Source organism: Pinus tabuliformis, chromosome 1_1 (assembly GCF_031772625.1).
Source record: "Pinus tabuliformis cultivar Carrire ecotype Pingquan chromosome 1_1, CPIR1, whole genome shotgun sequence".
Lineage (NCBI taxonomy): Eukaryota > Viridiplantae > Streptophyta > Pinopsida > Pinales > Pinaceae > Pinus > Pinus tabuliformis.
In genome coordinates, this window is record NC_142297.1 from 311,769,383 (window position 1) to 312,057,740 (window position 288,358).

Here is a 288,358-nt window from a genome sequence, read left to right on the forward strand (position 1 = left end):
CAGGTGCTCATGAGTTTAAGTCCTTAAATTGTTTTCCTTTGTGGATTATTGAGCTTCACTTGATATCCTTATTATAAATTAAGTTGTCAAAACTATAATCAACTAATTTACTTCAAAATACCATCCACGTGCAAAGTTTTTTTCTACAAAATATATATTTTATTCAAAAAAAAATAAAAAATTATACATTCAATAATAATACTTAATTAAAGTCTATCGGGCTCAAAATGTGCGTTGGGACTTCACTTTTCTAATTGTTGAGAATAAAGCCAATTATAGTTTGGATACTCTCGGGGCAATTGATTTTAAATTTCTAAATTACTTATCATTTGGATTTCTTATTTGGGTTCAAGTATATCTTCTTTATAGTTTGGATCTTGAGTTGGAAATTGATTTTAAATTTCTAAATTACTTTGCATTTTATTTGAGTTTATACCATTTTGTAAATTTATTGATAATGGTTATATTTACTATTAAGATTTTTTTTTTTTTTTTTTTAATTTTTATAAAATAAGGGTGCTGATAAATTTCTAGATAATGAAAGTTTATATCTTATTTTTATAATAAATAATAAATAAAAACTTTGTAGCTTGGATTTTGAGTTGACATTTGAATTTTATTATAATTTTTCAAAATAATTAATGATAAAGATGAGTATCATTTGAATTTTGTGTTTAAGTTTGTTAAATAGAAATGATGGTCAATTTCTATATTAGTTATTATTTTTTTCTTGTTAAGTTTAAAATCATTTTTTTTGGTTGTTGTGGTTAATGAATAAGCTTAATGTAGTTTTGGATTTTGTATTGGAAAATAATGTTCAATTTCCAAATTAGATATTAATTGTGGTGTATTTCATCTTTATAGTTTTTATATTGCGAACTAAATTTCCTAAAATTTCAATTAATAACAATTTGGTATGCCTATTTTCAATGAATTTAATTACATTAAAATTAGATTATTTATAGTTTATGATTACTTATCTGCTAATTTGATTTAATCAATTTTGAAGCCAAATTTACATCACACTGCAAATCTTAGAATTCCTTGTTCAATTTTGTTAATTTTTTACTCATGACAATACAAAATATATTTTTCCAAAAGAATTGCATTGCATTGTATTTAGATTTTTTTGCAAATTACTACAATCATAAGAAGCCAAATATTTCTTAAAGCTTGAAATTAACAATAACTTTTCTTTGTTACTACTTTTTATGTCTTTAAATTGATGATGATTTTGTCCTTTCAAGTAAGAATAGTTTCCCTGCAATAGTTTATCTTTCATGGATATAACATCAATTCATAAATTAATGTTAGAGAGACTTAAGAATTTGTGTGTGCGTGCATGTACGCATGTGATATTCCTAATCAACACAAGTAAGCAATATTATCGAACATGAGATATGACAATGAAATATATATATATATATATATATATATATATATATATATATATTATTGTGCAAAAGCTATTTTTTGCAATATGAGTAGGGGCATCTATTATACCAAAATCACCTATATTACATCACCATGGATGAGTCAATTACATAGCTACATTTTCCTCAAGGAGAAAAGATGTATCTAAATATATTTTCGTCATAATAGTAAGAATAACGCCACCCTTGCTTTACCTACCATCTAGTATTTCATTGAAAAGGCTTGTCCATAAATATTTTTTTAGATTTTATTGTAATAATTTTCTCATAATTAATATGACATGAGATTGAATCACATTAGTTTGCTTTTCATGTATCAAAATTTTATTTAAGATCATTTCATTTTTGTGACAATTAAGCTTTGATCTCTAGCATGTGGACAATAATTAATTTCAAGGATTGTCAATTATATCTAATTCTTGGTTTTGCTCCACTTGTGTTGTACTTAATAACTAGCACAACTAATGCATTTTGTTTGGTTTCTTGTATGTTTTGTGCTAATGGGATGGTGGTCAATTTTCTTGCTAGCTTTCATTTGGGTTTTGTGCCTTGGTTCACATGATTTTTGTAAAAGCCAAAAATCATCTTCGTTGGATAAGTGTTTTAATAGTCAATATCTATGCAAGCTATCATTTGGACTTTGTGTCTAGGTTTATGATATTTGGTAATAAGGTCCATTATAATTTGGATCTTCTCTTTTTCATATTTACGTAAATCATTTGATTTTTAATAGTGATACTTAAAATTACATAAGCACATTTCTCATTGATGAAATAATGTTACATATAATTACATAAAGTGTTGTCTCAAGATAGACAAACTATCTTGGACACACAATCACTTGGTTGAGAGAATATCCCAACCACACACCAATCTAGGAAACATCTAGATCTAAACAACTCCTAAATAATAGGAAGTGACTCCTTTACTTAGAAAGCATCACACCTAAGACAAGTAGGAATTATAATTTCTAACTCTCCCCCTTAATGACTACTTGTCTTTATCTCAATTCGTAAAGTTTAGTTGTGGTCCAACCTATTGTGGTCCTAATGTTTACAAAGATTATCAAAAGATTTGGTGACGTCCATATAAAGGAACAATAATCCACTAGAATGCATGGGTCGCTAGTCATTGCAACCATTGTTCTACTAGGATGTCCCTTCATGTACATGGTTCATTCAACTCCCATTATCTTCGTACTTTTACTTGTGCGCCCCCCTCCATCATTATCATGTTGGGTTTTCTCGAATTACCTATAACAATGCTCTAGGTTTTATCGGGTCACCCTAAACCATGCTTATGGTTTTGTCAGCTAACCCTCCACCTTGTTTAGGGTTTTCTCGGTTGACCTTCAACCATGCTACAGGAATCACTATCCACTTCCCTCTCACAAGTGGTTTCTAGCTTACCACAAGCCTGCACGACAAAGTGGTTTATGGCTTACCACAAACCTACAATTACAAAATGACCACAAACTTCACAGGGGTACACATGACATATTAGGTTGAAGTGACTTATATGCATACTATTACAAACCTTTCAAGGACCAATACAAAACATCATAGACTTGCTTATTAATACATGTGTGACTCACATAACAACATGGTCACGAGTCTTCTTTATTCCACTCACCTTTATCTACATTTATCCACCATCCAATCTCAACTTCTACTCCAACTAATAGATGTCGATGCTTTCATTTTATTGTCCTTGTCCTCATCCTCCTCCTTAATTATTCACACAATGGGAAACTTCATTTTCATCCTGATTCAATATTCATCTTAGAGTTTCTCTTTTTCAATAGGCAATTGTTGTAGCGGGAAATTCTGACAAAATCTCACTCACATATTACATTGGCCAGACTCAATATGTTTATTATACAAACTCCAAATAAATTTAAAACACAATTCCTTTCACCTTAACCAGGGATTTCCATTATCACCATTCTCTTTCTTGTACATATTTGATTTTATCTTCAAGAAACATGATTAGAGAACACAGGCTAATCAGATTGAGGCAATTGGTGTAATTTTTTACTAAAGACAATATATTTTCTTAACTGAATATTTTTCCCAAGTGGGCCATAAGCTCCATTGTCCCTTGATTTTGAATTGATGGGAGCTGCTCCCTGCAAAAGAAAGAAGAGGAAATGAACTTAATATAATAAATGGAAAGGCAAAGTTAGATTTTTCCAACATAGACATCTTCCAAAACCTTTAGATTAACAGAGAATTATTGATCTATGTCCATCAAAGTGAGCAATGAGGACACTGGTTTGAATCTATAGAGCATGATTATTCAAAACAACTTTATCAATTCGACCACTTTAAGTGGATTTGTGCACTAATAACAATAAGTGATCAAAATCAATGATTATTCATTTTCTGATAGATCATCAACAGGTTAATCTAGCAAATTGATCTCATTTTCAAAGGATTTTCTACTTTGCATAAATTCCCTATTTGCTTTTCTCATTCCACACTGCAACGTTGGATTCTTCTCCGATCACTATTCTCCTTTATAAATGTCTCCAGAGAGGGTGTAAGAGGTAAGAACCCCAATACACGTTCAATCATGCATCTAAAAATCTACCATTTGATCGGTCGTTGCCCTCTCGACATGTCCATTCTACGACACATGTGTTGACATTGCCTTTATTTTACGGGGCCTCTCCACTACTATCATTATTGCAACATTTTAGTCGATGGTTGGAGGACATACGCTCTAATATGCAACTTATGTGCACATAAATAAATTAAATATTCCTAGCATTGACCATAGGAATGAAGGAAGGTCGGTAGGTTTGTTGTCACCTTTGATGGCATACGACACATGGTTTTGATTAATACTTGTATGGAAATAATATTTTTGGATAAACAAAATGAGTAGAAGGTGTAGAAAAATATTACAAAATCACTAACTTCTCATTCAATGATTTTGTCAAAAACATAGTAATTATTTATTTCTAACTTCAATAAAATTCCAAAGCAACTTCACATTTAACTTTGATTTTATAAGTAGAAATAATACTAAGTAACTTTGCAGTGGAAAGAACAGTAATAGACAACATTAAATACACAGTGATTTTAGGGCCAAGCCCATGGAAAACCTAGAGAAATAATTTATTTTTGTTTTGAACAAAATAAATTATAGCAATATGACAGTCAAACTTATCTCTCCTTAACCTGCCAAGACTCCCTGGAAACTGTGCAACCAAACTATCCATAAATTTGCAAATTGTATGGTTTTGATAATAACATTAAATGATTCTCATTTTTCCTTGGAAATCGTGTCATATATCAACTAAGACTATACATCCTAGTACAAACTTCTACAATAGAGAAATTCCTTGGAAAACATGTCATAAATTTGTCCCTTGATTTCTATTCCCTACCCCTCTTTGTATAGCTAGGTTGTAAAATGGTACGACCCACTTTAATCTATAGTGTACTACTACTAAGGTTGCATTCCCTTCCTTGAAATGAGTGCCCTACAAACCCTTTTTCTATATGCTCAATCTCATCTCATTTAAATTCTCATGAATATACTTTCTTTCGGAGTCATCTATGGAGGCAGAGGAATTGCCCAAACGACCAAAAGTAGCCAGAATTCGGGAAAAAAAAAATCAAAAAATATTGTAGAGTCAGTGTTTGAATCATGTTTTTTATGGTGTAAATGGATTCAACACCATCAAAAACCTCTGGGGCACCTAAAATCTTGAAGTTTGACAACTGTAACTTGGATTTACAAAATCCTTGCAGAATTTTAACAAGGTATTGCCGAAATTTCCATGGCTTTCAAGGCAAAAAGCAGTCTCGTTAAACTACAACCTTTATTTCTCTCACACAATGTCTTTTTCTCTTGAAAAAATATTTTTGTACTTTTTCCCAATGACTTCAACCCTAAATTCCCTAAACACTTTTAGTTTAATAGCCCGGATCTCATTTAATGACTTATTAACAAACTTTAGTTAATATTCCCACTAAATGCACTTTTTAAGTCATTAATTATAAAAGTCACTTTTATAATTACAAATTACAAAACTCACTTTAATAATATCAAAACACTTTATATTACAAAGTTACTTTCCTAGAGACATAACTTTGTCCCTTCAATGATAGACATCAAAACATGGAAGCAGAACCAACTCAGCTACGACTTTTCAACACTTCCTTGGTCCTTCCACCACCAGGATCTTTCTGCAAACCCATCACACTATTTGTTGTAGAAGCTCCCTTTGACTCTAGAGTTGGTCCTACTACATGTATTGCTCGTCGAACTAGCGACCTGTGCCAATATCCTATGCTCTTAGAAGACTCCTCTCTCCCACTTCGAGCATCCTCCTTCGTCATCTCAAACCATGACAGTTTCATTACTGAGCTAGAAGTATCCTCTCCTCCAGCTATCTCTCGCACTACCACTGAACATGAGGTCCATTCGGACTCACCATCCATAGGATGACTTGCTAGATTATACATCTTGCCCACACATATGAAAATAACTCGTGATGCATCCTTACTCTCTACCATCAAATAAATCACCATTTGTCCATTACAAAATAGGACAATATATCCATCATCCTCCAAAGTTGCCACAAAGAAAAGATTTGCTCGTAGCTCTGGTACCCACAACAAGTGGTCACCCTCTAGGTATCCTCCTGACTCTAACTGGAACCTCACGTATCCAATCCCCCTTACTACATGTGTGGTGTGCACCCCACTGTCAACACACATGTTTGAGTCAATACCTGTCATACTTAGGAACATAGCTCTAGTCCCTGTCATGTCCCTCCTCAAACTTCTTTATACAGTCATTCACTACAGTTGAAGCTGCCACCAAACTTGCCTCTCCCTTCTTCCCTTTCTTCTTATTAGGGCACTTACCAACATAGTGACCATATTAATTACAAGTAAACCATCAGACCTTACTCATGACATTCTCCTTAGAAGTGGTTCCCCCACTCCCCTTCATATATCCTTTACCTTTTCCCTTTGTTGTAAGGTCTACATTCTCTTCATCTCCCCCATTCTAATGGCTACCACTCTTTGCATTTATTATTGTTTCTTCTTAAGTGAAATCATTCCACAACCTTGTCTAGTTGGGAAGATTCTCTTGAGCCACTATTCCATCGATGAAAGTATACCACTCCTTGGTGAATCCTTTTAAGACTATCTGCACCAACTATAAGTCTGAGATGACTTCCCCTACAACTACTAACTCATCCTTTCCTGAGTCATTCTAGTAAGGTAAGAGGCCACACTCTCTCCTTTAGCCATCTTCACATTATGTAACATGTCTTTGAGATCCACCTATTCTGGTAAGGTAAGAGGCCACACTCTCTCCTATGGCCATCTTCACATAGTGCAACTTGTCTTTGAGAGCCATCTTTATATTTTTATTCTTTGCTTCATATAAATTCTTTAGAGTATCCCGCATCTCTCTCGATGTTTTCTTCTCATCCAAATGAGGGATAAGGTCATATTTAACTCCATCTAGAATGATCCTTTGTGCTTTAGCCTCATTCACTTCATGAATTACTAATGAAATAGGATCAAATGAGGGAACAAGAACAATAATGTTGACAAACCTCCATAATTTGTTTTCCCTCAGAGCATCACTAATTTTGACCATCCATTGCACCCCATCCAATCAGTCCCCATATATGATGATGGAAGCCATCTTCTCCAAACTTTTCAAAAAAAAAAAATCCCCTCTACACCCTTTTTATCTCAGCAATAAAAAATGTGTCCACTGTCCTTTCAGAGCCCCAAATCTATTACCATGTAGAAAAATCTTACAAAATCACTAACATCTCATTTAAATATTTTGTCAAACACTTAGTAACCATTGATTTCTAACTTCAATAAAATTCCAAAGCAACTTCACATTTAACTTTGGTTTTATAAGTTGAAATATTGTACTAAGTAACTTTGCAGCAGAAAGAACAACAATAGACAACATTAAATACATATTGATTTAGGGCCAAGCCCAAGGCAAAACCCCTACAGGGGAAATCCCACAGAAATTATGATTTATTTATGTTTTAAAAAAAAGAAATTACAACAGTATAATAGTCAAACTTATCTCTCCTTGACCTGCCAAGACTCCTTGGAAATTGTGCCAACAAATTATCCACAAATCTGCAAGTACAGTTCTGACAATAACATTAAATGTTGCCCATTTGCGTGGGAATTGTGCCAGATATTCACTGAGATTTTACATCCTAATACACATTGCTACATTAGAGAATGCGTTGGAAAATGTGTAAGAAATTAACCACTTGATTTGTGTGCCCTTCCCTTCTTTGTACAACCAGGCTGTAAAATGCTACGATCCACTTTAATCCATATTGTACATACTTCTATATTTGAAAGGTTGTGTTCTCTTCCTTGGAATGAGTGCCATACAAACCCTCTTTCTCTCTACTCAATCTCACCTCATTCAAATTTTCATGAATGTACTTTCTTTCTCTCACACAATGTCTTTTTCTCTCCAAGAAATATTTTTGTACTTTTTCCCAATGACTTCAACCCTAACCTACCCAATCTCTTTTGTTTTAATGGCCCAAATTAGATTACATCTAGGGCTCTCATTTAATGACTTATTAAACACACTTTATTTAATATTCTCACTAAATTCACTTTTGAAGTCATTAATTATAAAAATCACTTTTATCATTACAAAGTACAAAACTCACTTTTTAATAGACGGAACAAATGTTGACACTAGTAGAAATGAATAACCATGTAGCCTACTCAATGTTCATAATGCAATACAAAACCACCTCCCATTGCTCCACAATTGCAATATATGGCTCCTCACTAAGCCACTTCCTGTGGGCCACTCCCTAAACCACTCTTAATAAAACCTTCTTTACTCGGTTTGGTGGATAAACAAAATGCACATAAATCATGCTACAAGCAAACTGAAACAACACTCACAATTACTACTCTACTCTCCCTATGTCCCTGGGTACTCCCTTTAGGGAGTTAGCCAAGTAAGTATGCTCTAATACCAACTTAAAATTACACAAGAACACTTTTTTAATCACACAAATGAGTAGCTCTGGTATTAGGTTTTTTCCTTGTCACAATAAATACATGGGGGATTACATTGTCGATTTTCAATATTGTCCCATAATCAGATTGACCATAAACCAATTACATGGAGAGACACTAGTACAAAAGACTTACAAAACAACAAAAATACCAGAACACACATATAGTGATCAATATTCTACATGTAAATTAGTCATTTTCCATCAATGGCCTGTTGAGATCAATGTCCCACTTGCCTGGAGCCTGTCTTGACCTGTAGGGGCATCTCTGCGGACTTTGAGGTCCATTATTTTATCCCAGAGTACATCCACTTCATCCACCAGGAGTGAGATATGATGTTGGAAAGCCATAATCTTATTAATGTGTTTCACTTGTGAGTGATACAATTGATAAAATTTAACTTGCAAGTCATATTCAACCCTTTGCAGGGCTTTGTGAGCAAACAAACAATGAAAGAAGGGGCTTTCTACTGAAGAAGTCTTAGAATTAGAGTCATAATTCATGAATATACACGGAGTAAGCCTACGAATGCTGCAAATATCATGAGAATGTGAGCCAGACCTTCCTAAGGTGGCTTTAGATAAGAGACGATCCACCCGAATTGAAAGAGAATAAGGGAATGTAGATTCAAACCTATTAGGTCTCAAATTGATGATACTCCAAGTATGGATTGCACAATGTTGGCCAAATAATCTTCCTGTCAAGTCGCGAAAGCATAAAAAAGTCGGTTGATAGCCAAAAAACCCAAAGACGACACACTTCCTTTGAACCGAAGACTTCCACAAAACCCTTAAGAAGGAAGACCTTAATGTTGTTGGAATGATGTCCAGCAAAGCCTTAAACAACTTTGATAAACCTAAATTGGAACCTAGAGCATCGAGATTGGAGCCTAATTCATTGGAGTTTCCATCTAGGCCCTGTTGATTACAACATACCAAATTAAAAACATGAAATGAAGGGTTACCTTCATGCATAAGAGCCTGGGTCAGTCTGAGAACAGCCGAGGAAGGGAGCCCAGGCGCTATCGTAGAGGTTTGAGAACCAAAGAGCCCCTTTCACCAAATTTCCCATGAGCTGGAGTGTCAAGCCCACAATTGCGCTACATAAAGGAGAAGTAACAGAAACCTGAAGTAGAGATTCTTTGCAGAGCTGCCTAAAATATGGACGCCTAGATGCCACAGTGGATTCCAAAGACATAGAAACTACTAAATTAATGGGTCGCAAAGGTGGTGGATCAATTTTAGAAACAAACTTAGTCATGAATGAGCCAAAAGAGAATCAAATTTATCACCAATTTCCCTATCCATCCACATGATCCTCTTTAGTCTATCATCATGATTATGAGCGAACGGGGATTCCAAGGTCAGGGTAGATGAATACAGTAATAGCAAGCATGCGAGATGAAGGGTGCTACATATGCATGACAACAATTCTCATGTGATGCAAAGTCAAGGGATATCCATTTCTGAAAATGTAACCAATACATTAATCCTTCAAGGAGTCTATGGAGTATATAAGGGGTGTCACATAGAAGGGGAAGGGGAATAGGGAGGAAATAATGAGTGGGGGGGGAGACCTAAGATAAAATTAAGGGAACAAATATTTGAATAAAGGAGGGGCCAATGGGAAAACCATGTACTAGTGGTCATATAGCCTTAGGGAATTGGGTAGAAATAACTGAAGTCATTGATTTCTAACTTGGTCTCTTCCAGAGAGTTGGCCTTATTTTCTTGCAAATTGGCATCCATGTTGTTGATTCTGATAATATGGTAGAACTCTCTAGAATGAAAGGATGTAACCAGTCCTCTAATTCTTTGGAGCACCAGGGCAAGGGAATTATCCTTTGTACTACCCTCCTTAATAAGATAATGGTTTGTAATCAACCAATCTCTGAGTATAATAATATCTTTGATGCCTTGAGCATTAGCAATGCATAAACCTTTTAAGAGATCATACATTTCAGCTTGATTGTTGGTTTTCCTTCATGAGCCCCAAGCAAATCTCTATTATTACATCGGGAATGAGTAATATGCCTCCCCATCCTACCACCCCTGTATTTTTCTTGGAAACCCTGTCAAATTAAAGAACCCATTTTTGATGTTTTCTCTTCCAATCAACCAATTCTTTAGGGGATAATTGAAGCTTCCAACTGGGAGGGGCCATTTTAGAAGATAAGGTACGTGGAGGATGAGAAGAAAGGAAGTCTACCCATTGATATTCAAGCAAGAGAGGGTTGAGTTCAAGAGAAAGAGAGAGGGCCTTTAAAACTGCAAGTTTAGCAGAAAAAGGAGTAGATTTAAAGATTATAGAATTACAGGAGAGCCAAATTTGCCAACATATGAATTTGGGAAGGGTAAGCCAAAAAAATTTAAAGGCAGATTTGGTCTTAAGGGAACCCAAATAATGTATTTGCCAGGTTGAAATGAAATCCTAAATACCAGAAGTCCAATGGAGTATATGATATAAAGGATCAAGGGAAATAGATCGAACTGTCTTAACATAAGAGCACTCCAAAAAGATATGGGGATAGATTCCTCACGATTTTAACACTAGGGACATCTCGAGGGTGTTGAAGAAGATAGGGGAAAGTAGTGTAGTGTGATTCTTAGTTACTTGATAACAATTTGTGGAGTCTTTTTACTTTTCTTATTAGCATAATCTTCTTCTTATTATTATTAATGCATGTGCATGTGCTTCATCAAACTACTACCAAAACATAAGAACAAGAACACAAGATGTTGGCTCTCTGCCATGACCAAAACCTCCCTACTCTTGAGAGGAAAACCCTTTGTTGAATTTCTCTTATTGAAGCTTCTATTGATCAATTCCAAACCCTAAACCCCTGACAAAGAGATCCTCCAAGCACAAGTCAAGTCTTCACTCTTTTTTGCACCATATACCTTGACACTTCTTCCGCAATTTGTTTTCGACACTTCATCCTCCTACTTCCGGCACTTCATTCTTCTTGAAACTTGTTATTAACCTTATTGCACTTTCTCTAGAGAAGATACTTTTTATGAGACCCTTCTTATTATGATGGTTCCTTTCTTCTCTTCACTAATCAACTAATTTAGATGAATGTAATGTAGGACTATTAACATTGCAAGAAGAGATCTGATTCTTTCACGTGTGACTATTTTCTACCCTAGAAAGCAGTCCCTTCAACTTCGGTCTTGTTCCTTCTTTCTTCGTTTGTGAGGGCTTCCCCTTCGCTCTTAGAGGGAGGCCTTGTAGACCTTGTTTTCACCCAAAACAATGAGATATGATGAGTTGTAATTTTCTGTTGTTATGGTCACAGGCAGACCTTCCTTAACCTCGCACGTGCGGCTGTATCTAATCTAGAAATGACCTTCTTAACTTTGGTACCCTTCTTTCTCACTGTCCTTGGAGACCCTATAAACTTCTCTTTCACTTCCTTTTTCGGTTGTCTCTTCTTCGCTAATTTCAGAGCTCAATGATGCATTGAATGAGGAGTGGACAATCTCTATAAATAGAGGTTTGTCCCTCCTCTTTAGGCCGACTTGATTGTCCTTTAGGTCGACTTGAAAATCTCATCATATTTCATCTTTTATTCATTATTTGGCTACTTGGAGACTTCGTTGAGGCTAGGAGAGGATTTGACTTGGCTTGGAGGTGTTCTCCTGACCATAATGCATATACATACAAGGTATAACATGCCCTTAAGGTCTTCAACCTTTTGTTTTGACTATTCGAATCACCTATAGCACTTTAACTAGTGCTAGACCTATTTAAATGAGAAAGAAACTCATTGACATATATTATAAAAATAATATTTCTTTTCTTGAATAAGTACAAATATCAAAATTACATTTATGAAGATCGAACCTAGTTACCGTTCCTTCAACAGAGGGGCCCTGAATGCCTTCTTCCTAAGATTCTTTGAAGTCAAAATCCTCTTATGGAGAAGTAACCAACATACGATATTAACTTTAGGAATGGAATTTGGAGTCCAAAGTTTGTACCAAAGGGAGGATTTGGGAGGAATCTAGGATTGGAAGAGAAGATCCACGTATCCCTCCTTGACTAAATAGAATGAAGCTTTGTAGCCCAATTTTTGCTACAGATGTTGATTAATGGGAGCCCTTACCTCCTTTTTCTATCTTCACCGAGGGGCCTGAAATGATTAGGGAGATCCACGAAATTCCAATCCATCCAAAGACCATCATTATTCCATTGAAAGATGTGATCCAAAGTATTTATTCCTTGAAGACGCAAATGGAACATTAGGGGTCGTAATTCTTCCACGTTCTCTAGTGGGGTATGTTGGAGGATAGAATCTTCCCACAATGTGATAGTTTCTTCATTCCTAGGGATCCAATTGAGATGAGAATTGATTAGAAAGGAAGTATATAAGAGGAGCTTCCAGATAGGAGAACATTTCTTGGACTGATTATCTTCATCAGGAGATTGAGGATATTTTTCCTTCAGGATTTGTACCCACCAAGTTTTCCAATCTAATTTCACCCCAAATGCAATATTCATCAATTCGAGATTTTTGGTGCCTAGACCCCCATGAAGCTTCGGGGCTCGAATTGTGGCCCATTTTACAAGGTGAAAATTTTTGGTGGAATACTTATCCCCTTTCCATATAAATTTTCACAAATGAACCCCCAATCGGTGCGAGATATTATTGGGCACCAATAGAGTATAAAATTGGAACAAGGGAATGACAAACAAGTTAGGATTGTTCCACTAGACATATTAAGCAATGAGCTCCCTAATTCTCCATTTTATTTTTGATCTTGTCTATAATATTATGCCATGATCTTAATGAGTGATTCTTTAAGCATATTGTAATACCCATATATTTGAACTCCATCCAATCCGCAACCACTTTGTGTTGGAAATAATACTGAGAGGGGGGTGAATCAGTATTATCAAATCAATAACCTTTTCATTTCATACTCATATTTATATACGCTACTTCAATGAATGTAACACGCTTGTACACGCAACTGTCTTTAAAGCAACCGTATATCCATCAAACTTATGGTTCAATTAATTCATCATATGTTGATCTTTAATCAGTGCACCAGTACTTCATTAACCATATAAATAGTAACCATGTGTAGTAATAACATAATAAACCATCACTCAAAAGCAACACATAGGAACACCAAGATTTAAGGTAGAAAACCAATGCGGGACAAAAACCACTTGTTGTTGTCTTCTTTTAATATAAGAAAAACATGTTTACAATCTTGTACTGGTGCAGACTCATACCAGTACGCAAGCACCCACCAGCAGAAGGCTACAACCATCTCTAGTTCTCTAGCTTCTACTGTAAGGGAGCTACAACCCCCTAGCTCTTGTACTAGCCAATCCGTTTACTAGTACGTAGGCGCCAGCCTACAGAAGGCTCCAACCTTCACTCATTTTCCAGCTGCTACTAGAAGGGAGCTCCAACCCCTTGGCTCTTGTATTGGCTGATATGTTTACCAATACGTATGTGCCAGCTGACAGAAGGCTACAACCTTCTTTCTTCCTTTAGGGACCACGTTTCATAAATTTTCAGACTGGATACTCCTGGAATACAACACCACAATCTAAAGGCCCCGTTTCATCAAATTTTCATACTGGACCCATCAGCAACATTGAAGCTTAAAATCAATCACCACAACCAATCACTCAAAACCTGTCATCACTGAAGCAACTCACAATCAATCAATCTGAACATTCATAACACTATCACCAGAAGACAGTCACCAGAACACAGAGCAGAACCCAAAACTCTGCATCAACAATCAAAACCAACTGCAACTTCAAATATCATATTTCATAATGTATATGCTACTTCGATGTGTCGAACCAGCGTGTATATGCGCTTTTATCAAAGCGAACCAGTGTACAGATTTGAAAATATTAACTTAAAACTTCACAACTATTCCAAACTTCAATCATACCCAGATCAGAACATTTACAGTGTAAATCACGCGTTAGCATTCAAATATAGACTATCCATGATCAAACCATATAATAATAATTCATTTTAGGTCTCATGATTCTGATCCATCATTAGATCTCATCCCCCAACAACTGCTAAGGTTCATCCTTAGTTCAGATCAAGCAAAGAACCAGAAACCCATGCATATTTGCTTTTGATCTCACTCTTCATAAGATATTCATTACTTGAACACCCTAACCTAATGATCTTTTCCTCCTTATATAGTTTTAGGCCTTTCTCAATACCTCGGACCAAAAACCACTTAGGACCAATACCTCGGACCAAAAACCACTTAGGACCAATACCTTGGACCAAATACCTCGGACCAATACCTCAGACCAAATACTTTGGACCAAACACCTTGTACCAATACCTTGGACCAAGACCTTGATTTTCCATCCCATACGCACTTTTCCTTATGTGAAAGTGGGTGTATATGTATACGCTCCTTTTGTTCTGTTAACCCGCGTGTATACGCTGCTTGGACAATTTGAACCAGTGTATAATTCGTAAACCACTTTCTTTCTTCAATCTTTGGAGTCTGATCTGTAAGTTAACATGTTGCACTATGAACTATCATCTGTGTGAGTTTCCATCAAGGACAACACCTAGATCATAATGCCAACACTTTGCAACCAAGTGCCTCTACAATTTTCTTTTGTAAAACTGTACTGATGTTCCAAAAGTAGATTTGTGATTGGCCGCATTTACCAATCTTCCAGAAGCTACAAGAAATTTGTCCAAAACCTTTTTGTAACATTGAGAAATCATTGTTGAAGCTCCATCCAAGAGAGTCATGTTATCAACAAATTGCCCATGATTGATGCTTTTGGTACCAGTAGATAAACAAATCCATGGTAATTGATCAATGCTTATTTCATACTCCAGTATCCTACTTATAGAGTCATCTATTATATAATATACATGAATGGTGAGAGGGGAAAACCCTGTCTTAGCTCCTTGGAGGCCTTGAAGAAATGAGTTCCTCTACCATTAATAAAGGGGGTGATCCAAGGAGAACCGATACACAGAGCCACCCATTGAATAAATCGGACATGAAAGCCCATATTTTTTATAACTTTGAAAAGAAAAATGTGTCGGACTCTACCAAATGCATTCGCAATATCTAGCGGTATGACCGTGCCCTGGTCACCTCTTCTCCAACTATAATCAATTGTTTCCTGAATCATAATTACATTGTTAAAGATTTGTCTCCTCGAGACAAAGCCTCCTTGATTCTTAGTTATGATGGATGGGATAATTTTCTTGAGTTGCATTGCCAATAACGTAGAGATGATCTTGTAAGAGATATTACATAGCTAAATTGGTTAAAACCCGGTGAAGGAAGAAGGATTGTTCTCTTTGGGGATGAGGGATAAAAAGGAAGAATTAATTCTCCCCCCATACAAAGCTATTTGAGTGAATAACCTATCATTCTGATCAAGTCCTTGTGAATTGTATCCCAAAAATGTTGATAAAAAAGGGCAGGAAAACCATCAGGACTCAGGGCTTTGTCCGAATGGAAGGAAAAGACAGCCAATTAATTTCTTATATGGAGGGAGGAACTTGAGTAGGGCATTCATTTCCTAAGTAAATAACTCAAATACATGGTCCAATATGAAGAGATCCTCCTTACAGAATTGATCAAGAGCATGATACAAATTGTTGAAGTGAGCGATGGCAACTTCTTGAATTAACTGGAAATCATCAATTTTTTCCCCTAGTATTGGATTTTCGATATGTTGTTTTTTCGCTCTTTGTTTATGGCTTGATTATGGAAGAATTTAGTGTTCCTATCCCAGAATTTTAACTTGAATTTTACCTCCAATGCTCTCTTCTTGTTTTAGGAGTGCATGGTAAGACTGGAAGGTTTTTACTTCTTGATGCAAGAGATCTTCTGAGACATATTCTGCTTCTATCTGACACTAGATATGTTCAAGTTGATTCTCCAAGACTAAGAAAGTAGTTTGATTGTCTGATTTTCCTTTCTTTAGTCAATTTTTGATGTCTCGTTTGAGCCTCTTGATTTTGGTTTTTCAAATACCAATTGGGCTACTAGTTCCTACTAAGCCCAAGAAGCAATAACCACTTATGAAAAGCCTGGAGATTGGAGCCATATTGCCGAAAATATAAAGGGAATTAGACCATAATTCTAAGGGGTACTATTTTTCAACATGACAGGCCGATGATATGATCCATTCCAAGGAAGAATAAATGATTCTAGCCTGAGATTTAGAGAAAGAAATTTGTCAATAACAAAAATTATATCCAATCGTGTAGCAATATGCCCTGGCTTAGAATGCTTGTTGTTCCAAGTGAATCGCAGGCTATGAGGCTTAATGTCTATCAGATGGAAGGAGCTAATTAGGACCTCCATGGATTCTTGGAAAGGGTCCCAAACCAATGTCCCTCCTCTATTTTCCTTTTGATGGAGGGTCGTATTAAAGCTTCCATTGATTATACAATTTGTGCCGAAAAGATGAATATTTTAGTTCCATTAGAGATTTCCAACATTCTTGCTTTTCACGAAAATGTACATGCATATAGAGATTAATCACATTGCATACCCAATTTAGGACCAATATTTTGAAAGAAGTGGCAATCCAGTGTTGCGTCTTCTTGTTGTTCAATAACTTTAGTTGATCTGGATCCCAAAATGTACTTAAACCTCCTAATTCACCCCAAGAACTGACCGAAAGGAGGAGGCTCCTATTCCACATTTTATTATGCTTGGATGAGAGATCATTCTCATCAAGTTTAGTCTCATGGAAGAGGGCTATGGTTGGATTTTCTTTCACTGCCAATGATTTTTCTTCTACGATTCTTTTATTATATCTGAGGCCTCTGCAATTCTGTGAGACAATATTCATTACTTAATTTTGGAATGGGTTGCCCCTTTCGAGAGGCCTACTGTTGCACCCTTTTTCCCTTCTTTGTTACCATGATCAAATAATTAGCGAGGAATGGTACTATAATACCCCATCTCTTTATCTTTCTTTGTTTGTTCTATATGAATTTCCCTATTAGTTTTCCTTCATGTGCGTCGATTTTTCCTTTCCATTTCTCTAAAATTTTCAGCCTTTGATTTTTCATCGGCTGAACTTGTCATTAGTGTAGGACCTATAGCTTCCTTTTATGAGAGGTAAGCATCTTCCTCTTCCTCTGATGTGTCATATGAGATATTTTGGGACTTTTCAGGGGTTTTATTCTCCTCCTCTGGAATTTTCTCAAGGCTATGAGAAGGTTGTTTTGATGGCCTAGATATGATTTTTTTTTTAGAAGTTCCCTCTTCTTCATTAATATTTTCCAGCACTTTGTACTTATTTTTTTCACCTTTGTGATTTCCATATTGACTAGTGCCTTCTTTATTGGCACTGGTATTTTTGGTATTCGTCGTAGCTTTAGGTTGTTTAGCAGAATTCCATTGTTGAGGGAGATGTTGTCTATTAGGGCCTTTTCTTATTTTGGATTGTTGTCATTGATCCACTTAAATCTTCATGACTCTCTTGGTTAACTGGTGCTTTGGTGCATTTTCTGGAAAAATGTCCATATTCATGGAAGATCCAACATTCGAAGGGAAGTTGATCATATTCTACTTCCTGGATATGAGTCCAATCATCCATGCATAGGTTTATTGACGCTGAAAGCCCCTTCTCTAGATCAATTTCAACACAAATTCGAGCACATGCAGACAGACCTTCCTGGGGCTCATCATAATCGATGTATTTTCCTAAGGAGTTGCCAATAAGCCTAAAGGTGGCATCATTCCAACAATGGAGAGGTATGTATGGTAACTTAACATAGATTGGAACAACAATAGGGATGATACAACCTGAATTAAAGTTAGGGTTCCAACGATCCAAATAAAACCATTGTGACTCCATGAAATATGGCCCACTTTTGAATAATAGATCATTATCCTCCTTTAGCTTAAACTAAAAGGTGAAGAAACCCTTCCCAACAAAGGAAGAGACCACTTCCCCTTCATTTTAGGTTTCCAATTAGTCTCAATCCAGGATCTGATAAATCGAGGAGAAGGCCATATGATCGTAAACTGCCCAACCAAGCCTTGGTTTGTGAAATGAAGGGCCCTCGATTGAACTCGTGGTGCCAAAATCACTATTTTCGCGATATCATTAAGCTACTTGATGAATTTTGGAGGATGTAACAACCCTGGTGAAAATTTCATGTATTAAAAGTTGAAAAATAATAATAACAATAATAATAACCATGGTTGATGAGACACTTATTCTAAGATGAATGTTGGGCAAGACATCCTAGTGTGGGTGTTCATTTGGTTATTAATGGCTAAGGAAATGGCAAAGGCAATGGCTAAGGCTTTGGAAAGGAAAAATGGCATTTTTGGCACATTTATTTATTAAAATAATGGAAATTAGGAGAAAAGGGAGGTGAAAGGTCACAGGTTGCATGTGAGGAGGAAAATGAAGGAAAATAATGGAAAATGGAGAAAATAGAGGCCTCATTAATAAAAATGCTTCTAAGGATCAGTTGGTAATTGGTAACCTTTTGTCAATTCAGTGTTGGAGCTCTCTCATTATTCTCTCTATCTCTCTCTCTCTCTCTCATACTCTTGGATACTTAGAGTTTTCTTGGAGCACTCTTGGAGGGTGAAGCATACTTGGATTTTTGGAGCATGAAGGCAAAGGAAGAGGAGCAAAGTGCAAGATGACATCGAGATCAACAACTACAAATCGATTTTCTTGCAAGTACCGAGTTGCATGTATGTTTTCCTCACTAGTTTTGGCGCATGGCATATGCATGTGGATTTTTGGTCATGATCTATCACTGTCATGGAGGATTGCCTGGATTGATAGTGGATTGCCTAACCTTGCCATTTCCTTGATAGTATGGTGATTGTGGATTGTTTTCCTTGTTTTGTTTTGGTTGTTTCTTATGTCTCCTTAGCTTGGGTTGAGTTATTAGTCTTGGAAGCCCTGGTTAGACAAATGCTCTGGAAGCCCTATAACAATTTGGGTTGAGTTACTAGTCTTGGAAGACTTGGTTGGACAAACTCTCTAGAAGCCCTTGGTGGTTGGGGTTACTAGTCTTGGAAGCCCTGGTTGGACAAATGCTCTGGAAGCCTAGTAAAAGTTGTGGGTTGAGTTACTAGTCTTGGAAGTCTTGGTTGGGTAAACGCTGTGGAAGCCCTGGAAGTCTTGGTTGGGAAAATGCTATGGAAGCCCTGGAAGGCTTGGATGGAGACCAATCTGATGATGATTTTGTGATGTCCAACCATGAGCTGGAATCAAAGTTTGATGGGTTGAGGTGGATGGCCTCTGGAAGTCCTAGATGATATTTGATTGTTGTGTTGTATGAGATCCCACATTCATGCTTGGAATATGGCACAGAGGTGAACAACCGAAGAGAGATTTGGCTTAGCCATTCTATGATCAATTCGAACGTGGAAATCCCATCCCAAGTTTGGATTTTGCATCATCAATATGAGGTTATTTCTCCTTGTATTTCTATGAGTATTATACTGGATTATATGTGGTTTATATGGATTTGATTTCATGAGTATTTTTGTTGCTATTATGCTGGTTATTTGTGTGTTTTATGACAGTGGCCATGTATGGCTCTCACCACATTTTTACTTGTAAATGAATGATCAATGTATCTGTGACCTAATGGATGAAATGGCAGTTGATGTGTTGAGGCATCAATGCTTCTTAGTGATTCTCAGCTAAGTATGAGACCCCTATGCTCAGATATATTATTTACACCTGTAGATTATATATTCGTGATATGTTTGACGACATGTTTGTCATGGATAGTAGGGGTCAGGTTAATGTCTTATTCAAGTAATTGCAATATCACTGTTGTTTTCATGTTATTTTACTGTTCTGAAGGTGTCATGAAATTCTAGGCAATGACCTGTGATCTGGGCCTGAAAATATGGCTTAATTCTCGGGGATGCTAGCACAAAACTGTCAAGTAGAGTCCCTAGACGCTGGAAAGCAGGCCTGTGAGAGTGTCCAGAGGTCCTTGGACACTGGCATGCCCATGGCATGAGAGCGTCCAAAGGTCTAGTTGTTAAAAAGTTCAATGGGACCCAAGGGCAAGTTGACTGAAGTGTTGGATTGGTTCTTGAGGGTCCTAAGGCTGATGTTGAATGTCTGTATGGTGTGTTTCCATCTATTCCACTTCCTTAAAGTAATAGGAGGTTGAATCATATTATAGTGGCCTTTCGTTGCATGTTTACCCCGACTGGCTAGTTTCTTGGGTAGATGTGGGAGGAGGGTGTTACAGAGTGGTATCAGAGCATGGTTCACCCCTCGGACTGGATGGGTTGTGTGTTGGTCATGCATGCATGTCAGTTGCATGTGTGTCTCTTACACTTGCATTCCATGTGCTTGTTGCATTTGCATAATGTTGATCATGGTTGTAGTAATGTCTCCATGTGGAAGTTGATGTTGTTATTGTGGGATGCATCATCGTGAGTGTATGACTGGTTACATATTGTTATATGTCACTTACATGTATCATTATTGTATGCTTGGTTACATTCTTGTATGTTTGGTTGCATTCTTGTATGCTTGGTTGCATGTATCATTCTTGTAGGTTTGGTTTCAAGTATCATTCGTTCATGCATGTGTGTGGTCGGTTATGTGTCTCTTATACATGTTAATGTTTGCATGTGGTCAAGTGTACAGTGATGTAATGGTTGTTTTCATGCATGAGGTCGTGGTGTGTGTTGTTGTTAAGGTCATGCATTGATGACTGGACCCTAGCTAGAATGATGGTTTCATGGTTATATGCTTATGTGTTATGTTTCCATGTGTTGTCATGATTATGTTATACATGTATCGCACTAAATTTTTGATCTTGCAGAAAGGGTATCCTTCTCGAGCTATACTAAGGTACGCTGATTTATTGTGATTTGGTTTAGCTGACATGATATACCTTGCAGGAAGAAATATCAAATGGCTAGCAAGATGGTTGACTACAAAGACTCTCCCTATGAATCAGAAGAGCATTATGGTGTTGGGAACTCTTCTGATTTGGCAGTTACATTGAGAAGATTAAAGGAAGAAGTAAGGAGTTGTAAGGTACATAATGATAGAATCATGTAGGCACAAGAGAAGCTAGCATAGGTAAATGGAGTGACACTTCAAAGCTTGTCAGATTTGCAACGATAGGGGCCACGTTAGATCAACCATGAGAAAGAGGATAAAACTAATGGGGCATATGGTAGTAGGTCACATGGTGGTCACATGTTAGATGGAGATGACACGGTCAGAGATGGTAGATTGTTGGACACTCCGAATAGGAGAAGGGATAGACATAGGTACCATTCTAGTTCTGGTTCTGACAGGCATGATGATCGATATCGTTATCATCCGTACAGGAGGAGTGATAGGGGATACTTTCCAGATGAGTTTAAGAAAGAAAAGCCACCAACATTTGATGGAGAGATGAAGAAATCACAGGATGTAGAGGCATGGTTGCTTGGTATGAAGAAGTTCTTCAGGTTGCATGATTATTCTGAGAACATGAAAGCCAGAGTAGATACATTTAGCCTTAAAGGTAAAGCAAACATTTGGTGGGAAGATGTGAAGAATGTTAAATTTATACATGAGGAAGATTTGACTTGGGGTGAGTTTGAGTGGCTATTCAAGAAGAAGTATTTGTCAAAGAGATACTTTAATGACAGGGTGAAGGAATTTTATGAGCTAAAGATGGGGTCCATGATAGATTATGAGTACACTAGCAAGTCCTTAGAGCTACTGAGGTATGTGCCTTACCTCAAGGAGGAGAAGGTCAAGATTCAGAGATTCACTAGTGGGTTACAGATAGCTTTCAAAGATAGGATTGAGTTTGATGAGCCGAGATCATTGGAAGAGGCCATCCGGAAGCTAAATCATTTATATGAACAATTGAAGTGCAGATCTGAGACAAATCCAGAATGGAAAAGAAATGCCAAGAACAAAGGAAAATGGGATAAGAAGTGAGTAAGACCACAAGATTAAGGTAATAATGAGAATGTTGCACCACCTAAGAGATTCAATGCATCAAATAGAGGACAAGGACATAGATCTGAGGAGCATAATAAGGGTGATGGTTAGAAGCCTATAGAGTGTTGGACTTGTGGCAAGGATCATCACAGGAGATATTGTCCGCGGAATTAGGGTGGTAGGCCTCAGATATACAGTGCACAAGATGCATGGACTGTTGGGGATGTTGGTCAGAGTGTTCCTCGTATTTATGTAGCATTGGATAACAAACATGCAGACTATCATGCATCTATCAGTGAGATGGACAATAATATTTGTGATCAAGTTATTTCTATTTTGATTGACCCTGGATCTAATTATAGCTATGTTAGTCCTGACTTGGTGGATAAGTGTGGTTTGATTAAGGAATTGCATGCATAGTCTTGGTTAGTGCAGTTGGCTACAGGTATGAAGAAGCGAGTTCATCATTTGGTAAGATCTTGTGCATTTGATTTGAATGGTATGCCTACCGAAACACATTTGAATGTATTACCATTGGGATCATACATAATGTTGTTGGGCATGGATTGGTTGTATCTTCATAGAACCACGATGGATTTTTATGAAAAATCCATTGAGTGCGTTGATGACAATAGGGAACCAAGAGTCTTGCAGGGAAATAAGAAAGCCACATCAGTTAGGATGGTGACAATTATGCAAGCAAAGCATAGTCGCAAGAAATGGTGTATGTTATTTGCAGTGCACATTTCTAGTGATAAGGGTAAGGAAGTTGAGGATGCAAATGTGTTGAGCAGGTACCCAGTTGTATAACAGTTCAAGGATGTATTTCCCGAGGAAATTTCAAAGTTTCCACCTCACAGGGAGGTAGAATTTTCTATTGAGTTGATGCCAGGTGCAGCTCCAACATTAAAAGCACCTTACAGGATGAGAACATCTGAGCTGGTTGAGTTGAAGTTATAGTTGAAGGAAATGTTGGACACGGGTTACATTAGGCCAAGTGTATCACCATGGGGCACACCATATTATTTTTGAAGAAGAAAGATGATACTCTCAAATTATGCATTGACCATAGGAAGTTGAAAAAAGTAACCATCAAGAACAAGTATCCGTTGTTGAGGATTGATGACTTGTTCGATAAGATGAAGGGAGCAACAATGTTCTCTAAGATTGACTTGAGATTGGGATATCATCAGGTACGCATCAAAGAGGAGGACATTTACAAGAAAACTTTCTGGAACATGTATGGGCATTATGAGTTTGTTGTAGTTCCATTTGGCTTAACCAATGCTCTAGCTAGATTTATGTGCTTGATGAATAGTGTGTTGCGTTCGTACTTGGATAAATTTGTCATTGTGTTCATTGATGACATATTGGTATATTCTAAAAATGAGGAAGAGCATGCTGAGCATTTAGCAGCAATGTTGAGGTTGTTGAGAGAGCATCAGTTGTATGCTAAGCTCAGCAAGTGTAGTTTCTTTCAGACTGAGGTACACTACTTGGGACATGTTGTCTCAAAGGAGGGAATTTCAGTAGATCCATAAAAGATAAGAGCCATCATGGAGTGGGTAGCTCCTAAGAATATGGATGAGGTGAGATCTTTTATGGGGTTGGATGTCTAATATAGGAGGTTCATCAGGAAATTCTCACATATTGCTTATCCTATCACATCATTGCAGAGGAAAGGTAAGAAGTTCGAATGGAAAAAGGAGTATGAGGCTAGTTTTGAGCAGCTTAAGTAGTTGTTGACACATGCACCAATGTTAAAGATTGCAGATCCGGACAAAGAGTTTGTAGTATGCACATATGTTTGAAATAAAGGACTTCGTGGAGTTCTTATGCAGGATGGACATGTGGTATGTTATGAGTTGCGAAAAATAAATGAGCACGAGAAGAACTATCTTGCACATGATCTTGAGTTGGTAGCGATTTTACATGCATTGAAGATGTGGAAACACTATCTTCTGGGTAGGAGGTTTACATTGATGAGTGATCACATTGGTTTGCGGTACCTATTTGACCAACCAAATTTGAATGGTAGGCAAGCTATGTGGTTGGCTACGATTAGTGAGTTTGATTTCGAGGTCAGGTATATCAAAGGAAAAGAGAATAGAGTGGTAGATTCTCTTAGCAGGCAGATACAGGTAAATCACTTAGCAACTATGAGCTCCTATGGGACATACTTACATGATAGGATCTTGCAGGCAGGTAAGAAAAATGTCAGATATTTGGAGATTATGCACAGGTTGCATTAGAGTATAGGTATAGGTACAAGTGGTAGTACAAGTACAAGTACACGTGAAGGCGCACAGGATGAGGACTATTGCCTTACAACAGACGGATTGGTCAGATTCAAAGATAAGATATATGTTCCAGATAGTAGTGAGATCAAGAAGGTGATATTAAGAGAGTTTCATGCGAAACCATATCCGGGTCACCCAAGTTATCAAAAGACACTAATCGCAGTGAAGATATTTTATTATTGGCCAAACCTGAAGAGGGATGTAGCAAATTTTGTGGCTGGGTGTTTTGATTGTCAGCGTGTGAAGGTAGAGTGTAAACATCCAGGTGGACTGCTATAGCCGATTGCGATTCCCAAATGGAAATGAGAGGTCATTTCCATGGAATTCATCATAGTATTATTGAGGGCAGTGAAACAACATGATTCCATCATGGTCGTTGTGGACAGGTTGACAAAGGTTGCGCACTTCATTTTAGTGAAGTCTACATTCTCAGCTAGCGATGTAGCACATGGATTCATTAGGGATGTGGTCAGATTGCATGGTATTCTAAAGAAAAATATGTCAGATAGGGATGTGAAGTTCACTTCCAAGTTTTGGAAGGATTTATTTGTAGGTTTGGGCACAAATTTGGCCTTCAGTACAACTTATCATCCGCAGACAGATTGACAGGCAAAGAGGGTCAACAGGATATTGGAGGACATGTTGAGGATGTATGTGATGCATCAACAACAAAAGTGGAAGGAGTATCTTCCCTTGGTTGAGTTCGCATACAACAATGGTTATCAAGAGTCATTGAGGATGAGTCCTTTCGAGGCATTGTATGGACGGAGTTGTAACACTCCCATCAATTGGAGTGATCCACTGAACATGGTGTTGATTGGACCATACATGTTGGCAGACATGGAACAGGAAATGCAAGTGATCAAGAAGAATCTAAAGGCAACACATGATAGGAAGAATAGTTATGCATATCAGAACATTTTGTTCAACGAGCTCTAGTTTGGGGAACATGTGTACTTGTGCATAAAACCAAAGAAGAGCTCCTTACAGATTGGATCATGTGTCAAGCTGACACCACAATTTTGTGGACCCTTTAGTATTGTTGAGAGGATTGGGCTAGTAGCTTATCGAATTGCACTACCTCCGACAGTGAAAGTCCAATGATGTTTTCCATGTACCATTGCTTAAGAAGTATGTTAAGGATGTTGATCATGTGATTGATTGGTCTGTATTGTAGGTGGAACCAAACGAAGAATTCTAGCCCGAGCCTGGTGTATATTGCATAAAAAGGTGCTCATGCTCCGAAACCGAGTGATCGAGCAAGTTAAGGTGAATTGGAAGCACTTTGGGCTTGATGAAGCTACATGGGAGATGGCGGATCAGATGTGGGATATGTATCCTTCCTTGTTTTCCAGTTGAGGCAAAGCAGTTTTGGCATGGTGTTTTGGTATGGTGTTTTGGTACATTCTTGGTATATGTTTTGGTATATGTTTGGTCATTTGGTATATGTAAATATATATATGGATGTAAATACTGCCATGAGATATGTTATAAAGCTCCAATAAGCGTATGGGTGTCATGTCATTATGATTTTATGTTTGTTATGTTTTCATGTTGGTTACTTCTCAGCAGGTTGATCATTGTAAATACTGCATCGAGCTAAGTTATAAAGCTCCATCAATAATATATTTAGGTGTTTTTGAACACCAAGGATGGTGTTCCCCCAAGGGGGAGGGTTCTGTAACAACCTTGGTGAAAATTTCATGTAATAAAAGTAAAAAAAAGGCAAAATAACAACCATGGTTGATGGGACACTTATTCCAAGCTCAATGTTGGGCAAGACATCCTAATGTGGGTTTTCATTTGGTTATAAATGGCTAAGGAAATTGGAAAAGGCAATGGCTAAGGAATTGGAAAGGAAAAATGGCGTTTTTGGCACATTTATTTATTAAAATAATGGAAATTAGGAGAAAAGGGAGGTGAAAGGTCACAGGTTGCATATGAGGAGGAAAATGAAGGAAAATAATGGAAAATGGAGAAAATAGAGGCCTCATTAATAAAAAGGCTTATGAGTATCAATTGGTAACCTTTTGTCAGTTCAATGTTGCAGCTCTCTCATTATTCTCTCTCTCTCTCTCTCTCTCTCTCTCTCTCTCTCTCTCATACTCTTGGATACTTAGAGTTTTCTTGGAGCACTCTTGGAGGGTGTGGAATATTTGGATATTTGGACGAAGGAGGCAAAGGAAGAGGAGAAAAGCACAAGAGGACATCAAGATCAACAGCTACAATGAGATTTTCTTGCAGGAACCGAGTTGTATGTATGTTTTCCTCACTAGTCTTGGCATGCATGGCATATGCATGTGGATTTTTGGTGATGATCTGTCACTAGCATGGAGGATTGCCTAGATTGATAGTGGATTGCTTAACCTTGCCATTTCCTGGTAAGCCGATGATTGTGGATTGTTTTCCTTGTTTTGTTTTGGTTGGTTCTCATGTTTCCTTATCTTGGGTTGAGTTATTAGTCCTAGAATCCCTGATTGGACAAACGCTCTGGAAGCCCTGTAACAGCTTGGGTTGAGTTACTAGTCTTGGAAGCCTTAGTTGGACAAACACTCTGGAATCCCTTGGTGGGTTGGGTTACTAGTCCTGGAATCCCTGGTTGGACAAATGATCTGGAAGCCCGGTAAAAGCTGTGGGTTGAGTTACTAGTCCTGGAAGCCTTGGTTGGACAAACGCTCTAGAAGCCCTAAAAGGCTTGGATGGAGACCAATCTGATGATGGTTTTCTGATGTACGACTGTGAGGTGGAATCACTGTTTGATGAGTTGAGGTGGATGGCCTCTAGAAGCCATGGATGAGATTTGATTGATGTGTTCTATGAGATCCCACATTCATGCCTGGAATATGGCATGGGGGTGAATGGATGAAGAGAGATTGGGCTCAACCATTCTACGGTCGGGTAAAACGTGGAAGTCCCATCCCGAGTTTGGATTTGGGATCATCAATATGAGGTTATTTCTCCTTGTAATTCAACGATTATTATACTGGATTATATGTGGCTTATATGGTTGTGATTTCATGCTATTTATGTTGCTATTATGCTGGTTATTTATGTGTTTTATGACAGTGGCCATGTATGGCTCTCATCATGTTTTTACTTGTGAATGAATGATTAATGTATCTATGACCTAATGGATGAAATGGTAGTTGATGTGTTGAGACATCAATGCTTCATAGCGATTCTCAACTAAGTATGAGACCCCTATGCTCAGATTTGTTATTTACACCTGTAGATTACATATTCATGACATGTTTGACGAAAATGCCTGTCATGGATAATAGTGGTCCAATCAATGTATTATTCAAGTAATTACATTATCACTGTTGTTTTCATGTTATTTTACTGTTCTGAAGGTATCATGCAATTCTGGGCAGTGACCTGGGCTTTGGGCCTGAAAATGTGGCTTAATTCTTGGGGATTTTGGCACAAAACTGAAAAGAAGACTCCCTGATGTTGGTAGGCAGGCCTGTGAGAGCGTCCAAAGGTCCTTGGAAGCTGGCATGCCCATAGCATGAGAGCGCCCAGAGGTCTAGTTATCCAAAAGTTCAGTGGGACCTATTAGTGTTAGTATTTGCATACTGCCATCAGTGATAAAAAAATCCTATTTTCATATTCATATTAGGGTCTCGCTCAGAAATTTTTGTCATTCCACCTGAGTCCTCATTCAAAAATTTACTCACTGATGGTAGCCCTAGTAAAAAACCTCACTCTCCCTCAAAAATCTATAGTTGCTGGCCCACCTTCATGTCTTATTGAGCATTACTTTAATCAAGAAAGCTCATTTCATCATGTCTTTATGTCAGTCAAGTCACCATGAACTCTGCTCACTCAAGGTTTTCATTAAGTCTCTAGGTTTCATTTTTCCAAGGTCCAATAATACTCCATTTCATCTCATAAGGCCAGAAAAATTATGAGAGTGAACACCAATGATATCCATTTTTCATTTAAAGAGGATTTCCAAACATGTTAGCATGGTTGCTAAAGTTCTAATTTTAGTTTCAAAATATGATTTTCATACTAGAGTGTAATTTCATTCAAAAAGAGATGTAATTTATTTTTATTTTTTATGTAATTTTATGTTCACTATATGTAATAAGTATTGTTCCTAAGTTTCCAACTCAAAATCTATATTCCAACTTCATAAAATCAAAGTCAAATATAAAGAGTGCTAAACTCCAGCATTATCAATCTGTAAAGAAGAAAATCAACGTGTAAAGGGTAATTAGTAAAGTTTTCAAAGGTGAATTGAAACATTAAAAAGTGGGTTTAAAAAAAAAAAAAAAAACAAATTCACTCAAGTATAAGAGCCTTCATAGCATCAAATTCAACTTCATTTGTCTCCTACCATCGTTGAGCAAACTCCAAGAGTGCATTTTTCAAGTTCCTGGGCAAAAATTCCAAAAAACAGAGCAGGCGCTGCACATTTTGCAAAGAGAGGGTGCACTTCCTTCTGGAGCTGCGCACTTCCTTTTGGCACTATGCACTTGCTAAAGAGAGGGCGCACTTCCTTTTGGCACTACGCACCTGCCAAAGACAGGGTGCACTTCCTTCTGGCGCTACGCACCTACCAAAGAGAGGGCGCACTTCCTTGCCCAGAAAAGCCAAAAACGCTTCTGGACTTCGCCAAATTGCCTCCAAAGATTCGACAACGTTGTCTTGAACCTCCAGCAAGTGAGTGTCAGTTTAAAATATATTTCTTCTTCCTCCTACAATCATTCCTTATGGTATTTTGAAGTTTCATTAAAGATTTGGTGTTTTACTCATTTAAAACCCTAGTATCTCCCTCAAATCACCATTGCACTCTCAAATCCCGAATTGCATTCCCATACACTTTCATACCCTTCCCTCATTACAATTCCCTTTCCCTAAACCCTTTATCCCAATACGCTAAGCCCTAGGTGCTATAACTACCTAGGATCCCAACCCCCAACCTGTAAATAATTTTCCCATCCTAAATTCCATCATGTTACTATTCCCTTTCCGCTCCCCTATTTCATAAATCCCTAACACCATCTCCCTCAATTTCCCTTTCCCATTCCTTATTCCTAAAAACCACATTCAACCAACATCATACCTCCCTAGTTTTTTGACATTAAAACACCATGGAAGAAGAAGAAAACAAACCGTACAGTGAGGGAGAAGAAACAGAGGTGAAGAGACCACACAAAGGGGGGAGAGTACTCAGATTTGAGCCAACAGATATCAGGGAACTCTTGGCATCTCCTATGGCTATGACATGTTTCAAAAATGTTGGTTGTTATGAATTCTGTGAGCAAATTCAAAAAGTCCAACACCATGCCATGTTGTCTAGACTTTTCATATCTAACCTCCATGACAACCAAGTTACTCTAGATGGTGTCACTTTTACCATATCCACTGCCATTATATCACCTACCATCGGGATCCCAAATGTTGGGGATAAATGTTTCAAGCAAAGTGAATTGGAGAAACATTACTATGAGCCTTTCATAAAACCAAGGTACAAGAATGAGGAAAATAAGTTTTTTTTTCCTTTTTCTTACCTCCCGGACATATATGCCTCAATGATGAAGATTATCATGAAATAATTTTCATGCGAAGATAGATTTTATAGACTTTATTCCTAGCACATGAGGCTCTTAATGCATTTTACTAGCGTAAAGATGCTCAACATACCCTACTACCTTTTTCGAAGCTTTGAGAATATGGAATTTTTTGTCTAGAAAAGAGACTATGAACATCAAATGAGAAGTCTTTTCCATCATTCCCTCATCAAAATCATAGTCCTCTATCATCTCAATGAACTAAACATTGCATGGAGTACCTTCATAGCCAATCCCATATTCACTGATCCATCTATTCAGAATGTTCAAAATGTGCCTTCATCATCTTATCCTTCCACATCCATTCCTCCATCTCAGCCCACAGATCATGCATCATCATCAGATTAGTCTCCTTCACCATCACCTCCACCATCACCATTTCATGAGCACATTGAGTCACCTAGCAGAGATGAGATTGGTGAGCCGAAGCAGACTAAACAGGTTGAGGTCATCAAACCTAAAAGGAAAGATTTGGGAACGTTGGCACATACTTATCAGAGAGGTCATAGGCAGGTGTTTGCCCCACAGATTGTGGGAGGGGCCCTTCCTTCTTCACCAAAAAAATAGGTACACAAAGGCAAAGAAAAGATGACAGAGACAAAGATTCAACATGAGGAGGAGGACCTCCATGAGACATAGCAAGATTTTGACTTGGTCAACCCAGGTGAGCATGATGACAATGAGGAGACTAGCATTGTCATTAAGGAAAAAGATGCACTTATCACGGAGCTCTAGACCAACTTAGAGAGGTCCAAATATATTATTTCGTATTATGAGAAAGAAAACCAGCAGCTTCAAGCCAAACATGATGTCATGGAGATTCAACTCGTCAAGACAAAAATAGAAGAAATGAAAGTCAAGGCATTGCTTGATGAGACCTATGGAATATATGGTGAACTTGAATAAGAGCAAGAACCAAAAAGCAAACCTAGGACTAGAGGGTTGAAAAGAGCTCTAGAAATAGAGAGACAAAAGGAGGCTGAGCTTGCAAATCAACTCACATGGAATGAACAATTTTCCATCATGATTAATGAGAATCGAGAGCATTGTCTTGACAAGGTAAACCAACATTTAGAGAAGCTCCTAGACAAGGGCAATCAAGAAAATGGCATTCAGAGAAAAATGGCAAAACATTATGCCAAAAGAGAAAGAAATGCAAGGGAAAAGCTCAAGGTAGCAAATGCAAAGATTGAAGCCCTAACTCATCGAGAAAAGAAAAAGAAACTTGATATACTTGCAGAGGCTTCACTCCAATCCTAGCCACACCATCATCAGCCACTTCACTAATTTTGAAGCATTTTGGCTCATTTTTGTAATTTCTGTCTTTTTCTGTGCGTTTTTGGACAGAGTTATATTAGCAACATGGTCAAACGCTTTTTTGGGGCACTTTTTGAGCAAATGAAGATCACCAGTGGATTCCAAATGACCAATATATCTAAGAAAACCACTTTTCAAGCCTTAGTTTGTAAAACTAGCAGGTAAAAAGGGAAAAAAGAAGAAGCAAAAAAACATGTTTCTACCTCAATTTTGGCCTAGGCGCTACACACATAGCAGTATTGGGAGAATGAATTTTTGAGGGGTCAAATCACCTTCATTTTGCAAACTAGAGGCATACTCAAAAAGTAGACTTGAAGGGCTTTCCAACAAGCCATCTTGAGCCTGATTTGGATACATACAACTAAGTCAAAATCAGCCTGCAACAGGGAGGGCACACTTGACACTGTGAGGGCGCACTTGATCATTTGCTATTTTTTTTGAATTTTCACTGTAATTTTGACTTTTATTTCAGAAAATGATGTTTTCACCTATGTAATTAAGGATGGTAAATGTAGTAATGATGTGGATAAGTTACCTAGGGGTAGATTCATCAGGTAAAATTTATCATCAAGACAAATGAATATGTTTCAATGTAATTAGGGACGAGTCACTTGGACCTCCCTACACTCTAAGTATCAGTTCATATTTTTGTGGATCTCTTCCTCAACTCAGGGATTCAACCCCTGAGGATGAGAGAAGGTTGTTTTGATGTCTATATCTTCCCTTTCTTCACTCTTTTCAGAGGTTGGACTCAGTTGGATGTTGTAGTATTGATCAGAGACACTATTGTATCAGAATTTGGCCAATTTTAATAGATGAGTTGCAACTATTTCTTTGGGATACATGTGGTATGAATGTTTAGCATTGTTTCTTCTCTGTTATCATTTGTATGAAAGTTTTTTAAGTTCATAAACCATTTCATGTTTGTTATATGGTACTTTTAAGTTGATAGGCTGAATATATGTTTGCTCATGCTCTGTTTTGGGAAAGTTATCATAATTTGTCCATTTTTTCTTCAGTTTAGGAAGAATACATCTCCTATGCTCTTCCTAACTCCTCATCAGTCTTAAAACATCTCACCAAATCACCTTTTAAGTGTTAAGCCTTCTGCCTACCTTACCCCTTTGAATGTCTGCAATCATATCTTATTTGCCTTGACCTACCCTCTTTGACCTAATATCCTCATCTATCAATAACCCCATCAAATCAAATCAAAACAACCTCTGAACTTTATACCTAGCCTAAAACCCTAATCCATCCAGCCCTCTTGGCTGTGATTCTTTGGAGAGAGCCCTCTTCGGCTTGGTAGGGCTAGCTACCAAGTCAAAAGATTGGTCTATGGTTACCTTAGTTGGACTCTTCCTTAGCCTTGGAGATCCGGAGGAGTGATAATAGGACCCAAGGGCAAGCTGCCTGAAGTGTTGGATTGGTTTCTGAGGGTCCTAAGGCTGATGTTGAAGGTTTGTATGGTGTGTTTATGTCGATTCTACTTCTTTAACATGACTTAGGAGGTCGAATCATATCATAGTGGCCTCTCGTCACATGTTTACCTTGCTTGGCTGGTTGCTTGGGTAGATGTGGGCAAAGGGTGTTACAAAGGAGCTTTTTGAAATTTAGGGCCATTTGCAACTAGGTTATTTAATGTTGCGCCCTCCTAATATAATTGAGATCCCCAGGGTAGACCGACCATGATGGGCCGCCCTATCCAAAAGAAAAAACCAGATAATCAAAGAACTTACCTCCGCAGGAAAAATTAATCCGCCGATGAGAATCCAGTTGGTAGATTTCGCAATCAAGCCATGACAATGACACCTACGAGTGTTGCGATCGACCCATCTTTGTTTAGATTTAACCCAATCATGATCACTTCTCTCTGTCAAGCTGCTTTTGAGGCCAACAAATGCTGTAGGGCCGCAAAGCCTAGGGTTACTGAAACTAATTCTTTCATCGATCCTGAACCAATTATATAAGAACACTTTTCATTAACGAAATAATATTACATATATATACATGAAGTGTTATCTCAAGGTAGACAAACTATTTTCGACACATAATCACTTGGTTGGGAGAATATCTCAACCACACACCAATCTAGGAAGCATCTAGATCTAAACAACTCCTAAAGAACAAGAACAAACTCCTTTACTAAGAAAGCATCACACCTAAGACAAGTAGGAATTACATTTTTTAACTATAATCACATTGAAACTCTTAATATGTGTTACTTTGGAAATTCTTTAATATAATTGTTACCAAATATATTAATATTAAAACTTAAATTAGTGATAATAAATTATAACAATAATCTAACCAACATAGTTTAGATTTTGTCATTGAGGAAGTAGTGACTTTTTAATCTCTCACCTTTTATATGAATCCATTTTTAAATTGAAGAAGTAGTCAATTTTTAAGCTCTTACTTCAAATTAATTCACTTTGGTAGCGAGTGCAACCAACTCCACTTTCGTTGTAATAGCAAAATAAAACTATAGTTTGAATTTTGTATTTGGAGGTAGCATATTTGCAAGCAAAAAGTAGTATAAATAGTGAATGAGTTTAATCATTTTTTATGGTATCTTTTTTGCTTAATTTTAAGCAAAATTTAAGAAATTTTGGTTAGCTCACATGATAAATCTAGAAAATTTGAACCTTGAACCATATACATTACATAAGACTTCACATTATGACCATCACCAATTAAGTAGTTGATTTCAATTTCATTATTAAAATGGTAAAATTGATTTATTAGTGGATTTTGAGGTCTTTAAACTGATATATAGTACTCACACTATCCATTTTGATTATTTTTTCTATGCCTTGCATACAAATTATATTGTTATTTCACATCTACATTTTAGTCCTCTTGTGAGGACTAAAGGTATCTATGGTGGGAAGGTGAAAACTTGCACTTAATTTGAACCAAATTAAATAACTTCTATGTTGAATAAACATATTATTAAGAAGATTTAAATTTGTTTAACATTTTTTTTAAAATGGTAATTGGTGAATTAGTAATTTCTAAGAATCGCAAGACTTAAACAAATCACAATGGATGCCACTATTCAACCTTAATATCAAGATATTTAAATAAATATTACTAACACGACTTTCACCTCAATATCAAGAAAGAAAGAAAGAAAGAAATTATTTTTAACATCGATGAGGCTAAAGATAGCATATGGGAAGATTGCTTCTTCATCTGGTTGATGTATTCGGCCCCCTTTTTCTGTGAAGCTTCAAAATTGACAAACCCTCGCTAAATAGATTATCCCAAGAGCTAGCTGGGAGCATATCTGCATAACTTTTAGTGTTGTCTTTGAAGGCCTCGCATTCTAAAATGAAATGTTTTTCTGTTTCCACTTTTCCATTCCTTCGGGTCAAGATTTTCAACATGTTCGGATTTTTGCATATCTGCATAACTTTTAGTGTTGTCTTTGAAGGCCTCACATTCTAAAATGAAATGTTTTTCTGTTTCCACTTTTCCATTCCTTCTAGTCAAGATTTTCAACATGTTCGGGTTTTTGCCACATAGACTAACATGTCTTTGGAAAATAAAACCTAAATAAAAATTTAAAAATTAAACCTACTGGTTATCACTTAAGTTATCCTTTAATTTACATTTATTCAACATTAATTACAATATTAACCAATAAATTAATTTTTTTACCACTCAAAATAAATAAATAAAATTAATATTTTATTTAAAAATTAAAAAAATAATTAAATCATAAAATATTAAATATCAAAACAATATACCATTCAATTACAATCAAAATTATATATATAAACCATTCCATTATAATCAAAATAATTTAAAACCACGGCATATTTATAATAAATAATAATAATAATAATAATCTAATTTAAAACTATAAAAATATCTATAATAAATAATAATAATAATTAATTTAAAACCATAAAATATTTATAATAAATAAAAATAAAAATAATTTAATTTAAAACTATAAAAATATTTATAATAACTACTAATAATAATAACATTATATTTAAATTAAATATTAAATTAATAAATAAAATCTTTTATTTATAAGAAAAGATAACCTCTTTAAATCTGAGAACAATTACTTTCATTCAAAAATATCTAACGTCCTCCTAATTCTACCCCTCCATTTTATTAACCAACTAAATTACATCCACAACACTCAGAACCCAATCCTTATTATTTCAACACATCCTCTTTAAATATATATATATATATATATTTTAAGCTTTGATCGTTCGTTGTTTATTTCATTTCTTCTAAAACCTTTTATGTCTCCAGCACTAAAACAAATTTATATTCTGCAACAATAAATAATAAAAAAAATACTGCTATTGTCAGAATTAATTCCTGGACAGCAATTAATGTATTCGTAACAATACGAAATCTTGTTGAATGGAGAACCCGATTTTTATGCTGAGAACCTTCACGCCTTCCGCCAGGAAGTCTTTTGTTTGTTCACAACTTTTGCCTCGCTGGAGGGAACCTTTACCTTGCGGCAGTTACTGTCGTGAAGCTACAGATGAACCATTTCTGAGTGGGTCTTCGGTCGATGTGAGTAAAGTTTCGAGCTCGCAGCATATGAATTGGCTTGGCACAGTTTGATCCGAGCCCGAACGACGTGCTTTACTGATATTGAACGTATTACGGAGTCCTCTAGGGACAATTTTTTTTTCAGACTTTGAAACGAGGTACGTCAAGTCCGGGAGGTCAACAATACTTTTGTCTTCGGCGAGGAAATCTCCTTATTAAATTGTGAAAATGGAGAGGAAGTTTTGAATATCTCTGTCAGAATGGGAAGAAATGATGTTTCCCAGGATAATTCGCTGAAATCAGGTCTTAGGCGAGAAAATATTTAATCTGTTTATTTCTCAGCGTAATATATGCTCGATGGAGTCCTTTAAACCTGTTAAATCGGCCTCCAGAAAGGCAAATTCTTTAAATTTGGATGGAAATTGGTTTAAATAAAGATCACCTTTAGCATTATCATCAGAAACTGGCTTCAGGCTCGTGAAGTTTTCAAAGATTTGTGCAGATTTTAGTCTCACGGGAAATAGTTTTTAAATTATTTTAAATGGAAGCGGCTTCGTTCCATGGAATGTGCAAATTCTGGGAAGAAAACAACTTCCGGCAACTACGAACTTCTACAACTTCAGTAGAAATCCGTTCAAGGGAAATCTTTAGGAAAAATCGGGTTCTATATTTCGACATAGCAATTAGCTCCTAGCAAGAAAACCATAAAATGACTTTGAAAAGAATCAGCTTATGTTCTGGTTATTCTTAGCCGGTTTCCTTTTGCCTTTTTAGACGAAGTCAAGCGTAATGAGTCATGCCATAGGTTGATTACGGAAGTCGGGTACAGATGAGGCAGTTCGCAGGTTTTTTCATGAAATCAGCTACAAACAGATAATGCTACAATTTTCTGTTAAATTCAGAGAGTCTGTAGAATCTTATAGCAATCGGATTTTCGCAAGGTAGTTTTGGATTCTAAGGAGGAAACCGTTTTGAGGTCAGGAGAAGCTGATGGTTTTTTGCTAAATCCAGCTTCGAATAAGGACATGGTAAATTCTTCTGCGTGTGCTTTGAAGTATCCTTAAGCAAAAATAATGTTTGTAGAAAGGACGGAGGTGCTAAGTGAGGATTCGAATCTCCTAGGGTTTCTTATAGTCCTGCAGAAGCTTTTTTGAAAGTTTCACGGTAACTACAGCAGTGTCTCAGTCAGGGATCACTTTCAGGTAATGAAAGTAAAGGAATAGCAGGAGCTGAGAGAGACAGTTGAAACATGCTTATCAGCAATGTTTATGCATCTTCAAAAGGGCAGGGAGATAAATTTATGTACGCAGAGTCAAGAAAAAAAATTTCTGCATCAGGTGACGTAAAAAAGTCCAGTTTAGAGTTAAGCCAGAGTTTTGATTCGTCTGGGAGGTTTTGATCTGAAGCAGCAATTGAACAAATAGCCGGAGATAAGAAAAAACAAAACAAGCCTTATTCTCAGACTTAATAAATTATGGTCTGAATTCAGGCAAGGCAAATGTTGTATAATTGGAATTTTTAAAGACTGATTAGGCTACTGCAGCGAGGGCTTGGGTTTGGTGAAGCTTTTCATTGCAAACCCTGAAAGTGGTAGTGTCCAAACTCATTGCATTTTTGCAGCGATTTTTGATTTTTGCGTCGATAGTTTTCAGGATTATCCCTTTCAAGCAGGCCGCCAGAAGGGGCATCCTAAAGTCCAGTGGTTCCAAAACATGCATAGATGTCAATAAGTATCAAAAGATGAGAAGTATGAGATCTTTAGCAATGTTTCAGGTTGGTCTTAGCAGTCAAAATGCAGTACCCTGCTGTGAAGTCTGCTGCTGAAAGTTGTACTATTTGTGGGCAGACAATTTTGGAGGAATAATACAAGGAATCTGAAAGGCTCCAATACAGGAAAAATGGATTTAGCTGGAAGTCATTTCATGATATGATGGGAGAAGGCACTTGTTGAGGTCAAGTCTGGACCATTGTAGCAAAGGGAAGGTGCAGATATATGAAAAATGCTGGACTGTTCATAGAAGAAGAACAATGACTGAAGTGATGAGTAGAGGTTGTGACCTGAGGTTGGAATAGCCTGCAGTTGGCAAAGATTAGGGAAGCTAGACGAATCTGAAATTTTTGGTGCTATTTGCTGCTCTCTTCAACATCTTGTGCTGTTTTGTGAAGCTAAAGGTAGCAGCCGTACTAAAATCAGAAAGAGTGACATCATATTCCCATCATGAAATTGGGTAAGCTCTATTTCTTGGTTGAATTCCATGTTTTATTTTCCTTTAAGAAAATTTAAACGAGGAAGAAAGGGGACTTTTTAAACTGTGATTTCACATGTTATGATATTAACGAGATCTAAGCTTGTCTACTCTTGCCATAAATATGACTAAGAGATATTTCTTATACTTACTGAAATGTTTTCTGAAATTAAAGGCCACAATCTAAACTTAGATTCAGTATGAATGTGAACTAGGTATCTCTTTTTCACAGTCTAACATCTAAGCTAAAATGAGGATTACAAAGTAGGAAAGAAGTCTCTTTTGGTTTTCTCACTACCACTTTCCCATTCTTGAATCATGATGGTTGCATGTAATTAAGAACAATAATTACTGCAACAAGTTACTTAGGTTTATGTGCACATGGACTGCATGTATCTCCCTAATGCACCTGCTAGATGACGATTGGTGAAGTAGACAGTAGGATTTTCCTTCATTACTTTGGAAAGCGTTGGTCTTCATTGACTATAAATAGAAGTGAGGGAAATAAGTGGTTGTTATTGGATTGTTGTGTGTGGATTCCATTCTGATTTGACTTCCGTTTGAGGCAGAGTTCAAGACTCCTTTTTTTCCTTGGAAATAACTTCTGAGAAACTCCTGGGCACTTCCTTTGGTCTGAGGATGGTACCAAGTGTAATGAGGTTGGCTTAGGTTGGTGCACCTGATGTCAAGGGAATCAAACCCAGGACCTGCGCAGCAGGCTGGATTATCAGCGATGTCCTGGCAACAGTGGCACCAACGGATTGGGCTGACCCTTTGCACTTAGGCAGTGGTCTAGGCTCTTCAAAGCATGTTATTTAGTTTGTTGTTGGTATTATATATTGGTCAGGTTTATTTATGCAGTTGCTCAACATTATAGAGATTAATAATATGGTCTTCCTAGATTTCTCTATCGGTAACTTGCTGGAATGAGTCTCTATTTTAGTTACCTAGTGTCTTTATGATTGTGTGCTTAGTGAATGTTTAAATTGTGGAGTCAATTTTATGCTGGATGATCTGTGCAATGATCCATTATAGTGGTATCAGAGCTTGAAGTTCCTTCCCGTGGAATTGGAATGCATCTTGTTAATCTGGCTAATATTGATGATTGTAGAGTGGGCCATATATCATCACTTTTGTATTTCAAGAGCAAGCTTTAAAGCTATTTGCTTGTCTATACCTCTGTTGAAACTTTAGCAGAGTACACTTTTGCTTGTATGCAGTTTGGTGCAACCTTGCTTCCTCCTCTTCTTTTCTAGCTTTCCTGCTTTTTCCTTCTAGCATTTATATGCTTTTTTTGTCTTCTTTTGGAGATGCTTTTGCACTACCAATACTGTCATCTATCTTCATATGATTTACAGTCCCATTGGGCAATATTGGCCACCAGTGGATATTTATTGTAATTTAACTTAAATTAAACTACTCTTTGAATGTTTATGCCCTCGTCCTCCAATTTCATAATGTGAAAATTTCATCTATTGCAGTAACTAGAAATCATTCTTCTAACTGTAAATTTAATTATGCAGTTTATTTGCTATAGCAAACAATGAATAAAATCACAACTGCAATTTTCACCATAAAATATTGTGGAAAATAAAATACAAGAAAAATGAGAAATTCTAGCACACACACAAGAATCGTGACATTGTTATTTGAGGACAATCGCTCCTGGAAAAACCCAATGTGGGAAAACCGGTGCAGCGGATGAGGGTTTTGTTATTACGCAACAATGAAATCTGAGTACAATCTATGGATGCCCAACTGGCAATCTAATCAACAAGTATCTGACATAAATAATTAGAGAGAAAATTCCCTCACCCCACACGCAATCTCGGCATTGGCTTCTTCAGAAAAATTGGCCGTCCAAACCCCAATGTAGGTCCTTTGCGTAGTCCCTACGCTGTCTCTCACATTTGTGGCTCGAATCTACCTTTGAGCAAGTCATCTAGCTTGACTTGCTACTGGAAGTGACTCCGGCCATCCGAAAGACTTTCTTGACCTTTTGAAACTGAATCGACTTCCTTCCTAGCTAAATCAAACTACTCTGCTTCAGGTACTGTGCAGTCCTTCCGCTGCCTCCACGTTGATCACTTCTGTCACTTGCTGCTGCCTCTCCATATCTGGAAAAACTTCCTCCGGATCAATGTCCGTGCGCCTCATTGTCTTTGCTTCGATCTCAGTCTCTTTGACAACTGCTGCTGCTTTTTGGAAATCAATCTAATAAAGAAATCGAATTGCTGAAGTGTGTTCTCCATCACCACATTGATCCCCTCTTATATCTTCCTGTTTGGCTCCAACGACCAAGATTAAATCTTAATCGATGATTCATATAGTTTCTGGATCGATCCATGTGAGTTTCTAGAGAATTCTCACCAAACTCAATTAATTACTATTAATTAACCAAATTTCCTAAGTTAGACTTAGGAAATATTTAATTATTGGTCAATTAATTTAATTGAGCCATCTCTAGATGGAATTTTCAGAAATGATTTTTGGGTTTTGAAGATCTCATGTATTCTAGCCTCTCCACCAAATTTCGTGGCTAGAAAACATCCGATACTATAGTGAGGAATGTGTTATCTCAAGTGCTGCACATCCTGCCACAACACCCTATCTCTGTATCACCTCCTGTCACACTGCTGATGTCTGGTTGCTACTGCCCACCAACTACTGTGCAATTATGATGCTGCATTCCCTGCTATACCGCTGCCAACACTACATTTGCATTGCAACTCCCTCTCATATGTTGTTGCTGCAACTGCATCAACTGCAACTGAGAAACATGTGAAATATTGAATCATCTGTGATCAATATGATGCATCTGACACCCGAGCCTCTAACTGCTACTAGCCACTGCACTGTCACTGAAGAATCTGCGCTGCTGCCAACTCTGCACTGAGCCACCTGTGCTGCTGTCAACATTGCATTGCACTCCTCAGCATCTGACTGCTACTAGTATGCAATTGTCACTCTGGTACTAGCTGCATCAACTGTCATTGATCCATCTTACTACTGAATACTGTGGGCCGCTGTAGCCAAGTAATGATCCATGAGGTGGACTCCTCAAGGACCCTGCCCAAACTCTGTAGCTCTTTGGGGCTACAACACCAAATCACCCCACCTCACTCCTGGAGGTATATCTGCGAACATAGCAAACTCTTCCTCTAGCCTAGAGGAAAGCTTGTCTATTTCCGCTAAGGCTGCCTGCTGGTCTTGCTTGTCCTTCTTCCTGAGAGGACACTGGGTACTGTAGTGGCCAAACTCGCCACACCTGAAGCACTTGACCTTTGACAGGTCCTTCTTTTTCTTCTGCTCCCCGTGCTCCTGATTGGGACCCTTCGATGCAAGGGCCACATTCTCCTCTTCCTTCTCACTTTTCGCGGTCTTGCTGCTGTTACCGTTGATGGCACTCTTTACTAGAGCTCGCCTTAACTCCTCCTGTTGCAGATCGACCCACATTCTGTCCCAACTAGGCAAAGTGTCTCTGCCCAAAATGCTTTGAACAAACACTTGCCAGTCATCTGAGACACTATTTAGTGCCAATCGTACAAGCTCTGTAGGTTAGGGTGCCTCCCCAACGGTTGCTAGCTAATCTTTGACCTCCTGAATCCGAGTGAGGAAGGGATCTATGCCTTCACCCTATTGAAGAATCTAGGGCAATTAGGTTTAGTATGATTCTTCTTGACTTGATAACAATTTGTGAAGTATTTTTACAATTTGTCTTGTTAGCTTAATCTTCTTGTTCTTCTTATTAATGCATGTGTGTGTGCTTCATCAAACTGCTACCAAAACATAAGAACAAGAACACAAGATGTTGGCTCTCTGCCAGGGCCAAAACCTCTCTTCTCTTGAGAGGAAAACCCTTCGGTAAGTTTTCTCTTATTGAAGCTTCTTATTGATCAATGCCAAACCCTAGACCCTTGACTAGAATATCCTCCAAGCACAAGTCAAGTCCTTCCTCCTCTCTGCACTTGGTTTCCCTGGCACTTTGTCTTCCTCCTTCCGGCACTTCGTTCCCCGACACTTCGTCCTCCTTCTTCCGACACTTTGTTCTTCCTTCAACTGTTGATGTACCTTGTTGCACTTGCTCTAGAAGAGACACTTGTGATGAGTCCCTTCCCTTGTGATGATCCCTACCTCCTCCTTGACCAAATGAGCTCTTCCTTGAGGTGTAGATGCAGACTTGGTAGGACTGTTTTGCAACCCTAATTCTTGCACGTGTGGGAGGTTTGCTTGATGTAATATGGTTCCTCTCTCCTTCGCTTGAGGACCCTCCTTCTTGCTTGGATAGGAGGCCTTGTAGGCCTAGATTCAAGCCCAAACAATGAGATATGCTTGACTGTAAGTTGCTTCGCATGTGTGACTGGTATTGGCCCTAGAACAGTCCCAAAACCTTCGCTGTCCCTTCTATCTTCTTCGCTGCACTTGGAGGCTCCTTCTTCGTCCTTCGCTCACCTTTTCTCGGCTCCTTTACTTCGCTGATTTCAGAGGTAGATGAATGGGACGTTGGAGGAGTGGACAACCTCTATATATAGAGGATTGTCCCTCCTTTAGGCCGACTTGTCTTCTTTGCTTCATTTAATGGTGCCATTACTAGGAGGAGGCTTGACTTTGCTTGGAGGTGTATTCTTTGACTCTCATACATAAATATACATGGTGTAACATTCCCTTAAGGTCTTCAACATAATTCTTTTGACTCTTTGACTCACCTATAGCACTTTAACATGTGCTAGACCTACTTCAATGAGCAAGAAACTCATTGACATATATTATAAAAATAATATTTCTTTTCTTGAATAAATACAAATATCAAAAGTACATTTATGAAGACCGAACCTAGTTACATTTCCTTCAACATACCCTTCTGCATCCTGATGGTTCTCAACTTCTCTTGAAGAAACATCTTCCACTGCTTGGAAGAACTCTGATATAGCGTAGAGAGAGCTACCCACATTTCCTTGGCAGTATTCTTGCTAAAAATATGCAAGACTATATGATCTTGGACTCCATCCAAAATCATCTTCATCGCCTTCGCCATTTCCTTCCTGTACTGCTTTAGCTGATCTGCATCCTGGGGAACTACTATCACATTGTCCATGTGGGCTTTCAGGCCATATTCATCTAGAAGGAAGCACATCCTAGCCTTCCAGATGACATAGTTGGAAGTTCCCACCTATCCTGATCTCTGAGCCCAACTGTGGCCATCTTTGAATCTATTGAAAACTCCTTCTTTCCCTTTGCGCGACTGCTGCTCTACTACTCACACTCTTTCCAAGAATGCATAGATCTGCTAGCTGCTACTGCCAATTTGTAGTTGGAAAATCGGATTTCTTGGGTAGAAACCTTTTTAGAGAAATTTTCCCTCTGCTGTGTGTGCTTTTCTCTTCCACCCGACACAGATTTTGCTTCTGCAAGTTGCTGCAAAACCCTTTGCGTCCAACCAAAAATCTACTCAGCGAAAATCTGAGCTACTGATGCTCCCTCTGACTAGTGGAATCACAATCCCAGGCAACTTGACTTTTCTGCAACTGAAAATCGAATTGCTGCCTCAACAATTTGGCCTGCTTGTTAATGAATTGTGCAACCTCTAGGAATTTCGGCCCGCTGCTCCCTTTGAGTAGCAAAATTCTCTCATCCGCTTCTGAGCTTCCCGATTGATCACTCACGCTTTGATACCATGTGAAAATTTCATCTATTGTAGTAACTGGAAATCATTCTCCTAACTGTAAATTTAATTATGTAGTTTATTTGCTACGAGAAACAATGAATAAAATCACAACTGCAATTTTCACCTTAAAATATTGCGGAAAATAAAATACTGGAAAACTGAGAAATTCTAGCACACACACAAGAATTGTGACACCATTATTTGTGGACTATTGTCCTTGAAAAAACCCAATACGGGAATACCGGTGCAATAGATGAGGGTTTTATTATTATGCAGCAGTGAAATTTGAGTACAATCTATGGATGCCCAATTAGCAATCCAATCAGCAAGTATCTGACATAAATAATTAGAGTGAAAATTCTCTCACCCCACAAGCAATCCCGACAATGGCTTCTTCAGAAAAACTGGCTGTCCAAACCCTAGCGTAGGCCCTCTACGTTGCCTCTCACACGTGTGGCTCGAATCTGCCTTTGAGAAAGCCATCTACCCTGTCTCTGCTGCTGGAAGTGACTCTCCGTCCTTGACTTTCCCGACCTTTGGAAACTGAATTGACTTTCTTTCTTCAGCTACTGCACAGTCCTTGTGCTGCCTTTGCGTGGATCACTTCTGTCACTTGCTGTTGCCTCTCTGGATCTGGAAAAACTTCCTCCGGATCACTGTCCCTTGCTCTCACCATCTTTGCTTCGATCTCTAGCTCCCCGGCAATTGCTGCTGCTCTCTGGAAATCAATCTACCAAGGAAATCGAATTGTTGAAGTGTGTTCTCTATCACCAAATCGATCCCTTCTTATATCTTCCCGTTGGGAGTGGGTTTCCAACGGCCAAGATTAAATCTTAATCGATGGCTCAGATCATTTCTGGATCGATCCGTATGAGTTTCCTGAGAATTCTCACCAAACTCAATTAATTACTATTAATTGACCAGATTTCCTAAGTTAGACTTAGGAATATTTAGTTATTGGTCAATTAATTTAATTGAGCCATTTATAGGTGGAATTTCCAGAAACGATTTATGGGTTTTGGAGATCTCATGTATTCTAGCCTCTCCACCAAATTTCGTGGCTAGAACACATCCAATGATGTAGAAACTAACACATAACCTGTTTGTCACTGACCTTTCACCATTTGTCTATTATTTCAACATCCTTTCTATGGGTGCTTATGTCATCATCATCTAAGCTGAGTTGTAGCTGGAACACATCCTATGCTATAGAAACTAACACAACCTGTGTGTCACTGACCTTTCACCATTTGTCTATTATTTCAACATCCTTTCTATGGATGCTTATGTCATCATCATCTAAGCTGAGTTGTAGCTGGGTGTTTATGTCTGATCATCTATGTAATCACTGATGATCAGAGTGTGTGTCTTGAGTTTGGAATAGCCTGCAGCTGGCAAAGATTAGGGAAGTTAGATGGATTTGAGATTTTTGGTTCTATTTTCTGCATTCTTCAACATCCTGTTCTGTTTGTCAAGCTAAAGCTGGCAGCTGTACCCAAATGAGAAACAGTGACATCATATTCCTGTCATGAAATTGGGTAAGCTCTAGTTTTTGGTTGAACTCATGTTTTATATTCCTTCAGGAAAATTTATTCCTTCAGGAAAATTTAAAGAAGGGGAACTTTCTAAACTGTGATTTCATATGTCATGATGTTGTCGAGATCTAAGCTTGTCTATTGACTCTATTCTCACCATAATTGTGACCAAGTGATATTTCTCATACTTCCTGAAATGTTTTCTGAAATTAAGGGCAACAATCTAAACTTACCTGCACTATGAATGTGACCAAGGTTACTACTGTCACCATAGATGTGACTAAGTGATACTTCTTATACTTACTGAAATGTTTTCTGAAACTAAAGGCAACAATCTAAACTTACTTTCACTATTAATGTGACCAAGGTATCTTTTTTCTCAACTATCTGAGCTAAAATGAGGATTCCAAAGAAGGGAAAGAAGTCTCTTTTGGTTTTCTTAATACCACTTTCCCATTCTTGAATCATGACAGTTGCATGTAATTAAGAACAATAATTACATTCAGCAACCTATTACTTTGGGTATCTGCACATGGAGTCTGGACTCATGCATCTCCACAATTCACCCGCTAGATAAGGATTGGTGAAGTAGACAGTAGGCCTTTCTTTCATTAGTGTGGAAGGCTTTGGTCTTCATTGACTATAAATACAAGTTAGGGGAATGAGTGGTTGTTATCGAATTATTGTGTGTGGGTTGAAGGTTCGATTCTGAAGATTTGACTTCTGTTTGAGGCAGAGGTCTAGACTCTTTTTTCCTTGGAAATAACTCCCCAGTAAGCTCCTGGTCACTTTCGCTGATCTGAGGATGGCACCCAGTGTAAAGTGGATGGTGTAAATTGGCAATGTCCCGGCAAAAGTGGCACCAACTGATTGTGCTAATCCTCAGGTCTTTGGAAGAGGTCTAGATTCTACTGATCATGTTATTTAGTTTTCTTTTGGCAGTATATATTGGTCAGTTTTATTTATGCAGTTGCTTAACATTGTAGAGATTAATACCATGAGTATGTTCTTAGATTTCTCCTTTGGCAGCTTGCAGGAAAAAGTTTCTATTTTGGTTATCTAGTGTCCTTATTCCTGTGCGCTTAGTGAATGTCTAGGTTGTGAAGTCAATTGTATGCTGGATAAACTTGCAAGTGATGCATTATAGCAGTATCAGAACTTGAAGATCCTTCCTGTGGAATTGGAATGCATCTCACTAATCGGGCTAATATTATTGATTGTAGATAAGGTAAGATAATATTATTAATATCCAATTGCTGACCACAAAAGTAGGTCAATGGAACTGCTGGGATACAATGATGTCAATGCAAAGTGGAAGCTCTAAGGTGGTTCCTATAAAAACTGAATGCAAAAGGTAAAGATGTGGATCAAATCGAAAATATGTGAAAGACAACCACCAGACTCCACAGCTGGAGATACTCGGAGAGGAAGTGAAGTGCAATATAGGCAGATCCAGGGTATGGAAAATAGCTTGTGAGCCATGTGTTTCGCAATCTGCTGGATCCGGATCTGTTTCAACTTTCTCCTAGCATATTAGGCCTAAGGAAAGAAGCTCAAGATAGAAAATTGCCTCAAAGGAGCATTGGAAGAAGAGTGGGATGATGTGTTGTGTTGTTGTTTGGAGCCGTGATGATAATATCGGCGATATATCGCCGAATATCGGAAATATCGTGATATTTTCACCGAAACGAAATATCGCCGAGAAAATATCACGATATTTTGGCTCTTGAAAATATCACAATATTTCCGAGATATCGTCGATATCTCGACAAAATATCGCGAGACGACAGAAAATATCGCCGGGTGTGTTATGCCGTGGCTAGAAAAAGGGAAAATCTTTTTTTTTTTCTTCTTCATTTTTGTTTCTGAGTGTTGGAGAAGAAAGGGGAAGAGTTTTGTGGTGGTTGTCAAGGAGTGTTTGAGGATCAAACAACGATTATCACCACCAACTAAGATTTTTTTGTGGATCAAAGATTGAAGAACAGTGAGGCAAACTTCATTTCTTCCATTAATAGGTATGTTCTTAAAAACCCCTATGTTAATGATTTTTTCATAGATTTAGGGTTATGCTTGCTTGCCTCTTTGCCTACCAACATTTTGTTTCTTTGTTTTTTTTCCATTTGCTATGATTTTCATGCCCATGAGCCAATGCAAGGGTTTTCTCCATATTTGGACAACAAGCTTCATTTTTTTTTTCAACTTTCTTATGCACCCTCTTATTGCCATTTTTCATTCACATTGCAAAATGCAAATAATGTAGTATTTTTTTTTTAAATGAGGTGGTTATTACTTATTATTTTTTGTGTTGGGGGGTTTAATGCCAATTTTTTGGTTTTTTTGTGCCCTAGGTTTGAATTAGTTCACTACAAATGTCAAATATGCCAAAAGCCTTGGACCCATTTTGGGAGTATGGGGAGGCTGTTGGTGGGGCAAATCGGGCATATATATCATGCAAATTGTGTGGGACCAAGATGTTAGGAGGGGTTACACGATTGAAATACCATCTGGCTAGACTCCCTGCACATGATGCAGATGTAATGCCTTGTATGGTTTCTAGTGCGGAGGTTATACAAAAAGCTCTTGAAGCAATTGTTGAACAAGACAGAAAGAAAGCTGCTAGGGAGAGGCCAATGGTCTCAGATAGATAGCTGCTAGTTTTATTTGTTTTGCAACTTTTGCTACATGTAAGTTTATAACTCATGATGATGAAATACTTTTAAAGTTTTATATATGTGATGTTATTTTGTTTGAGTTCTTGATTGGACAATTATCAGGGATCAGCAGGATATGTGATGTTATTTTGTTTGAGTCTTTGATTGGACAATTATCAGGGATCAGTAGGATTTGGTATCGCCTTTGAAGTTTGATGTATCATTTCTATTTGACATCATATGTATCAGTGCTTTCTTCATATTTATGTGCCAATGTGTTTAGTTCATGTTGTTATTGCTTTATATGTTTAGAAATCTGAAAAAAATGAATATATTATGCATTTTTTATGCTTGCCGATATTTGCCGATATTTTGCCAATATTTTCGCCGATATTGCCGATAAGATGTTTTCTGGACCCTCACCGATATTTTGTCGATACCGATATTTTCAACACTGGTTTGGAGGAAGAGGTGCCTTGTTGGAGGCCGGATGATCTTTGCTGACTGCAAGTAGGAAGTCTGGACTCACTAAGCTGCTGAGGTCTCCATGAAGGGTAGGTGGTCCTCTGAGAACGCACTGATCTATGGTTTGTTGAAGAAATGTAACAAGGTTTGGTCTTCATGAATGTACTTTTGATATTTATATTTATTCAAGAAAAGAAATATTACTTTTATAATATATGTCAATGAGTTTCTTGCTCATTGAAATAGGTCTCTCACATGTTAAAGTGCTATAGGTGAGTCAAATAGTCAAAATAATTATGTTGAAGACCTTAAGGGCATGTTACTATAGGTATACTTATGTATTAGAGTCAAAGAAGTCACCTCCAAGCAAAGTCAAGTCTCCTCCAAGCATGTGACACCACCAAAGAAGCAATCCGAGCTATATATGTCAAGTTGGCCTGTAGTCTTCTAGTCGGCCTACAAGTCGGCCTAAAGGAGGGACAGTCCTCTATATATAGAGGCTGTCCACTCGCTCATAATGTCAAGCAAGTATCTCTGAAATCTGCGAAGTGAAGGGACAAGAAAAGGGTGGAAAAGAGCGAAGGAAAGGAGCCTCTAGTGCAGCGAAGGAGGAAGAAATACCGAGCCTTGGAAGTCTGTTCTAGGGCTAGTTACAACCACACGTGCGAGAAAAGGAGGGTTGTCCTTGCAGTTATGACAACAGCAACTCACAGTCAATTATCTCTCATTGTTTGGGGTTAAAACTAGGCCTACAAGGCCTCCTACTCAAGCATAGAAGAAGGGTACTCAAGTGAAGGAGAGAAAGGCCTACAACATTAAGTAAACCTCCCACACGTGCGAGAAATTAGGGCTGCAGGACAGTCATACCAAGTTTGTACCTACACCTCAAGGAAGAAGCTCATTTGGTCAAGAGGAAGGAAGGGATCATCACAAGGAAGGAGTCTCATCATAGAACAAGAATAAGTTTTTCTTCTAGACCAAGTATAACAAGGTTTACCAACAGTTGAAACAAGAACGAAGTGCCGGAAGGAGGACGAAGTGCTGGGGAACAAAGTGCCGAAAGAAGGAAGTGTCGGGGAACCAAGTGCAGAAAGGAGAAAGGACTTGACTTGTGCTTGGAGGACATTCTAGTCAAGGGTTTAGGGTTTGGCATTGATCAATAAGAAGCTTCAATAAGAGAAATTTATTGAACGATTTTCCTCTCAAGGGAAGAGAGGTTTTGGCCCTGGAAAAGAGCCAACGTCTTGTGTTCTTGTTCTTATGTTTTTGGTACCAGTTTGATGAAGTACAAACACATGCATTAATAATAAGAAGAAGAATAAGCTAACAAGAAAAAGTAAAAAGACTCCACAAATTGTTATCAAGTGAAGAAGAATCACACTACACCTAATTGCCCTTGATTCTTCAACATGGTATCAGAGCTAAGGTGACACATTAAGGAAAGGGCATCTCAAGAACACTCATCAAGGAAGGACATCTACAAAAGTTGAAGCATCTAGCCAAGAAGTCTCAATCACATCAAAGGATAAGAAGGTCTACCATCTATCATCAAAGAAGACTACAAAGCAAGAAGAAGAACCTTACATAAAGGTACCTACAAGAAGAGCAAATCAAAGAAGGACCTACATCAAGCTACAAGTCATCAAGCAAATCTCTTCATCAAGCAAGCCCACTTTGAAGAAAGAAACTTGAAGAACATCAAGATCTAAGGAAGGCAAGCCATCAAGTCTTCAAGGAGAAAGCAAGTCCACTACATCTCAAAATCTATCAAGTAAGTATATGCCCCCTTTGAATATACATCAATGTCTTTTTGCAAGGAAAGCAACAAACTGGTAGGTACCAATAACTTTCTTGCATGGAAGAAGAGGACTGATTTACTTCTCAAGGAGAATGAACTCCTAGAACACATCAAAGGGAATGTCACTATTCCTGCTAAGGAACAAACTCAAACCTTAGCCAAGTATAATAAGGATGAGACAAGAGCTCAAAGGATTCTAATAGAATCCATCAAAGACTCTCTCATTCCTTATGTCTCCAAACTTGAAACATCAAAAGAAATCTATGATAAACTAGTAGAGCTATTCTCGGTAACCACAACTGGAGAAGTGATATCTCTACGAAATGAATTGTACAAGATGAAAATATCAAAGAAAGGAATAGCTCCCTACTTCATGAAGATCTCTGAGATGAGGGATCAACTTCAAGAGCTAGGGGAAGTCATGTCTGACAGAGAAATGACAACTGTATTACTCAATGCTCTACCTGAGGATTGGGGCAACTTCACATCAAGCATATATCCAAAGAAGGAAGCCACCCCACTAAGTGAAATGTAGTCTCTATGCAAGATAGATGAAACAAGACTCAAAGCAAAGGAAGATGTGGGATCAAAGGAACAAGCATTTGCTACCATGGCCAAGAGAAAGGGAAAATTTGGCAAATTTGGTTCACGAAGAACAAACAACAAAGATATGTCCAAAGTCCAATGCTTTGGATTCCAAGAATATGGACACTACAAAAGGAATTGTCCTAAACTAAAGAAGGACAACAACAACAAAAGAAAAAGGGAAGAAGCTCATGTGACTCAAAAAATGAAAGATGAAGACAGGAAGCAAAAGAAGGAAGATCCTCTAGATCTCTACTATGACTAAGTCTACTTCTTTACTTAAAGTCTTCTTTCAAAGTTTTGAGTAGTATAGGAGCATGCATGAATAGAATAAAATTGCATGGCTAGAAACATCTTCTAGAATATAGAAGCATGATGTACATAGAGTTCAAAATACTCATGTAGAAGGAGCATTTATAAATGAGAACAAAATGCATGGTTAGAAATATCTTCTAGAATATAGGAGCATGGTAGATATAGCTCAAGATATTCATGTAGAAGGAGCATACCTAGTATAGGACCTCATCCACAATGAAAGAAAATTGATCATGATTAAGAATCTTAGAAGACCTCCATCATCAAAAGGAAAGAAACATTTGCAGGGTAAGGGTCTTCAAGATCCTATGATGGAATCTTCAAAAGAAGATTCATAAAAAAAAGTAGATGTCTCATTGGGAATCCCATTCATGGGATTCAAGAAAAGGATGATATGCAGGCAAGCTAAGATGAAGCAAGAAGGGCCACACCAAGGACAACCAAATGAAGCTAAGATGATCAAAGGAGAATCAAGATGAGGTATGTATGCATCAAAGTTTAGTCATGTTATCATATGTATATTATTGAGTCATGGGAATAGTTCTATGACATGATCAAGTATGAAAGAATCTCTTTCACCAAGGACATGTTTGAAGGCATGTACTACAATGCAATGAAGGTTAACAAAAGGAAATACTCACATAAGGAGTATAAGATTGCTAACTAAGAAGCTAGTGAAGAAGAAATGTTGACTAGCACTAGAAGCAAGCAATGAAGAAGTGCTCCCACAAAGAGCATAAGGTGGTTGACCAATCTATCCAAGAAGAAGCAAATGAAGAAAGAGATCAAGCATGCGAAGAACACCATGATCACCAAGACTCACTATCTGACAAAATACTTTGAAGACATCTCCCGAAAGAAGGCATGACAACTTTCACAAAGGAAGAAAAAGATCAAAGGACCCTTGACACTTATGAAGGCCTTGAAGATATGAGAGGTGCAAATAACTGATTCTACTCTACGAAGATGTCATAATGAAGAAGCCATCCAACAAAAGCACCATTTAATGTTGAAGCAATATCAGGATGAAGTCATGAAGGGCTACTAGATCGAAGCATGTAAATAAGCAAATACAACAAAGCATCCATGAGAAGAGTATTCCGAAGCATGCACAAATGACAAAGGAGTAGCAAGATGACAAGAGAACTTGATAAATGACAAGAAGACTACTTTCCATGAAGGAAGTAATGACATGACAAACCGGGAAGGAAAGTGATCGATGGATGGTGCCCTACCAAGAAGAAGTTCGAACAGAGACTTCATGACATCAAAGGAAGGAAGGAGATCAAGCAGCTGGAGGACCCATGAAGAAGAAGTTGCTGATGAATGGACAAGTCTCTAGCTAAGTGGGAGTTATAACAAGTTCCCAATTACAAAGGAACTTGGACAAGTACCTTGTTAGATGATACTTGGGCATGTCTTCCTCAATTGAGAGGGAGTGATAGACACAACATTCTTGTCTTCACTTGGGAAGAAAGGATGGGAGGATTGGGTGATCATCTGGCATTCGATACTCTTTGAGGATGTGTAGGGCATCCAAGACAAGAGTAGGCAAGGGGACTGATATTCTTTGAGGGCTGAGAACCCAAGATAAGAATAGTCCTAGAAGGTCATACTCAGTGAACACCCAGGTGGGTATCTACCTTGAGAGAAAATGACTAAGGTGTCTATAAGTCATTGGTCTCGCCAACATTGTGCTCTGATCTATTGAGAGATAGAGCTGTGAGTCAATGATTCGGATTTAAATAGGAACGCAATAAAATATAGAGATCACCATACAGACAGATATGCAGCGGAAATAATACTTCATTTCATTAATGGAAAATACTGAAATATGCTTACAAATAGAGATAGAAATAACCCAGCTAGGGCGATGGTAGCTTATCTCTGAGAAGAGATGTGTCGGCTACATGCCTCTGAACTGTTCCGAACTATCTTTACAATGAGGCTCGAAGGCCTATTTATTATTGAGAAACAATGGAAAACCCTTCACATTCCAAAACCTAACCCTAGAAGATGAAACGCCAAATTGTGGGCCCCGTTTTGGGGTGAGTTGGACAGCCAACTTCCCGGGGTCGCGAATTGGTCGTATTATCTCCGTTTGACGTGCATGATAGCCCGTTGGAAAGATCTCTCCGAGGACTACGACGGAAAAGACGATTTTTATCAAAAAAATCGCTGGCAGTAGATTTCCCAAAAAACGTCGTTTAGGGCCTCAAAACGGCTCCGGAAGTTCAGGACCCGAAAAACTGCTAAAAATAGTAAGTTGTGCTACAATTAAGGAAACTGAAAATGCTGAGAGAAACAATGGTGGGGGTCCAGGTGGACTTGGCAGGTGGCCACCAAGATCCACCTGGATCAGTCAAGGCTTTGCTGTGGAAACAATGTTGGTTACTATGATGCTATAACGGATGGATTGCCAATCTGGTTTCTCTTATGTGAATTCTTCAAGATTGAAACATAGCCAAACACCTTGTAATGTTGTATGAATACCTCCCTAGTTAAGAGGGAGTTTTGAAGGAAATGTAACTAGGTTTGGTCTTCATAAATGTACCTTTGATATTTGTATTTCAAGAAAAGAAATATTATTTTTATAATATATGTCAATGAGTTTCTTGCTCATTGAAATAGGTATAGCACATGTTAAAGTGCTATAGGTGAGTCAAATAGTAAAAAGAATTATGTTGAAGACCTTAAGGGCATGTTACTATAGGTATACTTATGTATTAGAGTCAAAGAAGTCACCTCCAAGCATGTGACACCACCAAAGAAGCAATCCGAGCTATATATGTCGAGTCGGCCTAAAGGAGGGACAATCCTCTATATATAGAGGTTGTCCACTCCCTCATAACGTCAAGCAAGTACCTCTGAAATCTGCAAAGTGAAGGGACAAGAAAAGGGTGGAAAAGAGCGAAGGAAAGAAGCCTCTAGTGAAACGAAGAAGGAGTAAGAAATACCGAGCCTTGGAAGTCTGTTCTAGGACTAGTTATATCCACACGTGCGAGAAAAGGAGGATTGTCCTTGCAGTTATGACAACAACAACTCACAGTCAACTATCTCTCATTGTTTGGGGTTAAAACTAGGCCTACAAGGTCTCCTATTCAAGCATAGAAGAAGGGTACTCAAGCGAATGAGAGAAGGGCCTACAACATTAATTAACCTCCCACATGTGCGAGAAATTAGGGGTGCAGGACAGTCATACCAAGTCTGTACCTACACCTCAAGGAAGAAGCTCATTTGGTCAAGAGGAAGGAAGGGATCATCACAAGGAAGGAGTCTCATCATAGACCAAGAATAAGTGTCTCTTCTAGACCAAGTATAACAAGGTTTACCAATAGTTGAAAGAAGAGCGATGTGTTGGAAGGAGGAGGATGAAGTGCCCGGGAACAAAGTGCCGAAAGAAGGAAGTGCTGGGAACAAAGTGCTAAAAGGAGAAAGGACTTGACTTATGCTTGGAGGACATTCTAGTCCTCCAAGCACAAGGGTCTAGGGTTTGGCATTGATCAATAAGAAGCTTCAATAAGAGAAATTTATCGAAGGGTTTTCCTCTCAAGAGAAGAGAGATTTTGGCTCTGGTAGAGAGCCAACATCTTGTGTTCTTGTTCTTATGTTTTTGGTAGCAGTTTGATGAAGTACACACACATGCATTAATAATAATAAGAAGAAGAATAAGCTAACAAGAAAAAGTAAAAATACTCCACAAATTGTTATCAAGTCAAGAAGAATCACACTACATCTAATTGCCCTTGATTCTTCAACACAGTTGGGGTCTGGAGCACTATTTGCCCGTGTTTTGGTGCCTTGAGTGGAAAAGGAGCCTCATAAAGAAGGAAGTGATATGCAGAGTGGAAGCTGGCCAAGGAGGCATCGAGAGAGAGTGAGAATGAAGATGGGAGGTCTCCAGCATGTAAAGGGCCAAACATCTTTGATTTGGAAATTTGAACAAATTGGAGAGTATGGGGCTCTTTGAATAAGCAATGGAATTGTTGACCACATGTGTGTTAACTTCCCCAAGAAATAGAGTACATATCAACAAATATTTTTTTTCAAAGTCAACATCATCATACAACTTTCAAATTTGTCATTATAATCCCAAATTCTGCAGCCCTGTGGGCCTTCGTTGTAAAAATGATTCTAGTATGACTGTGAAGTCATGTAAAAATATCTAGGGAAGCCTTTGATTCCTAGCAAAGAGTTTCACTCTAGGGAGTTTTTTACCCTTCGCCAATTATTTGCATTTCCGAACCCAAATAATTGGCCAAGTTTTTCTCCCACACATCCCCCACAGCTAGAGTGAGGCTCGATGGTAAGGTCTCAGGTGAGTCCTAGTGTGATCGAGTCTGTATTTTTATCTTACGAGATCATCTGTCTTGTGTCGCAAAATTTGGTTGAGTCTAAGAGGTCATGTGTCAAATGTAAAATTCCCCTTCTAATTGGATGTGTATGTAGTATCTTGATGTAAAAAATGTTGTTTAGGAATAGTTTTGGTTGATGATTACTCATAATTAGACATCATCACTAAATATTTTTTAGGCCCAATTTGAGGGTGGAAAATATGTTTAACCCACTCTCGAGTCAGTTATTTTATTGTCCAGTAGAAAATGTCAAAATAATTAAACTGGAAATTGTCGAAAAATTAAAATGAGAGAAAATTAAATTCTCTCCAAGTGGGAAAATTATCAAAAAAATTATTGAGGTCGTTTTTCAAAGTCAAAAATTAGAAAGGACTCATTTCCAAGGTAGAAGGTCCTAGTCCAAAAATTTGTTGGGCCAACAGGAGTATTTTGTCAGCAAAATCAAATTTTTGGGTCAAGGTGGTTATTTGAATGCGAGAATTACGAGAATTCTATTTTTTGAAGATTCTCCAGTGGTCCAAAACCACCTAGAAGTCAAAATTTGGTCCATCCATCAAAAATCAAGGAAGTCGATTTCTTTTGGAGATTTGTGCACCAGTTATCAAGGGATCAAATTAATTTGACAAGGATCAAGCCATGGATCAAGGAAACTAGCCATTATTTCCACTTGGAGGGGTTTGATGCTCTCATTTTCTATATAAGGAAGCTATTTTGCTCCTCATTGTATCATGTACTCATCAGAAAATCTTGATCGAGCTCTGAGTCAAGCTCTGTTGGTTGTAATTTTTTTGAGTAATAAAGCAAAAGTCTTTGGGGGTTTATTCGTGATGGTGTTCCTCCTCTGCTTTTTGGTAATATTTTTCTGAATCATGTTCTTAATGCTCTACTGAGATCAAATTTTATAATTTATTATTTCAGTAGCCAGGGGTTGGATTAACTATTTCCATAAGTATCTTGCATTAGTTACCGGGTTAAGAATAACACTTTAAATTTGATTGATCTAGTAGGCTCTAGATCTTAAGGGTTTATTGTGTGATCTTGCCTTTATTGATCTAATAACTTGATCTTAAGCATGTAGAGATCTCATCAATATTCAAATCTTGGGCATGAGGGGAAGTCTTCAGTTGGACCAACCAACTCCCAAGACAAGAAGCTCAAGAGCCTATTGTGTTAGACTTGCAGGACTTATCTAACGATTGCTTTGCAGAGATCTTGGCCATGGCTCAAATATAAAAATCTTATTTTACTCACCTCTCTTCAATATATTTGTGCAATAATGAATAGATCTGCTAATTAGAGCTATAAATCATTTGTGAATATTGTAGATAATTTGTATATTATTTTTCTAGCCCTTGTATTTTTTTCTCCTTGTACATATAGTCAATTGGAGCTTTTATATTTGATTTTCTTGTGGATCTAGAGGGATGGCTAGGGTTTCTTGTTTTGTAGGTGCTTTCACTTCAAAGATCAAAAGAAAATCGAATTTCTGAAGCAACTAGCCCTCACCAGCCTAGACGACTAGGGTTTGGGCAACATTTACATTCTCTTGGAGCCATCTAGCATTTTTGAGAAGGCTACAAGGGGTTTGACCCCTGATCTAGTCTCTCAAGGCGTAGATCTGCTGTTTTCAAGCTTCTTTTCCTCAACGCATTACCTTTTGTGGAGGCAGCAAGCCCTAAAAAGCTAGTCACATTGCAAATCAGGGTCTTGATCCATATAAAATTTGCAAATAACCTCAAAAAACTATTTCATTGATTTCTCATCAAATCTGATTTTGGATGGTTATTGTAGGATTATTGACAAATTTTTAAGGGTTAAAGTCTGACCATAAGGCTTATCTTGGTGGTTGCTAGGGTTATTGGCAAAACTTTGCTAGGCCTAATCTCCATAGTCGCAACCCTAAAGGGCCCAATAAATTTCGTCGTATTTGTTTCAAGACTAATCCCAATTGTTTGCAGGATTATCATCCTCATTGGCAAGGGTTTTATCATTGGTTTTGACTTGAAAGCTTGCCATTACATCTCTGATCCATTGAAGATCCTCTCTAGGCCTAGAGGCCTTGTTTCCCTTAGCCGCAAGGTAAATCGAGGCCTTCTCTATACCCTATTTGATCTAGGGCTAACATTATGTGGTTGCAAGGGTTTGCGTTGCTCTTTGGAGGGGTTATACTGCTTGTTCGAGGCCAAAACATTGCTATTTGGGCACTTACATTGATATATCAGTCATTGGAGTGAGGCAACAAGGCCTAGAAGCCTTGGCTTCCACTACCATGAGCCTATTTCATACTTTACAAATCAATCAGATCTGAAGCATTGCAATTAGACTGATCTTGGGACTGATCTTGAGTGACAATGGACTGACATCTCTTGACAATCATGCCTCTTAAGGTCTAGTGCTTTTCTTCTATCAATGAAGCTCATTTGTTGGTTATCTTGTGCATTATTGTGGCATTTGGATAGCTAGAAGCATAGTGGATTGGTAATTGGATTGGTTGTTCTCTTGTGATCTCATCGAACTGTTAAGGATAGCCTCTTTTCCTAGTTAGATATTAACCATCTCATTTTGTTGCTTTCTTGTTTGCATTTCATAGTTAGATATAGTTCTTGTTTCATCAAAATCACTGTTAGCAATCACATCCATTAGTTAGTTGTGCTTGTATCATTTTGAAATTTCACTTGCTCTAATTGACATATCATATAAGTGGAAGACATCCTAATTAGCACTCTAACTAATTCATTTGATATCATTGTCTCCATTGTTTCATTGAGTGATCTTAAAGTGCTTCACTAATTGCTATTAATGTCTTGTGATCTTGTGTTAAAAAGTGATATTTGGTAATCTTGATTACAAGTGGTTTGATATCGTTCACATTGAAGCATCTTAACATAATTGAATCTCATTGAAGCAATCTAATTTTGTCATCATTTGCATCCTCATTCTAGTCTAGCTTTGCATTTGTTAAAACTTACCTCCAAGCATAAGCTTGGTTGATAGAAAGTTAGGGCAACCTTCTTCATCCAATTTGCGAAGCTTGACCCTTGCTCAACGGTGAAAACAGGGGACCTTGCAGTTCTCTTGTGGGAAATCCCTTGTAGGAACAAAAGCATTTGGGTTGTTAGAACTCTAGGGCAGGTCTCATTAATGAGGCCGTAGCCTCCTTCCCCTAGACTTCTTTCTACAACCTTGTGCGAGACTTGCTTCAAAACAATTGAGGAGAAGGCTCTCACCTAGACTAGGAATCTTCATTAAAATCAACTAAGATCTTGCATTTCATCCATCATCTGTATTAGAATTATGAGCAAAAATTTATAATTGCATGCTTTCATTATTGTTGTTTCAAAGTTTCCTTGCAATTGTTCTCTTTGTCACTCATATCTCTGATTATCTTAATGGCATTTCTCTGCAGCATTGCTTATCTTATGGCTTGAAATATCTTTCATTTTTTTTGCAATTTCTTTAATTTACTTGGGCATTGTTATTAAGGCACTGGTCTCTCATAATTGAATATATCTATTTCACATTGCTCAACTTAATAATCCAAACTTTCCATCTAATCTCATTCAAGTTACTAAGAGAAGTAATTGCCTTGCCTCTTGATCTCCTAGACTTGTTGATTTCAACAAGTTTCCCCATAGTTTTCTATCCTTTAGGGACCATCCCCCTTAGCTTGCCTAGGAGAGATCTTAAACATAGAGAGTGGGGATTAGAGTGACAACCCCTACTCTGAGCCTTGTGCCTCAAAGATATATCTTGTGTGGTTGGGAACCTTTTCCCACACTTAGGTGTACACATCAGGCGACAATAGGAACCGCCCTTTGTATTTGTAGTAAATGGGGCAATGGAAGATAAAGTGCTTCTCATTTTCAACCTCCTTAAGGTGGCAAAGCTGGCATATCCTATTCGATCTGGAAATATGGTGGTCAATTTCTATTAGAAACCTATGAGATCCCACTATAAATTGACCTAAAAGGATGTTTAGTGCATGCATTCGATGGTAAAGGGTGTACTGTGGTTGAACAATCAATCCATCTTTCAACTCCAAAAAGTGCTTAGCATAGAAGGCCATATTTGGGCGTACTCCATTGGGGGGATTAACCCAAGTGGTTTGAATATAACATTGATGTATGTCATCCCTGATAAGTTGGTTCTACTCCTATTTGTGAGGGAGAAGGTGGCTAGGGGCATTTAGGGAGTACCAAAATGGAGGGAGTCGATCCATTTGGATGCCTATTGATGCCAAGGGAGTGGAGACCCATGTGAACCAACAACAAGCCTATCTTGATGGACGGGAAGAGGCAATTGCTTTTGAGGAACAATAGGCCAAGTATGGGTATTTGTATCACCCCTTTGTCGAATTAGCAAAACTTCGAATTTGATGTAGAAAAGATACCAAACTAAACATTATCTCAAGCTAAAAAGGTTCTGCTCCAAACTCTTCCAAGATGATATGCTGAGGGACTATTTGTTTGCATGATGGTGTGATGGCAAAGAAGGGTTTGGACCTGCTCGATTAAGGTCTAGTTAGCCTCCAATTAGGAAGCCCCCCCACATCTCTGAGCCATAAAGCACAACAAGCTGGATAAGAGGGTCCATGAGATACAACTTGGATGAGATGTACAGGAAATGGTGACAAAAGCATCATCTTTTAAGAAGGGTCGTGGAATTGTAGCCCTTGCTAGTCCAAGGATGGAAGGCCTATCGCAGGTTGAACAAGGTCTGTAAAACTGTACTTTAGATATGTGTAGGTGCTAGCAATCTCAATCTCCCCCCCCTTTGAAGAAGAAATGGAGGTTTGATATGCTTTTCTTTGTCCCATTGAAGACCATAACCTTGGTTTTACTCAATTTAAACGTAAACTGTTGAAGATCGCAAAAGAGAGAAAAGGCATCTAACTCTCTTTGCAATCCATTTGAAGATGAGGATAATGGGATCACATCAATTGCAAAGAGTAGAATAAAGATTGAAACATGGTGTAGGAGACACCCATCACTATCCTGGATATGGTCATGGAGAAATTTCTCCAACTCATCAATATAGATCTTGAATAGAATGGGGGAGAGGGGGCAACCTTGTTTAACCCCAGTGGTTAGGATAAAATTTGATGCCCCATGAGCAGTGCAGAGAAAACTAATGACTAACTCATATAGGTGCAAGATGGTTGTCAGTAGGGTCTCTAATATGCGAATGTCTCTCAGGCTCCAACCTCTGAAATAGGAGTTCTCAGGGAACAAAATCAAATCCTTCCAAAACTCGACAAAATAACAATAGAGTTTTGAAGAATAGTGCTATGCCTCGTCAATGATAGATTTGAGGGTGAAAATGTGATCAATGGTTTGATGAGTGGGCCTAACTCCTCTGGTTCCGAGGCCTCTCTCCCCAGTTTCTCTAGAGAGCTGCATATGGAGAACTGCCACATAGAGCTTAACAAACGTGAGGCCTCCCATGATCATTGTATAGTTTTTGGGGTCTATACTGGGACTCGATTTGTGTATCAGGGGAATAGTGTGCTTGACCATGTCAATGGGAAACTAGAGTGGGCTACATGGTGTGAAAATTTCTGAATCTTTACAAACAGAAATCCTACTGCAGTCACTAGTTTAACATCTCCTACTTGTTATTTCATTCAACAAGTTATTTAATTATATAAACAGTGATGTAAACACTACTGTAGACTACACTGACATATAGATCATAAATTGAAACAATAGATGAGACAAATACACAAGGGACACCATTATTTTTGGACAACATGTCCCCGGAAGAAACCCAATGCGGGAAAATCGGTGCAACAGATAGAGGGATGTATTATTAAGCAAGCAAAATCCGAGTACAACAGGTTGCCTCTCACACCGACTAACCTTTCAGAGAAATCTCGGCAGCAAGAAATACATACGAGGGTTTACCTCGTTCAAGTCACAACTGATCCAATGAGTGAGCTGACTCTCGACAAACATTGCGAAATCCCAGTGCAATCACTACTTGGGCCAACTTCTTGCTTCTGGAAGACTGCGTCACCCCTTTTGCTGGATCGATTTGCTGGAGGAAGACTGTTGTTCAGCCCTCTCGGCTCAGAACCTCGCTTCTCTGGCAAAATCTTGAACTTTCGATGAATACTCTGCACTGCCACTGCAAGAGACCCTCCTGGCCTGCGTCAACACTATGTGAGCCCCTTCTTGGGCTGCGTAGGCCTCTGTGCTGCCTCTCTGATGCTACTGCTGACTCCTTGCCACGTACTCTTTGGCTCAGAACTCCTTTCCGATCCAAATCTTTGATTTTGCCCCTCTCAATGCAACTCAGATCACTTGTTCGATTTTCTCAGCGAACCTCGCCCCAAAAAAATCGAACTGACTGATCAACTTGGTATATCTCCAACTGACCCTCAAGCCTCCTCTTATACTTTTCCTGTTGATGAATCAACGGCCGAGATTAAGTCCCTAATCAACGACTAAGATTAAAACAAACTTGATCCTCATCTCTTAGAAGCTTCTCACCCATATTTTTATTAATACCCATTAATATTTTTATTTTCTTAAGTTTAGACTTAGGAACCCCATTAAAACTATTAAATATTTTAATAAAACACAAATCGAGTGGAATTTCACCAAACGATTTCTGGGTCTTGGAGATCTCATATATTCCAGCCCCTCCACAAAATTTCGGAGCTAGAGCACATCCGATGCTACCCAAAATCCACACATGGTTGAAAAGATCAACTAAGTAGCCATCCAGATTGTGGAGATCGTGCTTGACGAATTCTGCTTGAAATCCTTCCTTATCTACTGCTTTATTGGTATTCAATGCCTAAAGAGCCTATTAAATATCATAGTATGAGAATAAGTAACATGAAGAGGGTGGAGAGTTAACTTGAGTTAGGTATTGCTCGAGGACATTGTAAAGGGGGGTGGTATGAGCAAACATGGAGGCGGGGTTAAGGGTAGAATAGAGGGACGTATGATGTGGGAAGACAATGCACCATAAGTGCTTTTGAGAGAGTTTGAGGGAAGTACACAATTTACATCTTCTCTTGGAGATAAAGTAACGCTTCTTATGGTGGAGGAGGTGATGGTGGGAAGCTTTAAAGTCGGTGCAAGATGGAAGACTATGAGAGAAAGCATGTTTGAGCTGGTGATGAAGTCTTTACAACTTGAATCATACCAATGATTTATGGGACAAGACTCGGGTTTTTGGGAAATGAGTCGAGTGATGGAGGGATAAGATTTCAGGGTAGCATCCCTGATAGTGGATGAAAGACAAGTGTATTTGGCAGAAGTAGAGTTAAGGGATCATAATTGGGATTCAGATGAGAGCATCTAGTGGAGATAATATGAAAAGGTATTAGGGCCCTCTTTGTTAAAAAGGACAGTGGCTCATGGTGGGCGAGGGCGAGGGGTCGGGGGTGTGGGGGGCGGCGTGGGAAGGCAAAGGAGTTATTGAAAAGTGGTGAATGTGGGGAAGCAACTCTCGACTAGACATGACATAATACACATTGTTGGTCCCACCACCTTGAGGGAGACATATAAAGTGGCGGGAGGCAGGGAAACAAGAAAGGTTGTTGAGGATCAAGAGCTCATTAGATTCGCAAGCCTTAATAGGTGTTTACCATATGTGGTAGTGGGCCCTCCCAAGTCATCGAAAATCTGGTCAAGTCCCAATGAAACTAGATCATTCTCATAGGTATAGAAGGCATCCTTAGTTTAGTCATGAAGAGGGATCTGGAGATTTTTGGTGAGGGCATTAAATCCCTTATTAGGATGACCTCTCTAACTGCTGAATATTGACTAATGTTAGTGTGAAATCTAGGTAGGGGTCTCTATTTGAATTACTATGAATTGCATATTGAAATGATGCTAGAGGGAAGTAGCATATTGCGATGAAGATGTCTTTGGGAAATTTAGATAACTCATGAATTCAAATCCATATTAACCAGGCAAACACGTTTGAAGACACCATAGAAACCCTCTCCTGAAGTGAGTCCCTGGTCAAACATGCAAGCCTGCCTAAGCCTTTGACACCTCTTGGAACTCTAGTCTCCTGCCTGCAAATTGAAATCCAATGATATCTTGGTATGTTAGGAAAAGGACGAACAATGCTCGCATGGGGCTAAGTGATAAAGAGGATGTTTGATGACCCAAGAGCATCATAAATCATTCCTAGCGAAGACCACAAGGCCCCATTGCCATTCCAACCATTGATTGAAATACCTGCTCCCTGCTGCGTCTCCTAATGGGTCTGTTATTTGGAGAACCCTGGGCAAGGCCATCTCGGAGGAGGGGAATCTCAAAGGATGGCTCCGAGATCTTTGATAACAGTCCATTTTTCTGACTGTCGTGTTGTGGCTACTTGCTATTTGAAATGTTTAAACTTTACAAATTGGGATCTTGTGAGCTTCTCATTAAGAAATATCTTGTCAAGGAGAGAGAAAAGCTTTCACTTAGCCAACGGGCTCGAAGCTGATCTCCCGTCGACCTGAAATGAAGGAAGAGAGTGGAGTAGGAGCCTAGCCAGACTTTTTTAGGGGCAATATCAGGGAGACCAAGGGTATTGTTGACCACTCCATGTCAACTACCCTATAGCAGTGTACATTTTTGCAAGTAGACGGCATCATGCTCGGGCAATGAAGATTATCCAGATTTCATCATTATCCTCAGTGACTTTTTGTAAAAGTTGTCAACCCATTATGTAAGTTTATAATGTAAATGATCCTAGTAAGACCATCTATGTATGTAACAACATAGGTAATTCTACTTTTTTGGTGACGATTTCTATTTTAGGAGGTTTTTTGTCTCACTGATTCATGTGTGATCGTAAGAATTTTTCCCTCCAACCTCACCCCAAAGCTATGGTGGATTTTGTCGTCAAGATTTTAGATAAGTCCTAGTGTTCTAGTCGAGTTTTTGCTTTATTACAAATTACTTGGTCTACTAGATCATATTTGAATCACAGAATTGGATAAATGATTGAGGGTCTATAATGAATGGGTGTTCCCCCTTCATGTATTAAATTGTAATATCTTGATGTAAAAAATATTTTAGTGCATGGTCCCTCATATTTAGACACCATGGCTAAATTATTTGAGGGTTGGAAAAATTATTAATCCCTTCATGAGTCAATTAATTAAATTTTCTGGCAAAAATAAATTAAAATTATAAGACAGATATTTAATTAATTTAAGCCCTAGGAAAAATTAATTCTCCAAATTAAAAAAGTCGTGGGTTCTAGAAGAATTAATTTTTGGAGGTCCCCGACCAAGAGAATATTGAAAATTTCAAGAGATTTTGGACCCTTGGGCCTTGGTAGTTAAGTCAAAGTCAATTTTTTGAGGAAATCAACTCAAAATAATTAATTTTGAGTTGAAATTCAACTAAATGAAAAATTTGAATTTCCTCAAAAATAAAATAATTTCGATGAGGAGATTAAAAGATAATTAAATATTTTTCGATGGTCGAGATTACTTTGATAGGAATAAGGCCAACTAGCCATTGGAGAATTAATCTATAAATTAGAGGTCATTTGTCATTCAAAAGATCCGATCATTGAATCATGTACTAGCTCTTGAAGCTCTTGTAAACTTTTCTGGAATAATACAACGCAAAGTCTTTGGGGTTTTACTTGATGGCAATGTTCCTCTCCGGTATTTTATGGTAACTTGTATTTAAAGTTTTGCTGATCTTATTTATAAGCTGTTGGTTAATAGCTCTTGTAGATCAATCTATTGCACAAGTATCTTGCTTAGGTTGTTGGGTTTTAAGATAACATTAAGATTTTTAATTGATTAGCAGGTATCTCTAATCTTTAAAGATTTAATAGTTATTTTATACCTCTATTGGTTTAACGACTTATTTTATAAGTGTGCAGAAATCATTTGATTCAGAAATTTTGGGTGTTTGGGGAAGTTCTCGGTTGAACCAGTCAACTCCCGAAACTTAAGATCTAGAGAGCCTTCTGGATTAAAATTCCTAGATTATCTAACGAATTATATCTTGTAGAGGTATCCTGGGCAAGTACTTAAAGCTTAAAAAATTATTTATCTTCAAAATATTGTTCTAAATTGTTAAATCTAGCTAGGAAGAGCATAAATCTTCAGGTCTGGGAGCGGAGTTGGATTCATACTCCTCAGATATGATAGATCTGTGAATTATTTGTATAGATCTGTAATTAAATTTTGTAGATCATATTTTTTTTAAAATATCTGTACATATTGGGTTTTGGGTGTTTCGTTTTCTGAATGTGCAGGTTCAAATTTGAAGTTATTCAAGGAAAATTTGGGGTTTTGAGGCAGATCTAGGCCCTGGAGGGCAAGATCTAGCCTCAAACTTTTGTGTGCAGGATCAAGTGACTAAATCATTTGTTTAAAGGTTCAGATCTGAGGTTTTCATAGTAATTCTTAGGAACAATTCAAAGCAGAAATATATCAGTTCGAAACAGAAATTTATGGGCAAAATATTTTTATTTATTTTATATTTTATATTTGTGGGATCCTTAGCCTTCTTTGCATTTTCTTTCTTTGCAGCTCCATTTTTCCTCCCATTTGTTGCCTTGAAGCTCCAGCGATATCCTCCTTTTCATTTTCGAATTTTTCCTCCCCTTATTGGCAAAACGTCTTCCAATCTCTGCGTTTTTCCTTTGCCTCCTCACAGCTCCCTTTCCTCTACGAAATCCGAGCTTTTCTCCCTTTTCTCAGCCCTTCTTCTCTTTGCATCCCTATCTCTTGAGTGCTAGCCTGCGTCCTTCCTCTCTTTGTTGCCTGCTACCTTCCCCCTTAGCTTCTTTGCACGTAGTCATTGCTCCTCTTTTCTCCCTTTGCCAACGTCCCTTCTTTCTTGTAGCCCACAACCTTCTCCATTTCTTGATCCTCTTGCGGCCCTAGCTCTTCCCTCATCCCGCTGCACACAACCTTGCTTCTTTGCCTGCACGTCCCCTCCTTCCCCTCACGTGAGCTCGACTCCCTCTCTCCCGCGACCCTTGCTTCCTTTCCCTCGTTGCTTCCTCAGCTCGTGCGTGAAATCCTTGTCCCTTGCTGCTTGCTCCTCGTTGCTCAACCTGCATACAACTTTTCCCTCATCTCCCTTGCTACCAGTTGCTACCTCTCCCATTGGATGCTTTCTAAACCTATCCTCACGCCTTCCTCGACTTTGCTTTTCTTCACAGTGTTGAGATTTCCCAAAATAATTCATTTGTTTTGTTTTTTTTTTGTTAAAGTGACTTTTGGCCCTCTAAAAAGAAAATTAAATTTTTGATTTACCACAAAAAAAATCATTTATCACATTAAATTTAATAAAGGAGTGACTAAAGTTTCCCTTTTGGATATTTTGTGATAAGGGTTTTTGGGGCTTTAAAATTTTTTTGTGTTAATTTTTGTTTTGTTTTTAGTCAAGGCAAATATAATAATTTTTCTAATTTCTATACGTTTGACTATAGGAAAGGAAATACTCTCTGGATTGGAGTTATCTAAGAAAATCATTTAATTCCAGAATTGCTTGAAGAAGTATTTATTTGATTGGCATCTAAATTTCACATGTTTTTCCTGGTAATTAATTTTTGAAATTTAAGTGTTTAGGCTTTCATTTATTTACGCCCTTCATCTAGGTTTCATGATCATTGACATTGAGTTTTAATTTTTGTTGCTTGATATCTATTGAGATCGCTCATTGTTTAAAAGGAAAATTAATTCTAAGCATGGATTTATTTATTTGAATTATTGGATATTTCTTGCATATTTAATTTTGAGATTTTTTCAAGTAATTGTTAAATACCTTATCGTGGACTTGTAGAAAATTGTATATCTTTCAGTTCTTGAGTATTTTAAGCATCTACATAATTGGCATTATCTTGGAAAATTCCTAAGGAGAGGGTGATCTTGAAGAATTGTGAAAAAGTTTTTGTTCTCTTTGAGCTATAATTGCATTGGAAAGAATCTAGATAAATTAAAGTGATAAGCTTGTGATTTAATTTCATATTGGGCATTATACTGTGATATTTTAAGCACATTGCTGAGTTGAATGTTTTAAGAAGTTTATCTTTTAGTCACTGTCTTGTGAAGTGAATATTTATTTTGGCAATTAAGGCTTTGGCATATAGCTTAGAAATAAATCGTGATATAAGCGCTTTCAATCCTTGATCTAGCTTCATCTCGCTCCATCTTTTAATCATTTCGTGCACTTGCATATTAAGTTAGTCTTGCATAATTAAAATTTACTTCCAAGCATAAGCTTGGTCGATAGAAAGATATGTACCCATCCATCTTTGCTTGAGAAGTCTGTTTCTCTTAGTACTTAAAACAATGACCTTGCAGTCGTCAGAGCCACAGTTGTCTATACCGTCGAAGGCACTGGTTATGTTAGATTTTCCAAAGGGCGCAATCTTCCAATGAGCTAGGGAACTTCAAGAACTAGAGACAGGATCTAACATGAGTCGAGACAGATCCAATTCTTCACGTGCAAATATTTTTATGAGCCCATATTATTTAAATATTTTGTATAATTATTTAATTTTTAATTTTTAGATTTTATTTTATTTTTAATTTTTTTATTTTTTGGCCCACACGAGCAAAATTTCAACTTTGATGATGGATGAACAACGTTACACACCATACTGCGTTGCAGAATGAGCCTCGGGCGCAATCTTTCAATGAGCTAGGCTCCAATACAATAATTTTCCAATACACGATTCACAAGGAGTCAGGATTCCATCCTTATTTATGGCTCATACCCAACCCTAGCAAACCCTAACGACATCCAAATGTTAATTACCTAGTGGGCCTGATTTAATGAGACCACTTTACACCTATTCAATGTTAAAACTTATACATAATGGGTCTTATTTAATAATAATTAACATTTTGGTCCTAGTCCATATTACATTAAATGGCCTATCCTATTCTTAACTCTAATGGTCCCATAGGGACTTGTTACCCACCACTTCGTTGGTGATATCTCTAGGAGAATTTTTTTTGCATGATGAACCTCAGTCGGCAACCAACAACCCCTTGTAGCCTCCTACTAGCTCGTTGTGCCATTTCTCTACCACTTTAGCCAGCCATGTGGTCCTTCACCCACCTGTATTAATCCTATGTTTGAAGGTGGGCCTCCCGAATCTAAATGTATGTCTTGTCATTTGGTAATTGAGTATTGGGTTTACTTATCATGGATACTTCTGGGTATGGATTGATGGGGGGATTTGGCAGAAAGGGTGGGCTTAGTTTGTGCTCTTGTCCCCTTGATCCATTTTGGATGTTACTTTTGGATCTTAGTCCTGTGTGATTTCCTTTATTGAGCATTTGGTTCTAAGGTGGTACTACTTGGGAAACCCCGACTTTGGGTGCGTGGTCCCGCTCTTTATCCGCATATATTACTCCCTTTCTATTCATCATTTCTCCCACCTGGGTCCACATAGGGCCAACCTCCATATCCTCTTTCCCCCACTTTGGGTCAGGCCTGGAATGATGCCCCCGAGGTCGAAGCAGCTAAAAGAAAAAGAAAAAAACATAATTGGCCACATTTAACACGAAATTGTACCACAAAATGCAAAAGATGGTCGGGACAAAAATAATTAGCACGTGGGCAAAAGCCAATGCATGATCTCTACCCTAATCCATGGTCATCACCCTGGTTCCATAGGCTCTAGATGAGCCTCCTTTATCATTCAGGAACCCATGATTGTCCCAACCCCTGGAGGGCAATGAACCGCCCTACCTAAAAGGGGGTAATCACTACTATATCTTACACATCATGCTCTTGTCCTTTGAGCCCCGAGTAGTTAATTAAAGAAAATTCATAAAAGGCAAAAGGAATATAAAGAAGGGTGTAAAAATCAAGGTCGGGGCACCTCATGTACCACAATTGCTCCCTCCTACACATTACATACCCAGGTGTGGGCTTCCCCTTATCTAGCTACCCCTATGCCCCAATATGTGGCCCAAGGTTGCCCCTCTCATTCCCTACTCCATTCCACCTATTTATCACTTGCCACCCCCATTAGAGGGATGTACCTTGGACATACTATCCCCTTTAAGTGCTGAAACCGCCTAATAAGGTACTTGGTCAACCCCCTTTGGAGCTTGGAGACACTAGTACATGCCAAAGCCCACTATGGAAGGGCATGCCATTGTGAAGTGCCCACTTTGTTATCCTTGGTTTGTAAACCCTTTACCCGATTCTTTTAATGACTGATTGTACTGGAAGCCTAGGGGACGCATTGGATCTTATGCAAGATTACAGGTGGTTTCCATTTGGGTTTGGTCTCCCTATACAAGATCCTAACCCCCAGAGGTCTACATTGGCACATATAGGGTGTGCATAGAGAGCCATTGGCCTCCACAACAGTAGACAACACTCCACAGATCTTCATCAATTCTCAGAGACTACTAGCGATCCACTTTTGAGATGATGGTGATATGCTTGGTACATTATGCCCAACAAGCCCCCACAGGAACCCCACACTCTTGGCAGGTGTCCCAGGACTTGTACGATGTCATGGCAGCATTCATTCCACCACTTGGACCCTTGCAGAGGATCTACAGGCATCTCTGATTCATATGGAGACCCATGGGGTCATTTATGTGCCCTCAGACCCACTGGGAGCACCACAGGTCTACTACTTGGAGAACACAGGGCCACCCCCTTGTCCATCATATTCTGAGGAATTTATTCTTCAGTATGGCACTTCAGGACATTATCAGGCCTTTGTAGGGCCCCACGGCATGTACATATTATTATTTGGCCCCTTGTGAGGCTTATTTTTACACTTGTGAGCTAGTTTGGTGGGCTTATCACCAATAGGGGTTTTATTTGCACATTATTTTATCATTAGGGGCTAATGTAGGCCCATAGGCTAATTCAAACTCCTTAGGAGGCTATATATTGATGTTAGATACATTCATTTGGATCATCACTTGACTTGGGATCTCTCTAATCATAGAGAATTTCACATTTTTTCCTTGAAGGATATTTTTTGGAGATGGATGAATTTTGATGAATGGATTTGGGCTATTTCTCTTGTCTTGGAGCTTTGTTTTGCAAACAACATGTTGGTTGGATATACTCTATAACGTTGTAAGTAAATTTTAACGCTGTTATTTTTGTTGCTGCATACTGCCAAAATTAGGGCTAGTTGTTGCATAATTGAAATGTGGAATTGTGCATGTTTTAGCTAATTTAATGTATGGGCCAATGTTATATGAATGAAATGTCCTAGAGATTATTTGTCTCGATAAGTTTGCATCAATTGCTTTGAAGTATAAATGCTTGAAGGTCACTTTTCTTTTCTTTCACTCAACATTGGATGAAGCCGACTTTTCTGGCCTCCTTGATAAAGAAACCAAGTTCTTATTCATCATCATCCTTGACTCCATATCCCAAAGTGAATTGGTCACTAATCCCTAAAAAGGGTGGTCATCCCCTTCACATTTTTCACCTTTTACCACTTTTTCTTAGGTCTAGCCCTCAAGGGTCACCTAGGGCATCAATTTCCCGGGAATTGACCCAAGGAAAAAACTTTGATCTTCTACAGGCTACTGCGCTGGGAGGTCCCTCCTTTCTCCTCCAAATTTGAGGCAATTCTAACAATGGAATCTCTGGGAACCTTAAGCCCTGGCTCTAGGATTAGATTTTTCCTAGGCATCCCCAAGGCTAGACCTCAACAGGATCAATTCAACCTTTTGAAGTAAATATTCTTGTTTAGTCCTTTCCCTTCATTATATCCCCGAACCTGGGCTTGGTCCACTTGGCCCTGTGTGGTCCCACTTATCAATAAAGATTATTTGTCAAGGACAATTTGGGAATCCAATTTTCCCAAGGATTATAGGGATTGAGAACCTCGTCCATAAGCCTATTCCTTCACCCTCAACCTTCCAATCCTCACCTCTTACCCTAGAGGACCAATTCCCTTGCTTAAAGAGCAAGCAAGTTCCATTCTCTAGTCCATCCTTGGGAAGGGGTTTCCAGGGTCACTTTCCACCTATCTATTGACATATACTTTACAAGTGATCCCTACACTATCGGGACTCCTCCCATTAGTGAAAGTCCATAAAGAGCAGGGAGACTTAGATGTGGTGACAGTGGGTTAAGCCTCCACTGTTGCCCTTAACCTAGCAGTTTCCCTCTTAGGAACCCCTTTTAGGTCCCTTGCTGGTTTGAGTGGTAACATGCCCTACCACATCTGCACGGAGGATCCCACTAGCTTAAGAGAGGCATTGAGATGGTTCAAGATTTATTTTTTGTGGAACAAAGCTACTGAATCTGTTGGCAACAATTAATGGACACTTTGAAATTGAGCAAGTTGGATAAATTTGTCATGGATGAGATAAAGGCCTTATTCCAAATTCCTTATCTTTTAAGTTGGGGATGATCAAGTGAAGGGAAAATTGGAGTTGGAGTTGGGGTAAGACTTTTTCTGGGGACAAAACAACTAATGCTATCAATGGTTAAATCGATGCCTATACACTAACATCAAGTTGGATGCACAACTCTAAAATATCTACTTGATTTTTTAAAAATAGAGTAACATTGAAACGCTAAGAGGAACCAAAAAATCCTTCTTTGTATCATCCTAGGTCTATGGTGGTTTGGCCCTTGGTTGACAACAAGAGTGTTATTCCCTCAATTGTGTCTTTTGTAGGTTAGATGAGATGAGATAAGATGCTTTTATCAGTGTCCAAGAATGACCAAAATGATTGGTCAATTTGATTCAAAGGTACAATCAAGTAGTGACACAATATGGTAGTGCCAAAAGAACTACAAGCTAAAAGTAAAGCATAAAATAAAGAAGCCAAACCACTGTATGAAAAAGTAACCAAAACATAACCCTAGGTACAACATGATAAAAAGGCTACACATAATCAAAATTAGGTGCAAATAAAAGGGGGAAGAGGAAGTCCTTATATCCACATCGATAATAGTGGTGGAAGTAAAGGAGGATGAGGATGAAGATGTGCATGTTGTACCTTCATCCACAAAGAAAGAGCCAATAAATTGTTAAATAATTCCCAAGGAGAGTCCAAGGCTGAGAGGGCTTGACTGTGAAACCATGTAAGGGTGTTGTGAACATCCACCAAGACTCTCTTAACGCTAGAAGTCATTAGAAAATACTTGGTTATGTTGATGTTGGTAGCTTGAGAAGGTTCTTTTGCATAGTTCTAAGTGTCTACGCATGCATAAGTCGCCTAAAGTCTCTTTAGGATACTTATTTAAGTATTAAGTTGCTTTTGTAATTTAACCTAACTTAAAAAAAACAGATAACTAATTATGTTGGCTTTTGAGCTAAAGAAATTTAGGGAAAGTAAAGTAGTTATTTTAGTGATTATGTTTTAATCTCAACTGTTGATCTCATGTGAGGCAAGATCTAATTTTAGCCATCAATCACTTTGGGGATTAGGATTAGGGATTTAGCTCAATGAGAAGTTATAAAAGCAAGGCTAAGGAGAAAAGAAGATACACCATAAAATGGAAAAAGACATTGAGAAAGAGATTTTCTCAAGTGAGGAGTGAGATACTCAAGTGTGCTGAGTCCGAGGAAGGTGTAGAGGTGTAGCATAGTAGATCCATATAGCTAAGGAGATCAAGGATAATCGAGGGCTTGATTAGTTGGATCAGATCCAAGGTGTGTTGTATATGTATTTTCCTCAGTTGGGCCATTATCCCAGGACGAGAGCCTAAGTATGTTCAAATTATTAATTTAATGAAGAACTGTTCACTGGGCAGAATTTGTGTGTCAAATGTGTGATTGATATTGGTTAATATTTTGCTTTCGTTGAATATTTTGTTAAGGACCTAGTTTTGCTTTTATTTAGTAGATCTGTGATAATATGCTAGGAATTAATTTCTAGGTGTTGGGCTCAATAAATTAAAATGGTAACCGAGCGTAAACTCTGAGAACCGTTCTCTAGAACACTAGGCTGGCCATGTTCGTATAGGCATTGCAGGAAGGCCAATTTTGGCCACAATTGTACAAGGCACAAAATTATTTTTACAGAGCCGAAGATAATTAAATCTTTGGCTAAGGCATATGGCCACATTACATTAGGCTGTACATATGGAACGGGTTGAAGAAAAGTCACAATTGAGTAAAATTAAGAAACAAAAAAGGGGTTAGGTGATGTAGGGCCCAACTATGGGTGGTTGACAAAACCAACTGGTAAGGGATAGGTCTCAGGTGGAGTTGTTGGGACTGGGCGAGGTTCAAGGAAGTAACAAGCTGAGGAAAAGTTGCGGAAAGGAATTCACTAGTGGTGGCCATGAGGGTTGACGGGCCAACAGACAATGCAAGGTCAGAGCAATGGTGAGGATTGAATTCTTTGTTGGTAGGGATGTGTGCAGGGAGTTGATTGATAGCTTAGGCCAAGAGGAGTTTGGATGGGGTTGCAAGGCAAGTTAGCGTGAGTTGACCCGTGTTAAAATTGGCAACTAGGGCCAAATTCCACCTTGGGACAACTCATATGATGGAGACAATTATTGCATTGAATTCCTCTTTCCGAGAGCTCCAAATTTGATATAAAGATCATCTCATTTGGAAAAGCAGAAGTGAAATTTTGAATTTATCCTCTCATGCACAAATTGTTAAGGTCGACCTCAACTTAACGTAGGCTCAAGAAGCCCAATAGATATGTCCTTTCACCCTCAACGAATTGTATAAATAGGAGTGACCTCTCTCATTTGGACATCATTCACACACACATTCTTCTCTCTCTTCATCAGATTGGTTCATACAGCTTGGGCATCTTCTCTCCCTCTCGCACACGTGTGACTAGGAGGACAAAATTTTTGGGCTAAAACAGAGCCGAATTTCAGATTGTTTGACCAGCGTTGACCAACGTTGACCGAGGATGTTTTGACCGAATTTGATTGCAGTTTTGTAGGCAGAATTTCGTTTTCTCTAGGCCGCATTCTCTGGCTCAATAATCAAGGAGTTTGGGGCTATTTGACCTGCGTTGGCCATAGGGCTGACTGCTGTTTGACTGAGTTTGACTAGTGTTTGAGGGACTATTTTGGGTTGACTTTGACCCTTGATGGAGGTTGAATTGATCTACCTTTGACCGAGCTTCAAAGGAGGAGTTTTTGCTTTTCATTTGACTAACGTTGACTTTCTGGTAAGGGCTAGAGTGTGATTGCAGTGGATTGTAGAATTTAACAGGGTTGATTTGACTTTGTATTGGGCTAGTCTATTTGACTTTTATACTCTCTCTCTGCTGAACTATTGAATATTAATAAGAAGATTTGATCAAAGGGTTTTCCCCACATTGGGGTTTTTTTCCTTGCATCTGCCATATCTGGTGTCCTCCTATCTTGGCTTGTTTTTTGCATAAGTTTTATGTGGAAATTTCTAAGTCTGACACATCAGAAATCCCTACTGCATTATCTGGTTTATTATCTCCTACTTGTTCATTTCATTAACAAGTTATTTATCAATATAAATATCGAAATAAACAAAAATGCAGCCTTCACACATATACAGATCAACAACTGAAATAATTGAGACAATCACACAAGGGACACCGTTATTTTTGGGCAAACGTTCCTGGAAAAACCCAATGCGGAAAAAACAGTGCAGTAGATTGAGGGTTTTATTATTATGCAGTTTTCTGAATACAACTAGGGTGCTAGAAATGGCTCACCCTTCAGAGATTTTCCTTGGCAAAAGTACCTCTCCTTGGAGATAGATATTCTGGCTGATCAGCAACCGGATGATTGATCCCACAACAACTTCGACAGTTCCTTAGCTGGACAGCGAACGCTGCTCCAAGCTTCCCTCTGGAACTCTGTCACCCTCTTTTGCTCCGTGTCTTCCTCTCAGCTTCCAGTCTGCCCCACGGAAATTCCTCAGCTCTGCTGGCCTCTGCTTCAGCCTCTTGACCTTCTGCGTCAGCCTCTTGGCCCTCTGTGTCACCTGCGTTGGCCTCCTCAGCTTCTGCATCAGTCTTGGCTGCCTCTGTGTCAGCGTTCCAAGACTCTGCGTTCTCTCCCACACTTTCGCTACCTTTCTGATATGTATTCTCGGCCTTCTGCCGACCTACCCCTCGTTGCAACAAATCACTAACTCGATTTCTCAACAAACTTTGCCCCAGAAAATCGAATTCCTTATCAATTTGGTGTATCTCCAACTGACCGTCAAATCTCCTCTTATACTTTTCCAGTTGACGATTCAACGGCCGAGATTAAGTCCCTAATCAACTACTAAGATTAGATTTGGCTTGATCCTCGTCATTTATAACTTTCTCACCCATATTATATGATCCAGATTTAAACAGGAATGCAATAAAATACAGAGATAACCATAAATATAGATATGCAGCGGAAATAATACTTCATTTCATTAATGTAAAATACTGAAAAATGCTTACAAACAGAAATGGAAATAAACCAGCTAGGGCGATGGTAGCTTATCTCTGAGAAGAGATGTGGCAGCTACATGCCTCTGAACTATGTTACAATGAGGCTCGAAGGCCTATTTATTGTTGAGAAACAATGGAAAACCCTTAACATTCCAAAACCTAACCCTAGAAGATGAAACGCCAAATTGTGGGCCCCGTTTTGGGTAAGTTGGTACATCAACTTCCCGGGGTCGTAGCTTTGGCATACGATCTCCGTTTAACGCGCACAATATCTTGTTAGAAAGATCTATCCGAGAACTACAACTTTGGGAAGAGCAACATCGGTCCATGGACCCATGTTGCTCCCATTTTTCCCAAAAAAACGTCGTTTAGGGCCTCAAAACGGCTCCGGAAGTTCAGGACCCAAAAAATTGCTAAAAATAATAAACTGTGCTACAATTAAGGAAACTGAAAAGCTAAAAGAAACAATGGTGGGGGTCCAAGTGGACTTGGCAGGTGTATAGCAATATCCCCCTGGATCATTCCTCCCCCCTTAGGAAGCAATGGTCCCCATTGCGTTGAGTTCCTCCATCTGTTGAACTTGGTCCTTGGTGAGCTGTTCTACAATCTTTGATGTGTCCAGTACTGGTGGGAAGCATGGTAGAGGGTGGTCCACGTTGAACACTCTGTGCAAGCGAAGGAATGGAGGAATGCTGTGCTCCAAAGCATTGTTTCCCACACCCTTGGTAATGCTGTAAGGACCATGTCAGAGTGGTCTGAGCTTCTGATGGGCTCTTGTAAGGCGTTCTTTCTGCAGATGCAACCAGACTTTGTTGCCCAACTGAAGCTTTTGTGGTACCCCTGTGGGTGAGGAGAAGTTGTTCCTGTGTTCTGTCATGACCGTATCCCTTTTCTGCTGTTGCTGCGTGGAGGAACACTTAACGAGGGTCATGGATGTGGTGATGATCTTCCCCTTACTTTAGGAGCGAACTAGACAAAAAATGAATTTCCTAGTCTGGGAGATGAGCTTGCAGCCTTTCTTAGCAGCGATCAAAGAGGTGGCGGTATGTGGGGCTACCTCTGCTATCTTGTATAATGAATTACCCAAAGAAATAATAACAGCGCGAGGCCTTGACTCATACACAACATGCCGCCTTCGCAATTATGGCTGGCCTAATAATACATCACAAACATCCAGAGGTGTAATATCACACAATACCTCATCTGTGAAGGGCTTTATGCTGTAGGGAATGCGGCACTGTTGGCGAACTCGAAGATCTCGTCCTTGGTGAAGCCACCCGATACTGTACAACTGCGGGTGTGGTGTAGTCGGTAGGCCCAACCGCTTCACGACCTCTGCTGAAATGAGGTTCTTCTGGCTCCCATTGTCAACAATGAATTGCAGCGGTGAACCCTTCACCCACATTTGTGAGTGGAAATGGCGCTCCCCCTCCTCTAGGTCTTCGGGCTCATTCTTCTGGATCTTGGTGATGGCAACAGTGACACTGGGCTCCGCATCAATGATCTGCTTCCCTTTGCCATTCCCCTTGTCGGGTTTTGACTCAGGATTGGAACATGCATCTGATTCTAAAGCCTTCAACTTGGCCACTAGCGATTTCTTGGTTCGACACTCACTTCTGTTGTGAGTGGGGCTCTTGTGGAACTCACACCACTTTCCTGTGTCCTTCTTTGACTTCGTGGTGTTGTTCTTTTCTTGCGGCTTTGACGGGTTGTCTTGGTTCACCCCGCCTTGGCTTTGTCCTTTGTTCTTTGGATTCACAAATCCAAAGTCTCGCTTCTTCTGTTTGAACTTTTGCTCGATTTTGACAGCGTATCGGTACGCCATGCCGAGCGAGGAGATGTTCAGGAACTCCATCTCTTCTTGGATGTATCTATGTAGGCAGCCGTGATATTTGAGTACCAAATGTAGCTCAGAGTCCTTGACACCCAATTGTGCGCGAAGGGGACGAAAAATGTTTGTGAACTCCGGCACATCTTGGTCTCTTCCTTGTCGCAGCGTGGTCCACTTTATGTATTTGTCCTCATAGCTTTGACAGGGTAGTACTGCTCCTTGATTGCATCCCGGAATGAATTCCAAGTGGGTGTGGCTGAAAATAGTGAGCCTGTGCTTTCATCCTTTTGGTCGTAGTAGGTTTCCCACCAGTCCTTGACGTGGGGGGCTGCTTTGAGAAGAGCGAAAACAATCTTTTCCCGACTCGAAAATTCATGAACCAAAAAATACCCTTCTAGCAGATTTAACCATTTATCTATGGCATCTGCGTCTATCTGACCCTCGAATATGGGGATTTCAAAAGTAACTTGTACCTTAAAACGACGTGGCATTTCCAGAGTAGCTGTTGGAAGCCAATGCGTCGCCTCTGGGTAGCCGCTGAAGGATCTAGGCAAAGCTGTTCATCATCGCGTTCCTTTGTCGCTCGAGGGCTTCTTCGAGCAAGATTTTGATAGGATCCCCTGCCCCTTGTCTTTCTTTTCATCCGCCATGGGAGGCCGTCGGGATTTGCGAGGTTGGTCTTGCAAAGGTTCGACCAGTTCAAGCCCTAACTCTTTATATCTCGACCTTGTTGGGGACATGCAAAGAAAAACAGAGAAAAAACAGACCGCTCTGATACCACTGATCCAGATTTAAATAGGAATGCAATAAAATACAGAGATAACCATAAATATAGATATGCAGCAGAAATAATACTTCATTTCATTAATGTAAAATACTGAAAAATGCTTACAAACAGAAATGGAAATAAACCAGCTAGAGCGATGGTAGCTTATCTCTGAGAAGAGATGTGGCAGCTACATGCCTCTGAACTATGTTACAATGAGGCTCGAAGGCCTATTATTGTTGAAAAACAATGGAAAACCCTTAACATTCCAAAACCTAACCCTAGAAGATGAAACGCCAAATTGTGGGCCCCGTTTTGGGTAAGTTGGTACATCAACTTCCCGGGGTCGTAGCTTTGGCATACGATCTCCGTTTGAGGCGCACAATATCTTGTTAGAAAGATCTATCCGAGAACTACAACTTTGGGAAGAGCAACATCAGTCCATGCAACATCGGTCCATGGACCCATGTTGCTCCCATTTTTCCCCAAAAAACGTCATTTAGGGCCTCAAAACGGCTTCGGAAGTTCAGGACTCGAAAAACTGCTAAAAACAGTAAACTGTGCTACAATTAAAGAAACTGAAAAGCTGAAAGAAACAATGGTGGGGGTCCAAGTGGACTTGGCGGGTGGACACCAATATCCACCTGGATCATTATATTAATACACATTAATATTTTAATTTTCCTAAGTTTATATTTAGGAACCCCATTAAAAATATTAATTATTTAAATATCTCTCCATTCGGGTGTAATTTCCCCAAACGATTTCTGGGTCTTGGAGATCTCATGTGCCTTAGCCTCTCCACCAATTTTCATGGCTAGAGCACATCCGATGCTACCACAAATCAACACTTCCTCTTAGTGAGGAATGTGCTCTAGTAATGCTCTACCACTGAAACATCACCCTGGTTCTCCGCACCGGTACTTGTGCTGATGCTTTGGCCGACTGACTCACATCCTTTGCACTGTTGCTCTCTGTATTGCTGCCCATGACATTGCCACTGCCACTGCTACATCTGTACTACAGCTCCCTCTCAACATGCTGTCCATGCTGCCCCTAGCATTGCCACTGCTGCACTGCAACTCAGTGATGGAGAAGTAGGTAACTGACTTCTCCCAAATATTGACATCCCAGTTAGTCTAAAAGCCTCATAATGTTGGAGTTGCCTTTGCCGCTATCCCGTGCTCCCTCTGCTGCCGCTTGGCTGCTGCATACACCTCTGTGCCTCTCGCACTAGTGCAACCTCCACAACGCTGCCTCAGATTTCTGCACCCTAGCACTGTTGCTTCCTCCACACTTTGCTCCACCCGACACCTGTTATGATGCTACTGTCATTAAGGGCTCCCTTAACCGGATGTGATCCAAGAGTTTGGGCACCTCAAGGATCCTGCCCCTAGTATGTAGTTCTCCTGACTATAGCTCGATGTCACCCCACTTCTTTTCTAGAGGTGCATGAGCACTCATGGCACAATCGTCATCAGTCTTGACCTCTTTCTCCGCTTTAGCTGGAGCTACCTTTGAATCGGAAGCCTCTCCTTTGTTTTTCTTCCTAGGACACTGGGATGCATAATGTCCTAGCTCCCCACAATGGAAGCACTTAACCTTGGATATGTCCTTCTTCTTCCTCTTCGCTTGTTGTCCCGCAGATGCTAGAGCCACATCCTCCTCCTCTTTCTTGATTTGACCTCTCTTGCCACTACTCCCCGCCTTGGTCATCCTCCTGATCTCTTCTTGGCGAAGAGCTGCCCACATTTCCTCCCAATTGGGAAGAGTAGCCCTGCCCAAAATACTTTGGACAAATGTCTCCCACTCCTCGGAGATTGCATTCAGGGCAGTGTTGACCAGAAACTCTGGTTCCTGTGTAGACCCCATAGAAGTAAGCTGGTCGCAAATCTCCTACAACCTAAGAAGGAATGGATCTATCTGCTCTCCCTTCTGCAACTGATATGACCGCAGCTGATTCTCTAATAGCATCTTCCTCTGCACGGAAGAGCCCTGGTATAAGGTGGTTAGCGCCTCACACATCTCCCTTGTTGTGTTCTTCTCAGCAATATGTGGTATGACATGATCTTTGACCCCGTCTAGGATCAAACATTTTGCCTTCGCTTCGGCCTCCTCATACTTCTCATTCACATTTGGATCAACTGGGACAACTTCTGTTTTCAAGGCGAAATCCTTGATGCGATGTCTGTCCAGGATTGCCAAGACCCTGGCCTTTCGGATGACAAAGTTGCAAGCCTTGTCCAACCTGTCCTGATCCCTCAATCCATTTATTGCCATTTCATCTCCTCTTCTCACCACTAAAATTTGCTGATGTAATCTATGCAAACAACTGTCCTTGCAAATGAAACAAAAACCCTTATTTCCAGAGATGATATCTATGACAACAATTATGTTTTCAAAGACAATAAGAGCAGCAAAAAAAAATTAAGACAACAAAGAAATGCTTGCTGCAAACACATATATCAGTCCTCTGAAAACTTGTGACAATCACCTTCACAATGATGTTAGAGCACTTAATTTTCAGAAATTGGTTTTTAGGACAGAAATAAGAAAAACTTTAGGACAACAACAAACAAATGTTATGACAACAACAATATGACAATGAAAACAGTGAGCTATCAATGCTATATTTATGCCAAAAATTTATCGAAAATTTTCCAAACTTGCCCACATGAATTTTCAGAAAAATTTCAGCCTGTTATGATGTGATTTCTAGAATATATATTGGATCTGATATACTTATTACAATAAGCAAATAAAACATGAAATAGGCTTAATGATGGATGCCCAACTAAAGAAATTAATTCCTTAATGTATTAGACAACTTAGGAACTGATTTTAGGCTAACCCACATGAAATTTTGCCACTGTTATATTTCAAACTTTAGAAATAGAATTATTCGGAGATAACAATCACCCAAAAATGTAGATCTAAGCCAAATTTTTGATACCCATCAAACATAAGTGACTTATTAATGTATTTAGCAATTTTTTTTCAGTTAATTTCAAACCACTTAGATGTGTTTTTCACCACTATTAGAAAGGTATATAACTGTTGTAGCGAACAATGAGGAAAAAAAGGGTTTAGAGATCAAACCCTTCCTTGAAGATCACTTGCCCAAGTTGGCAAAATTTTTCCAATAAGACAATTTTTTACCTTTTTTTTTGCAAAAGCCACCAATGATCAGCTTTAGAAAATTAAATATTCAGATAAAAAATGGAGCAAAGGGAATCTAGGGCCAATAAGGGCTAACACTTAGGCCCAATAGGGCTAGCGTTGGGCTAGGAGAAGGCAGATCTAGGCTTAGGATCTTCAAAACTTGAAACCCTTGTTTTGAAAAAACTATTTTGCTTCAGATCTTCAAATTTGTTGCAAAATCTTCAATGGCTGGCCCTGCAAAATCTTTGGAGACTAGATCTTATCGTCAAGGGCTTGGATCTAGCTCTGATCTAGCTCTTTCCACTTGATCTCACCTGCACAAATGAAAATAAGAATACTCAAAATCCATTATATACAAAAAATTGAGAAAATCCCAAAACCCAAATGTTAGAATTGAAAATTATGTTACAAAAATCTCAGATCTATAAAAATAAAATACAGATTTATCAGATCTGAGGAGTATGAATTCGACTCTGCTCCCAGATTTGTAGATTTTAAGCTTTAACTAGTCAGATTTATTCAAATAAACTACAGATCTATACAAATAATTTACAGATCTATTAGATTTGAGAAGTATGAGTCTGACTTCGCTCCCAGATCTATAGATTTTAGACTCTTCCTAGCCAAATCTATTTATTTAGCACAAATTATGAAAGATAGATAAAATTTTAAATGAGGTACTAACCCGGAAACCCTGCAAGAGAAGCTTTTTTAAATAAATCTTGGGGTTTCGATAAAAAAAACTCTTTAGATCTTATGCCTTGGGAGTCAGCTAGTCCAACCGAGGATCTCCCCAAACACCCAATTTTTTTTAAATACGAATGATTTTTGCAAACACTAGATCAAATTGTTAGATCGATAGAGATAATCCTCAAGAATTAGAGATACCTGTTAATTCAATCAAATTAAAAATGATATCTTAGATCCAATAAACTAAGCAAGATTCCTGTGCAATAGATTATTCCACGAAAGCTAGTGATCGACAATTTATAAAAATAATACTGAGCAGAACATTAAAAACAATATTACCATAGGATGCAGAAGAGGAACATCACCATCAATGAAAACCCCAAAGATTTTTGTGTTATATTATTCTAGAAATATTACAAGAAAGCTTCAAGAGCTAGTACACAATCTAAAATACTAGATCAATTGAATGACAAGTGACCTTTAATTTATAAATGAATTCGCCAACGACTAATTGGCTTGATCCCGTCAAAGTAATTTCGACCGTTGATCAAAATTTAATTATCTTTTAATCCTCTTCGTCGAAATTATTTTATTTTCAAGGAAAATTTGAATTTTTAATTTAGTTAATTTTTAATTAACTTTGACTTTGATTTAATTACCAAGGCCCAAGGGTCCAAAATCTCTTAAAATTTTCAATATTCCCTGGCCGGGGACCTCCAAAAGTTAATTTCTCTGGGACCCACGAATTTTATCTTTGGAGAATTAAATTTTCCTAGGACACAAAATGAATTAAATTTCTAGCTTAGAATTTTAATTAATTGACTCAAAATTAATTTTAATTAATTAAATTTATGGCTTAGAATTTAAATTTATTTTGGCAAAAAAATTTAATTAATTAACTTATGAGGGGATTAATAATTTTTCCAGCCCTCTAATATTTTAGCGGTAATGTCTAAATATGAGGGACCATCCACTAAAATATTTTTTATATCAAGATATTACAATTAAACCCTCAAAGGGGCAAAACCCATTCGTTATAGGCCCTCATTTATAATTCCCCATTTTGCGACTCAAATATGATCTAGTAGACCAAGTGACTTGTAATAAAGTAATTTAGCCAGCTAGCTAAAATTATTTCCAAATTACTTTACAGAAGACTTGACTAGAACACTAGGACATACCTAAGATCTTGATGACAAAATCCACCCTAGCTTTGGGGTGAGGCTGGAGGGAAAAACTTTGCCGATCATCCATGTTTAGAAACACACATGAATCGTGGAGACGAAAAATCTCCTAAGAAGAAATTGTCATCAAAACGGTAGGCTTACCTAGGTTGTTACATACATAGGTGGTCTTACTAGGATCATGTACATTACAAACTTGCAGAATGGGTTTTACAAATTTGACAACCTGTTGACTGATGATGAATCCTAGATGATTTGAACACTGGAACATGATGAAATCCCTTTTGCGAGAAAATGGGTGTACTGCTATAGGGTAGTTGACATGGAGTGGTCAACATCTGGCTCTACTTGGGGACACGTTGCTTCATCGAAGGAATGTGAGAATCTAGAATCTGCACCCAAGCAACACACAAAATCGTATAAGTAGCGTCCATCCAAATATAATCCAAAAATCATCATATAACATTAAGCACATGAAATAGAAGCTCTGCTGAAAACAAAATTTAATCTATGAAATAAAATGTTGAAATAAAAACTACTTTAACAACAGAAATAAATAACGAGTAGGGTTAGAAATATAATACAGAGAATGCCTTATGGCATCATATGTGTTCAATGAAATCCTTCTTAAGCATCTGCCTGCTCTTTGGCAGATCCATAGGTTGTTTCTCTGATGTGCCATGCACAATCCTAATCATTTTAGGACTTTGACTTATCCCAATGTTGTGTTGTATATGGACATCAGATTTGTTAGGCTTCTTTCTTTTTCTCTTCTGTTTCATACCTTTTTTTGTGGTGGGCTGTGATGCCAATGATGTAGAACATTCTGCTTGATCTTGAAAGTTTTCAGATGAAGTATCCAAGATATTCGTGACATGCCTTTCTTGATTCTGCATCTGCTGTGTTAGGGGTGTTGGTTTAACCTTAAATGCATTAACCTGATTTCTTTCAGTTTCTCTTTTATCCGATCATGAGGCATAAACAATGTTCTCTTCATGGATTCTTGCAAGGCAAAATTTTCATACCATGAAAAATCAAGATTTCAAGAAAAAACATTGCACTTAATATGGCACACATAAAAAGCCTAATTTCATAGACATAACATGCAAAATGGAAGAAAATAGCCATAAAATTACTCTATTCGAACAAGAATCACTTCATTAATCCCAGAAAATTCTCCCCATGCAAAAATCTCCCTTCCAATAAATTTGATTCACAAAAGGATCACATTGCATCCAAGAAGAAAAGATAAGAGCTAGTGCACACTCCTTTAGAGAAGAAGTGAGTGAATGATGATGATGGAAATGAAAAGTGACTTCTCTCTATTTATATGAGGGCAACCAAGTCACTTTTCCATAATTTTACAACAAATGTTAATTGAAGTTAGAGATGGAAGGGTTCTGGTAAATTTAGAAGTGCGCTAAATTGGACAGTGGTGTGAAAGTTTCTGAATCTAACTAATCAGAAATCCTACTGCAGTAAACTGATTTGCATTACCTACTTGTGTTCTTCAAGTTATTTTCAGAAATATTAAGAAAATATTAATGCAAATACACTGCAGCCTACACCAATATACATATCAAGTACTGAAAAATAAATGAGACAACCACACAAAGGACACACTTATTTTTTGACTAAATGTTTCCGGAAAAACCCAGTGTGGGAAAACTGGTGCAATAGATATGAGGGTTTTATTATTATGCAGATTTTTGAATACAACTAGGGTGCCAAATTTGTCTCACCCAACAGAGAATAAACCTGGCAGAAGTACCTCTATCCAGAGACAGATATTTTGGCGGATCCAGCCACTGGATGAACAAACCCCATAGGTGATTGCGCTGTCCCCAGTGTTGTGCAGTGATGGCTGCTCCCAACTCTATGTTGAGACTGCGTCACCCTCCCGGTGAACCTTCCCAGCTCAGAAATCGATCCGCTAAACTGATGCCCGATCTGCCTCACAGAAACCCCAACGCTGCCTCTATGTGACTGTGTCAGCCCTCCAGCCTTTGCGTCACCCTCCTGGAGCTGGGCTATCTCTTCCTGGTGTTGTTCTGCCTCTTTGCTATGTATTCTCGGCCTTGGACGAAAGTCTCGCTGCCAAATTTCCCCTCTGCACTAGAAGCTTACTTCGAAATTCTCAGCAAACCACGCCCCAAAATTTCGATATAGCTCAAGTGCAGCACTCTCTGTGTGTATTCGCTAACTGAGCCCAAGCCTTCCTTTATACTTTTCCTGTTGAGAAATCAACGACCGTGATCTAATCTCTAATCAACGACTAAGATTAAATTAGACTTGATTTTCGTCACTTAGAAGCTTCTCACCCATATTTACATTAATTCACTTTAATTATTTTAATTTCCTAAGTTTTAACTTAGGTACCATTAAAAATAATTAATTATTTGAATAACATGCACTTTGGGTGGAATTTCTCCAAATGATTTCTGAGTCTTGGAGATCTCATGTGTTCTAGCCCCTCCACAAATTTTCGAAGCTAGAGCACATTCGATGCTACCCGAAAATCAACAAGTGGAACCCACAAGTGAAGCTAAGGCGCAATTATACTTTCACTTAATTTTGACTTAGGAAAATTCTAATTTTCCTATAATTAAAAAGTAAATCGATCTCAACAGTTCGACTTGAGTTAATGAGCCAATTCGAGTTCAGTTAATGACTTGAGTTGATGGGCCATTGGATTTTATGAAAAGGAAAGGGCGCAAACTTGGCCATTTTTATCATTATGCACTAGAGATTTGTGTGTTTTAGCTCAACAAGAAAATATTCTAGTTCAACGTGCTAGGGCAGAAAAACAAATGCTAAATAGCCTCAACGATTTCTTTAGTAGCATGCTCACTTACCAAGGTTGAGTCAACCTATGAAGGATCACTGAATAACCTGTACAAGTCCGTACAACTGCGTATATAGAGGCCAAGTTGGTTAGAAAGACACAAAACAATGTATTGAGGGACAACGGATAGAAGGGAAATTTTTCCCAGTGTTCATAATCAATTTTCTGAGATTTTTGTTGAGCAGAATAATAATAAAACACACAAGTTGGTAGGTTTTCCCCAGTTGGGGTTTCCTGGGTAAATTCTGGTGTATTGTTTATTGTGTGCTTGTGTCTTCGTGATTTTATTTTCCGCTGCTATTATTTGTTAGAATACTCAACATATTTAGTAAAAGAGTTTGGAGTTCAATTTTTAGTTTCCTCATCTCAGAATTTTTATTAAATTAGCAGCTGGGTACTTTTGAAGATGTAACTAGGTTCGGTCTTCATAATTGTCATTGTATCTATGTAATTGTATATTTCATGTAAAGCAAAAGAAGGAAAAATAATAATTACTATTATTATAATTATTTTATAGTCAAACATGTTCTTCATGCTTCTAGGGTTTATTAAGTCAAAATAATATTTGTCATGAGTCAATCCATTGTACTTAAGTCAAGTCCCATTCAAACTTTTGAAAGAAAGAAGAAAAAGAGTTTTATTTGTTTCAAAATAGTCATATTTGTCCCCACAAGACCAAGTTAGCCCTGCTTGGACAAGTTGGCCTTGGAAGGGACAATTCGACCCCCTGGATGTGTATAAATACAATGCAACTCGACCTCATTTGGATCATCATCAAGAACTTCGATTTTTGTGCCAAGAAGAGAGAAAACCAGCAAAAGACAAGAGAAGATGAGCAAAAGTCAAAGGAGAGAGCAAAGGTCAAAGGAGAGAGAATTTTGCGACACGTGCGAAGTTTCTGCCTTAATTTTTGTCATGTGTGAAATTTCAGAGGGTTACAGGGGCTGAGAATTGCATACTCGTTGTAGGGGCCAAAAATCATAGTTTGACCAGATTTGAAGAGTTTTGACTATCGTTGACTTGGTTGAGGAAGGTTTGAAGGAGGGTTGACTTGGGTCTTGTGGAAGGTCTTGGTCTTCGTTTTAGGGTCTTGGATTTCTCAGTTTGATCTGATTCTATAGGCAGAGAAGTTGGTTGGGTTTTCCCCCTTGTGTTGTTTTGCCCTGGTTTGGAGCCTATATCGTGTGTTCATTGTTTTTTGTGATCTTCATGTTTATGTTTTGGTAATTGTTCGATGAAGAGAACATAATAAAAGTAATAAGAAACCAACACATATTCACAAGCAATTATCAAGTAAGAGAAATCAATCTTGATTTGTTGCCCTAATGATTTCTCAACATGGTATCAAAGCTAAGGTGAGGAGAAGACAACTTGAAGATCACTTTCGTTGGCTCATTTGAATACTTTTACATCACTTAGTTTGGAGGACATCATTTGCAAAGGACATAAGAAAGGGCATATGGAAGAAGACTCAAAGACCATTCATCTTGAAGGAAGACTACTACATGAGCTATTCATCTCTCTCTCTCTATCATTGAAGGCTCTTGGTTACTCATCATCATTTTGAAGAAGATCATTATCTTTCCAATCTCTCCCTTTTGAAAGCTCTTTGATCATCACTCATATTGAAAGACATCTCTATAGAAGTCATCACTCAAGAAACATCAAGATTCTTGGGAACATCATCTATATTCTTGGAATCATCATTCATCATTGAAGCAGTTTGAAGTTACTATTGTACCAACCATCCTAGAAGTCATCATTCAAGGACATCTTTAAAGACTCTTGGAATCTTGGGAGCGTTAAGATATTTGAAAGCATCATTTTCATTCAAGCATCTCACTCTTTTGACAAGTACTTTATTACACTCCATGTCTCAATCTTCAAATCAAATGACTTCATTTTGTAAGGAAGGCAACAAACTCGATGGGTCATCAAACTTCCAAGCATGGAAGAAGAGAATTGATTTGGTTCTCATAGAAAATGAAGTCATGGATCACGTTCTAGGAAAAGTACCAGATAAAGACAAGACTCAAGAATTGGCCAAGTACAATAAAGGAGAAGTTAGGGCTCAAAGAATTCTCATTGAGTCCATCAAAGATCATCTCATTCCCTTTGTTCAAGATTTGAGCACATCCAAAGGAATCTATGACAAATTGGTAAAACAATATGCAATCAGTGCTATAGGTCAGAAAATAACTTTGAGGAATCAACATTACGAAACAAGGTTGTCAAAAGATAGAGACTTGGCCTCATTCCTTGTGAAAATCTCACAATTGAAAGATCAACTACAAGGGCTTGGAGAAGTCATATCTGATTCAGAATTAACTACTTGTGTACTCAATGCTTTACCATCAAATTGGAGTAGTTTTGTGACTTGCATCTATTCAAGAAAAGGTACTCCAAACTTCGATTAGCTATGGACCTTGTGTATTCTAGAAGAAATGAGATTGAAAGCTAAGGATGACACTTAACCCAACAATGAAAAGTCTCAAGCTTTTGCTGCTACGTCAAAGAAGAAGTTTGGAACATTTGAAAGATTTGAACCTCATCGAAAATACAACAACAACAACAATTAGCCACGAGGAGGCAGAGACATGTCCAAAGTACAATGCTTTGGGTGCAATGAATATGGACACTTTAAAAGGGATTCTCCCAAGGATCCTCAAAATAGAAAGAACAATAAGAGGAAGGAAAGAAGTGGAGCTCACATTGTTGAAGAAAATGAAGAACCTAAAATGAAATTGAAGGTTGGAGATCATAAGGATCTCTATTATTGAAAAACTCTACCAAGTCTACTAGCAGTTTGTTTTTCTCTTAGAAGATGGCAGTTAGAATGTCATATACAGTTGCATTCATAGAAGAGCTTTGGATTTTGCAAATTATGGCATCATTGGAAGAAGCATGTAGCATTGGAAGAATTAGAGTCTACATAGTCGGTTACTTTTTATTGGACGCAGTCATCTAAACATCTAGCAAGGTAAGGATTGAAGGATTTGGACCATCTAACACTTCACAGTTCATGTAGCAACTATGTGGTATCATGTTGATTTAGAAGTAGTTATTTAGCAAAAAAGGATTACAAGTATCCTCTACAGTAACATAACCATCATTACAAAAAAGGTTCTTCAACATATGAAAGAATCATAGTAAAATGGTTGGAGTATATTCCACTAGAAGATAGTTATTTAGCAAAAAAGGATCACAAGGATCCTCTACAGTAACATAAGCATCAAAACAATCTAAGGAGTTTGAAGATGTGAAGATAGTCGAGTTTTAGCATGAAGGCATAATTGAAGCAATTCTTGTCTTAAGGAAGGAATCTCATCATAAACATCATCTTCAAAGAAAGTTAAAGAAGCATTTTGTTCAAAATAAAATGGCTATGTGAAAGGAAGAGGTATGCATATCTTTAGAAAAAGGATTTTCCTTAAAAAGAAGACTTATATCTCCAAAGGAAGTTAAAAGGAAGAGTAGGATGAATATGGATTTGTAATATACTTGAGATCATAAACATGCCTTGATCAAATAGAAAGTCATGACTCTTCCATATGGTTGTTCGATATATAATAGCATGACAGATGAGCAGAACAGATGGTAGTATCGATCAACATCCGATATGGTTTCTTGAAGAATTCAAGGAAGATAGTAATTACAACTTCAGTGGGAGCTAGAAGCAAGAAGTGGCTTGAAGGAACTTGCAGTTTGAAATTTGAAGTAGATTCACTTATTTTGGCAATTTTGATGATGAAAAAAGATGTTTGGGACATGATATGACTTCCAAAAAGAATACATGGGAGAAGTACATTATAATGGCAGGAAAGGCAACAACTGAATATAGGAAGTCGTGAGATAGTTTGTTGATCACTTGATGATATGATAGATTCAACACTGATCTAGAAGAAGTTCACTTTCCCCAAATAGATAGAGGGAGCTATAATTGGCTCTACATTGACTGGTTTGACAAGATACTTTTGAAAATAGCGATACTACAAATGGTGATTAATGGAAAGTGATATAAAAGGATGATGGCATAAACCCTGTCACGAAGATGGATTGTGAAAGAGATTGGCTTTGTAAAATGTTTGACATCTAGGAGGGTTAAAGCTCAGGTATGATGTGATGCGAGATAGGAGCCCTGCAGCTACAACTAGATCTCCATAGAAGACCATGTAGATGATGATTGAGACTATTGATTTTGGGTAGCATTGGATGTGCTCTAGCTCCGAAATTTTGTGGAGGGGCTAGAATACATGAGATCTCCAAGACCCAGAAATCGCTTGGAGAAATTCCACCCGGATTTCAAGTTATTAAAATAATTAATATTTTTAATGGGGTTCTTAAGTCTAAACTTAGGAAAATAAAAATATTAGTGGATATTAATAAAAATATGGGTGAGAATCTCCTAAGAGACGAGGATCAAGTCTGTTTTAATCTTAGCCATTGATTAGGGACTTAATCTCGATCGTTGATTCATCAACAGGAAAAGTATAAGAAGAGGCTTGAGGGTCAGTCGGAGATACACCAAGTTGATCAGTCAGTTCGATTTTTTGGGGTGAGGTTTGTTGAGAAAATCGAACAAGTGACTTGAGTTGTAGTGAGAGTGGCAGAAGCAGCGATTTGGATCGGAAAGGAGTTCCGAGCCAAAGAGTATGTGGCAGAGATGCAGCAGTAGCATCAGAGAGGCAGCGTAGGAAGGGGCTCAGGCAGTGCTGACGCAGGCCAGTAGGATCTCTTGCAGTGGCAGTGTAGAGTATTCGTCGAAAGTTCGAAATTTTGCTGGAGAAGCGAGGCTCTGAGCCGGGAGAGCTGAACATCAGCCTTCCTCCAACAAATCGATCTAGTAGAAGGAGTGACATAGTCTTCCAGAGGCAAGACGTCGGCCCATGCAGTGATTGCATTGGGATTTCGTAGTGTTTGCTGGGAGTCAGATCACTCATTGGATCAGTTTTGACTTGAACGAGGTAAACCCTTGTATGTATTTCTTGTTGCCGAGATTTCTCTGAAAGGTTAGCCGGTGTGAGAGGCAACTTCTTGTACTCAGATTATGCTTGCTTAATAATACAAACCCTTCATCTGTTGCACTGATTTTCCCGCATTGGGTTTCTTCCAAAAATAACGGTGTCCCTTGTGTATTTGTCTGATCTATTGTTTCAATTTATGATTTGTATGTCAGTGTAGTCTGCAGTAGTGTTTACATCACTGTTTATATAATTAAATAACCCGTTGAATGAAATAACAAGTAGGGGATGTTAAACCAGTGACTGCAGTAGGATTTCTATTTGTAAAGATTCAGAAATTTTCACATGGTATCAGAGCGATTGCAGATCATAGGACACTTAAGCCATCATCCGAGAGATCTAGCGAATATGCTGCAGAGATGCAATTGTCTCGAGTGATAGCGTTGTTTCAGAGCTAGAGGTGCAACTGAAGGAGTGACACAGTGCCAGAGGAGTGACGCAAAAGCTCACACAGTGTCTATGTCATCTTTCGGAGCCAGGAGGAGGAGACATAGTACACGAGAGGAGCTCACGCAGTGACTGCGTCAGCTCTCTGGGCCAGCACAAAGCCTGAGGGGTTTAGATTAGTCAGTTGCCGGGGCAATAGGAGCAGTGCAGATTTGATTTGTGGTGCTGGTGGGAGGCTGTTGCTGTTGTTGCAAAACAGTGTCTATGGAGACACAACTGAGGTAGAGGGAGTCACTGCCTTAATGAATTTCTTGCCAAAGAAATCTAGGTCCGAGTTGCTGAGCAACAACAAAGGCGAATTGGAGAAAGGGTGATTCGAGGGAGGATTTCCATGAAGGAAATCAGGACTCAGAGGGAGTCTAGAAGGAACTTGTTCCTCAAAGGATTTCTAGCGCCAAAGAAATCCAGATCCACGTCTTGCTGGGGCAACAACGAGAGAGGGAGAAGATAACCTTTTCTATACTTGTTTGAGCAGAGATGGTAGTCAATGGACTGAGGGATCAGGACAGATTGGATGGAGTATCCAACTTTGTCATCTGGAAGGCTAGGATCCTGGCAGTCTTGGATAAGAATCGCATCAAGGATTATGCCTTGAAGACAATTGTTGTTTCGGTCGATGTTGATCCTCTGAAGAAGTACGAGGAGGCCCAAGCGAAGGCTAAGCACATGATTTTGGATGGGGTCAAAGATCATGTGGTCCCACATATTGCTGAAAAGGACACAACAAGGGAGATGTGGGAGGCCTTGACCACCTTGTACAAGGGAACCTCCGTTCAACATAAGATGCTGCTGGAGAATCAACTGAGACAATATCAGATGTAGAAGGGAGAAGAAATCGATCCCTTCCTTCTAAGATTGCAAGGGATTCGAGACCAGTTGACGTCCGTGGGGTCTGCACCAGATCCTGAGGTCATGGTTAGCATTGCCTTGAATGCAGTCATTGAAGACTGGGAGACCTTTGTTTAGAGCATCTTGGGTAGGGCTTCTCTCCCGAGTTGGGAGGAGATGTGGGCAGCTCTTCGACAGGAAGAGATCATGCAGATAACCACGGCGGGAAGTAGCGGCAAAGGAGCCAGAGTCAAGAAGGAGGAGGAGGAAGATGCAACTCTCGCATCATCAGGACAACAAAGGCAACATAAGAGGAAGAAAAAGGATATTTCCAAAGTCAGATGCTTCAGGTGTGGGGAACTGGGACATTTTGCCACTCAGTGCCCTTAGAAGAAGGACAAGGAAGAGAAGTCTGACTCGAAGGCTGCTTTAGCGAAAGCTGACGGAGAAGGTGAGGATGACGATTGCGTCATGAGTGCTCATGCACCTCTAGAGAAGAGGTGGGGCGACATTAAGTTGTAGTCAGGAGGACTACATGGATAGGGACAAGATCCTTGAGGTGCCCAAACTCTTGGATCACATATGACTACGGGAGCCCTTAATGATAGTAGCAGAACGACGGGAGTCAGTTGGTGCGATGGATGGTGGAGCAACAGTGGTAGAGCTAGAGTGCCAAAGTCTGAAGCAACGTAGTGGAGGTTGCAGCAGTGCGGGAGGCACAGAGCAGATTGCAGCAACGTAGTAGCATCAAAGGTAGCTTCAACATCACAAGGTATCTAGACTGACCAGCATGTCAGTTTTTGGGTGAGTTTTCAGTTGCTTACTTCTCAACAATTGAGTTGCAGTGCAACAGTTAGCAGTGGCAGTGTCATGGCAACAGTACAAAATGCAACAATGCAGTGGATGAAGGGTATCAGGCCAAGCATCAGCAGCACGAAGGACCGATGCTGTGGGTCAATGTGACACTTATGTTGGGAAGTATTACTAGACCACATTCCTCGCTAAGAGGGAGTTGATTTTGGGTAGCATTGGATGTGCTCTAGCTCCGAAATTTCGTGGAAGGGCTAGAATACATGAGACCTCCAAGACCCATAAATAGTTTGGAGAAATTCCACCTGGATTGTGAGTTATTAAAATAATTAATATTTTAATGGGGTTTGTAAGTCTAAACTTAGGAAAATAAAAATATTAATGGGTATTAATAAAAATATGGGTGAGAAGCTTCTAAGACATGGGGATCAAGTCTGTTTTAATCTTAGCCATTGATTAGGGACTTAATCTCGACTATTGATTCATCAATAAAAAAAGTATAAGAGGAGGCTCGAGGGTCAGTTGGAGATACACCAAGTTGATTAGTTAGTACGATTTTTCTGGGGCGAGGTTTGCTAAGAAAATCGAACAAGTGATCTGAGTTGCAATGAGAGGGGCAAAAGCAGAGATTTGGATTAGAAACGAGTTCCAAGCCAAAGAGTATGTGGAAGAGAGGCAACAATAGCATCAGAGAGGCAGCGCAGAGGCCTACGCAGCCCAAGAACGGGCTCACCAGTGGCAGTGCAGAGTATACTTCCAAAGTTCGAGATTTTGCCGGATAAGCAAGGTTTTGAGCCAGGAGGGCTAAACAACAGTCTTCCTCCAGCAAATCGATCCAACAGAAGGGGTGACGTAGTCTTCCAGAGGTAAGAGTCAAGACGCTGGCCCATGCAGTGATTGCACTAGGATTTCACAGTGTTTGCCAGGAGTCAAATCACTCATTGGATCAGCTGTGACTTGAACGAGGTAAACCCTCTTATGTATTTCTTGTTACCGAGATTTCTCTGAAAGGTTAGCCTATGTGAGAGGCAACCTGTTGTACTCAGACTCTGCTTGCTTAGTAATACAAACCCTCTATCTGCTACACCGGTTTTTTCACATTTGGTTTTTCCGGGGACGTGTTGTCCAAAAATAACGGTGCCCCTTGTATATTTATCTGATCTATTGTTTCAGTTTATGATCTGTATGTCAGTGTAGTATGCAGTAATGTTTACTTCACTGTTTATATAATTAAATAACTTGTTGAATGAAATAACAAGTAGGATATGTTAAACTAGTGACTGCAGTAGGATTTCTGTTTGTAAAGATTCATAAATTTTCACAGAGACAAGCTAAGGCTTGCGGTTATGTCTCCTTGGTTGAGAGGGAGTAAGGATCTCCTCCCTAGTCGAGAGGGAGTGATGGTGGACATCGTATTCTCCATGTGGCATGCACTAGGCTAGGACTAATAGCCGTAAGTCTAGTGAAGGCACTGGTAGGGAGAATGGAGGATTGGATAAGCATCTGGGACTGATACTCCTTGAGGATTGGGAATCCAAGATAGGAAGTAATCCCGAGGACCGATACTCTTTGAGGATAGGACAGGGTGTCCAAGATAAGAGTAGTCAAAGAGGACCAATATTCTTTGAGGATTGGGAATTTAATCTAAGAATAGTCCTATAAGGACGTACTTGGTGAACATCCAGATGGGGTATGTGCCTAGAGAGGTAGGGGTGGTGGTGTCCAAATCTATGCTTCCCAACATTGTGCTCTAATCTAGTGGAGAGTTAGAGCTTGTTAGTTAAGGCCCTGCTATTTTGCAAATTGACAACGCTGGTTATGTTGTTGATGTTTGATGATGGCTTATCCATCAGAGCTCTTCTTTTGAGAATATTTCAATTTGAGAGTAACCTTGTATCTTGGTGTGTAATTATGAATACCTCCCTAGTTAAGAGGGAGTGTTGAAAATGTAACTAGGTTCAGTCTTCATAATTATCGTTGTACTTGTGTCATTGTATATTTAATGTAAAAGCAAAAGAAGTGTTAAAAAATCAGAAAGGCAGAAAGTTTTTCTTATACTTGATAATTACTTGTGATGTTCTTGTTTTCTTGAGTTTTCTTTATATCTTCTTTCTTTTAGTTCATTAAGCAATTACCAAAGCAATTACACGTAAATCATTGGACACCAAATATAGGCACACAACCAAAAACCCCTCTCGAGGGGAAAACCCAGTCAATAATTCTTTCTTCAATAGTTTTTTTTGAGATATTCCAAGACTTTAGATCTTGACTCAAACTTTCCTCCACAGCAAGTTAGCCTTCTTCTTCTTTTGCAGATGAACCTACTTGACTTGACAGCAACAACAACAATAGCAACACCTTCTTTTACCCAACAACTTCGACCTTGCTTTGGAGACTTCGATCTTTACTTAAAGACTTCGATCTTCACTTAAAGACTTCGATCTTGGCCCAATACAACTTCTTGAAGTAGCAACATCCAACAACAACAACTTCGATCTATAACAACAACAACATGCAACAACTGGCTACGACATCAACAAGAGAACTTCGATCTTCCAAACCAGGGCATGAGAGAGAGAGATAGATGCACCAAAAACTTCGATTTTCTTTCCTTCCTTCTAGACCAAACTCACACTCCTTTTGCCTTCTTTCCTTTACTTCGCACTTTTTCCCAGCTTCAAGAGATATCGAACTTGCTTGAGTTGATTTGTCCTCCAAATGGAATTCGAACTGCTTCATATATAGCCTTTGGGTGAGGTCGAATAGCCTTCCTTGAGGCCGACTTGATCATCTTAAGGCCGACTTGGTGTGGAGGTAACATAATTCATATTTGACTCAATACTTAACCTTTTTACATGATTCAAAAGCCCAAGAAGGGTCTCTTTAAAAGTACAATGACTCTATTAACTCAGAATAAATCCTAGAAGTCCTCAATGGGGACTTTGACCTAAAACATGATGACCCAAGCATGAAACCCATGCTTTAATAAGTCATAATAATAATAATAATAAAAATTATTTTCTTTATTCTTTTGACAAGTACATTACATGATGACTCAAATACATTAATGAAGACTGAACCTAGTTACATTTTCCAACACTCCCTCTTAACTAGGGAGGTATTCATCATAAACAAGTACAAGGAAGATCTCAACTATATGAACCATGAAGAATTTTAGGCATCGCAATGCCATGGACTAGATTCCTAACTAGGGCAATCTATCCATTGGTCTCTCAACAATTTAGGCACTACAATGCCATGGACTAGATTCCTGACCAGGGAAATCTATCCAAGTGGGACTAAGATGGACTCAAGCTTTCAACCTCTCTAGGTACCATCATGCTTACTTGCTAACCATCAACCGAAGGATCTAGGTGTGTATCCGAAAACATAGCCCTATGACTAACACCATCTTTCCAACTTCGAGACCTAGACATCAACACAAAGTGCCGACCAAATGTCCTCCTAGGCAATGCTTCACTCACAAAGCCTCAACACTTCTTGATCCAGCAGATCAAGGGCAACAAATCTCTCCCAATCAAAATGATTGATAACAAGCATGCTATCAAAACCTTCGAGAGATTCATTTGTACAAACACGACCCCAATCAATAATATACTTTAACATAATTATAAATAAACACAAACCTTGGGGGTTTTCGTTTTGTTGCTTTTCAACATGGTAGGACTATCAACCGAATATTTGACAAACGATTCCTTAATCATACACTTTCTTTCCCTACTTCACATACAACAACATATCCTTCAAAATGCATTCTCCAATTAAAACTATGCTATGCCCTTCCTCTCAACCAGGAAGCTTTCCTTTATCCAGGCTCCCTCTAAATCTTAGGGAGATCTCTTCTATCTGGGCTCCCTCTTAACCCAGGGAGATCAACTTCTTCTTTCCGACATTGGAGAATCTTTCGTGGCTTCCATTCTTCTCAACAAAGTTATCATTACTCTTCACATCATACTTATCACATCAATCTTTCTTTCGATCATCTTCACCATCTTGAAGATTGTGTACCTGCACAACTTAGATATTAAGTACAACCAAAACTATAGAAACATGAAGTCTTAAGTACAACCAAATCTTATAATAACGGAAGCATTTTACAAACATAATCAGCAAGAGACCATACTTTAATACTTCAACTACTAGCCCACATTTTGTTAAATCACCTCCACAACTCATCAAGATACCAAACTTATTATATCTAGGGTTTCAATATTCTTTAAATGAAGACGCAATCTTTCATATAGCAAACCCTAGAAACAAATCAGATTAATGCATCTAACAATTTTCAAATTTCATATGTTAGACTTCCTACTAGGATTTCATGTAACCCTAGATTTTATACACGAGCTCCAATATTCAAAAGCAATCACAACTTAATCAACAACATGACTAACATCTACTAGGGTTTGATGTAAACCCTAGATTTCCATCTACAAATTCTCAACAATCCCTATATAGATTCATAGATTCTAGATTGTCATATCACACATACTAGAGAATTTTACTACTAGGGTTTAGCTACAAAACCCTATATTTACAAAACAACATCATCCTAGAACATCAAACTCAGACAAGGGCTTTTAGATTAAACCAATGTTCCACCAAGACTCTGGTGCAGGAAGACGCGGGTGCGGGGAGATGCACAGGGGGGATGTGTGGGAGTACACTCAAAGTTTAGGGAAATTTTGGGGCTGCAGGGAGACATTGGGGTATATATATATAATTCAAGTTCATATTCAATAATGAAAGCATAAATAGACTAATAGTAATAGTAAATACATTGATCCACACATAAAATTTATATTCATAATTGAGTTAAATATTGACATATGTTGATCAATGTCATTCATCATTCTATAATCTACATTGATTTAAAAATAAATTCATCATTCTAGAATCTAAATTAAAATTTAAAAGTCAAACATACTAGTATATTACTAATATAATGTATACTAGACACTGAAGTTTGAACACTAAAATAGTAAATTACTAAATTCAAAATTGATATAACCCAAAATCTCAAACTCAAAAATAATTAAGAGTGAGGAATTAATAATTGGTTTGAGGTCATCAATATCTAATGTCACACAAAGTTAAAATTGAAAACTAAAAATGGACAATGAGGACTGAAAATAAAATCAACATCAAGGAGTCAATTTCAATGATTGGTCCTCTACATTAAGTGTTATTAGACAAATTCGAGAGGGGGTGCATGCCCCCTCAAAAGGGGATGTCCAGAAGCACCCATTTTGGGGGTGGGGGCGCCTAGAAGCACCCCTTTTGGGAAGTTGCATCCCCCAAAGGGGACGCCTGGAAGCACCCCTTTTAGGGAGTCGCATTCCCCACTCTAGGGAAACACCCCCCTTGTGTCTCCCCAAGACTCCCCAAAAGGGGTGCGTGGGGAAACGTACCCACAGATGTCCCCCCTTCCTAGGTGCGGGGGTGCGAGGGGTGCGTGCACCTGACCGTGGGGGACGTGTCCCCGTGGAACATTGGATTAAACCCTACGACTTATGACCAACGATAAGTAGGTCAACACACATATCTAGGAATTCATCATCAATTATAAGCATATGCTAGACAATATTAATACGTAAGGCATATACCGATCTAGACTAGGCTAAGGATTCAACCAATAGACACATACCTATGGTTTCATTCCTAGGAGCTTACATAACGAGGGTTTTGCTTATAGACCCAACCAAACCCTAAAGATCTAGGGGTACATAACCTAGCAAAGCAAACCCAACTATATTAAAACTTAAAAGGTTCAGGATTTCAGACAATATCATTTCAACCCTAACAAGTTTGGGTTTTCATGATCATACCAAAACCCCAAGCATGACATTATCAACAAAAACTTCAAATAACATTTCCTAATAACCCTAAGTAGTTTTAGGGTTTCAAACATTAACATTATCATACCCTTAGGTTAGGGTTTTCCAGAGAACCTGTCTAGGGTTCTATAAAATCAATTAAGAATATGAGGAGGGTAGATTTATCAAGTGATGAATCACCCAAAACAATAATCATTGTGATTCAATACAGCTAGACATAACGATGTTTTTTTTTTCTGGGTAAAAGTAACTTCTATTAAGCAGGAAAATATTTACATAAAATACATCAACAGAGGGGACTGGGCCACCCTCAGACTATGACAGCTGGGACAAAAAACTCAGACTCAGACCTTTGAGACAGCATTACAAAAAGAGGCCAGATGTGCCTCACAAAATGTCCAGATGTGCCTCACAAAAAACCAGAAGTGCCGCGTGGACACCATTACAGTTCACAAAACCGACTCAGAAACACAAAGCCACTATAGGGCCGAGAGCATGGACAGAGCGAGATTTGAAAGAGTGACCAACAAAGACATATGCAAAGACAAAGCAAGACCTGGAAGGAACAGCGCTGTTGAACAGAATTAGGAAGGGTCACTGGGCGTCGCCGGCAGTTGCTGTTGCGGTGGGCTGGGCGGATTTAGCCCTATGACGGACTCTTCATCCACCTGGATGTGCCCCTCCAAACCCTGAAGAGCGTGAACCGGTTCTGCAATCCCAGTTTGGACACATTGATTCATAGCTGGCTGAATCTCTTGCATTGATTCATCGCAGATGGAATTCTCTTGATGCTGAGCATGCGGAGGCTGGACGACATGAGCCATGGGCGCTTGCGGACGGGGCATCCTGTGCAATCTTCCCTGCATATCCCCCAGCAGAATTTCATTACTGTGTAGACTGTCAAAAGCAGGGGAGGACCCGGTGGGGTTGATTGGAGGAGCCTCGGAAAGATACACTGTAAAATTGACCATGATATCCGTCTGAAGGAGCCCTCTGGGAATGCGAAGGCGGAAGGACTGATAGGAGTCCCTCATGAGCAGAAATTCATCCTCTGAACTGGAAGATGAAGGGGAAATGGTGGCCATCGGAGCTATCGGAGGTGGTTCCTCCCTCTCTGTATCGTAACGAACCCCCGAACGCCCACCTCGACATGGCACCCCCCGACGACGCATCTTCGATCCCCAGCTAAGCTCCTGAATACACTGCGCAATATGCTGGAGGTAGTGATGCAGAGCGGTGGTTTGCCCTCTGCCCACAGCATACAACATTCTCTTAGCAGCATTCTCTGCGGACGCAGTATATAGCCAGGCCTGCGCTCTTGCCAACTGCTGCGTATCCAACTCCATCAATTCAGATCTCCTGGAGACCGGAGCAGTCTCGCTTACCATCAATGCTGCCTGAACCACGCTCTGATCTCCCGTAACCTCAATCGCCTGGAACTTATCTCCCTTAACATCTACTGCCTGGTGCTTTAATTGTTTGCTGCATGCCATCGCATACTTGTACCTGCTCTCTGCCTTGGCATTGAGACAGGTAGCAAGTTGCGGTGGTGCCTTAATGGCCACCTGCCACTTACCCTTGCTAGACACCCGCATCCGGGGGAAGGATGTCTTTGTGCACCAAAGAAATGCAATCCTGTTTGAGCTTATCATCTTCAACCATATCCAGAGGGCCAGAGAAGAAATGTGTTGACTGAGACGCTCCCTGATTAGCTAGCCGATCAGCTACCTGATTAGCTGTCCTTCTTACATGATGGAAGGATAGATTGTGGAGAACTTGAAGCTTTTCTTCCAGGGATTCCAGACGATTTAACAATCTCCAGCTTTTGGCTATTTTGACTGCCTTAGCTCCTGCTTGCATTCTTTTGGCTGCCTCTATAAGAATGAGAGAGTCGCCTTCTACTTCAAGAGGAGAGAGATGATGCTGTTCAGCTATGCATATACCTTTCCAAAGACCCTCTAGCTCTGCGGCGTTATTAGTATCTTTCCCAATTGAGCCATAGAATAATAGCATTGCTTCTCCGCTATGACGGCGGATTACTCCTCCAAAGCCTGCAGGGCCTGGATTGCCTTTGGCCGCTCCGTCAAAGTTGAGCTTGTAAGAATTGTGTACAGGCGGGGACCAAAAGGAGGGCGAAGCCGATCTGGTGGAAGGTTTAATGGTCACTTTGACTAAGGATTTGAGATCTAGATTCCATTCCTTCATAATGCAACGCTCCTGTTGATTTTCCGGCATATCATCATCACTCCAAACTTTGATGGCCAGAGTTTCCTGTAAGTTCTCTTTAAGCTTGAGCCATAGATCATCTATGGATCTTGAGGTACTGTTGAATATTCTGTGGTTGCGTTCTTTCCACAGTGTCCAGTATAGAAATCCTGGTATAATGCGCCATAAGGAGTTAAGGATCCGGCACTTGTATGGATATTTTTCCCAGGTCCTTATGGTGTCTGTTATGTCCTCCTGCCTGGGGTGTGCTCTCATATTGCATTTCTCGACTCTTCCCCAGATTTGTTTTGCTAGTGGGCATTCTTCCATTAAATGATTGATAGTTTCACAATTTGTATTGCAGTTTGGGCATCTGGATGGCCCTACAATGCCTCTTTTGATCAGATTATCCCAGGTGAGAATGCGTTTTCTGCTGAGAAGCCATAGGAAGGTTGAGATTTTGGGCCAATGCCCAGCTTGCCATACTTGCTCCCATAGTTGATCTTTTGCCGTCCTGAGATTGGAGTAGCGTAGTTGATGAGCTTCCTTGGTTGTAAAAGTACCCTTGGTTGTGTATCCCCATCTGAGTTTGTCTTGCTGATTCGAGAGGCGAATCTTTCTGTTGCTAAGTTCCTGATCTATGTCTGCGTACTCTTCTCCCTGCCAGTCTGCTTGCCAGAGACGCGCCGGTTTCCATGATTGGAAGTCGTGATTTGTAGACGGCTGCCAGAACTGATGTACCAAAGGAATGTTTGCTTGGTTCATTTGAGCCTGCCAGTGAGGTTTGTGGAATAGATTAGCCAATTTGGGAAGTTGTTGCCATGAATCTTCCCAGAATCTAGCTGTCTTGCCCGAATTGATTTCCCAGAAGCTATGCTCCTGAAGGAAGCTACTTTGGGTTTTTGCGTTGTTCCAAATAAGAGATCCCTGCGATGTTGGATTGATTCTGATGAGTTCATTCCATTGACTGCCGCGGGCATATTTGGCTTGCCATAATTGGGCCCAGGGGGTGTTTGGCTTGGAGACCCAATTCCACCATATTTTAGCACTCATGGTATTATTGCTTTGGAGCGGATCTCTAAGACCTAGCCCACCTTCTGATTTGGTTTTGCAAACCTCTGTCCATTTGACAAGAGCCCATTTCCTGTTCAAGCTTGTGGATCCCCATAGAAAGTTCCTCTGAAGATTTCGAATTTCTTTTAAAATCCCTTTCGGAGCTGCTAAGATGGAAAATAAATAGAGCGGCATAGCTTGTAAAACTGCTTTGATGAGAACAAGTCTGCCTGCTAGATTTAATGCTCGGAAAGTCCAAGATGAAAGCTTGGCGTCTAATTTGTCCAATAACGATTTCCAAGAAATCTGCTTGATTACTGAATCAGTAAGAGGGGCACCGAGGTATTTTGATGGCAAGTGGGAAATTGTGAATCCCAGAATCCTGGCTATAATCCTTTGCAGGAAGGGGGGGGTATTAAAGAAAAAAAGCTGAGATTTGGAAGCATTAATGGAGGTGCCCGATGCTTCTGAGAAGAGGGAAAGAAGGGATTTGAAAGCAGAGGCTTCTTTTGCAGAGGGATGCCCAAAGAGCATTGTATCGTCAACAAATTGCTGATGCGTTTGAGGAGGACGACCATGAAGAGAAATTCCTTTAATGGTTTGAGAGGATACTGCTGATTTAAGGAGCCTGCTCAGGCCTTCAGCCATTAAAACAAAGAGAAAGGGAGATAGAGGGTCCCCCTGCCTGATGCCTCGAGAGGGGCGAAAGGGAGGGGAGGGGGATCCATTCAAAATTACAGAGAAGCTTGGCGAAGTGATGAGATTCATGATCCATCTGGACCAGGTTGCACTAAAGCCAAAAGCTAAGAGCATTTTGTGTATATAATTCCAGCTGAGTTTATCAAAGGCTTTAGAAAGATCCAATTTGAGAAGCATACCTGGTTTCTTGAGAAGCTTTAAAGAGTGGATGACTTCGTTTGATAGTATAATTCCATCCATGATTTGCCGACCCTCAACGTACCCTGTCTGTTCTGGGGAGATAAGCAGGGGTAGTAGCGGTTTGAGACGGTTTGCAATAACCTTTGAGATTAGTTTGTAAATTACATTACAAAGCGCTATTGGTCGATACTTCTCCGGTTTGTTTGAGGCTGCTTCCTTGGGGACCAGAGCAATAAAGGTTGAGTTGAGGGATGGGAGTACCCAGTGCATGCTTCGGGATTCTTCCACCAGATCCCACACTTCCATTTTTATGAGATCCCAAAATTCATGGAAGAAGTTGGCCGTGAATCCGTCAGGCCCTGGTGCCTTTCCATCTTTGAGCTGAGATATGGCATCTTCTACCTCCCTTAGCGTTACTGGCTGGAGCAGTTGAGTGTTGTGATCCTCATTGATTATTTTTGGAATGTGCTGTGTGATGGCTTGGATTGCCGCATCTCTGTTTTCATTAGGCTCCTTTAGTATGTCCTTGAAATATCCGGTGAATTCTTTCTCCATATCTTCATGAGCTTCCACTCTTTCTCCCTGTTGATTATTGATAAAGGTGATTTTGTTGTGCATACGCCTTTGGATGGTTGTTTTGTGGAAAAATTTAGTATTTCTCTCACCTTCTTTGAGCCAACTTACTCGCGACTTTTGCCTCCATAGAATTTCTTCCTGTTTTTGCCTCTCCTCTATTTGACTCCAAAGGATTTTCTCCCGTTGAGTTTGTTCCTCGGTGCGTCCTTCCAGAATGAATCTTTGTTGTAATTCTTTCATCTGCTGTTCTAATTTCTGTTTGTTCTGCTGTATATTGCCAAAATGATCTCGGTTCCAAATTTTAAGTGAGTGCTTCAAATGTTTCAGCTTTTGCTGGAACTGATACATTCTAGCTCCTGCCGGCGGGATGAAGGAAGTCCATGCTTGTTTGACCACCTCCTTAAAGTTACTGTCAGTGAGCCAGAAGGCTTCGAATTTGAATGGTCTATTGCTGCTGTTGCCAGGTCTGGACCATTGGAGAAGAATAGGCCAGTGATCTGAGCCTCCTTGTGGGATGATCTCGGCATTGAACTCTCCTCCGAGGTGGATGGCATTGTCTGAAACTAAAAATCGGTCTAATCGTGAAGCAATTTGGTGAGCCCCTTTTCTTTTGTTTGACCAGGTGAAGATGCCATTTGAGGTGGAGATGTCCATGAGTCGGTTATCTTGTATGAATTGCTTGAAGCTACTGCTATCACTGTCTAGCCTTGTCCGACCCCCTCTTTTCTCTTCCATGGATTTGATGATGTTGAAGTCGCCTCCGCCTATCCATAAAGGAAAGTTTCTGTTTGCATTTAGGATGGAAATCGTGTCCAAGAGATCAGATTTCTGCTGTATTGTCTGCGGGAAGTAAACATTGGTAAGAAGCCCATGGATGCTGGTACCGATGAGGTGGAATGTTGCTTGAATGAGATGCAGAGTGGCATGAAAATTATCAAGTGACACTGTCTGTGGATTCCATAGAATGGCTAGGCCCCCGGAGGCCCCGGAGGAGTCCACTGCTATCGAACTGCTACCTGCCCAGACTTTGCTGCTGAGACTATCTATTGTTGAGCTGCTACATTTTGTTTCCTGAATAAAGACTATTGCTGGTTTTTCTTGCATTATGATGTTTTTAATTACTCTGTGTTTCGCGGGACTGTTTAGTCCTCTTATATTCCATGAGAGTAGCTTCATGTAGACGGGGATTTGGGCTTGAAGAACTTGGTCAACTTGGGGAATTGCCCCGAATCCATGAGTATTTCACCTACTGCTATTGTACGCTGTAAATCTGTTTTTCTGCCCCTTTTCTTTGGTTCTTTAATGATTTTCCTTCCATCCCAGTGACTGCCTCCTTGTATGCCCAAACTTTTGTGGTGTTGTACTCTTGTGAGTACTCCTTCAATTTTGTCTAATTGCCAGGGGGGGATTGAGTTATACTCCTTTTGCTTGCATGCAGCTTCCAGTTTGGATATGTCAAGCTTAGATATATCAAATTCCTCTAGATCAACATCTTCTCGATCTTCCTCCATATCATTAGCGGCATTGAGGGCGTCCTCCACTGTTTGGTCATGAAGACTTAGAGCTAGTGCTGCATCTAGATCCATATCCGACTCTTGAGGGGGCTCGTTTAGCATGGTTTTCCCCTTGGAGGTGATTAGAGCCCCTGGCCCTGAGACAGAGGTGGGTTTTTCGGCATGGGGAGGAAGTGCAGAATTAGATGGGGTTGGCTCAGAACTGTTGAGGGATGGCTGGGTATGTTGCAGCAGATCAGGAATATCCGCTTTGGGGCTGTTTGGAATATCTTGTGAGGCTAAAACAGAGAAGCGATTTTGAGGGGGCGCTTTGAAGGCTGGAGCAGGATTAGCTTGGTTTTTTTTTCCATGACGGCGACGGATTGGGATTTTTGTGAAGCCTTCAGAGTCTAGGTTACCTTCACTGGATGGGAATTTGGGCTGCACATTTAAGGGACAATCACGGAAGAGGTGACCATGCTCATGACATTTTCTACAACGAAAAGGGATGTGCTCATAATCAAGAGTCTGTTTCCATTCATAGTCATCGTGAAAAAGACTTACCGTGTCCGCTAAGGTCTTGGTGAGGTGCATCTTGACGCATATCCTAGCGTAAGAGGTGTATTTTCGCGTCTTGGTTTCAGTGGCCACTTTGATGAAGGATCCCAGTTTGTTGCCTATGTCTGCCAGCGTTTCTTCTCTCCAGTATTCCACCGGAAGGGAGTACATTCTGATCCAAACAGGTGCCCAGCTAAAGTCTTCTTTGTCAGGATTGAAGCGAGGCTTCCAGTCCGTTAGATATAGGCCTGAAGAGTTGAAGAAGTACGGGCCTCCTTCGAATATCCTGGTTTTGTCTTCTAAGCAGTTGAAGATAGCTGTAAAGAAGCCCTTTGGGCCAAGCTGTAATGTAACTTGTCCTTTGGGCTTCCATTTGGAGGCTATCCAACCTTGTAAGGCTTTTTCTGTGGGCCAAAAGCCCAAGAACTTTCCAATGAGTGCGTAGTCTTGCATAAATTGGATTTCCCCATTGATATGGTGGCTTGGTAACTCAATCTTGATCGGATCCGCTGCCTTTGGGATACAAGTCGCTGAAGTCACTTTTGTCTGAAAGGAGCCGGTTGCGTTTTGCCGACCATTGCTTTCTTCCTCTTCTACAGGTCTGTCTAAGGACGTCGTCCCTTCTGGCGTCTTTTGCTTGTCGTGTTCCTTCTCTACGTTTTTGGTTGCAGGGTGCCGTATTTCTGCATTTGGCTGGTTGTCAGTATGGATTGTTCCTTTTGGAGGGGAGGCAGAGCTCTCCCCTCCTGCCACAGCTTCCATAGGACTGTCAGTAGCAGTGCCTGCTGCAGACAGCGTAAGTTCGTTCAACGGCGGCGGCGGCTTCTAGGTTTTTCCTCCACAGTCGCTTCAGCATCAGAGCTCTAGGTTTTCGGCTAGACATAACGATGTTAGTAATAGATGAATAAACATTTATTATAAAGAAATCAAGGTTTTGTGGTTTAAGGCATACCTTTGTTTCTTGACAAACCTTGTCTTGGGAGGCCCTCTTCTATACTCCTTGAGGATATAGCAAATGTTTTCCTAATCAAGACAATAAAGGGAGAATGGTGATTAATATTTAATATAATCAAAACTTAAATAAATACATGAAAGCAGAAATTGAAAAGAAATGAGATACTTATCTTTGGGAGATGTTGGGGGTTCTCTCCAAAGCTTGAGGGATACCTATAAACTTATAAAAACAAAAGAAAAATGTCTTTTTCCAAAAACATGTTAAAACCTATAAATTCTAAACATAAAAAATACAAAAATAGAATATCTAAGACTAGAAGCAAAGGACTTAGTAGTGTAAGTCCCTTATATTAGATTCTTCGAGTTTGGCTCTCTTTATATCTTCTTTTTCAACAACATTGGCTTGATCTCTTTCTGTCTTCTTATTTCTTGGATTGTTGGGACAATCATTCCTTTAGTGACCCTTCTTATGACATTGATAGCGTTCTACTTTGGACACGTCTACCTTCCTCTTTGGTCCTTTCAATTTCTTGAAGTTCCTTTTGTGATGAGCAATGTAGGCATTTGAAACTCCTTCAGGATTGGAAACTAATGAGATCCTTAATTTTTCTTGGCTGCAAGCCGTCCATCGTTCTTCAAAAATGGGAGCTTCCTTCCAACTATTGAGCCTTGCAACAAATGCACCCCAAGTAGGTGACAATCCTAATATAGCAGTAATCACAAGTTCTTTTTTCTGGAACAATTTCATCAATGGCCAAAAGATCATCTCTGATTCTTGCTATCTTCACAAAGAAGAAGGCCACTGTGTCTTCTTTAGCCATCTTTGTGGTCCTCAGTATTAGTTTTTGTAGCATCGGATGTGTTCTAGCCTTGAAATTTTGTGGAGACGCTGGAATACATGAGATCTCCAAAACCCATAAATTGTTTCTAGAAATTTCACCTAGAAATGACTTAATTAGATTATTAGTCGTTTTTTAAATATTTCCTAAGTCTAAACTTAGGGAATATGACTAATTAATCAAAATTAATTAAGTCATGGTGAGAATGTTCTAGAAAAGTACATGGATCGATTTCTAGTTAATCCTAGCCATCGATTAAGATTTAATTGTGGCCGTTGAAGTCTCAACGGAGGATTATAAGAAGGCGGCAATGGGGCTTGGAGAAGACACACCAAATCAGTTGAGCATTCGATTTTGCTGGGAAATCAATCTCCAGAGTAGCAACATTCAATTGCCGAAGGTGATTTAGTGAGATTGAAGTAGTGAGAGACGGGCGTAGATAGTGAGGCCAAAGGAAGCTTTTCCAGTTCTGATGAGTACATTGGAGAGAGGCAGTGATTGACACAGAGAGGCAGTGAAGAGGCAACATAGAGCCCTCTTGGGAAGATTTCCGTTTTGTTGGGGAGAAGGAGAAATTATGAGCCAGAAGCTAGGTAGAGGGTCCGTAGGCAAAGAGTATCAGTTTCCCAGACAACAGCTGAAGAGAGTGAGAGGAGACACAATTCCGAACTTGTGGGACGCAGTAGCTACGTAGGTTGACACAACGTTTGCGTAGAGGGAGAGGTCAATGTTGGACCGCTTGTGGAGATAATTTTTTCTCACTAGTTATTATTATGCTAGTTATTTCTCTGTTTGGATTGCTAGTCTAAGCATCCATAGATTGTACTCAGATTTTCACTACTGCATAATATTAAAACCCTTAGATGCTGCACTGATTTTCCCGAGTTGGGTTTTTCTTGGGACTTAGTCCAAAAATAATGGTGTCGTATTGTGTGTGTACATCTATTTCTTCCAATGTTTTCATATCTTCCACAGTATTTGTTTTTTTGGAGGTTGCAGTGTATTTGTTTCGATATTTGCTGTAGCACACAACAAATAATTTGTTTAAGTAAATTAACAAATAGAAAAAATAACATCAATTGCTGCAATATGATTCGAGGTTAGCCAAATTTTCACATGGTATTAGAGCATAGATTGTACGCTGGAGAGCTCAGTAGCAGAAGGGAAGAGGAATTTCGTAGCTCTGCGTAAGCAGCAGTTCGAAACCCTTAGAAGCAGCACACTTTCTTGGCCAGGAGGGTCAATTTCTGGAGGAAAAATTGATTTCTCTGAGAGAGAGACAGAGAAGTTGGATTTCTCCAGTTCGAGGATTACCAGAGGCAGAGGGAGCAACCAATATTTTCCTTCCAGAGTACATATCTCTTGCAACATTTTGCAACGGTTGCTAGTTTAAAATAGCGCCAGGAGGAAGAAAGAGCACACACTGAGGGAAATTTTCCTCAGGGGACTTCTAGCTTCAGAAGTTCATTTTTCTTTTGCAAATCAACAATCGTTGTGAGCAAATTTACTCACTCCAGCAGGGAGTGTTTAGAGCCTAGCAACAATTGAGCAAAAGAGAAGAGGAGGATTTCAACTTATTTTGCTGAGATGGCCACTGCTCGACTACGAGATCAGGACAGGTTGGACAATGCTTCCAACTATGTCCACTGGAAGGCAAGGATGTCCTTCCTTCTGGATGAATATGGCCCGAAGCCATTCATAGATGCAGTGGTAGCTATCACACAGATGTAGATCAGCTGAAAGAGTACCGAAAGGAGATGGCGAGGGCAAAGAGGTTGATTCTTGACAGTGTTTGAGATCACATTGTATCACACATAGCAAGCCAGGGAACGACAAAGGAGATGTGGGATACACTTTCTATGCTATTCCAAGGCATTTCTGAGCAGCGGAAGATGTACTTGGAGGAAAAGATGAGATGCACAAGGATGCAGAAGGGGGAATGCATAGACCCCTACCTCACCAGGTTTCAGGAGATCTGGGATGAGCTGTCAATTGTTGCAGCAACACCTCAAGCCACAAATCTTTTACGATTGGCACTCAACAGTGTCTCTGAGGAGTGGCAGGTATTTGTCCAAAGCATTTTGGGCAGAGAAACCTTGCCAAAATGGGACAGGATGTGGGCCGATTTGTAGCAAGAGGAGTTGAGGCGAGACTTAGTGAAGAGCTCCATCAGTGGAAACAACAGTGGGTTGAAGCAGGTGGAGGAGGAGAATGTGGCCCTCACATCGAAGGGTCCCAGTCAGGGACAGGGGGAGCAACGAAAGGAGGACTTGTCGAAGGTCAAGTGCTTCAAATGTGGTGAGCTTGGTCACTACAGTACTTAGTGTCCTCTCAGGAAGAAGGACAAGGAGGAGAAGCAAGACTAACGGGCAACATCAATAGAGATTAATAGGCTTTCCTCCAGGGTGGAGGAAGACTTCGCTATGTTTGTTGACATACCCCTAGGAGTAAAGTGGGGTGACTTGGTATTGTAGCCTCAAAGTGCTATAGATGGGCAAGATTCTTGAGGAGGTCCACCTCTTGAATCAATACCTTGCTACGGGGCCCACGATATTTCAGTAGTAGGATGGATCAGTGGCAGTAGATGCAGTCAGATACTAGAGTGACAGGTGCAGAGTCTAGTTGCATGTCAGACGCTAGGGAGCACAATGCAGTTGGCACAGTGTAGAGTTAGTAGCAGCGCAGATGCCTAAGTGACAGCGTAGATACTAGCAGTAGTCAAAGACTCAGGTGATAGATGTATCATACTAATCACAATTGATTCAATATTTTGGATGCTTTTCAGTTGCAGATGTCGCAGTTGCAACAACAACAGATGGAGAGGGAGTTGCAGTGTTGGCAGTTCAGTCAGCAACAACACAGATGCAACACATATCAGAGTTATGCAGTGGTTGGTGGGCAGTGACAGCCAAACATTAGCAGCGTGACAGGAGATGATGTAGAGACAGGGTGTTGTTTCAGTGGGTTGCAACACTAGAACGCATTCCTTTCTAAGAGGGAGTGTTAGTTTTTGTAGCATCGGATGTGTTCTAGCCACAAAATTTTGTGGAGAGGCTAGAATACATGAGATCTCCAAACCCAAAAATCGTTTTTGGAAATTCCGCCTAGGAATGACTTAATTAGATTATTAGTCGTTTTTTAAATATTCCCTAAGTCTAAACTTAGGGAATATGACTAATTAATCATAATTAATTAAGGAGTTGTCTTTAGTGCGACTTTTTGGAAGCTTTTACGATGGGTTTTCCTTGTCAAATTTCTCTAAAATCCAGCAGGAATTTATTGAAATCACAAGTTTGATGGGTAATCCTGTGCAATCGAAGTGCCCTAGGGGTTTTCGAGGGTGCTGAATCCATATATACAGTAAAAAAACTAGTTTAAATAACACAAATCAAGATTTCACCTCAATTTTTTCCATCGGATTCCAACACCGGAAAGTCCAAAAAGTCGCATTAAAGACAACTCCATTAATTAAGTCATGGTGAGAATGTTCTAGAAAAGTACATGGATCGATTTCTAGTTAATCCTAGCCATCGATTAAGATTTAATCTGGGCCGTTGAAGTCTCAACGGAGGATTATAAGAAGAATTCGATGGGGCTTGGAGAAGACACAACAAATCAGTTGAGCATTTGATTTTGCTGGGAAATCGATCTCCAGAGTAGCGGCATTCAGTTGCCGGAGGTGATTCAGTGAGATCGAAGTAGTGAGAGAGAGGCAAAGATAGTGAGGTCGGAGGAAGCTTTTCCAGTTACAGCGAGTACATTGCCGAGAAGTAGTGATTGCCATAGAGAGGGCGCGCAGAGGCGGTGTAGAGCCCTCTTGGGGAGATTTCCGTTTTGCTGGGGAGAAGTAGAAATTATGACCCAGAAGCTGGGCAGAAGGTCTGGAGGCAAAGAGTATCAGTTTCCTAGACAATAAATGACGAGACAGTGAGAGGAGACGCAGTAATCGTGTAGGCTGACACAGTGACTACGTGCACTGACGCAGTGACTGTGCAAAGGGAGCAAGGAGCAACTCAATTCAAGCTGAGGTCAGTGTTGGATCGCCTGTGGAGTGAGAAATTTTTCTCACTAGTTATTATTGCCAGGTATTTCTCTATTTGGATTGCTAGTCCAAGCATCCATAGATTGTACTCAAATTTTTACTATTGCATAAGATTAAAACCCTCAGCTGCTGCACCAGTTTTCCCAATTTGGGTTTTTCCAAGAACTTAGTCCAAAAATAACGGTGTCATATTGTGTGTGCGTCTATTTCTTCCAACGTTTTTATTTCTTCCACAGTATTTGTTTTTTGAAAGTTGCAATGTATTTGTTTCGATATTTGCCATAGCACACAACAAATAATTTGTTTATTTAAATTAACAAATAGAGGAAATAACATCAGTGGCTGCAATAGGATTCGAGGTTAGCTGAATTTTCACACTCAGTTCATTTTTCAGGGTTGCTACTTGACCAATGTTCTTAATAGTGAATAACTTTGACAAAGCTTTATACATTTCTTGAGCATGGTCAATGTTGGCTATGAATGGGACAAGGTTGTCCTTGATTCATTTTACCATTAGATTCATGGCCACTAATTCCAATTCTCTAAACTTCATTTTATCAGCATCACTGGAGTCTTCTGTAAGCTTCTTTACTTTTCCGTTTACCAATTCTAGTACCTTGTTCTTTTCAAGAATGAGGTCAATCCTCTTCTTCCAAGACCTGTAGTTTGAGGCTCCTTCATGTTTGTTTCCTCCCTTGATTGTGTTAGACATCTTCATTGAATATAGTAGACTTCTTCCCTGAAATAATTCTTTTGAATGATTCCTTGATCAAGTGTTTGACACTGCCTTTTGCTTCTTTCTTCACCAAAGCTCTGATACCATGTTAGAAAATCAGAAAAGCAGAAATATTTTTTTATACTTGATAATTACTTATGATGTTCTTTTTTTCTTATTAGTTTTCTTTGTATCTTCTTTCCTTTAGTTCATCAAGCAATTACCAAAGTAATAGCACATAAATCAATGGACACCAGATATAGGCACACAGCCAGGGAAAAACCCCTCTCGAGGGGAAAACCCAGTCAGTAATTCTTCTTTCAATAGTTTTTTCTAAGATATTCCAAGACTTTAGACCTTGACACAAACTTTCCTCCACACCAAGTCAACCTTCTTCTTCTTTTGCAGATGCATCTACTTGACCTGGTAGCAACAACATCAGTAGCAACGCCTTCTTTGACCCAACAAATTCGACCATGCTTTGGAGACTTCGATCTTTACTTTTATATTCCGATCTTCACTTAGAGACTTCTATCATGGCCCAATACAACTTCCTGAAGTAGCAACATCCAAGAATAGCAACTTCGATATATAGCAGCAACAACATGAAACAACTGGCTATGACATCAACAGGAGAACTTCGATCTTCCAATCCAGGGTATCAGAGAGAGAGAGATAGATGCACCAAAAACTTCGATTTTCCTTCCTTCCTTCTCCTAGACTAAACTCGCACTCCTTTTTCCTTCTTTCCTCTACTTCGCACTTTTTCCTAGCTTCAAGAGATATCGAACTTGCTTAAGTTGATTTGTCCTCCAAATGGAATTTGGACTACTTCATATATAGCCTTTGGGTGAGGTCGAATATCCTTTTTTGAGGCCGATTTGATCATCTTAATGCCGACTTGGTGTGGAGGTAACATAATTCATATTTGACTCAATACTTAACCTTTTTACATGATTCAAAAGCCCAAGAAGGGTCTCTTTAAAAGTACAATGACTATATTAACTCAGAATAAATCCTAGAAGTCCTTAATGGGGACTTTGACCTAAAACATGATGACCCAAGCATGAAACTCATGCTTTAATAAGTCATAATAATAATAATAATAATAATAATTCTTTTCTTTATTCTTTTGACAAGTACATTACATGATGACTCAAATACATTAATGAAGACCAAACCTGGTTACATTTTCCAACAAGAAGAAAGAAAAAATATTATTATTGTTTTATTAGTAAAGCATGTTCTTCATGCTTCTAGTGTTTATTAAGTCAAAAGAATAGTTGTCATGAGTCAATCGATTGTACTTGAGTCAAGTTCCATTTGGATTTTTGAAAGAAAGAAGAAAAATATTTTTATTTCAGTCAAAATAGTTAAATTTGTCCCCACAAGACCAAGTCAGCCTTGCTTGGAAGTCGGTCTTGGAAGGGACAATTCGACTTCTTGGATGTGTATAAATACAATGGAACTCGACCTCATTTGGATCATCATCAACAACTTCGATTTTTGTGCCAATAAGACAGAGAAAAACCAACGAAAGACAAGAGAAGACGAGCAAAAGTCAAGGAGAGAGAATGAAGGTCAAGGGAGAGAGAATTTTTCCACAAGTGTGAAGTTTTTGCCCTAATTTTTGTCACATGTGCAAAATTTCATAGAGTTGCAGGGGCTAAAAATCATAGTTTGACCAGATTTGAAGACCTTGACTATCGTTGGCTTGGTTGAGGAAGGTTTGAAGGAGGGCTGCTGACTTGGGTATTGTGGAAGGTCTTGATATTGCTTTTAGGATCTTGTATTTCTCAATTTGATCTGATTCTATAAGAGAAGTTGGTTGGGTTTCCCCCCTTGGAGAATTTGTTGTTTTCTGGTAGCATCAGATGCATTCTAAGCCTCAAAATTTGGAGGGAGGCTTGGACACATGCATTCCACAATACCCAGAAATCGTTTTGGGAAATTCCACTCGGAGACAGTTTTATTAAAACAATTAATTATTTTTAATGAATGCCTAAGTCTAAACTTAGGAAATTAAATTAATTCAAGGGTATTAATGTAACTGTGGGTGAGACTTCTAGAAGAAGGCAGAGATCGAGTCCAAATGATCTGATCCATTGATTAGAATCTAATCTGGGTTGTTGATTACTCAAATGGAGGATTATAAGGACTTTGATGGGCATTTGGAAAATAGATCAGAGAGAGATCAAAAGATGGAATTTCTCAGAGAGGGCAATGCAACAGTTGCTAGAGAATCGGTTGAGGTGATTTCTTGCATTGAGGGGCAGGGATAGTTCCAGACGAAGATTTCCTAATTTGGGAATACATCACAGAGGAGGCAGAGAGGTCCAGAAGAGGTAGCGTAGAGGCCACGTTGGGTAGCATAAGCCCACGCAGAGGCAGTGTAGAGTTTCAGAGGGAGTCCAAAATTCTGTTGGGAAGTTGAGTTCTAGAGCCAATAGCCGGGGTGTGAGACCAGAGAGCCAGAGTAACAAAGCTCCAGACAACAGGAGATCCAGGAAGAGGTGACGTAGATCCCTAGAGAGTTTGATGTAGAACTACGTAGGTTGACGTAGTGACTGTGTAGAGCCAGCGTGGGGCCAACCATCTAGGGCCTGGATCAGTATCAGATCGTCAATGATAGTGTGAGGTATTTCTCACTAATCTTCTGCCAGTCAGATTCTCTGTATTGGATAGCCAACAAGGCATCCAAAGGTTGTATTCAAAAACTACTGTTTAATAATACAAACCCTCAGCTGCTGCACCGATTTCCCGCATTGGGTTTTTCCGGGGATATTTGTCCAAAACAGTGTCATGTGTTGTATATTTCTTTCTTGCTTAGTTTCTTGTTTTCGCATTTAAATTTAATTGTTGAAGGCTGCAGTGTGTTAGTTTTGGTATTTACCGTAGGAAGCATTAAACAATTTGTTCAGTAATTTAACAAATAGAAGAAACTTAATCAGTTGCTGTAGTAAGAAATTTGGGTCTCCAAATTTTCACAGTTTTTTGCCTTGGCTTGGAGCCTATATCTTGTGTTCATTGTCTTTTGTGATATTCATGTTTAGGTTTTGGTAATTGTTTGATGAAGAGAACATAATAAAAGTAATAAGTAGCCAACACATATTCACAAACAATTATCAAGTAAGAGAAATCAATCTTGATTTGCTGCCCTAGTGATTTCTCAATAGGTATTAGAAAGCTAACACAAAATGCCTAAAATGTTTGCTTGAAGTGTTCAACTAGGTCAAAGGTCAAACGTTGACCTTGAGATAGTTTTAAAACATAATAAAAATGTCAAAATTTCCTACACGTGTGGGAATAAATGCTCTCCAACAAGACATCATCCTCCAAAAATGGACAATCTATATAAAGCAAGTGATAAAATGGTCCATGAGTGCCCTTCAGTGCAAAATATCATCCAAGTGCATGGGTACATCTCCAAGTCACATCGCCTCCACCATGACATCATCTCCAAAATGGCTCATTTCACCCTTTTAGGACATGTGGGGATGACATGGTAAGCTCCAATGTAGGCATTAACATTTAGGCATGAGGTGCTAGCCCTCCCAAGTCATCTCAGTGATCTCCATCCTTATCTGGGCTTTTGAACAAAGCAATGTCCATCAAGTAGGGTCAAGGCTAGCTTAGGGGTGTCTTGGGTCCATTTGGGCACATTATTAAATATGCCAGTGCCTTGGCTTCCTAGTTTAACGTTTCAGTATCTGAAGGTATAACAAGGAGGGTATAACCCTATGGAGGATCCTCAAAGCCCAATGCTCAACTATAGAGGGGCATAATTTTGGTTGCAATGTCGTAAGTGCTCTTAGAACTAGGCAAAATGTCCTCTAAAGTCTGCTAGAGAGGAGTCAAGCCATCCCTTAAGGCATCTCTACTGCATGTGTGGAAACCACTTGAAACAAACCTCTAAAGATCAAGTGAGATTAACATTAGGGACAAAAACCTTTAAAGCATCATAGTGGACCATATCTAAAGCTAGGGTCAGAGAAATACTTCACATGAGACTTACCTTCAAATGTCTTTCTAGGTTAGATTTAGTAAGCATGTTACCTCACTTATGTTAGAGATGATTAGGTCAATAACCCTCCACTGTATCATGTTTGTTTAATGCGCTTTGATTATGTCTTATCAAAATGCATTATTTCGATTTCTTTTGACTTATATCATTTCATAATATGCGCTTTTCAATATTTGTAATTTAATTTTAAAATGACCATGTTAAGGTCATATTTAAAATTAAATTTATGATACTAACTTTTGGTATGGTTTTGTAGGTCTAGGGTTTGACTATTGGACCCTCTATTTCTAATCCATTTGCTTTTAAGAAAATACCTAGGGTTAATATGATGTGTATATGGAATATGAAATGAATATGTGGTATTTGGAGTATGAAATGAAATATGGTATATGGAATTAAATGGGTAGGATAATGGATATGGAAATGAATAGGATAATAGGAATATAATGAGTAGAATAATGAAGGTAGTGAAGTGTAGGTAAAATATGCATGTCAGGTATTAAATTAATCTTAACAATCTCTAGAAAATTTTTAAAAATTTGAAATTTCAAGAACAAAATTTTTTACTCACTGTACTTTACTCCCATAGAGTATTTGATGATTTCTTCTGGTCAAATGATAGGTGAAAATGTCTTTGATGGATCATCTTAGGATAGATTGCAATGTAGACTTATTCCTGCTTCATGTTTTTGCATCCATCATTGATTCAGGATCATCGAATGTTGATGTTGTTTAGGTCCCTTCTGCAATTTGTACTTGATGATTCAGGTCCCTTCTGACATGTATTTTTTATGCAGTATTTGTCATATAATACATGTTTCTTCTGACATTTCATGTCCCTTCTGCACAATGTTTCCAATGATGTTTCAGGTCCCTTCTGACATTCAATTCAAGTTCCTTCTTCAATTCAGCTACTCAAATTTTCCGCTGCTCAAACTGAGTTCCTTTTGCAACTTCCCCCTTGCTTATGTGAAGACTTGTCCTCAAGTCTTGTATTGTTTTGGAGGGTTAATTCTGCAAAATCAAACTGATATAAGAGTAAAACAAGATAGAGAATTCATACAGGCCAAACTAGTTGGTTTTCCTCTATGAATTCAAGTTTGCTTTGTCCCATTTCCCTGGGTTTTCACAAGCAAACTTTTTTTTGTTTTTTTTGTTTTTTTATTTTTATTTTTTATTCTTCTAGAATAATGGAAGGCATATTGCTATGCTGTTCCATTATTTCCAAATCAGTGTCTATTGAATTTTTTTCATAAATTCTTCTTTATTGATAGGCTTATTGTAGACTTTAAGCCTATGTCCGTTAACTACAAATGAAATAGATTCTTGATCAATTGTTTTTATTTTGACAACTCCATTATCAAAGATCTCTTCTATCTCATATGGCCCCAGCCAATGAGTTGTAAACTTTGCCTTGAAATCTTTAAATTTGGAGTCAAACAATAATGCCCATTTTATCCTTTGTTGCAGCACAAGAGATGTGTGCTCCACTGCTTGCTGTCTTATTTCATCCAGTTGATTTAATTCCATTACTCACTGTTGTTGTGCTTCAGATAATTCCATTCCCAACTTTGCTGCTAACTTGAATGTGTGTATTTGAAATTCTATGGGTAACATGACTTGTTTTCCATATACTAATTGATATGGACTGAACCCAGTTGTGTTTTCCATGTTATCCTGTATGCCCATAGTGCATCTCTCAGTTTCTCTGACCAGTCCTTTCTATTCATTTGTACAGTTTTCATCATAATATTCTCGAGGACTTTGTTTGTTGACTTTACTTGTCCGTTTGCTTGAGGATGATACGGAGTTGATTTTCTATGTTTGATCTTGTACGTCCCCTGAACAAGTTTGGAAGTGAACTGTGTGCCTTGGTCAGTTACAATGTGGCTCGATACTCCAAATCTGACAAAGATTTCCTCGAAGAGGAATGTGACTACTGTGTCTTCTGTTGCTCTTGCTACTGCCTTTGCCTCAACCCACTTAGTAACATAGTCAGTACATACCAAGGTGTACCTCTTCCCATTTGAAAGTGGATTTATTGGTCCTAGAAAGTCTAGAAGCCATTGCTCAAATGGCTCTATGAGTACTTGTGGCTTAAGTGGCATTTCGTCTGATGTTATTGGCCTTCCTACTCTTTGGCAATTGTCACACCTTTTGACATACTCTTTGGAATCCTTGAAGATTGCTGGCCAGTAGTAGCCAAGTTTCAACACCTTGTAAGCTGTTCGCTTGTGGGATGGTAATTTTCCTGAAGATAAATAATTTGCTATATCTGCAAACCATGGTGTTTTGGCAGTGATTGCAAATAGATGTTCATCTGGGAACTTATTTGAAACAAGATTCAGATCTCCAGGTGTATGAAGCCTTAAAAGGAAATCAACTACTTTATTGTCTTTACCTGGTCAATCTTGAATTGTAATGTTAAATTCCTGCATTAACAAGAGCCATCTTGTAATTCTGCCATTTGTGATTGCTTTATTCATTAAGTATTTGATGGCTGAATGGTCTGTGTGAATGAATACTTCATAGCCTGTTATGTAATGCCTGAATTTGTTTACTGCATGTACTACAGCTAACATCTCTTTTTCTGTGACTGTGTAGTTCAATTTTGCTGGTGTTAAGTTTTTACTTATGAAATATATAGCATAATTGAATTGGTTTTCTTTCTATCCAAGTGATGCACCTATGGCTGTATCAGATGCATCAGTGGAGATATGAAATGGCAAAGACCAATTTGGTCCTCGAAGAATGGGGGCAACTGATAGTTTTTCTTTCAATATTTGGAATGCATTTTGACAATGATTTGTCCATTGGAATTCAACATCTTTTGCAAGTAACTTGAATAGAGGCAGAGCTATTTTACTGAAATTTTCAATAAATCTCCTATAGTAGCCTGCATAACCCAAGAAACTTCTTACTTCCTTTTGAGTTGTAGGTGGCATTAAATTCACAATGACTTGTATTTTTGCTAGGTCCACCTTAATTCCTGATGAAGAAACATGGTGCCCCAACACTATCATTACTTAGGGATAGATTTGTCTCTATGCATCTTTTCAAAACTTTCTCAAGATTTTTCAAACAATCGTCAAATGTGTTTCCATATATAGTGAAATCGTCCATATAGACTTCTACACATTCATGGATCAGGTCAGCAAATATTGCAAGGACTGCTCTTTGGAAAGTAGCAGGTGCATTACATAACCCAAAAGGCAAAACATTGTATGCATATGTTCCCCATGGGCAAGTAAACATTGTTTTGGTCTTCCAATGCTATCCTAATCTGGTTATACCCACTAAATCCATCTAGAAAAGAAAAGTATTTCTTCCCAGCTAATGAATCTAGTACCTGATCAATAAATGGTAGCGAGAAATGATCTTTTAATGTGGCTTTGTTCAATTCCCTGTAATCTACACATATCCTCCACTTCCCATTTTTCTTTGGCACTATTACTAATGGAGAAACCCATTGACTGTCAGAAATAGGATAGATGAATCCAACTTGTAACAGTTTCTGTAATTCTTCTTTCACTATTTCCTTCATCATGGGGTTCATCCTCCTTTGAGGCTGCCTTACTGGTTTGATATGATCATCAGTATAGATGTGGTGGATACATGTGTTGGGATGAATCCCCTGCATATCTATGTAATCCCAGGCAAAATATTTTGAATATTTCTTTAACAATGCTATTACCTCTTGTTCTTGTGACGCTTGTAAGTTATTACCAATATTCAAATGTTTTCCAGGATAAATCTCAATAGTTTTAGTTTTTGAATTGGTAATTGTGTTAACAGGAAAAATATTTGTGAATGAATCTTGCAATGATTGAATTGTGCAGGTTTCCTGAAAATAGTGGTTCAAAAGATTACTTGCAGCTTCATACTGGGTTACTCTAAGCTGCTTTGAAATATCCGGTTCTGAGATGAAAAGATCTAATAGATCTTCATTCTCCTCTTCTTCTCTAAGGTCAAAGACTTGGTTAATACTGAGAACTGATTTAGTTTTCTGTTGTTCTTGTCCTTCAAGCCATGATAATAAAGAAGGTGCTTGTGCTGGAGAATAAAGTGTGATGTGCTTTCTTTCATCCCCATGTGCAATAATCATACTTCCCGATCTACATCCTATAAAGGCATCAACAGTGGCTAACCACGGTCTGCCTAAGATTAGAGGATGTCCTCCTAAGTTTGTTTTTGGCTGCAAAATGAGGAAGTCTACAGGATACTCCCATGAATCCAGAGAGACTATGATATCTTCTAATATTCCTTCTGGTACAACCTTAGATCTGTCTGCTAACTCTAAAATGGTAGTAGTAGATCTAATATTGTTTAAGTTTAAATGTTTCATGGTCTCTATAGTCATAACGTTTATAGCTGCTCCCAAATCTATTAAAGTGTTTGGAACTGAAAAATTATTAATTGAAATAGTAACCATAGGGATACCAGGGTCAATATATTTTTCGACTATTGTCTTTGTAGACATGAGGCTAGCTAGTTTTCCAATGACTTGGATTGTAGTAGGATCCTTTTTCTTTTTACCAGTTTTCTTGATGCATAACTCCTTTATTGTTTTAGCATAAATTGGAATTTCTTTTATTGCCTGTAATAAAGGAATTTTGACATAAGCATTTTTTAATTCATCCAAAATATCAAATTTAGGAAGAGACATTTGAATTTTCTGCTCTACTAACCTCTCTGGATAGGGTGGTGTTTGAGTTATTACAATTTTTCCTTTCTGACTTTGATTTTATGAATTTGATGTTTCAGGTTTTTCTCCTTGTTTAGCTGGTTCTTCTATGATCGGAGGAGAATTCTTACGCAGTATTTTCCATGACTTTAAATGGACATCATTTATGGGAAGAATGGAGTATGTTGGAAAATATGTTGCTTCTTCCACATTGTATGCAGGTTTATCCATTTTGTTACTCGGATTTGCTACTGGCTGAGCTGGTAGTTGAGTTGGTCTAGGCTGGTTCGAAGGCAGCTGTAGTTGCTGTGGTTGAGTTAGTAATGGTGCGGGATTTTGTTGTGGAAATGGCATGGATTGTGGATATTGTTGAAATTGTTGGTATGGAAATGGCTGTTGATATTGTTGCTGGTATTGCTGTTGGTATTGTTGAGGATACATTTGTTGAGGTGGCTGGTTTCCATAACTATATCCTCTCCAACCTTGTGCAGGTTGGTTTTGATATTGTTGTGGAGGCCAAGCTTGCCATGACATTGGGGTATTCCAAGAATTTTGAGGAGGATATTGATAGTTTTGTTGAGGGAATTGCTGAGGAATCCTTGGCTGCCAAGGCCTTCTTGGTGCCACATAGTAAAAGCCTTCTGCTCCTTGTACTTCTTCCATTGGATTCATTTGCAATTCTTTCAACTTTAGACAATTTTCTGTTGAATGGTTTTCTGTGCAAAGGCCACATACCTGAATACTATCCAAAGGACATTCTCTTAATGGGTGTTTCTTCCTACATTTGGGACAAAAGATTGCTAAGATTTTCTCTTGTTCTTCTTTCTTTTTGTTAGCTTTTAAAACATCTACTTGTGTCCCTAATGTGCTTAGAAGATCAGTTTTGAAGTTTTCCAGCAAGCTCCCTATCTCTGCTCTTGTTACCCCTCTTGCTGCTGATTTTGAAGCTTTTGAACTAATATCTCTCCTTCCAGTTTTTGATCTTCCTCTTGAATATTTTTGACATAGATCTGCAATTTCATGAAATGGCAAGTTTGAAATATCACCCTTGCCCATTACATTCAAAATGTCAAGATATTCATCTCTTATACCTTTTAGAAAGATTGTGCGGATGGTATTTGAGTTCAGAGAGTGTTGTTTAGATTTTTGAAGATTGTAAGAAAATCTTTCCAAATATTCTTCTAAACTTTCATCTTCTTGTTGTGTCATTCTAAAAACATCCTATTTTGAGTCCCTAGGCCTACAATAGGCTTGATACTTTTAAGAAATATTTTCTTCATGTCATCCCAAGAAGTGATTGTACGTTTTCCTAAACCCATGAACCATTTTAATGCTGCTGCTTTTAAAGTAGCAGGAAAGAGGCGAAGCTTGTGTGTGTCATCTGTGTATCCATAAGTTCTACACAAGATATCGAATTCAAATATAAATGAGTCAGGATCTTCTGTTGACATTCCATAAAAGTTATGCAATACAGAAGGTGGAATGCTTTTCATTTTCACTTCTTCTCCTAATATTACACTTGTATCTAATATTGGAAAGCCAAAAGTAGTTTCTTGATCATCAGTATTTTCTTGTTCATTATCATTTAGTCTTTTGTTATCATACTCTGTTTTTCTTTCTTCTTCTATCTTTCTAATAACTTCTCTTTTTGCCTCTTCCTCTCTTTGTCTTCTCCATTCTCTCTGTTGTTTTTCATATTGAAGTCTTTGTTCAGGAGTGAGGATAGTGGATAGTTGCCATTCTTCCGTCATAGTTTCAACTATTATAGCAACTTGAGATTCAAGTTGTTGTTTGTTTTCGAAAATAGGTTGATCTATGGGTTCAAAAATGGGCTGATCTATTTGTTTGACAATTTTCCTTGTTTTCTTTTGTTTTTCTAAAGTTGGTGTTGCTTTTGGAGTTTGTTTTCTTTTTACTTCCAAGGCTAACAATGTTTGTCTTTCAATTAAAGTTAATCTTTGTCCTGTTCTTGGTTTCTCCTCTAATTCTTCTAGAGTTAGTTTACCAGCAAATGGTGTAGTTAGTCTTGATGGTCCTATCTTTATGGATGGGGGGTTTTGTTTAATAAATCTACCTTTCTGATCTCTATTTCTAGACATAAAGAAACATAACTAAAAGAAACATAACATAACTAAATTTTTATTGTTTTGTTTTGTTGTTTTTTTATATTTTGTTTTTATCTTCTAATTGACTATGTTGATGAATGCCTCCCCGACAATGACGCCAAAATGTTGGCTAATTTATGGAGTAAATTAACACAAGTATTTCATTATCAATCCAGGTTTGTAGAACTTGGAGGCATGTCCAAAATGTATGGATATCAGATGTAGTCAAGGTTAGAAGATAAAATATGAAGAATTGAGGAAATACATATTATAAATATAAATCTAATTAAGTAATTTCTAATTCACTTATGCAATATATGTGAGATGAAGTGGCTCCTAACTTAGGAGAACCAGTTGTGTCCTTCTAAAATATTACTTCATGAAATAGAAATAAAAAACCCACTAATTGACAATAGCTTTAAGATGCATAAATAAATAATGAAAGAGGCTCCTAACTTAGGAGGTCCTTGCTGTTCCTCATCACAAATTAACTCATCATAATACCATTGTTAGAAAACTAGAAATTCATAAAATTACTTGAAAGTAAGAAAGGTGAATTTTAGTTTTTATTCATTAATCCAATAGAAAGAGGGTTCAACTTACATTGGGTTGTACTTCAAATCAAGTAAGCAAATCTGAAGCAAAACTAGTTTATGAAAATCAAGCTAGATTAACCATGAAGTGTACTTAGCTTGGAGTGGGGGCCCTCCACCCTTGCTTTGCACACTTGAAAAGATTATCAGCTACTGCAAACTCAGTCAATCATCCACACCATTGAACAACAAAATGAAGGTAGAACAGGTTCCTCAAATTAACTCAAAGTATTCAGATGTCTCAATATAAAATTATACAAATTCTACATATCATAAGCCTTCAATGTTTTGGCTTAAATAGAAGAATATGAAACAAACTGATCTAAAATATCTCTAGCAACTATATCTATCCATATCTCACCTATCCAAGTCGAACTCATCCATCCTATCACTAAAAATATGGAAAATCCCATGAAATCATAAAACTGCCCTATTTCCTAGGGATTTCCTGAATGACTAGTCCTGTTTGACCAGCTTTGACCGGATTTTTTAAAGCTTGGTTTGACCGAACCAATAGGAGTTAGTTCAATCCTAGTTTCCAAGTTTTTCAGAAATGTATTCAGCTCGTGCCCAAGTGTCCTGCAAATATGACATCCATGTAGCCATTACGGGAATTTCTGATTTTGTCATAAAATGCACTTGAAATTCAATATTCATAAAAATATCTAAAAATTACAAAATTAAATTTATATACATGAACATGCATAAATACATCAAAATGAGGTGTATGTGATGACAAATGGTGGAAAATATAGAAATTAAGTATGTTTTCTTAAGCAAAATTGGACCAAAAACGAGGGCCAACAACATGTCCCAGGTAGATCCATTAATCCATAGCTGCATGTAATAACGTGGTCAAGGAGTGGGAAAGACTTCCATGATGATGCCACAACCATGAGACTAGCTAAAGGAGGTCCAACATCCTAAGTATAATGATGAAAGGAGGGCACAGTCGTGGAGGCATTAGTTACCCCTTTCCTCAACTTTCTTTTGCCTTCCCTTTGGTGTGCCTTTTACTTTAATGATTTTCATTTATTTTGTGCAAAGTCTGTGTGACCAATTTTCCTTTCTGATTTTTCAATACCCCTTAAGGATGTAGAAGTTTATTCACTCATCTTGTTTGGGACATTCATAAATTCCTTTATGTTAGATGAAACGTTAAATGCTCGAGGAATTGGTTGATGGCTAATGAAGGGGGTAGAGCTCATGTTAGGCTTTAGCCCACATTCTAAATAAGTCTCAACCATATTTTGCATTTTTCATTTTCTTTCCATTGTGGCTCTATAAGCTTTTATTGCTATTTTAGCTGTATCAACTTTTGGAGCCAAGTTTTCGGGCCTTGACCCAAGGATGTGGATATAGGGTGCCAATTGTTGGAATTTTTATGTCTAACTGTTAGAAATCCTTCATGTACTTTTCTGATTTATTACTGCTTACTTGTTTTGTTTAATTAAGAATTTATTTACCATGTAAATACTGAAAATAAATACAAGTACATGCTCAACACATTACAGATCATCAACTGAAGGAAAAACAAGCACACAAGTGACACCATTGTTTTTGGACTAATATCCCCGGAAAAACCCAATGCGGGAAAACCGGTGCAACTATCTGAGAGTTTTATTATTAAGTAGTTTCAGAATACAATCTGGGTGCCAAACCGGCTCACCCAACAGAGAATGATCTCGGTAGTAGTACCTCTCAGTCGGAGACAGAGATTTCGGCTAAAACCCCGGATGAACAATTCGACAACTCTCAGCTCCAATTTGCCCAACGAAATCTCTAGCGTCTGCCTCTAGGAACTGCATCTGCCTTTGGCCCAGCGTCAGCCCAGTGTCACCCCAACTTGCCCTGCGTCAGCCTCTAGAGCCTCTGCGTCACCCACGTTGGCTCTCTGGCACTGCGCAGCTCCTGGCTGCCTCTGCGTGGGCCTTGAGTAGCTTTGCGTGGCCTCTAGCTAGCTCTGCGTCCCCTCTCCCGATTTCTGCGCTGATGCTCTCGGTACCCTCTCTGCCTCTCTGATTTTGTATTCACTGCCCCTCAGTTGCAACTCTGATCACTCCTTCAATTTCCTCAGCAAGCCCTGCCTCAGAAAATCGAATTCTCGATCAACTCAGTGTGTTCTCCAAGTTACCCTCAAGCCTCCTCTTATACTTTTCGCTTTGACAATTCAATGGCCGAGATTAAGTCCCTAATCAATGGTTAAGATTAACTCTGGCTTTATCCATGACTTTTGGACCCTTCTAACACAGTTTTATACTAATTCACATTAATATTTTCATTTCCCTAAGTTTAGACTTAGGGACTCCATTAAAAATATTAATTATTTTAATATCTCCCAAACTGTTTAGACTCTGCCCAATCCATTTCTGGGTATTGGGGATCTCATGTGCTTTAGCCTCTCCACCAATTTTCGTGGCTAAAGCACATCTGATGCTACCCCAAATCAACACTCCCTCTTAGCGAGGACTATGCTCTAGTAATACTCCACACTGAGCATTACTCTGATCATACGACATTGGTCCTAGTGCTGATGCTAGGCCTGTTGCCCAACATCCTCTGTACTGCTACCCATGGCCCTGCCACTGCCACTGCTGCATCCGTACGACCACCCCTCTCATCATGCTGCAGTGTTGCCCATAGCACTGGCACTGCTAACTGCTGCACTGCAACTTAGTTACTGAGAAGTAAGTAACTGATATCCCAACTCTGACACCTCTGTTAGGCTAGAGACACCCATGATGCTGAAACTCCTTCTGTCGCTGACAAGTGCTCCCTCTCTGACCTCTACGCTGCTGCAACAACTCCATCCATCTAACACTGTTGCCTCACGCTGTCCTGGGACTCCTGCACTGTAGCTCCCTCTGTTGCTCCATCCGCATCCGTCTCTGCTGACATCTTCCAGTATTTCTACTCCTCTTCGGGGCTCTCGTAACAAGGCATAATCCAAGAGGATGGGTACCTTGAGGATCCTGCCTCTCATCGCCTGTAGTCCATCTGCTTACAACTTGATGTCTTCCCACTTCCTCTCAAGCGGCGTGTGAGTACTCATGGCACAGTCATCATCTGTCTCCACTTCCTTCTCCGCCCTTGCTCGCGCAATCTTGGTCTCGGAAGCCTCTCCCTTGCTCTTCTTCCTTGGACACTAGCTTGCATAGTGACCCAGTTCCCCATAGTGGAAGCATTTGACCTTGGAGAGGTCCTTCCTCTTCTGTTTCTCCTGCTTTCCCTCAGATGCTAGGGCAGCATCCTCCTCTTCCTCCTTGATTCTGAAATCTTGCCGCTGCTTCTCGCCTTGGTTAGCCTTCTGATCCCATAGTTCCTCCCAATCTGGAAGGGTCGACCTGCCCAGTATGCTCTAGACAAACACCTCCCAGTCTTCCGAGACTGCATTCAGGGCCTGTACTCACCATCAATTCTTGCTCCGACGTGGCCCTATGGAAGTCAGCTGATCTCGAATCTCCTTCAATCGACCGAGGAAGGTGTCGATCTGTTCTCCCTTCTACATCTGGTATGACCGCAACTGATTTTCTAGTAGCATCTTCCTCTGCACGGAAGTATGCTGATACAATTTCGTTAGGGCCTCCCACATCACATTTGCCGTTTCCTTTTCGGCAATATGTGGTACTACATGGTCCTTGACCCCATCAAGGATGATGCTCTTGGCCCTTGCCATTGCCTCCTCGTACTTGTCATTCTCAACCGGGTCAACTGGGATCGCTATTGTCTTCAAGGTGAAGTGCTTGAGACGATTCCTGTCTAGAACGGACAAGATTCTGGCCTTCCAGACTACGAAGTTTGAGGCTCCGTCCAGTCTGTCCTAGTCTCTTACCCTGTTCACTGCCATTTTGCTGCTCCTCTACTTCCCTTCTGGAAGTTCTCAGTGTGACTCTCTCTGAGCCTCGATTTCCCTCTTGGAAACCCCTCTGCCAATGTCGAGATGCCCCCACTCCGATCGTTAGTGCAGTTGCACCACTGATCCGGATTTCTTGGCTAGAAATCCTCGACAGCAACTCCCTCCTCCTTGGTCTTGCCCTGTTAGGTACTGTTCTGACCACAGTACCCCACCAACTTCACTCCGCAACTTACCCACAACCTTCTATGCTTCAACAAACTAAAGGTTAGAGCTTCTAGGCTCTGCGCAATCCCAGCGACAGCAAAATCTGAACCTCCTGGCCCCGGGTGTCAATCCTTCCTGACTGAGAAAGATGACTGGGCACTGCATAGGTCAAGTCTGCTCCTTTCTGCCACTGCGCTGATCCTTCTTCCGACTCAAACTTGATGATATAGGCATTGCGTCACCCCTTCCTTGTTGCTTTTCCGCTAGGAACAACTTTTGTCACTCGGGACAACTATTTCTGCTGCTACTGCTCTGCTCGGCTGATGCCCTCAGTTCTCCTGTGATCTGCAACCATGCTCTGATACCATGTTGGAATTTTTAAGTCTAACATTTAGAAATCCTTCATTTACTTTTCTGATTTATTTCTGCCTACTTGTTCTGTTTAATTAACAAGTTATTTACCATGTAAATACTGAAAATAAATACAAGTACATGCTCAACACATTACAGATCATCAACTGAAGAAAAAACAAGCACACAAGTGACACCGTTGTTTTTGGACTAATGTCCCCGAAAAAACCCAATGCGGGAAAATCGGTGCAGCTCTCTGAGGGTTTTATTATTAAGCAGTTTCATAATACAATCTGGGTGCTAAACCGGCTCACCCAATAGAGAATGATCTTGGCAGTAGTACCTCTCAGTCGGAGACAAATATTCTGGCTAAAACCTCGGATGAGCAATCCCACAACTCTCAGCTCCAATCTGCGCCACGAAATCTCTAGCGTCTGCCTCTAGGGACTACGTCAGCCTCTTTGGCCCAGTGTCAGCCCAATTTTGCCTCAACTCACCATGCGTCAGCCTCTAGAGGCCCCGCGTCAGCCTCTAGAGCCTTTGCGTCACCCACGCTAGCTCTCTCTGGCATTGCGTAGCTCCTGGCTGCCTCTGCTTGGGCCCTGACTGGCTCTACGTGGCCTCTAGGTGGCTCTGCGTCCCTCTCTCTCGGCTTCTGCGCTGATGCTATCGTTACCCTCTCTGCCTCCCTGTTTTGTATTCACTGCCCCTCAGCTGCAACTCTGATCACTCCTTCGATTTCCTCAGCAAGCCCTGCCCCAAAAAAATCAAATTCTTGATCAACTCGGTGTGTTCTCCAAGTGACCCTCAAGCCTCCTCTTATACTTTTCTCGTTGACAATTCGATGACCGAGATTAAGTACCTAATCAATGGCTAAGATTAACTTTGGCTTGATCCATGACTTTTGGACCCTTCTAACACAATTTTATATTAATTCACATTAATATTGAATTAATATTTTATTTTCCCTAAGTTTAGACTTAGTGACTCCATTAAAAATATTAACTATTTTAATATCTCCCAAACTGTTTAGAATCTGCCCAAACCATGTCTAGATATTGGAGATCTCATGTGCTTTAGCCTCTCCACCAATTTTCTTGGCTAGAGCACATCCAATGCTACCCCAAATCAACACCAATCCCAATGACCAATGACAATCAACCCAAAGAATGAAGATGAACATAAGGGATGGATGGGAAATACTAAGTATGGATTATCTCTAACAGGCTATATCAATTAGTGCCCCCTATTGGTACCCCTCGTAAACCATAAGGCCTTAGAGGAGATATCGTTGGACTAGGGTCAAAGGCTAACCTCCCAAGTGAAGTGTTGGAATAAGGATGCAATCCAAAACGGTCAGTCATTCAACTTGCCCCCCTAATTCACATTAATATGCCCTTTTTTGGTAATGTTGTCATTGATGCCAATATGATGACAGACCCTAATTGCAAACCCTAAATGCACAGAAGCCCTAGCAAATTTTAAGACTTGGAGATCTTATGTCAAAAATTGCAGTTTTGGCAAGCCTACTTGAAGCCTACGTAAGTCGGCCTACTTGAACCCCAAAAGATGTGTCTATTTGTAATCCAAGCAAATGAGTATATATATAAGCAATGAGCATTTCAGTTAGGCATCAAGTTCGGTCTGAAATCAGAACATAATAAGTGCAGAAGTACGAAGATAGAAGGTCTCTGTGAAAATTCCTAAACTCAGAATCCCCACTGCAACAAACTGATGTTACTTCTCTTACTTGTTAATCCATGCAAGTTATTCACTGTGTTCTACAGTAAATATTGAAGCAAATACAACTACACCCTTCACTTATTTAAATAAAATGCGGAAACAAGAAACTGAGCAAGAAAGAAATACAACACATCTACACAAATATTTTTGGACAAATGTCCTCGGAAAAATCCAGTGTGGGAAAACCGATGCAGCAGCTGAGGGTTTTATTATTAAGCAGTAGTAATTTATGAATACAAACTTTGGATGCCTTCCCGGCAATCCAGTTACAAAGAATATCACTGACAGAGAGATAAGTGAGGTTACCTCACATTATCACTGGAAATCCTTGCTGATCTAGCCACTGAATGCACTGCCCCTGGCTGCCTCTGCACTGCCTCTACGCAGTCACTGTGTTAGCCCAATGTCACACCCTTAGGGGACAACGTCACCCCTTCAATTGATCGACTTGCTACCCAGGAACTTCGATTTTCACCTCTGGGTCTCACACCCTGTCTCCCGACTTCTGCAATCGATTCCTTCAACAAATTTTCGGATTCCCTCTTGGCTTCTGTGTGGCTCTGCATCAGCCTCTCTAGCTCTGTACTGCTTCTGTTGGATCTCTCTCTGCCTTCTCTGCTGAGTATTCTCCAACCAGGAAAGATTTCCCTTCGGATACTATCCTTGCCCCTCACTGCAAAAGATCACTATCGAAAATCTCTCCTACAGTTGCTCCGCTTCAGAAAATCTTCCCTCTGTATCTTCTCCAAGTGCCCATCAAGCCTTCTCTTATAATCCTCTTGCTGATCAATCAATGACCTAGATTAGATTCTAATCAATGGCTAGGATCATATCGACTTGATCTCCACGTTCTTCTAGAAGTTTCACCCATAGTTTACATTAATACCCATTAATTATTTTAATTTCCTAAGTTTAGACTTAGGGATCCATTAAAAATAATTAACTATTTTAATAAAACTGTCTCCGAGTGGAATTTCCCAAAACGATTTTGGGTATTGGAAAATGCATGTGTCCTAGCCTCCTTGCAAATTTTGATGCTAAGAGCACATTCGATGGTACCAAAAATCAACAGTCTCAACAGGAAACAAATTTGAAGACAAGTCATCTTTGTTTGTTATATTTTTCGGTCTGTAAACATATATTATTCTTGATTTCAATGCCCTAGCCTTGTACAAAACTCAACCCTAAATTGATCAAGCCCGAAAAGTAAGGAAAGATCTCATACCAGGCTTAAAACATGGAGTTTATATCTCAGACCCAACCTAGACTTGGAGTTACAGAGCTTTGATTCATTGCAAACCTTGGCCCTGTGATTTTTGTCTATTTTTAGGCCTGGAAGTCGACCTTTTACAAAATTGAACTTCGACGTTTTATAGTCCTCTGCAACTCGGCCTTTCTCAGAAAGGAATTGCAGTCTCGGACCAAGCTCAATAGAGAGGAACACACCTTCTTTCATGCTCAGAGTTGATGCTTATACTTCAAAATGAACTCAAAACTAAGGAACAAACCTTAGACTAGAAGTTGTAGTCACAGACCTCTTGAAAGAATTGAAGTAACGAACTAGATCTCAGATCTAGGAGTGATCTCAAACCTATTAAAGTTGCAAACCATCTTGAATTTGTTAAAAAGTTGTAGACCATCACAGACCTTGTCTCTTTTATAGTGTGTTTGATTGAGAGCAAAATTTGGTTCTTGACATCTTTCTTAAAGGCTTACTAAAACTAATTGAAGGAGCTTTGAAAAGAATTGATTGTTAGAGCATTCTTGAAGGCATTGTTTGGACAAAACTTGGTCAGATTGTTGGGTATATCTTGAGCATATTTTGAAGGCATCATTGAAGAAACCTAGGAAAAGATCATGCCTCTTGGAGTAGACAAAGCATTGTTGAAGACACGTGGTTTGGGCATCATTTGAGAGCATTGAGAGTAGTATATTGAGTATTGTTTAAGGCAATCTTCTTGAAGACTTGTTGACCTGTGAAGACTTGTTGACATATGAATACTTGAAGACTTGGAGATCATCTTGAAGATCAGATTTGGAGCATACTTTGAGGAGTATTGACTGGACCCTCTTGGAGCAGCTTATTAAAGACATCTTGAAGACCTATTGAAGACTAGTAGAGGCTGATCTTGGAGTCATTCTTGGAGACCTTGATGCATGATTGAAGCCCTCCTAGAGTAAATTGTTTGGGTATCATGAAGAGTTTTGGAGACACCTTTTGTGATTGTTAAAGTTGTCATTGATGAACGAAGTGTCTTTGAGATTAATTGAGGGCATTGTTGAAGGCGATCTTGAAGATATTATCAAGGCTTGTTGCAGAAGATATTGGAAGCCTTGAAGAACTATTAAACCTACCTTGAAGAATAGAAGTAGAGGGTTGGAGCCCTAGAGGATTTGAGTCCTCAAGAAGACTAGGTTGGAGCCTAAGCCAGATAAGAGGGTTGGAGCCCTAGAGGATTGGAGTCCTCAAGTAGACCAAGTTGGAGCTTGGTGGTATAGTACAAGTTGGAGCCTGGTTTGATTGAAGATTAGAGTCTTCATCTAGGGTTGGAGCCCTGAAGTGTTATTGTACTTGAATTGTTGTAAAAAGAGGATTGGAGTATGCACCATTCTTGTTAATGAAATTATTCTTTTGTTGTACATTTTTGTATTCTGATTTATTAAGTGATGTTCACTGGCATAAAAGTAACAATTGTAAAAGAAATACTGATTCACCCCCCTCTCAATATTTCCAACACTCTTAACATTAAATGAAAGCACATAATTACTAAAATGGTCAAAGTACCTGTTGATAGGTGACCACCTTCCTTCAAGAAACATTTTGGATGGGAAAGAGCATTGATTGGAGCAACAGGTGGAGAGTTTTGACACAAATGTATTTGTAGACCATTGGGTTGATGGTTAGTTGGCTGTCATGCCTCATGAGAGGACAAAATTTTCATCCTTTAGGTTACCCACTTTTGGTGGGAAACAAGCCAAATTGTCACAAGGGATGTGTTGAACAAAGTGCGCGCACAATTAACAATGCCTCTCAGTGAGCCATAAAATTGCATCATATAATCCGCCTTTGTCTATCATGTGTAAAGATAATGGCAATTGAATGATACTTACTGATATCTGTGCATCAAATGACAATATTTAGCTCAAAACCATATACTTCAACGTATCTTGCATGGGCAAGGTCTTAGATCTAGATCAAAATCCTCATGCTACAGTAGGGATAACTAGCCTCTCGCAAATTTTTTTGTTTTCCCTCAATAACATCCCTAATAGCATGATCTTGAAAAGAGATTTGTGAGATTTTCTACCCATGCCTTGAAATTCCCTCCCAACACCCTTACTTATTCCCAGCACTCTAGTCTCCATCCAATTTCCTTTTGGACTGCTTCCTAGATCCAAGATGATATTTGAAAGGGTCACCTTCCAAAGACACCTTTGTTGCAATTTGGGATAAATTGGAACAACTGAAATTTCAAGGATCATACATCATAAGAATTTCAATCATTTAGAGAAAAATTAAAAGAGAATTTCCAGTTGGCACAAAGTTAGCTAATCTAGTTAATCATTTACTACTATGTGCAAAGGAAAAAATTGAGGTTGGCTCCATGATTTGCGACTCTCGTGCCTCATCTAGGTGGATATTATTCTAGTCTATCAATGGATAACTAACTTCCATTAGAATGTTCACTTCAACACTCTTCGATATTAGCGCCTCTCCTTACCCTCCATCAACTATAAATCTAAAACACACCCTCTTCCCTAACTTGTCCATCCTCAGATATCTTGAAGATAGAGCCATATCTACCCAATAATAGGTACCTTCCCAATCCCTAAGAATGTGCTATGTTCAAATCCATAATTTCCTTGACAGAATTCCTTCTCTTAGCCTTCATAACTGAACTAATAGAGATTGCATTTTGCTGGACTGATCTAGGTTTTAAGTATGGTTGATCCTTATATCCAAAAGCACTTGATTCAGATATGCCAAGGGAGAACAATCCATTGGAGGATCCCCTTGACAACATGCACAGGCTTCCCCTAATCATTTTCTCCCCTGCTAATACCATAACCATCAATAGTCTCCTCTTTCATAATCTTTTGCACATCCCCACAACTCTTAGAGGAATATCCATACCCATTCAAAGACATAACCATACCCGAACCAACAAGAACCACGACACTCAAACCCAAACCTCCTTTAAATCTATTCCATGACTTTTCTCAATTGACCTGATATTTGACACATGTTCCTTTTGAACTCGACACTTCGTAGCCTTTGGTCACAATCAATCTATGAGGACACATTTGGACATCCTAATTCCATCAGCATCTTAATGAGCCGGAAAAACAGATTCAAAGTTGGTGTGAAACAAAACTATAATAGGAATTGATTCTAATTGGCATCCCATGCCTCTTTCACACTATTACGGTACAAAAGTTACACTTAAATGTCTGATGAGAGAACAAATTTCTTTACCAAAAGATGGGTTGAGGAAATAGATATTTAATCATATACTTCTCAAAGTTTCTTTATTAAGCAAGGTTATGCAATATTATCTAAATTCTCAAAAGTGAAATACTGATATAAATTCAATACCTGATATACATGTTAATTTATTGTATGCTCAGGTTTCTTTTTGTCTTATTGATTATTGGATTTAACTGCAGGGCACCAACAAAAAGTTTTGGAATCACCTCGTGCACACAATGGGTATGAGAGCTTTAGGAGGAGTGAATCTGGTTTGCCTCAATCCTTAGCTGCATAGTATACTTTGAATATTTATGTTCTTAGTTCTTGTATGATTTTAGTTGTTGAAGTCATGTTTCACAATATTCAATTGCAATATACATGAGAAATGTAATTTCCATTATTGTAATCTCTTTGAATTTTAGCTTGTGGTGACTGTTGCCACAAATCTAGCAGGCCCAGAGCAAAGCCACATTGGGCTAGGGGCCAGACCTTATGGCAACAAAAAGTAATGATTGCCACTGTCACATCAGCAACCTTTCTCCTGCTGTTTAGTGGGATTTAAACCAAAAGGGAGGCTTCCCTAAATTACTTGTAAGGATATTCTAATACTCCTCCCTAGCAACAGGAGCCTGTCACAATTTCACATAGCAATGCATCAGAGTTCTTTCCCTGAGCATTGCCTTCCTCAAAATTTTCTTTAGTTTGTTCTTCTTGATGACCAGGAAAGGTCTCTTCCTTCTGTTTATGGTAATTATCATTGTCTGACCCCTTTTAAGCACTTTCAAAAAGCTTTATGAGATCTTCTTGTGCAAGGATCTTTTTTACGTCTCGTGGTTATCTTCATAGTTTTGAGATCTGGATCCTCGAAAATTGAGAAGTTGTTCAATAAAGCTCCTTACATAATATATCATTTTTGGGAAGAAAAAATATTTAAGCCACTTTGATTTTTTTCAAAAGATTCCATAAATAATCCTATCAATGCATCTTCATAAATCACATTATTTATTGCAACATATTTCATGACACTTACAATGTGATTGATAGCTGAAGATGCACTCCCATTAAATCTGGGGCAATTTTTATAACAATCCAGGCATAGGTGCTTTGGATATCCTTGGACATCCTGAATATCTAGGCAATGTTACATCTTATGCAACTCCCAGTGAGCCATTTCTTGTCCCACAAGATTTTCATAATATACAGATATGGATTCGCCAAGGTGAACTCAAAATGCCTTGAAAGATGCTTGCTTCACCCTAGAAGCATGGAATCATTTAAAGCTCAATGAAGAACTAGGTCTTTGTTCTTCCAATGGAGTTGCCAGATGAGCAGATCTATCCTTGTCTATGGGATAAGCTCTATCAAGAAAATGAAGCTTAGATTTCAGATTTCTAGTAGGTTGACTCGACTCATCCGCTGCAACACGCCAAAAAAGGTGCCTCAAAATCTAGTAGGATTTGTGAGAGGACTCACAAATCAAGAACTAGACTAAGATACAACACTGAGGTGGTTGGCATTGTCACTTTAACACTGCACCTCCAACTCTTTAGTGGAATTTCGCCACATGGGAGGCTTCCAAATATTACTATGTTGCACGGGGACCTATCCCCACCATAATTCATGACGTTTCCTTCTTTCCGATGATCCGAGGACTTTGGAACTCGTCAGAAACGTTCCAAATTTGTCGGGGACTCCATCCAGGACTTCAAGGCTGTCCCCTAGCCGTCCCTCGAAAAATCAAGGACTTTTTGGGGACTTCCAAAACGTCCCTTGATATATCGGGGACTTTTGGACGTCCCCAATATAATTTCAAGTTACAAGTTAAAAAAATATTATTTTTTCTCATTTTTTTACAAAAAGTCAAAATTTAATTGTAATTAAAAAATAAAAATTATGTTTTACCTAAACCCTAGCGCATACCTACGTTCTAAAACAACATAGTAACAAAAGTAAAACATGACCCACATAACTCATTTCATTTACCATTCAGCGACGATGGGTGGGTTCCAACGAGCGACAAGGTTACAGGCTGACAGAGAGAGAGCCGACTTTGCTTCATGCAAGCTTCACACAGGCATGCAGGTTTGCTTCACGAAAGGCAGGAAGACTTCACGTAGGTTTGCTTCATGGCAGGGGTTGCTTCAAGTTCACGCCCACTTGGACGTAGGGTTCAAGCTCAACAATGAGCATTGAGCACCCTTCATGCCTAGCAGCGAGCAACCTTCATGCCCAACAGCGAGCAACCTTCATGCCCAAGTTAGTTTAAACGCCCAACAGTGAGCAGTGAAACACAATTTTGAGTTTTTGGTTACCAAGCAGCGAGGAAGGCTAGCCAAAAGTCAGAAGTCGAGCCAAAAAAACGCAGGTTAGAAGGGCTGCAAAAATTTTAACTTTATTTTATGATTTATCTGTCATCACTAGAACCCATAAATGATAATTTTTTATTTTTAATCAGAGTTTTTAGTTTCTTGCTTGGAGCTATCAAAACACTTGGAGCAACTATGCAAGAAACTTGGAGCAACGATGCATTTTTGGTTTCCAAGTAAGTTTAAAATTTTATTTTTATTTTTAGTTTTTTAAGCAGTAGTATGGTCTAATATTTTTTTTCCTTAAAATTTTAAAACAAATCTATTGCATTTTTAAATTTCAGATCTCACCTCTAAAAACAAATCAAATGGACAACAATACTTCAACAATTGCTCAACCTAAGGGTGAAACATTAGCAGGGGCAACAAAAAATTCTGTTTTAATCAACACAAAGAAACCCTTGCTTCAGTTTGTCAAAAAAATCACCAAGAATAAAAAGAAAAATAGTGGTGGTTCAGAGGAGTGGGCATGCAACCTTTGTGGTCATAATTTCAAGGGAAGCTACACTAGGGTTTACCATCATCTTTTGTCTTTTCCTGGAGTTGGAGTAAAGGCATGCACTTGTCCCTTGGAAAAAGAGAATTTTACTTACTAAACTTCACATGGCCGCCACAGGTGGCATTGTAGAGATGGAGGAGAACAACTCTACTATCTTCAAAAAACCAAAAATTTTAAGCACATAAGAAGAGTACTCTCAAAGAGAAATCAATGAAAAAGATTCAACTGATTTAGGTTCCAATAAATCTAGTTCAAGTAAGAAAGGAAAGCTGTTGTGGCTGAGTGGTTCAATGTGCAACACAATAATGAGGCAGACGGTGCAGTGGCTGAATTCTTCTTTGCCAATGGAATATCATTTAATGCCACCTGTTCCCCTTAGTACAAAGAGATGATAAAGAAAGTCATTGCTGCTGGTCCATCATTTCAGCTCCCTAATTACAATAAATTGTAGACAACATTGTTAGATAGAGGGGTCACAAAGATGCAGGCGGTGATGGAAGGCCTTAAAAAATCATGGGTTGAATATGGGCATTCAATCGTCATGGATGGTTGGACAAATATTCAACAAAGGCCTTTGTTGAACATCATTGTCACCTCTCCAACTGGACCATATTTCTTAAGGGCAATTGATTGTACTGGAAAGAAGAAGGATGCAACCTTTCAGTATGAGGTATTAAAGGATGCAATTGAGGAGATTGGTCCTACAAACGTACTTCAAGTTATCACAGATGCTGCACCAGTCTATAGATTTGCAGGGTTGATGATTCAAAGCAGGTACAAGCATCTATTTTGGACTCCTTGTTGTGTGCATGCTTTAAATAATGCACTCAAAGACATTATTTTGGATGCAAGGGAGGTGCAAATGCTCATTTGCAACCACCATGCCTCTCTAGCTATTTATAGAATTTATGCAAAAAAGAAGTTCTTGAAACCAACAGATACAAGGTATGCCACCTACTATATCCTTCTTGACCGTATGCTAGAGGTGCAACATGCCCTAAAGGGCACTGTTATAAGTTCTAAGTGGTTTGCATGGGGGGAATCCAAAACAGATCACGGAAAAAAGGTAAGGCAGTTGGTGTTGAATGATGATTGGTGGGTTGATGTAAAATACATTGTCCCATTCACTGCTCCAATAGTGGAGCAAATCAAGTATGCAGATTCAGATTCCTTTTGCCTTGGGGAAATATATGAGTCAATTGATGACATGATTGGAAAAATGAAGTCCATCATTCGTCAAAGGGAGTCCTCTTTGGGGTTATTTAATGAAATCCAAAGGTTGATTGAAAAGAGATGGAACAAGTTAAACACACCTGTTCATATGGTCGTTTATGCACTTAATACAAAGTGGTATGTGGAGAGGGAAGGCAGAGTTCCACCGATAGATGACCTTGAAGTGAAACAAGGCTTTATTGATGCCATAGAAAAGATGTATACATCAAAACAAGCAACCATATTTCGAGAACAATTTCTTGATTTTTGCTTTGCTCAGTAGCCCCACTTTCTCTAGAGCCGCAAAGAAAGATTTGTTGGGTATGGCACAAAAAAGTCCCAGTGGATGGTGGAGGATGTATGGGGACAAAGCACCAGAAATACACACTCTTGCTATGCGTTTACTATCTCAGGTTGCTAGTTCTTTAGCTACAGAAAGGAATTGGTCTACATTTAGTTTTATCCACTCTATTAAGAGGAATAGGCTTACCTCTAAAAGAGCGGAGAAACTAATCTACATGCACAATAGTGTTTGCCTTCTTATAAGGAAGACTCCATAGTATTTACTGGGACTTGCAGTACAGTGGGATGTAGATCCTGAGGATGCTTCATAGATTGACGATGATGATGATGGGTCATCAATCCATACATGATTGGTTAATGTACAATTAGATGACATTGAGCTGTAGTTGCAAAGCATTGATGATGATGGGAGAGAAGATAATGAGGCTCAAGCATTTTCAGATAGACTTGATGCAGAAGATATGAATCTTTGAGTAGCTTCAGCCTTCATGCTACTATGGATATTGACTCATACTTTCTCTTTTGTTGTCTTGAGACATTTTGATTTTTCCATTTGGAAACTACACTAGTGACTTTTATTTTTCCATTTGGGTTCTTGGACTATAGTTTATAATTTATAATTCATGGTTTTCTAGACTCTTAATTTGGGATTTATATTTAAACTTTAATGACTTGTTCATGTTTATAGTTTATTAAATTTTAGTATTTACTTTTACGCTTTAGCTGCTATTTAAATTTTGAAATGATTCATCATGCATCATAGAATGATTATGTAGATACTAGACAATAGTAGATTGTAGGCTGTAAGTTGTAACACACTAATAGTACTTCTTAAGTTATGCAATGATGATGAAATTTGTTTTTGTGATGCACAATTCTCAATGATGATTATATACTATTAGTATTAGTCTTTAGTCTTTAGATTTATCATTTTAGTATTTTATTTTGTAATTTGAATTTCAAAATAGGAATAGTTCTAATTTTTATATTTTAATTTATCATTTTGATTCATGTTTATGTTGTATTACTAAACTTTATTTAATTTAATTTTTTTAATAAATATAAAAATTAGTTGCCGCACTTGCCGTCCCCAACCCGCCGTCCCTTGAAAATTTGGGGGTGCACTCTAGCCGTCCCGTAAACTTGTCCCCCCATCCCCCCCGTCCCCACAACCATTGCAACATAGCAATATTAATTACTTAATGGTCTTCTAAGTCCATAGGTTCAAGTGATGCATGTGAATTGCTTAAGCAAGGTACTTCTTAGTTGGATTAGGGCACAAATCTTTATGTCAAGGAGCAACATACCATGAACTAAGCCTTGAGAAGAGTATTTGAGGCCTAGGGTTTCAATATGTAGTTCAGTAAAAGTATATCTAAGACCACAAGCATAATGAATGTTTACTTAAAGGTGTGATCAACACTAGGAGATGGTAAACCTTCAACAAGCCCTAAGTTGAAGCCTTGTATAGAACTAGGGTTTGCTAGGGCACTAAATACCCTAGGGTTGATGATGTCAATTCTAATGAGGAAATTTTCACCATGAACAAAGTTGGATTTTAGGTTTGTGAGGTCAAGCAAGGTGAAAGAATGCCAAATCAACTCCAACATTTCAATGGCTCAAGCCCTAATTGAATTTGGCCGTTGTCCTCGCCTTAGCAGCTTGCCTTGAAGGGCTGAAAAAGTAAAGAGAAGAAAAAGGTAAGGGTTTTCAAAAGTTTTTTATCACCAATGGGGTTCCAATGCCTTTCCATACTTTGGTAATGGAGTCTTAGGGGTTTAAGCTATAGAGATATCAAATTCATGGATGGAGTAAGGGGGAGAACTCTAGTTTTCACTTCCAACCCTGAACTATCTTTTTATGAAGGGAGAAATGAACTAGAAGAAATGCCGTGTAAGAGGTCTTCTAGGGATTCCAAGGAAAATATATTAAACATGCAACAATTCACCTTATCTTTCCAATAAAAAATTGCATTTAGTCAAGGAACAATAGAAAAGCCTTAGAAATATTCCATTACATGTAAAAGCATAAAAGATATGCAATAAATACTCACAAATTTTCCAAGGAAATGGATTCTTTCAACCCCAAAATGATGTCTCTAATATGTAAACTAGTCTCCAATAGCAAAAACTCCTCAAAGGTCACATCTCCACAAGTAGCGAAATACAAGAGGCTAAGTCGAGCTCTTTCTAAGGAGGCCGGAATCCCCAAAGATGATGATGAAAAAATGAATGGAGTGATCCTCCTCTTATAGGAGGCCTATCACTTCCATTGATCCAACTAAAGGCCCCTAAATAATTTTAATTTTGAGTAGACACAAAGTAAATGGGTTACAAGCCAACCCAATAGCTCAATAAAATAAAATATTCCAACATTTTCTCACATGTGTGAGCGGTATGCCCTCTCTAAGCATGGCGCCATGCCCATTTAGGGTTAAAAATTCTCCAAAAGTGCAATACAAGGGCTGCATGTGTCTCTAAGCATCATGGTCAACTGAGGAAAGGTCCTCAAATCAATCTTCAAAACATCTCTGTGTGTCCAAAAGCCAACTTTGGGTGCGCTGCGTCATCTCCTTGGGTGCCAAGTAGACAACGTAGTGTACTCTTTCTCCACTGTTGGGGCTTTATAATGCAATACAAGTCTTCCCTAATCATCTTGGGGATGATCAACATCATCTAGGCTCTGGGTCAAGGCATGCCCATCAAGTAGTGTCAAGGCTAGCACAGGGAAATGATGGGTCCATTGGATACATCATCATGAATCCTGAATGCCAGGAAAAATGAGCTCAGTGTTCTAGCATCTGGGGGTGCTCTGGGGTGTCCATTGTAAAAATTTCACTACTGAAATTCTATTGCAGTAATTGGAATTAATTCTTCTAACTGTAAATTAAATTAGTAGTTTATTGCTACGACAACAAAGAATTAATCACACTACAATATTCACACAATTAAATACTGCAGAATATAAATTGGAAACTGAGAAAATACTGGCACACAAAATATTACACAATTATTTTTGGACAAAAGTCCTTGGAATAACCCAACTTGGGAAAACCGGTGCAACAACTGAGGGTTTTTATTATTAAGCAACTGTGAAATAATATGAGTACAATCTAGATGCCGCAGACTGGCAATCCTACAGAGAAAATACTCGCAAAAATCTAGTGAGGAATTTCCCTCACCCCACAAGCAATCTGACATTACAGACAGGCCTCTAAAACACCTCCACGAATTGCCCTACGTCACCGTCTGCGCAAGCACAAATATGTAGGAATTTACAGGGTAAGTTCCTCAGACAGAACACCAAAGGACACCGCTCACAAACAGATCACAGATCAATACACCAGTGTTTTGACGTGGTTAAAACCCTCAAAGAGGGAAACAGTCCACGGCCTGAGCCAACGCAGCCACTTCAGGCAATTTATTAATAAAAGAATGAAAATTTACATATGCTTCTCTCATAGACAGATTACCCTACAAATGACCCTCCATGCTCTTTAAATAGAGATCATGGACCAATCGGGTGTTAAGCCACGGATCAAGTGTCGGTAATACCGAGGAGAGAATGAACCGTCGGATCACTACATATCGTGACCGTCGGATTGTAAGTTACAAAATGTACATAGTAAAGAAACACACTTTACCTAACTCTATACTAGACCAAGTTGTACTTAACTATTTCCTATGTGTCGGAATATCCTAACATCCCCCCTTAAGAACAACTTGGGATAGGATTGAAGGATTTACAAATATGACACAATAGGAGAAGGAAGGAGGCACTAGAGCCTATCCCCCCTTAGTGACAACTTCCTGAACTCCAACCATAAATCGAAGTTTAGTGAACTTCGCCTCTGTGAGAGCCTTTGTAAAGATGTCTGCAACTTGATCATCTGTTGAACAATATTGCACTTCAAGAACATGGTCGTGAATGAGCTTTCTGATGAAGTGCATGTGCAGTTCAATGTGTTTGTTGCGCTGATGTTGGACTGGATCTTTGCATAGCTGAATGGCACTTTGATTATCACACCAAAGTGTAGTTGGATGTTGCTGCTGAAAGCCAAACTCTGACAGGATCTGACGAAGCCACAAGGCTTCCTTACTAGCTTCTATGGCACCACGATACTCTGCTTCTGCTGAAGAAAGAGAAATGGCACCTTGTTTCTTGCAAGCCCATGTAATAGGTCCTGAACCAAGAGTGAACACATAACCTGCAGTAGACTTCCGATCATCAGGGTCACCAGCCCAATCGGAATCAGTGAAACCAACCAATAGAGGAGATGCTTCGGCACTGTAATGAATCCCAAACTGAATTGTACCTCGAACATAACGAAGTATTCTTTTAGCTGCTTTCCAATGACTTTCACGTGGGTTTTGCATAAACCGAGCAACAAGGCCAACAGCAAAGGAAAGGTCAGGACGAGTATGGGTTAGATACAAAAGTTTTCCTACAAGTTGACGGTATAAGGTAGCATCAACTTCAGGAGAAGTACAAGTGATTGAAAGTTTGACTCCAGACTGAAAGGGAGAAGGGGCTGGCTTACAGTCTTCCATGTGAAAATGGCGTAGAATATCACAGGCATACTTGGACTGAGAAAGGAAAATACCTTCCTTGGATTGCAAGACTTGAAGACCGAGAAAATAATGTAAGTGTCCTAAGTCTGTCATTTCAAACTTCCTTTTAAGGCTAGACTTCACATGGTTTATAAGGTTGGGATCACTACCAGTCAGGATAAGATCATCAACATAAAGAACAAGAATGATAAGAGACTTGCCCACTTTCTTGGTGTAGACAGTATTGTCAGAATGACACCTAGAAAAGCCATTTTCTAAAAGAAAGTTATCCATTTTGGCATACCAAGCTCGAGGAGCTTGCTTGAGACCATAAAGGGATTTCTTAAGCCGACATACAAGGCTGGAGTCTGTTTGTATAAAGCCAATAGGTTGTTCCATATAGATTTCTTCATGCAAGTCCCCATGCAAGAAGGCGGATTTAACATCCATCTGATGGACTTCCCATTTGAAAGAGGCAGCAAGGGAAAGAACAAGGCAGATAGAGTTCATTTTGGCAACAGGGGAGAAGGTTTCAGTATAGTCAATGCCTTCAACTTGTGAAAAACCCTTAGCAACAAGACGAGCTTTATGTTTATCAACTTTCCCATCTGGTCCATACTTGGTTCTGTAAACCCATTTGCATCTAACAAGTTTTCGTCCCTTTGGTAGAGGAACAAGATCCCATGTATCATTTGCCAATAATGAATGATATTCTTCATTCATAGCTGCTTCCCAATCTGGATGGCCTGAAGCTTCTGCAAAGGTGTCAGGATCATAATTCACTGAAGCTTGAGCCAGTAAAGAAGAGGCTCTCTCGAACTGAGAACGTGTACATCGCTGATCTGTAGGATCACCGACAAGATCACCTGCTGCATCCCGAGTAGCACGGACCCATTTTGGAAGCTGAGGAGCTGAAGGAGGATCCTGAGAAGGTGGGGGAGGATTTTCATCCTCGCTTTCATCATCTGAAGAAGAAATATTTTCAAAAGTAGAAGAGATAGGGAGAGGTGGCACATCCGCCGAACTAGGCTCGCAGGCCGATATATTTTCAGCAAACTTTACATCTCTTCTAATGATAACATTTTTGGACTTAAGTGGAATAAGTCTATATCCTTTGACATCTTCAGAATATCCAACAAAAATACATTTTTCACTCTTAGGTTCTAAAGCTTTATGTTTCTCATCTGGAATATGGGCCCATGCTTCACTTCCAAAAACACGAAAGTGACTTACATCTGGTTTGATTGAGCTCCATGCTTCTTGTGGAGTGATATTCTTTAAATCCTAGTAGGAGTGCGATTTATTATGTAATTTGCACAGTTAATTGCTTCTGCCCAATAATTAAGACTAAGTCCTTTAGATTGAAGCATACAATTAGCCATTTCCTTTAAGGTGTGATTCTTCCTTTCAGCTACACCATTTTGTTGTGGAGTATATGGAACAGTATGTTGCATTTGAATTCCATTCTCAGTGCAAAAGTTGATGAATGTGTTTTTAACATATTCTCCGCCATTATCAGATCTTAGCTTAAGAATTTGATGTCCAGATTGTTTTTCAACAAAGGCCTTAAAGGCCAAGAACATGTTAAATACTTCACTCTTGAGTTTTAAGAAGTATACCCAAGTGCGTCTGGAGAAATCATCAATGAAAGTTAAGAAATACTTGTAGCCAGAGAATGAAGCAACTGGAAGTGGACCACATAAATCACTATGCACAAGCTGTAAAGGGGCTGAGGCATGCCAAGAGGCACGTTTTTCAAAACTGTCCCGATGATGTTTTCCGAGTACACATCCGGAACAAACACCATCTCTGCAAGATACCATTGGAAGACCTGTCACCATATTTTCTTTACATAGATTCTGAAGAGAGCGATAGTTTAAGTGACCAAATCGCTCATGCCAAAGTTTGCTCACTTCATCATTATGAGCAACAAATACTGAGGGAAGATTTGATGACCCAAAGTTGTGAAACTTATACAACCTTGTAGAATCATCAGCAATGCCAGTAGCTAAAATCTGTCTAGGATCTCTTAGGTCCTTAATTACAACATCGTGAGGTGAAAATTCAACGATTTTACCTTCACCTGAATGGGTTATCTGATATACAGATAGAAGGTTGCAGGATAAGGTTGGAACACATAATACATCATTAAACTGACCATTGTCTAGATGAACAGTTCCAGTCCCTACAACACTAAGAGATCTATCATCACCAACATATATATTTTTGGTGTTACAATCATTTAAAGAAGAAAACATGGCTTTGTTTTTGGCCATGTGATAAGAAGCTCCAGAATCAATGAGCCACTCATGAGAATGAGAAGAAGAAGATACATTTAGTGCATAGCCAGACCGAGATGCTTGACAACCACATGCAGAAAGTGCCATTCCTGAAGATGAAGTTGAAGTTGAAGATTGCTCCAAATGGATGTTATGCTTCTTCATTGCTGCTTCCAAGGCTTCCATCTTCTTAAAGCATTTGGATTCTAAGTGGCCATCTCGATTACAAAAGTTGCAATGTCTATCAGTCTTCTTCCCTTTGTTTTTATTTGTCTTATCATTTTGTTGAAATGATTTTTCATTTTGAGGCGGAAATTGCTTAGGACCCTTGTTTGGTTTAGGACCATTCTTTTTAGGATACAACTTCTTAGGATTCTTTGGATTTGGTTGCTGCTGGGCGGCTAACGCTTTCTTAGAAGAGTTTCCAAGATGAAGAAGACCAATGTGTAAGAGTTTTTCTTGTTCTCTTATTAGAGAATCACAAAAGGAATCAAAGGAAGGGGACTTGTAGGCTTGTCCTTGAGAAATGAAGGCTTCTCTTGTAGAATGGAAGGTGGAAACAAACACAGAATAGGCTGGTCCCAACTTAGTAAGAATGGAGTAGATAAGGCTACTATCTTCTTTCTTAACCTTAACACCTTCCAAGAGAAGTCTAAGGGTCTTGAACTTGGACAAAAAATCTTCAATGCAAGAAAAATTATTGGGGTCCAATGTAAGCAATTCATTTTCAAGTTGATGGGCTTTAAGTTCATTTTTAATTCCAAAGACTTTAGTAATCTGTTTCATTGCTTCATCAGGAGTATCAAGTTCTGCAATATGGAATCTAAGATCTGGAGAAATAGACATCCCTATCAACTCACGTGCTTGGTCTTGCCTATTTTCCCATTTAGGTGCCTTGTCTTCATCTTTCGGTTTGGTCTCTTGGCCTGTGGCTATTCTGTAAAGACCTTTACTTCTAGGTAAATCCACAATGTAGGACCACCATTGGAAGTAGTTGGTGCTGTCAAGAATAACTTGGCATGGGCTTTCCATTTTAAAAAAAAAATGAAGCTATAGATGCTGAAATTAAGTGTTTCAATGGAAAGATCTCGAAAAATTAGGCTGTTTAAAAAAAAACGGTTCTGAAAACGGCTTCTGGATGAAGAAGTTATGGCTTTTTGAAGAAAATTTGATGAAGTCGCCAACGAAGTGCGAGAATGCGCGGAAATGAAAAATCTGCCCCCACAAAATGGAGACTTGAACCCAAGACCTCTACTCTCATAAATTAGCTTTGCACCAAGTGAGCTATACAAAAAGAGAGAGAGAGAGAGAGGGGGGGTTGATGCTTTGGGTTGCGTGCTTGCTTTGAGAAAGCTCTTTTTCCCTACAAAACAAAAAACACAAAACCCAACACGAACATACAAAAAAAACAAACCTTGCGGCTCGAAGTTAGCTTTAGCCGGAAACTAGATATTTTCAAAAACGAACCTTGCGGCTCAAAGTTAGCTTTAGCCGGAAACTAAATATTTTCCTCAATGTTTCTGATTTTCCGAGATCACACTAAGGCGCAGTGGAAAAGAGCATACGCATGAGAAAAATCCTTCCTTTCTGTTTCTGATTTGCCCAGATCGCACAGAGTCGCAGGGCAAAGAGCATACGCAGAAATGAAAGGTATAGATCCGGTAATAAAAAAGGCTAAATAAACCGAAACCGAAATAAACAGAGAGAAAATGACTGTAAACTGCAAATAAACACTGTATACCTCCAGATCTTAAAAATGACGCAGCTAGGGCTACCGGAAACCTTTTCGCGTGAAACGAAAGGGGTTCCTCACTGGAACAGATGCTCCCAACACAATAGAGCAGTCCTCTCGGCCCGAAAGCAGTCAGAAACAGTAGATCTAGGAAACGGTTGTCGGATGCAGTTCTACCGGCTTCAGATTTGGATCACCAACGGACGCGGCCCTCAAATAGCTCTGATACCATGTAGGAATTTACAGGGTAAGTTCCTCAGACAGAACACCAAAGGACACCGCTCACAAACAGATCACAGATCAATACACCAGTATTTTGACGTGGTTAAAACCCTCAGAGAGGGAAACAGTCCACGGCCTGAGCCAACGCTGCCACTTCAGGCAATTTGTTAATAAAAGAATGAAAATTTACATATGCTTCTCTCATAGACGTATTACCCTACAAATGACCCTCCATGCTCTTTAAATAGGGATCATGGACCAATCGGGTGTTAAGCCACGGATCAAGTGTCGGTAATACCGAGGAGAGAATGAACCGTCGGATCACTACATATCGTGACCGTCGGATTGTAAGTTACAAAATGTACATAGTAAAGAAACACACTTTACCTAACTCTATACCTAACTCTATACTAGACCAAGTTGTACTTAACTATTTCCTATGTGTTGGAATATCCTAACAAAATATGTGCTGCTTGGATCTCACACTGAGCTGCCTCTTCAACCTGCAACTAACTCTGGAAATGTTTCTCCCGGCCTCTACGAAATTTTCCTACCTTCGAAACTTTGAAACGAATTCTCGAATCTGCAAATCAAACTGCCTATTAGAGGCTTCTGCGCAGCCCTTGTGAACCCTCTCTGTGGCTATCTCTGCCTCTCTGCAATATACTCTCCAGAATTGGAAAATCTTCCTCTGGATCATTGTCCCTACTCCTCTCTATCTCTGCTTCCCTTCTCTGGCTCTAACTCTTCCAGAAACTGCTACTGCTCTTTGAAAAATCGGATTGCCCAAGGAAATCGATCTCAAGTATGTTTTTTCCATCTACCCATTGATCTCCTCTTATAATCTCCAGTTGAGACCCCAACGACCAAGATTAAAACATAATTGATGGCTAAGATAATTTCTGGATCGATCTGTGTGAGTTTCTAGATGATTTACACCTTTCTTAATTAATACTGATTAATTAACCCCTTTTTCTAAGTTTAGACTTAGGATCTTTAAAAATAGGCTAATAATCTAATTGAGACAGTTCTAGGTGGAATTTCCAGAAGCAATTTTGGGTTATGGAGAACTCTCGTGTTTTAGCCTCTCCACAAAGTTTCGAGACTAGAGCACCTCTGATGCTACAAAAACTAACATCCATCAACTGTCGAGATCATCAAAGTGCCCAACTCTTTGCTATAGAAGAGAAATGCTACATTTGCAAGGTCATCATGCTCTTCAGAAATGCACTATGGCCTAGGCATCATGTGCAATAGTGTGTCCTCAAGGCCTCAGCTACTATGTGCATAGCCACCTGGAAAAACTATCTCAAACTCAAGTGAAAACAACCACTTATTAGATACAATAACCATACATGCATCAAAGTGGACCATACTTAACTGTTAAGGGCATAATAATACTTCAAACCGAGATCACCTTCATATATCTAACTAGACCTAGTCCCGTAAAAGTGTTCCCTACCTTTGTAGAGGTGGTTAGATAATCAACTCTATTAAGTGCTTCTAAGCCTGAGGGGGAGGTGGCATTTCGATGATCAACCCTTCAATCAATAGGTGCTAGTGACAATAGGTGTCAACGAAGGTGAAACTCTTCATGGCTAAGTGCCATGGCTAGGGGACTAGCTAATGGAGGTCCACATCCTCAGTGTATAGATGTAATCGAGGGAGCAATCATCAGGCATGAGTTACCTGCTTCCTCAACTTGCTTTTTCCATCCCTGTGGTATGCCTTTTACTTCTTTTTGATATTGCTTTTATATGGTGCATAGCTCAAGGATCAAAGCTTTCTCTTTATGATGTAGCATTTATTTCACCCCTTACGATGAGTAAGCTTCTCGCTTATCAAGGTTGGGACATGCAAGGGTTCCTTATGATGAGATGGAGCATCAAGTGCTTCAGAACCAGGTGATGGCTAATGAGGGGGGTAGAGCTCATGCTAGGCTTTTTCCCACATGCTAATTATGTCTTGGTCAACCTTTTCATTTTGACTTTTCTTTTCCTTTTATTGTGGCCATCTTATGCTTTTTTATTCTCTTAACTGCATCAACCTCTAGGGCAAAGTTTTTGGACCCTGTTGTGACCCGAATTGTACACCCAATGCGACAACGCTCAGGGCAAGGGTTGTTACTCTGATCCTTGCCCACACACTTTAAGTTATCTCCTAAGTTAGGCTAAGGGGGGTGGTCCCTGAAGGTAAAATGATGAGGAACTTGTCGAAAATCAACAAGTTTAGGAGATACAAATGAATGTCCTAACAACTTTATTTAAATTACAAGGCAAGTAGGATCGGTAAGCACAAATAATTAGATAATTGAGATATACCAGTTGGCAGTGATAGACCAGTGCCTTAAAATTAGTAAATACTTGCACAACAAAGATTAATATGTCAAGCTACTGGACAGACAAGTGCTGCAAGGATGAAATGCAAAATCTTTCCCAGATGAAATGCCGGATGTAATCTAAAGTGAAATGCAAGATCTTGGTTTATTTTAGTTATATGCCTAGTCCACCTCAATTGTTTTGAAGCAAGTCTCGCACAGGGTTGTAGAAAGAAGTCTAGGGGAAGGAGGCTAAGGCCTCATTAATGATACCTACCTTGGAGTTCTAACGACCCAGATGCCTCCATTCCTACAAGGGATTGCTCGCAAGAGAACTGCAAGGTCACCTGTTTTAACCTCAGTGCAAGGGTCAAGCGTCGCAAATTGGGAGAGAAGGTGGCCCTAAATATCTATCAACCAAGCTTATGCTTGGAGGTCAATTTTAAATATTTACTTCTATTCTAGAATGAAGATGCAAATGATGACAATATTGGCTTACTTAAACGAGACACAATTATACATCAATGCTTCAAACCACTTGTAAGATCATTAAATGTTACTTCAAAAGAAGATTACAAGAATGGCAAATGCGATTAGTGAAATACTTCAAGATTATCCAATGAAGCAATGCTATTATGGTGAAATTTATGTGCTTATTAGAATTCCTCTTACTTATAATGTAACAATTAGGAACAAGAGAAACTTAAAGCACAATAAGATAAGCATGAGGAGATTGCTAACAATGATTAAACAATGTAGTTCAACAGGAGCTAATCATGCAATATAATTTGCAAATGAGAAACACTTATGCAATGCAACTAGATCTAATCATGCAATGATATTTCTAACAAGAGAAAAGCAATTATGCAACTATGAAATGCATCTAGAGACTAGGAATGCAACAAAGAGGTGAGAAAAACTTAGCTACCCCAACAAGGCTATCCTCAGGGTAAGGGAGAAATCAATGCCATCCAATACACCTCTTAGCACAAGATGATCAATTTAGGAATAAAAATTGCACCAAACCTTAAGAGAATATCATTGTCAATTAGAGCAACCCATTGTCAACACGAAATCAGTGACAAATGAAAGAGCACAAGAGCTAGAACATGTTGAAATTTCTAAGTATTACCTGTTAGAAATTTTATCTGTATTCTTCTAGTTTATTTATCCTATTTGTTAATTACGAACAAGTTATTTAAACATATAAATATCGAAATAAACACAATACAGTCTCAACCATCTACAAATCCACAATTGAAAGAAATAGGAAACACACAAGTGACACCATTATTTTTGGACAACTCGTCCCCGACAAAACCCAACTTGGGAAAATTGGTGCAACAACTCTGAGGGTTATTTTATTATGCAGTCTATCCTTGAGTACAACTGGGTGCCAAACCGGCTCACCCGACAGAGAAAATAATCTGACAGTAATACCTCTCTATTCGGAAGCAGATATTCAGAAAATCTTCCCCACAAAACCCTCTCTAGCAACCTCTGAAGCTCAGCATTAGCCCACCTGGCCTCAGTGTCAGCCCACAACCCTCTGCGTCAACCCTCTGAGGCACTACACAACCTCTATGACCTTATGCATCACTCCTGCTGCCCTTTGCGTGGATGACGCAGGCCCTTTTGGCCTTTGCGCAGTACCTTCTGGCTCAGCGTGGCTCCCTCTGGCTCAACATCTGCCTCTCTCTGCTTTTGCGTTAGTCTCTCAGCACTATCTCTGCCTCTCTGTCTAGTACTCACTGCCCCTCGTTGCAAACTGATCACTGATTCGACTTTTTTTAGCAAACCCCGCTCTAGAAAATCGAATGGCTGATCACTCTGGTGTATTCTCCAACTGACACTCAAGCCTCCTCTTATACTTTTCATGTTGGTCCTTCAACAGCCGAGATTACATCTCTAATCAACGACTAAGATTAGATTTGGCTTGATCCATGTCTTTTGGAACCTTCTAACCCAATTTTATATTAATACCCATTAATATTTTATTTTTCCTAAGTTTAGACTTGGGAACTCCATTAAAAATATTAAATATTTTAATATCTCCCAAACTAGGTAGAATCTGCAGAAACCATTTCTGGGTCTTGGAGATCTCACATGCTTTAGCCTTTCTACCAATTTTCATGGCTAGAGCACATCCGATGCTACCCTAAATCAACAGAACAATGATTAGGCCTTTGTTAGTTAATGTGTGATGTCTTTAGGTGTTTTTATGCTTATTATTGTTAGATTTTAGAGTGATTAGGTCATTGTAGATTTTGCTTCAGATTTGATTATGTTATGAGGGTCAACAAAGATGGATGATAGGATCAACACAAAACCACAAGGCCTTGCAACCTTCCTCCAATCACTGCTATGTCAATTCAAGCAACCAAAGGATAATGTTTAGGCTCGAAAAATGCAATGTAGCTCTTCTAAGTACCTACAAACACAATAGTTAGCTTCTGAAATTTTATGATAAGGTCCTCAAACTCTCACAGCTAGGGCTAGAGGAGCCACCTAGGGCTGCGACCAAGCCTAGATCACTGATAGGTCTAGTTTTAAGTCCCAAATTGCAACATCTTGGCTAGAAACAAGTGCCAAAACCCTTTCAATCCTTCACAATACTCTTGCAATCACAAAGTGTTAACCTCAGACAATGAATTAGAACTTCAGATGCTTGTAGCTAGGGCTAGAAAGCCTTCTAGGGGCTGCGACTAATGTGAAAAGGGCCTTTAGGCCTACGAGCTGCAGCTAGGCTAGAAAAGGCCTATTAGGCCTGCGACAAAGTCTAATAAGCTCCAAAACCCCTGCAACCACCTTCAATAGGCACCCAAGTAAGATTTTAGTCACAAAAATATAATTTAATCCACAATACTAGCTTGCAAAACCCTTAATTGATAAATCATGGCCAAAATGTCGATTTTGTAGTGAAATTAGCCCCTCTAAGGCTTGCGGCCTCCACAAAATGGTTGAGCGTTGCTAAATGGAGACTTGGGTATGGTAGATCTAGGCCTCTAGAGGCTAGATGTGGCCTTAAAAATTGGACAATCTCTTCCAATCAGCTGGACGACTTCCTTGAAGCTGAATAGGTGCCCAAACCGTAACCGTCTAGGCTAGGTGAGGGCTTCCTTCTTCCACAATTTCTAATTAGTCTTTGTTCTTGTGATAAAACACCTGCAAAGTCACAAAAGGATAGACATTCTCCATTATTTATAGATAAAATTCAAATTGAAAATAAAACCCCTTTAATTATTTACACTAGAAAAATAAAACACAAGGGTTAGTAAAATAATTTTACAAAATTAATTATAATATTTACAAATAAGAATTACAAGCTCTAATAAGCGGATCTAACTTTATTTGCACAATTGAATTAGAAGAAAATGAGTGGAGAAATAATTTTTAATTTTATGCCATGGCCAAGTTGCTGCACACAAATCGTTAGATAAGACTTGGAAAATTTAACACGATGGGCTTTTAAACCTCTTTTCTTAGGAGTTGGCTGGTCCGACCAAAGACTTCCCCTCATACTCAAGATCTGAATATCAAATTATCTCTACACACTTGAAATAAAGTTATTAGATCATAAGAGGCCAGATACACATTAAAACCCTCAAGATCTAGAGATAGTTGCTAGATCGAGTGGGCTAAAACGCTTTTCTAAACCTAGTACCTAGTGCAAGATACATGTGCAAATAGATAATCGAACTGCTGCCAAATGAAATGATAACTTGACAATATTATTCAGTAGAGCATTAAAGCACGATTAAGAAAAACATTACCACAAGAAGTAGAAAAGGAACACTATCGCAAGATAAACCCCCAAAGATTTTGATTTTATTACTGCAAAATAAAATCACATCTAGCAGCGTGACTCACAACTTGCTTCAATTTTTTCGTTACAAAACCCAGACAATTCATTGCTTCAAATGAGGAGCCTTAGGCTTCGTTAAATAGAAAAAATGAGAGTTCTAGACTCCTCCAAGTGGAAAAAGAACTAGTTTGACTTGATCCAAGGCTTGATTCTCGTCAAATAATTTTCATCCCTTGATAATTGCTACAAAAATTTTGATCCCCTTGAGAGATGAGTTGGGTGGGTCAAAATCGAATTTCTAAGTGCATTTGGTCCCTTGGAGAATCTTCAAAACAAAGAATCGTCGTAACTTGTGCAAAATAATTAACCATCAGGTCCAAGAAATTCGAATTGTTGGAAAAATAGTCTTTTTGGTCCAACGAATTTCTTGACTGGGACATTTTGCCTTGGAAATGAGGCTTTTAATTGACTTGAATTTTTCCCTTTGAAAAATAGCCTCTAATTTTTTGATAATTTTTCTACTTGGAGAGAAATTAATTTTTCCTCCTTTTATTTTTGGCAATTTCTGGCTAATTTATTTTTATTTTTGCCAGAAAATTAAATCAAAGACACAAGAGGGGATTACACTTATTTTTCCACCCTCTATGCGGGTCTAAGAAATATTTTGGCCATGGTGTTCTACTTATGAGTAACCATCAACCAAAAATATTTCCACACAACACCTTTACGTCAAAATATTACAATAATTACCCAATAGAAGGAGAAATTTACAAATAGACATGACCTCTTAGACTCAAGCAAATTTTGCGCCACAAGACACATGATGTAGTATGATAAAAATACATATACTCGATAACACTAGGACTCCCCTAAGACCTTCCCAGAGACTTCCACTAGCTTTGGGGGATGCTTGGGAGAAAAACTTTGCTAGTTATTCGTGTTTAGAAACACAAATAATTAAGGAGGTTAAAAAATTCCCTAGAGTGAAACCCTTTGTTAAGAATCAAAGGCTTACCTAGGTGTTGTTACATGGCTTAATAATCATACCATAATATTTTTTACAATAATTTTGCAGAATTTGGGATTACAATGACGACAATGACTCAATTTTTTTTTATCCATTGTTCAATACTCTGCTTCCTAGAATTGTTGGCACATGCACGGTCAACATTTGGCTCTACTTGGGGACATGTTGCTTCAGTGAAGGAATGTTAGAATCCAAAATCTTGCATCCAAGAAAACAAAACAATATTAGGTAGATATCCATTCTAATACATATCAAAATCATCATGAACATCATCAAGTGCTGGAATAAAACTTTCTACTCTAACAATGGAAGTTAAAGATATGAATGCTGAAATAAAATCTATTCTAATGACAGAAATGAAACCTAGTCTAGGAGAATAGGGTTAGAGATACAATACAAAGGATGCCCTATGGCATCAGATGTCATCTTTGAAGTCCAATTTGGAGAACCTGTTTGCTCACAAGTGGATCCATCATTTGTTTTTCTGATGTTCCCTGTTGCATCATGGTCCTCTTAGGTTGATGAAGTATTCCAATGTTGTATTGTATAGGCCAATCAAATCTCTTTCGCTTTCGTTTCTTATTCGTGATCGATGTTGTGAGATCTCAGACACTTTCTGTCACAAACTCAACAAAATTAGTAAATACTGCAATATAGTCTTCGAGTGATCCACCAACATATACATTGTTGGGATTCCTTGGATCCTCAACATGATACTTTTGTTCAACCTCCCTGTAGAGCCTGACCATACCGGCTTCAACTAAACGGATAGTAGCATAAGATAAGTCCAACTATATGCAACCTCTAAGATTAGCGGCAAATTTTCGAGATAAAAGCATTCCCCATACGTTAGGGACATTTATAATAGCAATGTCCATAGTAATCATCCTCTATGGGAATGCTGCTAAGCAAACATATAAATCTTTGATCACACCGAGTACTTCAATCTTTTTTGGATCTATGGAGGATAGGTTGTCGTAGGGTCTTGATATTTGTTGACGGTGTTGGACCCGCCAACATGTCAGGGGATTTCCCTGGTATGAAGTCCCGACTAGACCTCAGACCGTTTGGAGTAGGAGTTCTAGCAGTGGGTAGTAAAGTTGTGCCTTGACTGCGATAGTGTGCAGAGATAAGCAAGATATCCTTGTTGGAAGTAAGTGTGTGACCTTGCAGCGAGTCAAGAGAGATGCATGGGGAGGTTCTAACACATGGAGGGGAAAAGAAAGTGTGCCCCTTGGAAGCTTGTAATAATACACAGCCTGAAAGGAACACACGAACTGAATGACATCATAGGCTAGAAAGCAGAATAGTGGACAATCCAAAGTGATGGGTTAAACCAACAACACAACTTCAACAAGATTCATACAATCGTATATGAAATAGTTCATACACAAATGCGTAAGTTAAACAACATACATTGCTAAAGTAACCAGAATAGTCGAACTACAATAACAACATATGCATGAAGATGTGCTGGCTCTATTATATTATATAAAGTGAAAGTTCCATCCATACATACAACCATGACAACCACTAGCCCCAATAGTGGAATGTTACAGTCAACACCGCTTGCTCCTCCAAAGAGATGTACTCGCTTTGCACTGTGGAGAAGCCAAGGCTCGTCAGAATACTCTTCAGGCCCTCTCCAAGCAATGCCTAGCAAAAGCTTGGCTCCAAAAAGCCTATTCCATGAGTTATGAGGTTCTATATATAGCAAAGGGTGGGGTGACCCTAAACATTCCCCTATGACTCTTGGACTACCCTCACGACTCTTGATCTTCATTACATATAACTCTTTACATTACATATCACTGTTTGCATTCGATTAATGACACTTGGAATTTCACTATACATTATATTGGATTACAACAGTTACGACCCACAATAGTGAGGTGGCTGAGACAACTCATAACACAACTCGACATGACACTATTGACATGTACTGGCTGATTGTGGTGTCCATGTCAAGCTGATGTGCTGTTAAGTGATGGATGTGTCCTTGAATGTACTTTGTCTTCATCTCCACATAGCTTGGTGTTGCAGGGTCTTCAATGGTCTTGTTCTTCGCAAGATGGTTCCATGCATGTGTTTCTTTTACTTGCTGTTTGATGTGCTTCGTGTGTACGTTCAACTGCGAGCAAGTCTTCTAGCATGTGCTCCTTCTTCATCCTATTCGTCATCGCGCCATGATCCATCAGTGTACTTGTTCCTGCAATTCACTCATGACGAGACGACATCAAATCCAAAACCTCCTAGTCTAGCATGATACATTGTTCTCATGTTTCGTGTCGAGGTGACCAGGAGGGAGGACAAGACACTGAAACTGTGCAGAGCACAACGGGATGAGAGGCTCCGGAGGACTATCGGGAAAAATTGCGTGGAGGTCACTGGGAGGCAAATTTGCACAATCCGGGACAACAGTGACAACCGTAAGGTGGAACCTCGCTGGGTAGGACTACGTAGTTCCTGGGAGGAAGACAAGACAGGGTGTTCGGGGGAACTGCTAGACAATTCTGCGCAATTTTCAGGATGAGCACTGGGTAGGTCATGCAGGGTCCAACTTGGAATCTGCACAGTTTCTCTGAGGAGGACAGATCGGGTAGCAGGAAGCACTGACAGGTAATTCTGCGCAGTTTTCTAGAGCAGGGCAGGATCGGGCTGCGGGGAGCTGTTGGTCACAACTGCACAGTTTTGAGGGACAGTGCGTGACAGGCAGCAGGGGCCTTCCCGACACAACTGCGCAATTTCCGGGATGAGTACAGAGCGGGGCAGCAGGGAGAGTGCCGACCAAAATTGCGCAATTTTCAGAGGCAGGGTAGAGCAAGCCAACAGGGGGGGCCTGCTAGTCGGATCTGCAAAATTTCTTGGAACAGTGCAGTTCCAGGCAGCAGAGGCATGACTCACATGTCTGCGTAGTTTCCGGAGGTAGTCCCGGGCAGGTAGCTGGGCATGTCTGCGTAGTTTTGTAGAGAAGCTTAGCCTGGAGTCACAATGTAGTTCATGGTTCTTGTAGACCATAGGGAGGCTTGATGAGTGATCTTGTGGGAACCGTTGTTTGGATCGGACTTGGGGACAACTTCTGCGTAGTTTTGGGATACAGTCAACTAGCTCACTTCCAGGATTGCGCAGTGCAGGCTGCCCCGGAGGACAACCTCAAGCTCTGCCTAGTTCTAGGCTGCAGAGCAGGTTCATTGAGAGCTAAGACTGCGCAATGCAGCTCACTTGGGGTCCAGTTGAAGGAGTGTTGTCTGGTCGATAGATTTTCAAGAAAAATGGCTAAGTGTGGGAGCAAGTGAACTTGTGCATACATGACATTGTGATCACACACTTAGCATGACTCAACGACAATGTTGGAAATACTGAGGGGGGGGGTGAATCAATATTTCTTTTCAATTGTTATTTTTACCAGTTAGATCACTTATAATTAGAACACAAAATGAACAATAAGAATAAATACTTTTATTAATCTCAATAAATCAAGTACAATATTTGTGTAGGGCTCCAACCCTAGATGAAGACACCAATCTTCAATCTCCCAGGCTCCAACCTGTATTTTGCCAAGCACTGACTTGGACTTCCCAAGGCTCCAACCTTGTCACTTTGAGGCACCAACCTCTAGGGCTCCAACCCTATCTCTGGTATAGGCACCAACCTGGTCTCTTGAGGACTCCTATCCTCTAGGGCTCCAACCCTATCTTCCAAGGCACCAACCTTGTCTCTTTGAGGCTCCAACCTCTAGGGCTCCAACCCTATCTTCTAAGGCACCAACTTTGTCTCTTTGAGGCTCCAACCCTTAGCTTTACTTCATCAGGATGTGTTTGGTTATACTTCACGGCTCCCAATGTCTTCTTCAACGAGCCCTGTCAATCTTCAGCTACGCCTTCACTTAGTCTCCACGTCACATCATCAATCACAACCTTGTTCTTCACATGAAGGTGTCACCACTGCTCTTCATGTTACCCAAACAAAACTTCTTCAAGGTCACCTCATGATGGCTTCAATACATCATGGTCTTCAATTAAATCCACGAAACTTCAATATGATGCTTCATAAAGTTCTCCAACTCTGCCCTATTCTGTTCTCAATAGAAGACTTCAACAAGTTCTATTTGTCCAATTCTAATAAATCAACACTTCGACCACGACAACTATGACAACTTCGACCATGGCAGCTTCAACCAAAGCAACTACAACAACTTCAACCACGGCAACTAAGACAACTTTGACCACGACAACTATGGCAACTTTGACCATAGAAACTACGACAACTTCGATCACGATAGCTTCAACCACGACAACTACAACAACTTCAACTATGACAACTAAGACAACTTCAACTACGACAACTGCGACCACGACAACTACGGCAGTTGCAACCACTACGACTACGACAGCTTCAACTACGACAATTTCGACCATGATAACTACGAAAACTTCTCTGCTCCTATTTTGGAACTTGTGGGAGACTATTTAACCCAAGAACAATTCCACAAACTTGTCTTCCTTGCTTTTCTAGGTTGCAGCTTCTTCTCTACCTCTTGTCTTGTCTCCACTAACAAATCTGAGCTTGAATGGACGAATTTAGGTTTATATTTATAGTGATTTCGTTTATAACTGAAGGGACACGTCTATTTGAAGTGAGGTCGACTTGTATGACTGAGTGTAAGTCAACTCATTGCTAGGAATAATTTCTTTAACTTAAAAATTCACTATCTCACAAACTATTGGGAGTCTCGAGGCAAATAAAGGTTCGTTAGAAAGAGGAAAAAATCCTCTTTAAGATGGTCTACGATCCATTTTGAAAGGATGCCTCCAAGGTGTCCAAAATAATTTTTCTTTGTGACTGTCCTTAGATTTTATGCATAAAAAGTTTGGGACGACATGAGGAATGTTTGGGACAACGTGGCTTCTTCATTGTTATCAATGTCATCATAGGATCATAGAGTCATTATGTAGGAGTACAACATCCATGTAGCATGACGCATCAACATTGTCATCATATACTAGTGCAGTCATAGTGTAGCATCATTAGGAGAACTCCAAAATAGTCTCCCAACCATCCAATGATCTCCAACTATGTTATCAAGACCTCTTCAAGTGCCGTCGTCAATTGTGGTCATTCATCAAGAGTATGCCATCATCAAATGTAGTCCTCCATTTGTCATCAAGGGTTTCTAAATACTTGGCACTTCTTAGATTTTATGCATAAAAAGTTTGGGACGACATGAGGAATGTTTGGGACAACGTGGCTTCTTCATTGTTATCAATGTCATCATAGGATCATATAGTCATTATGTAGGAGTACAACATCCATGTAGCATGATGCATCAACACTGTCATCATATACACTTGCAGTCATAGTGTAGCATCATTAGGAGAACTCCAAAATAGTCTTCCAACCATCCAATGATCTCCAACCATGTTATCAAGACCTCATCAAGTGCCATCATCAATTGTGGTCATTCATCAAGAGTATGACATCATCAAATGTAGTCCTCCATCTGTCATGTAGGAAGAAGGACAAGGATGAGAAACATGATCCAAAGGCTGCATCTGCGAAGATCGAGGAGGAGTTTACCATGACAGCTGAGATATCTCTAAGAGGGAGGTGCGCTGATTTAGAACTGTAGTTCGAAGGACTGCAGTTGGGCAGGATCCTCGAGGACTCCACCTCTTAGATCAATACCTTGCTACGGGAGCCCAAATCAGTGGTAGTAGGATGGACTAGTGTCAATTGGTGCAGAGGAGTGCCAAAGTGACAATTGCAGTGGCTAGTAGCGCAAAGCAGAGTTGGCACATAGCAGAGGTCAGCAGCGACGCATAGGCTTCAAAGGGTCAGCATAGAGACTAGCAGCAATCAAAACTCCAACAACGAGATGCATCATATTGAACACTTGTTCAGTGATTTTGGATGCTTTTCCATTGCTGATGCAGTAGTAGCAACAGTGGGAGAAGCTTGCTGTGTAGATGTAGTGTTGGCAGTGGCAGGGCCAACAGCAACACGGATACAGAATTTCAGAGGGAGTTGCAATATGTATGCAGTGTTGACAGTGGCAGTGTCTGCAACAGTACAAATGCAACATTTGCGTAGTAGTTGGTGCGCAGGATGTCAAACATCAACAATGCAGAGGAAGATGTTACAGAACAGGGTGATGCTACAACAGGTTCCATTGCTAGAGCACATTCCTCGCTAAGAGGGAGTGTTGATTTCTGGTAGCATCGGATGTGCCCTTAGCGTCAAAATTTGCAAGGAGGGTAGGACACATGCATTCTCCAATACCCAGAAATTGTTTTGGGAAATTCCACCTAGAGATAGTTTTATTAAAATAATTAATTATTTTTAATGGGTCCCTAAGTCTAAACTTAGGAAATTAAAATAATTAATTGGTATTAATCTAAACTGTGGGTGAAACTTCTAGAAGAAGACAAAGACAAATATCAAGTCAATATGATCCTAGCCATTGATTATGATCTAATCTGGGCCGTCCATTGACCAGCGAGAGGATTATAAGAAGAGGCTTGATGGGCACTTGGAGAACACATTGAGTGAAGATCAGAAGATTGAATTTATGAAGCAGATCAGCTGCCAGAGAGAAATTCGAAGTGATCTTTTGCAGTGAGGGGCAGGGATAGTATATGAAGGGAAATTTTCCTAGTCGAAGAGTACAAGGCAGAAAGGGAAGAATGACATCCAGAGAGGTTGACGCTAAGCCACGCAGAGCTGACGCAGTGGCAACGCAAAGCCTAAAGGGAGATCAAATTCCTGTTGAGGAAATCAAGTTTCAGAAGTCGGGAGCTGGGGTTTGAGGCCGGGAGGCTGAGAGCTGAAGTTTCTAGCCAGTAGAGGTCAGAAGGAAGATAAGCGCAGTCCCCAACAGAGGTGACGTAGAGACTTCGTGGGGTTGACACAAGTTTGCGCAGAGGCTGACGTAGAGGCTCACTTCCAGCAGATCAGAGCCGGGTCTTCCAGTGACAGGGTGAGATCATCTCACTATTTCGTTTTGTCCAGTTTCTCTCTGTATCGGATAGCCAGTTGGGCATCCAACAAATTGTAATCAGATTTACTACTGCTTAATAATACAAACCCTCATCTGCTGCACTAGTTTTCCCACATTGGGATTTTTCGGGGACATTTGTCCAAAAATAACTGTGTAGATATGTTGTACTTCTTTCTTGCTCAGTTTCTTGTTTAAATAATGAAGGTTGCAGTGTATTAGTTTCACTGTTTACTGTAGGAAACAATAAATAATTTTGTTCCGTAATTAACAAATAGAAGAAACATAATCAGTTGCTGCACTAGAAATTTGGGCATCCAATTTTTCACATAAGTAGCAACATCCTAAATGCAGATTGACACATCTCCCATAGAGTCTTCACATCTTTCTGGGAGATATTCTAGTCACTTCTTCTTGGACTTCAGATGTTGAATGCCTTCTACCTTTGTTGCATATTATCACTATCTCTTCCTATCTTTTCTCACATCCTTCATTCCCAAGAGCTTCCAATCAGAGTTCCTTGATTGTAGATAGCTTCCTTATGATTCATATGAGAACATATTATGTTGATTTCACTAGAGTGACTTATGCAATCTTTTCTGCAATCTTTCTGAGGAGGAGATCCCTTCTTTTCTTGAACATACTTCCCAGGATGAAAACAATGATCCATATTATCTGCAACCATATGACATGAATTCCATACTAATCTATGTAAGCATACATACCTCATTTTCTTTCGATCATCCAGGATTTCCATAGTAGCTTCCTTCGAAAGAGTTTTATCCCTTAGACCTGCGCCACTTCTTGTGTCATCATACCATCATCCTTGAATTCCACAAGATAGAATTCCTGATGAAACATTTTGCTTTCTTTCTAGATTGGTGAATCCTCTTTGATAAGGATTCCAAACTTGAGGATGTTTCATATCCCCAAGCAGCAGATGTTTCCTTAATGATTAATGTATGATGATCTTAGTCAATGATGATCTCTACTACTTTCTGTAAGTATTTCAATGAGGTTTTTCAAGAGCTCTTATTCTAGAAATCAATAGAATTTATTCCAGACATTCTTTCTTCTTTCCATCTCATGAGCTCTTACTTTTGTTGAAATTTGGTACCGGAGGACAGGTGGTTCCCTAAGGCTTTGATCTTTGGCCTAGGGAAAAGTGTCCAAAAGAATTTAATTTTTCTCCTAAAGTAACTTTATAATTTTTTATAAAGTTAAATCTAATTTGAAAGTGACTTTAAGTGATAAAGTTACTAAGTCTAATTTTAAAGTGACTTTTATAAAGTCAATGAAAAATTAGAAATGAAAAGTGACTTTGGAAATAAATGACTAAGTGGGTCTTTATTAAAGTGGGGTGAATTAAAAAATAGAAAGTGAGATTTAAATGAGCATTTAATCTCAGCCATTGATCTAAATCTATTTCAGCCATTGGATTTAGGGATCACCCAAAAGTCATTTAGGGTTGGGTTAAGGGAGGAAAAGGAGGAAAAGATCATTCATTCTTTCATGAGCAGATTGGGAGAAGGAGAGCAAGAGAGCAAGGGAGATTTCTGGACAAGGAGGAGAAAGAGGCAGCAGTTTGGCACACACACCAAGGCAGCACTTCAGCAAATCCGAACAGCATAAAGAACAAGCAGAAAAAGGCAGTTTTTGTGAGCAAAATAGTGGAAAAATTAATTTTCAGCACGAATATCGAGGAGGCGATTTTCTGCACTTTTTCCGAGGGCTGTCCGTACAAGTCCGTACGGCCGTCCGTACGGTCCGTACATCCGTACGGTCCGTACATCCGTACGGTCCGTACAGCTCTTACAGCATTTTTCAGATTGTCGTTTGGGCTGAAAACAGATAAGTTTTGCTTGCTGGAAATTTCTGTTTTTGCTGAAATTTATTTGCTGAAAATTTTCTCTGTAAAAAAAGGCATTTTCCAGAAATAAAGAAGAGCTCTCAAACTGGTTTTCCCCAAGAGTTGTAGGGGGTTTTTCCAGGGTCAAGTTGACCAAAAATCACTGAGTTTAAATGTGTTTTAATGGCTGTCTTTAATTGCTGATTTTTATTTCTGCAATTTCCAGCACTCTGAAAAATTTTCAGAATTTGTGTTTTCAGCAATATTTATTTTTTTAGTCTGTTAAATGTATGGCTATGGGAATGGGCATTTAACTACATGGGAGAAATAAGGTGAAACTGAAAACCGGGGTGGGAAAACAGGAAAATTTTACATGGTATCAAAGCTTGAGTGCTGAAGGGCAGTTTGGGACAGCAAAAGAGAAAAAATACAGCTGCTGATTTTTTCACTCAGAAAATTCCAGCAAGCTGATTTTTCATAAACAGCAGATTTATCTTTACCACAGCAGTGCTATTTTTCAGTTTTAGGACAGCAAGATGTCATTGGGATTGAGGGTGGAGGATAGGTTGGATGGGCATACAAATTACAGCGTTTGGAAGGAGAGAATGCAGAGTATCTTTGAGGAGGCAGAAGTCTGGGATATCATGGTGCATACAGCACAACACCCTGTTGTTGTGCCTACTGATGCTACTCAGTTGGCAGCTTATAATAGAAAGAACAACAAGGGTAAGAGGCTGATTCTAGACGGAATCAAAGACCATTGCATTCCTCATGTGAGAGGAAAGAGCAATGCCCATGAGATGTGGACAGCATTGTCCAATCTCTACCAGAGTACCAATGAGAACCGGAAGATGGTCCTGAAGGAGAAGCTGAAGAACATTAAGATGGGGAATGATAGTGCAGCTGGATATCTCACAAAGATTACCAATGTGAGAGATGAGTTGGCAGCGATTGGAGAGGCCATTCCATCCACTGAGTTGGTGCGTATTGCAGTGAATGGCCTCCCCCGTTCATGGTTGAACTTTGCTGGGGTTTGTGCACGTGAGACCCTTCCCACATGGGAGAGGTTTTGGGATGATTGTATTCAGACAGAGATCAGGAAAGGACAGCTTGGGGCAGCCAAGCCAGTTGAGCAGGATGAGGACGTAGCACTGGTGGCAGGAGGCAAGAAAGGCAAAGGGAAGAAGCAGGCTTCCACAAGCGGTGGTGGAGGCAAAGGCAAAGGTAAAGGTAAACAGGGTAACTCACAAAAGGACTATTCCAAAGTGAAGTGTTGGAATTGTCAGAAGATGGGACACTATGCAGTTGTGTGTCCGGAGAAGAAGAAGAAGAAGGGGAAGAACCAGGATGTGGCAGCTTCAGCTGAGATTGATGACTTTGCAGGTCGTTTTGACCGGGAGTTTGCGTTCACTACATGTGAGTCCTCTAGTGCAGGATCACCTGCCACACAGGTTCAGAGGGAGCATGCTTTTCCCTCGATTAGCGGAGCATCTACAGGTATCTGGTATGTGGACAGTGGGGCTTCACGTCACATGACAGGAGTCCGGGAGTACTTCTCAGAGCTTTCAGAGAGTGGCACTGATATTGAGGTAGTACTCGGTGATGACAGAGTTGTTAGAGCAGTCGGGGTGGGGACAGTGACATTTCAGAGGGAGTCCAAACCTCCCTTGAAGGTGTCAGAGGTTCTTTATGTGCCAGGGATGAGGAAGAACCTCATATCCGTCTCAGCTTTGGAGGACAGAGGATATGAGGTACTGTTCAGGGAAGGACAGGTGTTGATGTATCCCAGGGGCTCTCCAGCTGATTCAGCTAGAGTGATAGGTGTACGCCATGCAAAGGTGTACAAGTTTGCATTCCAGCCCCCTTTGGCATTGAGCTGTAGTACCGACAGCAGAGCTAGCAGTTCTGAGCTGTGTGAGATTTGGCACCGCAGGATGGGACACATGTATCATGGAGCCTTGAGGACATTGCGGGAGATCACCACAGGTGTGCCAGATTTCAGTACTGATCACTTCGATACTTGCAGAGGTTGTGCGATGGGCAAGTTTGCCAAATCCCCTTTTCCCAGCAGTGACAGCAGAGCGACGGGGATACTTGATTTGATTCATTCCGATGTGAGCAGTCGGATGTCTCATGCAATGTTACTTGGGAGCGGGAGCGGGAGCGGAAGCGGGAGCGGGAGCGACCATTTTCAGAAGCTCCCGGTTTGGGAGCGAATCCCGGAGCGATTTTTTAAAAATATATATATTTTTTATATTTTTTAATTTTTGATACATATATGTCAACAAAAACATGTAGAATGATGAATTAGATATAAAAAACATAAAAAAGCATAGATTGAACCATATAACAACAATCATCTAGAAGTTATAATCTTCATCAACCACGTCCGCAAGTTAGTAACATAGTAACATACAACATATTGAGTCTCATGATTCATCAATCTTAAAGTTTCAAGCTTTCAAAATTCAATATATAACATTTATCATCATTGATCACCAAAGTTGTACTTGTAAGCTAAGTGTAACCATTACAACAAATAATATCTAACATGAAATGAAATGTTATAAAATAAATTGAAATGAAACAACTTTCAACTTTCATGAAGCATCATATTCATAATTCATTACTAATGAGTTATAATTGCCAACTTCAAACTTAAATTGTCATATATTGTTTAAAAAAATATCATAATAAATATGAAAGAGTCAATAGTTATAAAAGCTATTAGAAACTAGAGAAGAGAAGTAAATCTATTATCTATTTCTTATGCTTGGGCCTCTTCCCACCACGAGAAATGTCTAATTTTTTAGTCTTGTTGCAAAATCAGGATCTTTGTCATTAATATCACCCTCCAAGCATTAATATCCAGAGGTATCTTTGTCATTACCTTTGTATCTGTATAGGGATCTTTGTCATTAATATCACCCTCTAAGCATTAACATAAGATAGAAAAAGCATAGCATGTCAAGTCAAGATTTTGTTTGAGTGATGCGTACATTTTTAGAAGGGTCATGATAGAGGAGTTCGACAACCAATGTCACTAACATCAAGGTACATAGAGGGATTGGTACTCTTGATTAAATATGAGTTCCATACCCTAATACATGACAAAATTCAATGGAAACATTGCAATCCCCCAATCCTGAAATCCTGAAAAACTGATAAGTCTGCTGGATTTTGAATGAAATCTAAAATTCTACTTTCTCCATATGAAATCCAATGAGGACGAAACCACTCTCAAACATCCTGAGTCATTTCATGGTAATGTTAAAAATTTAAGTAAAAGGATGAAAATGAAAATTAAAGAAAATGTCACTTTTACTTTAAGAATTTAACATTACCATGAATAGCATATCAATACTAGGGCCTAGACTTGATCATTAAGTTGCCCCACTCAAAAACTATTTGTTTCTTTCAAAAAAAATTGCATTTCGAACATTACTACAAAACAAAAATGCAAAAAAGGCAAAACGCTCCCGAAAACGCTCCCGAAAAGGCAGGGAGCGAATTTTTTTTTAGGGAGCGCGCTCCCAAAATCGGGAGCGATTTTGGGAGCGCGCTCCCGACCCGCTCCCGCCCGGAGGGCGGATCGGGAGCGGGAGCGAGGGGGGGGGGGGGGGCGCTCCCCCGCAACACTGGTCTCATGTTTCCTTGAGTGGATATGAGTACTATGTCTTATTTATTGATGATCACTCCAGGAGGACCTGGATTTATTTCTTGAAGACCAAGAGTGAGGTCTTCAAGCGGTTTCAGGAGTTCAGAGCTCTTGTGGAGACTCAGACAGGTCGAAAGATCAAGTCCCTGAGGTCGGACAATGGAGGAGAGTACACCCTTGGAGAGTTTGTTGACTATTGTGCGGAGGCAGGCATTAGGAGGGAGTTCACTGTTCCTTACAACCCCCAGCAGAACGGGGTTGCGGAGAGGAAGAACAGATCCATCATAGGGGCTGCCAAAGCCATGTTACATGATCAGGGGTTGCCATTGTTCTTGTGGGCAGAGGCCTGCAACACAGCTGTTTACTTGCAGAACAGGAGTCCGCATCGTGCCTTGGGGCACATGACTCCGGAGGAGGCTTTCTCTGGGAAGAAGCCTGATCTTGGTCATCTTCATATCTTTGGATGCATTACATACTCCTATATACCCAAGGAGGAGAGGACCAAACTAGAGCCCACCGCAGAGAAGGGTATCTTTGTGGGCTACAGTGAGACCTCAAAGGCCTTTCGGATTTACATTCCTGCACAGAGGAAAGTTGTTGTCAGACGGGATGTGAAGTTCGAGGAGGACAGGGCCTTTAGGAGGTCACGGGAGTTAGAGTATCTGGATCAGCCAGACCCTCAGCAGCAGTTGAGTCAGTCGCAGGGATCCAGTGGGCAGGGATCAAGAGGATCCGGAGGTACATCTATGAGGATGTCAGGTCCATCAGTGAGCAGTGGCTCGCCGAGCCAGAGGGGTGGTGCTCCGGGCAGCATGCAGAGCAGTTCACTAGGGAGTCCACTGATGGACAGTTCACACGGTACCTCAGCTTCTACAGGTTCAGGTGCAGGCAGGAGGACAGCAGATAGACAGTCAGGAGTTCAGGCTACTGATGGGGATGAGGAGGAGGAGTTTCATTCTCCTATGGGAGAAGCATGCTCAGGGAAGAGGAAGCCCAAGTGGCTTCAGGACACCTTGAGAGATGCCACATCTGTTGCTGAGCCGAAGAGGCCGGTCAGTAGACCACCTGAGAGATTTTGTAGCTATATGGCGATGGTTACCAGCATCCTTGACTCTGAGCCTTCTAGCTATGAGGAGGCAGCTAGCCAGCAGGTCTGGAGAGAGGCCATGCAGGAGGAGTATTCTTCTATCATGAAGAATGATGTTTGGGAGGTGGTGCCGAGGCCTGAGGGCAAATCCGTGGTTACTTCCAGATGGCTTTACAAGGTAAAGCATGCTGCAGATGGCAGCATTGAGAAATTCAAAGCAAGGTTTGTGGCTAGAGGGTTCTCCCAGGTAGAGGGAGTTGATTATGAGGAGACCTTCGCTCCCGTGGCTCGATATACTTCGATCCGCTCCATTATATCGATAGCAGCAGAGATGGGTTGGAAGATCCACCAGATGTATGTGAAGACCGCATTTCTCAATGGCTTCATACAGGAGGAGGTGTACATTGAGCAGCCACAGGGCTTTGAGGTGCATGGGAAGGAGTCCCATGTGTGCAGATTGAAGAAGGCCCTTTATGGCCTGAAGCAAGCTCCCAGAGCTTGGTACTCCAGGATAGATGCATACTTGCAGGGGATGGGTTTCACAAAGAGTGAGGCAGATCCGAACCTTTACTTTATTGTGATTGGTGAGGAGCCCCTCATTCTGGTGCTGTATGTGGATGACTTGATCATTACAGGTGCAGAGAGACTCATAGAGCACTGCAAGAGAGATCTTGCGGCGGAGTTTGAGATGAAGGACATCGGCTTGATGCATTACTTTTTGGGTTTGGAGGTGTGGCAGGAGGAGGGGCATTTCTTCCTGGGGCAGGGGAAGTATATTGTGGACATCCTTAGCAGATTCCACATGGAGGATTGTAGACCCATGTCGACACCGATGATCACCAACTGGAAGAAGCTTCATGCTTCGGATTCCGAGTTGGTGGATCCCACATTGTACAGGCAGCTGATTGGTTCCTTGATGTATTTGGTCAACACCAGACTAGATATCTGTTTTGCAGTCAACACGATGAGTCAGTTTATGTGTGAGCCTAGGAAGGTTCACTGGGTGGCTGCAAAACACATTTTGCGGTACTTGCAGGGGACAGTGGATTATGGTCTGGACTACAGGCAGGGAGATGGAGTGAGATTGGCAGGATACACTGATTCTGATTGGGCAGGTTGTGCTTCTGATAGGAAGAGCACTTCAGGGTGTTGTTTTGGGTTGGGTTCAGCAGTAGTGTCATGGTTCAGCCGGAAGCAGCAGTCAGTAGCACTGAGTTCAGCGGAAGCAGAGTATATGGCAGCCAATCTAGCTAGTTGTGAGGCCATCTGGCTTCGCAAGATGTTGTTTGGCTTATTTGGTCAGCCGTTGAGACCTTCAGTGATTTACTGTGATAATCAGAGTTGCATTAAACTCACGGAGAATCCAGTATTTCATGACAGGTCAAAGCATATCGGGATCAGATATCATTTCATCAGAGACTATGTTCAGAAGGGAGCTGTGAAGCTTGAGTATATTTCCACTGATGAGCAGGTTGCAAATATTCTTACCAAAGCCTTACCATGGGGCAAGCATGTCTACTTCAGAGACAAGATGGGTGTGGTGAGGAACACCTTCCTCGGTAAGAGGGAGTGTTGAAATTTGGTACCGGAGGACAGGTGGTTCCCTAAGGCTTTGATCTTTGGCCTAGGGAAAAGTGTCCAAAAGAATTTAATTTTTCTCCTAAAGTAACTTTATAATTTTTTATAAAGTTAAATCTAATTTGAAAGTGACTTTAAGTGATAAAGTTACTAAGTCTAATTTTAAAGTGACTTTTATAAAGTCAATGAAAAATTAGAAAGGAAAAGTGACTTTGGAAATAAATGACTAAGTGGGTCTTTATTAAAGTGGGGTGAATTAAAAAATAGAAAGTGAGATTTAAATGAGCATTTAATCTCAGCCATTGATCTAAATCTATTTCAGCCATTGGATTTAGGGATCACCCAAAAGTCATTTAGGGTTGGGTTAAGGGAGGAAAAGGAGGAAAAGATCATTCATTCTTTCATGAGCAGATTGGGAGAAGGAGAGCAAGAGAGCAAGGGAGATTTCTGGACAAGGAGGAAAAAGAGGCAGCAGTTTGGCACACACACCAAGGCAGCACTTCAGCAAATCCGAACAGCATAAAGAACAAGCAGAAAAAGACAGTTTTTGTGAGCAAAATAGTGGAAAAATTAATTTTCAGCACGAATATCGAGGAGGCGATTTTCTGCACTTTTTCCGAGGGCTGTTCGTACAAGTCCGTACTGTCCGTACTGTCCGTACAGTCCGTACATCCGTACAGTCCGTACATCCGTACAGCTCTTACAGCATTTTTCAGATTGTCGTTTGGGCTGAAAACAGATAAGTTTTGCTTGCTGGAAATTTCTGTTTTTGCTGAAATTTATTTGCTGAAAATTTTCTCTGTAAAAAAAGGCATTTTCCAGAAATAAAGAAGAGCTCTCAAACTGGTTTTCCCCAAGAGTTGTAGGGGGTTTTTCCAGGGTCAAGTTGACCAAAAATCACTGAGTTTAAATGTGTTTTAATGGCTGTCTTTAATTGCTGATTTTTATTTCTGCAATTTCCAGCACTCTGAAAAATGTCCAGAATTTGTGTTTTCAGCAATATTTATTTTTTTAGTCTGTTAAATGTATGGCTATGGGAATGGGCATTTAACTACATGGGAGAAATAAGGTGAAACTGAAAACCGGGGTGGGAAAACAGGAAAATTTTACAACTTTTAATGCTTCTATGATGTTATTTTCTAATCTGATGCATCCTATTTCTTTACACTGTACCCTATCTATAATTTCCAAGTGGAAAGTACCTTCTAGAAGAAGATCATCTCAGTCATAGTAGAGATCTTTTACTTCTTCATTCTTAAGCTTCTTTGACTCAGATTCTTTCACTTCTTCAGTAATGTGGGCTTCTTCCCTATTCCTCTTGTCCTTACTATGATTAGGGCAATCTCTTTTATAGTGCCCAAGTTTATGACATCCATAGCATCTTATCTTATCCATGTTTTTCCTTTTCTTTTGAGGACCGAACATTCCAAATTTCCCTTTTCTTCTTGCCATAGCAACATATGCTTGATTCTGCTCACTTGGTCCAACATCAATCTTTGCCTTTAGTCTGGTTTCTTCGATCTTACAGAGTGGCCATAGATCTTGAAATGGAGTAATTTCTTTCTTCCCATATAAACTTGAAGTGAAGTTACCCCATTTTTCCGGTAGTGCATGTAGTACCACTGTGGTCATATCTCTATCAAGCATAACTTCTCCTAGTTCTTGTAGTTGATCTTGAATTTCTGATATCCTCATGAAGTATGAGGCTATTCCATCTTCCTTGGATATCTTCAGTTTGTAGAGTTCTTGCCTTAATGAGATTACTTCTCCTGTAGTACTTACGGAAAACATCTCTACCAATTTGTCATATATAGCTTTTGCAGTCTCCAACTTTGATACATATGGGATAAGAGAGTCTTTTAAAGATTCTATATAAGAATCGTTTGGGCTCTCACTTCTCCATTCATATATCTAGCATGTGCTTGAGTATCTTCTTTTGGAGGTTGGGTTACCAATCCCTTGATGTCATCCATGACCTCATTCTCAATAAGATTCAGGTCTGTTCTTTTCTTCCATGCAAGGTAATTTACAACCCCAATCAATTTATTGCTTTCCTTGCAAAAAGACATTTTGATATTATCTGATATAGGCATAGACTTACTTGAGTGATTGTTGCTTGCTCCCTCTTTAATCTCGATGTTGACGGAGGATCTTCTTCTTGAGTGTTTGATGAAAGATAACTTGATTCACGAGCCTTCTTGAATGTTTTAGTCTTCCTTCTTTCTTGAAGAGCTTTCACTCCTTTGATGATGTGATGATCTCTAAAGTGCTACTAGGGTTTCGGTCTTTCTTCCTGCTTCCTTCTTGTTAAAATTGGCAACTAGGGCCAAACTCCATGTGGGTCATATTATTTATGGCAGCTGATATTTTTTTTGGATCCCTCTCATTGAGAGGTGTAGGATCAGTCTAAAGATCATCCGATTCCGTCAAGTATTCATGGAGTTATGAATTTATTTGTGTTATAAGACAAATTGTCAAGTCAGCCAGCAACTTATGTAGGCTCAAAAGCCCAATAGTCATGTCTATTCATCATCTACGTTTTAGTATAAATAGAAGAAGACTCGTAGTCATTTGACACACTCATGTGATCTCCTCCTCTCCACGTCTTTGGTTTTTTGGTGAAGGAGAGAGACTGAGAGTATACGTTGGCCTATGATGCCCTAGTTCTAAAAGGCAGCTATGAAAGAAGCCCTAGAAACTGTCATGGAGAAGACTAATACGCAGCAAGAAGAAGGCACACGCAATCAAGGAGAAAGATCTCATTACATTCATGTCCTAGAAGAAACCTACGTTGGTATGGTAGAACAAGACGCAGTTAAAGGGAGAGGATCCTAGCCGCAATTGAGGGAGATCTTACCATACCCTAGCTGCAGTGAAGGAAAGATTCTAAACGCAGATTGAAGGAAAAATAGCCACAGTAAATCCGCTGTCCTAGAAGGCTCCCATGAGCAGTCCTAAAAGAGAGTAAGACACAATCATCTAAAGGTCACACATCTGCAGTAAAGAGGAGACTTTGCCACAATTAAGGAGAGCCCTATCAACAGAGGTCTGGCCACAGTGAACAAGGGTTTTATGCAGTAAAAGAGGCACGTATACACAGTAAAGGGAGAGGTCTTATCCGCTCTTATGAAGAGGCCTTATCCGCATCAATTGTAGGACTGATCAGTAGCCCTATACGCAATAATAAGGAGGCACTGATACGCTGGTGAAAAGGAGACCAGATCTGTTGTTCAAGCCGCAGTCCAACCGTAAGTTCTAACCACAGTTGAAGTAAGGATTCCGTTGAGCCCTAGACGCAGTAGAAGGAACCATAATGCAGCATGAAACTGGTATGTGTCAAGGGACTGTTTGTGCATCCCTTGTGCAACTGTGTGAGAGTGGTTTCTTCTTGTTAGAAGGACGAATTAAAAGGAGCAGTGGAACTAACCTGTTAGGGTATCATTGGAAGAACAGGTATAACATTTATGCTGCTACAAGAAAACTAAGTGTTAGGTCGCAGGCCATAACACCACAGTCAAGCAATGCAAAATACATGAAGCTGTCATGTATATACTGTTGAGTTCTCAAGCTATTAGATGGCTATATGATACTATTGTAATGTGAGATGGACAAAGCTATTATCATGGGTTAGTATGACTATGTTGAGGGTAAGTCAGATAACTAGGATGCAGAATGGTGATGGTTACAAGTTACAACACTGGGTGCAAGTCTATGATAAAGAGCAGCTCAATGACTAAAGCAGTTCAGTGACAGGAGCAGCAACATGAAGTGTATATCATAGTCATGATAAGTGCAACATGGTGCAGTACGTAGAGGTGCAGCAAGTGAACAAGATGCAACACTATGATAGGTGAAGGAGTCACCTTGAAGAATCAGTTGAAGCAACATGTATTCAACTGATCTCATAAAGATATAGAAAGTCAAAGTGTTGACTTCTGTTGTAAATGTACTATCTCTCTCTCTTTCTCTGCTGAACTCTTGAAGAACATAAAAGAAGAATTGATCAAGGGTTTCCCCACATTTGGGTTTGTCCCTCGCTGGCGCCACATCTTGTGTCCTCTTTTCTTGGCTTGTCTTTTGCGATTTATGTTTATGTTCTATCTGCAGTTTACTTTAATGCTGATGTGATTGCTAATCTGGAAAAGATATTGTGCTAACTGGGAAAATTGAAATAAATTGCTCTAGCATAGAACATACCTAAAATTAACATGGTATCAGAGCAGAGGTGAAGACAATGCCCAAGCAAAAGTGAAAGGGCAATCACCGAAGACAGTTGGGAAAGGACAAAAGGATCAGTGGATTCCTCATCCCTCTTCAAATTCACCGAGAGTGAAGTCGAAGCAGAGAATATTATCAGACTGGCGTAGTGGAAGTTTCTGATGGCCTACCTTAAGATCACTTCATTGGAAGACCGGATCTCAGGGTGGAAGGAAAGACAAATAACTAGTTCAGCCATTATGCGAAGGAGTGTCCGAATGGCAGGGACACATCACCTGATGATGATAACAATCATTCCAGGGACATCTTCAATGATCAAAGGAATGACAGGTAACGTAGGTCATCAAGGAAATCACCGACTCTTCATAGAAAGCAAGGAACTCCAGGTATGAAAGATCAAATGTTGTTTCTGATAAGATAAAGAAGCGTTATCTTGTATTGGCCCTCTCCTTCAGATTCTTTTGGAATCTGGCTTATTATTGATTGTAGTGCTTCAAGGCACTTCATCGGATATAAGGGTGCACTCTCTAATTTGGTAGAGATGGAAACAATCGTGGGATTATACTTGGAGGTGATGCCACCTATCCTGAAAAGGGTGTAGCGAATGTTACCTCTCAATTGAATGAGGGTAACTCGATTCATTTACAGAATCTCTTTTTAGTACCTGATTGCAAGAAGAACCTGGTGTCCATTTCAGCAATGGAAATCGAAGGCTTCAAGGTGGCACTCGTCGATGGAAAGGTACGTGTTTGAAAATAGAATTTTCAAAGATGTTTTTGAGTTCAGGGTTGTATCAAGTTACAGGAAGTCGATTGACACATAGCACCGATGGTCTGTAAGTCAGATGGTGACAGGGAAGCCTGAATTCAAAAAGAGCATGAAAGTACATGTCTGAGATGTACCGAAGGAAAATCTTACAAGGGGACCATTCCCCTCATGTAGCAAGTCCATAGGTGTGGAACAACCCGAGGGGTTTGAGATTGATAATCAGGAATCTCGCGTATGTAGGTGGAAGAAATCCCTCTATGGCTTGAAGCAAAACACCCCGGGCGTAGTATGAGAGGATCGATAGCTGTCTGATGAAGCTGAGATTCACTAGGAGTGAAACCGATCCAAACCATTTGAAGGTTGTGGATGATAGACCTCTCATACCAACACCTTATGAGGACGACCTATTTCTGACAGGTGCAGACCCTCTCAGAAGTAAGAGGGAGTTGGATTCTGGATGTGGAATGATAAACTGCAAGCCTGTGACTACCTCGATGATCTTAACTTTCAGAAGTTATATGATAGTGATGTCGAACCAGATTTGGGAAATGCCTCTGAGTTTCATAAACTCATTCGCGTTGATGTTCTTGGTGAACTTCCGTCCGGACATATGTTTTGCAGTTAGCATGGTGAGCTCATATTTGGTTGAGCCTCACTAGATTGGTGCCAAGAATCTTCTGAGATATCTTCGGGGCATAATCTCTCATGAATTGAGATACATTGCCGGAAATATGAAACTGCATGATTATTCTAATGCTACTGAGCAGGCAGTGTGGAGGATCACTAGAGCACTTGCCAGTGCTGGTTCTCTTTGGATCTTGCTTTGATAGAGCAGGAAGCAGAAGTCGGTTGATATAAGTACCGCTGAGACCGAATACATAGCTATGAGTATGATCTCGTGTGAAGCTGCATGGTTGCAGAAGCTTCTAAGTGCGCTGTTTGTACACATGATGAATACCACTGTGATTCTCTTTTGACAACCGGAGGGGGGATTCGATTATTGAGGAATCCCGTATTCGATGATTGCTCCAATAGATAGACATCAAATACTGCCTTATCTGGGATATGGTAAGTCGATGAGTGAGGAGGCTCCATCGCATTAAAGACTGATTTACAGGTCGCAGACATTTTGTCAAAGCCCCAGGGAAAAGTCAAATTTGTGACTTTCCCGAACGACTTGGAGTCGATGTGAGACCTTCTTATAAGAGTCCTGCATGCATTGAGCTCTAGGAGCTCTGGGGGGCTTGGGGTACTTACTGGAGCAACATATGACCACAGGGCGACTCACCCTCTGCTGGTGGTGCACTATGTACAGGATGACAGGTTCAACCTTCCCCTGTGATACCCCGTGGCGCCTATGGAACAGGATGATCAGTTCTCTTGTGGGTCGGGATGATTAGTTCTCCCATGGCAACTATGGAACAGGATGATTAGTTCTCCTGTGGGCCTGGATGATGTGTTCTCCATGGCGATTGTGGAACAGGATGATTTGTTCTCCTGTGGGCCATGATGATTAGTTCTCCGTGGCATCCATTAGACAGGATGATTCGCTCTCCTGTGGACAGGATGATTAGTTCTCCTGTTGAGGTATCCTACCCATGTAGTCTGGGACTCATGGGAAGTACCTCTCATTTGATCAATGAGCAAGGAAATGAGGATAGGGACCATAGTAGTATTGATGGACGCATCGTTGTATCTACCGTACTCCCTATGCTAGGATGATCTTCATTGATCTGGGATCAATGATACTGGTCTGGGACCAGTGAGAGTGGTACCCACTATGACACTGACTTCGGGTCGGTAGAGGACTGGTCTGGGACCAGTGGTACACACTCTGAGATTGACTTCGGGTCAGTGGAGGATGGTATGACACATCCTCGATCACTTCTTCTTCTTCATAGTTCGAGCAGAGCAGAGCAGAGCTGAACAGAGCTGAGCAGAGCTGAGCAAAGCTGAGCAAAACAGAGCTAAGCAGAGTTGAACAGAGCTGAGCAGAGCTGAGTAGAGTTGAGCAGAATAGAGCTAAGCAGAGCTGAGTAGAGCTGAGCAGAGCTATAGAGCAGAGTAGTGCAGGGCACTGATGGCAGAGATAGTACAGTTGGACATATGTATTAGCGGATGCGTTCTCCCTAGTTGAGAGGGAGTGTTAAAATTGGCAACTAGGGCCAAATTCCATGTGGGTCATCTTATTTATGGCAGTTGATATTTCTATTGGATCCCTCTCATCGAGAGTTGTAGGATTGATCTAAATATCCTCCGATTCCATCAAGTATTCATGGAGTTATGAATTTATTTGTGTTATAAGACAAATTGTCAAGTCGGCCAACAACTTATGTAGGCTTAGAAGCCCAATAGTCATGTCTATTCATCATCTACGTTTTAGTATAAATAGAAGAAGACTCAAAGTCATTTGACACACTCATGTGATCTCCTCCTCTCCACGTCTTTGGGTTTTTGGTGAAGGAGAGAGACTGAGAGTATACGCTGGCCTATGATGCCCTAGTTCTAAAAGGCAGCTATGGAAGAAGCCCTAGAAATTGTCATGGAGAAGACTAATACGTAGCAAGAAGAAGGCACATGCAATCAAGGAGAAAGATCTCATTACTGTCATGTCCAAGAAGAAAGCTACACTGGTATGGTAGAACAAGACGTAGTTAAAGGGAGAGGATCCTAGCCGCAGTTGAGGGAGATCTTACCATACCCTAGCCGCAGTGAAGGAAAGATTCTAAATGCAGATTGTGTAAAAATTTCTCATTTCCCAGCCGGTTTTCAGTTTCACCTTATTTCTCCCATAGTAGTTAAATGCCCTTTCCCATATCCATACATTTAACAACTGAAAAAATAAATTTTGCTGAAAACACAAATTCTGGAAATATAACAGAATGCTGGAAAATGCAGAAATAGATATCAGCACATACAAACAGCCATTTAACACATTTAAACACAGTGATTTTTGGTCAAGGTGACCTTGGAAAAACCCCCTACAACTCTTGGGGAAAACCAGTTCGAAAGCTCCTTATTTCTGGAAAATGCTTTTTAGAGTGAAAGAAAATATTCAGCAAAAATCAGCAAGCAAACTTTTACAACTTATCTCGTTTTCCGTGCCTCACAGCCAACTGGAAAAACTAGCAAACAGCAAAACTGAACAGCAATAAATGCTGTACGGCCTCCTCGATTTTTGTGCCAAATTTCAGCCTTAAATGCTGCTGTATGGCCTGCCTAGAAAAGTGTGCAGGCTGCCATAAATGCGCTGTACGGTTTCCTCGATTTCTGTGCAGAAAAAACACATCAGTACAGCTGTACGGATTTGCCTTGAAATGCGTGCCAAGGTACAACCACTTGTACGGATTTCTGCTCCTCGATTTCTGTGCACTTGCTGTACAGATTTCTAGAAAATCGTGCCCAATGTCTGCCTTTCACTGTGTGCTAACTCAGCTGTACGGACTTGCTGAAATATTGCCTTGGAATGTGTGCCAAGCTGCTGCCTCCTTCTCCTCACTGTCCAGAAATCTCCCTTGCTCTCTTGCTCTCCTTCTCTCAATCTGCTCATGAAAGAATGAATGACCTTTTCCTCCTTTAATCTAACCCTAAGTGACTTTTGGAGAATCCCTAAATCCAATGGCTGAAATATATTGAGATCTAGGGCTGAGATTAAATGCTCATTTAAATCTCACTTTCTATTTTTTAATTCACCCCACTTTAATAAAGACCCACTTAGTCATTTATTTCCAAAGTCACTTTTCCTTTCTAATTTTACATTGACTTTATTAAAGTCACTTTAAAATTAGACTTTAGTAACTTTATCACTTAAAGTCACTTTTAAATTAGATTTGACTTTATAAAAATTATAGTGTCACTTTAGGAGAAAAATTAAATTCTTTTGGACACTTTTCCCTAGGCCAAAGATCAAAGCCTTAGGGAACCATGTGTCCTCCGATACCAAATTTCAACACTCCCTCTTACCAAGGAAGGTGTTCCTCACCACACCCATCTTGTCTCTAAAGTAGACATGCTTGCTCTGTGTTAAGGCTTTGGTAAGAATATCTGCAACCTGCTCATCAGTGGGAATATACTCAAGCTTCACAGCTCCCTTCTGAACATAGTCTCTGATGAAATGATATTTGATCCCGATATGCTTTGACCTGTCATGAAATACTGGATTCTCCGTGAGTTTAATGCAACTCTGATTATCACAATAAATCACTGAAGGTCTCAACGACTGACCAAATAAGCCAAACAACATCTTGCGAAGCCAGATGGCATCGCAACTAGCTAGACTAGCTGCCATATACTCTGCTTCCGCTGAACTCAATGCTACTAACTGCTGCTTCCGGCTGAACCATGACACTACTGTCGAACCCAACCCAAAACAGCACCCTGAAGTGCTCTTCCTATCAGAAGCACAACCTGCCCAATCAGAATCAGTATAACCTACCAATCTCACTCCATCCCCCTGCCTGTAGTTCAGACCATAATCCACTGTCCCCTGCAAGTACCGCAAAATGTGTTTTGCAGCCACCCAGTGAACCTTCCTAGGCTCACACATAAACTGACTCATCGTGTTGACCGCAAAACAAATATCTGGTCTAGTGTTGACCAAATACATCAAGGAACCAATCAGCTGCCTGTACAATGTGAGATCCACCAACTCGGAATCCGAAGCATGAAGATTCTTCCAGTTGGTGATCATCGGTGTCGACATGGGTCTACAATCCTCCATGTGGAATCTTCCAAGGATGTCCACAATATACTTCCCCTGCCCTAGGAAGAAATGCCCCTCCTCCTGCCACACCTCCAAACCCAAAAAGTAATGCATCAAGCCGATGTCCTTCATCTCAAACTCCGCCGCAAGATCTCTCTTGCAGTGCTCTATGAGTCTCTCTGCACCTGTGATGATCAAGTCAACCACATACAGCACCAGAATGAGAGGCTCTTCACGTATCACAATATAGTAAAGGTTCAGATCTGCCTCACTCTTTGTGAAACCCATCCCCTGCAAGTATGTATCTATCCTGGAGTACCAAGCTCTGGGAGCTTGCTTCAGGCCATAAAGGGCCTTCTTCAGTTTGCACACATGGGACTCCTTCCCATGCAACTCAAAGCCCTGTGGCTGCTCAATGTACACCTCCTCCTGTATGAAGCCATTGAGAAATGCAGTCTTCACATCCATCTGGTGGATCTTCCAACCCATCTCTGCTGCTATCGATATAATGGAGCGGATCGAAGTATATCGAGCCACAGGAGCGAAGGTCTCCTCATAATCAACTCCCTCTACCTGGGAGAACCCTCTAGCCACAAACCTCGCTTTGAATTTCTCAATGCTGCCATCTGCAGCATGCTTTACCTTGTAAAGCCATCTGGAAGTAACCACGGATTTGCCCTCAGGCCTCGGCACCACCTCCCAAACATCATTCTTCATGATAGAAGAATACTCCTCCTGCATGGCATCTCTCCAGACCTGTTGGCTAGCTGCCTCCTCATAGCTAGAAGGCTCAGAGTCAAGGATGCTGGTAGCCATTGCCATATAGCTACAAAACCTCTCAGGTGGTCTACTCTCTTTGACCGGCCTCTTAGGCTCAGCAACAGATGTGGCATCTCTTAAGGTGTCCTGAAGCCACTTGGGCTTCCTCTTCCCTGAGCATACTTCTCCCAATGGAGAATGAAACTCCTCCTCATCATCATCAGGAGCTTGAACTCCTGACTGTCTGTCTGCTGTCCTCCTGCCTGCACCTGAACCTGTAGAAGCTGAGGTACCGTGTGAACTGTCCATCAGTGGACTCCCTAGTGAACTGCTCTGCATGCTGCCCGGAGCACCACCCCTCTGGCTCGGCGAGCCATTGCTCACTGACGGACTTGACATCCTCATAGATGTACCTCCGGATCCTCCTAATCCCTGCCCACTTGATCCCTGCGACTGACTCAACTGTTGCTGAGGGTCTGGCTGATCCAGATACTCTAACTCCCGTGACCTCCTAAAGGCCCTGTCCTCCTCGAACTTCACATCCCGCCTAACAACAACTTTCCTCTGTGCAGGAATGTAAATCCGAAAGGCTTTTGAGGTCTCACTGTAGCCCACAAAGATACCCTTCTCTGCGGTGGGCTCTAGTTTGGTCCTCTTCTCCTTGGGTATGTAGGAGTATGTAATGCACCCAAAGATACGAAGATGACCAATATCAGGCTTCTTCCCAGAAAAAGCCTCCTCCGGAGTCATGTGCCCCAAGGCACGATGCGGACTCCTGTTCTGCAAAGAAACCGCTGTGTTGCAGGCCTCTGCCCACAAGAACAATGGCAACCCCTGATCATGTAACATGGCTTTGGCAGCCCCTCCGATGGATCTGTTCTTCCTCTCCACAACCCCGTTCTGCTGGGGGTTGTAAGGAACAGTGAACTCCTTCCTAATGCCTGCCTCCGCACAATAGTCAACAAACTCTCCAAGGGTGTACTCTCCCCCATTGTCCGACCTCAGGGACTTGATCTTTCGACCTGTCTGTGTCTCCACAAGAGCTCTAAACTCCTGAAACCGCTTGAAGACCTCACTCTTGGTCTTCAAGAAATAAATCCAGGTCCTCCTGGAGTGATCATCAATGAATAAAACATAGTACTCATATCCACTCAAGGAAACATGAGACATCCGACCGCTCACATCGGAATGAATCAAATCAAGTATCCCAGTCGCTCTGTTGTCACTGCTAGGAAAAGGGGATTTGGCAAACTTGCCCATCGCACATCCTCTGCAAGTATCAAAGTGATCAGTACTGAAATATGGCACACCTGTAGTGATCTCCCGCAAGGTCCTCAAGGCTCCATGATACATATGCCCCATCCTGCGGTGCCAAATCTCACACAGCTCAGAACTGCTAGCTCTGCTGTCGGTACTACTGCTCAATGCCAAAAGGGGTTGGAATGCAAACTTGTACACCTTTGCATGGCGTACACCTATCACTCTAGCTGAATCAGCTGGAGTGCCCCTGGGATACATCAACACCTGTCCTCCCCTGAACAGTACCTCATATCCTCTGTCCTCCAAAGCTGAGACGGATATGAGGTTCTTCCTCATCCCTGGCACATAAAGAACATCTGACACCTTCAAGGGAGGTTTGGACTCCCTCTGAAATGTCAGTGTCCCCACACCGACTGCTTTAACAACTCTGTCATCACCGAGTACTACCTCTATATCAGTGCCACTCTCTGAAAGCTCTGAGAAGTACTCATGGACTCCTGCCATGTGACGTGAAGCTCCACTGTCCACATACCAGATACTCGAAGATGCTCCACTAATCGAGGGAAAAGCATGCTCCCTCTGAACTTGTGTGGCAGGTGATCCTGCACTAGAGGACTTACACGCAGTGAACCCAAACTCCCGGTCAAAATGATCTGCAAAGTTCTCAACCTCTGCTGAAGCTGCCAAGCTCTGGTCTTTCCCCTTCTTCTTCTTCTTCTCCGGACACACAACTACATAGTGTCCCATCTTTTGACAATTCCAACACTTCACCTTGGAATAGTCCTTCTGTGTGTTACCCTGTTTACCTTTACCTTTGCCTTTGCCCCCACCATTGCTTGTGGAAGCCTGCTTCTTCCCTTTGCCTTTCTTGCCTCCTGCCAACAGTGCTACATCCTCATCCTGCTCAACTGGTTTGGCTGCCCCAAGCTGACCTTTCCTGATCTCTGTCTGAATGTAATCATCCCAAAACCTCTCCCATGTGGGAAGGGTCTCACGTGCACAAACCCCATCAGCAAAGTTCATCCATGAACGGGGGAGGCCATTCACTGCAATCCGCACCAACTCAGTGGGTGGAATGACCTCTCCAACTGCTGCCAACTCATCTCTCACATTACGAATCTTTGTGAGATATCCAGTTGCACTATCATTACCCATCTTAATGGTCTTCAACTTCTCCTTCAGGACCATTTTCCGGTTCTCATTGGTACTCTGGTAGAGATTGGACAATGCTGTTCACATCTCATGGGCATTGCTCTTTCTTCTCACATGAGGAATGCAATGGTCTTTGATTCCATCTAGAATCAGTCTCTTACCCTTGTTGTTCTTTTTATTATATTCATCCAACTGAGTAGCATCTGTAGGTACAACAACAGGGTTCTGTGCAGTATGCACCATGATGTCCCAAACTTCTGCCTCTTCAAAGATACTCTGCATTCTCTCCTTCCAAACGCTATAATTTGTATGCCCATCCAACCTATCCTCCACCCTCAATCCCAATGACATCCTGCTGTCCTAAAACTGAAAAATAGCATTGCTGTAGTAAAGATAAAACTGCTGTTTGTGAAAATCAGCTTGCTGGAATTTTCTGAGTAAAAAATCAACAAGCTGTATTTTTCCTCCTTGCTGTCCCAAACTGCACTTCAGCACTCAAGCTCTGATACCATGTAAAAATTTCTCATTTCCCACCTCGGTTTTCAGTTTCACCTTATTTCTCCCATAATAGTTAAATGCCCTTTCCCACATCCATACATTCAACAACTGAAAAAATAAATTTTGCTGAAAAATTCTGGAAATATAACAGAATGCTGGAAAATGCAGAAATAAATATCAGCACATACAAACAGCGATTTAACACATTTAAACACAGTGATTTTTGGTCAAGGTGACCCTGGAAAAACCCCCTACAACTCTTGGGGAAAACCAGTTCGAAAGCTCCTCCTTATTTCTGGAAAATGCTTTTTACAGTGAAAGAAAATATTCAGCAAAAATCAGCAAGCAAACTTTTACAACTTATCTCGTTTTCCGTGCCTTAGCCAACTGGAAAAACTAGCAAACAACAAAACTGAACATCAATAAACGCTGTACGGCCTCCTTGATTTTTGTGCCAAATTTCAGCCTTAAATGCTGCTGTACGACCTGCCTAGAAAAGCGTGCAGGCTGCCATAAATGCGCTGTACGGTTTCCTCGATTTCTGTGCAGAAAAAACACAGCAGTACGGTTGTACGGATTTGCCTTGAAATGCGTGCCAAGGTACAGCCACTTGCTGTATGGATTTCTGCTCCTCGATTTCTTTGCACTTGCTGTACGGATTTCTAGAAAATCGTGCCCAATGTCTGCCTTTCACTATGTTCTAACTCAGCTGTACGGACTTGCTGAAATATTGCCTTGGAATGTGTGCCAAGCTGCTGCGTCCTTCTCCTCCCTGTCCAAAAATCTCCCTTGCTCTCTTGCTCTCCTTCTCTCAATCTGCTCATGAAAGAATGAATGACCTTTTCCTCCTTTTCCTCCTTTAATCTAACCCTAAGTGACTTTTGGGGAATATCTAAATCCAATGGCTGAAATAGATTGAGATCTAGGGCTGAGATTAAATGCTCATTTAAATCTCACTTTTTATTTTTTAATTCACCCCACTTTAATAAAGACCCACTTAGTCATTTATTTCCAAAGTCACTTTTCCTTTCTAATTTTACATTGACTTTATTAAAGTCACTTTAAAATTAGACTTTAGTAACTTTATCACTTAAACTCACTTTTAAATTAGATTTGACTTTATAAAAATTATAAAGTCACTTTAGGAGAAAAATTAAATTCTTTTGGACACTTTTCCCTAGGCCAAAGATCAAAGCCTTAGGGAACCACCTGTCCTCCGGTACCAAATTTCAACAGATTGAAGGAAAACTAGCCACAATAAATCCGTTGTCCTAGAAGGCTCCCATGAGCAGTCCTAAAAGAGAGTAAGACGCAGTCATCTAAAGGTCACACATTTGCAGTAAAGAGGAGACTTTGCCGCAATTAAGGAGAGCCCTAGCAACAGAGGTCTGGCCACAGTCAACAAGGGTTTTATGCAGTAAAGGAGTCACGTATACACAGTAAAGGAAGAGGCCTTATCCGTTGTTATGAAGAGGCCTCCTCCACATCAATTGGAGGACTGATCAGCAGCCCTATACGCAATAATGAGGAGGCCCTGATACGCTGGTGAAAAGGAGACTAGATTTGCTGTTCAAGCCGCAGTCCAACCGTAAGTTCTAACCACAGTTGAAGTAAGGATTCCGTTGAGCCCTAGCCGCAGTAGAAGGAATCATAATGCAGCATGAAATTGGTATATGTCAAGGGATTGTTTGAGCATCCATTGTGTAATTGTGTGAGAGTGGTTTCTTCTTGTTAGAAGGACGAGTTAAAAGAAGCAGTGGAACTAACCTGTTAGGGTATCATTGGAAGAATAGGTATAACATTTATGCTGCTACAGGAAAACTGTGTGTTAGGCCACATACCATAACACCACAGTCAAGCATTGGAAAATACATGAAGCTGTCGTGTATATATTGTTGAGTTCTCAAGCTATTAGATGGCTATATGATACTGCTGTAATGTGAGATGGACAAAGCTATTATCATGGGTTAGTATGACTATGTTGAGGGTAAGTCACATAACTAGGATGCAACATGGTGATGGTTACAACACTGGGTGCAAATCTATGATAAAGAGCAGCCTAATGACTGAAGTAGTTCAGTGACAAGAGCAGCAACATAAAGTGTATAGCATAGTCATGATAAGTGCAGCATGGTGCAGTACATAGAGGTGCAACAAGTGAACAAGATGCAACACTATGATAGGTGAAGGAGTCACCTTGAAGAATCAGTTGAAGCAACATGTCTTCAACTGATCTCATAAAGATATAGAAAGTCAAAGTGTTGACTTCTGTTGTAAATGTACTATCTCTCTCTCTTTCTCTGCTGAACTATTGAAGAACATAAAAGAAGAATTGATCAAGGGTTTCCCCACATTGGGGTTTGTCCCTAGCTAGCGCCACATCTTGTGTCCTCTTTTCTTGGCTTGTCTTTTGCGATTTATGTTTATGTTCTATCTGCAATTTACTTTAATGCTGATGTGATTGCTAATCTGGAAAAGATATTGTGCTAACTGGGAAAATTGAAATAAATTGCTCTAGCATAGAACATACCTAAAATTAACACTTCTTCAAGATGATTTTAAGACTCTTGCTGGAATGTATTTCTTTGATCTAGGGTTGTGGATTTGATGAAGATCTAGATCTCTTGCTTGCTTTGATCCCTCCTTGAAGTTTGACTCTTGAGTGTCAACTTGCTTTGACTACCCCTTCTTGTCTTCAACACTTAAGCTCCGATACCATGTTGAGAAATCTAGGGCATTTAAAGTTAACAATTTCTTTGCTTGATAATTGCTTGTGATGCACTTTTACTTATCTTATAGTCTTTTCTTTGTTGGCTTATTAATGTGTTCTTTCATCAAGACAATTACCAATATGCATAATAAAAGAAAAGTGACACAATATGTAGGCTTCTCCAGCCAGGGTCAAAACCTCTCACCTCTTGAGAGGAAAACTCGATCAAAATTCTTCTTCTAGATCTTCAATTGATAAGTACCAATACCATGACACAGATGCTTGACTCTAGTATCCTTCCAAGAACCTTGTCACTAACCTTGATGCTCTGCTTCTTCCTTCCCTCGCTTTTCTTCTTGATCTTGAACTGCTCTCCTCTGCTCCTTCTAGAGAAACTCGGTCTCTATCCTTTTTCGCTGCTCCTTCACAACTTCCCTAGAGAATCTTTGTCTCTAGGTCTTCTCTAGAGAAACTCGGTCTCTACTTTGATCACCTAGAAGAGTCTTCCTTTGCTGCCCCAAAAGATACATTTATTCGCTATTCTAGAAGAAACCCTACTTCGCAGATCCCAGAAGAATCCTTCTTTGTATGCCTAGAAGAATCCTATCTATTGCCCTAGAAGAATGCCTCCTTCACTGATCTAGATGATCCCTTCTTCGCTGCCCCAGAAGAATGACTTTCGCAACACTAGAAGAAACCCTTTCACTGCCCTTACTTCGCACTTCTCTTCTGAACCATTTCTTCGCACTTCTCTTATACCGAATTAAGATCAAATTCCTTGCTTAGAATGGAGGCTGAGTTCTTCTATTTATACATCTCTTCGAATGATCTTTAGGTCGACTTGACAGCTGGAGTAAGGCCGACTTGTTCTAGAGAGTTCCTTCATTGTTTGTAGGCCGACTTGAGGAGGTTAGGTGACAAGTTCTTGGAGGATACTTTACATAGACAAGATGACCCTTTAGAAAGTGTAACATGACTTCACATGACAATGACTACCATTTTATGACTACATGACAAATAAATCCTAAAGACTCTCAATGGGAGTCTTGACTTAAAAACAAAAACCCTTGCTTATGAAACCCATGCAGCAAGTCAATAATTTAATTTTTCTAATTTACATCTCATTACATAAAATCATATTTACATGTCATTATAAAGACCGAACCTAGTTACACTTTTCAACAACTCCCACATAATTTACTTGTATATCGTAATAGGATGTCTTTCTTTGATGCTGTTGACACCTAATCATTAGGACTGGGTGAATAACTGAAATTGATGTAAATAAATAATAGAGAATATGAATAGTCATCGGGAGATGAAATGAACAGTCTCTCCCTCATGTATATAATAAACACCAACCTAAATGAAATCAACGAAATGTTTTTGAGGAGTTACTGCCTGGTCTGACATGGTATTAGAGCCAGCTCCCAAAATTAGTTTTTTGTGTAACTCCTAGTGTCAGTTTCCTGCCTATATTCTGTTTGGTTGCTTGAAGCCTGCTCCAGGCAGTGTCATATACGTTTTTTTGATATTATGTGCGTTTTTAAAGTCTGTGCCCTCTGTCAAGAGACTTGGTGTGAACGCTTCTCACCTGCATTCGGGCCATTGTCATACCACCATTGGTATCCTATACTCCATTGCAAACGCTGTATGCTCTGCTCTAATTGCTCCAGTCCATAGTGTTGTGTTGTTTGGTTTTGTTATATTATACTCCGTTGTTTGGCTTTATTACATTACGCTCCTGCATACCATAACTTTGAACATTGCCTGCCCACTGTGGTATACCCATCATAAGTCTCACTGCGTACCTCTCTGACCCCCCTCCCAACTGTGCTCCCATAACGTAATGGGCCAGCGTATGGCAGGAGTTACTGCGTAGACACACAAGGTCTCTGAAGACTCCTCGTCAACAGCGCAGGAATGGAAGGCGTGGTGGAAGATCATTTACTAATATTTATAACAGACTCTACAAAAGAATAACAAAGAGGTAGGGAGATTATTTACGGAGATGTCAAAATGTGGGATTATTCGCAGTGCCAGTTACGACTACCTCTCATGTGGTCATACGTGAATGACTTACTTAACGCAGCCCAAAATGATATGTGGGATTATTCTTCATGCGTTAATACATAAGCGAATACAAATCTTTGTATTGTCTATTATATCATACATTGGAGTTATATATTGCGGCATTATATGTGGAATGTTGGCGCATATATATTGACAGTGTTATTATTGCTTCCCATTTATGTGCGGCATTATTCTGAAAACGTTATTAAAGCCATTTATGTGCAGCGTTATTCTGAAAACGCTATTGAACCCATTCATGTGTAGCGTTATTATTGAACCCATTCTTGTAAAAATCGATTAATGTGTTGATACTTTGCAGACCAATCAAAAATCAAGCCATTAGGGCTTGGCACAATCAGGCTTAAATTGCCTGGTCTTCCAGACTTCCTTCTGCATCACGTTCTATATCTCCCACAACTGAAGAGAAACTTGCTGTCCTTGGTCCACATCCGCCAGCGAGGTCACTCCATTCATATGTTTGATGGCAAGCTTGAGGTGAGAAAAGCATCTGACCACTCACTTGTCATGAGGGGAATAGAAGAAGAAAGGCTTCTCAAGCTGCAAGTTACCTCTGCTCGTGCACAACATTTCTCATACAACTCTCATTATGAAGAAGGTACACTTCCATCAAGTCTATTATGGCATGCTAGATTTGGAAATTTGAACTATGACAGCGTCCGCTTGTTGAAGAAAAATGGTGTTGCTGGTTTGCCTACAATTCCTAGGAAATTTAAGCAATGTGATGCTTGCATTCTAGGAAAGCATAGCAAACAGTCTTTTCATGATTCACATTCAAGAGCACATAGAAAACTTGAACTCATTCATTCAGATTGATGTGGTCCAATGCCTGTTCCTTCTGCAAATGGAAATAAATATATGATGACATTTATTGATGACTACACCAGAATGTGTTGGGTTTATTTATTGAAGAACAAATCTGATGCTTTTCAAACATTCAAGAACTTTCATAAATGGATTGAAAATGATGCACAATCTCATATTGGGTCTATTCGCATTGATAATGGAAAATAATACACATCAAATGAATTCGAAAACTATCTCCGCCAACATGGGATCAAACATCAAACAACTGTGCCTTATAATCCCCAACAGAATGGTGTAGCTGAAAGAATGAATAGGACAATCTTAAATATGGTACGCTCCATGCTCTTCTTTAAAAATGTAAAAATAATGTTTTGGGCTGATGCTGTTCTATGTGTTGCATATATAAAGAATAGATGTCCATCTAATGCTATTAGAAACAAGACTCCATATGAAATGTGGTATGGGCACGTTCCTTCGGTAAAGCATCTCAGGGTCTTTGGTTCCACCTGTTATGCCTTGATACCAAAGGTACATAGAAACAAACTTGGTGCGAGAAGTCGTAAGTGTATCTTCCTGGGGTATTCAAACACCTCCAAAGCATACCGTCTCTATGATGAAGTCAATAAAAAGTTTGTTGTATCTAGAGATGTAATTTTTCTTGAATCATCCAAAACTGACAATGTTGTTGAGCGACAACTTGATCGCTTGGATAGATTCGCAAATGCAAAATCATTTCAAGAATTTGATAATCAGATTCTACATCTTGAAGGGGGGATTCCTATACTAGATCAACATGTGGAATCTTCTTCTGAAGAACTCTCTCCCGCGCATGAAACTCCAACAACGGATGATGCTTTAAGTGATGTGATTGATAGAATTGGGAGACTCAATCTTGATTCAGTCCCAACTCAATCAACAGAGCAGCCTAGACCATCTGAGAAAGGTCCTCCAAAGTGGCTGATAAAGACACTTGAAAGTGTTCATTCTGATGAGGTTGGAAAGACAGGAACTAGAAATTCAAACTGGCGAAATGGAGGTGATGTAGATGACTTTAATTCACCTGTTGATATGGATGTTTCTTATGATTGTGAATTGAATTTGTCTACAGATTTTGAACCAACTTCCTTCAAAGAAGCTGCTTCTCATGATGAATGGAAAGAAGCAATGCAAAAGGAGTATGATGCCCTCATAAAGAATAGCACTTGGAAGCTGGATGATCCTCCATTAGGAACCAAACCAATTGGCTGCAAGTGGGTTTACAAGAACAAGTATAAAGCTGATGGCTCACTTGACAAGCACAAAGCCAGGCTTGTGGCAAAAGGTTTTGCACAAAAGGAAGGGGTCGATTATGAGGAGACTTTTGCCCCCACAGCAAAATGGGCTACCATCCGGACACTCTTTGCCCTAGCAGCTTAGAACGGTTGGAAAGTCCATTAAATGGATGTAAAAACTGCTTTCTTGAATGGAGATCTAAAAGAGAATGTTTTTATGTCCCAGCTTGAAGGATTTGCTATGAAAGGACATGAACATAAAATATGCAAACTTGTGAAATCCTTGTATGGCCTCAAACAAGCACCGCGAGCCTGGTATGAAAAACTAACTGAGCATCTTCTGAAACTCAATTTCAAACATTATGATCTTGATGATTCAACTTTATTTGTCAAGAAAGTTGGCAAAACAGTGGTATATCTTGTGGTATATGTAGATGATTTTTTGATGACAGGGAACAATGAAAGCTATATTGCATCCATAAAGAAGGAATTGGGGAAAAGTTTTGAAATCACTGATTTGGGCTATGTTCATTACTATCTTGGTATTGAAGTAACTCAACATCCGAAGTCCATATTTCTTTCTCAAAAGGGACATTGGAGATCTGTTGAACAGGTTTGGCATGACAGAATGCAATCCTCTTACTATTCCAATGAACAAAACTTAAAGCTCACATCTATTGAAGGAAAAGAATTTGAGGATGCAACAAAGTATAGACAACTTGTAGGAAGTCTCAACTACCTAACTACTACTAGACCAGACATTTCGTTTGCTGTTGAAATCCTCTCCAGGTTTATGCAAAAGCCTTGTGAGGTACATTGGTCTGCTGCAAAAAGAGTTCTAAGGTACTTGAAGGGAACTCAAGACTTTGGAATCAAGTATACACAGGTGGACGACTTCAGCTTGATTGGATACTCTGATTTAGACTTCGATGGAGACAAAGAAACTGGGGTATCTACTTCAGGATATGCTATGAGTCTTGGATCAGGAGCTGTCTCCTGGAGATCACGCAAACGATCAGTTCCAGCAGATTCCACAACAAAAGCAAAATACGTGGCAATAGCTGAGGCAACAAAAGAAATTGTGTGGCTCAGGAAAATTCTTGAAGATTTGCAGGTAAAACAAGTACAATCAACTCCACTCATGATTGACAATACCTCTGCAATAAAGTTGGCCAAGAACCCAAAGTTCCATGATCGAACGAAGCACATCAATACTAAATATCATCTAATTCGACATCATGTTGAGGCCTAAACAATCCATCTCCGCCATTCTTCAACGAACGAGCAAATTGCAGACATCTTCACCAAAGTGCTTGGAAGAGAAAAGCTTGAAAGATTCAGAACGATGCTTGGACTCACGAACATCCCTTCAGATTAAGGGGGGGAATGTTGACACCTAATCATCAGGATTGGGTGAATAACTGAAATTGATGTAAATAAATAATAGAGAATATGAATAGTCACCGGGAGATGAAATGAACAGTCTCTCCCTCATGTATATAATAAACGCCAACCTAAATGAAATCAACGAATTGTTTTTGAGGAGTTACTGCCTGGTTTGACAGATGCCTTGGACATCTTTCACATTTTTTGATGCCTTAAGTGTCTTACTTGGACTATCATACATGGGGTACCCACTTTTGATGGTGATCCACTATCTGCAGTTGATCATGTGGCAAGATTTGCCGCATATGCCTCACAAGTTAAGTTGGTTCATCACGATGTCCTCATGATGTTGTTAATGAGATCCCTCCATGGTCATAATTCATAACAAGTAAATAAATAAAATAAATATAAATATTAAATGATCAAATATTAATTAGGTTAAATAGTCATTAAGTTAAGTGAAAAGGCATGTCTAAAAGACATGCCCATTCACGAAAGGACACCTGCTTAGGTATATAAATGCGGGTCCTCGTTGTAACATTCATCACTTATAATAAATTATTATTTTAAATACCTCTTGTATTTTTACATTCAAGTCTCCAAGTTATCAGTTTTCTTGCTTCAGCCATAGTTTTTATGCTTTAGTGGTATCAGAGCCATGGCACACGATCATAGTTTTTATGCTTCAGTGGTATTAGAGCCATGGCACACGATATAATCATGTGAGTCCTTGAACGTTGTTCGTCGCACAATGTTCCATTACATTCACACCCTGAATGTGTTGAACAGTTTAGTGAATTTCAAGAAGCATTTCAGCTATTAGAAAAATCAATTGCGGAAGTTAAAGAATGTCGAAAGGAAATCAATAATAAGATGATGAAGAAGATCTACATGAAGATGAAAATGAACTCAACAATGATCGTGATGAGAAGGATAGTCAAAGTGGGTATATGAAAACTAGAGAAGAAGACCACTCAAAATCCGAATCCAATTGGGAATATGAAAAAAAAGAAGTAGCTTATCTTGTTTCTCATTCGAATCAGAATGAACTTACAGAGTCCCCCGAAATCGCATGGACCCCCAATGGAAAAACGTTGGCTGCCAAACAACAACAACAAAATTCTGATTCTAAACTTGTCTCCAACATGCACCATTACACATCTCCACAACCCAAGATCCAATCTGCTGAGCAAAGGAATATCTCCTTCCAGGCGAGGAGAAAAAATTATCAAACCCAGAGCAGTCTTGACGCTAAATCGTTAGGAGGATCGTTGTTTGGCTCCTTTAAATACATACATCAAAATCCTAACAACATTTATGGAGGAGTTGAGAATGCTAGAAAAAACATATTCGAAAGGCTGGGAAAATTTCAGGAGCAGAATAATAATCATGATGGAGAAGTAGCAGATAAAAACAGAAAGGTGGTAAGATTTCAAGAGATGTATAATAATCATGATGGAGAAATTGCAGTGCAAGAACATGCAATACTGTATTCGGAAAGGAGAAACTTATTGTGTTACCATATCATGGCTGAGGAGGAGAAAGCAGTGACCCACAAAAGTCTGAGATCATTGCTTTGCACTGACAAACGTGTTTTCTTGATCAGAAACAATGGAGATAAGGTGAAAGTTGAAGAACTAGAAGAGAAATATAAATATGTGGGCCTTTACTTTTGTGCTGCTTGGTGCGATAATCCACCATCGGATTGGTTCTCCACCTCCATTTTGTGCGAAATCTATAAAAAGTTATTGGAGAAGGGGGAGTTTGAGATCGTATTCATTTTTTCAGATCATGATGAGAAGTCATTCAAGAAATTCTACCAAACGATGCCATGGCCTGCCGTGCCATACTCAGACGAAAATACAAGAGATAAGCTTGTTCGGGCCCTTCGTCCTATTTTGAGCAGTCCCTTGCTGTTTTGGACAAAGAAGGCAGAGTTATAACCACTGGAGGTGCGGGGATCATTAAAAAATTTGGCATAGAGGGATATCCATTTATTGCAGAGAGGATTGCGGAGCTGAATGCTGCACAGAGTGTAGAGACTCTTCTAGTCTCTGATGAACGAGATTATGTCCTTGGCCCTGAAGGAAGAAGATAGGTTTCGGTAGCGGAACTTGTGGTGAAGATGGTTGCTCTGCATTTTGTTCGCTCCGACTGTGCATTGAATGAACCATGGCGAGATTACAATGACCACCTTGTGGAGACGTATAATGAGCTTCAGGAGAAAGGGGAGCCCTTTGAGATTGTGTGGGTCTCGACAGACTTAGATGAGAATCGATTTCGAAGATTTTATGCGTGCATGCCATGGTCGGTTATACCATTTGGAGACAAAAGGATAAATAAATTGTATGCCTACTTCGGAATTGTGGGTACCGCGGGTTTGATTATTTTAGGTCCGGACGGGAAAACACTTGAGATGAGTCCAATGGACGTTATACGACAATATGGTGGCCGAGCTTACCCATTTAATAAAGAGCGAGTGGATGCGCTTGAGGCCGAAAAGAAAGCCAAAAGAGAAGCAGAGACTCTGGGGTCGATCTTGGTTGCGCCAAAATCCCTGTCCCGTGCCCTCTCTGCTTCAACCGTTGACGCTGCACCTGTGCCTGTAACGTTTGCAGCGAAGGCGACGTTTGTAGGGCTGCTGTGGAGCTCCGCTTCAACTGTCGACGCTGCACTTGTCCCTGTAATGTTTGCAGGGCCACCGTGGAGCAACCGGCCACCACGTCTGCAACGTAGCAGAGGCCACGGTATTAACACGTGGAAGAATGAGGAGTCACGGTCAAGGTCAACTGTCATGACCGTTGACGCAATCGTTCGGTAGAGTGGAGTTAAATTAATTTAATCGAATACTATATACTATGTAATTATAGTTATATATAATATATAATTATATAACAAATATATATGTAAATTATAATTTAATTAATTAATTAAATTTATATATTATATATATATATAGTGTTATATTTATAACTAATATATTATAATTATAATTTAATTAATTAAATTATTATCTAAAAAAAACTGATTTAAAAAAAAGAACTTATTTAAAAGAAAAAGAAAAAAGGAGACAATCTTGGACTCAAAATAGAGTTACTAACGAGCCACCCGTGACAGAGACCTTCCGCCTTCCATATGTCGAGACCACAACAACAAAGACAATTGCCAACAATATAGCTTTGAGGACAAAGCTTCTGAAGGAAGGGGCTATGTTATGAATATAATTCATAACAAGTAAATAAATAAAATAAATATAAATATTAAATGATCAAATATTAATTAGGTTAAATAGTCATTAAGTTAAGCGAAAAGGCATGTCTAAAAGACATGCCCATTCACGAAAAGACACCTGCTTAGGTATATAAATGCGGGTCCTCATTGTAACATTCATCACTTATACATTTTATATATATTAATAAATTATTATTTAAATACCTCGTGTATTTTTACATTCAAGTCTCCAAGTTATCAGTTTTATTGCTTTAGCCATAGTTTTATGCTTCATCGCACTTCTCTTATACCGAATTAAGATTGAATTCCTTGCTTAGAATGGAGGCCGAGTTCTTTTATTTATACATCTCTTCGAATGATCTTTAGGTCAACTTGACAATTGGAGTAAGGCTGACTTGTTCTAGAGAGTTTCTTCATTGTTTGTAGGCTGACTTGTGGAGGATAGGTGACAAGTTCTTGGAGGATACTTTACATAGACAAGATGACCCTTTAGAAAGTGTAACATGACTTCACATGACAATGACTACCATTTTATGACTAGATGACAAATAAATCCTAAAGCCTCTCAATGGGAGTCTTAACTCAAAAACAAAAACCCTTGCTCATGAAACCCATGAAGCAAGTCAATAATTTTATTTTTCTAATTTACATCTCATTACATAAAATCATATTTACATGTCATTATGAAGGCCGAACCTGGTTACACTTTTCAACAACTCCCACATAATTTACTTGTATATCGTAATAGGATGTCTTTCTTTGATGCCTTGGACATCTTTCACATTTTTTGACGCCTTAAGTGTCTTACTTGGACTATCATACGTGGGGTACCCACTTTTGATGGTGATCCACTATCTTCAGTTGATCATGTGGCAAGATTTGCCGCATATGCCTCACAAGTTAAGTTGGTTCATTACGATGTCCTCATGATGTTGTTAATGAGATCCCTCCATGGTCATAATTCATGGTTACATAATTGCAAACCTCAGAGCATCTCATCTATTGAGGAATTCTTTGATAGCTTCCTTGAGAATTTCCAAGTTTGCCAAGTAATTGATTTCAAGAGGAAGCCTTCAATAAGCATGAGAAGAATTATGAAGAAGGGGATTCCCTTTACCGAAATGGCCTCGCTAATCCCTCGGGTGTTGACATAATTGAGTACTTACATATCGAAGAGGGGAAATGGGAAGTTCATGAGCATCATTTTGACAATGACCTTATATATGCCACCAATGATGACGATATCAATAAGATCCTTGTCTTTCTTCACAATCTTGGGGTTATAGTTGAGTCTTATGTGGACCCTTTCCTCAACCCTCCATGCGCTATCACTAATAAGGAGTAATTCTCTCTCTTTCCTAAGTGTGATCATTATGAGCAACCTGCTTGTTGTATCTCTCCATGTCATCAATGTCCATTTCCTTCTGATCATGCTGTTGTGGTGGCCACAAAGCCTGATATAAATGATAGGGACCATAGCGAAGATGATATGCTTGAGGTTGCCATTCATCGAAGATTTATAAGTTGATTGTTGATATCTCTATCTTTTGGTTAAAGAAGAGGATCATATGGAGTAGGTTGCATCCCGTCATTCCCATTTCATCCATGATTCCCCGTGTGTGGTCATTTCATTTCCCACTTCCTGCCCTTGCGACCTTCCATATGGCCATTCCTGACTTTACCTTTGGATCCAGTGCAATGGTAAGCAAAGGAGCAGGTGTTCTGATATTGACTGGATGATATGTTGGTTGCATTGGGTCTATGATTACACTTAGTACTTGTGTAATATCATTAGAGCTAATATCATATGATATTATCATGCTAAATAAGATGCATAAGATTCGAATTGCATTTAACAATAAATTTTATTTCCTGTCGATTTTTATGGCCTAATATAAGCATGGGTGATCATGAGATGCTGCAAAAACATGCTACCCTGTGTTCTTGAATCTTTGATGTGTAGGTAACAGGCCCGCGGTCCCAAGAGATTGTTGGAGTTCTCATGACCTCCCTGTTCGAGTACATTCGTGCACTCTTTTGCGAGATCTTGTCCTAGTTGGAGCTAGGTGTTACCCACCACCTATGGGTGATATCCATAGGAGAAATATTTTCTCCTAGATGGTCCTCAGCCAGCAGCCAACAGCCCCTTGCAGCCACCAGATAGCTTGATGTAACACCATTTCTGCTACCTTCAAACATATGCTCTCGACAGATGGGCAAAGGGACATATGAATAACTCAGGTAGCGGAGATCAACTGGCACAACATTGGATACATTGGTGGCTGTCGGGGCTGTTGACTGTAGGCTAAAGACAAATCTAGGAGAAAAATTCCTCCAATGGGGTCACCCACTGGTGGTGGGTAACAAGACCCATAGATGCCAATTTAGAAGGAAAACCAAGTATATATTAACTCTCATAGATGATTACATGGTGGTCGAGTTTCATCTGAGTTTTAGAGTTTCGGGTATGGGTATGGCCCGAAACGCCGAGTTCCTAGAAGTTTCATGCAACATAGACTAATATACAGTCTCCAGGATCTGTGAAGAGTGTTTCCTGGAGAGATTCTCCTCCTCATCTCTAGATGATAATATGGGAAGTTCTGTGAGAATACCGAAGGGAGGCTTGTGTTATGAAATATGGATCACTTTTTAAAATAGCGTAGACTAACCTGTTGTTCTGAGCACAAGTCTTCTTTGTTTTGATTTTATTTGAGCATTCAAATTTTTTTCAGTGCTACAGTGAAACCTATTGTTGTGAACACGAGTCTTCTTGTTTTATCTTTTCGAGTATTCAAAAGCATTTTGGTGGTTAATTGAAAACTAGACTTGTGACTCGTGAGCACAACTCTTCTTGTTTTAATCTATCTGAGGATTTAATTTTTTTTGATGCTAATCTTCTCATGACACTTCAGCTGGGGTCATATTTGTGTGGGTGATACATGTTTTCAGAGTTTGTTTATAAGCTTTTGAACAATGCCAAAATGTCATGATTAATATTTGCACTTGAGTATGGCATATTATAGATATCTATTCGAGGAAAAGCACAATTCTTTTTAGTGTGAAGATGCATGTTTAGAATTTACAGTAGATCCTTAATGTTTACTTGCCAGTTCATGATAATGCTTCTTGGTATTTCCTTTGTTTAGTTATGTATCATTCTAGTATCTTTAATGCTTTTGAACTCCGGAAAAAAGTGAAAGATACATTTTTTCAAATGAAGTATTTTCCCATGTTTATACCGAATTATAAAATAGTGGTTTAACTTTTACATATATTGTCTTCATTTATTTTGAGGTCCATTTATGCAGGTATCTCTACGGACAGAAGATCACTTGAGTCAGTAGGCAGCAAATTAAGCAGTTCCCCTCAAAGTGGGACTAGACAGTTGCCACATAAAGGACTGAAAGAGTTCGCAAAGAAGTTTGTTGACAAAGAAGCATTCACAATCAAGCTACAAGATTGGCTATCAGTAAAAACAGATGAGTCTGTTGATGGAAAACTTCTTTTTAACTCTCCTTTTCAGGTTGAAGAACTTCGTAAGTTTGATTATGCTTTAGAAGGGGTTGTTTTCCAACAACTACTTCGAATGCCTTGTGCATCCTATGTATCATCTTCAGATGGCTGTGAAGCAGATGCATATCTTGCAGTTGAAGACTTTCTTCATACCAGTGCAGAGAGTTTATGGAGGACTTTTTGGCATAAGGATGGACCAATGCCATTTTTTATAAGTTGCCCATATGGTGTTAAATCCAAGTTCCATACTGCAGAAAAGGCAATTGCAAGGGGAAAAGTAGGAGAGTTATGTGGAGCAGCTTTGGTAAAAAAGAATGGTAGAAATATGCATGGTAAGTGGGATCATGTTGCTGAGCTTGCATTATTTAAGGATTCTATAGGACATCTTTCTGAAGAAAGGGAACCTGTTTTTTCAGTAGCTGCTATTGCTGAAGCTTTATTTTATGGATTTCATATGTTGTTGTCGAGAAGCTTAAGTAAGTCAAATGTGCAAATGAACAACAACTGTGTGTATGTTCTGGTACTAGATTCGGAGTATGGGGGAGTAGTAAAGCTTAGTGGAGACTTGATGAAATTGGATATAAATATGAGCAGGGTTTATGATTGTGCAGTGAATTGGATTCAACATGCAGAAGTCAAAGTCTCACATGTGGATCGAATTTGGAACAAGCTGGGAAATGCTAACTGGGGAGATTTGGGGACATTGCAACTTCTTCTGGCCACATTTTACTCTATAGTTCAATATAAAGGCCCTCCTAAATTTTCTATTGCTGAGCTAGCTGCTAATCACAGTATTCGACTTCAAAAAAGGAGGATTGAATGCCGCCTCACTGAAGTGTATGAAAATGGCAGTGACTCATTTCATTACCATCAAGGTAGCCGAACTCATGGGGAGATTGTTGAAATTGAGGATGAATTAGAGCCTGTTATTAGTAAAGAAATGGAGCGAATGAAGCTTGAGGTAGGTTCTGTGATATGGTTGGAAGATTCACAATGTCAAAGGGGTTTTCAGATACATGAGGTTTTCAGAGATGGACAGCATTTCTTGTACAGTGCAACTTCTTTGGAAGAGGCAGGTACACTTTTGGCTGTTTATGTGGGTGCTCATCCCTCCCAACTTCAGCCTTCATGGGAGGATATGAGTATGTGGTACCAGGTACAAAGGCAAACTAAGGTTTTAAATGTCATGAAACAAAGGGGCATATCTAGCAAGTATCTGCCACAGCTTGTTGATTATGGAAGGGTCGTGCACCCTGGTCCTTGCTACAAACAGAGTCCTGGTGGCCGCTGTAACCATCCATGGTGTGGAACACCAGTATTAGTAACTTCTCCTGTTGGAGAGCCCCTTTCTACCATTATTACAAGAGACGGTGTCTTTACTTCAGAGGAAGCTCTACAGTGCTGTCATGATATCTTGTCTGCTTTGCAAAGTGCAGCATCTGCTTCTATCCAGCATGGGGATATCTGTCCTGAACATGTAATGCGTGTTTCAGATTCACAGAGGCATACATATTACGTCCTTGTTGATTGGGGTCATGCTGTACTGGAAGATAGGGATAGTCCTTCTATTAATCTTCAGTTTTCTTCAACTTATGCATTGCAAGAAGGAAAACTCTGTCCAGCATCTGATGCAGAGAGCCTTGTTTACCTCCTCTATCATTTATGTGGTGGAACTCATCAGCAACTAGAATCAATAGAAGCTGCCTTGCGTTGGAGAGAGAGATCTTGGGCAAAACGGCGCATACAACAGCAGCTTGGAGAAGTCTCTGCTCTTTTGAAAGCTTTTGCCGACTATGTTGACAGCCTATGCAGTACTCCATATCCCGTAGATCATGAAATTTGGTTAAAAAGGTTAAGCAGAGCACTGCCTGGCAATGGTCATGGAAAGATGATTGACTATAGTGCTGCTTCAGTGAGGAGTGATGATGTGGCGGAATCATCAGGGACCTCTGCAGCATCTTTGGCCTGAAGCAATACATAATTTTAATTTATTATTGATTAGCTGTAACTGTGTTGGATCCTACAGCTTGACTTTAAAGTCAAGTTTGTGGCATATATCATACATTTGGAAATATATGCTCCATGTATCTGAACTGGTTTTGTTCTTGTAGGAATTGCATGTTTTCAGGCCATTTTCCCATTTTTTATTTAAAACAGTTTGATACCAAGTCTTGATCAGGAGGCAGGCTATCACCCCTGAAAGAAATTTGGAGTTATTGTGAACATTTATCTGTGCTAGTGGTGGACTAAGAAAGCAATAGGGAGGTGTAGAACTGTTGGCTGCATCTTGCTCATTGTTGGTGATTTTGGTATAGATGCAATTGATGATTTAATTTCGCTCCAGATTATAGATTTCTTATACGTGTTTGTACCGGGTTCCTCAAAACACTAGGTGCATTGTAGTGTCTCAGATCTCTTCCCTCCAACCATATTCTTGCTGTATGGGAAAAGTGGCATATATAATAAGGTCAGTCTTCTCCTAGTGCTTATTTTGCCATCTTTGTGTCATTGGTAAGGTATCTTCCATTGTTGCTTGAAATTGGTGGCGTATGCAATGGAAATATTGCAACTTGCAAATGTAGGCTATTTTAGCCTTGCTAACTTATGGTCATGATAGACTAGAATGTTACCACAATGGTACATCGATATTAATGATAATCAACTCTTGCCTCAGTATGATTAATTATATTATCAGCATTTAGAGCGTTTTTCTGTTGGGTACCAATGCAGGGAACTGTACTAAAGATCATTTCATTTTAGCCAATCTGTATGCTCCACCTGGCACCAGGCCTTAATCATATATTTTCACACTGCTTTCGGATATGGTGAGTTAAAATGCTTTTTCTACAGATTTTATTTAGAGTAATAATTTGAAGTTGTGAATTTCTCCTGATGGGATTTTTCTACAGCTGTAAATCTTTGTGGCACACAGTTCGGTTGACTGCAATTGGTTTTCTGTGGGAACACTGGTGTAAGGTTACTTTTAATGAGGATTGCTTTAAGCAGAGTCACCTGCGCTTGTGAAAGTCAAAGTCAGCGCCCTCCATCGAGATGTTGAGTCCCTCTTGATGTGCAGGCTCATATGCTTGCTATTTTGGCCTTTTTAGGGGTGTATTTTCCTGGTACCCCTGTTCATGTGTTGTAATTTTTTTTCTTTCATGATGTATCTGTTTGTTCTGTGAAGAATAATATACAGCATTTATGGAAAAAAGATCTCATCCAATGCCAATATTTATTCATTTGTCTGCCTTCATCTTTTCTAGACCGGACATATTCTAGAAGTTAGATTTGAAAAACTATAGGCTATGAAAAGAAGATTGAGATAAAGGTGATTTAGGTGTGTATCAGAATAGTAATTTTACCTAGACATTATTTGACCAATTCTTGCTTTTTCAGTCTTTGAGAAAAATTAGACTTTTAAATTGAACATTTGACTTGTAAGGTTAAAACTTAGTAGGCAAGCATAGCTGATATAGACGAATGCACCTGAAGACATCATCATGCCATAACTAACACAAAGGTTTCTGGTTAATATAGAAGTTTACCTCATTTATGATCTACTATCTATTATCATATTCTGGAAACATAATAGCAGGGTAGTGTTTCCTTCATCTGAAGTGTTACCATTGGAAGATTTATTCTGGAAGATGAGTATATAAAGTTTAGAATCGTGGACAGTAAGGCACTACAGTGCAGGCTTTGTCACCTGGTTCCACTCTATTCAAGTTTTTCTCCCTTAACAAATTTCTTAGCTTCATTTCTACAGCAACTTCAAAATCGTGAAGAACTCCCTTGATATCCCTCATATATTTCATAAAGTACATGCCATCAGTATATATTGTTATTGTGACTGACAAATTGCATCCGTCACATACTGAAGATTGGTTTTAACTAACCAGAGAAAATACAAAAGATTTAATCCCAGAATAACAATAGTGTCATAGACTGATCATTCAACCACTAAAATGAACCATTCCAAGTCCAATAGTTGACATACGGAAGTTCAAAACACAAGACTAGTTAGTTACATGCCAACAATTAGAATTGTCCATAAATTTTCCTTTGAGAATTAAGGTCAATAGCGTGTCACATTTACTCATAATTAAGGTCAATAGCGCATATTAAATTGGTCTCACTAGTAAATGAGACGATAAGGTTTCCATACCTGAATTGCAATTTCAAAATAACTGGCCTTCTAAGTTGCTTTTAAAAAGGAAGGCAACCAACAGACATAGTAACACTTTGAGCATTACAGATGAAGTCCTAATGGGTTTGTATAGCGCTTGGCTTCCTACAACCGGTTCTATGAATGACCCAAACCCTTGATTCCTTGATCATTCATAGTTAGATTTATCAACAAGTAGGTCAATCCAAGTTAGTACATGCTATACTACACCTCACCTGTCACTAGTGCTAGTAATTACATCCTAGTACACCTTGTTCTAGATTGCAGTAATGATAAGCAGTCAACATGAACATCCTTCTAGTTTGCATGCATCCAAAACACTACCATATCCACCAAGCATCTTAAGAGGGAGTAGGCTGATGGGTCGATGAAACACCCTTCGTGTTTCGCGCTCGCTCGCCGCTGGCAAGCTCATCCACCCTGTCAATAAAAGTGGGCCCCATCTCCAAAACAAACTTTTCTCCGTCTCAACTCTTCGTCAATGTCTCCATCTGCGGAGAGCCGTTTGCACGCTCGTCGACTATGACACGACGACCCACTGAACTCATGTAGCCAAATCCAGAAATGAATTGATGAGGGATTCTTTAATCGTCTTGCGAGCCTCCCTTTCCCGCCTTCTATTTTCTGAATTTCATTCGCTCCCTGATCATTTTGAAACTCCTGCATCCTCATCTTCAAAGCAGTGTTTTCATTGATCGGATTGCAAAAATCGCTCCAATTTCCCCAGCTGGGTTTGATGTCTTCCATTTGCACGTGCCTATAACCAGAGCAACGAAGTTCGACATCGCTCTGATTGTAAGTTCAAAATCAAGCAGACCGTGTGCGTTGTTTGTTCATGTAAGAAATTACAAATAGGAAATTTTTGTTTATATTTAAATTTCTTTAGCAGACTTAAAATGGAAGCAAGCTCATAAACCTATAGTTATCATCCTTCCGTATCCTACCTACATATATTCCAGCTCTGGTTATAAGCATACTATTGTTTTCTTGCATGTCAATTCCCACTATTCATTGTCAAAACCAAATTTGTAAAACCCTTCCACAGGAACTCATAGTGGTTCTCATCAAATCAAATTTCCTTACATTTTTGAGCAACAATACAACAACGGGGGATTCACCTTATTATTAATATCAACTATTTACCTTCATCCTCCACATTACTAATTTAGATTCCGCAAATAAATCTTAGTATATATCTATGTGCTTATACATAGAGTATGATGTATGCAAGTATAACTAATATATAATTAACAGACTATTATATAATTTATGCAGACTATTATATAATGGAAATGTCGTTCTAGGTTTTTTTTATAAATTTATGTAGACAATATTGTACTGTTTTACCAGTTCCCTAGTAGAAATGGGAGAGCACACAACTGGTTGTTGCTTGTCAAGGGTTAGGAGAGAAACAAACTTGATTGCGAAAAATCCATTGGTTCACTGTTGCAGCAACAAATAATTTCACCGCTGTGGCAACTCATTGGTTTTCTGTTGCGACAACTCGCTGGTTGACTGATGCGACAACTCACTGGTTAACCGTTGCAGCAACTCACTGTCTGACCGTTGTGGCAACTCACTAATTGACCTTTGCGGTAGATCGCTAGTTTACCGTCGCTGCAATCACTGGTTGACGATTGTGGCAACTCGCTGCATCAACTTTGCAACAACTTGTTGGTTCATAGTGGTGGCAACTCATTGGGTCACAATTGTGGCAACTCGTTGGGTCACTGTTGCAACACCTTTCTGGGTTATTATTGCAACAACTTGTTGGGTCACAAAATGGTAAAGCAAGTCAAATAGAAAACAATCATTGCCCTTCTGGTGCAAGACCCTAAGAAAATATCATATTTTCTAGAAAGGATTTAGATTGTACATGGAAATAAGATGGAGATGGATTAGATTGTAAAAATCCCTTCAAATAGAATTGAAGACTCTTTTAGAGGAGAGGAAATTGGAAGAATGTAACTAGTGTCAGTCTTCATAATTGTATTTGAGTCATGATATATTGTATATGTCAAAAGAAAGAAAAATAAATTTTATTATAAATAAAATTGACTTATTAAAGCATGGGTTTCATGCTTGGGTCATTTGTTTTTAAGTTAGAGCCTCCATTGAAGGCTTCTAGGGTTTATGTCAAGTGTCATTGTCCATGTCATATTGTAAAAGATACTTCTTGAGATTTATTTGTCAAAAAAAAATATTTTAATATAAAATAGGTCAATTAGCCCCCCTCCACCAAGTCAGCCTAAAACTGGACAAGTCGACCTAATTGAAAGGCATAAACTCCTATATAAAGGCAACAACTCGACCTCATTTGGAGCATCCACTCATAAAGTTCGATCTGCATCTTTTGGGGCAAGAAAAAGTGCGAATTTCAAGGGAAGAAGAGGAAAGGTTTAGTGAAGGAGGAGGACATTATGTACCTAAGGAAGTCGAAATTCTCTCTCTTATCTTGCACATGTGAAGGAACTGAAGCCGTTGGAGGGCTAAAACTGCAGTTTTGTTGTTGGGCTGAAATTCTGTAGCTGGGGTCAAAGTTCTGTCGCTGGGATGCCTAAATTTTGGGTAGTTGTTGGGTCATAGCTATTGGAAAAGAAGAGACTATGGAAGGTTGCTTAATTATATTGAAAGGTTGACTTGGTGGAGGAGGAAGGTCTGTTGGTCTAGGGTCTTGGTCTATCTCATCTTGATTTTGAATCTACTGAAGGAAGAGTTCTGACTGGGTTTTCCCTTATAAGGGGTTTTAGCCCTGGCTGAGTGCCTACTTTTGGTGTCCCTGATCTTCATGTTTTACTTTGATGATTGCTTGATGAAAAGATAAAAGAAGAACATAATAATATTACAAGTAATTATCAATATAAGAAAATATTTCCTCCTTTACGATTTTCTAACATGGAATCAGAGCTAAGGTGAAAAATAAGGAAAACGACAGACTGAAGATCTATTAAAAAGAAAGATATAAGAAAAAGGGGTTTCAAGGAAGGTCACAAGGAATAAAAGATAACAATATGAAAAACTCAATGAAGGGAGAAAACAAGCTAGAAGGAGCCTCCAACTACAGGGCATGGCAAAAGAGGATAAATCTCATCCTCGAAAACAACAAAGTTCTGGGTCTTGTTCAAGGAAAAGTCAAAAAGCCTACAAATGAAGCAAAGAAAGTAAAGCTCAGAGAAACCGAAGTCTTGGCCATGAACTTAATAGTTGATGGAGTAAAAGACAACCCAATACCATATATATCCAAAATAGAATCTGCTTAAGAAATGTATGAGGCTCTTTCAAAATTATTCACCATCATGAACATTAGTCAAATAACAAGACTCAAGAATGAATTAAGAACTATTAAGATGGCAAAAGACGATAATGTATCATCCTACTTTATAAGGATATCTAAAATCAGAGATGAACTCAAAGCAATATATGAATTTGTCCCAGAAAAGAGCTCGTAATTAGTGCTCTTCTAGGACTACCAAAATCTTGGATTACTTTTGCATCGAGACTTAAACAGTTGAAAGGATACTCCAACATTTAAACAAATGTGGAATGCATGAAGTCAAAAAGAAGCTCAAATATCATTAGTAATCAACAAGAAGCAGGACGAGGAAGAAAACACCTCTAATGCTTATTCTGCTCATCACTAGAAAGGAACTTTCAAGAAATTCAAAGTACCAAAGAAGAAAGTAGACCTATCCAAGATTGAATACTACAACTATCACAAGACAGGTCATTACAAAAATAAATGTCCAGAGAATCAAGGAATAAGAAGAGAGATAGGGATCAAGCAAATGTTACCAATGAAGCTCCTCCTAAGAAGAACAAGACTGAAGAATCAGAAGTCAAGGACTTATACTGCTAAGTCCTCTTTCTCTCACATATCCCTCTTAGTTTTCTATTTTAAGTTTTGAATTGTTTTCCTTTATGTTTTGATTTCTAGGGTTTGTAGGTCTAACATGTCTTGTTAGAACATTTTTGAATTATTTGATAAGCTGTAGGTATCCCTTAGAAAGATTGGATTAAGAGGGAGCCTTCACCATTTTACCAAAGATAAGTATTTTTTTCATTGTTTCATCTTTTCATGTTTGGTTTCCTCATATTAATATTTGTTTGTATTGTATGCTAATAATCTTTACTCTATATATATTTCGTTGGGTAGGAAAGCTTGTAGAATGCACAAATGTTATGGTGGAGACTTCAAAGGATAGACTTGAAGCATGGAAGAAGTTCTGTTGCAAAGGAAGCCCTTCAAGAATTGAATTCCTATAAGGTTTGTTAAATAACAACTCAAGGTATGTCTTAGATTATAAGTTTTGCTACAAGGTTCTCTTCATAGAAAATGTATGTTCATTTTCTTTTGAAATTTTCTTTACATTACTGACATTGTTATGTCTTGGGTTTTGAATATTAAAGATTCTTGATAGGGTGATTAATCATTAGATTGAATCTACCCTTATCATACTTTCATTTTAATCATTCTTGTGAAACCCTAACCTTTAGGGTTCACTATAAGCCCTAACCTCTTAATGTTAATGGTATGTCTATATTGTTAAAACCCTAGTCATCTTAGGGTTGTTGATAAAGTCTAGGAATCCTATTCTTTTGATGTTTAGGGTTTTGGTATTGTTATGATAGAAACCCTAGTCCTTTAGGGTTTGTTGTTAATGTTTAGATGAAACCCTAGATATTTAGGGTTTATAAGCAAAACCCTTATAATAATTATAGAAAGATCCTAGGAATGAAAGCCTATGTTCATATTCATCTGTCTGATCGAAATCCTATTCTGGTCAATATTGTTGTATATCTAAATTTGATGTATTAATGTTTGTGTATTGGGTTTACCTAGTAGATATTGTTGTGAGATTCTAGTGCATGGTTATTGATCAGGTGCTCAAAATTAGGCTAAAAAATCAAAGTGTCATAATCTTGATGACATTAGTTTCAGATCGAAGAGCTTATCATTCTGATTCCAACGGTGTGATTGACACTCAATCCGAGCTCGTATGAAGAAGTTAAAGCAAGTCAAAGTTTAGGTTTGACTTGGACAGATGGCAGAAAAAGATGAGGTGACAAGGCCCTTCAATTAATGGGCAAGCGCCAAGTGGTAGACCGCCATTGGCCCCCGTATATTGCAAATCGCATGTCGCAGGTGGATCATGTTAAAAATCGGCCCCAAAACAGCCAGGGTTGCGATGCGATAAATCACAATCACACTTCGCAAAAGACAGGCAGAAAGGTGTTAAAGGATCGACCCCGGAGTTGCAATGTGATGGATCGGCTGGAGTTGTGATGCGATGGATCATAGATCACAATCGCACTTCGCAGAAAGTAGAGTCCCGCATTATATTACTCGCTGGTTCTCCGCCGATTGCGAAATGCGATAGGTTCCTGGATGCAATGCAACTATAGGTTCTGGTTAACTGTTCCCTTGGGTCCGCTAGATCACAATCACACATTGCCCAACTGCGATCACAGACCATAAGACCACTGTGTTTTAATGCCGATTGCGATTTGCGATAAGACAGTTGATGCCGACAGATTAGGGCCCATTGCGCGGCGAAATTTTCGCCCAGTTAGCGTGTTTTTGGGGCTAATTTGTAGGATCATGCGAGAAATGGGGCAATTTGTGGAGTGAAAATGGCAAAACAATAAATTCTTCAAATTTCCTCCAAATTGGTTGCAAAAAGAGGTTAGATAGCCATTTTTGAGTACTCTAAACTGATTGGAGCAGGTTTCAGAAGCATTTGAGCATTGTAAACACAAATTTTTACACTTTTGAGCATAATGGAGAGGTCCAAGCCATTGGAAGCTGGACCAAGGAGACTTAGCCCAGGAGGGGTGAACTCCTTTATCATGTGTTTTTGATGATGTTTTGTACATGTTTACGCTGCTGTTCAGTTTCTGGTTTATGTTAAATTGCTCATAAAATTAACATAAAAACTCTTCATTTCACTTGAAAAAATTGATGAATCCTTAAACACAATGAAAGCATTTTGTTTATAATCTGAGGAAGATCTTAGCACTGCAAACTAATATTCTAAATCAGATCAATTTGGTATCAGAGCACTACGTTTGCTTTGTGAAAGAAGGATTTAGTTGTTTGCAAGTTTGTGTCATGTTTACAACTAGGTTAAAAATCAAAAGAGGTGAAGGAAAGCTGGTTGGAAGCCTTGAAGTTCAAGGGGAAGGAGAGCAAGGTTGCCACAATCTCCAACACTAGTTCAGCCTCAAGTTGCAGTTGAGACTCTAGAGATCATGTCTCATGAAGGAGAACCTACAAACATGATAAAAGATGAGAAGACCTTCATAAAGGCTTTCTTTGATATGATTGTTTAGTCAATTTAACGTCTTAAATTGCTCTACATAAATTATCAATCCGGGTATCGTAAACTGATGAAGTGTGGTGCACTATATGTGCTTAGTTAACCTTTCTCTTACTTCGTTGTTTTATAGTTTATGTTCAACTCTTCCTAAAACTCTGCTTCAAACACATGTGCTGTGTAAAGCACGATTAAGAAGTAGTCAGAAATAAGTCCAAAAAGTAGTCAAGCTCTAAGGTGACAAGTAAGAAAAACCACTTTAAAGACCAGTTATAATGTTCAACTCTTCCTAAAACTCTGCTTCAAACACATGTGCTGTGTAAAGCACGATTAGGAAGTAGTTAGAAATAAGTCTAGAAAGTAATCAAACTTTAAACTTGCAAAGAAAGAGCTTGAAAGAAATAACTTGAAATGAAACTGAAAGCAAAGAACTTGAAATGACTTGAAAGTAAATGACCACTTCCAATGGCACTAGACACCATTCATGCTGCTGCAAATAAAAGAAAAGAAAGTCACTTTTAAAACCAAAGATAATGATTATCTCTCCCTAATTCTCTACTTCAGCCATATGTACTATGCAAAGTATGATTAGGAAGTAGCTCAAGTTGAATTAGAAAAGTGATTAAAAATGAGAAAAATCTACTTTAAAGACTAGTGATAACGTTTTGCTCTTTCTAACTCTCTACTTCAGCCATATGTACTATGCAAAGTATGATTAGAAAGTAGTGAAAGATTAGTCTAAAAAGCACTCAAAGCCAACTGCAAGTTAGTGGTATTCTGATCCTTAAAAGATAACAGTTTATGATAAAAGATCATTCATGTGTTAGCAGAACTTTGAGAAATAAGACTAAAAATCAGCTATAAAAACAAAGGCAGCAACTTGAACCTGTCAACTTCAAATACCATTAGTTTGTAAAGCAAATACATAAACATAAAAACAAATCCCGGGAGAAAATAAAATGCAATAATTCAAACTGTACAAGGCAGGGGCCCCCTTCTACCTATGAAATCAAAGCAAACTTAAAATTGCATGAATGAAAATCTAATCTACCTTACATTCTACAAAGCAATATTTACAAAATGAAATCTAATCTACTTACATCCTAATATGCTCCATGACATCTACTTCACATCTCCTTCCATGTTGAGAACATCAAAGCTTTATTCAATTTCTTCAAAAGTGCAAAGTACAAAAGCTTTCAAAAGCCATGAGACTAACAAGCTAAAAGGACTAAGAAAAGACTAAAGGAAAGACTAAAGAGAGACTAACTAATGAAGGAGAGAGATCTCCTATTTATACAAAAAGATGAGAGCCATCTCATTAATGATAATCCATGAATATCTCCCTCTACCTCTAGAGTCCTAATCAAAATAGGAACTGATAAGACACATGTCTTTTAGAGTTACAATACAATTAGGAGATGTGACACATATCCTCATGATCCCATGATTCTTTCCAACCAAATTCGAATTTGGCCTTAGAGTGCCACATAAGGGTCTTCTAGAAGCCTCATTTCAACCTACACATGTCAACAAACTCAACCCATTTGTTAGGTATAAGCATATGCACATTATTTTCTAATGTTTAACCACAAATTCACTTAAAAGGCTTAGAAATAATAAATATTGGAAAAACATAAAGGTAGCCCAATGATAATGAAAGTGGGATGAGTGTGGTGACATAGTAGTGAAATGGAGGTGAAATGGAGGTGATATAATGGACATAATAGCGAAAGTGTAATGCAAATGAATGACATTTTCAAGACTCAACATACCCCCCAACTGAAGCTATTGCATGTCCTCATGCAACATATATTACATTGACTCTTTTGATCCTTGAGCTTTGGCTTAACTTTGCATGATATCATTTGATAACTTCATATTTCTGCAAAGTGTTTTACTTGAATTGCAACATGGTTGGTTCTTGTGTTACAATCAATTTTTTTTTTTTTGCCTTCTATTTTGATCTTTGAACTTTGCATAATGATATTTTGATTATTGTTGCAAAGTATATCTTTATTGGATTGCATGATGGTTGGTTCTTGTGTGACAACCATGATTTTGTTTGTATCCAATTTATCCTTTAAGCACTTTTTTCAAAAGCCATTGTATGCTCATAATAGCAATGTAATAATTAATATATGTTGGAAGTATGTGAGCTCTTGAATATGTTATGGACATGGAAAGATATGAATATGAATGTATTCCCCCCCCAACTGATAGTATTGGCTATTTTATGAAATGAGGAAGAGAAATGTTTTTCCAACAAGTATCATTCTAGCTTTTTATGGAATTCTATGGTTAAAAGTTAGAAAATGTCGTACCTTCACTTACCCTTTGGAATGGATGAGTTGTATGTGTGTGGTGGCTGAAAACTTCTGATCACATTCTTCTTCAAGTGGTTGAACAAGAGGAGTCATGGATAGAGAGATAAGATGGCTTTTTATTGCTTCTACTAAAACTTGCTGAATCTGCTCCAAAATGCTGAAAATAATAGTCTTCATGTCTTCAAAACTCATTGGCACAATTCCTACTATGTGAAAAGATGTTCTGATGTCGAACATAGTAGGAAATTGTTGGCTTAGTGGCCATTAATGGATGCCACTAGTCAACACGAGAACTCTCACCATTGATGACAATGAGAGTCAAGATGCCCAAACACATCTTGCTAGGTACGAATGAATTTGCCGATGTCGAGTCACCTAGAAGATCTAACGAACAAGGGACATTAATGTATTCCCATTGTTTGTCAGCATGAGGACTTGCCATTAAGGCATGCAAGTCTCAAGGTGTTTTTACAAAGAACTTAGACTCAAAGGACTATGGACTCTATAATTTGCATTGAAGCAGGGCTTATTTGCGGAATGAAAATGACAAGGAATGGAAAGTGAACATGGAAAATGGCAATGGAGAACAGAAATGACAATGGCAATAAGCATGTGAATGAGCCTTTTGCTTTTATTGGTGGGTTATGAATGGACAAAAAGAAATGGAAAGTGTATGTGAATGAAAATGGAAAATATGGAGTGGAATGAGGTGAATGGTTTATTATGAAGTATGGATGTGATGGATGGATGTGATGGAGACAATAGTATCTGAAAGTTTTTCAAGTGTTTGGATCTGATTTTGCATCAGCACTTTGTTGCTGATCATCCTCTTATGAAACAAATTGGTCTCTTAGAGAGACATCATTCCCTTATAGTCATTTGTCCTTCCTCCTGGAACCTGCAAAAAAACTAATACTTCTTCTGCAATGGAATGTAAGATTATCAAAGGAGAGAGGTGGCCAATCTCTCTAGTTATGATATTTACACACAAAAATAAGAATTTGTATTAATGAAACAAGTTCTCAAAGGAAAAATCAAAGGAATTTATACCTGCTTTGGAATTAGTGCCTCAATTTGATGTTGCTTCTTTTCAGCAATTTATTTCATTATTTGCCATTTCAAACTCTAATGATATATTTCTCATTGTATAGATCTTGTTGAGATCTTTCCAATGGTACTTAAATCATCAAAATCGGATTCTGTATGAGAAAGATAGGCTGATTTGAACAATGAGGTTTTTCTGGCTGCGGAATTGAGGAACAGCTCTGTAGCTAAAAACCTTGAATAAAAAGTTAGCCATTCAATTTTCATTATCAGTCCAAAATTAATCAATACCTTCAGAAAAGTGAGAAAATAACTTGTTCATTTCATTGATTCAAAATTTTTATTTTTTCTTGACATGCAACGACTTAGTGTGGCGACTCAGTGTGGCGACTTTGTGATAACACCCAATTTGACTTCCCTTTGACCGGGGTCTTTTTCAGCAAATTTGACCGAATGGATAGGACACCATCCATGTACTGACATTTCTCTAGCTACCCATGTGACCTGCTTTGCCTGATGACACCTACAACCTAGAGTTTAACAAAACAGCTGCGGGATCACTAAATGGCTGCGGGATCGCTAAATGGTTGCGGGATTGCAGAGTGTAGAAAATACTGTGAAATGGAGTGGCTGTGTGCGAACAAACTAAGCAATTTCTCCATCTCAAACTTCGGCTGAAAAATGGAACTGTGGAGTTTGAAACAGAGCTGCGGGGTTTAAAACATTATGGTCATCAAAGGGGAAGCAAGCAACTATCATATCCTTTGTCCTCGGATGCTTTTTTTGTTGAAAAGAGAACTCCATTATGATCAGATACTGTAATAGATGGTCGAACCCAGTAAGGCATTTATGAAGACGGAATCCCCGAAGTGTACATCTCCTACCAGGTTGAACTTCACTATTGGAATATGTGAGAACTCGTTCAAAATATTTTACATAGTGAATTTGGCTTGGAAGAACAAGACCCTTGCCATCTATACACCGTTTCTGGTTGTAATAAGCAATGGATTCTTCAGCAGTGGGGTAGAATTAGAGGTAAAGAAGACTCGATATCATGAGCCCTGTTCTATCCATGCCAGCTTTACAATGAACAACTACTACATTCTCTATATCTTCCTTCAGCCCTGAGTACGCACTTTGACTATGAGTTGAATTGGAGGGCAAGAGACGTGGTACAGGTGACGTGGTACAAGTGACGTGGTGGAGAACGGAAATGTGGTGAAGGTGAAAGAGCCGTATCCAACCAAATCAAACAGAGCCGTCTTCGATTCAGACTGTTCAACACATGTATTAATGATTTGCAAGGGCAGAAGACATACTATTTCAAACAATCAAAGCGCACCGTGTATGACTTGGCTGCCAAGAAAACCGGATCTGAGCAGATTTCTCAGGGAAAACGAAATGTAGTCACAATTGTTAAAAAAAACACTGATTTTTTTACGCGCGGCAGCCAAAAAGGGACTCCAAAGAACCGAACATTTCTCCCAGACCACCACGAATTTTCCCAAACGGTTTCTGGGTTATCTAATTAACCCACCTGGCAACAAAACCCATGTTTTATTTTTTTGAAATTCGCTACCATTTGGGCAAATCGAGCATGTAAAGTTTGACGTTTTTCTGCTGTTTGCGTTTTTTCTCTGAGTTAATTTTTTCTGTTCTGCACTTTTTGCATTCGTTTTTCTTATCTGATCTATTGTTTTGCCGTATGTTTAGTAGGTGGAGCGAGGAAGTTTGAGCTTACAGGGCCTTCTCTGCTGAAATATGTACTGAATATGTATAATAATACAGACGTTTTCCTGTACGCCCCCTTTGATAAGGACTCTCACAAATTCCACTTTCTTAAGAATGCAAACAGTCTCGCAGCTGTCCGCATCTTTAGCCCTCTAAGGATAGATATGACCACTGTGCATTCAGAAGCTTTGACATCAAACGGTTCTCCAAATGGATTACAGGGATTATTGCAGTACTTCAATTTGGTTGAGGGTCTCAGTTGAGAAAATAAAGGATGATTTAGTAAAGCAATGGGAAGTTTCACAATCAGATGCTCAACTATCTCTTCCATATGCTTTTGCCCATCATTAGTAAGTTTAATTCTCTGCTTCTAATTGATAAGGTAGCTATCCAAAGGTGAAATCAACTCAGAAATCTGCCACTAAATGATGAATGCCTCCTACAGGAATCAACAGGTCAAAGCTTGAACAGGGAGGCATATTTTTTTTATTGAAGCCACAGTGAAAACTAAGAATGGAGATAGCCCTAGATTGTTTTTCTCTTTCTTTTTCTTCTCTGAAATTGTAAAATTTTTATAAAAAGGATTAATGATTTTCAATTTCAGGCAGCAAATACTTCAAGAAAAACATGTTAAAAACAAGACTTTGACTAAGGTCCTAGGTTGGTTTTTCATCGATCTGAGCTGGGTGACTAGGATAGGATCCATGTCGGGACAATTCTGGAGATGCCCATGTGGTCGGTTTTTTTATTAGATACCTGTAACTTGTTAAACCTTGAAACAGCTGCGGGATTGTCAGATAGCTGCGGGATCAGGGCAGTTTCTGCAACTAAGTTGCAAAACCTTATTTGAACAAGATACAGTGTTTTGAAGACCACTACAAAGCATAACCAGACAATTTTGGACAATTTGAACCTATCAAAGCACTTGAGTTTTATTTTTTCATTTTTTTTTTTTATTGAATCAATTGAAGTGATGAAGTTTATTTTGTCTCCAATTTTTTTTTTTTTAACAATTCTTTTTCTGATCCTCCAGATCACACAGAGTGCAGGAGGAGAGCATACTCAAGAATTATTATTTTGTCTTTTTTACTTAACAATCTTTTTTCTGATCCTCCAGATCACACAAAGTGCAAGAGGAGAGCATACTCAATGATTATTAATTTTTTTTTTTCCAGATGTAAGAAATAAGGTCTCCTAATTACACTTCCCCGGCAACGGCGCCAAAATGTTTAGTCAATTTAACGTCTTAAATTGCTCTACATAAATTATCAATCCGGGTATCGTAAATTGATGAAGTGTGGTGCACTATATGTGCTTAGTTAACCTTTCTCTTACTTCGTTGTTTTATAGTTTATGTTCAACTCTTCCTAAAACTCTGCTTCAAACACATGTGCTGTGTAAAGCACGATTAAGAAGTAGTCAGAAATAAGTCCAAAAAGTAGTCAAGCTCTAAGGTGACAAGTAAGAAAAACCACTTTAAAGACCAGTTATAATGTTCAACTCTTCCTAAAACTCTGCTTCAAACACATGTGCTGTGTAAAGCACGATTAGGAAGTAGTTAGAAATAAGTCTAGAAAGTAATCAAACTTTAAACTTGCAAAGAAAGAGCTTGAAAGAAATAACTTGAAATGAAACTGAAAGCAAAGAACTTGAAATGACTTGAAAGTAAATGACCACTTCCAATGGCACTAGACACCATTCATGCTGCTGCAAATAAAAGAAAAGAAAGTCACTTTTAAAACCAAAGATAATGATTATCTCTCCCTAATTCTCTACTTCAGCCATATGTACTATGCAAAGTATGATTAGGAAGTAGCTCAAGTTGAATTAGAAAAGTGATTAAAAATGAGAAAAATCTACTTTAAAGACTAGTGATAACGTTTTGCTCTTTCTAACTCTCTACTTCAGCCATATGTACTATGCAAAGTATGATTAGAAAGTAGTGAAAGATTAGTCTAAAAAGCACTCAAAGCCAACTGCAAGTTAGTGGTATTCTGATCCTTAAAAGATAACAGTTTATGATAAAAGATCATTCATGTGTTAGCAGAACTTTGAGAAATAAGACTAAAAATCAGCTATAAAAACAAAGGCAGCAACTTGAACCTGTCAACTTCAAATACCATTAGTTTGTAAAGCAAATACATAAACATAAAAACAAATTCCGGGAGAAAATAAAATGCAATAATTCAAACTGTACAAGGCAGGGGCCCCCTTCTACCCATGAAATCAAAGCAAACTTAAAATTGCATGAATGAAAATCTAATCTACCTTACATTCTACAAAGCAATATTTACAAAATGAAATCTAATCTACTTACATCCTAATATGCTCCATGACATCTACTTCACATCTCCTTCCATGTTGAGAACATCAAAGCTTTATTCAATTTCTTCAAAAGTGCAAAGTACAAAAGCTTTCAAAAGCCATGAGACTAACAAGCTAAAAGGACTAAGAAAAGACTAAAGGAAAGACTAAAGAGAGACTAACTAATGAAGGAGAGAGATCTCCTATTTATACAAAAAGATGAGAGCCATCTCATTAATGATAATCCATGAATATCTCCCTCTACCTCTAGAGTCCTAATCAAAATAGGAACTGATAAGACACATGTCTTTTAGAGTTACAATACAATTAGGAGATGTGACACATATCCTCATGATCCCATGATTCTTTCCAACCAAATTCGAATTTGGCCTTAGAGTGCCACATAAGGGTCTTCTAGAAGCCTCCTTTCAACCTACACATGTCAACAAACTCAACCCATTTGTTAGGTATAAGCATATGCACATTATTTTCTAATGTTTAACCACAAATTCACTTAAAAGGCTTAGAAATAATAAATATTGGAAAAACATAAGGGTAGCCCAATGATAATGAAAGTGGGATGAGTGTGGTGACATAGTAGTGAAATGGAGGTGAAATGGAGGTGATATAATGGACATAATAGCGAAAGTGTAATGCAAATAAATGACATTTTCAAGACTCAACAATGACAAAGATGGTGAAGGTCCTATATGAAGAGAGGAATAGTAGGTTGCAAGGAGAAAGTTCCGAACCTCCCAACGAAGAAGGCTCTTTAGGAGGAGGTAATGGAAAATGAGGTAATGGGGATGGAGACAAACCTCCACGCTCCACCATCTTCTTCATCTTCTTCTTCACAAGCATCTTCACACTCTTCCACTAATACAACCCTTACTCATAGTCGTCATCATTCTTCAAAAGGAACTGGTAAATCACCTTTTTTAAAACTTGATGTTAAATTCGAGTTGCCCATGTATAATGGTGAAGTGAATGCAAAGAAGCTTGATAATTGGATACATCAGTTGGAGGTTTATTGCAGGATTCAAAACCTCCAAGAGGATGAAATAAAGATTCAGTTAGTTTCCTTGAGAATGGAGGGTGCAACACTAGTATGGTGGGGATCAAAGACCCAAGAGGAGATTGAAAAACATGATAAGATCTCTATTTCTTGGAATGATTTCATTGTTGTAGTCAAAAGACAATTCTACCCTCTAGCTTATATGCAAAAAGCCATCATGAATTGGCAGAGCTTTATACAATGAAAATGTCAAAATGTGCAAGATTACATCCAAGAATTCAGACAAAGGTCTCTGATGTTAGGTGTAGATTTGCAATCATATGACACTTTGTTGAAATACATAGGGCGTTTACACAGTTACCGTAGGCATACTATCTTAATGTTTAATCCCATTATTCTAGATGATGTGTGTGTGCAAGCCACTCATATTGAGGCAAGAGGGGAAAAAACCCCAGAAGAAGGTAGTAAAAAGCCGTTTAAGGGTAAAGAGAAAGAAAAGGGTTTCAAGGGAAAGAAAAATGCATCCATTAAAAAGGAAGGAGAGAAAACAATCTGTAAACATTGTTCCAGAGAGGGTCACGATGAAGCTCACTATTGGAAGCTTCATCCCAAAATGAAACCAAAGAAATTCAACAACAAAGGAAAAGAAAAGACAACTGCAATCACTCAAGAAGAGGATTTGGGATTCGAATCGGGTGATGAAACAAAAATCACAGCCATGGGGTTTCAAGGAAAGGAATCCATTGCTAGCACTAGTTCTTCAAACTCACATAATGAAACTCCAAATGAAAAGAGGAGAATAGAATTGTTTCACATAAGGGTGATCTCAAAACATAACAAGATTGATACACTATTTGATAGCGGCTCTCAAGCCAATCTTATCTCAGAAAACATTGTCAAAAGTTTAAATTTGGAAACCGTTCCACATCATAAACCGTATCCACTTGGATGGTTGTGTGACAATGTGCAATTGCAGGTTACGAGAAAGTGTAAATTGAAATTCGCAATCATTGCAAAATACATGGATGAAGTGGAGCATGACGTTGTTCTGTTAGATATCTGTGGCATCGTTTTGGGCAGCCTGTACCTTTATGACAAAAAAGTTATTTTCCATCGACATGAAAACAAATATCACATATTCAAAAATGGAGTAGAATATATTGTGAGAGATCATAGCAAAAAAAAATCTTTCGATTGTTAATACAGGGCAGATGAAAAGACTAGTGAATTCGAGCAAGAATTTTGTGCTTCTCATGATCAAACCCAGGAATGATGTTGATAATGAAGTTTTTAATGGTTTTAATTCGAATTTGAAAACTGATTTGGTTGGCGCTGTTAACCAATTTGATGAAATGTTTCAGGTATCAAAGGGATTACTTCCTAGGAGGGGAATCCAACTTTAGTTACAGTTGCAACAAAAGTGTCTTCTTCCTAACATTGGCATGTACAAGATGTCAGCGATGGAAAGCGCAGAACTTAAGACACAAACCCAGGGATTGTTGAATGAAAGGATCATTCAGCCTACTCCTTTACCGTGTGGTGTGCCTCTTGTTTTGGCGCCTGAGAAGAATGGTAGGCATTTCCTTGAATGAGATTCAAGAAGTGGTTTTCATCAAAGTAGAGTTTTTGAAGGAGATATAGGGAAGACGACATTCAAAACTAGACAAGGTTTGTTTGAATGGCTTGATATGCTTTTCAGTCTTTTCCATGCTTCTATTACTTTTACACATATGAAGAAAGATGTGCTGAAGCCATTTCTAGACAGGATAGTCTATTTGGGTGACATTTTCATTTTCATAAAATTTCATTATGAACATGTCATGTATGAGGAAAATATACTTGATGTCATATGTCAAGAACATTTGTTTATGAAGATGTCAAAGTATATGTTGTATAAAACTTCTTTGATGTACTTGAGCCATGAAATTGGTTCTTCCAAGCGTGCTCATGTTCCCAAAGGCTTTTTGGCAGTCTGCGTGGGAGGTGGAGAAGGTGAGATGAAGTTAGACCTCTCCAAGATTGAACCGGTAACAGTCTCTAGTGGTATTCACTCCATTCCCGCAGACACCAGTGAAGGAATCATACATCCCCGTGAAGTCACAAACACCTTTTATCTACTCATAATTTACGTAGGGAGGCTCAAGATAGTCATTTGGATAAGAGGTTTTTTGGGAGCAACCCAATGTTGGAGGAGAAATTTTGTTAATTTTTCTTCTATTGTAGTTCATTTGCATTCGTTGGCAGTTGTGCAAAAGGTCTTCCAGTGGGGAGGCAAACAACAAGAAGCATTTGATGTTTTAAAACAAAAGATTAGTACATCCTCAGTGCTTGCTTTTCCAGACTTGAGACAGTGATTTAAGTTTCAGGTTGTTGTATGTGACTATGCCATGGGCGCAATCTTTTTGCAATGTGGTAAGCCCATTTCTTTTCATTCAGAAATTTTCAATGATAAAGTGTTTAAGTTGCAGTAACAAAGGCACTTCCATTGGATGGGTTTTCTTCTACTATTCCACTCGGTCAAAAGGTATAAGAAAGGTATAATCGACAAGTTTGTTGATGTACTTTCTAGGCCTATAGTTTGTATAACTACTTTCCTCAAGCATCATTTTGTTTTACATGAAAGTTATGTTCAGAAAAATAAATATTTTCAAGATATATATTCAAGCTTGAGTCAAAGGAATCAAGTGGAGGAATTTGTTTACCATTTGCATCATAATGTATTGTATCATCTTGGTAAGAAGGACGTTGCTATTGATAGTAACATGGACAAGGCCAAAGAGTTCATTGAACGACTCCAAATGGTACATCAAACAATGCAAGAACAATTTGAAAAGGTTAAAGGAAAGTACATAGAAAGACACGACAAGAATCATGGAAATCACAAGTTCTAATTCAATGATCAATGGGTCGAGATTGGAAAGGTGTGGGAACTATATGCTCACCTGCTGATCAATTGAAAGTGATATTTTGGGGTCCAAAAGACTTCCAGTGGGGAGGATTGATGAGGTGCTCAAAATTAGGCTCAAAAATCGAAGTGTCAGAATCTTGATAAACTTAGCTTCAGATCGAAGAGCTTGTTGATTCCAACAGTGTGAACGATACTCAAATCCGAGCTCGTATGAAGAAGTTACAACAAGTCAAAGTTTAGGTTTGACTTGGACATATGGCAGGAAAAGATGATGTGACAAGGCCCTTTAGCGAATGGGAAGGCGCTAAGTGGCAGGACAACATTGGCCCCCTCATATCGCAAATCTCATGTCGCAGGCGGATCGTGTTAAAAATCGGCCTTAGAACAACCAGGGTTGCGATGCGATGGATCAACTGAAGTTGTGATGTGATGGATCGTAGATCGCAATCACACTTTGCAGAAAGTAGAGTTCCGCATTATATTACCCGCCAGTTCTCCATTGATCGCGAAATGTGATAGGTTCTCTGATGCGATGCGACTATAGGTTCCAGTTAATTGTTCCGTCATGTCCCCCAGATCGCAATCATACATCACCCTGCTGCGATCATAGACCATAAGACTGTTGTGTTTTTATGCCGATTGCGATTTGTGATAAGACAATCGCTGCAGGCAAATTACGGCTCGTCGCATGGCGAAATTTTCGCCCAATTAGCATGCTTTTGGGGCTAATTTGTAGGATCATGCTGGAAATGGGGCAATTTGTGGAGTAAATAATGGGAAAACAAGGGGAAGTCATAACTTCTTCAATTTTCCACCAAATTAGTTGCAAAAAGAGGCTAGATAACCATTTTTGAGTATTCTGAACTGATTGGAGTAGGTTTTAGAAGCATTTGAGCATTGTAAACACAATTTTTACACTTTTGAGCATAGTAGAGACGCCCAAGCCATTAGAATCTGGACTAAGGAGACATCTAGCCCAGAAGGGATGAACTCATTTATCATGTGCTTGTTGTAATGTGTTTTCGATGATGTTTTGTACATGTTTACATTGCTGTTCAGTTTCTGGTTTATGTTAAATTGCTCATTAAATTAACATAAAAACTCTTCATTTCACTTGCAAAAATTGATGAATTCTTAAATACAATGAAAGCATTTTGTTTATAATCTGAGGAAGATCTTATCACTGCAAACTAAAATTCTAAATCAGCTCAGTTATGAAATCCTAGATATATGCGAGTATGCTAACTTAATTGTTGATACTCATGTTTTGATTTGTAAAATCTAGGGTTTGTAACAAAACCCTCGTTGAAATTGATATTCTAGGAGATAATGATATTATTTTCGATGATAAAATATAGGGTTTGCAACAAACCCTAGTAGAGCGTGTCATATAATTCTGAAAGTAATATTGAAGCCCTATATGTATTCTACTATGATTGGATTGCAATTTGATTGAATTGCCGATATCTAAGGATTTGTGTCTCGATGATAAGATCTAGGGGTTTGTGACCAAACCCTAGCTAGAAGTTGATGCCTAGTATGTAAAAGATGCGTCTCTTATCGATTATGAACCTTACTAGGCTTAGGTATGTGGTGTCTAAAGTTTGAATGCTTCCATTATAGTAATATGATTTAGTTAACTTCATGCTTCCATATATTTGTACCTTGTTGTACTTGCTATTAAGGTTTTGCAGGTACATGATCTTCAAGATGTTGAAGATGTTTGTAATTGAAGATGAGCATGATGAAGGAAGCTATAAGAATGATGATGATCAAAATAACCTTGATGCCATGAGAAAGAATGAAGCATTGAAAGGCTGAAGTTTCTTTGATGTTATAAAAGAAGGAAGTTATTGATCTCCCCAAGTTGAGAGGGAGCCTGGATAGAAAGGGTACATCTCCCCAATTGAGAGGGAGGGCATAGTGAATATCTTGAAGAGAGAATGAAACTGAAGATTGAATGAAAGTACTACATATGGATTTGCAAAGTACTGAGGTTGTTTTTGGTAATGCTCAAGAAATAAAAGAAGAAAGCTTCTGAAAAATTATATATGGATAACTTGAAAGTAGCATCAAGATGATTGAGGACTCTGAAATATGGGTTAACTTATGTATTTGCAAGTTTATTATTGATTGGGGTTGTGCTTGTACAAGTAAAATCCATCCAAAACAAGGTTGAAACACTTTGGAAGCATGTTTCCACAAATGGATATCTGATTTAGTTTATTGTCCAGAGGTGAAGCATCTAATGGTAAAATGTTTGGGAGGACATCTCACCAACTTATGTGTTGATGTCTAGATTTTGAAGAGGGAGGGTGGCGTTGGTCATGGAGCTCCGACCTTGGATACACATCTAGATCCCTTGGTTGGTAGTAGAGCTTAAAAGCCTGATGGTACCTAGACTGGCGAGAGCTTGAGTCCCCTTAGTCCCACCCAGATAGAATACCCTGGTCAGGTATCTAGTCCGTAGCATCGAGTGTAATAGAACTCTTTGTAGTTCATATCATTCGAGATCCTCCATGTACTTGTATATGTATGTAATTATGAATACATCCCTACTTAAGAGGGACTGTTGAAGAATGTAAATAATGTTAGTCTTCATAATTGTATTTGAATCATAATGTAATGTATTTGTCAAAAGAAAGAAAAATAAATTTTATTATAAATAAAATTGACTTATTAAAGCATGGGTTTCATGCTTGGGTCAGTTGTTTTTAGGTCAAAGCTTTCATTGAAGGCTTCTAGGGTTTATGTCAAGTGTCATTGTCCATGTTAAATTGTAAAAGACCCTTGGGGTTTATTTGTCAAGAAATAAATTTATTTTAATATAAAATAGGTCAATTAAGCCTCCTCCACCATGTTATCACCCTCTACATTATTTTCTTTCAGCTGTCAAAAAGGTGTAAAAGAGCAAAACAAATTGTAGCCATCTTCTAAGTTACAGAGAAGTCAAAGCTAAATTGAACCCCCTCCATTGGATAGTGATCATAATAAGATTAACAACGGTGTGTGGAAGTCCCAGAATGTATTTTTGAATCAAAAGTTAGAGCTAGTTGAAGTTCTGCCTCTCTAAACCAGAAAACAAAGGAAAAACTTGTAAAATTATAAGTTTGAGTTGGTGTTCTTCTGACACATGTCCAATCGACATATCGACGATCGGAAGTAGAGGCATATGGTACATCAGAGATCAAAGGTCCTGTTATCACTCCAAGATTTCTCTTGAGTTGTTAGGAAAGAAATGATAGAGGTAACCACAAACCTACTTTGGAGATTAGGATCTAGCCTTCCTAATGCTCAGAGAAGGCTCTCTATTTATGATTTAACTTTGTTTAGCTAATTGATTTTAGGATAGTTATGATTATACTTGGGTTTTGGTTTTAGTTTGGTGGTGGGATCACTTACTTAGATGGAAAGAGGGATGTTTTTTACCATTGGGCTATGGGGTCAAATGTCAAGCAAACAGGGCTGGATCAAGTTCTAAAAATAGTGTCTATAGGGTGAGGTAGCTAAGTTATTTCAGATCTTAAGGCTGGAATGGTGAAGTGGTTTTCAATCGGATCAAAGGAGCAATTAAGGGCTCTTTAGACGGGATTATGAAAGAAGTGAAAGAGGTCACCCAGGATGGGAGAGAAATTAAGGATTCTCATATCCAGATATCAGAAGAAAACATAGAAATGATTAACTGTTCAAGACAAAGTGTACTTAAACAAATTCTGAAAGAAATTTCTAGTTAATTCACTGTAATAGTTCAACACATGAATCCTGTAATGCAATCTCTTTATTACTTAGTCCAGTCTGCTGACTTGAAAAAATTGGTACAATAACCCTTAGGTTTCTGATCAATATAACTCTACAAATGTATAGCAATCCACACTCAATACTTCGAATTATGAAGTATTTATACAAAAATAGTTTACAAAATATCCCAAACTGTCTTGGGAATTAATCTAGGAGAAAGAAATATCTTCATGCAAGAAGATAGAGACAGATGTTCAACTGTTGTATGTTGTCCCTGTTTATTTGGTTGTGCTGTCTTTATGCTCTGATATTTTGCTGTTTATTCTCTTCCTTGCTGTTGGTCTTCACGCTGACTATTCTCTTTATTTTTGCCCTTTCTCAACTGATACACCTTCACATGATACTATTTTACCTGGCTGATCTGTCATCTTCCTTATACTGTGCTGTTTTCACCTTTACTGTGCATTTTTACATTTTGACTATGCATTTTACATCAAGTCATTTAAATTCTCCCATGTGTCTGCATCTGGTAATTGAATATTTACCATCTTCCTGTATATTTCATCTGCAAAAGTGGATTTATTTACAAAAAAATGTTTTACCTCATGCTGGAGGTAAAACAGGTTCTCAAATGTCTGATACAATACCTTTCCAGTAGGCATCCCCTTCATAGAGGAAGTATTTACCGGATCTCTAGCCACCTCTCTGATTCTCCTGTTGTAGTCTGCTTGTGGCATCAATTTATCATTTATAACCAAGGGATTAGGCAAACCTTTTTTCCTTAGAGCATCAAACTTAACCATGACCCTGTCTATAACCAGCTGCATGGTTTGGCATTTGTCCTCAAGGTTTAACATCAAATTCCTCTTGGTGAGGACCTTTTTAACTTCTAGTATTGTGCCTGTCCTGTCAGCTATGTCTAGCTCCTGCAATTCATATTTGTTTTTGGAGTTAAGGAAATGAATTATTCTAGTGGCTTCCTCTGGCATGTCTCCCAATTTAGCCTTAACTCTTTGTATGGCTTCTGTAGCCTCTTTAACTAAGTCACTTTGTTCAAAAATTACTTGAATGGATGGCCAAATATCATTGACAGAGTCAATGATATTGGCCCATAATTGTTCCTTAGCTTGACCAAGTGGCTCCTTTAATGTTAGAGTTCTCTAAGCTCTTTATCCTCTCATTCATCCTGGTTGAATTTTGTACTTATTCTTTGTGCATACTCTATGCAAGCTTGTTATCATTCTCTAGACTGGTTATCTTTTCCTTAAGCTTGTTTATCTGTGGTCTAAATGGACATGTCTTCCATTGCCTTGACCAATTGCCTCATCACCTGGCTGGGTTGCTGCTGTTGTCGAATCTGTTGTTGATGTAGATGCTGTTGAAGCTAGAAGGGCTGTAGCCAGTGGAGTTGTTGCAGCCAATGAAGCTGCCAAGGTGGATGGTACTGCTGTGGTGACTGTTGGAATGACAGTGGCAGGGGTAGTCTCAAGGCTAGCCTGTTTCAGCTGTATCAAGCTGTCCAACTCCTTCTCCATCTCTTTTAATTGGTCATTTAGTTGGAGAACAAATTCTATCATTTCCTCCTGATTAGTTTAGCTTTCTAAGACCTCTTTTGTTTGTGGATGCTCTGAATGAGGCTGTTTGAGTTGTTTTTTGAGAGAAAAAATGTCCTCATTCTTTTTCTTTATCAAGTTCTCAACAGCCTTGATATCATTGGGATCATGTCCAAGCTCAATCACCAAGTCTTCCAGTGACTTGATTATGTTATCTTTGGCCTGTGAGGAGGCCTTTTCCAGCTTGTATTGTGCAGTGATATTATCTAATGAACTTTGAAGTTTGTGTGCAGTCATAGCTTTACTTGTCAAGGTGGAATAGATCATCTCACCTGCCTGCTTGTGGAACTCAATTTGGTCAATGGGATGAACATCCCTAGCCAAAACCTCAAAATTTGTTTTCCTATAGTCTGCTGATGATTTTTGCTGTTGGACTGTAGGTTGCATGAATGACATTTGCATTTTTCCTGTTTTGATGTCAAAGGCTGACATCAACCTGTTTTGATTTACAGGTGTCTGCTTGAAGTATTGGGCATAAGTCTTAGCCTTCAACTTCTCATTCCTCAACTTAATTTCCTTGTATCTATCTTTGATATCCTTCTCTTTATCCACAGGCCTGGTGAATGAAGAGACCTCAACGCTGAGCTGTCTCTCAATAAGTTGAGTGTTTGATGTTGAGGGCTGGTGAGTTTCTCCTGAAGTTGATGGGTCTTTGCTCCTTTCCACCATTGTGTCAGTGTCAGTGATTTCCACTGAGTCAATGGTGTCTTCCTGTTTAGTTACAGGATTAAGCTTGGGCCTCTTCCTGTAACTGATCTCAAATTGTTCATCTGTGGTTTCCATGGCTGAACTAGAATCTTCTTCCCTGGTTCTCTTTGTATTTTTGTTTTCATTTGCTGGAGTCTGTAAACGAGGAGGAATGTTAATGTTGGCATCCATATATCTTGATCTCTATGTGGGCTTGGTATAGATACTAGTCTCCCACTTTACTGTTCTTTGCCAACTATAAACCCTTTTAATCTCCTGACTGATCTTGGGTTGATGGCTACTGGTGAGCATGTTTATAACAGGATGAACAAATGAATCAATGAAGTGTTTGTAAGTAAATACAGTGGAGTACTTTTGGATCAAGGGTGTCCAATAGATGACTGATCTTAGATTGCCTTTGGTATAACTTCTGAATGTTGACAGGGAATTTGTCTGATTGGTAGTACAAGAACATATGAAATAAAACTGAAAAATACTTGAAAACTCTCTCATTTGGTAGTCTGATGAATTGTTCATGCATCCTATCTGCTATGAACTGAGCATGGTTTTAAATTATAGCAAGAGGCTTGCCTGGGCAAAAGATGGAAAGGAAAGCAAGGTCAACCTCATCCACATGTTCATTTGTAGTGTATCCTAAAATGTAGGAGAGCATGGTTATGATTTGTCTGCCTCTCTCAGAAAAAATGGTGGCAGCATATGGAGGACTCTCTATTGGAGTATGACATTCCTCTATGATGAAAGTTTGGAAAATTTGGGCTATCTTGGGAAGGTCTAACTTGGTATAGAGGTCAAGCAAGCCTTCAATAGAAAGTGGGGTCTCATTGGGCTTGGTTGGACTTGTAGCATTTGATTAATGGATTTTGCAGTGATGGTGAATAAAACTTGCTGGTCAGGTGTGACAATGGTTATTTGAGTGGGAATGTAGCAAGCTTGGCAAAAGCGAATGATTTCTGGGAATGGGTGTACTTTTGGGAACAAATACTTGGGCAAATTAGACTCCCAAAGGTGAATGCCATCATTCTTGTTCAAAAATTTGTCTTTACTCCAGCAATGGAGCTTTAGTAGGTAGGCATGGGAAGCAGTGTCCTTAATTTGAAAGTCTCGGTCTGTTAAGGCAAGGCGGTCAATATCCAGGTGAGGGGTTTGTAGAGGTTTTACATCCAGAGAAGTTTGGGAAGCCATAATTGGGATTACTGAATTGAATTAGGCTTTCAGTGGTTTCAGAAGTGAGTTTTAGAAGCTCTGGAACAATGGGAGGGTAATTACAGTCTGTAAAAGGGTTTGGGATGTACAAATAAGTTTTTCTTCAATTTATGGAAGGTTTCTTAATTAATTCAATTAATTAACCACTTAATTACAACTGTGCGTTTTCAAATTCAAGGGTTGTTCTGGTTTTTTCCAAGAATACTTGGAAATTGGCGATTTGGTGTGCAGAGGGGTTCTGTGGTAACTGCAAAAGGTACTAAGGCTTCAAGTGTCAATTGGATGCTTCAATTGGGTATTCGCAGCGTCTTCAAGCGGCAAAAGGTGGTCAATTTGGTCACACTGAGGTTCAGGATGTCGCAAACGGCTTAGCAGAGGTTTACAGTGAAAATGCAAGAAAAGAGCGAATTGGGGCCTTTTTGGCGTTTTAACCGATAACGGTCACATTTTGGTGTGGAAATTCTTAAATGAACAGTGGAAAATTTTCGGTTTGGGCGGGGAGGTAATTTTGTGCACCATCACAACGCTTTTGGATGGCAGCCGGTATTTTTCGCGAGCACGCGATGTAACCTGGTGCCACCACGTAGACAAAGAGCGCTCGGCCAAAACCACGAACCTCGCGTGCTCTCGGGATGTTAATGGTTGGATAATGAATCCACACGATATGGCTGTACACCGTCGGAATTGGGCGCAGGAGATCGAAGGGATATCACACAGTTAAGTTGCACGGATGGAATCAGGAAAGTGATTTGGCAGGCCCCGGGATTTAATTACAGATAATTGTAATTATTTAACCAATAATGTTGGGATTTTCAATATAAACAAATGGTTAATTAAGGTGGGACCATGGGTTATATGGCGGGGTTTTCTTTAACTACACCAAGGGTTGGTGGGTTAAAAGGTTTTGTCGGGAAATATAAAGTAGGGGCGTTAATTACATAATGGGGGGGATAGTAAATAAAAGCTTAGGATAAGGGGTTTTTGTGGGTTTTTAAGGGGGAAAAAGGGAAATTAACTAGGGAGAAAGTGATATTTGTAATGGCGAATGGGTTTCACAGTAGGGAAAGGGGTTTTGGGAAGGGAGGATGATTTTTGAAGGGTAATTTCTAGGGAAATGTGTGAAACGAAGGGGTAAAAGGTCAAAATGAGGGGGAAGGGTATTTATAAGTAATGAGGGAATAATGGGGGAAATTAGAAAATAAGTATGTAGGGGTGTAGTGAAATGAGGGGAAATTAGTAAACAAAATTGGTAAATATCCTTTCTTTCTCACAATTCCTCCTGCACATGAAACATAGGATTAAACATGATAAATGTGCTTTTGACTCAGCAATTTCGTGCATTTGCAAAACTTCTTCTACCTACCCTTTATTTACTCTTAACATTTTTTCTTCATTTCAATGGGTGCATTTGAGCTTGCTGACCCTTTATTTCCTTTTCTTTTGATAAACAAACTATCTAATTTTAACCTTATAACTTTCAATGGCTCAAATTAAATTGATGATCACATTTTTATTCTCTATCTAACCATTGATCAACCAAGGTTAAACAATTTGGCTAGACCTTTATTATCTATCTATCAACATGAAATTTAAAGCATGAATGAGTCAAGATTAAGCTTTTTGACCATCCTGGATTGTGGCATTTTTAACAAGCTGCACACAACCTTATTTTGCATAGTAAAGTAAAAAGTAGTGGCATTTGAATTTGCACACTGTCATGATCTATTTTATTTCTTTTTGGGGTTCATATTTTTCACTTTTTTTCACTTTCCTTTTTCTTTCTTTTTGTCCTTTGATTATTCTTTTAGGACATACCCTCTTTACATTTTTAAAATTTTAATATGGAAAACACTTTGTAGAAAGCAAACATATGTATAATATTACAAGACTAACCATAGCTAATTCAAAATTATGAATTCTATTATTATAGGATCCTAATAGGTCCCAACTTATTACATATCAACGATCGAAGGTTCTAAGGTACAACGCAACAACATAAGCATTTCGCTGATTAGCGATTTGCAATTAGGCATATTGACGGGATCCAATCCGAGGATCAGCAACATGGCATATCAGCGGGGCCGCACATCGGAGGTCAAGGCCATATTGGCGATCGATGAATCCTCATGTCGCAACTCCAAGTTAAAAAATCCCCGATTGCGACCTGCTGATAAGGGGACCCCGATTTTGTGTTAACGCATGGTCTAGAACAATTTAAAAGACTAGGGGCGCTAAATTATTTACAAAGGAAAATAGCCCTCGGGACAAATTAAAATGTGTTAGCGCCTGAAGGCTAAGCACCTGGTCACCGCCCTCGGTCCTATGGAGAAAAATGCTGAAAAGGGGCTAAAACAAAGGGGGCCACAGATCACGAAACTCGCCTGTTTCACAATGTTTCTAAGTGTAAAGTGCTAATACTGAAGAACCTCCAATATAGTTTTATGTCAGTGTAACTATGCATATCATGACTCCGATACTGTTCTACAGGAAGTCGAGAGGGACAGATGAATTGGCAGCGACTTTCAGAATATGTCATGGCCACCATGAGGGATCACTCCCGACTCTTGTAAGTGAATAATTAAAGCTGTTAAGACTGAAAGCGAAAGAGAATTGGTTGAAAGAATCTGAGGCATAATGTGGAAAAAACGTGGCTAGACCAGAGGCCATTCGAGGAATTGGCATGGAGATATTTTCACAAGACTATAATTTTAGTTTCACATGTTAATGTTGTTCTCTTTTATTTTGCTGTTTTGTTATTCCTTTTGAGAGAAAAACATCTTTTCTGTTGTAATAATTTGAGGCGATAGACCCTGCACACCGAGACATCCAGTCAAGCAGACAACTGGAGGCTCAGGCCTAATATATTTTTGTAATTGATTTCTAAACCCTCCCTCTCCTTATAAAAGGGAGGAAGAAACACTTATCAAAGGTTCCGAATTTTGGGAAAGACTTCTCTCCAACGAAACCTTTCCTATTTTCCTAAAGGCCTGCTTGAAGCCTGTTGTATGCTGGTTTTCTTCAATATATTAATACAAAATTCTAGGTGATTCCAACTTATTAGATTTGCAGTATGTTCCTCTCTCTCTGTATTATCGTATGTAGATAAATGTCTTTCGGAATACTCACATCATTAGATTTGGTCGACGTTTCGAACCAACCAATGTGGTTCATCCTCACTTTGTCCTGAGGATGAACCGCATTGGTTGGTTCGAAACGTTGACCAAATCCTAATGATGTGATTATTCCGAAAGACATTTATGTACAATATGAATCACAAAAGTCTCAGATCTAACATTATCGTATGTGTTAAATGCTATTCTCAGATTACATCTAAAGTAGCATCTAGATGTATTTCCTTTAGGTGTAGATTCATTTAAGTCAAAACATTGGCGGATAATGCCTACATTGTTGCAGGAATTGAATCTTTAAACAACGCTCCATGTATCTCAACATTTCATAGATATTCCCCTCACTCGCTTCTCTTTGAGTCTTGATTTATATAGAATTATTAGATTCTAAGCTCTGTATAATGGACTCCTCTTCCACGGTCTTCTCCCATTACCTCTATTTTAGAAATTAAATCGCTGCACATTCCTAATTTGATTTGGCTAGATGTGAGTTGAAGACTATTTCGTGAATAGTCCTGTGTACAAGCTGCTTTCTATTTGGTATATTTATGAATGATTCTGAATCAAACTCACTTGTATTTTTGTGACAAACTGAAGTGCTTAAAGTCTTTACTATAAATCTATCAAGCACTCTTTAAGATGTCCTAGACGTTGGTCTACAATCAACCCAGACGCTGTATCTAGGAAGCTTTCATATCTCCTGAAGCACTTGTGCCACAGGTGCTAGAAAAAGCGACAACATTTTTTTGGTGCTGTTGTCAAGGAACCAAATTGAGATACTTTTCCCTGGGTACGAGTAATCTTTACATTCCCTCTATTAGGTGAGCAAGGAAAGTGTGGGTTGAAGATCTCTCACCTTGGCGACTTCATTGTCCGAATTTTATTATAAACATCTTGGCAAATCCACTGCCTATATCTCTATTTGATCACTCTCGCTTATAATAACCCCCATACCCACTCAGATACTTCTCAACAAAAAACACCATCCGTATCTGATCCAGAAAGAATAATATTCAGAAGGATTTTGAAAGAAAAGACTCCAAACATTGATGATATTGCCTTTTCATTTCCTAAAACCTCCTCATCCAGTTCACAAAAAACTGTAATTCATTGTTCTGAATTTCCTCCTAGAGTCCTGGTATATCCTCCAGAAAGTGGTCATTTGCTCAGTACTGCGTCTCGAGAGGTCAAAGAAGAAGTTGAGGAGATAAAAGATAAACTCCAAATTAGCCATACACACATTGTGAACCGTTTGTTAGTCAGTTGTCTTTCCATTGGTAATACCTTAGGCTCCTCCAGTAATTCAAGCACCACCACCTTTGATCCGAATGGATGTCCCAGAATTCTTGTTAAACAAATATGCTCCCTTAGACCTGCCCCAACCTTTAAATGCTATGCCACAAGACTATCTCAAGTTCCTACTAAGGTATAATGAAGACGCTGATGTAACAACACAAAGACGCATAAATTTTCTGTGCCTTTGTATAAAATATGAATGTTGAAGATCAGGATGTAGTGTTGAGGCTTTTCGTCCAATCTTTAGACGGGGAAGTCAGGAAATGGTTTAAATAATTTCCAAATGCTACCATTAACACTTGGGAAGAAATGGAGAACTCCATTATACTGAAATGGGGTGAGAAGAGAGACCATGGATACATTCTCACTGAGTTTAATGCTATCAAGAAGAAATTTGGCGAGGATATCTCAAATTTTATTAAAAGATTTAATAAACTGTACAACAATTTGGTTAATGAAATCAAACCTCCACAGGCCGCTGCCCGAGTAGTCTTTGTTGGGGCCTTTGATTTAGAATTAAATTTTACTCTTAGAGAAAGGAAGTCTCCTACCTTGGACGAGATCCAAACCGATGCCCTTGAAGTAGAAGCAAACTTTACCTCCACAGGGAAGTCAAGAAGCGACACTGACTTTGGAGAGAAGAAAAAGGGAAAAGATGAGGCAACTTCCTTAAGTGGGAGAGAATCCCAATAACAAAGGATAGAGGAGATGGATAAGTTGATAAAGAACTTATCAAGAAAACTAACAAAAATGGAGCTGGAGAATAAAAGCCTTCAAAGATAGAACTTCTCAGCTGCTAATTGGGGTTTTAATCCCCAATATAGAAGGCCTCCCCTATAGATAATGAAAAGGGATAGGAGAGAGAAAGAAGACCACTTTCATCCTCCATTGTATATAGAAGATGATACGGAGGAACTAACACCAGATACAAGTGATGTTTAGGGGAACTTGTGTTCCTCTTTCTCCGACGAGGGACAAGAACTCAGAACATATGAAGAGGAGGAGCTTGAGGCCACACTGGATGATGATGAGATCGATGACTACTCTGAACCGTTCGCTGACTTCATGTGCGCTCAGCTGCACAAGAAGTACGATTTGCGATCATCTAGAAAGAGATCCAGAGCACAAGATCAGAATGAAGGTACTTCCTCCTAGGAGCCTCTTAAGTCTGTTGACAAGGGGAAGGGACCCGTAGATCCAATTATTCCAAGAAAGAAAGAGTCCTTTGAAACGAATGACTATAAGCTTGAAGTCATCAAAAAAGGTAAATCACATCCCCCTACTAGACTTATCCATGAAAAAGAAAAGGAGTATGTAGAAATTAGCACCGCAGAGAAAGGCCCTACCATCTTTAACCTTAAAAAAGAGCTTGAAAAGGTCAAGATCCCAGTCCCATTGTCTGAGCGCTTGAAACAACCCACCTACAAGGTCCAAGTCTCTCAGTTTCTGTTTCCTTCCGCTTCAATCCCACCACTTGACAGTTTAAACCTTCAAGAAGAGAGGCCAATGGTAGTCTTTGGACCTCATGTTGAGGAACAAGATCCCTCCACCCACCTTTTTATGTCATTCTGGTAGTACATGACCTCTTGCTCCATAATTGCATGTTGGATTCAGGAGCTTCTCATAATTTGATGCCACTACCAGTGATGGAACAATAGGGTCTAGAGATAACCAGACCATATAAAGATCTATTTTCTTTTGACTCTAAGAGGGTCAAGTGCTTGGGGATGATCAAGGATCTGGTGGTGAATTTGGTCCATATCCTAGCGAAAAGTGTGGGGATGGAAATTGTAGTTGCAGACATCGTTGTGAGGTTTGGTATGATTTTTTCCAAGTCTTGGGGATTAAAGATCGGAGGGTCCATCAAGCCGGATCTTATTTATGCTACCATTTCTGTCTTTGGTGGAGAGGAAAGGACACTGTATAGAGGATCCAAATTCGATAAAATAGTCACACGAGATAATTGTTCAAATAATGCACCTGTGTATGGGATAGAAAGGGACATCTCTAGTTTTATGTTAGAAGAAGATGAATTTATTATAGAAGAAACACAGGTACAACCTGTAGTCAAATCAGACCGACAACTCAAAGATTGTAGCAAGGTATGGAAGCTGTATATTGATGGTGCCAATTCTAAATAAGGAAATGGGGCAGGGGTATTGTTGATATCTCCAGAAGGTAGCTTAATTCCCCTCTCCTTCAAATTGAAGTTTGAGGCCACCAACAATGTGGCGATGTATGAAGCATTGCTACTGGGCCTGCAAGCAGCAAAGAATCTAAACATTGACTGCCTGACAATATTTGGAGACTCAAAACTGGTAGTGAAGCAAATCAAGGACCAATGCCAAACCAAGAACCCCTGGCTGAGGGCTTACATAAATGAAGTTTGGGACTTGATCGAAAAATTCTTCTCTTCTTTTAATGTCCAATTCTTTCCTAGAGAAGGAAATCGAATGGCTGACTCTTTAGCTATAGCTACCAGTAACTACAAGCCACCACAAAATCCACTGCTCAGGTATGAAATTGAAGTTAGATATAGATCTTTTGTGCTTGACAATTTGAAACACTGGCAAGTGTTTGAGGATGATGATAAAATCAAGCACTTCACGGAAGTCATTGGGGAATTCTCAAACTATGTGATTGACCAAGAAGAAGAAGAAGTAACAAAAGAACAACTGATTGAATGGGAGGAAAACATCACAGGACATAGAGTTATGCAACTGAAGGGAAATTCCATTTCGCGGGGTCTAGCTCCTTTGGGGAGGTTATTCAAAGACAACGATGTGGCTTCTAAACTTGCTGAACAGGAAGTCGATGAACAGGTGGAGGATTGCAACATAGGCTCAGAAGAAGAATCCCGGATGATTAAGTTGTCAAAAGGGATCCCTCATCAATACAAACAAAGGTACTTAAATATCTTAAAAGCCTATAAAGATGTTTTTTCTTGGCCTTATGATGATTTGAAAACTTTTGATGTAAATGATATTCAACATAAGATTCCTTTAAAAAATGATATGAAGCCTTGTAAGCAGAAACTCAGACAAATCAATTCCCTTGTAAACAGAAACTTAGACATATCAATTCCCTTCTACTCCCGAAAGGAAGAGAAGAGGTTGCTTTAGGCTAAGATCATTGTACCATTGAGGTACTCAAAATGGGTTGCCAATTTGGTTCTTGTTAGGAAGAAGAATGGATAAATCAGTCTATGTATAGATTTCAGGAACCTCAATAAAGCTTCTTTGAAGGACAACTACCCATTGCCTAAAATGGATCACATTTTACATAAGGTAGTTGGCTTTGCTCGAATGTCCATGATGGATGGTTTTTCAGGATATAACCAAGTAGTAGTGCATCTTGAGGATTAAAAGAAAACTACATTCACTACACCTTGGGGGACTTTCATGTACGCAAGGATGCCATTCGACCTAATAAATGTAGGAGAAACTTTCTAGAGGGAAATGGATATATCATTTGTGGGAGACAAAGACAAATTTGTGGTGGTTTATCTGGATGATATCACTGTTTTCTCCAAAACAAATGAGGATCACATTAAACATATGAAACTTACCTTTGAGAAATGCAGAAAGTATCTGTTGTCCCTAAATCCTAAGAAATCCCAGTTCGTTTTGAGCGAAGGAAAGTTGTTGGGGCACATCGTAGCACAGGAAGGGGTAAAGATAGATCCTAAACGGGTGGAGGCCATTAGTCACATTTCCCTACCAAGGAATAAAAAGGAGATCCACATCTTGTTGGGGAGGATTAATTTCTTGAGAATATTTCTACCTAACTATGCAGAGATAGTGAAGGGCATTGCAAAGATGTTGAAGAAGGAGAACGAAGTAAAGTGGAGCTCAGATTGCCGAGAATCCTTCTCTACAATCAAGAGATATTTTGCAGAGGCTTCGGTGTTAGTCAACTTAGACTATTCAAGGCCATTTTACATCTTTTCTTTTACCTCCCCCCATACTGTAGCTATTGTGTTACTTCAGAAAAATAAGGAAGGCCATAAGCAGCCTATAGCTTTCTTTAGGCAGGTGCTGCGGGATGCTGAACTGAAGTATAATATATTGGAAAAACATGCATATTCTCTAGTAAAAGCTTTGAAGGTTTTTAGAGTTTATGTTTTACACTCAAACATCATGGCTTATGTCCCGACAACAACTGTTAAGGACATATTGGTGCAAGGAGACAGTGATGGTAAAAGGGGTAAGTGGATTAAAAAAATACAAGAGTATGACATGGAGGTAAAGCCCACTAAACTCGTTAAAGGATAAGGGTTGGCCAAAATCCTATTGGAGTCTAACTGCCAGGCCTTGGGGATCAACCTCTTAACTGAAGAAGATGAAGAGGGGACACAACCCATGATTAAGACTTCAGTCCAAAAGATTCATATCAAATATGAAACCTCTGCTTGGTATCAAAATGTCATCCACTATCTCCTATTTTTGAGGTGCCCAACAAAGATGGAAAAATCCAAGTACAGAGCATTGAGGGCTCAAGCCCAGAAGTTCGTTATATCCAATGGGCAACTGTACTGGAAAGACCTGGTGGGAATTCTACTGCTGTGTTTGGTTGAGACAAAAACTGTTGGAAATACTAAGAGGGGGAGTGAATCAATATTCCTTTTCGATTGTTTTTTTTACTAGTTAAATCATTTTATATATAGAACACAAAATGAACAATAGGAATAAATGCTTTTATTAATATAATCTTTACAATAAATCAAGTACAATATATATATAAGGCTCCAACCAGTTGCCAAGCTCCAACTTGGTCTTTTGTGAGGCTCCAACCTCTAGGGCACCAACCCTATCTTCTCGAGGCACCAACCTTGTGTTTAGGAGCACCAACTCCAAGGACACCAATCCTTCCAATTCTGAGGCACCAACCCTAAGGGCTCCGACCCTACCTTTTCAAGGCACCAACCTTGGATTTAGGAGCACCAACTCCAAGGAAACCAATCCTTCCAATTCTGAGGCACCAACCCCAAGGGCTCCAACCTACTGCTATATTTTGCTCCAAAAATCTTCTTCAGTGAATTGTGTCAATCTATAGTTTCACTGTAGTCTTCATGCTATAAAATCAATGACGACCTTGTCTCATAGAAGGTGTCACCATTGCTCTTCATTACGTCCAAGAAAAATCTCGAAGTCACATCATGATGACTAATACATCATGATCTTCAATAGTCTTCACACAACTTCAATGTCTACAATGAACTGCACTAAGCTCTGCACAAAAAACATCTCTCTGTTTCAAGTCTCTGTTCTCACTGTCACGGTAAATGCTTTAGGAGTGACTGCTTCAGGAGTGACTTCTTTAGAGGAGTGACTATCGTGGTTTCATATTGTGCATTCAATTAAAAAACAACCCTGTTCATACTTAGATAATATTCTTAGATCTGCAAAGCATCCTTTTGAACTGTTATTTGTATCACAGTCAAACACAGGTCCGAGAATTTCAATAAATAACCCAATCGACAGACTGCTTCGGCCTTCAACTTCCTTCTTCTTCCGCTAGACCTTTCGGCTTCCTTCTTGACTCGCTCGACCTTTGGCTTCCTTCTTCTTCCGCTAGACCTTTCGGCTTCCTTCTTCGCTTGCTTGACCTTCGTCTTCCTCTTCTGTTTGATTGACCTTTGGCTTCCTCTTTCATTCCTTTGACCTTTGGGTTCCTTTCTTCTACTACCTCATGTTCACGAGTTGTGAACTGTCCTTCTTCTCTATGATGGATGCCCGGGATCAATGCTTGAGGTGAAGTTTTTAACTTGTATATATACAAGTCTCATCAATACCCAAAAGACACGTTTATTGGAGGAGAGGCTGACTTATGATGTCGCATATTAAAATTATATCAGAGAGGCCCTTTTTTAATATTCATCCAATAGACTTATTATTTACGGAAATCACATAAGAGCTGCTATACCCACATGGAGGTCCCACATGCCACATCATCACTTTTAATCCCGCAATCACAATTTCATGAGAATCAGAGTCATTCCTTTAATCCCGCAATCGTAACTTCATAAAAATCGGAGGTTTTACAAGTGTGCACATGCTCTGTCTTCCGATGGAGCAGATGCGATATTCAATGAACTGTTTTTAATGAATCCATCGGGTCCACAATATTATCGCAATCGGCGGTTGGGTTCACAAGTCTTATCGCAATCGGCGGTCCGACGGTGACAACTCTTATGATTTGCGTAACTTCCCCGATATCTGGATGCGATACTACATAAAGGTATGTTCTAATGGAGCTATCGGGTCCGCATATTATATCACAATCTATGGTTTGCGGGACTTTCACTGACACATGGATTAAAACGGCCTTAACCCCCGCAGTTGACCGTGATCTAAGAGTTGAATATGAGATCGATGGCTAGGATTGAGTGCGGGACTTCAGCCACGATCAAGGAAATGCGTAATTTCCTATCCCCACAGTTGCTAATCACCGTTGATATAACAGATCTATCGATCTGACGATCTAGATCTATTCCTCGGCCATTAATATCCGTCGATCTAACGAATTTGTTGATCTGACGATCCAGATCAATTTCCGCAATTCACCTTCCGCAAGCACTTGGGTTTGATCTCCACCATTCATTTCTTGACTCCATTATATTGCAATCGGGGGTTTTAATGTGACAAGCCTTCATAACTTGCGACGCGAAGGTTCCGATACGCGCGGATGCGATATTACAATAGGGCGGTTACCATAACCTGTTTTCGGGTCCGCAATACATATCGCAGTCGGGGGATTCAACGTGACACATAATAAAATGGTAAAGCCGTTGATAACCCGCCGATATAATTCCTCCGATGCAATGTTCCTCTTTTTTCTTCCGATAGCACTTACCCTTGGGCATATGCGAAAACCTGCTTCTGTTGCTCCGTAACCTGCTTCTTTGATGGCTTCCGATGAACTCTTCCTCTCACTTTTTGGCTTCACGATGGCTTCTCCTCTTTACTCTTTCTCTTTCTCTTCTGATGGCTTCTGATATCTTTCCTCCTCGGTTCCACTGTTTCTATTATGTCTGTATTCAATCCTTGGATCCTCCATGAGTAGTATTATGATCAATGGGCATCAATGGGCAACCACACATGTCACAAGAATTTGCCAAACACTTCCATATTGACATCAATGACAACTGTAGCATAAAAACTATGCTGAAGTACAAAAGACTAATAGAAATTGATGGCTTGAAAACTTAATATGTTAAAATACACACATGTATTTAATAATAATATATTAATATATATAAAATGTATAAGATGATATAAGATGATTTGATGTTACAATGAGGCCCTGCTTTTATATCTTAGCAGGTGACCTTTCGTGAATGAGCATGTCTTTTAGACATGCCTTTTCACTTAATTTAATGACTATTTAATCTAATAATATTTAATTATTTAATATTTATATTTATTTTATTTATCTAATTGTTACGAATTATATTCATAACATAGCCTCTTCCTTCGGAAGCTTTGTCCTCAAAGCTTTTAATCTTGGGGGTTTTTTTCACTCAGTGTCTGTCATCTCGACGAATATAATCTGGCATCTTATAGCTCGTCAGTAACATTCCCTTGGATTTATTTATTTATTTTACTCTATTTTTTTAATAATTCTAACAAATTTTTTTTTAGTAACTCTATTATTATTTTTTTAATAAATAATAATTTTTATTTTATTTTTAATAAAATTAATTAATTAATTAGAAACTATATATCAATTATAATATAACATATAATTATATAATTAAATTCTCTCTCTCTCTCTCTCTCTATATATATATATATATATATATATATAGTTTTGTTTTTTTCTTGTTAAGAGATTTATATATATGTAATTTCGTTTTTTTATTTCTGATGAGGTACGACATATGACGGTTGACCGAGACCGGTTGCAACGTTTGGCTGAAAAAATGCATCGGAGGGTTTTGCATAATTGCGTCGGTTGACCGAAGTCTTTTGGTGCCCGATGTGAATAGAGCCGTCGTTTGAACTGACGTCGTTGGAGCCTTGGGATAGGTCGGAACGGGTCCAGACAGGGGCAACACTGGCCAAGAACGCGGTGTTGGCATCGTTGAACTGGATATGAAGAATGTGGTGTTCATCGATGACTTGAAGTCTATGTGCGAGCAATATCGTCCAACTCCATTGAGATCAAGCTTTCGAAAGGGATGAATCAGATTGCGAGTTGCTGAAGCTGATCCCGTTCTTGCGAAATGTGAGCGACCTGGACGATGTGAGGCCGACGATTCAGACCAGACATGACATGCTCGTTCGTGCCATTGTGGCAGAAAAGAGTTCACTGATCAAGACCCACAACTAATACTACTGCATCTACAGTTGTTGCTGCTTGCACTGCTGCGTTGATCAATCCACTCCCATTACAAGAAACCTTTGTACATCCTGGCTGATAAATTGCCTTGCTGTATTTTTGCAGACCTTGCAAAGGCGTGGTATATTTGCATGGCACTCCTGCGTAATTGCTGATCATAACTCTGGTTACATTTGCATTGGGACCAATAACTGCCAAAGACTTTGTGTTGTTAGGTGATAGTGGCAATGAACCATCGTTTTTCAAAAGAACAATGCCTTGTTTGGCTGTGTCCAAAGCCAGTTGTTGATGCTCCGCAGTGCACACATCGCTTGGGCCTAGCTTCTTGAACTCTTGCTTCGACGGATCCCCATCAAAAAATCCAAGACGCATTAACACCACGTAATTATTCACAAGCGCTTGATCGACCACAAAGATGTTGACTTTTCTAGTATTTACTGCATTCTGTGTGTATTTTCCAAGGAACGTTCCACAGTTTAAGTCCAGTACATTTATAATTGGGTCTAAAAGGGAATACTCGGGGTCTATGCCCATGCTGGGGACTACCAATTCAATGTCATTGTGCAAATGAGCAACGATAGATAACGTTGCTTTCACCCAGTGGGCAGAGGGGTAGGGACGAGATAAGAGCGTGGCCACCAGATGCATTGGCCGTTTTTCATCAGCCACGGCCTGTGTCGGATCACCCTTGCTAATTTGCGCAAAAAGTGACCTCCGGCGTTGCTCCAGTACAGAACCCACCGCTACAACGAGGTTGTCCTTGTTGGAGACAAAGTGGAAGACAGGGCCGAGGTCATGATCTCTAGAACGCTTGGGCATTTTTCTATAATAAATTTTGCAGCCTTCACTTTTATCATCAAAATCAGAAGTAGTAATCATCATATCTTTAAAAACTTGTTTTTCCTCAAGAGCCACCAATGGAAGATTTTCATTAACATCTTCTTCCAACCAGGATAAATCTAATATCTTTTCATTGCCAATATCTACAACAGCCTGCTCTTGTTCCGGGGTCATGGATGATAATTTCTCATTGACAACATCTTCTTCATTGTTATGATATTGTTCATCTTCTTGTTTCTCAAGATAGTCTTCTTCTTCTGCTTCACCTTGTTTTGTTTCTTCACTGTCACTATTCTCTTCCTTATTATCGATTTCCTTTTGACATGCTTTAACTTCTGCAAATGATTTTTCTAAACGCTGAAATGCTTCTTGAATACTAAACTGTTCAATGTAATCAAGATGTGAATGTAATGGCACATTGTGCGGTGAACTACGTTCAAAGGCCCGCATGATTATATCGTGTGCCATGGCTCTGATACCACTGTAGCATAAAAACTATGCTGAAGCACAAAAGACTACTGATAGAAATTGATAGCTTGAAAACTTAATATGTTAAAATATACACAGGTATTTAATAATAATATATTAATATATATAAAATGTATAAGATGATATAAGATGATTTGAATGTTACAATGAGGCCCTGCTTTTATACCTCAGCAGGTGACCTTTTGTGAATGGGCATGTCTTTTAGACATGCCTTTTCACTTAATTTAATGACTATTTAACCTAAATAATATTTAATATTTATATTTATTTTATTTATCTATCTGTTACGAATTATATTCATATCAACAACCTAGATTAACAGAAACTCAAAGAGTGATGGATGAGTTCCATACTGGCATTTATGGGGGGAACTACAACTTGAAGGCCACTGCACATAAGATATTGAAAGTAGGGTTCTATTGGCCCACATTATTCAGAGATGTTGATTCTTATGTTAGGTCTTGTCAGCAATGTCAAATGCTCGTTGAAAAGAAAAAATTAGCTCTGCTCCCCTTGATCCCTGTTTGTGTAGAAGAACCCTTTAGGTAATGGAGACTAGACTTCATCGGTGATATACATCCTCCTTCCAGCGGCCAACACAAGTGGATCCTCACTTCCACAAACTATTTCACCAAGTGGGTAGAAGCAGTGCCAACCACGAATGCAAATGACACTGTGGTAATGAAATTTTTGGAGGAGAATATTTTGGCCAGTTTGGTTGTCCTGTGAAGATTGTGAGTGATAACTCCCACGCTTTTAATCCTGCAAAGTTTAGCACCTTTTGTCAGAAATTTAACATCAAAGTTGGCCATTCCACCACCTACTATCCTCAAGGAAATTGACTGGTCGAGTCTTCCAACAAAACGATGGTGAGAATCCTAAAGAAGTCAACTGCAGAAAGCCAAAGGAACTGAATTCTCAACTAAAATTTGCATTATGGGAAAACATGGTCACTCCATAAATATCCATAGGTAAATAGCCTTTCAAATTGGTCTATTGAAAAGCAGCTGTATTCCCTATACAACTTGCTATGCTAGTTGCTAAGATGCTACAGGATGTGGAAGAACCCAACTCCCAGACTGGAAGGATAAATCAATTAGTGGAGCTCTAGGAGACCAGAGAACAAGTAAGTCACAGGTTAGACAACTACTAGCAAAAGATGAAATCCTTATTTGACAAGAAAGCTAAAGACATGCCTCTCCAACAGGGGGGTCTAGTCTTAAGATGGGATATGAGAAAAGAAGACAAAGGGAAAGATGGTAAATTTGATCCCTTATGGTTTGGACCCTTCAAGGTTACTGAAACTAAAGGAAACAATACTTCTATGCTGGAGATCTTGGAGGGTGAAATGCTTGAGCTCCCTGTAAATGGACAATTCCTCAAGCATTATTTCCAACATTAAGAGGTTCAGTTCTCACCCATTGTACATACTGGTGAACCATTGTAAAATGTCAGCGATGCTTTCAGTTCTTTATATTTTTGTTTTTATACATGAATAAATGACTCCATGCCCAATAGATAGAAGGCTGCTAATCTGTAGGTTCTCAACACCTTGCCAACAAGGCACTGTCCCTAGGTGGAACCAATGTTATCACCCTCTGCATTATTTGTTTTTAGCTATCAAAAGGGTGTGAAAGAGTAGAATATTTTGTAGCCATCTTCTAAGCCACATAAGCACTCAAAGCTAAATCAGACCACCTCCATTGTATAGTGCTCAAAATAAACTTTTCAATGGTATGTGGAAGTCCTAGAACGGATTTTTGAGTCAAAAGTTAGAGCCAGTTGAAGTTTTGCCTCTCCAAACCAGAAAACAAAGGAAAATCTTGTAAAATTCTAAGTTTGAGTTGGTCTCCTTCTGACACGTGTCCAATCGACATATCAACGATTGAAGGTCTCGACTTATCACATATTGGTGATTATAGGTTCCAAGGTACAACGCAACAACGAAAGCATTTCGCCTATTAGCGATTTGTGATTAGGCATATCAGTAAGATCCAATCAGAGGATCAACATCTTGGCATATCAACGGGGTCGCACATTAGAGGTCTCACAATGTTGGAGGTGAAGGCCATATCGGCGATTGGTGAATCTCGATGTCGCAACTCCAAGTTAAATCCCTGATTGTGACCTGTCAATAAGGGGGCCTCGATTTTGTGCTAGCGCATGGTCTAGAACAATTTAAAAGACCAGGGGTGCTAAACTATTTACAAAGGAAAATAGCCCCCAGGACAGAATAAAATGCACTAGCGCCTGAAGGCTAAGAACCTAGTCACCACCCTTGGTCCTATGGAGAAAAATGCTGAAAAGGGGCTAAAACAAAGGGGGCCACAGATTGCGGAACTCGCCCGTTGCACAATGTTTCTAAGTGTAAAGTGCCAATACTGAAGAACCTCCAATATAGTTCTATGCTAGTAACTATGCATATCATGGCTATGATAGTGTTCTACAGGAAGTCGATAGGGACAAATGAGTTGGAAGCGGCTTTCAGAATATGTCATGGCCACCACGAGGGATCCCTCTCGGCTCTTGTAAGTGAATAATTAAAGCTATTAAGACCGAAAGAGACATGGAACCGATTGAAATAATCTGAGGCATAATGTGGCAAAAATGTGGCTAGACCAGAGGCTATCTGAGGAAGTGGCATGGAGATATTTTCATAGGACCTTCATTTCAGTTTCACATGTTAATGCTGTTCTGTTTTATTTTGCTGTTTTGTTATTCTGTTGTAAAGAAAAACATATTTTCTGTTGTAATAATTTGATGCGATAAACTTGCACGCCGAGACAGCTAGTCAAGCAGATAGCTAGAGGCTTAGGCTTGAGATATTTTTGTATCTAATTTATAAACCGTCACACTCCTTATAAAAGGGAGGAAGAAACACTTATCAAAGGTTCAAAAATTTTGGAAAGACTTCTCTCCTACGAGACCTTTCCTGTTTTCCTAAAGGCCTGCTTGAAGCTTGTTGTATGTTGGTTTTATTCAAGAGATTAATACAAAATTTCAGGGATTCCAACTTATTAGATTTGCAGTATGATCCTCTCTCTTTGTATTATCATATGTGTTAAGTGTTCTCAGATTACATGTAAAGTAGCAGCTAGATGTATTTCCTTCAAATGCATATTCATTTAAGTCAAAACATTGGCGGATAATGCCTACATTGTTGCAGGAATTGAATCTTTAAACAACGCTCCATGTATCTCAATGTTTCATAGATATTACTCTCACTCGCTTCTCTCTGAATGTTGATATATATAGAATTCTTAGATTGTAAGCTCTGTATAATGGAATCCTCTTCTACTATCTTCTCCCATTACCTCTGTTTCATAAATTAAATCGCTGCACATTCCTAATCTGATTTGGCTAGCTATGAGTTGAAGATTATTTTCTGAATACTCCTGTGTTCAAGATTCTTTCTATTTGGTATCTTTATGAATGATTATGAATCAAACGCATTTGTATTTTTGTGACAAACCGAAGTGCTTGAAGTTTTTACTATAAATCTGTCAAGCACTCTTTAAGATGTCCTAGGCACTGGTCTACAATCAACCCAGAGGCTGTCTGTAGGAAGATTTCATATCTCTTGAAGTACTTGTTCTTGCATAAGTTGGTGTTTAATCATGAATCTAATATCTAGATTGGAAGAAAAGAAACAAAATTGTAAAAAACATTTAAAACACAATTTTACTAGTTTTTGATAATTGCTCAATGCTAATGGTGACATATTATTGGAGAGTAAAATATATTACAACATCACATATTATGCATTTGCTGACTATGAGTTGCCGCACCAGTGGCAATGAGTGTCAGCGACGGTGAGCCAGAGTGTCAACAATGGTAAGCCATTGTGCCCGCAACGATGAGCTAGTGTGTCAACAACAATGAGCTAGTGTAAGAACACAATAGTCACTTTGAATCTAATGATGGAGGGGGATGATCATGAAGATTGCTGATGCCATAATCACTATGTCCTGCGTCACCAGGATGAAGATACCGTGTTGTTCCCATAATTTCATTCCAACATTCAAATTTGTTTTTTCTTGTGTTTAGGGTACAAGACTTTTTATATATCCTTGTTGGCATTCAGATCATTGGATAAAGAAATATAAGACCGATCCAGTTATTCCCACACTGTTCCATGCCAATAATACATTTAGCAACCCTTGTTAAGGTTATCTTTAAGTTTAGGTAGTTATTAAATGGATCTTTATTTCAGGTTTGTTTCCCTGAGGCCTACCACCTTGTTTTACATCATTCTTTTGCAACAGTCTCTAATATTTGAATATGGTATGTGCAATATGAAATGGTCCATTTCCTATTCTTGGCGATAATCTATGCTTCCTCTAACAAACTAGCCAACTCTTGTTGTTTTTTATCATCTATGCAGGTATTTGATATTCTCCTCTAACCCATAGAATGCTCTCAATTTTATTTATTTATTTTTTAATTTTAAGAGCTTCCACCCAACTGACTTGATTTCTCAAATAAGATACAAAGGCTCTCAATTGGAAATCCCCTACATAAGCGTTGGTATTCAATCTTTTGTTAAGGTACAACAAAAAGTTATGTTGGTATAGTTCACAAAGCAAGTCTTTATCTAGATTCGTATAGGCCCTGTATGCTTCTGTGAAACCATTTATGTATTCGACTTGGAAAGGATTATTGTTGATAATAACATTCTTTTTAAACATCAGAAATATTTCTACGAAGTACAAGTTGTAATTGGTTGAAGGATCCCTGCAACTGAGTACACCATCCATTAACTGTCCAAGTTGTTTTTTCTCATTCTTCATCGCAGTCACCTTCCTTTGTAGCTCAACCATTGTGTTTTTATGTTTTCCTTCAACTTTGTTTAAATATTCTTCCCATGTCTTGCAAAGGTCACAAATTAAGTTCTCATGGAAATGGAAAGGTATTAGTTTTCCCTTTTAACAGGGTATACATAGGGCTAATTTATTCTTTGGTTCCTCATCTTTTGTTTGCACAACAATGTCTTTGTTCAGTTTGATCTTTGGTTCCTGATCCTCTGTTTGCACAATTGTGCATTTTGGCCAGTTTCATCTCGAGTTCCCGTTCCTCTCTTTTGCACAATTGTTCATTTGGAAAATTTCATCTCTGGTTCCTAATCCTCTGTTTGCACAACAATGTATTTGGTCAGTTTCATATCTGATTGTTGTTTTTCTGTTTGCACAACTGTGCCTTTGGTCATTTTCATCTCTAGTTCCTGATCCTCTGTTTGCACAACAATGTCATTGGTCTATTTTTTCGCAAGGGTTATATTTTCTTGGACCCCTAGAGAAGGTATATCTATGACATGAATGCGTAGGGAGTTTGCAACTTTTGCCAAGAAATTTAATCTTTCAAAACATTCTTTTATCTGAGCTCATATGTAGGATTTTATCTGTGTTTTGAAGTTGTTTGTTTTTCATCCAGAGAACCCTATTCTTTTTTAACAACAAAATATACAGAGGAACATATGAAAGGGTACTTATTGTTTTAATGTGCTTCTTTGTCAATTCTGGTACAGTTTCTTTGTCTTGCTCATCATCCCCATACAAAATTGAAATTGAGGAAAGGCCCTCTGATCCATACCATTCAGTTACTCCTTGTATGTACTCATACTCAGAAAGGGTAGAGGGAACCTTCTCAACTTGTTCTTTTGTGTTAGCAAGGTGGTCGAATCCTTGTTCCATGAATCCTCGCTGCATGCAACCTTGATCCATGACTCCTTCTTCCATCAATACATCTTATAGATGCTCTTGTGTAGCATTAAGGGAACCCTCTTCTGCTGCTTCTTCTATAACAACAGGGAGGGTTTCAAGAAGTGTAGCAACACGACCTCGCTTTGTCCTGTTCTTCTTGGCTTTTGGCACCACTGCTAAGTTCTTCTTGTATCATTTCAATCTTCTGGTGGTAGGTTTACTCTCCAATATTTCTACTTCTTCATCATCATCTTGTTCGTCTCTTTTTTGTGGGGAGTTAGCAACAAAATCCCTAGAAACCCTCGTAGTTTGAACACTAGGTGACTCGTTTTCCATATGGAAAGGTTTTGTGGGAATGTCTGCAGTTGGGAGGTCATGTGGTGGAGTTGCATCTACTAGGGAATCCTATGGTAGGGTAGTAACATCAACATGCAATGGCCTTCCAACTAGTTCATCCTAAGTTCTCCCTTCTCTTGGTAGCACACTAACCAACAAAAGTTTAGTGAGGCAATGGTGGGACAAGGATTCCAATGGCCACTTTTATTTTTGTATTGATTGAGACATATGCTTTAGGGTTTTTGCAAGAAAAAAAGGCATGCTAACCAACCCACTGTGACGCAAGTGGTCTTACAACTGGAGGTGCTGGTGATAAACAACTACATACCTCCCTTCACACGTGAAAAATTTATGGACAAGGAATGCAACATCATTCTAGGTTTGTGGTGTTGCCTTCCTCTCAAATCCCGTGTTTATCTTCTGCAGTCGTTCACTTGCCTCAAATAATTGCCACACAACATCAGGTTGGGGGTTTCAGGGTGCATACCACTGTTCTCCCTTCTGCGGTAACCCACACTGTGTCTGGTGACTGTAGACAACCGTTGGCCCTGCTCACCCCCACAACCAACTACTCTTCCATGTCCTCCCCGCAGACCACAACTATTGTTTCATTTGGTAAACTTGGGACAATTTCCATACATATTGTGTTCATTACAAAACAACATTCTCTTCACCGTAGCTCGACCGCGTGACCTGTGTTGACCCCAGTTCAACCAATAAAACTGTCACCTTTCGCTCAGTCGCCTCATGTCCTCCGCTGCATTTTTTTCCGTTGATTATCCAATCCACTTGTACAATCTTTTGAACAATCATAAACATACCATTGTACCCTGTTCTCAGGAAAAAAAGCAATCATAACCAAGAATCGTGCCTATTCGATAGGCTATAAGAGTAATAGAATTAAACGAAGTGGAAAAATTAAGGTTTCATTTATCATATAGACACATAGATTATAAGTTGAAAATCTTTACCAGTATAGAGTTGTAAACTCTTATAAAAATATTAAATTGTCTAAAAAAATGCGAGGAAGTGAATATAAAATATCTTTTTATTAAAAAATAAAAAAGAAGAATTATAAAAGGGTATTATAAAAATCGGAAAATTTGTGGAAAGTGTTTATAATGGTAAAAAAATAAAAATTAAACTCTTAAAAATTACATAAAGGGGTATATTTTGTGAAATAAAGAAAATATGTATAAAGTAAGAGAGGTCATATTATAGAAATATATAGTTTAAATTAAATGGAATAGAGAAAATTCCAAAGTTCCTAATCATATTTTAAAAATAAAATTTAAATAATCTTTGAATAAAGTGAAAAAAAAAAATCTAATTATTGACTAACACAAATAGAGTAAGTTTTTGAAAAAAAACAAAAAAAAAGTATTTAATTATTGAAAGAAGAAGGATTTTTAGAAACTTTATCCAATTATGTTAAGGTGTTATTTAACATTAAGAGAATTTTTGTAGGAAAAGGTGTTACTATTTCTATCTCTTTCGTTGAAGATAAAAATTATATAATGCCTAAAATCACAAACCAATTAATGATTCCAAAGTCAAATATAATCGAAAAATTAGACTGTTTTGGCAACAAAAAATATGACATAACTAATTTACAGTTAAACATTGAAGATTAATTAATTGGTTCAAACCCTATGGAGAAATTAAGGTGACATTATTTTGGGGTTACCTTGGATGGAAATGCTAGGATTTGTCATCTTAAATGCAAAGAAAAAGTTTAACATTTTCTTACAGGAAGAAAATAATACTCCAAGATGTTACATTGAAGCCAAATTCAGTAACGCCAGAAGATATATCAAATATTTCAAAAGTAATTTTTCAAGAAGGTAAAACAATTCTACAAAGTATGCAAATAGAAGTTGACAAGATCATTGTTGACAAAAATGAAGAAGTTTCTTAGTTTAAAGACCACAATGAAATTTTTTTGAAGCAAATTAAAAAGCTTAAGAAGGACAAGAAGTCATTGAAAAACAAGGTGCACAGTTTATCGAGAAGGAAGCATAAAATGTAGAAGTCCAAGTTCAAGAGAAAGGAATAAATACTAATCCAGTGAATATCACAACTAAAGAAGAAGACAATCCAGTTGAAGAAAATGCACACTTAGATGTTGCAGTTCATACGATGAACATCCTAAGTGAAGGCTATGTATCCAAATCAACAACATCATCCATGAAGTAAGTCAGAATATTGCCACACACATGATAAGGGAAAGATGAACCAAAAGAACTCCTTATCTACATCCGAATCACAGGAACAAACATCTCAATCAATTTATGAATCTGTATCAATTTGAAGACTACTAATGTTAGTACAATTTAGTCTTGTGTTAAAAATTCACACACAGTATCCAATAGCTACAAGATTCCACGAAAGATTAATTTAAGATGGTCAGATCCATTCTTGGTGCGTCAATTTTGTTTATCGCTTAGAGCATCATATCAACTTATATTGACTAGGATGATTGTTCCGACATGAGAAGACATTCATAGCAGAAAAAGAGATCAAGCAGAAGACATTCGAAACTGAAAAATAGATCAAGCTTTTTGCATCAACAAGCTTTGAGGACAAAGATTTTGTGAGGAGGAAAGCGATGTTACGAATAAATATATATAAATAATATAAATATAAATGATCCGGGTTTAAATAGGAACGTAACAAATGGCAGAGATGACCATAAACATAGAGATGCAGCGGAAATAATGCTTAATTTTATTAATGTAAAATACTGAAATATGCTTACAAACAATAATGGAAATAAACCAGCTAGGGCGATGGTAGCTTATCTTTGAGAAGAGATGTGGTAGCTACATGCCTTTGAATTGTGTTACAATGAGGGTCGAAGACCTATTTAATGTTGAGAAACAATGGAAAAACCTAAACATACAAACACCTAACCCTAGAAGATGAAACACCAAACTATGGGCCTCGTTTGGGTAAATTGGTACATCAACTTCCCGGGGTCGTAACTTTGGCATATGATCTCCGTTTGACATGCACAATATCTCGTTAGAAAGATCTATTCGAGAACTACAACTTTGGGAAGAGGAACATGGACCATGTTGCTCCTAGTTTTCCTAAAAAACATTGTTTAGGGCCTCAAAATGGCTCCGGAAGTTTAGGACCCGAAAAACTGCTAAAAATAGTAAAATGTGCTACAATTAAGGAAACTGAAACTCTGAAAGAAACAATGTTGGGGGTCCAAGTGGACTTGGCAGGTGGCCACCAATGTCCACCTGGATCATTCCTCCCCCCTTAGGAAGCAATGGTCCCCATTGCGTTGAGTTTCTCCATGAGATGAGGAAACTTCTGCTGAACTTCGTCCCTGGTGAGCCACTTGCCCTGGTGAAGGAGTTGGCTTGCTTTGACAACTCGATATAGTTGGATATTCTGTTGGTGAGTGTGTTTGATCTGTGTGTCCATGATTCGATCAGTTGCAACTTGTTCTATGCAATCTGGATTTAACTCTATGGGTGTGAGCTGTTCTGCAATGTCGGATGTGTCTAGTAATGGTGGAAAGTATGGCCGAAGGCGGTCCACATTGAACACTTGATGCAGGCTAAGGAATGGGGGAATGCTGAGCTCAAATGCATTGTCTCCCACAGCCTTGGTAATGGTGTAAGGACCATATCAGAGTGGTCTGAGTTTCCGATAGGCTCCGGTAAGGCATTCCTTTTGCAAATGCAACCAGAATTTGTCACCCACCTGAAACTTGTGTGGCACTCGATGTTGATCATGTCGTTGCTTGTACTTGGCATTTGATTTCTCCAGAATGTCATGGACCTGCTGGCGAATATGTTGGATGTGCTCAATGAAGCTGGTTGCCTTATCTGTTTCAGACTGGACATGAGCCGAATCTGTGCGAGTAGCTGCAAATGGCATGGCCACATCAATGGGACATAGTGGCTGGAATCGCAAGCCCACCTGAAAAGGGTTATGGCCAGTGGAGCTATGAAGAGCTCGGTTGCAGCTGTGCTGAACATTGGGGAGGCTCTCATCTCATGTGCGTGGATGCTTTGAGTTGTACGTGCACAGAACGTGTACGATCATCTTGTTGACAACCTCTGTCTGGCCATCAGTTTGAGGATGGAAGGTTGTGGACTTAGTGATTCTGGTGTCTAGCATCGACCAGAGATTGGGCCAAAATGTACTGAGGAACCTGCTGTCTCGATCTGAGATGATAGACTGTGGGATCCCAAAGTATACCCACACTCGTTCAAAGAAGAGTTTAGCAGTGGCTTCTGCTATGATTTTCTTCTTGCAGGCCGCCATAATGGCCATCTTCGAGAACATGTCGGCGACCACAAAAACACAGTCGTTTCCATGCTTAGTGGAAGGAAGGCCTGACATGTAATCCATGGAGATGGATTCCCAAGGTCAACTAGGGGTAGGCAGCGAGGTATATAGGCATTTATTTTTGATCGTCAGTTTGGCAATGGCATAGGCAGTGCATGATCTGATGTACTTCCCGACATCCTGTCGAAGATTCGACCAATAGAAATACTTCTGTAGTACTGCCACCATTTTCTTGACCCCGAAATGCCCAGCAGCCCGACTGTAGTGTGATTCCCAAATCATCTTGGCACACTCGCTTGAAGGAACACAAAGGTGACTCAGGTGGCATAACAGGGCATCCCGGAGGTGAAAATCTGGAACATTCTGACCCTCCAAGAGTGTCTGGTATGTGTGGCCGAATTCTGGGTCGCTTTTCTAGAGAAGTGGTCAATCAGAAGTCTCATGCCGACAAGAGTTGAGCATGGTGGTTAACGCCATGATCGGTGGTCGACTGAGGCAATCTGCAACATTATTGGTGCTGCCCTTCTTATACTTGATATTAAAATGGAACTGTTGAAGGTATGTGGACCACTTCTGATGGCGATCATTCTACAATTTCCCTTGGGTCTGTATGTACTGCAGGGGTCGGTGGTCAATGTGGATGACTGTTTCCTTCCCCAAATGTAATTCTTCCATTGTCGGCAGACTTGCACAATGCAATACATCTCTTTGTCATAAGTGGGATACTTCCAGACTGTGTCTGAAAATGTCTCACCGTGATATGCCACTGGATGCTCATGTTGAGTAAGGACTACCCCAATAGCATAGTCAAAGGCATTTGTCTCGACCTCAAATGGTTGTTGCAAGTTTGGTAATGCGAGCACTAGTGCCATGCATAGACAATCTTTCAACTCTGTGAATGCCTTCTGTTGAGATTCAAACCAAAAGAATTTTGCTTTCGCTCCTCTCTTGGTCACTTGACTCAAGGGCCAAGTGATATGAGAAAATCCCAGCACGAACCGCGGTAGAAGTTGGCAAGACCTAGAAAGTTGCGGAGCTCTGTTATAGTGGTTGGAGATGGCCAATCCCGAATGACTTGGATCTTGGCTGGATCGACATGCACCCCCTGTTCATCAATAATGTATCCTAGATACTGAACCTGGCTCATGCCAAAAGTTGCATTTCTCAAAATTGGCACATAACTTGTGTTGCCGCAGTGTTTGGAGAACTCGTCGAATGTGGTGGAGGTGCACTTCCCAACTCTGGCTGAAGATCAGGATGTCATCCAAGTATACCACCACAAATGAGTTGGTGAATGGTCGCAAGATGTTATCCATTAGTCTCATGAAGGTTGCAGGAGAATTCATCAATTCGAAAGGCATAACCAACCATTCGAAAAGGCTCTCCTTGGCTTTGAAGGCAGTCTTCCACACATCGAAGGGTTCGATTGGTACTTGGTGATATCCTAACTTCAAATTGATCTTGCTGAAATATTTTGCCCCCTTTAGTTGGTCCAGGAGGTCATCAATCCATGGGATCGGGTACCTATTACAGACAGTGATCTTGTTCAGCGCCCGATAGTCAATATAGAGTCTCCAAGTCCCAGCCTTCTTCTGTACCAACACGATCGGGCTCCCACAGGGCGATGAACTCGGATGGATGTGACCTTTCTGCAGCAACTCCTGAATCTGCCTCTTGATTTCATCGTTCTCCAGAATGGGCGCCGATATATTGGTCCATTGGGCAGCAGTGCACCTGGGGTCAGATCGATGGAGTGCTTGACCTGACAGTGTAGAGGAACCCCTGCAGGGAAGGTGAAGATGTCCTCGTACTCCTCCATGACCTTGTCCATCTATAATTGTCGTGCGGAGGGGCCCTGTCTGGAGGTCGTGGCCACTGTCTTCTTCTTTCCTTGAGAGCGTATCATTAGGAAAAAAAATTTCCCTATTTTGGAAATGAGCTTACTGCATTGTTTGGCAGTAACCAAAGAGATGGCGGTAGGCATTGCTACCTTCGGTATCCTGTAAAACTTATTTCCCAAACTAACAATAATAGCATGGGGCCTTGATTCATACACAACATGTCACTTCCACAAGTATGGTTGTCCTAATAATAAATCACAAACTTCAAGGGGAGCAATGTCACACAATACCTCATCTGTGAAGGGCTTGATGTTGTATGGAAGGCGACACTGCTAACTCACACGAATATCCCGTCCTTGGTGAAGCCACTCGATGGTGTATGGTTGTGGATGTGCTGTGGTCAGTAAGCCTAGGCGCTTCACGACCTCTGCCGAAATGAGGTTCTTTTGGCTCCCGTTGTTGACAATGAACTGTAGCAGGAGCCCTTTACCCACATCTGGGAGTGGAAGATACGCTCCTCCTCCTCTGGATCTTCGGGTTCCTCCTTCAATATCTTCATGGTGGCAACAATGGCGTTGGGCTCCGCATCGATAATCTGCTTCCCTTTGTCATTCCCCTTGTCGGGTTCTGATTCAGAGTCGGAACATGCATCTAATTTTGAAATTTTTAGCTCGGCTACCAGTGACTGCTTGGCCTGACACTCACTTGTGTTGTGGGTGGAGCTCTTATGGAACTCGCACCACTTGCCCGTGTCCTTTTTCAGCTTCACAACATTGTTCTTTGCTTGCAGCTTTGGCGGGTTTTCTTGGGCTGCCCCGCCTTGGCTTTGTCCTTTGTTCTGTGGTTTAGGGGCACCTTTCCCTTGCTTCGAATTCGTAGATCCAAAGTCTCACCTCTTCTGTTTAAAATTTTGCTCGACCTTGACGGCATATCGGTATGGCATGCTGAGCGAGGGGATGTTCAGGAATTCTATTTCTTCTTGGATGTACTTGTGTAGGTAGCCACGGTATTTGAGTACCAAATGCTACTCCGAATCCTTCATACCCAACTTTGTGTGAAGGGTATGGAAAATATTGGTAAACTCTGGCACATCTTGGTCCCTTCCCTGCCACAACGTGGTCCACTTTATGTATTAATCCTCATAGCTTCCGATAGGGTAGTACTGCTCCTTGATGGCATCCCGGAATGAATCCCAAGTGGATGCGGCTGAAAATAGTGAGCCTATACTTTCATCCTTCTACTCGCAGTAGGTTTCCCACCAGTCCTTGACGTGGGGGGGCTGCTTTGAGAAGAGCAAAAATAATCTTTTCCCGACTCGAAAAATCATTGACAGAAAAATAACCCTCTAGTAGATTTAACCAATTATTGACGACATCTGCATTTATATGACCCTCGAATATGGGGATTTGAAAATTAACTTGTACCTTAAACGGTGTGGTGTTTCCAGAGTAGCTTTTGGAAGCCGATGCGTCACCTCTGGGTAGTCGCTGAAGGATCTGGGCAAAGCTGTCCATCATCACGTTCCTTTGTCGCTCGAGGGCTTCTTCGAGCAAGATTTTGATAGGATCTCTTGCCCCCTCGTCTTTCTTTTCATCCGCCATGGGAGGCCGTCGGGATTTGTGAGGCTGGTCTTGCAAAGGTTCGACTAGTTCAAGCCCTAACTCCTTATATCCGGACCTCGTTGGGGACATGCAAAGAAAAATAGAGAAAAAGCAGACCGCTCTGATACCACTGATCTGGATTTAAACAGGAATGCAACAAATCCCAGAGATAACCATAAACACAGAGATGCAACAGAAATAATACTTCATTTCATTAATTTAAAATACTGAAATATGCTTACAAACAACGATGGAAATAAACCAGGTAGGGCGATGGTAGCTTATCTTTGAGAAGAGATGTGGCGGCTACATGCCTTTGAACTGTGTTACAATGAGGCTCGAAGGCCTATTTATTGTTGAGAAACAATGGAAAACCCTAAACATCCAAAAACCTAACCCTAGAAGATGAAACACCAAACTGTGGGCCCTGTTTGGGTAAATTGGTACATCAACTTCTCGGGGTCGTAACTTTGGCATATGATCTCCGTTTGACGCGTACAATATCTCATTAGAAAGATCTATCCGAGAACTACAACTTTGGGAAAAGCAACATTAGTCTATGGACCCATGTTGCTCCCAGTGTTCCAAAAAAACGTCGTTTAGGGCCTCAAAACGGCTCCAGAAGTTCAAGACCCGAAAAATTGCTAAAAATAGTAAATTGTGCTACAATTAAGGAAACTAAAAATATGAAAGAAACAATGGTGGGGGTCCAAGTGGACTTGGCAGGTGGCCACCAATATCCACCTGGATCAATAAATAATGATGATAATTGTAATAATGATTAGTTTATTAGTAATTAGTACTGAAGAAGCATGTGTAAATGGGACATGACCTTCCACAAAGAGGCACTGCATAGTATATAAGCAGACCCCTCACTCTCATTTGTATCATCATAACTCTTCATACATTTATATATAATAATATTTATATCCTCAACGGATATTTTTATATTCCAAGTCTTCTGGAGTATTTAACTTGAAGAACAATTTTTTTTCGCTTCAACCCCTAGGTGCATTGTCTACAAGAAAACCCTAAGTGCAAGACCCTAGGTGCATTTTCAAGTAGAAAATCTTAAGTGCAAAACCCTAGGTGCAAACCCTTGCATTGTTAAATATGACACCCCTAGAATTCTTCACATCTCGTGAACTAGAAAAGTTTCAGAGAGAACGAGAGTAAATGTTCTTGGTGGAATATTTCAGTGGTTATACTTTTGTAAGGGCTATTTTCTTTTATGAGATATCTAACTGTAGATAAAAAATACATAGGAGAAAGGAGAAGAATTCTTCAAAGCTCGTGAACTAAAAAATTCGAGAGAAACAGATTACCCTGTTCTATAGGAGACTTGTAGGAGACCTCCATTTGACTTGAAAACAAGACATCTAAAAAGTCACTGAATTTTGGACTGTAGTATTCCTTTGCAATTTCGATCCATGTCTCTAAACTTTCTGAGTGTGGTATCTCTTTGCAACCTAGGCCATCTCAGCACGCTTCAAACCTGCGCAAAAATAAACCCTCACATATGTGGAATTATGGGTGTTGGAAATTTTATGATAGAGCTAACCTTTGGAGCAGTAAATTGTTGGAAACCTTGATTGGAAATATGAAGAAGTATTGAAGGCATTCTAAGGTCTTGTTTTGTAACATATTTTGAAATGCTTTTGGAGTCCATGCTATTTGATAATAAAAATATATATTTTGTCGTTAATTTTTGGGTTCTATTTAAAGTGATCTTAAATGCTAAAATAACATTTGTAAAAGGAAATATTGATTCACCGCCCACCCCTCTCAGTATTTCCAACAGTTAGACACAACTGAACTGTAATCAAAATGACACAACTGAACTGAAATTAACTATTAGACATAATTGAATTTTAAGCAAAATGACACATCTGAATTGTAATCACAGTGTAATTCCATTAACTGAACTCTAATGACAATGTAATTCCATTAATAGAATTGATTGAAAAATACATTCCTTACATACACATTGTGTTGAGATATCAAAAAGGTACCAAAAAATAAAGTGAGCTCATATATAAAAAAGTAGAGCTCATATAAATACATAAAAAATGATGGACATAATAGTTGTTTATGCTACTACAATAACATCATAATAAATAAGAACACCATAATAACCCCGATAACAATCACAAGAATAATGCGTACATTAACATGTCACATATATCGATGCTAATGAATGATAATTGGTGGAGCACATATGCCTCCACACATCTTGCACATCCACCTCCATTGGATGTTGCTTCACAAAGTATATCATCAACAACCCTTTGAACATATGATTAGTAAGATATGTTAAAGCTTTGAAATTGTGAAGTAATGTTTTTTGCTTGTTTGTGGAGGGGATTCTAATTTTGACTTCTGACATGGTAAATTCCAATCATTTTATTGGTTATCAATTCTGAATTGGTGTAAGTGATAATGTCATTTGCACCATAATTCCTTGCTACTGTGAGACCATCAACTAGGACAAGATAGTGAGCTTCATTTTTGGTGTTTCTGCTGGGAATTTCTCTACTGTTTTGATATTAATGCTTCATTGTGAAGCACAAATCTAGTCCTTGCTTGACCTTGGTTTGGATGGCACCAAACTTAAATGATCAAGGTCCACTTTTGCACCATTTGCAAAACAAGAAAAAAATTAAATGAAATATTATTAGGTTTTGTTCAAACTACGTTGCAACAACTCACTGTTTCCGTGGAACAACTCCTTGTTACAATGGCTGAAACTCACTATTACAGTGGAGGAAACTCATTGTCACAGTGGCGACAACTCCTTGTTATAGTGGCGACAACTCACTGTTATAGTGGTGACAACTTAGGAGGGAAATGGACACTTCGTTATGAAAATACAGAAAATATGTTTTCATATTGTCAATCAAATCATATATCAATGAACAATAATTTTAAAAGGTTGCAAGGCATGTTAACTTCCCAAGTTTCCAAATTCAAGGCATGTGAAGAGACAAGCATCGACATTGTTAAACAATAGCATCACATTTTCAAATTTGAAATGCATATCGCAAAAAGAGCATATCACCTTAAAATATTTGTTAATCGCTGTGTGCATGTCCTTATACATCAATCACAACATTTATGCCGAAATCATGGTTTATTAGGTTTACCAAGCTTACCTAAGTTTACTTGGTTGACTTAGGTTGACCTAGGTTGACATAAGTTTACTACGTTAATCTTGGTTTACTAGATTTACTAGGTTGACTTTGGTTTTCTAGGTTTTCTAGGTTGGCTAGGTTGACATAGGTTGACATGGGATAACTTAGGTTGACAAAATTTAGTAAGTTAACTAGGTTTACTAGATTTACTAGGTTGACCTAGGTTTATTACATTAATTTAGGCTTACTAGGTAGACCTACGTTTACTACGTTGACTTAGATTTAGTATGTTGACCTAATGTTACTAGGTTGACATATGTTTAGTAGGTCGACCTAAGTTTATTAAGTTGACCTAGGTTTATCAGGTAGACCTATGTTTACTACGTTGACCTAGATTTACTATGTTGACCTAGTGTTACTAGGTTGACCTACATTTACTAGGTCGACCTAAGTTTATTAGGTTGACTTAGGTTTACTAGGTAAACCTATGTTTTTTATGTTGACCTAGATTTACTATGTTGACCTAGTGTTACTAGGTTGACCTACATTTACTAGGTTTACATGTTTAATAGGTTGCCTTAGGTTTACAAGGTTGACCTAGGTTTATTAGGTTTACTAGTTTGACTTATGTTTAAGGTTGATATAGGTTTACTAGGTTGATCTATGTTTACTAGATTTTCTAGGTAAGCCATAGTCAACCATGGTCAACTAGTCAACCATAATCAATGATGGTAAATTATAGTCAACCGTTGTCACCATGGTTGGTTGTTGTAAACCTTGGTTGATCACTTTCAACATGATCAAATATGAACAACCATGACGAACCATAGTCAATCATAATCTATCATAGATAACTAAAGTTTAATGTGGAGAACCATGCTCATCCATAGTCAACTAAATATTTTCCATAATAAACCCTCCTTAACAATAAAAGTGAAACATATTTAATGATAGTAAGCCACATTTAATTTTTAATAATTTGAATGCTATCAATTTTTTAGCCCTTATTAGTGAAAAATAATTATTTTATGAAATAATCATCACTATAATAATAACAATCAAATGATAGAAAGTCGACAAATTCAATTTATTTGCATTCTAACAAAATTTATAACACTACTAATTTTTGTATTCTAGTGGCAGTTATAATAATATTAATTATTTTATTTTAGTGGAAGTTATAACGATATTTATTTTTGTACTTTTATGGAAGTTATAATTAAATTTTGAGGTTAAGTTAGACATCATATTTGTACATGATATCATATTTTCAGTGCATGGTATCATATTTGGAATTTAAAGTTCTGAAAATGTTTTTTCATTGACATTTAAATAAACAATATTAAATATGAAAAGTTAACATTAAAATGTTTTGAAACAATATATTTGATATGCAAACATTCAAGTTATGATTACTAATTATTCATTGGTTAAATTACAAGTTTACAGTCAGAGTAACTATCTTTAACTTAAGAATTTGTTTAATCATTTTGAGATTTTATTTTAGTCTTTACTTTTTGAAAATAAATGCAAATAACTTGTACCAAAACAACTAGTTGTTCATTTCAATTCCACTAATAAGTTCCCTTTTTCTGTAACAGTTTTACATTTTTCTTTTCTTGTGAGTTTATAATGTTTGGAGTACTCCTTTTCAAATATATTAAGAAAGATAATTAATACTTATTTTTTTGGCAAAAGTTAATAGAAAAAAGCCTAATTTGAACCAGGTAAGAGAGAACATTAATGACAATTTTACTAAATGCCAATGAGAAGTAAAATATTGTTTAATGTAGGACTTGATTATGAAGATAAATGTTTATTCCCAATCTCCCCCAACTTCTAAAATTTTATTAATTGTCACATTTTTCGAGTATCAATTAACTTAGATCAATGTTAAATTTATTAAGTTGTCACAGTTTTCGAGTATTACCCTAACTAAGGAAAATGTTAAAATTGTTGGGTTGTCACAGTTTTGGAGTACCAATTAATTTTCAAAAATATTGTTTTGGATACTTACTTTCCAACCCACATCTTAATAAAAAGGTATATAATCAACCTCTTAAATTTTATTATGCTGTCATGGTCTTCTAGTATACATCATTTAACTAAATGTTAAATTTTATTCAATTATCATGGTTTTACAATATCAATTAACTTAGACAAATGTTGTTTTGGATAGTTACTTTCCATCCTACCTCTTAATTATTAGAATAAATTTTTATATAATTTCCAAATTTTAAAGTTCACTCACTTAAAAGGACAAGTGCTAAAAACAAGTAATTGTGACCAAAGTTTCAATGTAAATTTGAAATTTCAGGTTTGTATGTCTTCCCCATACTCTTAATAATTAAATATTTGTAGTACATGTAAGAAAACAAGTTCAAACTATGATTAGGAGAGATTTGTTCAACTAATGGCTACCAATCCTTTGTAACTTTTTTTCATTTTTTTGCTAAAAACAACACACATAGAGCAACAACAAGAGAAAATTTGGCTGGAAATATGTAACAATGGTGATAAGCAAGTTGCCGCAATGGTGACCAGTGAGTTGCTGCAAAGGGTTAACCAATTGGTTAAATTGTTGCGACACTTCGCTTGGTCACTGGTCACTGTTGCGACAACTCGCTGGTCACTGTTGCGACAACTCGCTGGTCACAGTTGCGACAACTCTCTTGTCACCATTGCGACAACACACTGATTTTTTTTTAACAAAATAAGTAACAATAGAAAATGGGAGTGTAATGAAATTTGGTAGAAAATTACCTTTGCTCTGCAAATTGGGGTGGCATGCTCTAACTAGCCCAAATTGTTAGCAACCCCAAAACAACGTCCAGCAAATTTGTTAGCAGGAGCAAAAATAATGCATAAAAATTGTAGAAAATACAGATAATTTGTTTAAAAACCTAGTAAATTTACCTTTGCTCCTTTCTTTCCCCTCTCTGAAAATAGTTTCTCTCTGAATTTTTTGCAATAATTCCACAGTTGCGCTGTCGATTGAACTCGATAGAGGAGAGGAGAAAAGGACTCAGCAATGGAGAAAACAAAAATGGGGGGAGAGAAAGGACTTAATGAATAAAGAATTTATGAAAACATCGAAAAACAAAGATTGCTGAAAGGCTCCTTGCTGCAAATGGAAATGGGGTGTTTGACAGAGGAAAAATTTATGAAAACGTTGAAAAATGAAGATTGCTGAAAGGCTACTTGCTGCAAATGGAATGGGGTATTTGCGAAGAGGGAGAGATGACAAAAGACAAAAGGGGTCTGTGTTGCCACGCTAACAGATTGTAAAAATCATTGACTCATACAACGAGTCCATAAATTTCAATTTCAAAATTTGATTGGTGCCTATGCAAATTTGAAACATAGCCATCCATTGAAGACCCCAACACGAAGTAGAGGAGCTATCTCATTGAGTCTAGTGCCAGACGGTGGCAAACAAAACTTTCTGCAGATAGTCACAACAATAATGATGGGGACAAGGGACGTTGACGAAGTTGAGATGGAGAAAATTTTGTTTCAGAGACAGGGCCTACTCCTGTTGACAGGGTAGATGAAATCGCCAGAGGGGCCTCGCCGACGGTGAGCGGGCACAAAACACGAAGGGTGTTTCATCGACCCGTTAGCCTACTCCTCTTAAGAGTGATGACAAATGGACATTGTCTTGATATTGAACCTTTAATGTACCCAACAAAATACAATGAATTTTGTGTTTGTTTGTTCGTTTGTACAGTTGGCTGGTACATACGCATACATTCATCCTTAAAAAATGGTGGTGTTTCCAATGGCTCGACTTACTTGTAGGTTGTTTTCCTTTTTTTTTCTTTTGCGTTATTGTTTTTGATGTTAATGTGTAGAATTTTCTTGTAGAATCAAACTACAGATTGTAATATGCTAAAACAATTGACTTGAATCTACTATACTCATCAATGGAAACAAAAATTGATCGATGAAATCACGAAGCAGAAAAATGAAGAATTTCGATCACACATAACACAATAATTTATGGGGAAATTCGCAGCTAAAAAACCCTGCTATATCATTAATCAGAACATCTAAGAAGAAAATACAATGCTTGTTCAACCCGAACAATCTTTGCACAAGTACAATCTATCTCACTGCTTCACAAACCAGCTCAAGCCAATACTTAGCCAAATTTGTTGCTTGCCAAGATCCTACTTCCTTGCATAGTTTCCTAGGGAACTAGCCCATATTTAATTGAGAAATTCCTCATCCATAATTGTGAAATCCATAATAGGCCTTCCTCTGATTGCATGCATCACCCGTTTAATTTAGATTCTTTTACAACTGATAGTACACTATCTCTGAACTCCAATCTCAACTGGTATTTCTTAGAACTGACATGCATGAGTTAACTATGAGTGAATTATTAGTTATCTAATTGACCACTTCATGTGAATTAAATTCAAATTAATTCACTTGACCTCTCACTAGTTTCTCCATCAGTTAGAACTATTTTAACTAAATTAAATAATTCCAACTCAAAAGAACTCAACTTGGGCGTCTAAAATTTAGGGATCACTCTACATGACTCTAGATAGACTCCCAACTTGAATTTACTGAGTCAACTAAGTCAACTTAACTTAGTTAGCTGCTACAAGTTGATATGAGAATTATAATTACAATTTAATTCCTAATTTAATTCAAGGACAAATTAAATTAAGATTTTTCTTGATGCTATTTTTAACATTTTTTGTTACTATTTTTAACATAGTGAAGGAAAAAATATCTGTCAAGATCAATTGAGAGCAACTTGGTCTATCACACATGTGGTAAGCACCTTATAAAATATTTAATCTATATTATTTTACATATATCATATAACATAATCTTATGATGTATAATAATATATAATAGATATAGCATTATATTCTATATAAAAATATATATTTTGTATCTTAATAAGGTGCAACTTATTTTATATTTATGTCTTTTGATATATAATTTTGTAATTTAGATTTTTTATATTTTAGTTTAAGAAAAAAGGTTTTTTCAAGGAAAGCCTTATAGGGATAATTTAAGGCATGTCCCAACATCCATGGATGATACCCAAGGATTTGTTGATATCAATTATGATGCTCCCAACATCGATGGGTGATACCCAAGGAAATTTTTTTGATATCGATTATGATGCTTGATCCAACAAGGACATCAGACATCAAGTGGGACACACAATAGAGGTTGCCAATGTAGGGTATTGAACCTGAGACCTCTTTCATGAAGCTTAAAGCACTCAACTACTCAAGCTAGCCCATATATATATATATATATAGAGAGAGAGAGAGAGACCTTTGAACTCAATACAATGTATGTAACAAGGTTATATCCTCTAGTAAACCACTATTCATTTTCTCTCTCTCTCTCTCTCTCTATATATATATATAGAGAGAGAGAGAGAGAGAGACCTTTGAACTCAATACAATGTATGTAGCAAGGTTATATCCTCTAGTAAACCACTATTCATTATTTTTAAACACTTCAATTAATTTAGCAAAAATATAATATATGGTTTTCTAATTTAGTAACCGGAGAATCCACAATAAAAACCATTTTTCGTCACCATTTCAAATCTCAGCTGGGATCCCTGTTGGGATTTGAAACGTCGACGAAAAATGGTTTTTACTATGGGTTCTCCGGTTACTAAATTAGAAGATATAAACCACAAATGTCTTAAATCCAGAATAATATATGGTTATTTTACAACAAAAAAAGAATATAAGGATAGGGTGTTATTTTCATCAAGAAATCAAATAACTTAAGCAATAATAAATAGAAAATGCCATTAAAGGAAAAATGGTGACATAACTATCCATGGAGTTTCAAAGGTTCAATATTTTATGGAGGAAAATGTAATACAAATGTACATAGAGTACATTACATAATAATAATACATTTACTTGATAAGGGTAAATTCAAAGGTGAAAAGTCACATTTCTCATGAAAATATCATCATTAATTTCATGTTATAATATATATTTTTAACTAACTTATCTTGTTATCCAAAAATGTCATCATTTCCATGTCTAAGTGCAACTGCCATACTTTTGCAGGTAAGCAATTATAGAGATTGTGAAGTGCATTTCCAATGACATTATGTTTGTATAAGAAGTTAACCCTTATAATGGCCAAACAACTAAACATTAAGCATGATAATGAGTCTGCTACAATATTTTATGGAGGAAAATGTAATACAAATGTACATAGAAGACATTACATAATAATAATACATTTACTTGATAAGGGTAAGTTAAAAGGTGAAGAGTCACATTTCTCATGTAAATATCATCATTCATTTCATGTTATAATATATACTTTTAACTAACCTATATTGTTATCCAAAAATGTCACCATTTCCATGTCTAAGTGCAACTTTTGTAGATAAGCAATTATAGAGATTGTGAAGTGCATTTCCAATGACATTATGTTTGTATAAGAAGTTAACCCTTATAATGACCAAACAACTAAACATTAAGCACGGTAATGAAGCTACTACAACATTTTATGGAGGAAAATCTAATACAAATGTATATGTACATTACATAATAATAATACATTTACTTGATAAGGGTAAATTAAAACGTGAAGAGTCACATTTCTCATGTAAATATCATCATTCATTTCATGTTATAATATATACTTTTAACTAACCTATATTGTTATCCAAAAATGTCACCATTGCCATGTCTAAGTGCAATTGCCATAGTTTTGCAGATAAACAATTATAGAGATTGTGAAGTGTATTTCCAATGACATTATGTTTGTATAAGAAGTTAACCCTTATAATGGCCAAACAACTAAACATTAAGCATGGTAATGAAGCTGCTACAACATTTTATGGAGGAAAATGTAATACAAATGTATATAGAGTACATTACATAATAATAATACATTTACTTGATAAAGGTAAATGCAAAGGTGAAGAGTCACATTTCTCATGTAAATATCATCATTCATCTCATGTTATAATATATACTTTTAACTAACCTATTATGCTATCCAAAAATGTCATCATTGCCATTTCTAAGTGCAACTGCCATACTTTTGCAGATAAGAAATTTGCAAATAAGTAATTATAGAGATTGTGAAGTACATTTCCAATGACATTATATTTGTGTAAAAATTTAACCCTTATAATGGCCAAACTACTAAACATTAAGCACAGTAATGAAGCTGCTACAGGGAACTACAAAAATCTATTGACATAACAAGTGGCAATAATGTACTTGTATAATGAGTAGTGAAAGCCTAAAATGCAATCTATTTAGTGTTGTATAGAGAATATTTTGAAAATGTTTTTAGGAAATGGATTTTGATATAAACTTATGTACTTGGAGTTATGTTCAACTGAAATTAATATATAATATAAAAACACAAAAGAAAATGTAGTAACCATTTCAAATATCGAAATAATGAATTTCTAATTCCCCTAACAAATGTTAAAATTCGACTAAAATTAGAAATGAGCCAATCATAACAAAGACGTTTAAATATTAAGATAAAAATATATTATATATTTCAAATTAAATGGAAAAAGATACAGTCATAAATGTGACTTTTTCCTAAGTTAAAATCAAAAGGGTTTTAGTAAAAACTTAAACTTTGGAAGGGTGTTATTAGTACCTACCTTCTGCAGGACTATAGAAGGGTGTTATTAATCCCTACTTTCTATAGGACTATAACGATCGCTAGATTGTTGACGGGCGATTAATTCATTTGTTGACCAATTTTTTAATAGCTTTATTAGGGTTTAACCAAAATTTTATATTTTCAATTTTATCCATAGAAAATTTAAACAAAGTTTTTGGATGAAAAAGATTGACCAATTATTGCAGGCTTAGCCTATCCTATCCCAATGCTGGAATGTTGGGACAACCTATTTTATCCAAAGTTGCATTGCAAGAATGTTGTGACCACTGATTTTATCCCAAGTTTGTTTTATGTGACCAAGAGGCATGCCACCTGCACCATTGTTGACCAAGAAGCCTGCCACCTGCAACCGTGTGCAAGTACATTTCCACCTGCACTATTGTCGACCAAGAATTGCCACCACCTGCATTATTGTCAACCAAGAAGCCTGCCACATGCAACAGGTGTGCATGTACATTCCCACTGTTGTCGATCACCACTTCCTCAATGACTAGTATATCATACTAAGAAGCAATGTTTTTTAACGAGTATTTCAAGTCGCATCTAATTAATGCTGGTTGTCGAGTATTGCAAGCCTACATGACAATTTTCTCTGGACTGCACTACAGAAACCAGCATCACACTTTTGCATCAAATTTGGACTATATTGCTCTGTTGTGATTTTTCTCCCATTATGCTCCCATTGCGAAAAGAAAAGGTGATTGATAGCTTGGTTACAACTTGGTTACCTGGTAATCCACTGAAGTAGCTATAACGCCACAGATGACATATCACTTGCAGCGCCTTCGGTTCACCCATATTCTTCTAGTCACTCATAGCGACTTAGGTAAGCACATCGATATTATGACGATGAGCAAGTAGGCTGCCAAGTCTAAACGTGAGTAGCCTAAATAGATCCAATCGATCGATTACGCCTACTATTATTGAGTCTTCCGAATAAATTAGCATGGCAGGGTTAGAAGTGTGAGTAGCCTAAATAAATCCATTCGATCGATTACGCCTACTATTATTGAGTCTTCCAAATAGATTAGCATGGCAGAGTTGGAAGTTTTGTACTTACCTCTTACCTCTTGGACCTATCCAGCAACATTCAAACTGGCTTAGTTGCAGTAAAGGAAACTGGAAATAATAGCTGGCTAAATCTGACAACCAGAAAAAGACTCGTCAATGCTGCTTCAGAAAAGAATGAGACGAGTCAGAGGATCCCAACTTGGGAGTTCTTGTCCACCAGGAGAATGGATAGAGTGTTTTTGACGAGAATGCTTACGTTTCCTTTCCTTATGCGCAAAGCCCAAGCATTGATTGATATTACAAGCACATCTGCTCTTGTCCCGACCAATGTAGCTAACAACCAGAACTCCCAATATCCTTCAGTCCAATCCTTTCAGTTAGCCATGCCTATGCCCAAGCCACGAGCCCTAGTAACACAGTTCTGCGGTGCCACTAAGGCCAGCGATGACAATAATTTTTTCTCCCAAATGGCCCAAAATTTGATAGGCGATTTGATAACGGTAGCTCATAAATCTGTTGGGTTTTTTGCTGCACATATGAGTGGAGGCCATCACATAGTACCATCAACATCCAAGCAATTGTGGCTAATTAGTATACTCTTAATTATTCATGGCCAACATTGTTGAATTTGTAATTTCAACGCAGGCGAACAACCCCCGAAACCGTTCAGCAAACCCGCCTGAAATATTTCGCACCAGCTTTCCCGGCGATCAATCCCGATAAAATTTAGTGTTGACGCGTGGCTCTCCCCATACGTCAGCCAACGTAATATTTCGGGAGGTAAAGTTCAACCCAAAATTGGCTTCCGAAATTGATCTCCGCCGTCCGATCTGCTCCCGCGCTCTCCGCCGTCGATTGCCTGAAGCTGCATACGGGCCCGCATCAAATCAAGGATTGCGTGGAGTAAAATTAAGTTTGATTGACCACAATTTTTTTATTGAGGCATTTAATAAGATTGTCATAAGTATTGGTAAACATTTAAGTCTTTTTTTATTTAATGCACTTAAAATGTATTTGTGTGTTTTGTTTTGTTTTCAAAAAAAATGAAAAGTGCTCGTGCATTGTAATATGTTTTTATGTGATGTGTTGACCAATTGTAATGTGTGAGAGCTAGGGGGCAGCGAAAGAGAATAGAGAGAATTTGCACAGCAGTGCATGAAGAAAAGAACAGAGGGGAGCGCATATGTTTGAGTGAGGTATATAGAATATGCACAGCAGTGTGGGAATGTAAGCACATCATTTTGTGTGGAGATGTATGTAAAAATTTGTATTACAGCAGTAATGTAAAAAAGGATTTTACAGCAGAGAATTTGCACAGCAGTGCATGAAGAAAAGAACAGAGGGGAGCGCATATGTTTGAGTGAGGTATATAGAATATGCACAGCAGTGTGGGAATGTAAGCACATCATTTTGTGTGGAGATGTATGTAAAAATTTGTATTACAGCAGTAATGTAAAAAGGGATTTTACAGCAGTAAATCCAGCTCAGTGAATTCTCAGGTGAAAACAGAGTTTTGGTTGAATGTTGTTTTTGGTAAATCCTTCTTAGTAATAGGAAGAAATATGTTGTTTCAGGCATTTTTATTTTAAATGAATATTAATCATTTTATGGTGGTGAAATACTCTGTTCCTCAGTAAATTTTTTTAAGCTTCCCTGTGCAAAAAGATCCTGTGGAGGTGAAACAGAGCATTGCCTCTGTGGAGTTTATTTTCTTTGTTTTTGGGATTTTATCAGAAAAATCCCCAACAAACATGGCCAAAATGGAGTCTGATGAAATCTCTATGGTTGAAACACAACCTGAACACCTCATTTCCATGTCTGAAACACAACCTGAGCAGTTCATTTCCATTTCCATGGCTAAAACAAAGCATACTCACCTCATTTCTAGAATAAAGTGAAATCAATTTGCAAATGGTCGTTTGATTCCGTCCTGGGAATTGAAGTCTACTGTCACGTACAAAGGCGAGCTCTAATCCTCGCTTGAGGATGCCACTAGGATATATGTTCAGAAAAACCTGTAAAAATTACCTGAAAAACGGAAAATAAGGAATGAATGTGGCAACATATGTCACAGCTTCGGTCGAAATTTTGTTTACATTTTCCGTTTTTAATTAGATGGAAAACTGAAAATTATAAATAGAGGTGGCAACATATCTCACAACTCCTGTCTAAATATTGTTTACATTTTTCGTTTTTATTTTTATTTTATATTATAATGGATAAAGTTTATCAACTAGCCTTTCTCCCATAATCATGTTATATTAAATACTATACTGAAATAAATTAATTTCCATTTAAAATGAATGAAATATGAAAATGTATTTCTCTTCGATTTTGAAGGAATGATATTTTCTCACCAGCAGAATATACAGACAACAACACCAGCGGAAGTCACAAACAAAAGGTACAATGGCTTGTTCAGATATTTCCCGCAACAGATAACAATTGCATGATATAAAACATTTAATTGGCTTACGATTTGGTTTATTGAAATGCTTGCACGTTAATGTATTTGGATTGACATATAATATTACTGAATCACAATGCATAAACTGCATGGCTCTTAGATTCAATGAACCCTAAATGTGGAAATCTTAAAGAGTCTTTGACTATGAAAGATTGCCATTTTTTTAACTGGAAATTCTAGTGGACTACGAAGAAAAAAACACCCACCATGGGCTCCGATTCGAAGAGAGAATCTAAAGGTGGCCCATGGAGCCGACATGTCTGTGATTTTTCAAGATCTCATGGTGTTGCTCCCTGCCAACGAGGTGCACTTCGAAATCCATTGGGCCTCTACAATTCGTCTTAATGCGTGCACCATATACCGTGATTCGTAGCAGTACGTGCATTCCATCTGCCCCTATTCATCAACCTTAGTAAGTAATTCGCGGTTCTCCTGCTCTTCATATTCAGATCAAATTTAGCATTTATTTGCTTAAAACATGTCAAAACAATATTATGCACTGACATGGGTTGTTGGGTGCTTGCAATGCTTGTTTAAAAAATCTAATTGTTGAAGTTATGAGATAAATGAATGCACCACAAAATGAAATGTTTTAATTTAAGAGTTGAAATAAGTATTATGTTAATTTTTTTTATAAATTAAAGTGTGGAGTTAATTAAAAAACAAAAGATAAAAATTCACCATAAATTAAATGATGATTTCAAGAGAAATTTTAACAAAATAAAGATGAAAGAATTCGAATATAAATTTTGGCAATTTTTTTTATAGAGAAATGTGAAGAAAATCACTCCTGCAAAAAAGTGGAACCTCACTTAATGAAATTAAAATGTCAAAGAGAAATAAAATGTAAGGCTTTATAAAGAAACGACTAACCTAGTTGAATCAACATTATTATTTTTAGCAGTAAAGGTACAAACTATGTATAATAAAACTAATAGAAAATATCAAATATTATTATTGACAAGTTTATTAATTAAGAAATCGAAAAAATGTTTCAAACGAGGAGTGGCCAAAATTGAGGCAAAGCAACAAGTTACACTGGTTCACTATCATCACACTAACAACAAAAGTCATCACATTGAACAATCAACTTACCAACATCACTTGACACAAAAATATAGTGTACATCCATAAATATTAGACTCTAATTTCATCTATTTCCACATGCGCGTTGAGAATCACAATCAAAGAAGTCCTACTTAATAATTCACCATATAGCTTTGAAAATAATCAATCTAGGGTGGACATAATGTTTCAGGGTGCAAAAATATTGTCCAAAATTTTTGAGGTTGTACTATCTCATTTTCTCAACCATGATATTATAAACAACAATATATCAAGTGAAGGTGTTACAAGCCACAATGAAAACAACCTTCTTGTAACATGTGACCATTCAATGGCTATATATAAAATGTGGCCTTTTGAATGATCATTCATTTCATATGTATTACATTTTTTAATCTTTTATGAATTTCAGATTGTTATCTTACATATCTTGGATATTTTCTTAGTCAATAAATGGATTTGTTGTTGAAAATGGAAACAAGAACATCTTGATTTAATTTCCCCTTGAATTAAATTAGAAAAAAATTGTAATTCCACATCACATGACAACTTGCATGAGTTAAATAAGTTAGTTTGACTTAGTTGGTTCAATTAATTTGAGTTGAGGGCCTAACTTGAATCATGTAGAGTGGTTCCTACTTTATAGGAGCCTAGGTTGAGTTTATTTTGAATTGTAATTGATTAATTCAGTGAAATTAAGTTAAAGTCAATTAAACTAGTTCCAACTGTTGGAAGAACTAGTAGGAGGTCTAGCAGTGGGGTGCAACTTTAGTGTTCAACTAGTTAAGTAATCAATCAACCATAAATAAATCATGCATGTGTGATCTATGCGTTACCCCGTAAGATTGAAGTTCAAGGGCAGTGTACTATCAGTTATAGACTTACCCAAGTTGTGAAGATGGTGCATGCAGTCAGAGAAGGGTACTCATGGATTGCGTAATTCTCAATGAGAAATTTCCCTAATTAATAGGAGGCTAATTCGTCATTGAAAAATGCAAGGAAATAGAGATATGGGAAGGCAGAAAATTGACTAAGTATTGGCCTAGGTTTGTCTAGGAAGTAGTGAGATAGATTTTAGTAGTGCAGAGGTTGCTCATGTTTGAGAAAGCATTGTAATTATTCTGTATTTTCTAACTAATGCAATATACAGATAGTAGGGGTTTTTAGCTATGGATTTCCCTAGAAAATCAAAGTGTAATGTGTGATTGAATCTCGTCTTGCGTTTGTGTTGTGATTTGGCGATCAATTAATTGTTTTCCACTGATGAGTAGAGTAGCTTCAAGTCTATTGTTTTAGTAGATTACAATTAGTAGTTTGAATCTACAAGGAATTTCTACATGGTATCAGAGCAAGAATCAAAATAGAAGAGAAGATTTCAAATTTGTCTTTTGTAGGTGAATCAAATTTGCAGAATCAAATCTTTAGAGCTAGCACGATGGCCTTCTACGGATTGAGACTCGAATATGCCTTTGAGGGTGGTTCGAATTTTATTGCTTGGAAAGACATAATGGAGGTAGTGTTGGAAGATAACGGGTTGAAGGAATTCATAGATATTAATATTCCTAAAACTCCAACAGTTGATGTTTAAGATCTAGTAGAGTGGAAGAAGTGTGTTGCAAAAGTGAGGAGGATCATATTAGAAGGAGTTTGAGATCATATTGTTTCGAATCTCCATGGGAAGGAGACTCCATATGCAATGTGGCAAGCCTTGATAAACTTGTTTCAGAACAACAGTAACCACAGGAAGTTGACACTGATAGACAAGCTTTAGAAAATCAAGATGGAAAAGGTCGACACAATACCACATTACTTGAGCAATTTCACCCAATTTTAGGATGAGCTTGGGAGTGTTGGTATTACAGTTGCAAAATATGATCTGGTCAGCCTAACACTTCTAGGCTTTCCCAAGAGCTGGCACAACTACCAGGATTTGGTAAATGGGAGGGAGCATCTACCAAAGTGGGAGCATTTGTGGTCCGACTTGATGCAAGAAGAAATAAGGCGAGACAACCAAGACGGGACCTCATCCAAAGAAGTGGAAGAGGACTTTTCATTAGTCAGTAAAGGAAATAAATCCTAGGGAAAGAATTCCCAAGGAGAGGAGGGAAAGAAGAAATACTTGTCCAACATCAAGTTCTTTCACTATCATGAATTCAGGAACTATGCCACGAAATGTCCAAAGAAGAAGGCAATAAAAAAGGAGCCTGTAGTAGCAACAACATGTCAGAAACTCTAGCTTCACAATTCGAGCTTGATTCCACTCTCATCGCATGCATTGCCAAAAACATGATGGGGAATGTGTGGTACCTGGATAGTGTTGCCTCGTTCCATATGACTAGTAGTAGAGAAATATTTAGTGACTTGGAGGAGAAAGACCTCAAGCAAAACATTGAGTTTGGAGTTGATGGGAGGTATAGCGTGACCGATATCAGTACAATTACTTTCAGAAGGATTCTGGCTCCTCTCTGTTGGGATGGGGTCCCTAGGGGCAGAATGGAATTAATTAGTAATTTTTTGTAACAAATTTTGTAAAAGATGTAATGTCTCAGCAAAATGTGGATGCAGAGCGCGCAGTTAGATAGAGTCAAAGGGGCCTTAACCCCTTGTTTTTGGTTGGCTTTTGGATTCTCCCATGGTCCACAAACCATGGTATTGTATAAAGAAATAGTATAAATAGATGAGTCTTAGCGAGTCTTAGAAGGGAGGAAGTAAGTTTTGATAGAGAATTGGGTTCATTGAAGACTTTTGGACATGAGCCAAGGCAGGAAGGCTTTGCTTCCTGTGCTTAGGTAGAGAAGGGAATGCTTCGTAGTTGAGTGTGCGGAGGCTTGGGTAGAGTCTACAGCTGAGTGCGCGAACCCCTGCAGCTGTGCGGGCAAGATAGTTTGAGTCTGTAATCAGTGAATTGAAGATCAATAAAGACAATTTTCTAGAGAATTGCTGAGTATTTCCATTTGTATATGTTTATGTTATATGCTGCCGATAAATGACATTTTTTATGAAATAATGATTAAATGCTATGCGAATGTCCTGAATCTGTCTTAATAATGTATGAAATGAATGCTTAGCCACTTCCGCGAAGTTTCTGATCATTTCTCTTATGTTTTCTGACAAGTAAAGTAGATCTACACGAACTCCAATCTAGGGTTACTTTTCGATGCACGTAAGTAGGTAAATTGACTATTAATGGCCTGCAAGGACTAATCGTTGACCTTCGTGAAGGTCTGAAGGCCGATTTAACTAAGTTGCAGTAACATGCCCTAGAAGTTTATTGATCTGCGTAGAGGCAGAACCAAGGTACTGGAAGACATCACGCTAGTCTCTGGATGTAGAAACTTGGTTCTTGCATCCCCCATACTACTTTGGGTGAGACTGTAGCCTGCACTATGCGAGTTGTCGCCGAAAGGGCCAATAATATAGGGTTTTGTTGGTTGGCGCAACTAATTCTGAACCTGGGTCAGGACCCCCTAAGCCAACACCCTATTAGACTCAAAGATGTGATGCTCATTTCGGGTCTGAAGATGAATGTCATATCTATAGTGGTATTGGAAGACCATGGCTATGATGTGATATTTAGAAAAGGGAAGGTTTTCCTTAGATACATCGCCACGAGACAAGTGGAGCATATTGAAACATGAGTCAATAACCTGTATGCACTTGAGGTCGAATATGCATACAAAGCATTGAGAAGCAAGGAAAATGTTAGAGACTTGGTGGTTGAGAGGGAGCATAATTTACCTCTCAAAATGGAGCCTCAAAAGAAGTCTCAAAAAATTGTAGAGTAGCCATAAATGAAGAAACAGAGATCAGGCCGAGTGGAGACATCCACTCAAGCAGAGACCTCTAATAGGGGTAAATTTCGAGTCAAGTGGGCAGAGGGAGCACATGCAACCATATCTCCAGGTGTAAAGTGGGGCGATGTGAAGCAATAGTCCCAAGAGATGTAGAAATTTGGGTAGGATCCATTGAGGTGTTTTTGTCTCATGAATCAGTACCTTGCTATGGGGGCCCACAATATTCAGTAGAATGAGGATCAATGTCCATTAGATACTGAGGAGTGCATAGCAGTGTTGACAACAAATCAGGTGGCACAATAGTAGATTCAACAACATAGTTTTCCCAGCAGACAGTTGGAAATTGATTTAGTGATTATTTATTATTTTCAGTTGCATATGTTGCGGTAGAAACAACAACAATGAGAGGTGTTGCATGAAATACATTCCAAAGGTGTTGGATCAGAATAGATTTGAATCCATTTCTTTTTGAGAGGGAGTGTTGAAAATGCCAACAAGAAAATCCTATTTTAATTTTCCCTTGAATTAAATTAGGAGAAAATTGTAATTCCACATCACATGACAACTTGTACGAGTTAACTAAGTTAGTTGGAATTCATTGGTTCAGTTAATTCAAGTTGAGGTCCTAACTTGAGTCATGTAGTGTGGTTTCTACTTTATACGAGTGTAGGATGAGTTTATTTTGAGTTGTAATTAATTAATTTAGTTAAACAAGTTCCAATTGTTGGATTAAATAGTAGGAGGTCTAGTAGTGGGGTGCAAATTTAGTGTTCAACCAATGAACTAATAAATTATCCATAAATAACTCATGCATGTGTGATATATGAGTTACCCAGTTGATATTGGAGTTCAAGGGCAGTGTAATATTAATTATAGACTTACCCAAGTTGTACAAATGGCACATGCAATCAGAGAAGGGCCCTCATGGATTCCGCAATTCTCAATGAGGAATTTACATAATTAATAGGGGCTAATTCCTCATTGAACAACATAAGGAAATAGGGTTCCAGGAAGGCAAAAAATTGGCCAAGTATTGGCCTATGCTTGTCTAGGAAGCAGTGAGATAGATTTTAGTAGTGTAGAGGTTGCTAAGACTTGAGAAAGCATTGTAATTCTTCTCTATTTTCTGACTAATGCAATATACATATAGTAGGGGTTTTTAGCTATGGATTTCCCCAGAAAATCATTGTGTAATGTGTGATTGAATCTTGTCTCATGTTTGTGTTGTGATTTCACGATCAATTAATTGCTTTTCGCTGATGAGTAGAGTAGATTCAAGTCTATTGTTTTAGTAAATTACAATTAGCAGTTTCAATCTACAAGGAATTTCTAACTTGTCCCTTACCAAAATGCTCTTCCCATGTGTTTCCCTATGTCTCCCCAAAAGAGGAGCATGGAGAAACATTTTGGAGGAGCTTTCTATTGATAAATATAGACCATAAACAAATGAACCATAATATGGTAGAAATGACCTCAAGCCATTTCACATAATATTCACATAAATACTACAAATATATTATATTGGGAGATGCCACCTTGTAGATATATTTTCTCTAAATATTAACACCTTGCATGGTGACTATGCTAGGGAATCTTATTTAACTCATTAATCATCATTTTAGGATATATTTATAATATCTTAAATGATTAATATAATTTAAGGTGACAATTAGACTTAATGACTAGTAAGGTATGACATAGCAAACATTCCCACCCGAATCACAAGCCTATATCTCTATATCAACTAAGCAATAAAAACTAATGCAAAAGTTGATACACTAGATCTTTAAGAAGACTCTAATATGATCTTCAATAAAAAAATTAGCATAAAAAGGCGCTGAAAGTGGATGTCAAATCATTGAATGGTTCATCTAGAATGAATTGAAAAAGAGCTAAATTTTGGAAGCGGGTAGTTGCTAATGTATGAATATTTATGAAATACTTAACATTCTAGTACTTTTATATTTATGTTAGCTATAAGAAGTGCCTTCTGCTAGTTGGTAAACATGTAGTATCACCACTAAAGTGTTCTCTAAATTTTCTGATTTGGGATGGCCACAAAACAATTTTTATACCAAGTATTTGGTGGTTGGGATGACCACTAATCAATTTTTACACTTTTAGGTGTTGAATAACATCCCAATATAATCCAAATTGGATAATAGAGAGTTATGTGAGAGGAGCCCAAAATGCATTTTGGATCTTCCCAAACATTGTTTCAATGAAGATTGAAGTTCTTAATTCTATGTTGAAACTTCCTTGATTAGTAGAACAAATATTTGATTGAAGTGATGCAATTTGTGCAGTGCTTCTATTGTTATTGATTTTGCCCATTTGACATTTTTTAAAGTCTTCCATCAATAAACCATTGTTTCCCATTTGGTAATTTTGGTTTTCTTTTTGTTGTCGAACTTTAAGTTTTGAAACCATCATAATTCGTCATTAATTCCCCCCTTTGTAGATGAAAGGAGAGACGAAATGGCTTTTGATGTGGGTTAGCCTTAATCAATTCATCACAGTTTCATGTGGTTTTTAGTTGAATATGAACCATCATCACATGATTTGGTGGTTCAGTTGATCACTAACTTGTTTTACTTGATTCAGTGGATTTTGGTTTAGCACTAACCATTTTTCACTTCCCCCCTTGAAGGTATAGGGGAGTTTCAACATTGTATTGCCCCACTTGAAGCGCAAGAGTACCATTTTCATTTTACTATTTTCTACAAGATTTGTATTTACTTGAGATTGAATTCTTCAGTTATATAATTTCTTAGATATTGATGATCATTGCCAATGATCAATCCAACCATAGTGAATGTTTAATATTGCAAGTTTGTTTTTCTTTAAACATCTGTTTGATGAATGATTTTTCTTGCCACAATATTGACAAAGACTATGGTCATACCATTGGCCTTCCATATGACTAGCATGATTGCAATATTGACACTTTGATTTTTTTTCAACTATATCATTGACCTCATTGATTTTTTATGTTTCTTGATCAAGCAATCCTCCACTCACAAACTTAATAGGTTTGGAGTAATGAAGTATATGAAAGATTATATTGTCACCATACCCTAAACCTTGTCGATTTTTGTTCAAGTGTAATTCTTCCCAAAGACTTACAATATTTTTGGAAATATCACCCTTTTTTTGTCTTTTGTATGGTAGACATTCATCAATGTTTTCTTTTAACTTTAAATGAAAAACATTCAAGATCTCTAGCACTTAAACATTGTGCTTTCACATATTGTGATTTATCATTAGATGGTTGGCATTTCACATTTTGATGTCAAACTTGAATAGGTGAAGTTCAAACTTCTTGAAGGAATCCCACATTGATGAAGTGTATTAATATGAAATAGTTTGGAGTATGAAAAATTATTTCTTGATCATGTGCAATACTTGTTTTGTGTTGTTCCTAATTTATTCCCAAAGTTTGATGATCAACTTAGAAAGAGAAGGCCAAATTTGATAATTTACAATTTTATTGTCATAAAAAATGAAGTTATTTTGTTGAGTGGCCCTTGAGTGCCTTTTTGATCTAAATCATCATCTTCATCACTATCATCATCATCATCATTATCAAACAAAGGTTTGTTTGAAATAAGAACTAGTTTAGAATGCTAAAGATTTTTTTGTTGAACATCATCTTGGAGAAGTTGAGTTTGAGTTTGAAGCATATGGATGTTCTATTGCATGACCTGCTAACATGTGATAGCACTTTCCAATGTTTCATTGGTATGTATGACTGAACTATTTTCAATTATTTTCAACAAAATTTCCAATAAGAAAACCAATTCCATTATTTTTTCCCTAACCATCACATTAGATCCAATTTTAGCCTAAAAGTGCCCATGAAATTTTCACGTAATTTCCATATCATAATATGTAAACTAATCAAAATCCTTTAAATTTAAAAAGAGGTACATGTAAACATTTTGGAGGGAAAAGAAAAAAAACTATTTTTTTTAATTGTATTTTGGCTTATCTCCTTATAGGTTTACTCAAATTTCAAGTGTAGACACTTGTTGGATGCGGAATTAAATTCCACATCCAACAAGTACCTATTATGCATATTTTGAGAAGACCAACATTGATAAAAACTGAATATACATTAAAAAATGTGTTCAACACACTTTTTTTAAATGCATCTTCAATTTTTATCAATGTGGGTATTCTCAAAGTATGAATAATGATTACTCATTGGATGTGGACTTTTATTCTGCATCCAACTTGTGTCTATGCTTGAACTTTGAGCACATTTTTTAATGTATTTGCAATATTTATCAATGTGGGTCTTCTAAAAGTATGCATAATAGGTACTTGTTGAATGTAGAATTTTAATTCCATATCTAATGAGTGTCTACACTTGAAATTTGAGTAAACATATAAGGATATAAGGCAAAAATACAATTAAAAAATTATTTTTGTTCGTTTCTCTCCAAAATTCATAACTCTGATTTTATTCTTTTAGCTATTCTTTTATTATTTTTCTTTAGGAGGCCACTTTTAGGCTGAAATTTCTTCTAATGCTTGAAATTTCTTCCTTCATTTTATTTCCCAACTTGTGATTTGACTTGTTAACTACCTCTTTATTCCATTTTATGTAAGTCTCTATCGGCAAATGAATTATAAGTTCAATCACTCAATTTTATCATTTTAATTTAGGAACTATTCAATAAATCCCAAGGTATCAATTCTAACAAAAATTCACCGCATAAGTACAATTCAAATCAATTTTGATTTGACACTTAAAGAAAAACTTATTGCAAAATGGACTCATAAATAAAATGACACAAATCAATTTCTAGGTGTTGGGATTAATTGAGAATGCACCTAATAAGTACAAATTCAAGTCAACTCAAGTTTGTTTTTACAATTACAAAAGAACTATTGCAAGTTACAAATTTTTTTGAAAGGTTATTCTATTCATTCACTAAAATGATACATTGTCAATGATTTTGTTTTGCCTTGGTTTGCCACTTGAGAACCTAGACTAATGGCCAAAACCATAATGTCTTTGACATCCAAGTGCACAGATCAAAAAATATCATCTAAAAAATAAAGTGTTTGTTATGTAGACCATTACAACCTAATTAATCAACTAGCATAGAAATTAAAATCCAACATGGAGGACTAAAGTAAGCAAGGAAATTATGACTAGTCATGGACTTAGATGAATAAAAAATATCTACCATGATTGGCTCCTTACTGTTGCTAGGAGATCTTCTTGGGTCCAGAGACGGGCTAAGATAGTCCTCTATCCTTTTTTAGCACTTGTTCAAAGTTTTCAAAAATAACTATAATTCATCTAGCATGAGGAGGATTTCCTCCTCGGCATCGTTTCTGTCCAACATAATTCTCCCCAGTAGAATTTTCATATGACAGTAAGTGTTCATTGTGTGCATGTATTGACTAAGCCTTATTCTAGTGTGCCCTATATCAGGAATCCAATGTGAAATATCTCTTACAACCTCTTAATCAATCAAAACATCCATATTCCCTTGCAATGTCACATTATGCTATGTCAATTTCATCTTGCATAGGTTGGTGTGTTTGGGTCCTATATAGGGGAGGATTCAACTTGTGTACCTTCACGACCTCCATAGTGCCTTCCCCCTCTCCTACTTTAAGCTATTTGTCGAGGCATTATAGATGGCAATGAGGGGAAGCATAAAATCCTAGAGGGGAGGAAGACCTGACAAATGATAGAAGGTAGGAGCAAAGAGATCACTTCCATAAGGAGGAGAGAGGGAGGAAAAAATCTTAGGCTACTAGGGTGAATAAAGAAGCAAGAGAAAACTAACATGAAACAAAAAGAAAGAAGTACATGGATAAAGTGAAATTGGAAGAGGAAGAGAGGCCCAATAATAATATACAAGAGAAAGTTATGAAGGGAGCTTTAGAGGAGCATACCCATAGAGAAAAGTGGAATAAGACTTTTGATGCTTGGAGGACATACAGATGGATTACACCTAAACTGACTAGCTAGCAAAGGAGAGATAACTTACCATTTGAAAGGCACAGTAAGTGAATCCTAGAGGCCTCTATGAGCTACATTGGAACAAGTGGATAGGGAGTGCCCATGCATAGTGATAATTGTAGAATCTTTGATGCCTAGTATTCAAAGAGAAAAGGGGTTTTGTATTGTGTTTGATCACCTCCCATAACAAAAATATTACCCGCAATTAATAATTATCATTCATGGGATGATAGTTTGAGCAAATGGGGGTGAAAGCATGAATATGGGTTACACTTTTGGGCCAAATGTGGCGATGAAATTTCAAGTTTTTCATCTTTTATTGAATTAAAGCCCTCAAAATTCATATAAGCACTGTGAATTTTGATTCAGAGTAAAAAGAGAAATTGTGGAGAATTTTATTTTTGTCCTAATGATATTTTTTTCAAAAATATTTAGTGTGGTATAATATGTCAAATTTCCATTAAATTAAATGCTTGTCTTTGCAATTTTTCACACATCTTATGAGGTATGCGTGTGTTCACGTAGCATAACTTAGCCTAAAATGTTTAATTTAAAACAAATATATGTATGAGCATGATCTAGACAAAGGGAGATAATTTTTTCATATTAAAAAATTATTTTTTTATGCAAAAATATATTTTTTATTATCTTTCAAAGTTGGCGAAGTAATATTTCAATTGCATTTTGCAGACACGTGTTCACGTAAGGTTTTTTAATACCATTTAAATAAATTGAAAAATAAAAAATACCCTTTTGAAGAGGATTCATAAGTGAAGAGTGGTATTTTTTGAATTTTTTTCATTGTGTATATTTTATGATATTGATTTTTTATTGAACCTCTTTAAAACAGTTCAAAAAAATTTCAAGCATTATGTTTAAAAGAAATTAGATGAAAAATATCATATGAATTCAAAAATGTCAAACTCATATGCCATTGGATAGAGAATTTCTTCATGAATCCAACGTGATCAATTCCGCTACCTGAGGACAAATTTATCCCTAGGTCTGCTAGGGTACAAAATGGAGTTGCAAGAAACTTTGTGGAAGGGGTGTTGAAATTGCTGATTTTAGGACTTAAGAGGCTCGATTGAGTGCTTAAAGCGGTCGATCTAGCGCTATGGCTTGATCAAGCTACTATGGTCGATCAAGCCTCTATAATTCATTTTTGAATAATCTAAACTTAAACTTTTACCTCATTTTAAAATTCCAAATCTTATTAGAATTTTTGTTATAATGTGATGTAAAAACCTTATAAATTTAATATTAATATTAAAAGAATATTATTTTTATAATTAAATTAAATGATGAAATGATATTAATATAAATATATTTTAATTTTAATATTAAATTTATTAATTTTGGATTAATATAATATAAAATTTCTTATATTATAATATATACTAGCACAACCCCACATTAATAAATGTGGTTTATATATGCCATAGGCATCAACAAAAGAGTCATAAACACAAAAAGAATCATACAAGTTGACTTAATATATACGTTAATTTTATTTAACCTAATTTTTTATTAATCTAACATAGTAAAATATATAATATTTTTAAAATCTAAAAGTAATCATAACCTAAAGCTACCTTTAAAGAAATAAAACCTAAATAATTTCAATTGGAAGACTTGAAGGGCTCTATGTACCTTTGATGAAGGTAGTTGGAAAATTAATATTTTCGAAAAATATAGATAATATTTTGTTAAATTGGCAACTAGGGCCAAACTCCATGTGGGTCAGCTTATTTATGGTAGCTGATATTTTTATTGGATCCCTCTCGTCGAGAGGTGTAGGATTGATCCAAAGATCATCCGATTCCGATAAGTATTTATGGAGATATGAATTTATTTTGATTATGGATTTATTATCTAGCCGACCAGCAATTGAGGTAGGCTCAAGAAGCCCAAACGTCATGTCTATTCAACCTATACGTTGTAGTATAAATTGAAGAAGATTTGATGTCATTTGAGACACACAATTCTTGAGGGATCTCCTCCTCTCCACGTCTTGGGTTTTTGGAGGAGTGAGACACCAAGAGAAACACACGTTGGTCCAAAGATGATGCCCTACCAACGCATGATGATGCCCTAAATGATAACGCAGTCATGAACCCACAAGCAATGGAGATGATACGTGAAGGGTAGCCGCAGTTACATGAAGGATAGCCGCAGGTAGCCGCAGTGGAAACTCAATACGCTGACCAGAGAACATTATACGCTGGTCATTGATACACAGGTCCTGGAGATCCTTACACGCAGATAATGAAGAGCCGCATTATTCATGGTTACATTCATATGCAGGTTATACGTGACATTTATACAGTCAAAAGCAATGCTGTTATGAAGAGCCGCATTCATATATGGAACCCGCTGTCTATACAGGAAAAGCAGTCAGGTATGGAAATACGCACAACAATGAAGAAATGTTCTACGCAGACATGAAGACTCATGGCTCATACGCAGTCAATGGTGAACGCAGTCTTGGCATTAACCTAACACAGTAATAACACAGTCTTGGCAATATATATACGCTGGGCATGAGAGTCATATTCAGGGACACAGTCACATTGAACGCAGATATATACAAGTCATATTCAGGGACGCAGTCATATTGAACGCAGATATATTCAGGTCATATTCATTATGGGACGACAACAATGTAAGTGCTGGACAATATATACGCTGCAGTAATGTAAACGCTGGACAGTATATACGCTGGGCATTATGTATATACGCTGGAAGTATATACGTTGGGCACTGGAAATATATACGCTGGGCATTCATATAATATGCCACGCAGTCATAACGCAATATATATATATATATATATATATATATATATATATATATATATATATATATATATATATATATATATATATATATATATATCTTGGAACGCAGTCATATAATATACCACGCAGAGTCAGCCGCTGTAAAGGAAAGAAAACAACGTGGATGCATATATGCTGTCATACCCTACCTCGCAGCCCTAATCTGCTTCAGTCATTATACGCTGTGTATGAAGACATACATATACACTGGTCTAGAATGACATAGTAACACTGTTATGAAAAGTACTAAGAGCTACTATTCATACGCAGTCCTAAATAAAACATACGCTGCCTCTATACGCTAGATAATGTCTCAAGTATTGTTGTATGGGATAACATGAAAATAGAAGGATTGTTTAAGATGGGACTACGTGGAACTATAGCCTAGCTGCTTTGCTAGGCTGCAAGCCATAGAAAGCAGCTAAGGCTGATATCAGCAGAGGAAAATTGTTGCAGCATGATGATGCAATGAGAAGGCAGGGGCAGCAACATGGTGGGCAGCACTATGAGATCATGTGCATGGGCAGTACAATGATACATTAGCAGGGGCAGTAGCATGATGATGATGCACATTAGTTTGAGTAGCATTATGATGGATAAGATCATGGACATGGGCAGCATGATGATAATCATGGTTAGTGCAGCATGGTGCAGTATGCAGTGGTGCAACTAGAGGACTAGATGCAGCACGATGATAGGTATCAGTTGAAGCAGAATGTCTTCAATTGATCTCATCGTTATAGGAGATGATCTATGCTTAGATCTAGACAAGTCAAAGTGTTGAATTCTGTTGTAAATGTACTATCTCTCTCTCTCTCTCTCTCTCTCTCTCTCTCTCTTTCTCTGCTGAACTTTGAAGAACATAAAAGAAGAATTGATCAAGGGTTTCCCCACACATTGCGGGGTTTGTCCCTAGCTCGTGCCACATCTTGTGTCCTCTTGTCTTGGCTTGTCTTCTGCAATATATATTTATGTTCTATTTGCAATTTTATTTATGCTGATGTGATTGCTAATGTGGAAAAGAAATTGAAATAAATTGCTCTAGCATAGAACATACCAAAAGTTAACATGGAATCAGAGCTAAGGTGAAGACAATTCCTAAGCAAGAGTGAAAGAGCAATCACCAAAGATAGTTGGGACAAGACGGAAGGATCAATGGGTTCCTCATAATTCACATAGGGTGAAGTCAAAGCATATCATATTATCAGAATGGCGTAGCAGAACTTCTGTTGGCCTACCTAAAGATCACTTCATTGGGATGTTTGGATCTAAGGGTGGAAGGAAAGGCATATGTCTTGGTTATAAGTTCGGCGCTTATGCAAAGGAGTGTCCGAATGGAAGAGATGTAGCTCATCAAGGACACGGCTGACTCTTCAAGGAAGCAAGGAATCCCAGGAATGGAAGTCGAAGTTTTTAAGGTGGCATTCATCGATGGAAAGGTACGTGTTTGAAAATAGAATGTTCAAATATGCTTTTGAGTTCAAGGTTGTATTAAGTTACAGGAAGTCCACTAGGGACCATGTCCATTGACACATAGCATCGGAGGTTTGTGAGTCAGATGGTGACAAGGAAGCCTGAATTCAAAAAGAGCATGAAAGTACATGTCTGAGATGTACTAGAGGAAAATCTTACAAGGGGACCATTCCCCTCATGTAGCAGGTCCACAGGTTTGAAACAACCCGTGGAGTTTGAGATTCTTGAATGGGAATCTCATGTATCTAGGTAGAAAAAAGATCTCTATGGCTTGAAGCAAGACACCCCAGGCATAATATGAGAGGATTAGCAGCTGTCTGATGAAGCTGAGATTCACTAGGAGTGAAATCGAACCAAATCACTCAAAGGTTGTGGATGATAGACCTCTCATACTGACACCTATGTCTGACAGGTGCAAACCCTCTCATTTGTAGGAGACAGAGGGAGTTGGATTTTGGATGTGGAATGATAAACTGCAAGCCTGCGACTACCTCGAGGATCATAAGTTATATGATGTCGGACCAGATTTGGGAATGCCTCTGAGTTTCATAAAATCATTCGCATTGATGTTCTTGGTGAACCTCCGTCCGGACATATGTTTTGCAGTTAGCATGGTGAGCTCATATTTGGTTGAGCCTCACTGGATTGGTGCCAAGAATCTTCTGATATATCTTCAGGGCACAATCTCTCATGGACTGAGATACACTTCCGGAAAGATGAAATTGCATTATTATTCGAATGCTGAATGGGCAGGCAGTGTGGAGGATCATTAGAGCACTTTTCATTGTTGGTTCTCTTTGGATTCTGCTTCGATGCAGGAAGCAAAAGTTTGTCGCTATACGCACCGCCAATACCAAATACATGGCTACGAGTATGATCTTGTATGAAGCTGCATGGTTGCGGAAGCTCTTAAGTGAGCTGTTTTTTCTCTGTGACAACCAGAGGTGGGATTCGATTATTGAGGAATCCCGTATTCGACAATTTCTCCAGCAAACAGACATCAGATACTGCCTTATCTGGGATATGGAAAGTCGATGAGCAAGGAGGCTCCATCGCACTGAGATGATGTACAGGTCGCTAAAACCCCGGGGGGAAGATCAAATCTATGATTTTCTCAAACGAATTAGAGTCGTCAAGAGACCCTTGGACAAGGGTCCTGCATGTTGCATACATTGAGCTCTGGGAGCTCTAGGGGCTTGCAGTTCTTACTGGAGCAACATACGACCAGGGTGACTCACCCACCCTTGGTGGTGCACATTGGAATAAGATGATTCACTCTCCTGTGGGACAAGATGATTCGTTCTCTTGTGGAAAAAGATGATTCGCTCTCCTGTGTAGCAGGATTGATGTGTTCTCCTGTGAGGCCTGGATTGATGTGTTCTCCATGGCGATTTTAGCAGGATTGATGTGTTCTCTTGTGAGGCCTGGATTGATGTGTTCTCCATGGCAATTGTAGCAGGATTGATGTGTTCTCCTGTGAGGCCTAGATTGATGTGTTCTCCATGGCGACTGCAATAGGATTGATGTGTTCTCCTGTGAGGACAGGATTGATTAGTTCTCCTGTCGAGGCATCCTACCCATGCTGTCTGGGACTCATGGGAAGTACCTCTCATTTGATCAATGAGCAGGGAAATGAAGTTAGGGACCATAGTAGTACCGATGGACGCATTGCTATATCTACCGTACCCCCTATGCTAGGATGACCTCCATTGATCTGGGATCAATGATACTGGTCTTGGGCCAGTGGTAGGAGTTGTACCATACTATGATGCTGACTTCGTGTCGGTTGAGACTGGTCTGGGACTAGTGGTACATACTATGAGACTGAATTTGTGTCAGTGCAGTACTAGTTTGGGACCAATGAGAGTGGTACATACTATGACGCTGACTTCGGGTCGGTTGAGACTGGTCTAGGACCAGTGGTACACTCTCTGAGACTGTGATACTGGTCTGGGACCAGTGGTAGGAGTTGTTCCATACTATGACATTGACTTCAGGTCGGTTGAGACTGGTCTGGGACCAGTGGTACATACTCTGAGACTAACTTTGTGTCAGTGCAGGACTGGTCTGGGACCAGTGAGAGTGATACATACTATGACGCTGACTTCAGGTCGGTTGAGACTATTCTGGGACCAGTGATACCCTCTCTAAGCCTACGATATTGGTTTGGGACCACTGGTAGGAGTGGTACCCAATATGACGCTGACTTTAGGTCGGTTGAGACTGGTCTGGGACCAGTGGTATGCACTCTGAGACTGACTTCGGGTCAGTGGAGAATGTTATGAGACATTCTCAATCAATTCTTCTTCTTCATGGTTCAGCAGAGCTAAGTTGAGCAAAGCAGAGCCAACATAGCTGAGCAGAGCAGAGTGGAGCTAGCAGAGCCAACAGAGTTGAGCAGAGCTGAGCAGAGCAGAGCAGATCCAGCAGAGCTGAGTAGAGTAGAGTAGAGCTAGCAGAGCCAACAGCGTTGAGCTGAGCATAGTAGAGCAGAGCCAGCAGAGCAGAGCTAGCAGAGCTGAGCAGAGCATAGCAGAGCCAGCAGAGCTGAGTAGAGTTGGGCAGAGAAGTGCAGGGCACTTATAACAAAGATAGTACAGTCAGACTTATGGATCAACGGATGGTGTTCTCCCTTTTTTCCAGGAGAAAAATCCGTGATTTCCATTAATTTCAGAAAATTATATATTGTAGATGCTAAATGCATATGCAGAAGTGTGGGCAAAACCACTTACAATATTGTTCAAGAGAAGTATTCCAGAAAAGCCCATAAACTGGGCAGCAAGTATGAGTATGAAAACCCCAAACCAGTCTGCAGAAAGCAGAACTGTAGAGGACACCCATACCCAAACAACAAAACAACAAAATAAAGCAAAAAAAGCACCTGAGGAGAGAATAAGATATAGAAAAAGAGCCGCCCAAACCAAGAAGGAGAGGCACGAACTGAGGAAAGAGTAGCCAGGGTAGCCACTCCTCCCCCGCCCCCTCAAACTCTCCACCTGAACCAGAGACTGAATACTGCCCCAAGCTTCCTCAACCGCCTACAGCAACCCCAACAAAATACAACCATGTTGAAGCGACTCGAAACCATGCAGAGAATAACACCTCCACACTCCAGTTCCCTCAAACGCTTCAACAAACTGCAAAGGAAGGCCAGCGAGCCACCAAAAAAGTCACCATCTGCCACAGAAAAGGAACCCATCCGGTCCCAACCCGAATAG

The 288,358-nt window shown here is 38.9% G+C and overlaps 1 protein-coding gene and 1 pseudogene across 4 annotated transcripts; both read left to right on the top strand.

Annotated features, from left to right (window-relative positions):
- Positions 1-35,974: 35,974 nt before the first annotated feature.
- On the top strand, positions 35,975-201,076 carry LOC149212795 (uncharacterized). Of its 4 annotated transcripts, none has more exons than XM_089391906.1 (4): positions 35,975-38,392; positions 121,647-121,700; positions 135,087-135,158; positions 198,529-201,076. In XM_089391906.1, the coding sequence occupies exons 1-4, from the start codon at positions 38,383-38,385 to the stop codon at positions 200,700-200,702; spliced, it is 2,310 nt and encodes a 769-aa protein (XP_089248032.1). In that variant the 5' UTR covers positions 35,975-38,382; the 3' UTR covers positions 200,703-201,076. The 4 variants fall into 4 exon arrangements, with proteins under 4 accessions (XP_089248032.1, XP_089248035.1, XP_089248036.1 ...); XM_089391910.1 differs by lacking the exon at positions 35,975-38,392 and having other exon boundaries at positions 121,695-121,779; positions 198,529-199,065; positions 199,345-201,076; XM_089391909.1 differs by lacking the exon at positions 121,647-121,700 and having other exon boundaries at positions 35,979-38,392.
- LOC149212796 (putative nucleoredoxin 1) lies at positions 192,953-194,810 on the top strand (annotated as a pseudogene).
- Positions 201,077-288,358: the final 87,282 nt, after the last annotated feature.

What these genes read in the sequence shown, in the direction of transcription:
- LOC149212795 (XM_089391905.1), top strand. Translation starts at nt 121,710, where the DNA reads ATGACTTTAAATGGACATCATTTATGGGAAGAATGGAGTATGTTGGAA. An exon ending in TATGTTGCTTCTTCCACATT is followed by an intron (nt 121,780 to 135,086) that starts GTATGCAGGTTT and finishes ATTTAACTGCAG; the next exon opens with GGCACCAACAAAAAGTTTTG. An exon ending in CTTTAGGAGGAGTGAATCTG is followed by an intron (nt 135,159 to 198,528) that starts GTTTGCCTCAAT and finishes CCATTTATGCAG; the next exon opens with GTATCTCTACGGACAGAAGA.